Consider the following 260935-nt stretch of genomic DNA (forward strand, 5'->3'; position numbering starts at 1 on the left):
TATCCTACACAGCCTGTAGCACTGAATAGCACGACCATCCAATGAGACCCCCAAACAAAGAGGCCAGTTTCCCTGAACTCATCTCTCTCCCACCCCCTACATTCAGTAAGTAACCATGATTGCTCACCTCTGCTTTTACATGTTTCTTAAATCTGTTTAATGCTCTCTTTCCCCACTGCTGACAACCTGAAACAAGTCACCACCAACACCTCTACAATGACTATCCTAGCTACTATCGAACTGGTCATTCTGTATTCATTCTTGGATTCTCATCCATTCTCAACTGTACTTCCAGAGTTATCTTTTATTTTTATATATTTATTTATGTTTTAATTTATCTTTATTGTTGAAAGTATTACAAATGTCTCCTCCATCCTGCACCCCCTCTCCAGGCCTTCATCACACTACTGCCTGTGTCCATGGGTTATGCATATATGCATATAATTTCTTAGGTTAATTTCTCCCAACCCACCCATCTAACCCTGCCTTCCCTCTGAGATTCATCAGTCTCTTCCCTGCTTCTATGTCTCTAGACACATTTTGTTCATTGGTATAATTTGTTCATTAGATTCCACATATAAGTAAGATCATGTGACACTTGTCTTTCTCTGCCTGGCTTATTTTGCTTAGCATAATATTCTCCAGGTCCATCCATGCTGTCTCAAAGAGTAAAGGATCCTTCTTTTTTGCAGCTGCATAGTATTCCATGATGTAAATGTCCGAGAAGATACTTGATATGATTTCAATCTTCCTGAACTTGTACAGACTTGTTTTGTGTCCTAACATTGTCTATCTTTGAGAATCTCCCATGTGCACTTGAGGAGAATGTATATTCTGCAGTTTTGGGGTGAAATGTTCTGTAAATGTCAAGTAAATCTATCTGATCTAGTGTGTCATTTAGAGTCACTATTTCCTTATTGATTTTTTGTCTGAAAGATCTATCCAGTAAAGTCAGGGGGTGTTAAAGTCCTCTAATATGACTGTATTGCTATAAATCTCTCCCTTAAAGTCCTCTAGAAGTTTTTCTTTCCAGCCTTTTGCTCTGAGGTGGGTCTCTTGTAGACAGCATGTATTTGGGTCACATTTTCTTATCTATTCAGCTTCCTTATGTCTTTTGATTGGAGCATTTAATCCATTTACATTTAAGGTTATTAGTGATAGGTACTTATCTATTGCCATTTTAATTCTTTATGCCTATGTTTCTTTCTCTCTATTTCTACTTCTTATTACAACAGTCTCTTTAACATTTCTTGCAATGCTGGTTTGGTGGTAATAAATTCCTTTAGCCTTTCTTTTGTCTGGGAAACTATTTTACCATCTACTTTGAATGATAGCCCTGCTGGATATAAGTTTTGGTTTCAAGTATTTGTTTTGCATTACCCTGAATACTTCATGAAATTCCCTTCTGGCTTGTAGAGTTTCTGATGAGAAATCAGCTGACAGTGTTATGAGAGCTCCTTTGAGGAGCAGATTACTTTTCTGTTACTGCCTTTAATATTCTCTCTTTGTCGTGGATTTCTAGCATTTTAATTATGATGTGTCTGGGTGTGGGCCTCTTTGGGTTTTTCTTGCTTGGGACTCTCTGTGCCTCCTGAATTTGTGTGACTTTTTCCTTCACCAGGATAGGGGAGTTTTCCACCATTATTTCTTCAAACAGGTTCTCTATCCGTTGCTTACTTTCTATATCCTCTGGTATTCTTATAATGCAAATATTCTTATATTTTATGTTGTCTCACAGCTCCCTTAAACTGTCCTGTTTTTTAATTTGGTTTGTTTTTTGTTTTTTTGCTTCTCTGATTGATATTTTTCTACTCTGTCTTTTAATTCGCTGATCCAATCCTCAGCTTCCCCTAATCTGTTGTTTATTCTTTCCAATGTACTTTTTATTTCTACCATGTCATTCTTAATTTCCTTCATAGTTTCCATTTCTTTCTCATGCTGTTGAGCATTCTTATGATCAGTATTCTGAACCGCATATATGATAGATTGCTTATCTCCATTTCATTTAGATCTTTTTCTGGAGAATTCTTTTGCTCTTTCATTTGGGGAATGTTTTTTTGTCTCCCCATTTTGGCTGTCTGTTTGGATTTGTTTCTGTATATTAGGTAGACCTGCTAGGACTCCCAGTCTTTTCGATGGTCTCTGGTGCAGGCCAATGTCAGGTGCTGTTTGCAACTGGCCTTGAGTTCCCTGTTTGAAGCTTTCTGCACCACACAGCTTGTGGTTCCCCCTGCTGGGGCTGGGTGCCTTTGGAAAGGACCAAGAAATGCACCAGGATCTGCATTTCAGAGCCCTAGGTCCAGGAGCAAAACAGGAAAAGATTCAAAGCACACAGAGGCTGATTGTTATTCAATCTCTGAATGAGTCTCAGGTTGTAGAAACTCCACAGGGTTGGGTGAGAGGTTTCCAGTGTGGTGGGGTAATTACTTCCTCCACCCTGCAGGCGAAAGCTACTTTGGATGGCAAATGTCTGCTTGAGAAAGATGTCCCCTGCAGTATGGGGGAATGACTCAGCACAGGAATCCAGATGACTGCCCTCTGCGCTCTATCTTCCACACCAGCACCTCTGGATTCTCCTCACACAGCTCTAGTCCTCTCTGCCTTCCCTCTGCTGGAGCCCAAGGTGAGTGGCTACAAACAAAACTTTGTGTGCTGGCCCTTTAAGAGGGTGCCTGCATTTCCAGCCATCTCTACCTGGGAGTCAGAAACCCTGCTGCTTTTCACAGCCAGACGTTATGTGGGCACCTTTCTCAGTTCTGGTGCTCTGGGCTGGGAAGCCCAGCTTGGGGTTTAGGCCCCAGTGTCCTCAGTGGGAACCCCCACAGCTGAGATCTCCCTCTGGACCTTCAGCTGCTGCCTGTGGGAGCCCCGCCAGCTGTCTTGAGCCTCTGTATTTCCTACCAGTCTCTATGTGGTCTCCAGTTTTTGTCCTTGGTTATGAAGGTGCTCTCCAGGTAGTATTCAGTTGATTATTCTGGATGGTTTTTCTCTATTTTAGTTGTAATTCCAATTTGGTCCTGGGAGAGTGTCAGTGTAGCTTCCACTCAATCAGCTGCCATCTTGGAATTGAAACCAGAAATCTTTAACAGAAGAAAACAACCAATGGATTAAAGTAGAAATCAACAGGGTAATTTGCACTACTTTAAGCTGAAAGAAAATGAAATTACAACAAACCAAATATTTATGGAATGTATGAAAACCAGTGCTGAGAGGAAAATTTACAGCTATAATTTCCAGATTAAAAAAGAAGAAATGTCACATGTGAATAACCTAAGTTACACCTTTAAAAAATATAAAGAGAAGAATAAGCTAATACAAAATTTATGAGAATAATAAAATCAGTAGGGGGGAAATAAATGGATTTTAGAAAAACAGTAGACAGAGACAACAAAACCTATAGTTGGTTTTTCAAAAGATCAAGAAATTGAAAATCCTTTAGCTATATTGACCAAGAAAAAACAGAGAAGACTCAAATTACTAAAATGAGAAATGACTGTAGGGGCATTATTATAAATTTTAAAGAAATAGAAGTTGATAAAAGTGCTATGAATAAAATTGTGCACCAATATATTAACACAGATAAACAGATGTATTTCTTAAAACACAAAAAGTACCAAAATTAACTTAAGAAAAAATAGTACATGTGAACAAACCTTTAACAAGGGATTCAGTCACTAATCAAAAACCTCCAAAAAAAGAAAAGCTCAGGGTTCAATAGCTTCACATGTAAATTCTACCAAAAATTTAGAGAATTTATATCAATTCTTTCTTCTCAAATTCTTCCAAAAATAGAAGAGAAGAGAAGACTTCCTAACTTATTCTATGAGGTCGCATTACTCTGAATAGAAAGCCAAATAAACATCAGAAGAAAAAAAAGACCTACAGACCAATACACCTTATGAATATTAATACAAAGTTAATCAACAAAATACTATCAAACCAAATTCAGCAGTATATCAAAAATATTGCAGATCAACACCAAGTGGGATGATTTCTCCCCAGAATGCAATCAATGTAATGTACCACATTAACAGCATAATAATGGAAAAATACCTCCTTATCTCAATTGTTTCATAATAAGCATTTGATAAAATTTAAGACTCTGTCATGATAAAAACATGCAAAAAATATAAATAGAAGAAAACTTCTTCAACATGATAAAAGAATTACATTAAACCCACAAGTAACATCATAGTCAATATGAAAGCATGCAATTCCCCTCCACTCCCTTAAATCATAAACAAAATAAGGATGCCTGATTTCTTGTATTAAACATAGTCAGGAAAAATCTAAACAGAGTAATTAGACAAGTAAAAGAAATAAGACATCCAAATTGAAAAGGAGCAAGTAAAACTGTATTCACTGAAGACATCATTTAATATAGAGAAGCCTGAATAATTCACAAAAATACTCATAGCATTAATGAATTAATTAAGAATAGTTTCAGGATATAAGATGTATACTAAAAAATCAGTTGTATTTCTTTTTTTCTTTTTTTAATATATCTTTATTGATTTCAGAGAGAGGAATGGAGAGGGGGAAAGAGAGATAGAAACATCAATGATGAGAGAGTCATTGATCGGCTGCAGCCCACAACCTGGGCATGTGCCCTGACCGCCTGGATCCTAGGTCGACGCTCAACCGCTGAGCCACGCCCAGCCGGGCAAAAATCAGTTGTATTTCTATATACTAGCCATGAACAATCCAAAAATAAAATTAATAAAATTCTTTTTAGAAGCATATCAAAAAAAGAATAACATACTTAAGAATAAATTTAACCAAGGAGGTGCAAGACTTGTACACTTTAAAGTACAAAACATGGTTGAAAGAAATTAAAGAAGATCTAAATAAATAGAAAAACTTTCATGCTTATGGATTAGAAGGTTTAATGCTGTTAAGATGTCAATACTACCCAAAGTGATCTACATATCTAATGTAATCCCTATCAAAATCCCAATAACATTTGCGGAAATAGAAAAACCCATCCTAAAATTTATATGGAAACTCAAGTGACCCAAAATAGCCAGAACAATCTTGAAGTACAAAGTTGGAGGTCTCACACATCTTAATTTTAAAATTTACTAAAAAGTCACAGTAATAAAAACAGTGTGGTAATGGCACAAAGATTCATATACAGACCAAACATAATAAAAAGTACCAAAAAAATTATTACTCATATGGTGACACAATTTCAAAATGGGTTCCATGACCATTTAACAAGGAAAGAATAGTCTTTTCACATGCTGTTGGGAAAACTGGATATCCAAATGCAAAAAAATAAAAACAAAAAAATTGAAACCTTATCTTACACCATATGAAAAAAAAATAACTCAAAAGTAGATGAATGACCTTAACATAAGATCTAGAACTATAAAATACTTAGAGGAAAAAAGCTTAATGACATTGAACATGGCAATGATTTATTGGATACAAGAACAAAAAGAGAAGATTCCAAGATGATTGCAGAGTAGTTGGAAACTACTCATCTGCTCCCAACCACAAATGAGATTTATAGCTAAATTATAGAGCAATCAACCTGAATAACCAACTGAAGGCTAGCTGAACTGAAATATTATAACCAAGCATTTACAGAAGTCACATAGAGACTGGTAAGAAAGGAGGAGACATGGAAAGGGCTAGCCCCTGCACCCAGGTTCCACAGCAGAGTAGCTGGAGGAATATGGTGGCTGAAAAATTCCCTCCCCTCAGGAGCGTGGGGGTCTCAGCCCCATTCAGGAGCAACAGAGATGGGAAGAGGAGCCCACATAGCATCTGGTGGTTAAAATCAGTGGGGATTCAACCTGGGAGTCTACCTGGGAGACCCAGACACCACCTTCCCAAGGACCAGCCTTCCTATTGTTACAGTACTAGCCTGGGGAGTGCACTGTTCGGTCACGGACTGCCAGTGAGGCCACTCTGCCATACTCGGGTCTTGCAGAGATGTTTGTCTGCTGCACCCAGCAGTGACTTTCGGCGCCCTCTTTTTCTGGGGAGGCTCTTGGTGGGGACTCACACAACAACTAAACTGTGTGACTTTGGAAAGAGGGCTGGTCTGCCCCAACTCAAGTACACAGCTGACACCATTCCCCCAACCTTTTGAATCTCTTAGCAAGCCCGTCCTGCTCTGTTCAGCCATATAGAGAGACAAGAGCACTGCACAGAGCTGGAGCTTTTGGACTGTGTCTCCCAGGGAAGCTTTTGACTGGGAACCAGACAGGCGGATGCTAGGTCATGTGGCAACATCGCAGGGGGTAGGCCACTCCTATCTTCATAGCAAGCTCAGCCTGCATTACCCCGGGAAGGGGAAGAACTGACTGCTACCCTCTTATAGGCTTGCAGACACTACCCTCAATGGCAAACAGTTTGGATCAGTCCTTCCTAGTCCTGGATACTCCACCCCACTGGGCTCAGTTCCATGAAGGGAAGGGAGAGCAGTTCAGAGCTAAGATAGTCAAAGTGTGAGTCCCTTGGAGGCTATTGTTTGGGACTGGGATAAAGTACTTAGCCCCCTCCTAAAAAGTAGGCCAGTATCACTCCCAGTGGGAGACTTTTTTTATTTGTCCCCCTGATCCCAGGGAGGGAGAGTTCACTCTTGCAGATTGGACAGTTGGCTGCACCCAACCTGAACATGCAGCGAATCCATGCAGGGGAAACTAGAGTTGGAGACTCTGGCAAAAACTGAGTGGTTTGGTTCTGGAGTAGGGGCCACTTTCCCCTCATTGAGTGCCTGAGTGTGTGATCCCCAAGTAGGGAACCCACTAGCCCTGTCCTCATGACCCCAGTTGCTCTGCCCTACTTGTGGAGTGGGCTATGGTTCCCAGCCAGCCTGGGCCAACTCTACAGTCTTTACTTGGAAGGCTCTGGAGAAAGACCAGGAAACCTCAGAGGGAGGTAGAGTAGCTGACAGATGTAGGCAGACATCAGGGAGCCTTGGTCTTTTACAGATTTTGTCCCAGCAGTTATCAGGAGGAAGTTAACCTTTATACACAGATTGACCATCCCACACACACCCAGGTCCAGACAGGTAGACCAAGGCCAGTTACACACAACATCTGACATTGACCTTTACCTGAACCCCACCCAAGTGGACCCAGAACCAATACAAACTGTGGTCTTCAGACCACACCAGAGTTTGACCCAACTAGCCACATAAGCAGCACACCCAATGCGGGACTCAGGTAGGTGCCAGAACCTGCTGAGAACAACTTCACCTTGGTGGGCCACCCCTGCACAGCATCACATACATGTGATAGCATCGCTTACCCTTATAGTCAGGAAGCCCGAAGGGTTAACTTCACCCATGAAAGGGCCAACAGCATTCAAGACTCAACTACAACAAGAAGGTGTATCTAAACCACAACAAACAATCCTAGAGCACCAAATTCAGGAAGATTGTGCCGTAGAAGCCAACCTTCATCATAAAGCCAACATAATAAGTCTGGGAGTCATAGTAGATCTACATACTACACAGAGACAAAATGGGGAGACAAAGAAATAATGCCGCAAATGAAAGAAGAAGAAAAATCCCCAGAAAAAGAATTAAACGAAATGGAAACAACCAAAATACCAGATACAGAGTTTAAAACAATGGTTATAAGGATGCTCAAGAACCTTAGGGGAAAAATGGATGAGCTCAAAGAGATAGTAAACATTGAAATTGACATGGAAACCATAAAAAATAACCAGTCAGAAATAAAGAATACAATATCTGAAATGAAGAATACACTAGAAGGAATCAACAGTAGGTAAGATGAAGCAGAGGATCAAATCAGCGATTTGGAGGACAAGATAACAGTAAGCACCCAAGCAGAGCAGAGAGAGAGATAGAGAGAGAGAAAGAGAAAATTTTAAAAAATGAGGAAAGTATAAGAGACCTCTGGGACAACAACAAGCATAACAACATCAGCATCAGAGTGGTAACAGAAAGAGAAGAGAGTGAACAAGGGATAGAGAACCTGTCTGAAGAAATAACAGTTGACGACTTCCCTAACCTGGTAAAGAAAATAGTCACACAAGTTCAGGAAGCACAGAGAGTCATAATCAAGATGAACCCAAAGAGACCCACACCAAGACACATCACAATTAAAGTGGCAAAAGTTAAAGACAAAGAGAGAATCTTAAAAGCAGTGAGATTAAGACAGTTACCTACAAGGGAGCTCCCATAAGACTGTCAGCTGATTTCTCAGCAGAAACATTTCAGGACAGAAGAATTGGCATGAAATATTCAAAGTGATAAAAAGCAAGGACCTGCAGCCAGGACTACTCTATCCAGCAAGGCTATCATTTAATATTGAAGGCAAAATAAAAAGCTTCTGAGACAAAAGAAAAAGGCTGAAGGAGTTCATTACCACCAAACCAGTATTGCAAGAAATGTTAAAGGGCCTACTTTAAAATGAAGAAATAGAGAGAAAAGGGAACATAGGTATTAAAAAAAAAAGGCAATAAATAAGTACATATTATTAATAACCTTAAATAAAAATGAACTTAATGCTTCAATCAAAAGAAACAGGGTAACTGAATGGATAAGAAAACATTACCCATATACATGTTGTCTACCAGAGACCCGTCTCTGAACAAAAGATATGTGCAGACTGAAAGTGAAAGGATGGAAAAAATATTCCATGCAAGTGAAAACAAACAAAAAAGCTGTGGTAGCAATACTTATATCTGTCAAAACAGACTTCAAAATAAAAGCCATAAAAGAGACAAAGAAGGGCACTACATAATACGAAGGGATTGATGCAATAAGAGGATATAACCCTAGTAAACATTATATGCACCAACATAGAAGCACCTAAATATATAAAGAAAATCTTGATGGCCAATAAGGGAGAAATCAACAGCAATACAGTCATAGTAGGGGATTTTTAACACCTCATTGTCATCAATAGATATGTCTTCCAGAGGAAAAATTAACAAGGCAACAATGACCTTAAACGATACACCGGATAGGATGGATTAATTGATATTTAAAGAACATTTCATCCCAAAGCAGGAGAATATACATTCTGTTCAAGTGCACATGGAACACTTTCAAAGACAGACCACATGTTAGAACACAAAATAAATCTTAACAAATTCAAGAAGATTAAAATCATATCAAAATTTTCTTGGATCAAAAAGGTATAAAACTAGAAATCAAGTATAATAAGAAAATTGAAAAATATTCAAACACATGGAGGCTAAATAGCATGTTATTAAACAATGTAAGGATTAACAATGAGATCATGAAATAAAAAATTACCTGGAAACAAATGAAAATGAACACACAACAACCCAAAATCTATGGGACACAGTGAAAGCATTCCTGAGAAGGAAATTCATATTATTACAGGCCTACATCAAGAAGCACAAAAATCTCAAACAATGTAAACTTACACCTAAAAGAACTAAAAAAAAAGAACAACAAAGCCCAGAGTAAGTAGAAGGAAAGAAATAATAAAGATCAGAGTGGAAATAAATCACATAGAAACTAAAAAAAACAATACAAAAGAGCAATGAAACCAAGAGCTGATTCATTTAAAAGATGAATAAAATTGACAGACCTTTAATCAGATTAATCAAGAACAACAGAGTGAGGAACCAAATAAATAAAATCAAAAAAGAAAGAGAAGTAACAACTGCCATCACAGAAATACAAAGGAATGTAAGAAAATACTATGGGCAACTATATGCCAACAAATTGGACAACCTGGGGTAAGTGAATACATTCTTAGGAACATACAATATTCCAAAACTGAATCAGGAAGAATCAGAAAGCCCGAATAGACTGATTAAAAGCAATAAAATTGAAGCAGTAATTTAAAAAACTCCCAGCAAACAAAAGTCTTGGACTGGATGGCTTCACAGGCAAATTTTACCAAACAATGAAAGAAGAACTAACACCTATCCTTCCTTCTCAAACTATTCCAAAAATTTCAAAAGGAGGGAAGACTTTCAAACTTTTTTTTTTTTTTTTAAGGCCAGCATTATCCTAACTCCAAAACCAGATAAAGACACTACATAAGCAAGAAAATTATAGGCCAATATCTCTGATAATTATACACGCTAAAATCCTTAACAAAATATTAGCAAACTGGATCCAGCAATGCATTAAAAACATCATACACGGCCCAGCCAGCATGGCTCAGTGGTCGAGCATCGACCTATGATACAGAAGACCATGGTTTGATTCCCAGTCAGGGCACATGCCCAGATTGTGGGCTCCATCACCAGCAGGACCATGCATGAGGCAGCCAATCAATGACTCTCATCATTGATGTTTCTAACTCTCTCACCCTTCCTCTCTCTGAAATCAATTAAAACATTTTTTGCCCGGCCAGGTGTGGCTAAGTGGTTGAGCGTTGAACTAGGATCCAGGTGATTGGGGTTTGATTCCCAGTCAGGGCACATGCCTGGGTTGCGGGCCAATCCCCAGTCGGGGGCGTGCAGGAGGCAGCCGATCAATGACTCTCTCATCATTGATGTTTTTATCTCTCTCTCCCTCTCCTTTCCTCTCTCTGAAATCAATAAAGATATATTGTTTAAAAAATTAATACATATTTTTTTAAAAAATCATACACCATTCTCAAGGGGCGTTGAATTCAGGGATGCAAGGTTGATACAATATTTGCAAATCAATAAATGTGATACAACACATAAACAAAATGAAGGATTAAAATAGCATGATTATATCAATAGATGCAGAAAAAGCATTTCATAAAATCCAGCACTATTTCTGATAAAACTCTCAGCAAAGTGGGGATAGAGGGATCATACCTCAGCATAATTCAGGCCATATATATGACAAACCTATAGCCAACATCATACTCAATGGGCAAAAACCAAACTGTTTCCCTTAAGATCAGGAACAAGACAGGGATGTTTGCTTTCACCACTTTTATATAACATAGTACTGGAAGTCCTAGCCACAGCAATCAGACAAGAAAAAGATCTAAAAGAAATCCAAATTGGAAAAGAGGAAGTAAAACTGTCTTTATTCACAGATGACATGATATTGTACATAGGAAACTCTGAAGACTCCACACACAAAAAAATTACTCGGTCTAATAAATGAATTTGGCAAAGTAGCAGAAAACAAAATTAATATTCATAAATCAGTGGTACTTTTACACACCAATAATGAACTATCAGAAAGAGAAATTAAGAAAACAATCCTATCTACTATTGCAACACAAAATAAGGTACCTAGAATTAAATTTAACCAAGTAGGTAAAAGACTCATATTGGAAAAATTAAAATATCCATACCACCCAAAGCAACTTATGGATTCAATGCAACATCTATTAAAGCACCAATGGCATATTTCACAAATACTCCAAAAATTTATATGGAACCAAAAAGACCCCAAACAGCCTCAGCAATCTTGAGAAAGAAGAAGAAAGTTGAAGGTATCACAATACCTGATATCAAATATTCTACAAGGCCATTGTAATCAAAACAGTCTGGTACTGGCATAAGAATAGGCATATAGACCAGGGGAATAGAACACAGAGCCCCAAAATAAAAACATGCCTATATGCTCAATTAATATTTTACAAAGGAGGAAAGAACATACAATGGGGTAAAGACAGTCTCTTCAATAAATGGTGTTGGGAAAATTGGACAGGTACATGCAGAAAAATGAAACTAGACCAAAAACTTACATTATACACAAGAATAAACTCAAAATGGATAAAAGACTTAAGTGTAAGTCGCAAAACCATAAAACTCCTAGAAGAAAACATAGACAATAAAATTTCAGACATCTCTTGTAGCAATATTTTTGCTGATATATCTCCGAGGGCAAGGGAAACAAAGGAAAAATTAAACAAATGGGACTACATCAAACTAAAAAGCTTCTGCACAGGAAAAGAAACCACCAACAAAATTAAAAGGTAACCCACTTTATGGGAGAACATATTTGCCAATGATATATCTGATGAAGGGATAATTCCCAAAATATAAAATTAACTTATACAAGTCAACACCAGGAAGACAAGCTATCCAATTTTATTTTTTTATTTTTTTATAATTTTTATTTTTGTTTAAAGTATTACAGATGTCCCTTTTTCTCCCCAATGACCCTTCCCCCCCCCCGTTCCTTCCCCCTCCCCAGTCACTCTCCCCACCATTGTCCGTGTCCTTGGGTTGTGCATATATGCATATAAATTCTTTGGTTACTCTTTCCCCCTCCACCCCCTCTCCCCCTTCCCTCTGACATTTCGTCAGTCTCAACTATGCTTCCATGTCATTGAATCTATTCTGCTCGTCAGTTTATTAAGTTCTTTAGATTCCACGTATAAGCGAGATCATGTGATATTTGTCTTTCTCTGCCTGGCTTATTTCACTTAGCATAATATTCTCCAGGACCATCCATACTGTCCCAAAGAGTATGAGATTCTTCTTCTTTACAGCTACGTAGAATTCCATGGTGTAAATGTCCCACAGCTTTTTTATCCACTCATCTACTGATGGGCACTTGGGCTGTTTCCAGATCTTAGCTATTGTAAACTGTGCTGCTATGAACATCGGGGTGCATATATTCTTTCTGATGAATGTTTCAGGATTCTTAGGATACATTCCTAGGAGTGGAATCACTGGGTCAAACAGCAGCTCCACTTTTAATTTTTTGAGGAACCTCCATACTGTTTTCCATAGTGGCTGCACCAGTCTGCATTCCCACCAGCAGTGTCCTAGGGTTCCCCTTTCTCCACACCCTCGCCAGCACATGTCGTTTGTTGATTTGTTGGTGGCAGCCATTCTGACAGGTGTGAAGTGATACCTCATTGTGGTTTTAATTTGCATCTCTCTGATGATTAGCGACGTCGAGCATTTTCTCATGTGTCCCTTGGCCATCCATATGTCCTCTTTGGAGAAGCTATCCAATTTTAAAAAGTAGCAAAGGACCTGAATAGACACTTCTCCAAAGAGGACATACAGATGGCCAAGAGACACATGAGAAATTGCTCAACGTCACTAATCATCAGAGAGATGCAGATTAAAACTACAATGAAATATTATGTCATATCTATCATAATGGCTATCATCAATAAATCAACAAACAATTGCTGGCTAGGATGTGGAGAAAAGGGAACCCTTGTGCACTGTTGTTGGAAATGCAGTCTGGTGCATTCACTGTGGAAAGCAATATGGAGTTTCCTCAAAAAATTGAAAATAAAACTACGTTTTTACCCAGTGGTCCCACTTCTGGGAATATATATCGAAGAATCCCATAACACTAATTTGAAAGAATATATGCACCCCTATGTTCATTGCAGCATCAAGTGCCCATCAGTAAATGGGTGGATAAGAAAGCTGTGGGACATTTACACAATGGAATACTACAGGGTCATAAAAAAGAAAATCTTACCATTTGTAATAGCATGGATGGACCTGGAGATTGTTATGCTAAGTGAAATAGGCCAGTCAAAGAAAGACCAATACCATATGATCTCACTTATATGTGAAATCTAATGAACAAAATAAACTGATGAAAAAAATAGAAACAGAGGCATGGATACATGGAATAGACTGATAGCTGTAGGAGGGGACAGGGGTCGGGGGACTGGGGATGGAAAGAGACTTTGCTTTGGGTGATGGGTGCATGATGCAGTATGCAGATGATGCTTTGTTAAGTTGTACACTTGAAACTTGTACCCCAATAAATTCAATAAATAAATAAATAAATAAATAAATAAATAAATAGGAAATATATGCCACTTTTTAAAAATTTATTGGGGTGACATTGGTTAATAAAATTATACAGGTTTCAGGTATACAATTCTACAATACATCATCTGTATATTATATTGTGTGCTTATCACCCCAAGTCAAATCTCCTTCCATCACCACTTATCCCCCCATTTACCTTCTACTTCCCCCATCCCCCCTTCCCTCTGGTAATCTCCATACTGTTGTCTGTGTCCATGAGTCTTTGTTTTTCCTTTGCTTAGTCCCTTCATTGTTCTCACCTAGCCCTCAAGCCTCTGGAAATCTGGGCATGAAAGAGAAAAGGTTTGTAAAAAACTAAATTTTAATATAAAGATTTAAAAGTTATTGATAGTATATCAAATGTGTATGAAACAATCTCACTGGAATGTATGGGGAGAATAGTGTTGACTTAAGTAACTTTGGAAATGAGTGGAGTCTGTAAGATTAAAAGCAAAAAAACTATACATAAACACTGTATTCTAATTGATAAAGTTGTTTCCCACGGGCATAGGGGTTAATATATAATAATGTTATACATATACTTATGTATATGTACACTGGATTTGAACAATTGAGTAAATGGATGGCAGATGGTGGGAAACAGGTTTCTCACTGTTGGAGTAGCATGTTACAGATAAGTAAAGGGAGGAGGTTTGAATAATGCATATGGATTATTAATGGCCCTTTTGATAATGGATTAGAATTGGAAACATCAGCAAAATCTCATGTTTAGTTTAATACAGATACGGATGACTACACATAAAAGAAATATTTGTAGATATCTGTTATACATGGATTACCACACACACACACACACACACACACACACACACGTCCTTGCTCTGTCAGCTGACAGAACCTAGGAGCTATGGATTTTCAGTACTAACAAGCGCATCTAGCACCCAGGTCATAGTTTCCAATACCATTCTCCAATAAGTGAAACTGTGGCTCCTAGGAGAAAAGGTGAGTCAAGAAATAAACAAATGTGCTTGGGGCATCTTGTCCTGCCAGAAAGTAAGGAAATGTTTGTTTGTTTTTTTAAAGTGGAGGTATGTCAAAAGGCCTTGAACATTAACCTGAAAGAACACCCAATGGTCAAAGCTGGAACAATTTAGCAAAACAAAGTAGTATCAGATTATAATCCAAAGTCTAAAATAAATATCCATGAGTCTATATACTGATATAAATACATTATTAAGTGAATAAATGGGGGATAGAAAAATCTCTCATGCAGAAGAATTCCTAATAAATTATGTAGATAATTTACTCTCAAGGAGGTAGAGCATAACTTTCCTCCTAAGTATGGGCTGCACATAGTGACTTTCTTTGGAAGAGTACAGTATTGAAAGATAGGAAAAAGAGTAACTTCACAGTGGGTAAAACTGATACATACTATCTCAAAGTAGGTGATCGAGGTCAGCATCAACAGTGATGTTATATAATAGGTATGCTTGATATGATGTGATAAAAATGGCAATTTATCTCTGTGATCTTCCTCTCAAAAATCTGCAACTCCAGTTTAATCATGGGGAAAATATCAGACAAATCCCAGTTGAGCGACATTCCACAAAATACATGACCAGTACTCCTCAAATCTATCAAGATGGCCAGAAACAAGGAATGTCTGAGAAGCTAAGAGGAATCTAAGGAAACATGATGACTAAACATAATGTGGTATCCTGGATGGAAAACTGGAACAGAAAAAAGACATTAGGTAAAAACTAAGAAAATCTCAATAAAGTATGGATTGATGTTAATAATAATGTATCAATATTGCTTCATTAATTGTAATAAATATACCATACTAATGTACGATATGGGAAATAGGGGAAAATTGGTATGGGGTATATGGGAATTCTCTATACTGCTTTTGAAATTTTTTCTGTATATCTAAAACCATTTTAAAATAAAAGGTTTATTTAAAAATAATTCAAAGGGGCTGGAGCCATCTAGATATAAGATCACATCCAGAAATGGAAGAAGGGGTGTAAATGAATATCTACATGGGGAAAGTACGAGGGCAGTTCATTAGTATAAGTGTATGTGGAGGGGACCTTGATTTAGTTTGCAAAATCAAAGTTCCACAAACACACACATGTATGCACACACACACACACACACACACACTTATACACATTTGACATTCAGTTCATATTCCTCAAATAAGGAAACTGATGTTTCAGCCTGTCCTCAGTACCAAAAGGCTCTCTCCCAGGTTCTTTGAAAACTTATAAAAAATATATAGCATAATGACTCAGAAGATTATTTATTTGATGTAATGAAACCCAAGGTGTCATGTAAAGCACAGCCCAAGCTTTTTTTCTGCTCCAAAAGGATCACTCTAAAATAGTAAAAATGGAATACACACACACAGAGTGTAATATATATATATATATATATATATATATATATATACTGACTCACATTTTACATTTCACATTGAGTTTCAGCTTCCTTCCACCACTTCAACCACCACTGTGAATGAGAGGGTAGGAAAATATTATCAAGAGAAATAGGAGGTCAGAGTAGCCATATAACTTTAAACCTCAAACCAGACTCGTTTGACCTCAGGCATTCCCTCCTATTTCCTCTTCCCAAGCTCTCAGCAATTTGTGACTTTCAGTTTAAGATCTTGTAGTTTGACTATGGAAAAGAATATGGAGGTTCCTCAAAAAATTAAAAATGGAACTGCCTTTTGACCCAGTGATCCCACTTCTAGGAATATATCTTAAGAAACCCGAAACACTAACCAGAAAGAACTCATACACTCCTATGTTCATAGCAGTGCAATTTACAATAGCTAAGATCTGGAAACAGCCCAAGTGCCCATTCAGTAGATGAGTGGATAAAAAAGCTGTGGGACATTTATACCATGGAATACTATGCAGCTGTAAAGAAGGATCTGTTATCCTGTGGGACAGCATGGATGGAAATGGAGAGTATTATGCTAAGTGAAATAAGCCAGTCAGAGAAAGACAAATATCACATGATCTCATTTCTGTGTGGAATCTAAAGAACAAAATAAACTGATGAACAAAATAGATCCAGAGACATAGAAGCATGGATCAGACTGAGGGATCTCAGAGGGAAGGTGGGAGTGGGGGGGAAAAGATTAACCAAAGAATTTATATGCATATATGTATAACCCATGGACACCGACAACAGTGTGGTGAAGGCCTGGGGCAGGGGGTGGGTGTAGGGTAGAAGGGGTCAATGGGGGGGGGGGGGAAGGGGACATCTGTAATTCTTTCAAAATAAATTTTGAAAAAGGTCTTGTAGATTGAGGCCTTTTCCCGTCTATAGCATTAAGAAAGAAAATGAGTATTAACTTTACCTAGATTTTATGTCAACAAAGGTGTGCTGTCTACCTCTGAGCTGCTGTTTATTAAACAAGGAAATGTAAAATAGAAATCTTTAACATGACTGCATTCTGGAACAACTTTAATCCCAGATTGTGCAACTTCAGTGACAAGTTGCAAAGTCTACTGGAAAATTATTAGCTTTGGAAGGAAGTTTTTTTTTAATTTTTAAAAAAATATCTTTATTGATTTCAGAGAGAGGAAAGGAGAGGGAGAAAGAGAGAGAAACATCAATGATGAGAGAGTCATTGATCAGCTGCCTCCTGCACACCCCTGACTGGGGATCAAGCCCACAACCCGGGCATGTGCCCTGACCAGGAATCGAACCCTGACTGCCTGGATCCTAGGTCAATGCTCAACCACTGAGCCACGCCCAGCCAGGCTTAAAGGAAGTTTTGAAGGTCTTAAAATTCAAATTCTACCTGATGCATAAAACCATTCTTGAACTTTTCTGTCAAATGAGCTTCTGTTTAAATAGTTCCAGTGACGAGGGTTAGATTCAATTAATTTCTAGAAATTTCTGAACCACCAAAATTCTGATTTCTTATAAAATCTGAATTGATCTGCCCTGTCAAGCTACCCAAGCAAATGTTTCCCTTCTTCTGACAAAGTCATTAATTATTTGAAGAAACTATCCACAACCCTCTGTCTTTAGACTAAAGCATTCATGACCCCTTTCATAATTTTTCTATTTGTAAATGAGTAACCATCTTGGTCACTTCCCAGATTGCTTGTGTCCATATCGATTGTGGCACTCTAAAATGATACAAATCTTCCAACATAAATTTTCAAATACAAAATAAAACTTTATGAAGGACTTCCTTGTTCTGGAGACCATGCCTCTATTAATGGAAGTTAAGATTTCATTACATGTGTGTACATTATAAACTCACATGGTTGGCTCATGTTAAAGTGAGAGTAAATTAAAACCGCTGGGTCTTCTTTACATATGGTATTTTAAGCCACATAACCACTTACTTTTGATCAAATGAATTTTTGATACGAGTACAGGACTTCACATTTGATTCTATTCAATTTAATCTTACTCAATTTGGCTATTTTTTTCTTTAGCTTAACCAAGTACTTTTTGGTCCTTGTTTGTGCCACCTGGTGCATTTATTCTGCCTTCTAATACTATACTATATACTATACTATACCATACTATATTATACTACTTGTAATGGGATGGGCAAACTATTTTATGTTTTCAGGCTAGTCATTGAAAAATAACCTTGATGAGATTGAACTGAGGTTGGAAACCTCTTGCCCACACTGACACAACATTGAACACTGTCATTTCAAATTACTTATCCATCTACTGTCCTGACATTATCATCTAGCTCATATTACCTCTTTTTATTCTCAAGGACATTTTGAGAAACTGCCAAATGCCATGGTGAGGTACACAATGTTTATTGCCTTCTGAGGTCTCTGGAAGGCAGCTCAACAGGCAGGCATCCTCCAGAGCAGCTGAAGCACAAGTGGCCCATGTGATTGCTAATTTGGAGACATACCATATGTATTAGGCCACTGTGGACAGTAAAAAAGACTGGAATGAGAACCTCTCATAAGTTGAGGGAAGCCTCAGTAATTTCCATTTTATGTAAGCCTTCAACTATATTTTTAAATAAAATAATGCCAAATTAGTAATATCAAAATTGCCACATAGTTTTAAAATATACATTTATTAAGTTAAGCTGTATGATGAGCATTTTCCATCAGGTCAGTCTGGTTCTGCGGCTCGAGTAATCAATTCATTTGCATATAATATCAGAATTCTAAATTTGAGTCCTTTTGTGAATGTGAGACACAGGCCACATGGCTCTCCAGATACCTTAAGCCCAATCCCTGAGTTAGGCCCTGACTAGAATTACTCCATTTGCTGCTATTTTGACACTTCAGATCACCAGAACTTGGAGGAGGCTGATCACTCTCAGAGGGCAAGTTGTTGCCTCTGATTGCGATTTTTCAATAAACATGGTTGTCTCGACCTGATGAGTCCTCTTTAATGAGCCAGCAGGGCTTGTTTCAATGTTGTATATCCACCCCCCACCCCCACCTCACACCCACCAAGTGGTCAGAGTATATATAATATCAACCATGTACCTGAAGTAGGGGCCAAAGAGCAAATGAGAAAAGCCATCTTGATGTGAACTCCTGCGGGGGTTGCCCATAAAACTAGCTTCCTCCCCACTACCCCACCCTGCTGGATCACAGTGCCAATAATATAAACTTACATCAAGCAGTCCAGGGTAAGCTTAGGGAGGGGGTGACAACCAAGTAAACAGTGAAAGCATATAAAAATTGTCCCACTCTTACTGGAGGAAAGGGAAGACAGGTCAGGATATACCCTTCTTGATTCCATGTTTAATAAATGGATACATTGTGAATCTATTATAGATAAATAAAACCCAAAACAAAAACAGAGCCTGGAAAAAGAACTTGCAAAATAATAGAATAAAGTACCTCATGTAAGAGATGGAGGAAGAACAAAATGTTAAAAGTCATTTTTTAAAGAGTAAATAAAGTTATAAACAAAAACAAACTAGAAAGAAAAAAACACACAATAGAATTAATAAAGACCTGAATCTTTTCAGGGAGAAAACAAAATGTATTAAAAAATAGATAAACATTTTGCAAGAATAATTAAGGAATTCTGTGCTCCTTGAATGTTTGAAAGAAATTTACCTGGTAAATTGTCTGAGCCAAGCCTCAGACATCCAGTTTTTCCTGCTGCTACTGATTTACTGCTGTTTTCTATGCCACTGGCTTATTTTAGTATTTATTTCCCCATAAAATCATCCATGTTATTCATTAAAATTCTTAAATTTTTTTATGGCAGACTTTGTCTTTATAATTCTCTCAAACGCCCAGCATCATATAGTAGTGAAATAATAAATCATATTTCCTAACCTGGTTTACTAAGGAACACGGACAGGCCAAATGTTATTAGGTACATTTAAAAGGGAAAAAAAGTGTTCTTCACTCAAATCAGTTTGGGAGGCGCTAAAGTGAACAAAACTGGATAGTTTTTATTCTTTAAAAAAATTACTAGTCAATACTTACGGCACCATGACTCGAAGACGGGCTATAGTACACAGCATTTTGGAAACTTATTTGACCATCTCCCAGAGGAGTATTTTGTCAAAAAAGCAATTTTGAATTGCTGTAGCAAACATAGTCTGGCTAAAATGAAAAAGAAGACAAGAATGCCACTGCCACTTTTATTATTTATACTGTTCTAGGAATGTTTAACCCGTGCAGTCAGAAACTACGTTATAAATTTTGAAAAGGAACACATATTAACTTATCATCGATATGATTGCTTACTAGGAAAAACTCAAAAATATCAAATGAATATCTCTGAAAGTAATAGATTTCAGTAAATTGCCAACTTAAAATTATTCTATGAAAGTATTCTTACTCTATACAGCAAAAATGACCATATAGGAAACAAACTAAGAACTCCCATTTGCAATATTTTTTCCTGTATGTATGTATTACCTAGGAGCACAATTATCATTAATTGTACAGGACTTTAATAAATAAAACTCCCTTAAAGGATGTAAAAAAGCTTTTTTTTAACTGAGGCAACACATCAGGTTTCTGGAAAGCATTGCAATTCTGTAGTTCTCACTATCATATCAATTTAAGACAGTCCCAACCAAATTGCCAATTTTTTTTTTTTTGGGAAACCAATTAACTGCAAAGTTCACCTGGTAAAAATAAATATCAGAACCATCAAAAATTGTGAAAAAGAAAAATTCAATAGGACTTGTCCTAACAGATATGAAATCATATTTCTAACTCAATAACTGCAGGCTATTATACTGAGGCTACAATGTTCAGTGGTACTAAAAAGAATTCAAAACATAAAGTGTATATATGTATAGGATATTTCGAATGGGCAATGCACAAGAGATAAATACTAGCCAACAACTGACTAATCTTTTGGGGGAGAAAAAAATTAGAATCCCTAAATGCATACATCAAAATAATTGCAGAAGAAAAAAAGAAATTTTTTTAGCAAAATCATTAATATTAGAGAAATATAGGATAAGATTTATATAATCTTGGGGTGGAGCAATGCTACTAAACATTATCCTAGGGCCAGAAGGCAAAAAGGAAACCATTTATCCATTTTTTATTATTTTTTATTTTTTTTAGTCATTTTATGCTTTTTTCCCTGTGCATAAGAGAAATAACTGACAGAGTCAAAAGATACAGTTTCCTTTACACATAGCAGTTAAAAGTAATGCAAACATCACATGACATTTTCAGTGAAAGTTACATTTCCAATTACAAATCAAAATGTGTATTATTAGGGTCTCTTTATGAGAGAAGCTGAGAAGGAAATCTTAGGTAAAAAGCACTTTCCTGGCATTAACTACACTGATCCTTCAGGCTGCACAAAGATTAAGGTCATATACAGTCAATCAGCAAATGTTGACACAATTTCACACAGTAAGTTTTCTGTACAATTAAATGTATACTTAGAAATACCAGGATAAACATTTCTACTATATTTTAACTGAACTTGCCTAGCCAACATTTTCACTGAGAAGTTGATCAAAGATGCTGTAAGATTCTACAAAATTGTTACATACCTAGTTCCAGAAATACTTATATTCTTTCTCACTTTGATTACACATATTATGCTCAGAAATTCTGTTGTAATATTTCTAGATGTACAGTTCCAATTGTGCTTACTGTACTGTATACAAATATAGCAAAAAATCAAAGAATGATATAAATCTTACAGCATTTTGCTAGCAAAAATACATGCCAAAGTCACAATAAGCAATATTGTACCACAAATTAGAGAGCTTCAAATAATTTGCTTCTGGTTTTAATATTTCCATTCTACATTAAATTACTATCATAGGCTAATGTTTAAAATGCAAACAAATTGGACATCTGTAGAACAAAACTTGTTCACCCAACTGTGAAGTTAGATACCTGTTTCCAAAAACCACAATAAATGCAGAATAAAGAGAAGTGTTTGCATGCAACACTTTTGAGTAAAACATTATTGATTCCCACCATTCAAAACAGACAAGGAAATGGAAGAAAGAGGGAGGAAGGGAGGAAGGGAGGAAGGGAGGAAGGAAGGGAGGGAGGGAGGGAGGGAGGGAGGGAGGGAGGGAAGGAAGGAAGGAAGGAAGGAAGGAAGGAAGGAAGGAAGGAAGGAAGGAAGGAAGGAAGGAAGGAAGGAGGCAGGCATGGACTCCACCTTAAAATGTATCATTAGATTTATAACTAGACAGATTTAAAAGAATCAAAATGAAAGTAAAGCATGATTTGTGTGTGTTTAAAGATTTAAGAGCCATTATCAAAAATAAGATACATTTTTTCAAGGTACAGAAATGTAATTAGGATGGCTGGGAGCCCAGCAGCCTCTCAATGGCTGCATTGATGTCGCCTCCTGTTGCTATTAGAGCCTGCAAGTTAGCTTCACGGTTTAAGAACCCCATTGCGTTGAGCTGTTCCAGTTGTTGCTGAAATCTGACTTCTGGATTTGGCAGCTGAGGAGGATTTGCTCCAGCCAGAGCCTGCACCATTTGCTGAATGAATTGCTGGTTGGGTCCAGATTCTGATGTTGGGCTTGTGGTTTCACTGGATGCAGAGCTAGGCATGGTGGGCCCAGGGGTGCTGCCAGAACCAGTGGAGCCAGGAGGACCTGCAGGGCCAGTGGGTCCTATGGGCCCAATGGGCCCAATGGGAGTAAATGGCACTATGGGGCCTATGGGACCTATGGGCGTGACTGGGCCTACAGGGCCTATAGCGGTTCCCAGCACCCCCACCCCCACACCTGGAGTGAAGCTTGGAATGAGGCCAGGAGCTTCAGAGGCTAATGTCTGTAGCCCCTGCTGGATCTGCATTAAAGCCTGCATTGCTCTTGGGTTTGACATGGCTGACAGCGTGTCTGGATTCTGCATCTGCTGTAGGAAAGCAGGGAGCTGTGGACGAATCTGCTCCTGTAGCTGAGGATTTCCAGCAAACGTAGGGGTATTCAGCATCATCTGTGCAGCCACATCTGGATTCTGGCTCAGCGACTGCATCATGCTTCTCACGTAGGGCGCAGACAGCATATTCTGGATCAGCTGGGGGTTTTCAGTTATCTGTTGCAGCAAGCTCTGCATTCCTGGGGTGCTGAAGATGCTGGCAACATAATTGGCAGCGGCCATAGTGTTCCCAGTAGCACTACTGGAGCTGCTGCTAGACCCGCTGCCACTGCTCGTAGTTGTGCCCGTGGTTGCAGAACTCTGAGTAGCCGGTGGTGGTGCCCAAGGATTGGGTAGCGGATCTCGATTTTCGGTGCGGGAAGGCTGCGTACCTTCCCCGGAGGAGGAACTGCTCCCCACGGAGGCAAACGGATTACCCCCAAACTGCTCTTGTGCAGCATTCAGCATCGGTTCTTGAATGTCAGTGTACATGCGCCGTAGGGCATTATAGCCCCCTGGGATGCTTTCGAGATTGCTGAGAGCCAGGTCTTGATTTCTCATCATCTCTTGCATCATGGCTGGATTCCTGGCGATTTCGAGGGTCTGCCTCATTATATCTGGGTTGTTGAGCAGGTGACTGATTTCTGGGTTTCTCTGAATCAATTGTTGCATCTGTGGATTCGCCATAATGAGCTGCCTCATCAGATCGGGATTCGAAAGCATGCTCTGAACAAAGGGATTTTCCATGATTTGGATCATCATCTCAGGGCTGGACAGGAGCTGCTGCTGCATCTGGTTCTGGAGCTCGGTGAAGTTGGTCGAGCTCAAACCCAGGCTGCTAAGGCTTGCAAGTCCTCCCAGGCTCCCCAACCCAAACGGGTTGCTATTTGTGGAAATAGGTGTGGAGTTACTCCTGGGAGTCGACGCGGTAGTAGTATTAGTTCCCGCGGCAGTACTGGGCTGTGTGGACTGGCCCTGGGGTCGGTTCTGGCTTTTGATGACAAGGTGAACGGTCAGTCCATCATGGATGCCGTGCTGGATCAAGGTATCTTGATCTTTTAAGATTTTTCCGGCAAAAATCAGCACTAGCTGATCCGTTTGGGATTTGAAGCGTTTCGAAATCGCTTCCTTAAACTGCTGCACTGAGCTATTCTCGGGCACCGCGAACTCCTCTTTCTCTTTGGGGGTCTTCACAGTGACTTTGATTATTTTGGGCTCGGCCTGGGCAGAGGCAGAGCCTTGGGCCGCAGCAGGGCCGCGGGAGGGGCGCGGGGGGCCGCTGCTCTCGCCGTTCTCAGCCATGGCGGCCGCGGTGACGCAGGCAGACAGGGAAGGCGCGGGCGGACGGGCGAGAGAGGGCGAGGGAAGGAGGAAAAAGGAGGCGCCGCCGCCGCAGGCTGGGCCGACCGGGGTCGGGCGGGGAGCGCGGAGCACAGTACCTCTGTAATGAAGACTGCGGCTTTCCGATCCTCCGGTGGAGAGATGGCTCTGTGTAGGCCGCGCGCCGAGATCTCAGCGCTCAGGGCTCTGGGCCTCCGCCGCCGCCGCCGCCGCCGCCGCCGCCGCCGCCACCGCCGCCGCCGCCGCCGCCACCGCCGCCACCGCCGTGTGATCCCACCGCGCGCACTCCCAGCAACTCCCGCAGCCGCTCTGCCTGCTCCCCGCCCCTTCCCCTCCCCCCGAGCCGCGCGCCCCGCCCCTCCCCCCTCTGCTGACGCGGCGCCAGGCCCAGAATGGTAGCCGCGACTCGATCAAAATTAAAAACTTCTGTAAGGAAAAAACAGAGAGAGAAATAAACAAAAGAGAAAAGAGAGAGAAGGAGGGAGGGGGAAAGGAAAGGGAGCCAGCTTCTGTAGAGGACATTAAAAGGCCAATGGTGAGGAGGGATTTTATACACGCGCGCGCGCGCACACACACACACACACACACACACACGCACGCACACGCGCGCGCGCGCACATACACACACACACAAACACATTTGAAGTCCATAAGGCAGTGAAAGGATGAAAACCTAAATCAAACTCACCCCATGTGAAAGACAAAAAATTTAAAAATAAAGAACTCTGACAAAGCAAAAAGGAAAACATTAGCATTCCCAGTAGGGGAATGGAAGAAGGCTGAGCAGAAGCTTGCATTTTACAAAAGAGTGCACATGGCCAATGGGCACACAAAAGGATGATTCAGCTTTCCAGTAATCGAAAATCCAAATGAAGACACTAAGATTTCGCTTCTGCCTATCATACTGGCAAAAATGAAAAATGATAAACCTTATAGAGAACAGAAAATGCACTATCATGCCAATTGAAGTGTAAGTTATTGTAATCACAAGACGATTTGAAAAAAATATATCAACATTTTAAATATTTCCACCTTTCCTCATAAATGCCTCATTTAGAGACCTCACCTATGAAAATAATTGGATAAGTATGCAAAAGCATATATATAAAATGTATACGCACTACAGCATTAAAAAAAATCATTTTAAAAGGTAAAATCAGTATCTATTTAAACAAAAATGATCAACTATGTCATAATATTGCCATATAATAAAGTAGTATGCACTATGTTTTAAAAAATGGGTGGTTAATTTATATGATCTAAAGTATTTTTAAAGGTATACATGAAATAAACAGTAGTTGTAGGGAAATCGCAGATTATTTTCACTTTCAGCTATATTTATATATCTATGTAGAGTAGAAATTATATAAACCTGTATGTTTCAATACCATAAAATACAATAAGTATGTTTTTATTTAAAAACTACTTTTAAATGGTTTATATATGTAAACTGTCTTTAAGTGTATGTGTAAAAAGAAGTCTGGAATGCTCTACATTAGTATGTTAATAGTAGTTATTACTTAGTGCTGAAATTATGAATAACTATTCTTTGCCTATTGATATTTAAAATTTTTGATGGTTTTATAAGTATGCAGTGCATTTATAATATTTTTAAAAATCAGAAGACATTTGTGGGGAGATGATAGGTAGATATTGACAGGCACAAAATAGTAGAGTCAGACATTAATATATTTACCTAGTTTAGTTACAGATAAGTAGGGGAAATAAATAAAAATGTAGCACTTGAATAATAAGAACAAATAATTTTAAATTTATGTATAAATTTCTAACTCTAGCTTATACTATACAGAAATACTCCCCCCCTCCCCCCCCAGATTCCAGCCAGCATTTAACAGCATTTGAATGTCATTAGGCCACAAATACCTTAATAAATCATAAGGAAAAAATGAGTATGTGATGTCTATCAATAGGGGAATGGATTAAAATTGTATGATAAATATGATTATTAGAATACAGAAGATAAAAGGAATGAACTAGATCTAAACATATTAGTATGTATAGATCTCACAACCTAATTAATTAGCACAATACTCTATGGTGTTTGTAGATGCATTCATATGTATGTGAAGCTATTGGCAATATATTAAAGTGATTCATACTAAACTTGTACGTATGAGGAAGAGGAAATGGAATAGGTCACAGGATAGAGTAAAATGAGATTGAATTCAATCTGTAAAAATGTATTTCATCTTTAAAATAAAAGCAAATATGGCAAAACAACAATAGTTAATTCTAGATGGTATGGATATCAGTATTTGTCCTAATACTGTTGTATTTAGAGGGATTTTAAATTTTCTCAAAAAATAAAATAAATTAAGAAAATAACACAATATCTTATTTAATCTTAATAGAACAACCTAGATATTAATAATGACAGTGTAAACAAAAATGTCAACCACTTGAAAATTAACACAGAATTACAGACATTGGGGAGAAAGTGCAAATCAAAATTTTATTAGAGTAAATTTGGCAAAATAATGATAATGAGAACATCTTTATCAATAATTATGATTGGATTTCCTTATGTGTGATCTGAAAATCTTGTTTAAAAAATACACAAATCTAGGCACCACTACAAATCTAGCAAAATAGGTAATGTTCAGGAACCTGCATTCTTATCAAGTTCCAGTTTAATGATATTTGATTTACCAGGTACTATATGGCACGGTGACCCCCTCCTCCTGGTCTCCCAAAAGCATGTTGTTTTTTCTACTGTAAGCTCTTTATTATAAAGCAGGAGTAAAAATAAATAGCAATCACCCTGGAGTCCCTCCATAGAACGGTAGTTTCTGAGGAACTAAAAGACTTGTCAAAGAGCATCTCCTCAGACAATGTAATTTGGCTTTTGTTGTTTTCTTCTCTCTCTCCAGATTTATTGAGATATAATTGCCATATAACATTATATAAGTTTAAGGTGCACTATTCATTGATTTGATACACTTATATATTGAAAAATGGTTACCAATAGCATTAGCTAACACCTCCATCACATCACATAATGACCATTTATTTTTTGTGGTGAGAACATTTACAATATACTTAGCAACTTTCAAGTATATAATACAATATTATTACCTATAATCACCATGCTGTATATTAGATCTCCAGAACTTATTCATCTTATAACTGGAAATTTGTACCCTTTGACCAACATCTCCCTATTTCCCACCACCATCCAGGCCCTGGAAACCACCACAACATTCTCTTTTTCTGAGTTCCACCGAAAGCAAACTTCCTTGAGTTTTTATCCTTAATTTTATAAGTAATGTGATATTTTGCATTTTATTCCAAAATATATCCATTTAAATGTTTTAAATTACTTACAACTAAGTAAAATTAGCATTCAGTGGTTGAATGAACATGCCTTTGTTAGTGAGAAGCACAACATCAATTAGCTTAATCTTTATCTTAAAATTTAAGAAAAGAGCAACAAGATAAATACATAAAAACTGGGGTTGCATGAGTAGATTTAATCACAGATGAAGGGAATTTTAAAAACTTTTAAAATTAAATTTATTGGGGTGACATTGGTTAATAAAATTATATAGGCTTCAAGTGTACATTTCTACTATACATCATCTGTATATTTTATTGTGTGCCCACCACCCAAAGTCACATCTTCTGTTACCACATATTTGACCCCCATTACCCTTTACTCCCTTCCTGCCCCCATACTGCTGTCTGTGTCTATGAGTTCTTGTTTGTTTATCTTGTTTTTTCATTTGTTGCTTTCAGTTTTATATCCCCCATATGAGTGAAATCATATAGGTCTTGACTTTTTCCATCTGACTTATTTCACTTAGCATGATATTCTCAAGATCCATCCATGTTCTCTCAAATGGCTAAGTACTATTCCATTGAAGATACTTTGTAAAAAATTTTGTTAATAACAAAGAAAATGAATGATTGTATAACTTTTCTAGAAAGATATACATGTCCAAAATGTAATCAAGAAGTAGAAAACCTTACAGATCACGTAAGACACTTGTAAGAAAAAGAATAAAAAATTAAATAATTAGCTATTTTAAAAATCAGCTTTCTTGGTAAAGGTTGTGGCTGAGCTTATGCATTTACTTCCTCTCTTTACAAAATCCATTGAATTGATTGAAATGACATGAGAAAAATAATGAATACCTAACAGTGTTGAAAAGGTGGAAAAAGTGTCATCCATGAATCTTCATGTTAAATACCAAAATTAATTCTAGATGAAAAATAATATCATAAAACTTGCAGAAAAATATTAGAGCAAATATTTCTATAACCTAGGAATGGTGATTACCTTTCTAAAACAACAAAGAAAAACCACAAATGGAAAGATTGATATATTTCATTAAATAAGAATTTAAAAACTTCAAAAATACAATAAAAACTAAAAGGTTAAAGTTGAACTAAAATATTTTTGCAACATTTATAGCATCCTTGAGATGACATACTTCTTACAAAACAATTTTTAAAAATGAGCACCCAAAGGGAAAAATAGCAAAGGACATTACCTAATATATTAATGTTACGAAAGGAGGAAAAATGTTCAAAAAGAAAAGAAAGATGGAAGGAAGGAAAATATTTTATCTTCTTTAATTAAAAGAAATACAAATTCAAATAATGAAATATTTTTGTCTATAAAATTAAAGAGACCATTATAATATCCAGTCTTGACGTAGTCAATCTAGACTCCTTAGGTACAAATTCTGGCTCCACTACTTACACTTATTTGCTGCATGATGTGGGGCAAGTAATTTAACCTTTCTGTACCTCAGTATTCTTTATCTGTGAAGTGAAAGGCTGTTTGGGGATCAAATAAATTAACGTATTTCAATCATTTAGATCAGTGCCCCCATTTAAAGTAAGTGCTTTATGAGTAATATTATTGTTATCATTAGAAGAAATAAGTACTTCATACTCTGCTGGAAATTAGGTTACTTATTACGTACAACTTATATGAAGGACAATTTGTTGATGAACACCAAAAGCTTAATAAAACATACAGATAATTTTACTAAGCCATTTTTTGGGGGAATTTATCCTGAGGAAGCAATTCCAGGTTGTTGAGGTTTTGAGGTGACTGTACTATTTAAATGTGTTGTCTTCCTAGAGTGTATCTACATAACCTAAGGGAAATTCCATGATTATTCCCCATTCCTTCTTATGCACAGAGGGGCAAATAACACAGTTAGAACTAGAGAGACAGCAAGACCATAGACTCAAGCCAAAACGACCAATTTCAACTCCAGCTTCGTCACTTATGACTGTATGACCTTAGTGCAGTTCATTTTATTTCTCAGAACCTCAGTTTCTTCATCAGCTGAAATGGGACTAATATGCACACACTTCACGGTTGTAGTTACAGTCAGTAAATACATGAGAGATACATTAACTGCTCTGACACACCCTCTCTTCCAAAAATAAAACACATGAAATAAATTTACCATTGGAAAGTTAAACTATGAAATAAAAAAGAGTAAAGTATCAGAGCAGAGATGCTATATATCTGGCAGATATATATTCTGCTCTAAAGATGTATATTCAAATTATCTATCATTTTTGTTCTGACTCCATGCTCCCTATAATCTTCTAATAATTTTTATTTTTCATTTAGTTTTGCTTATAAAGAAAGAATGTACAAGTCAAGCTTTCTTGAATGTCCAGAAATTCTAGTGTTAGATACCCATTTTAACCTCTAGTATATAAATTACAAACTGGCAACTCATGGGCTGGCTTTGGCCTTCCAACAACTAAAACTTGAAAATTTATCCTGCAAATCTAGATTTCAAGCTGCTTTTTCAAAATTAGATGATGTGGTTACATTGGACTCATACACTCGGAGGGCCACAGTTACACTGGAGTTGAGTAGTGGCTGTCCTTTTAGATAAGGCATGCATACTGATTCTACCAGTTCTACTTCATTCATTTTCTTATCTAGTTGGTTCCATAGGCATTTGGAGTTTCTGACCCTTGATGGAAAAGTTCAAGTTTTACCTCATTGTGGTTCTAATTTGCATCTCTCTGATGATTAGCAACGTCGAGCATTTTCTCATGTGTCTCTTGGCCATCCGTATGTCCTCTTTGGAGAAGTGTCTATTTAAGTCCTTTGCCCATTTCTTAATTGGGTTGTTTGTCTTTCTCTTGCTGAGTGCTATGAGTTCTTTGTACACTTTGGAAATTAGCCCCTTATCAGATTCATCCTTGGCAAATATGTTTTCCCAGACCGTGGGGTTCCTTTGTATTTTGAGGCTGTTTTCTTTTGCTGTGCAGAAGATTTTTAGTTTGATGTAGTCTCATATGTTTATTTTTTCCTTTGTTTTTCTTGCCCTAGGAGCTGTATCAGTGAAAAGTCCACTACGTGGGATGTCTGTGACTTTACTGCCTATGTTTTCTTCTAGGATTTTTATGGTTTCGTGACTTATATTTAAGTCTTTTATCCATTTTGAGTTTATTTTTGTGTATGGAGAAAGATGGTGGTCTAGTTTCATTCTTTTGCATGTATCTATCCAATTTTCCCAACACCACTTATTGAAGAGACTGTCTTTATTCCATTGGATACTCTTGCCTCCTTTGTCAAATATTAACTGACCATAATGGCGTGGGTCTATTTCTGGGGTCTCGATTCTGTTCCATTGATCTATATGCCTGTTGTTGTACCAAAACCAGGCCGTTTTGATTACAGTGGCTTTGTAATACAGTTTGAAGTCTGGTAATGTGATCCCTCCCACTCTGTTCTTTTTTCTCAAGATGGTTGCAGCTATTCGGGGCTTTTTTTGGTTCCATATAAATTTTCGAAATTCTTGTTCTAGGTCTGTGAAATATGCTGTGGGTATTTTCATAAGAATTGCATTAAATTTATAAATTGCTTTGGGTAGTATGGACATTTTAATGATATTAATTCTTCCAATCCATGAGCATGGTATCTTTTCCACTTGTTTAAATCTTCCTCTATTTCTTTTTTCAGTGCCACATAGTTTTCTGAGTACAGGTCTTTTACATCCTTGGTTAAGTTTATTCCTAGGTATCTCATTTTTTTAGTTGCAATGGTAAATGGTATTGCTTTTTTAGTTTCTCTCTCTGAAAGTTCATTGTTGGTGTATAAGAATGCCATTGATTTCCGGATGTTGATTTTGTATCCAGCTAACTTGCCAAATTTGTTTATCAAATCTAGTAGTACTTTGATGGAGTCTCTAGGGTTTTCTACTTACAGTATCATGTCATCTGCAAATAATGACAGTTTTACTTCCTCCTTTCCAATTTGGATACTTTTTATGTTTTCTTCCTGGATGGCTATGGCAAGGACTTCCAGTACTATGTTGAATAATAGTGGTGAAAGTGGACATCCCTGTCTTGTTCCTGTTTTTAATGGAAATGGTTTTAGTTTTTGCCCATTGAGTATGATGTTGGCTGTAGGTCTGTCGTATATGGCCTTTATTATGTTGAGGTATGATCAGAAAGGATATATGCACCCTGATGTTCATAGCAGCACAGTTTACAATAGCTAAGATCTGGAAACAGCCCAAGTGCCCATCAGTAGATGAGTGGATTAAAAAGCTGTGGGACATTTACACCGTGGAATACTACGTAGCTGTAAAGAAGAAGAATCTCATACCCTTTGGGACAGTATGGATGGTCCTGGAGAATATTATGCTAAGTGAAATAAGCCAGGCAGAGAAAGACAAATATCACATGATCTCGCTTATACGTGGAATCTAAAGAACTTAATAAACTGACGAGCAGAATAGATTCAATGACATGGAAGCATAGTTGAGACTGACGAAATGTCAGAGGGAAGGGGGAGAGGGGGTGGAGGGGGAGAGAGTAACCAAAGAATTTATATGCATATATGCACAACCCAAGGACACGGACAATGGTGGGGAGAGGGACTGGGGAGGGGGAAGAAACGGGGGGGAAAGGGTCATTGGGGAGAAAAAGGGATATCTGTAATACTTTAAACAAAAATAAAAATTATTAAAAGAAAAGAAAAAAAAAGTTCAAGTTTTCCTTTCCCTCACTCAATCTCCTGAAGAGTAGAAACACTGAAGCACTGAGTGGGTTGGAAAAGACTGATAATACACTTGAGTCACTTTATTAGAAGGTGGAGTATTCACCCTGGGCGGAGTAAAAGTATGCCTGTATTGAGGCAAACACTCTCTTTCTGATGATGATGATGATGAAAGCAGCTAATACTTAAAGATTAAATACTTCCATTTATCTTTCCATGCCTTTTACCATCAGAGTTATATGACTTTGAGGGACTTGCAACAAAAAACTGAGAAGGATATAAGATGGGAGTGAAAGTCTACCTCACTGTGCTGGGTTGAATGAGATTTTATGTTATAAACTATGGCAAAGTTGCATTTTATGAATTCCTTTCAAAGGAATTTGGAAGAACCAAATTTGGAAACACCAAATTACTTCTAGATATATAAAATCAATAAAAGGAAAATGAAAATGTGAGGTTTGAGAAAAATACTCAGGTATAATTCAAGGTAATATGGAAGACTGGACATGGAAGAGAAACGGTGTTTCATCAGAATGTAGAAATGAGTAAAAACAACTGCTACTTTCAATCTCATTCATACCAATAACATAGAATTGATGACAAAGTAAGTGTCAGGAGCAAATGAACCTATGATTTTAAAGGTCATCAAAGTTTAATCTCTTTAATGATAGTAGAATGTTGACCATGGGGATATTGTAGGCATTAAAATGCTCTGGGACTGACACCGTTATATAAACTTCCAAATACTTACATAAAACAGAGTTACATTTCCAAGATAACTCTATGAAGCTTATTTAATTTGCAGCATGGTTAAGAGTTGAAGTTAGGCCCTAGCCAGTGTGACTTGGTTGAGCATTGTTCCATGCACCTAGAGGTTGCAGGTTTGATTCTTAGCCAAGGCATATGCCGGAGATTGTGGCTTGATCTCTAGTAGGGGGCCTGCAGGAGACAGCCAATTGATGTTTCTCTCTCTCTTTCCCTCTCCTTTCCTCTCCCTAAATCAATAAAAACATATTTTTTTAAAAAGAGTTGAAGTTACCTACATTATAGTCAAATGGGAATATGTCACCATTGAAAACATTGTATGTGAAAACTGCTTCCAACATGCAAATCAGAATACCAACAGAAATACACCTGGCAGCAGTGGGAGGAAATACTTTCTCCACATGCATTTGCAAGTGAATTCCCAAGACTATAGTAACAGTACTCAGAAATCTCCAATGGCAACAGAGAAATAAAGGGAGTTGAATTGAAGTTGAATTGCAAAACAAATCTCTTTCCAAAGTAACTGCTTCATTGGCAAATCTGTATATTAGATAAATGAGATAGCTGGTATTTACTTTTAATAGCCTGAAGTCCTCAGATTGGCATTTACTGATGACATCTATTGGAGAATTGTGATGTTGTAGTCCAAACACATCAGACATTGAAAATGCCCAAGTACAAATCAAATGATAATGCAATGTTTATATGAAAAGTCTCATGGTCCATAGAAGATAGAGGGTAAAATAAAGATACTAGAGTTTGGACAGATCAAACTCTTGCAAAGATAATGTTCATTGTTGATGGTAAGTATCAGTTGAGACAGAAGATGCAGAAGTTGTAGCAGTATAATATTAGGAAAGTCTCCAAACTTGAGTTTGTCTACACAAAGTCTCTAAAGACAGTTTAAAGGGAATTGATTTCTAGCTACTTGATTTCCATATACCTTCATTCCTAAAATTGATCTTTCAGAAAATATCCCTGAAATCAAGGCATCCCCTTCTGCAATTGATCATTGTCCACTTTACAAAATAAAGTCATACTTTTGTCACACATTCAAGATTTTACTATGTTGCATTGCCTCTGGGTGTAAAAACCTTGAGTCAACAAAGGGACAATTTCAAATATATATTGGTGTTCCGTGTTGAGAAACTGAATGACTCTAATGACTAGGTAATAAATCATTTTGCAAGTTCTTAATTTCCAATTCTTTGCCTTGGATAAAATTGAAGGATGACCTAATAGAATTGTCAGATGATAGGCCATTAAGGTAATTTATGAAGATAAATCATTATGTGATTTTTGACATATTATTTGGAAGGAACTAAAAGATGGATGAAAATTACTATAACAAAGTCTTTCTATTCTCATCTATTCATTTATTTATTATATATTTTAGTGCTCATATTTATAAAAACAAATAAAAGTAAGAGACTTGCTAGTAATATTGATGCTTGGATGAATTAACTAATAGGGGGAAAGGCCTTCAAATAAATTTCCAATGAAATTTTACCTTTTAATATTTAATATTTATCAAAGTTGGTGCTGTATGTATATTATTTTGATCAGTCCTTTAGTAACAGTAAATTATAATGATAACAATACAGAAAAAATGTTTTAACTCTTAAAATTAATTTAATTTATATAATTTTTATGGTGGGGAAGTATGGTAGGGTAATTAATGAAAGTCTTCTTAACATAAAAATATATAAAATTAGGACAAAACTTTTGTGGTTATAATAAATGAAAATACAAATCAAAGGAAAAAAGAAAATATATATTATACAATTGTTAAAGAAGAATCTGTTAATGTGTTTCAAAAACAAATTATGGTGGATCTCAAATTGCTACAATATTTATGTTCTGGTGGATATTTTTAAGAGAGTGACAGTTTATTTCAAAATGTCAATATTTGTAATACTTCAGAAATTACATTTTTGCCATTATTTAAATATATGATGACAAACTTCAGATGTCAGCTTAAATATGTGTCAGGTGTATGCAGTGGTTCAAAATTCTGTTATAGGAATACATAAGCAAAAGTGTTTGAAGATTTCTGATTTAAGGACTGCCTTCTACCTTTGGTCATCTGCTTTGCAAGCCCAAAGACTCACCCTTGTCAGTGTCCATAATGGCTAAGGTCCTTAGGGATTGACTGATAAAGATGAAAAAGCAGGTGACATCGAGATAGACACCAGAACACCAATTTATTAATTTCCAGCAAGAAATAGCACCTTCACTCCTACTGGAAGTAAGTACTCAAATCTATGCATTCTGCACATTTCTCCTCTGCAAAGCTAAATGAAAATCCAAATAAAAATCAGAACAAGAAAATGAGGGATTGTTGATTGTCCTTTGAGTCTAAATTGTAAGCCTAGGACATCATTAATCAGAGCAGACATAGGCAAAATCATCTAAAGAATATGTGATGGGATGTTATAACATGGTTGTTAGGTAAACTGTGATTTATAAGATCATAAACCAAATACTTATTGTCATAAATCCACACTAGTGCTGTATATCCATCCTCCAACAGAGATTAGAAATACTCATGAGATTGAAAATACTGGAAATCAAATGTCTAAATCACCTTTTATCCTTGGGTACTACCAATGTACTTCAGTGATTCTCCTTCCCTATGCTTTTGTGGCTGACCAACCTCTCCAGTCCCTTCACACTCACTCATTCTTTTTTAAGATGCTAACACAATCAGTCAGATCATAGTATACTTATGCTTTACAGGCCTGAGAATCATTCTGTCTTCTCAGATGATTTTGCATCTCTTTTCTTTGATTAATGTTGTGCATGTTTAACAACTTAATTATCCAATGGCAATCAAATACTCCTTTCTTAGGGTAGTTTTTATAAGTAGGATGCAGTGGCAAGGAAGTTCATTGTAATCTCTGATACTGACAATGCTGCTCGAGAAGAGCATCATCAACGAAATAGGTAAATACAGTATTTTCCAGTTAAAATTAATAAATTAATAGCATATTATGGTAGAAGTTCATAGGATTGTGTTGTCAGATGGAATACGTAGTCACACACATAGACTCACCACAGGTAGGTGAGAATTTAGTGTATGGTTTAATCACTTAAAATATACAGAAGTACTCAAAGAGAAAAACTGTGACACAGAAGTTGGAAAGAAAATGGAAGATGGTATAAATCTGGCTGGATGAAGGAAAACTGTGAAGGACGAAAATGAGAAGATTGGAAATGCAAGCTTCAATGAGGAAATGCAGCCCAAGACATATGCCAAGGAAGCACCTATATTGGATGATGATGACATAGGCAGAAAGGGATGGGAAATGAATACCAAAAGTAATGAAAAGGAAAATGAGACAAAAGAATATTTGAATGGTAGTCCCATTGTAAATGGGTTTCTAAATGAGACTAAAATTATTTTCAGAAGAGAAACAGTACAAAGCCTGAAGCATGATATGAACAGGACAAAGACTCTAGATTGAGAGAGATTTTTAGGATGCTGAGAGAAGAGGAAATAGGTTTTGCTCTGATCCAAGAAACCAGGTTTAATACAAGTAAGTTACAAAATGGTCTACCAACTTCTGGTGAGAATTTCTACTGGTCATTAGGTAAAGAGAACAACTCAATTTTTGTTTATTGTTGGAATTTTAAAGTTTTTTATTGCTTTTGTTCAACAGATAAAAAATAAGAATGGAAAACAGACCAGAGTGATTTTTTATGTGTGTAGGAGAAGACAAAATGCATTTTCTGAATAATATGCCTCATTAAATGAAGCAGACATGGGGGAAACAAAGCTACTTCAGGTATTAAGTTGAACACAGGGAAAATCAAGTTATTTTTTGAGAGGAAACTTCAATTATGTCTCAGAGTGAAGTGATGAGACCGAGAAATGAAAGGATGTCTTTAATGACTTGGATAAGCATGATATTGGTAGTAGATCAAGAGAGTACTTTAGTAAAAATAAAAAAAAAATCACCTTAGGGTCCAAAATTTGTGAGTATGAATATATCCTGTGGATAATACCATTTACAACTTTCTTTAGAAATTAGTTTAAGAAACAACTGTGCAGACAATATTGCTTCAAAACCTAAGGATTTTCCTATAGCTGTGATTCCAGGAATTTGTAAACATTGTGCATTACTTCCTAGAAGACATTTATGACTGTCTGTCAATGCAGGAACTTGAAGATGTCTGGTGAAGACATAGAGGACATAGCGCCCTCCTGTTCCTACTGGAGTTAGCTTTAGGAGGGATGGCTGGAAACACACCACAGCAGCCCTGCAGATTGGCCAGAGAACCTGGGTAGCATTTCTTCCTACCATCCAAGTGCAGGGGAAAAGTAAACAATGATGTTCACCAGTTTTGCTGGTCCTGGAGAGTTCCCTCAGCTCCTGGAGAGCTCTCTCAGTTCCTCAACTTTCTTTATGCAGTTTCTCTCTCTTGTTTCTTGTGCAGAAGTTATTCAATTTTCCTTCGGTTCTCTCTCAGGAGGAGTTGCTCTCAATATAGATGTACGTTCGATGTGTTCTTGGGAAAGGACAAGCTCAATGTCTTCTTACACAGCCATCTTGGGCACACCTTTCTGAGTTGAATTAAAGTTAACAATTGATGAATCTAAATAAAGAGTATATACATATTTGTTTTATTATTCTTTTGATATTCCTATGGGCTTGAAATTTCAAACTAAAAAAGTTTATGGAAATTGATAAACATTACTGACAGATTGGATATGGGGTCAGGAGAAAAGGGAAAAAAATCAAGGGTAACTCCTAAGCAACTGGATGTATAGTGGTGTGATTCAGGAAGATGAGGAAAATAATGTCAAGTGTTAAATGGAAACGAAGACTGTGAGAATGAAGAGTTCTGTATGGTCATTCTGAATATTAAATTCTTAGACATTTAAATCCTACAGGCAGCTGGAGCTCAAGGAGGAACAGATGTCTAGGCATATATATTCAGCCACCATCAGCATGTAGATGATATTTAAAAGCCAGAGAACAATATAGGATCACTTAGGGAAAAGCATAGAGGAAAGGGAAGGGAAAAAAGAGAGTAAAAAGGATAGAAGAGAAGTAAAATCCTAGGACTGAGTCTTGGGGCAATATCAGAGGTCTAGAAGACGAAGGAGAGTTAGCACTGACTGAGCAGTGGCCAGGGTGGCAGGAAGAAAACCAGTAAAGTAAGTTATTACAGAAACCAAGAGAGGAGAAAGATCAAGAATGAGTGAGTGAGTCACAACAAGGAATGTTTCTAATCATGTAAGATGAAGAAAGAAATTCACCAGTATGTTTGGCAACAGAGGTCATCAACGACCTTGCCCAGAATGGTCTGAGAGGAGTAACTGACAAGGAAACGAGCTTGGAGTGGACCAAAGAGTAAATCAATGGCAATGAAGTGTAACAGGGAGTGGAAATAATTCTCCAATATTGAAAGAAATAGAGTGGAAGCTAAAGTAGTTTGTGCATTGGAGGAAATTATCTTTTAGTGAGATAAAAAATGTTAAATCATACTTGTAGGCCAGTAGTAATAATACGGAAGAGAGAAAGAGAATGGTGATTTCGGAAAGGAGATTAATTTAAAAAGTGAAGTCCTTGAGAAGATGAGAATGTATAGGATTCAGAATACGTGTGTGGGACTGGTCTTTGATCAGAGCAGAAATAGGAGATGGGTGTAATAGGTTTAGAGATTCCATTTGAGGGAAATAAGGAGGTTCTGATGTGTTATTATTTTTATTTTTTCAATGAAATATGAGGTAGCTTCAGCTGAGAATGAATGGGAAGGAAGGTAGGATCTTTGAGAAAAGTGGGTAAGTTGACTTACTGGGAAACATAATAAGATGCCAGGCAGTGTTGAGTGCCAATTTGAGATTTATGATTTTAGCTGTGTGATTTTATGTACAAGTAGAAAATGAATCTCACTTGGTCATGGCATATTATTCTATTAATGTAGCTCTGGATTTTCTTTCTCTGAATTTTATTTATCATTTATTAATTGGTATTTGTCAGTTTTTACTTTACTATGGAGTATAAATGTTTTAATTCTACTGTTGATCTCCAAATTATTTCCACATTATCTCCAAATGTATCTCAAAATGTAATGTTGAGTATACAAGATCCCTCCTTTCTGCATCTTACCTCTATTGGGAAGAACTAGATGCTTGAATAAATTTATCTTAAAACTTAAACCTTGCATTTCCTTGATCTAATACCAGTAATATTTTTCAATAAGTACTATTTACCAGTGCTAATTTTTGCCTGCTACATGATACTGAAGAGTAAAGAACAGAATATTTTCTTGAGATAAGTTGGTAAGATATTAAGTATTCACAGAAAGAAGGAAGAAGGTTAAAGATAAGTGGGATTCCTGCCATGGCTCTACATATGTGGTACCTTGATGATATGTGTATATGCATGAGGCCATGACTCTCTGAGATGGAAGAGTAAGGTGTAAAGAGCAAAGGACAATGTATAGGAGGTTGATGTTGGAGGAGGGAAATACACTGCATTTGATGGAGAAGAAAGGAGATGGTGGGGAAGATATATTAAAATAAGAGACTCTCATTGTCCTACTAGTATATAATAACCATCCATTATAAATAAGGGAGAGCCAATGGCCTTGGTGTGAAAAGTAAGAACTTGAAGGGGTGGATCTGACATATCGACATATTTTGTTAGGCCTTTGGAAATTTGGTAAAAATTGGTATTTGTAAACATATTAAAATTGGGAAGTGTCTTGAGAAAACTTGAGTTTCTGGCTTCTCTCAAAACTTCTGAATATATGTGTTGAACACTTATTATGTGCTAGTTATGTTTGTAACTCCTTTAGCACAAATTAATTCAAACCTCATGTAAACTCCATGTGGAAGATATGATTATTATTACTATTTTATGAGACTGACGCACTACCTACTGTGCGAACAAGGCACCTACTATTACTATTTTACAATTGAGGAAACTGAAACCTTCTCTATTTCTTAGGCTGTAAATTTTTTAAGTGACTGGCCTTAGGTCACACAGGTAGGAAATGGGAGAGTCAGGATTCAAATTCAAAGAATCTGGCTTCAGAGCCCACATTATTTGTATTTATTTATTTATTTATTTATTTATTTATTTATTTATTTATTTTTATTGTTCAAAATATTACAGATGTCTTTTTTTCTCCCCATCGACCCATCTCACCCCACCTTACCCCACTCCCTCCCCAGTCCCTCACCACACCTTTGTTTGTGTCCTTGGGTTATGCATATATGCACATAAGTTCTTTGATAAATCTCTCTCCCTCCACCCATGTGCCCCCTCCTTCCCTCTGAGATTCATCAGTCTGATCCATGCTTCTATGTCACTGAATCATTTCTCTCCATCAGTTTATTAGGTTGTTTAGATTCCACATATGAGTGAGATCATGTGATGTTTCTATTTCTCTGCCTGGCTTATTTCACTTAACATAATATTTTCCAGGTCCACCCATGCTGTCACAAAAGGTAAGAGTTACTTCTTTTTCACAGCTGAGTAGTATTCCACTGTGTAAATGTACTACTGCTTTTTATCTACTCATCTACTCATGGGCACTTGAGCTGTTTCCAGATCTTAGCTATTGTAAATTGCGCTGATATGAATATAAGGGTGCATATATTCTTTCTGATTAGTATTTCAGGATTCTTAGGATATATTCCTAGAAGAGGAATCACTGGGTCAAAAAGCAGCTCCATTTTTAATTTTTTGAGGAACCTCCATACTGTTTTCCATAGTGGCTACACAAGTCTGCATTCTCACCCAGTGTACTAGGGTTTCCTTTCTCCACATCCTCGCCAGCACTTGTCATTTGTTGATGGTAACCATTCTGACAGGTGTGAAGTGGCACCTCATTGTGGTTTCAATTTGCATCTCTCTGATGATTAGTGACATTGAGCATTTTTTTATGTCTCTTGGCCATCTGTATGTCCTCTTTGGAGAAGTGTCTACTCAGGTCCTTTGCCCATTTCTTAATTGGGTTGTTTGTATTCCTCTTGCTGAGTAGTAAGAGTTCTTTGTACACTTTGGAAATTAGCCCCTTATCAGATACATCCTTGGCAAATATGTTTTCCCAGACTGTGGGGTTCCTCTGTATTTTGAAGCTGTTTTCTTTTGCTGTGCAGAAGCTTTTTAGTTTGATCTAGTCCCATATGTTTATTTTTTCTTTTGTTTCTCTTGCCCTAGAAAATGCATTTGGTGAAAATTCCACTACATAAGATGTCTGTGACTTTACTTCCTATGTTTTCTTCCAGGATTTTTACGGTTTTGAGACTTACATTTAAGTCTTTCATCCATTTTGAGTTTATTTTTGTGTATGGTGAAAGTTGGTGGTCTAGTTTCATTTTTTGCATGTAGCTGTCCAGTTTTCCCAGCACTGTTTATTGAAGAGACTGTCTTTACTCCATTGTATGCTCTTGCCTGCTTTGTCAAATACTAACTGACCATAATGGTTTGGGTCTATTTCTGGGGTCTCTGTTTTGTTCCATTGATCTATATGTCTGGTGTTGTATCAATATCAGGCTGCTTTGATTACAATGGCTTTGTAGTACAGTTTGATATTCAGTAAAGTGATCCCTTCCACTCTGTTCTTCTTTTGCAAGATGCCTGCAGCTATTTGGGTTTTTTTTTTTTTTGGTTCCATATAAATTTTTGGAATATTTGTTCTAGGTCTGTGAAATATGCTGTGGGTATTTTAATAGGAATTGCAATGAATCTATAAATTGCTTTAGGTAGTATGGACATTTTAATGATATTAATTCTTCCAATCCATGAGCATGGTATATTCTTTCACTTGTTTACATCTTCCTCTATTTCTTTTCTCACTGTCCTCTAGTTTTCTGAGCACAAGTCAGAGCCTACATTCTTAACCATGCTGTTGTTGCTCTTTGGTTAACACTAGGCTCACATCTCTGCCTGGCAACATTTGGCTGTAGATAGGTAATATCTGCCTCTTTAGATTCGACATGTGTACTCATGTTTGCCTCAGTCTTCTTTAGTATTTTCTTTTGTAGTCTACCTGTTCCTCTTCACTCATTTACATTACCTGCTTGGCCACTGAAGGCATTTGAGTGTTTGATTCCTGCTGTACAAGGAAATGGAAGAGGAATTTACTTGTTGTTCATATCAAGAAATCCTTACAAGAGAGTTTTTCATTACTATGCAGAGTCCTTCAACATGACAGCCTCTGGATTCAAAGGTTATACCATCTGGTTGTGGGGAGAGGTCAGTTACCCATAGGGCCTAGCCTATTGCAGTAGCTTCAAAGAATGATTGCATAAACAAGTGGAGTTGCTGTGAGAATTCAAGAATTAGATTTATGGATGGATTAGATAAACTTTAAGGTTTTTACTGTTCTGAAATTCTGATTCAATAATCCAAAACAACAGAAAGCCATCAGTATGTCATACTATTTCAAACAATCGGGATTTTAAATCTGGAAGGGATCTTTGAGACCTCCATAATTTTAGAGTAGTAACTTGGAGACTCAGAGAAGATCTTTTATGTTTTGTTGATTCTTCTCAAGATTCTAGGAGAAAATGAGCATTCTTTCCTCTTTGCTTCACCCAGGGCAAAGTTCAAAGTATTCATATCAGTTTTCCATCACTACTGTAAGAAATTACTACAATCCATGGTGTCTTTAAAAACCCTATCTGATAGACTTTAGAAGTGAAGTGCCAGGACTCTTTCTTAGACTAAATTTTGTGATTAGTCAAATGCACAGACCTTAGAGCCCAAATCTTTAGGTTAAAATGATTTCTGCACTATTTCTTCCTTGGCAACCTAGGGCAAATTATTTACCTTTCTGTGATTCAGTTTCTCCAACTATAAATAAAAATAATCATAGCTCTTATTTCAGAAGTGAAGATTAAATAGCACATATTGTTTTAGTTATTGACATTATTACCCTTAGCACCTAGCATTTACATTATACTTGTTATATAGTAAATACTTAATAAATAGTAGCCATAATTTTTATTATTGCTACATATCTATTTCTATAATGGTATCCATGATGCGTTATTGACCTTGTTTTTCTATTTATCCTTCTCTCTCAGAGTGTAAATTTCTTGAAGCCTGGTGTCATCTAATTTATAATTTTGCTCACAGAACCTTGCAAAGTATCCAGCCTGTAGTAGGTGCTTTATGAGCATTAGTTAAATAAGTAAATGAATGAATAAATTACTATACCAGTGAATTCAGTCTCTCACACCACATAGCTTTGCTGTTTATGATTTACAGGTCTAATACATATGTATTTTCCTGGCTTGGCTAGAGAGGTTATGAGGCTTGCTGAAAGTCATATAATATGGATAGTTAGCACTTGTTTTCTCTGTTTTGTGACTATTTATCTTTTCATATGCACATTTAATGTTCCCAATTAGAATTTAATGATAAAAATATAGAAGAAAAGCAATTAGCATTATGGGTTGCCAGGAAGGTCAGAGATGAAGTCATTATTGACTTCAAAATAATCTCCTGAGGGGTGACAAGATTCTTTTAACAATTCTGTAATTAAGTTTAGATATGGGAATCTGCAAAATCTGAGAGATTGATAAATTAAAGAGGAATTGTTACCTTGAGTCATTTGTTGACTCACCAGCAGGGCCAGTTGATGCAAATTTAATTAATAAAGAAGCCCATGCAGGCTTTCAGTAAAGCCATTCCATCTGGATCATTGTCATTATATCACTTAATACATATGTAACCAGAGACACTTATCTACTCTATGTTATAACCATAGATGAATAGGTCTATGAATATAGGTCTATAGAATATTAAAGAAAAGATTAACTGTTTTAGGAATTGACTCTAACATGTTTATTAAAACTGTATGTGAATAAAAACAGGATCTCATACCAGATCTGAGAAAAAGAAAGTGATTAACTTTGTATTATAATGACATCAAGAGGCTTGAAATGAAGTAAAATCATTTTTCTTACAATGAACTTCCTAGAAATCACATGAACATTTGAGAGCTAAAAACAGTAAGACCTACCTGAGCCCCTGTGTATATCACAGGTAGCAGTACACTGGGAGATCTTATGCCACGTCTATGGCCACCAAACATCCTGGAAGGCCACTTTCCCTCCTGTGAAGGAACGTTGGCAACATGCTGGCATGTTGTACTGAAAGAGGTACAGAACTCAAGTGTGGGCTTTCTCCATCGAGTTGTATATCCAGCTCTTTCATTTGTGAATATTTCCCTTCTCCTTACATCCCTCAATGACTCTTACTCCTTAATACCCGCTCTTTCGAAGAATATGCTAGTGTGATTATGGTTCTCAGAAAATTTGTTTCTATTTAGTCCCCTGTTTGTACATTCCTGATTACCTCGACAAAACTTTAAAATTTTAGGGAAATCCAAGTGGCCTAGGCCATCCTTTGTTATTTTGATTTGTCTGGCAAGGCCACTAGCCAGCAATCCTTAAAGCTGCTGGACTAGATATTAACAGCCTTTGCCTCTGTGGCAATAAGGTTTAGGGTTTAGGTTGCATTTTTCCTGATGCTAGATACCCAAGCACTTCAGCAACATTATCAGTGACAATGCCTCCACTATCCCCAACAATATCATCAATGGTAACAAAGATGTCTACCTAGTCCACCTCTCCCAGGTCACCCAAAGGAACTGGCATCCAAGAGAGTGATGTGTTCAACACTGCAGTAAACAGAATATGGCCTACTACCATTTGTTGTCACCTGCCCCGTATGTTACAGGACTGCACTGGTTTGGCCCCTGCTTCCCTTTAACATATTTGAATGAAATTGTTGAAAGACCTATATCTCATTCGAATATCTCTCACTCTTTCTGATCTACACTTTTAAAGTCAGGCTCACCACATTTCCCTCAGATTAAATGCCTTGAATAAGTAAGCTCTAGCAATCTGCTGGTCTTGGTTGCCAAACTACAATTTTTACTTAGATATTATGTCTCAGAGAAGTTTCCCCTGGCTACCCTAGCTAAACTAGAACCTGTTCTATCACTTTTTTCTTTTATACTACTTTATAATTAACAGTATGTATCTTTTTGTGTGTGTATTTTTCCCCCACTGGAATGGAAATTTCACCTTTGTGGACCTTTTCTGTTGCATTCCCCACTAGATGACCAGTGCCTAAAAGCAGGCCTAACACATAGTTCAATAAGTATCTGTTGAGTACAGGAATAAATTAGATTGCAGATGGGTCCCATCCCCAAGTCCCTGATAATTGGTACTAATAATGTATTTTCCCCTTTTCCTACCTCATATCCCATTAACCCTGATGTTAGTTTTGGAGTCCCTGCAAGTGTTCTATCTGGTCTTGTAGGTTTTTATGCTTTTTAGTGTTTTTCTAAATCTTAATTTTTAAATCTGTTCTCTCTTTTTTATCTCTCATCTCTTTTTGAGGAACAAATTGCAGAAGGTAGAGAAAAGGAAAGACATAGGAAGAAGGGCTGATAGAAAGAGAAGGTTTCCCTGTGGGGAGGTAAGATACTGTTCAAAAAAGAGCATGGATTTTAGAGTCATAATCCTGAGTTTAAGTCCTAGATTGGTCAGATAATTTAGTACTTTGTGGCTATGGGCAAGTGGTATAAATCCTCTAAGCCTCATGTACAAAAATGGGGTCAATAATACTATCTACCTCATGGGCTGTTGTGAGGATTAAATGACCTAATATATCTAATAACACTATTAATTCTCTCTCTGCTTAGTATAGCTTATCTCTTAATTTTCCTTTCTTACCTAGCTTTTCATGAGGAACAACAGAATGTTTTCACAGGTGAGATACAGAATACTTTTCTGCCCCAACACTGCACCCTTCCCCCACCCATACCTCAATTCTGTTCAAAGCAAAACTAAAGACAAATGAAAATCACACATAAAAACTAGACTGTCAGGTCTGGAAAGAATTGCGAAAGATCTTCTCTCAGAATCTACCTGCTGGTTAAACATTACATACAAAGGTCGCCTTAGCAAACACTACAGCTCTTTCACAACCTTTACAGCCTGCCTCTGGAAGGGAGATTCACAGAACTGATTGCTAAAGAATGTGAATTCTATCAAAATTAACCATCTTTATGAAATTATCCCAAAATATTAACAATAACTACCATGCATTGAGCACATGGTATGTGAAAATCACTTGGATAAATATTTTATATACTGCTTCCTGTAATCCTCACAACACTTTGAAGTAGGTGCCTTTATTATCCTTGGTTTATAGTTTGGGAGACAAAAGTTCAGATGATTTAAGTAACTTGCCCAAAGTTCCTACAGCTAGAAATTAGGGGAGCTGGGATTTGCACAGAGGAAGTTTGGCACTAAAGCCTAACCATAACACTTCTCAACCAACATACCAGGCTCTTGCCTAAAACTCCTTCAAGTGAGCCCTATTTTGATAACATTAGAACTAACCTAATCTTTCTGTCCATGTGTTTTCATATTCTTTATAGTGAAGTGTACCTGCCCCTATTCCTTACTCTACACTCTGTATTCTCATCACATTGGCCCTTCAATATCTATCCACTAGTCTATGCTTCTGCTTTTTCTCAGGTGTTTCATCTTCCTAGAAACCCCATTTTCTAGGCTACCCCAGTAGTTCTCAAACTTTAATGTATATCAGAATCTTCTGGGTATGTTGTTAAAACACAGATTTCACTTTTTTTTGTTCTGTCTTCATTCTGGCCACATCCATCACAGGTCTTCCTCTTACAACCTATACTCTTAAAACAACTCTAGAAACAACACAACAAACAGACATTGGAAGTCCCTAAAAATAGGAAAGAAGAAGGTAAACTGTCCAGAGACTTCAGGATTTGAAGAATAACACTGTGGCAATTTCCCTGGGATTTCCTATTGTCTACCACACATACCAGACAGGGCTCTGCAGAAGCCTACAACCTGGAACTACCAAGAGATGCAGATGAGAAAAAAACAACAAAAAACTCCCAGAAGATCCTATTTCCCCTAGTCAAATCCCTGAGAAAAGGGTGGCCTGAAAAAACCCCAGAAAATCTTTTTTATAATACCCACCCTATTTGATCTAAACACCAGTGGCAACCGCCCCACAGACACACTTTCCCAGTGGATTCAGCAGCATGGAGTAGAGATCTGATCTCTTCCTGTTTCCAATGGAACCAGATGACATTACTCTGTCTCCCCAAGTGGTTTTTCAGAGACAACTAAGAGGCTGATATTATATTCCCTTGCAAAACCAGTCAGCACTCTGATTACACAGCCGGCTGGTTTTGACAAGCTAATCTATCCTCTAACCAGCAGAATCAGGTAGTGCTTCAATTACTATTCAAGGGTAGGGTCGGCAAGTATGAGCAGTGACCTGATATTAGGTGGTCCCCCAGTGGAATCATGAGGTGCTTCAATTCCCTGGCCAGGGTAGTGTCAACATGGTACAGCGGTAAACTGATCCTCCACCTCCACTGTGCATCAGTGAGACTGAGTAGGATTGTCTAAGTCAGAACTAGTCAGCATTCCACTTTCCCTCCTTCTCTGGTGTCAGCAGACCCAATGGGGAGGTGAACTTCTACTAGATAGCTAGAAGACTGAACTAAGTAGTGTGATGCAGGGTTAGTCAGAACTTGTTCTCTCAATCCCACCACCACGTTCAATAGGGTCAGGTGGAAAAATGAGCCTTCATTCTCATCTGGCATCAATGAAGGAGGTTGTGTGGGGTGGAGTAAATGGTTCTTCACTACTTTCTTACCCTTGTGTCAGCAAGCTGAGTGGGGAACTAAGAATTCACCCCCACCTGGCTTCAAAGAGGTAAAGCCAGGCAGAATGAGGAGGGAGATGAGATTAATTGGCATTCTACTTCTCCTCATCCTCCCCATCCCTGGTTTCAGGAAGGCCAAAGGGGCCTTAAACTCCCACTCTCACTGTGCATCAAGAAATCAGTGTAAATCATCCTTGTGCTTCCATCTGGTGCCAGCAAGGTCTAGTCAAGAGCTGAGCTTACACACCCTAATGGAGGTAACAGAGTGGTGTAAATTGGTTACCCATTTTCACTAAGAAAATGTTAAAGGAGCTAAGAACACAGCTAAACGTCCACCTCCTTTTCAGCAATGAAGCTTTCAGTTTGAGGCAGTGTTCCACTTTTGCTGGAGTGGAATCAGTGGTGTCTAGAGGATAAATAAATATACACATTCACTCATTCATTTCACCTTCATGATATGCCTAAACAAGAAGAGGAGGAGATGAGGGAGAGGAGGAGAAAGAGGAGGAAGAGGGGGAAGAAGAAGAAGAAGAAGAAGAAGAAGAAGAAGAAGAAGAAGAAGAAGAAGAAGAAGAAGAAGAAGAAGAAGAAGAGGAGGAGGAGGAGGAGGAGGAGGAGGAGGAGGAGGAGGAGGAGGAGGAGGAGGAGGAGGAGGAGGAGGAAGAAAAGGGGGAGGAAGAGGAAGGAGGAGTAGGAGAAGGAGATGGGGATGGGGATAAGGAAGGGGAAGGGGAAGGGGAAGGGGAAGGGGAAGGGAAGGAGGAGGAGGAGCAGGAGCAGGAGGAGGAGGAGGAGGAGGAGGAGGAGATGTTTAAAATGGGATCTGGAGTCTCATGTCAAAAGTATCCAGGATACAATAGGAAATATTTTGTCATACCAAGAACCAGGAAAATTACAAATTGACTAAGAAAATCCACAAGTGCCAACAATATGGAAATAGATGTTAAAATTAACCGAAAAGAATATTAAAGTAGTTATCACAAAAATGTTTCAATAATTAATTATGAATTCTTTGTAAACAAACTAAAAATAGCAAAGCTTAACACAGGTGTAAATTATAAAAAAGAATAAATGAAAATTATAGAACAGGAAAATCTCGATACTCAAATGAAGATGACAGAGGGTGTAATCAATGAACTGAAGAAGACATCAATAGAATATACCCAATCTGAACAATGGGAAAAAATATACTGAGAAGAAAAGAACAGAGCCCTGGCCGGGTAGTTCAATTGCTTAGAGCATCATCCTAATACACCAGGGTTGCAGGTTCTATCCCTGGTCCGAGCACATACAAGAATCAACCAATGAATGCACAAATAAGTGAAACAACAAATTGATCTCTCTCTCTCTCTTTGTCTCTCTCTCCCTCCCTCTCTCTCTCTCCCCTTTTCGCTCTCTAAAATCAGTAAAAATTTTCAAAAAATTTTAAAAGAATAAAACAGACGCTCAAAGAAGTGTGAGATGAGACAATATTGAAGAGATAACATTCATATCATCAGAGTTCCAGAAGGAAAGGGGGAGAGAAAGAGAGGGAGAGGGAGAGAGAGACTGAAAGAGTATTGTACAAAATTTAGCAAAAGATATAAACATAAAGATTTAAGTAAGAAGCTGAGAAAACCTAAAATTTGGATAAACCCAAATAACTCCATGCCAAGACACATCATAGTCAAATTCTTAAATATAAAGACAAAGAAAAAAATCTTTAAAACAGCAAAGAGAAAGCTATAAATATCTATTTGAGTGAAAGTGGATTTCTTATCTGAAACATGGAGGCCAGATAACAGTGACACATTTTTAAGTGCTGAAAGAAGAAACCCAGTTAATTGTGAATTCTATATCTGACAAGACTACCATTCAAGAATAAAGGGGGAGTAAAATATTCTCAGATAAAGAAAAATAATAGAATTTGTCACTAGCATACTAACCTAGACAGAAAGTAAATGATAACAGAAGGTTTGTGCCTTCATAAAGGAAAGATGAACAACAAAATAGGTAAAAATAGTGGGAATGAGTTTTTTAATCATATTTAATGATTGAAGCAAAAATTATACCACCACCTGATGTGGTGCTGAAAGTATGTAGAAGAAATATGTATGACCATTATATTTTAAAAGTTGCGAGGAGAAAAGAAACTAAAAGGAAGTAAGGTTTCCATACTTTACTTGAAGTGGTAAAATGTTGATAGCAGTAGACTTGATAAGTTATTTATGTATATTGTAATAACTAGAAAAAAACACTGATAAAATGATTCAAAATTATATACTAAAACTATAACTAAGTCAAAATGAAATAAAAATACTCAAAGGAAAGGTATTAAAAGTAAAACAGGGGAATAAAATTCAGAGGAAACCAACAGAAAACAAATAATAAAATTTGTTTTATTTTATTTTATATGTCAGACTTAAAACCTGACATATAAATAATTACCTTAAGTGAAAATACTCTAAATGTACCAATTAAAATACAGATATTGGCATAGTGAATTTAAAAAATATGATCCATTTATATGCTATGTACAAGATGTAAGAGGGTGGAAAAATATATCCATGCAAACATTTTTTTAAAAAGCAAGAAGCACTGTATTAATATCAGATAAAGTAGATTTTTAGAGCATAAAAAATTACTAGTAACAAAGAGGGACATTACATCATAATAAAAGAATCAATTCATCAGGACAAAATGACCATAAATGTGTACATACAAAACAACAGAGCCTTGAAATACATGAAGCAAAAACTGAGAGAGGTGAAAGAAAAAATAGGCAAACCCAAACCCTAATAAGGCAGTACCTTACTCATAATGATCAATAGAGCCCACAGACAGAAAATTAGAATGGCTATCAATCTGAACAACAGAATCAACCAACAGGATCAATTGATATACATAGAACACCCCACTCACTAACAGCAGAACACATTTTTTTTCCAAAACAAAATAAACTATATCCTAAACCATAAAGCAAATGTGAAAAAATTTAAAATATTTGAAATCATACAGGAAATATTCTGTGACCATAATGAAATCAAGATAAAATTCAATAATATAAAAACAAGAAAATCTCCCAATATTTGAAAATTAAACAACACTTTATATGGGCTCAATATGAATGTCTCAAAGAAAACAAGAGAACAAAATACTCAGATCTGAATGAAAATTAGAGAGAAAATTATAGCACTAAATGCTTACATTAGAACAATCAATAATTGAAATTCCTGTTTCAAAAACCTAGAAGAACAAATGAAACCCAAAAGAAGCAGAAGGGGAAAATAACAAAGATAAGAGGGGAAAAAATCAGTGCAATTGATTTAAAAAAAAAAAAAAAAAGGAAAAATCAATGAAACAGAAAAAACACACACACCAGGTATTCCAAACATCAATAAAATCGATAAACCTCAAGCAAGATTGACAAGGATAAAAGGAAAGAAGATATGAACCACAAAAGATCCCAGATAGCCAAAGATATCTTTAGTTAAAGAGCAAAATGAGAGGTATCATGCTTCTTAATTTCAAACTATACCACAAAGCTACAGTAATCATCACAGGATGGTATTGGCACAATAACAGACATATAGATCAATGAAACATGAATGGAGAACTCAGAAACAAATCCTCACTTATAAGGTCGATTAACATATGACAAAGGAGGCAAGAATATACAAAAAGGAAATGACAGCCTCTTCAATAAGTGGTGTTGGGAAAACTGGACAGATACATACAAAAATGAAACTGAACCACTTTCTCACATTATATTTTTTTAAAACCCAGAATGGGTTAAAGACTTAATCATAAAACATAAAACTATACAACTCCTAGAAGAAAACATAGGCAATAAAGTGTTTGGCATTGGTTTTAGCAACATCTTCTTGGATATGTCTCCTTGGGCAAAGGCAACACAAGCACAAATAAATATATAAACTACATCAAACTAAAATGTTTCTATACAGTGAGGCACACCATCAACAAAATAAAAAACAGCAACCTCCTGAATTTCAGAAAATAATCACAAATTATATATCTAAAAGCCATTAATGTACAAAATACATAAGAAACTCATACAACTCAACATTAAAAAACACTCTAATTAAAAATTGGGCAGAGGACCTGAATAGACATTACTCCATACAAGACATACAGATAGCTAAACATACATGAAACAATTATTAACATCACTAATCATCAGGGAAATGCAAATTAAAACCACAATGAGACACTTTCTCACTCTTTTCAGAAGGACTATCATGAATAAATGAACAAAAAAGTGTTGGTAAGGATGGAGAGAAAAGGGAACCCTCATGCACTTAGTCAGATTGAAAATTGATGCAGCCACTATGGAAACGGTATGGAGATTACTCAAAAAAATTAAAAAATAGAACTGCCATATGACACAGCAATTCCACTTCTGGGTATTTATCTGAAGAAAACAAAAACTTTAATTAAAAAAATATATGTGCCCCTATGTTCACTGTAGCATTATTCACAATAGCCACAATATGGAAGCAACCCAAATATCCATTGGTTGATGAATGGATGAAGAAGAAGTGATACATATATACAATGAAACAGTACTCAGCCATAAAAAAGAATGAAATATTGTTACTTGTCACATAAAAGAACCTGGAAGATATTATACTAAGTGAAATAAGGCAGACAGAGAAAGACAACTACCATATGATTTCACTTATTTGTGCAATCCAAAAAAACAAGTGAATAAACAAAAAACAGAAAGAGATTCATACATAGAGAACAAACTGATGGCTGTCAGAGGGGAGGAGGTTGGGGAATGTGTGAAAAAAATGGAGCCCCATGTTAACATGTCCATTGGCTTACCAATTAGAATTTGGGTACAGTTTCTATATTCTTTAGGGGAAAGATAATCTGATGTTGACAGCATGCCTTGTATCATTTCTTTCCTAATTATTGTGGAGAAAGCAGAACCTGGTAGTAACATGGCCCCAGGGGATCAGTGTTCTGCATCTGTGTGAGTGTGTGTGTGTATGTGGTTTATGGAGCATGAGCAGTTCTCAGGGCAGTGCTCCTTGGCTCATGTACTTCAAAATGTGTTCTTCAAAATATAGATACCAGAATGTTAACCAACAGATGGAAACAAAAAAGAGATCATTTCTACTCACAGGGTCCCTTGGAAACAAAATGAATAAAGTGCACAACATATGATTAAAAGACTCCCTATGTCTTGAAGTTTCATCTGTATCAGACCAAAAAAAAGATAGAGATAAGAGACAAAACAATAGTATAAGAAATAAAACAGGGGTATCACTCTAGATTCTGTAGCCAATAAAAAGATAATGAGGGTATGTTGAAAACAACTTCATTCTCATAAATGTATGATTTTTAAAAAATGGTCGAGTTCCTCAAAAACACCATCAAAATGAAATATATAATCTGAATTTTCATATATTCATTAAAGAAAATGAATTTGTAGCCAAATAATTTTGAAAAAATGAGTAATGCTGGAGGTATCACACTTCCTGATTTCAAATGATATTACAAACTATAGTAATCAAAACAGTATTGTATTGGCATAAAAACAGACACATAGATCAATATAATAGGATACATGGCCCAGATATAAAACCACACATATATGGTCAATTAACTTATGACAAAGGAGCCAAGGATATATAATGGGGAAAGGATAATCTCTTCAGTAAATGATGTTCGGAAAACTGGAAAGCCACATGCAAAAGAAATGAAACTAGACCCCCATCTTACATCTTCCACAAAAATCAACTCAAAATGGATTAAAGATATAAACATAAGACCTGAAATCATAAAACTCCTAAGAAATAACATAAGGTACAAGGTTCTTGACATTAGTCCTGGTACTGATTTTTCGAGGTAACATGAAAGCAAAGAGAACAGAAGCAAAAATAAACAAGTGGACTACATCAAACTAAAAAGCTTCTGTATAGCAAATTAAAGTATTAACAAAACAAAAAGATGACCTACAGAATAGGAGAAAATTTTTGAATCATATATCTGATAAGGGGTCAATATCCAAAATATATAAAGAACTCATACAATCCAGTAGCAAAAAACAAAACAAAACACTGATTAAAAAGCTCCTCCAGCCCGGCCAGGCGTGGCTCAGCTGTTGAGCGTCTACCTAGGATCCAGGCGATCAGGGTTCGATTCCTGGTCAGGGCACATGCCCAGGTTGCGGGCTGCAGCCAATCAATGACTCTCTTGTCGTTGATGTTTCTATCTCTCTCTCTCCCTCTCCTTTCCTCTCTCTGAAATCAATAAAGATATATTAAAAAAAAAAAAAAAAAAGCTCCTCCAAATATACTGCAGGCCCATAGTTTCACTGGAGAATTCTACCAAATGTTTAAAGAAGAATTAACACCGTTTTTACATAATCTCTTGCAGAAAACATATGCCAGTATTGCTTTATCGTCAAAACCAGACAAAGATGGCACACACAAAAATCTACACACCAATATCTCTCATACACTCAATGCAAAAATCCTCAACAAAATATTAGCAAATTGAATCCAGTAATACATAAAAAGAATTCTACATGATGATCAATGAAATTTATTTTTGTTATGCAAGACTGGTTCATCATTTGAAAATCTATTAATGTAATTCAACTTATCAACAGAATAAAGAAGAAATATCCTATGATCGTATCATTTCAGCTCCTCCCTGAAAAAAACTTTTGACAAAATACAAAATCCATTCTTGAGAAAAACTCTCAGCAGATTAGGACTGGAGGAGAACTTCTTCAACCTTATTAAGAGCATCTGTAAAAAATCTACAGATTACATCATACTTATTGGTGAAAGACTGAATGGTTTCTCTTTGAGATAAAGAAAAAGGCAAGAATGTAGGCTCTCACCACTGCTATTCAACATAGCTAGTGTAATATGAAAAGAAAAAGAAATAAAAGGCATATAAGTGAATTCAGCAAAGTGGCAGGATACAAAACTGTACACAAAAATTAATCATATTTATATATACTAACAATGAACATAAGGAAACTGAGATAAAAATCACAGTACCATTTCCATTTGCTTTAAAGACAATTAAATATTTAGCTATAAAGCCACAAAAACATGTACAGGATTACCAAATGATGATGAAAGAAATAGAAAAAAATACCTAAATACTAAGTAATTGAAGAGGCATATATGTTTATGAATTTGAAGTCTCAACATAGTATATATGCCAATTTTCCCCAGTTGATCTATAAATTTAATGAAATTCTTACCAAAATCCAACCAAAGTTTTTTGTAGAAATAGACAACTTTATTCTAAAATTTATATGAAAAGGCATTGGCTCTGAAATGACAAAAACAATTTTGGAAAAGAAGCATATGGTGGTAGGAATCACTCTATTCAATATTAAGGTATACTTTAGAGCTATAGTACACATCACAGTATGGCATTGTGGAGAGATAGACATATAGATCAATGGAACAGATTAGAGGACCCAGAAATATCCCTACAGAAATGCTCCAACTGATTTTTGACAGAAGTGAAAAACAATTCAATTGGGAAGGATAGACTTTTCAAGGAATGGCACTGGAGAAATTCTAGATCTATTGGGAAAAAAATAAACCTCACATAATAAAGTGTTTCTGGAACCAATAGATATGTGAAGAATTCTTAGAATCAACACTAAAAGATAATCTAAAAAGAAAAAAATTATGTGTTAGATGTCACCAAAATGAAATCTTTTATTCTGTATAAAAACCTATGAAGAATATGGAAAGGCAAACTACAGACTAGAAGAACATATTTGCAAACTACATATCCAACAAAGTTTTTCTCAAATCAATTCTTTGATAAAGAAATTTTAAAATGCAGCATTATAAATACAAACTAATTAGAAATGGGCAAAAGACATGATCATATCTCACTAAAGAGGATACACAGGTGACAAACAAGAGATATTCAACATTATTAGCTATTATTAGAGTTCACCAGAGAAACAGAACCAATAAGATTATATATATATATATATAACTACTTATCTATCTCCATCTAGAGAGATATTTATATTATGGAAATGACTCACTTGATAGTGGAGGCTGGAAGTTCAAAATCTGAAGGGTAAGCTGGTAGCCTAGAGACCCAAGGAAGAACAGATGTTGCAGTTTGAGTCTGAAGGCAGTCTGCCAGCAGAATTTATTCTTCCTTGGGGGGAGGTTAATCTTTGTTTTAAAACCTTCAAATAATTGGATGAGGCCCACCCATATTATTGAAGGAAATCTGTTTTACTCAAAGCCTACTGATTGAAATGTTAACCTCACCTAAAAACATACCTTCACAGCAACATCCAGACATGTTTGTTCAAATATATGGCTACTGTGGCATAGCCAAGCTGACACAACAAATTAACTGTAATGCAAATTAAAACCACAATGAGATATCATTACACACTTTTTAGAATGGCTAAAATAAAAAATAGGATCACACCAAATGCTGGCAATAATGCAGAGAAACTGGATCACTCATACATTACTGATGGGGAAGTAAAATGGTAGAGCTACTCTGAAAAAGAGTACAGCAATTTAGTACAGATTAAACATGTGTTTACTATATGACTCAGCTATTGCCCATTTGGGCATTTATCCCAAAGAAATAAAAACTTATGCTTACACAAAAACCTGTATGTGGGTATTCATAGCAGCTTTATTCATAATAGCCAATAATTTAAAAAGGTGTTGAAGTTAGGTCATGGTTAGGGAATGATTAAACAAACTGTAGTAAAACTATACTGTGAAATACTACCTAGCAATAAAAATAAATTAATTATTGTACATAAAACATTTGAATAACTCTCCAGAGAATTATGCTAAGTGAAAAAAAGGCAATCTCAAAAGGTCACATACAGAGATGCTATATGAATCCATTTATAAAACATTATTTAAATGACAATGTTATAGAAATGGAGAGCAAATTAGTGGTTGCTAGTAGTTAAGAGAGAGAGATGGAGGGAATAGGTGGGAGCAATATAAGGAATCTTTGTATTGATGGTACTGTTCTGTATCTTGGCTGTGGTGGTGGTGGTCACATGAATTTACCATGATAAAATTACTTAGAACTAAACACACACACACACACACACACACACACACACGTACAAGCAAAACTGGTAAAATTTGAATAAGATTGGTGAATTTTGTGAATGCAGATTTCCTGTCTGTGGTATTGTACTACTGTTATGCAATATGTTACCAGTTTGGGTAACTGAGTAAAGGGTTCATGGAATATCTGGGTATTATTTCTTACAACTACAAATGAATTTACAATCATCTAAAGATAAAACATTTACAATCCCCATAGATCCCTGTTTCCTACCCCCAGAATTTTGGATTCAGTAGATCTAGTGTAGGTCTTGAGAATTTGCATTTTTAAAAGCTTTATTGTTGAGAGTATTACATATGTCCCCCATTTTTTCCTCCATTACCCCCTCCACCTTGTTCCCACCCCACCCTTTACCTCACTGTTGTCTGTGTCCATAGATTATGCATATATGCATATAAGTTCTTTGGTTGATCTTTGCCCTCCACCCTTCCCTCTGAGCTCTGTCAGTCTGTTGCATGCTTCCATGCCTCTGGACCTATTTTATTCATTGGTTTATTTTGCTCATTAGATTCCACATATAAGTGAGATCATGTGATACTTCTCTTTCTCTGAGTGGCTTATTTTGCTTAGCATAATACTCTCCAGGTCCCTCCATGCTGTTTCAAAGGGTAAGAGATCCTTCTTTTTTACAACTGCATAGTATTCCATGGTGTAAATGTCCCACAGCTTTTTTATTCACTCATCTACTCACAGGCACTTGGGCTGTTTCCAGATCTTAGTTATTGTAAATAATGCTGCTATGAACATGGAGGTGCATATATTCTTTCTGATTGGTGTTTTGGGATCCTTAGAATATATTACTAGAAGTGGAATCACTGGATCAAATGGCAGTTTTTTGTTATCCTCACCTGAGGACATGTTTAGAGAGGGGGGGGGGAGAGAGAGAGAGAGAGAGAAAGAGAGAGATCAATTGGTTGCCTTCCATACATGCCCCAACTGGGGATGGAAGCTGCAACCTAGGTATGTGTCCTGGTGGGGAATTGAACCAGCAACCTTTCAGTGCACAGGACTATGCTCATTCAACTGAGCCACTCCTGCCGGGTGGGAAACTCTTTTGATCTCTTCTCCTGAGTCACTGTGGCTCTGCCCTGCTAAGCATACTCCTGCAGAAAATACAGCTGGCTGCACCCAACCTGAGCATATTTTCGTATGTCTATTGGTGATCTGTATGTCTCCTTTGGAGAAATGTCTATTCAAGTCCACTGCCCTTTTTCAATTGGATTTTTTTGTTTCCTTGGTATTAAGTTGCATAAGTTAATATACATTTTGGATATTAATCCTTTACCTGATGTATCATTGGCAAATATATTCTCCTATTCAGTAGGTTGCCTTTTTGTTTTGTTGATGGTTTCCTTCACTGTGCAAAAACTTTTTAGTATGTAGTCCCATTTGTTGTTGGTGTGTTTTTTGTTTTTTTTTCTCTCTTGCCTGAGGGGACATAGCCACAAAAAATATTGCTAAGAGCGATGTCAAAGAGTTACTGCCTAAGTTTTCTTCTAGGAGTTTTATGGTTTCAGGTCTTACATTTAAGTCCTTAATCTATTTTGAGTTTATTTTTGTCTATGGTTTAAGAAAGTGGTCTAGTTTCATATTTTTTCATGCATCTGTCCAGTTTTCCAACACCATTTATTGAAGATACTATACTTAATCCATTGTATATTCTTGCCTCCTTTATCATAGATTAATTGACCATATAGGAAGAGTTTATTTATTTGCTCTTTATTCTGTTCCCTTGATCTATGTGTCTGTTTTTATGCCTGTACCATGTTGTTTTAAATAAACAAATGATAGAAATAAACAATTAAATCAATATAACATTGAACATCAACTGTAACTGAAAAATAAAATAAAATTTAAAACAGATATTTGGAAATAATAATACATAATTTTGGCTATAGCTCTGTATTGAACCCACATCTGGATATATGTAAGTAGTATCTCAAAATTTCTGCTTGGCATTTGGTGGCTGTTTTGATTTTTAAAAATTCAAGGTGTTATTTAAGTTAGAAAAAAAAGTCTTCTATTTGATAAAGATTTATTTCACCAAATATTAAACATGATGTAACACTTATAATAATCACTGCACTTATTTAGGACAGCCCCCAATCATTTACAGAAGTGCATAGCTAATGTAAAACTAGAAACGGCTTGTGTAAGTACCTTCCATCCCTTCACTCACTCCTATTTGCAGAATGACAAGCAACATCAGATTTCCCATTAGATAAAAATCCAGAAGTCTATTTTCAAAAGCAATTTAATGTATTGCCTGGGTTAATATTTAGTATGGCAGATAGTGCCCGAGAGTGAATGCCTCCTCTTTCTGGATTTTTGTAGGGGACAACTTTAAAGTTGATTCCTATCTGTTCATCTTATGTAACAGCAAAATTAAGGCTCTGAGAATAATTAACCTAATCCAATGTTAACAGACACATGAAAAAGGCAGGGAAGAATATAGAGATGCCAAAACAAACAAACAAAAACCCTGAAGAAAAAGAAGAGAGCTTTAAAATTTTAATTAACATCCTCACAGCCCAACCAGGCGTGGCTCAGTGGTTGAGCATCCACCTAGGATCCAGGCGATCAGGGTTCGATTCCCGGTCAGGGCACATGCCCGGGTTGCGGGCTGCAGCCAATCAATGACTCTCTCATCATTGATGCTTCTACCTCTCTCTCTCCCTCTCCCTTCCTCTCTCTGAAATCAATAAAGATATATTAAAAAACAAACAAACCAAAAAAACAACAACAAAAACATCCTCACAGGAATTTAAGATGATATTATATCCATATAACAAAAAGGGATGTTGTGAGGAAGAAATAACATTTAATGAGAAAAATATTATAAACATTAGAATGTGATTTCAAAAAATTCCAGAATTCCAAAGAGATAAAGTTCAGAATCTCTCAGAAAATGGACCCAAAAGGCAGAAATATAAAAGAAGAGAAAGTAAGAGACAATTCAGAATTCCAATATTTGACTAGTAGATGTTCAAGAGAGAACAGATGAAGGAGAAAATTATGAAACTAACCTTACAAGGAAATATCCAAGAATGGAAAATGTTATTTTTAGATTAAAGGGACTTAATCAAAATAAAATGTTAAATATCCACACCTAAAACAACTTTATGAAATTCCAGACCATCAAGAACAAAGAGAGAATTATGAACCTTTCTAGAAAAAAATTTCATCAGTAATGTAACAAAGATCACACTGACATCAGAAATTTTGTCAGTAATAATAACTTGAAAGTTCTGTGGGACCATAATATGAATCTAAAATTACTACCTAACCAAATTCACAATCAATGTATAGGTAAAATTTAGATATGTAAGAACTAAGAGTGTTTGCCTCCCAAACATCCCTTCTAAGGAAGTGATATGAGATTCTAGTACTGTGAAATGATGTTTGAACTAAGGAAGATGAAGGCATGTGATGCAGGAAACCATGGAATTTACCCTGGAGTGCAATGAAAAGAAATCTCAGGATGACAGCTGTGCAACAGGCCTAGAAAGCAATCACTCTAAATTAGAATAAGAAGGCAGTGGCCTACAAGAAGAATGTTTCCAAGGAGATTGTACTGAATTCCCTTCAGTGGGTAGAATGAGTAAGAAGCTGGAAAATTTTAGTGATGTGGTGAAGAAGTCATATTTCTTCTCTCAACAAAAAGTGGGTAATTAGAAACTCCAGGGAATGTTCTTTAAAAAAAATTATACTAGAACCAAAGAACTTATATGCACATATGTATAACCCATGGACACAGACAATAGTGCAGTGAAGGCCTGGAGCGGGGAATGGGGTAGAGGGGGGACAAGGGGGACAAAAAGGAGACATCTGTAATACTTTCAACAATAAAGATAAATTTAAAAAATAAAAATTACACTAGAGAATTATCTTCTAAATATGAAAAAAACTAAAATTTGGCATAATTTTTAAGCTATTGATGGAGTATAAGTAAAGAGAATCCATCTTATCTTGAAACTTAGAAAATTCTCTTTCAATTTGTGCCATTAAAACTATAGAAGAGCCCTAGCTTGTTTGGCTCAGTGGTTAAAGCCTCTGCCTGCAGACTAAAAGGCCCCAGGTTCAATTCTGGCAGAGGGCACATACCTCAGTTACAGGTTGGATCCCTGGCCCTAGTCGGGGCATTTGAGGGAGGCAACCAATGGATGTCTCTCTCTCCTCTATCCTTATCTTTCTCTCTTCCAATCTCTCTGAAAAGCAATGGAAAAAAATATCCTCAGTGAGGATTAAATTAAAAAAAGAACTATAGAGGAAAAAAATGTAATTTTGTTACACTTCCAGGACCCTCAGTGAACAATAATGACACAAATGTAATAACTTCATTCAAAATAGTTAAAAATGGTTGCACATACTGAGAAGATATGGACATGGGAGGTATTATTTTATTTTTTATTTTTAAAATATATCTTTATTGATTTCAGAGAGAGGAGGGGAGAGGGAGAGAGAGAGATAGAAACATCAATGATGAGAAAGTCATCATTGATTGGCTGCCTCCTGCATGCCCCCGACTGAGGATCGAGCCTGCAACCTGGGCATGTGCCCTGACCGGGAATCAAAGTGTGACCTCATGAATCCTAGGTCAAAGCTCAACCACTGAGCCATGCCCCGCCCGGGAGAGCTATTACTTTTAATTATAAGTCCTGTTGTACTACTTGACTTAAAAAATGTGCATGTATTACCTTGTTGTTTTAAAAAAATTGATATTAAGACTTTAGCAACTTTCGAATAAATACACAGTACAATATTATTAATTATAGTCACTATGATTTACATTATATCCCTGGGACATATTTATTTTATAGCTAAAAGTTTCCACCTTTTGACCATTTTCACCTATTTTACCTACCCCCAGGATCTGGCAACCACCAATCTGTTCTCTGTATCTACAATTTGTTTTTCTGTTTTGTTTTGTTTCTTCGAGATTCCACATACGAGTTATATGGTATTTGTCTTTCACTACCTGGCTTACTTCACTTGGTATAATGCCCTCAAACTCCACCATATTGTCTCCCATGGCAGGATTTCCTTCTTTTTTATGGTTGAAATATATAAATATATCACATTTTCTTTATCCGTTCATCCATTGATGGACACTTAGGCTGTTTCCATGTCTTGGCTATTGTAAGTAATGCTCTAATGAATATAGGAGTGCAGATATATTTTTCAGCTAGTGATTTCATTTTCTTCAGATAAATACCCAAAAGTGGAATTTCTCAACCATGCAGTGTGTGTGTGTGTATATATATATATCTTTATTGATCTCAGAGAGAGGAAAGGAGAGGGAGAGGGGGAGAGAGAGAAACATCAGTGATGAGAGAGTCATTGATCAGCTGCCTCCTGCACGCCCTTGACTGGGGATTGAGCCCGCAACCCGGGCTATGTGCCCTGACCCGGAATCGAACCTCGATCACCTGGATCCTAGGTCGACGCTCAACTGCTGAGTCATGCCCGGCCAGGCAGTAGATATATTTTTAATTTATGAGGAACCTCATGCTTTTTTCCACACTGGCAACAACAATTTACACTCTTACCAACAGTGTATATCTTCACCAATACTTATTATTTCCTGTCTTTTTGATAGCTGCTCTAACAGGTGTGAGGCAATAGCTCATTGTGGTTTTTATTTTATTTTATTGGATGATTAGTGATGTTGAGCACCTTTTCATGTAACTGTTGGACACATCTGCATTTTTTCCTTGAAAAAAATTTTTATTCAGATCTTCTGTTCATTTTTAATCAGATTGGGGTTTTTTGCTATTGAGTTGTATGAGTTCTTTACATATTTTGGATAATAACAGCATATCAGATACATGATTTACAAAACATCTTCTCCTATTCTATATGTTGTCATTTCATTTTGTTGATGGTATGCTTTGCTGTGTTATATGTAGCCTAACTTGGTTATTTTTACTTTTGTTGCCTTTGCTTTAGGTGTCAAATCCAAAAAAAAAAAAAAAATCACTGTCAAGACCAAAGTCAAGGAGCTTACCACATATTTTTTCTTCCAAAAGTTTTATGGTTTCAGGTCACATGTTTAAGTCCTTTTTTCATTGGAAGCCAGCCATTTATTTATTTAATATAAGTTTCAGATGTAAAACATTATAATTTGACATCTGTATACACTGCAAAGTGATCACCACCAAAAGTCTGGTTACCACCTTTTATCATACAATTGAACCACTTCACCTATTTTGCCCACCCTCACCCCTTCTCTCTCTTGGTAACCACCTATCTGCTTCAACAATATAGATAAATTTGAAAAGGGAAAAGATTTGAGATATATATTTATAATATATATGTATATAACGGAATACTACTCAGCCATAAAAGAGAATGAAATCTTGCAATTTGTGACAATACCGATGAATCTTGCCTCCTTTGTCAAATATTAATTGAGCATGATGGATTGGGTCTATTTCTGGGGTCTCTGTTCTGTTCCATTGATTTACATGTCTGGTGTTGTACCAATACCAGGCCATTTTGATTACAATGGCTTTGTAGTACAGTTTGATGTCTGGTAATGTGATCCCTCCCAATCTATTCTTTCTTCTCAAGATGGTTGCAGCTATTCAGGGTCTTTTTTGGTTCTATATAAATTTTTGAAATGTTTGTTCTAGATCTGTGAAATATGCTGTTGGCATTTTAATAGGAATTGCATTGAATCTATAAATTGCTTTGGGTAGTATGGACATTTTAATGATATTAATTCTTCCAATCCATGAGCATGGTATACTCTTCCACTTGTTTATATCTTCCTCTGTTCCTTTTTTCAGTGCCCTGTAGTTTTCTGAGTACAGGTCTTTTACATCCTTGGTTAAGTTTATTCCTAGGTATCTTATTTTTTTAGTTGCAATGGTAAATGTTATTGTTTTTTTAGATTCTCTTTCTGAGAATTCATTGTTGGTGTATTAAAATGCCATTGATTTCTGGATGTTAATTTTGTGTCCATCTGCCTTATTGAATTCATTTATCAAATTTAGTAGTACTTTGGTAGAGTTTTTAGGGTTTTCTATGTACAATATCATACATATGCAAATAATGACAGTTTTACTTCCTCCTTTTCAATTTGAAGACCTGTACGTTTTCTTCCTGTCTGATGTCTGTGGGAAAGACTTCTAGTACTATGTTGAATAAGAGTGGTGAACGCGGACAACCCTGTCTTGTTCCTGTTTTTAAGGGAAATGATTTTAGTTTTTTACCATTGCGTATGATGTTGGCTGTAGATCTGTTGCATATGGCCTTCATTATGTTGAGGTATGTTCCCTCTACTCCCACTTTGCAGAGGGTTTTTATTAAAAATAGGTGCTGGATTTTGTCGAATGATTTTTCTGCATCTATTGATATGATCGTATGATTTTTGTCCTTCATTTTGTTTATGTGATGTATCACATTTATTGGTTTGCGAATATTATACCAGCATTGCATCCCCGTAATAATTCCCACTTGGTCATGGTGTATGATCTTTTAAGTGTGTTGCTGAATCCGGTTTGCTAGTATTTTGTTGAGAATTTTAGCATCTATGTTCACTAGGGATATTGGCCTGTCATTTTTTTTCTTTGTAGTGTCTTTACTTGGTTTTGAGATTAGAATGATGCTAGCCTCATAACAAGAGTTTGGGAATTTTTCCTCCTCTTGAATTTTCTGAAATAGTTTTAGGAGAATTGGTGTTAATTCTTCTTTGAATATTTGGTAAAACTCACCTGTAAATCCATCTGGCCCAGGGCTTTTGGTTCCTGGGAGGTTTTTAATAGTGCTTCACTTTCATTAGTTGTGATTGTTCTATTCAGGTTTTCTGATACCTCCTGATTCAGCTTTGGAAGATTGTATGTTTCTACGAATTTATCAACTTCACCCATGTCAAGTTTCTTGGTATATAGTTGCTCATAGTATTTTCTTATGATTCTTTGTATTTCTGTTGGGTCAGTTGTTGCATCACCTCTTTCATTTCTGATTTTATATATGAGTCCTCTCTCTTTGTTTCTTGGTGAGTCTGGCTAAAGGTTCATCAACCTTATTTATCTTTTCAATGAGCCAGCTCTTGGTTTCATTTATCTTTTGTATTGTTTTTTAGTCTCTATGTCATTAATTTCTGCTCTGATCTTTATTATTTCCTTCCTACTACTTCCTCAGAACTTTTCTTGCTGTTCTAGTTGTAGTTCTTTTAGTTGATGTGTTAGATAGTTTAGTAGAGCTTTTTCTTATTTCTTGAGGTGAGCCTGTACTGCTATCAACTTTCCTCTCAGGACTGCTTTCGCTGTCTCCCATAGATTTTGGATTGTTGTCTGTTCATTTTCATTTTTTTCCATGAAGTTTTTGATTTCTTCCTTGATCTTGTTGGTAGCCCATTCACTGTTTAATAACATGCTATTTAGCCTCCATGTGTTTGAATATTTTTGAATTTTTTTATAGTGGTTAATTTCTAGTTTCATGCCATTGTGATCCGAGAAGATGCTTGATATGATTTCAATCTTCTTGATCTTCTGGGAGCTGGCTTTGTGCTCTAACATGTGGTCTTTTTTTTGACAATTTTCCATGTAACTTGAGAAGAATGGGTATTCTGCAACTTGATCTAGTGTGTCATTTAAGGTCTATTTCCCTGTTGATTTTTTGTCTTGATGATCTGTCAAATGATGACAGTGGGGTGTTAAAGTCTCCCATTGATTGAGGTTACTGTTGATCTCCCTTTTAAAGTCCACCAAGAATTTTTTAATATATTTAGGTGCTCCTATATTGGGTGCATATATACTTATAAGGTTTATTTCCTCCTGTTGGATTGATACTTTTAGCATTATGTAGTGAACTTCTTTGTCTCTTCTTATAGTCTTTATTTTGAAGTCTATTTTGTTAGAAATAAGTATTGCTATGCCAGCTTTTTTTCTTTTTCTTTTCCATTTGCATGGAATGTTTTTTCCATCTCTTCACTTTTAGCCTGTGTGAATCTTTTGCTCTCAAATGGGTCTCTTGTAGACAGCATATATTTGGGTCCTTTTTTCTTATTCATTCAGCTACCCTATGTTTTTTGATTAGAGCATTTATTCTGTTAACATTTAAGGTTATTATTTATATATGCTTATTTAATGCCATTTTCTCTCTTTATGCTGATGTACCTTTCTCTCAATATTTCTTCTTCTTAAAGCAGTCCCTTTAGCATTTCTTGCAATGCTGGTTTTGTGGTACTGAATTCCCTTAGCCTCCTTTTGTTTGAGAAAGTCTTTATTTCACCTTCAATTTTAAATGATAGCTTTGCTGGATAAAGCAGTCTTGATTGCAGGTTCTTGCTTTTCATTAGTTTCATGCCACTCCCTTCTGGCCTGAAGTGTTTCTGTTGATAAATCTGCTGTCAGCCTTATGGGGGTTCCCTTGTAGGTCACTGCTTCTCTCTCTCTTGCAGCCCTTAATATTCTTTCTTTCTCCTTCACATTTGCCATTTTAATTATGATGTGTCTTGGAGTGGGTGTCATCGGGTTCCTCTTGCTTGGAACCCTCTTTCCTTCTTGAACTTGTGTGGCTTTCTCCTTCACCAGCTTAGGGAAGTTTTCTGTCATCATTTCCTCCACCAGATTCTCAATCTTTTGCTCACCTTCCTCCCGACTCAATGTCCCCTATGATGCAAAAGTTTTTCACTTGGTGTTGTTCCAAATTTCCCTTTAACTGTCCTCATGCTTATTAAGTGCTTTTCCTTATAGCTGCTCTGATTGTTTTTTTCTACCTTATCTTCTAAGTCACTTATTCTATCATCTGCTTCATTGAGCCTGCTTTTAATTCCTTCCAGAGTATTCTTGATATTAGATATAGTATTCTTCATTTCTTCCTGTCTCTTATTTATCATATCTAGGTATTTTTTCATGTTTTCATTAAGTTCCTGGACCTTCCCATTAAGTGTCTTGTGGTTCTCATTAATTTTCTTGAGCATTTTTATAACCATTACTCTGAACTCTGTTTCTGATAACTTACCTAACTCCATCTCATCAAGGTCTTTTTCTCATGATTTTTCCTTTTCTTTAGTTTGGGAGTTGGTTCTTTGTCTCCCTATTTTGTGACTCTTAGTGGTTGTATCTGTATATTAGATATATTTGCTGTCTCCTAGTCTTGTGGGGTGGGATTTTGTAGTGTATGCCCAGTGGGCCCCAGAGATGTATTTTCCTTATACTTCTGAGCTATTTGCTCTAGGCGTGTCCCTTTTGTGGGTATCCCTTTGTTGGTTCTTTGGACTCTTCTGTTGTGATTGGGTCTAGATTATTGTTGACCTGTTCTTGGGAGGACTTTCCTCTCAGGTTGGCTAAATGTAAGGCTCAGCCACAATTACATCATGTGAGCTGTTGTACAGGTGCTGACAGGGAAAAACAAAACACAACCAAACTTCCAGGAAACAAATAGTAATTTACAAAATGTCCAGACAATCACAGTGAAAACAACCCAGGTGATTTTTATGGTTTCATGACTTACATTTAAGTCTTTTATCCATTTTGAATTTATTCTTGTGTATGGAGTAAGTTAGTGATCCAGTTTTATTTATTTATTTATTTTTTACATGTACCTGTTCAATTTTCCCAGCATCATTTATTGAAGAGACCATCTTTACTCTGTTGTATGCTCTTGCCTCCTTTATCAAATATTAACTTACCATCATCGTATGGGTCTATTTCTGGGGTACCTGTTCTGTTCCATTGATCTATATGTCTGTTTTTGTACCAGTACCAGGCTGTCTTTGTTACAATTGCTTTGTAGTATAGTTTGATATCTGGTAAAGTTATCCTTTCCACTCAGCCCAAGTTCCCATCGGTAGATGAGTGGATAAAAAAGTTGTGGGACATTTGCACCATGAGATACTATGCAGGTGTAAAGAAGAAGGATCTCATACCCTTTGATACAGTATGGGTGGACCTGGAGAGTATTATGCTAAGCAAAATAAGCCAGGCTGAGAAAGACAAACATCACATGATCTCACTTACATGTGGAATCTAAAGAACTTAATCAGCTGATAAACAAAATAAATTCAGGTTCATGGAAGCATGGATCAGACTGATGAATCTCAGAGGGAAGGTGAGGGTGGGTGGGGAGAGATTAACCAAGGAATTTATATGCAAATACACATAACCCAAGGTCACAGACAATAGTGTGGTGAGGGATTGGGGAGGGGGATGGGTGCAGGGTGAAAGGGGTAAATGAGGAGAAAAGTAGACATCTGTAATATTTTGAACAATAAAAAACAACAGGAGAAAGTAGAATTGGGAGAGTGAAGCAAGAACACAAATGCTAAAGCAAAAAGAGAGAGAGAAAGATATTATTGCTAATAGTGAATAATAATAATAAAATAAAAAGTAAAAAAATAGAGAAGCTACTGGGAGATAAAAGGGGCAGAGAGAAGATTCTGAATGGAAAGAAGGGTGAACAAAAAAAATAAGGGTAGAGAGTAAGAATAGGAAAATGGTTGAAGAATAAAAAATAAAAATAAAATAAAAAGACAAGCATAAACAAACAAACAAACAAAAAGACAGGAAGACAGAATAAAAGGAAGAAAAAGAAAATGAGAGAGAAAAAGAAGGAAAGTTATGCCAGTGGAACAAGAAGAAAGAGAGAGAGGTAAGGCAAGGGCCGGGAATGAGTCCAATAAGTGATATGGAGGAAACATTAGAGAAAAGCATTAAACTTATTGGTTATAATGATAATATCCCAGCAATAAAAGAGAATATCAAGAAAATCTTGATAATAGAACAAAAAATAAAACAAAACAAAGAAATAAGCAAAGCAAGACAAAACAAATCTTTAAAAAATTAATTAAATAATTAAAAACAATTAAAAAATTAAAACTTCCCCCCCCTCTTTTTTCCAAAAAAAAAAAAGTCCATAAGATAGGTTTCATCTGTGCAGCTTATGTTGTCTGAGGCTCACTGTTTCATATGCTGATTTCACATCTCCTGGGAGGTACTTGTGTGTCAGCCAATGTCAGGAGCTGTCTAGGTTTGGCTCTGTTGTCCTTAGGTAGTTGGCTATTCTGAGGCTCTCTGTGGACCACCTCCACCTGTCAGCTATTTTGCCTCTCCATTGTGGTTGCCTGGTCTTACTCCAGAGTCTTCTTAAGAATCTTTAGGGTACAGAATGGCTAGTATAGCTCAGGAAAATTTCTCCCCTTACATAGAGGTTTCTCTGTCAGGCACTCACTGTGGAGAAGTTAGTCTCTGCTTCAAAGCCAACTCCTCAGTCTCTACCTTATTCTCCAATTCTAGTTCCATTTACTATGGCATGCTGCAGGTTCAGGTTGAATTCAGTCTGTTGCCTTTTCTGTATGGGCTGTTTCAGCAGCCTGGGCTCAGTGGGCTTGATTGAAAAAGACTCCAGTGAGCATGTTGCCTGCCCAACCCCCAGAAGGGGTTTTAAGCTTTTCCTCCAGTTCCCTGAGGTACAATAGTCCCTGAGAATCTTATTCTTATATTGTTGTCCTGTGAGCTGTTCTCCTTTCCCCCTCAGAACTGTTCCCTGCAGGGGATATCTGGTCAACTGAACTACACCTTTCCTGTTGGGGGTGGTGCTCCTAGTCTGTGGGAGAGGTAGGCGTGCTCTGCCTCTCCTTTCTCAGATCTGGTTGGCTGATCGCTGGGGGCTCTCAGTTCAAACTCTCCACAATGCAGACACAGATCACAGCTTTCACTGGTCTGTCTCCCCAGTGCAAATGGGAAGGTGGATGCCTGTTCAGCAATCAAACACTCAAAAATACACAAAGCAACACACAGGCAGAGAACCTGCCCTCCAAGGCGTAGGCACCCCCACACTTTGGAACCAAGCAGGAGGGGTCACATAGTCAGCCCCATGCAGGTCTCTTGCACAACTGATCTCAGTAAAGCTGGGGCAGCAACTTGCATGCAAGCCTGGCTCCCCTCAGAACAGGTCAAAAATCCTCTAGTGCACTCCACCAGCAGCTCAGGCAGCTGGAGTCTTGATCTGCCCTGCTAGCCGCTATGGTCTCTCTCTGGCAGCAGGAATGCTCTCTTTCCCTTCCCTGCAGCAGATCGCTCAAATGCTTTCTGGGGTTCTACACAATGCCTTACAGGGAAGCAGAGGGCCCCTTTAGGTCGGTGCTGAGTGCAGCCCTCTGGCCCCTTTCTATTCAGAAGCCAGACCCTGCGGGACAGCTTTTCCTGAGGTCAGCACCCAGGGTGAAACTCTGCTGTCCTGGCTGCCACCATCAGGTGCATTGTTTCACTGGGAAGACGTAGTCCCCTCCTCACAGGCACACTGTTCCCCTGGCTCCCTCTGCCCGCCATGCATGGACTCTCCTTCCCTTCTCCTCTGCTCCGGGTTTGAGGTCCCAGCTTTTGGATGCCAGTCAACACTCCCAAGGGAAGGGAGCCTTGCTGCTTTTAACCCTTGGGCCTTGCAACCAAGCATTAGCTTCAGGGGGGACTCCCCCTTTTTACGCATCCCCCTTCTTACCAGATTTCGTGATGTTTCTTCAGTGCTCCTTAGTTGAAATATGTCCATCAGCTATATTTCTCTTGTTTTTCCAATCTGGCTACACATTATTTTAGCTATAAATCCAGTCCGTGGCTGGGTGCAAGGGTGATCTGCTTCTTGTCACAGTGCTACCATCTTGCCTCTCTTCTGTTGGGTTTTGAATGCAGTCAGTACTTCAGTACAGAAGTACTTTTGGCGTGTTTCAGGAAGGACACCTTCGGTTGAAGGATCTGTGAAAGATGGATGACAGTAGGATGCTTTAAAAGCTGTTTAAGGCAAGTGGAGGAGGGAGTTCTTGAAGTACATGCAGAGGATACAGTAAAACAAAACTCAGGCAGTGAGGAATGGTTGTGAAAACCTGGGCATGTTAGCAAAACAAGATGCAACAGGAAATCAGGAACTCATTTAGAATTTTAACATAGCAGTTAATTTCACTGTCTATGAAAGCATCGCTTAATTTTTACTTTTTTTTCCACTATGATATTGCTATTTTTAAAAAATATGTTTTTATTGATTTTTGAGAGAGGGAGAGAGAGAAAGAAACATCAGTGTGTGACAGAAACACCGATTGGCTGCCTCCCGTACACATTCCAACCAGGGATCAAACCCAAAACCTGGGTATGTGCCCTGACCAGGAATCAAACTGGCAACATTTTGGTGCATAGGACCACTCTCCAACCAGCTGAGCCCCACCAGCCAAGGTGATATTGTAGGTATTTTTATGTATTTTTAAATATTTGTCTTCCAATTACAGTTCACATACAATATTATATTGGTTTCAAGTGTACAACATAGTGATTAGACGTTTATATAACTTACAAAGTGATCGCTCTGATAAGGATTAAGTTTACCCATCAGACACCATAAATAGTTATTACAATATAATTAAGTATATTCCCAAGCTGTACTTTACATTCACATGACTGTTTTTCTAATTAGCAATTTGTTGTTCTTAATCCCTTTTACCTTTTTCATCCATCCACTTAACTTCTTACCACCTGGTAACAACCAATGTGTAGTCTGTCTATGAGTTTGTTTTGCTTGTTCACTTTTTTTTTGTTTTTTAGATTCTGCAAATAATAAAAATAATATGGTATCCGTCTTTCTCTATCTGACTTATTCTGCTGAGCATAATACCCTCTAGGTCCATTCATTTTGTTGCAAATGGCAATATTTTATTTTTTTTTAATTTTAAGTAATATTCCATTGTATATATGTAACACATATTCTTTATTCATTTGTCGATTGATGGATAGCTAGGTTGCTTCCATCTTTTGGCTATTGTCAATAATGCTGGAATGAACATAGGGGTGCATATATCTTTTCAAATTAGTGTTTTGGGTTTCTTTGCAAAAATACCCAGAAGTATTTCTAATTTATGAATACTAATTTTGTATTTTGCTACATTATTGAATTCATTAATTATTTTTAAGAGTTTTTTTTTGGTGTAATCTTTAGGGTTCTCTATATAGTATGTCATCTATAAATAGTGAGAGTTTTCCTTCTTCCTCTTCAATTTGAATGCTATTTAATTCATTTTCTTTTTTACTGTTGTGGCTAGGACTTCCAATATTATGTTGAATAAAAGTGATGAAAGCAAGCAACCTTGTCTTGTTCTTGATCTTTATGAAAAAGCTTTCAGCTTTCACCAATTAATGTGATCTTATCTGTTGGTATCTCATATATGACCTTTATTACTTTGAGGTGTGTTCCTCTATTCCCACTTTGCTGAGAGTTTTCATCATAAATGGAGGCTGGATTTTGTCAAATTTTTTTTTGCATCTATCTAGATGGTCATATTTTATCCTTTATTTTGTTTATGTGGTGTATCATGTTAATTGATGTACAGATATTGAAACAACCTTGTATCTGAGGATAAAAATCTCACTTGATTATAATATATGATTTTTTTAATGTATTGCTGAATTCAGTTTAGTAACATTTTGTTTAGGATTTTTGCATCTATGTTCATTAGGAATATTAACATATAATTTTTTTTGTAATGCCTGTCTGGCTTTGGAATCAGGGTAAGCTGGCTTCATAAAATGAGTTTTGGAGCTTTCCCTGTTTTTGCATTTTTTGGAATTATTTGAGAAGAAAAGTTAATAATTATACTTTGAATAACATCTAGTCTAGGCCTTTTGTTAGTTGGGAGTTTTTTTAATTACTGATTTAATTTTGTTATTGTTATTGGTGTGTTCAGATTTTCAGTTTCTTCCTAATTCAGTCTTGGAAGACAATATGTTTCCAGTACCTTATCCCTTTCTTCCAGGTTGTCCAATTTGTTGGCATATAATTATCTGTAGAATTTTCTTATAATCATTTGTATTTCTGGGACGTCAGTTGCCACTTCTCGTCTTTCATTTCTGATTTTATTTATATGGGTCTTCCCTCTTTTTTTCTTGAGGAGTCTGGTTAAAGGTTTATCAAATTTGTTGATCTTTTCATAGAACCACTTCTTGGTTTTATTGATCTTTCTTATTGTTTTTTTGACTCTGTCTCTTTTATTTCCCCTCTGATTTTTTAAAATATATTTGTATTGATTTTTTAGAGAGAGAGGAAGGGAGAAGGAGAGAAATATAGAAACACTGATGAGAGAAACATAGATCGGCTGCCTCCTGCATGCCCCCTACTGGAGATCAAGCCTGCAACCTGGGCATGTACCCTGACTGGGAATCGAACTGGTAACCTCTTGGTACATGGGATGATGTTCAATCCACTGAGCCACACCAGCTGGGTATCTTCTTTGTTTTTTATTATTTCCTTTCTTCTACTCACTTTGGTGTTTGTTCTCTTTATAGTATCTTTAGGTGTAAGATTAGATTAAATTGAGACTTTTTTTCTTATTTCCTGATTTAAGCAGGCCTGTATTGCTATGAATTTTCTTCTTAGTACCACTTTGGCTGTGTCCCATGTTCTTTTAAGTCATTGTGCTTTCACTTTAATCTGTCTCTAAGTATCTTTTGATTTCTTCTATGACCTTGTTGTTGAACCATACATTATATAGTAACATGTTAATTAACCTACATGTACTCTTGTGTTTGATTTCTTGTTTCATACCATTGTGATCTGAGAAGATGCTTGATATGATTTCAGTCTTCTTACATTTATTCAAACTTGTTTTGTGGCCTTAAATGTGGTTTAGCCTAGAAAACGTTCCATTACTCTTGAAAATGTGCTCTTGAAAAGAATGTATATTCTGTTGCTTTGGGGCTAAATGCTCTAAAAATATCTATTTATCCATCTGTCTGTGTTATTTAAGACTGCTCTTTCTTATTGATTTTCTGTCTGGATGATTTATACACTGATGTCTATAGAGTGTTAAAGTCTACTATTATATTACTGTAGATCTCTTCCTTTATATATGCCAATAAATGCTTAATACATTTAGGTGCTTCAACATTGAGTGCATAGATGTTTATAAGAGTTATATCCTCCTTTTAGATTGCACTAGCTTTCATTATAAAATGTCCTTCTTTGTGTCCTGTTACAGCCTTTATTTTATAGTCTATTCTGAATTATATAAGTATTATTACCCCAGGTTTATTTTCCATGTGCATGAAATATCTTTTTCCATACTTTTGCTTTCAGTCTGTGTATGTCTTTCAGTCTGAGGTGGGTATCTTATAGGCAGCATATGTACAAGTCTCGTTTTGTCATCCATTCAGTCACCTTATGTGTTTTTACTATAACATTTAGTCAATTTACATTTTAAGTAATTATTGATAGGTATGTAGTTATTGTCATTATATTAATTGTTTTCTGATTTTTTTGTAATTCTCCTCTGTTCCTTTCTTATTCTCTTGCTCTCTTTTCTTGTATGTTTATGACTATCTATAATGTCATGTTTGGATTTCTTTGTCTTTATTTCTTGGCTATGTTTTACAGAATTTTGGTTTGGGGTTACCATATGCTTCCTATATACCAAGCTATATTTATAGCAGTCTATTTTAAGTTAATGGTCACTTAAGTTAAACTCATTCTACAATGACTAAAAACTTTACTCCCTCTTCCACATTTATCATTTTGTCATTTTTAACTTCTGTGTGTGTTCCTCAATTTATTGTTCTAATTACACATCACCTTTCAACTTTTGCCTTTTAGCCTTTGTATTAACTTTATAGTTGGTTGATCCACAGCTTTTACTAAGTCCTTGCCTGTCAGTAAGAATTTTTTCCCTATATTTTCTTATTCATATTTTTTTATCTTTTCTTTTCTTCTTAAAGAAGTCATTTTAACATTTCTTGTAATACTGGTTTGTGGTGACGAAATCCTTCAGCTTTTCTGGGAAGGTCTTTATCTCTCCTTCTATTCTAAATGATAACATTTCTGGGTAGAACAATCTTGCTTGTAGGTTTTTGCCTTTCATCACTTTGAATATTTTGTGCCATTCTGTTCTGGCCTGCAAAGTTTCTGTTGGGAAATCAGCTTTCTGTTGGGAGCTAAATTGTACACACTAACTGCTTGTTGCTACTTTTAATGTTCTTTGTCTTTAAACTTTGGAATTTTAATTTTAATTTGGAGCCCCAACAGTTTCCTGCCTCTCTGGCAGATGATTTAAGATTAGTAAATGAGTTCCCTTCACATATGGCCTAAGTGCTTTTCAAACTGGTGTTTTTGCACTGAGTTCCAGAGCAAGTGAATCTTCATGTGAGCCCTTTAAGAGTGGGTTCATCATTCCTTATAGTTCTATGGCTTTAGTGGATATAATCCTCATTGTTTTTCTTTTTATCTTTTTTTTAATTTTTAAATTTTACTTTTGTTTGAAATATTACAGATGTCCCTTTTTCTCCCCAATGACCCTTTCCACCTTGTCCCATCCCCTTCCCCAGTCCCTCTCCCCACCACTGTCCGTGTCCTTGGGTTGTGCATATATGCATATAAATTCTTTGGTTACTCTCTCCCCCTCCACCCACTAGCCCTCCTCCATCCTTCTGACATTCGTCAGTCTGATCCATGTTTCCATGTCATTGAATCTATTCTGCTCATCAGTTTATTAAGTTCTTTAGATTCCACGTATAAGCGAGATCATGTGATATTTGTCTTTCTCTGCCTGGCTTGTTTCACTTAGCATAATTTTCTTCAGGTCCATCCATACTGTCCCAAAGGGTACGAGATTCTTCTTCTTTACTTCTGTGTAGTATTCCATGGTGTAAATGTCCCACAGCTTTTTTATCCACTCATCTACTGATGGGCACTTGGACTGTTTCCAGATCTTAGCTATTGTAAACTGTGCTTCTATGAACATCGGGGTACATGTATTCTTTCTGATTAGTGTTTCAGGATTCTTAGGATACATTCCTAGGAGTGGAATCACTGGGTCAAAAGGCAGCTCCATTTTTAATTTTTTGAGGAACCTCCATACTGTTTTCCATAGTGGTTGCACCAGTCTGTGTTGTTTTTCAAAGCCAGGCATTATTGGAGATTTGTCTCTCCTGTGCAGAATCTAAGGGTTAGAGTGCTTAATGTGAAGCACAAACCCCTCACTTTTCAGGAAAATGTTCCAGATTTTGATGTCCCTCCTGATTGTGGATCTCTGCACCTTGATGGGTTTTTTTTCTTCGTGAGATCATTTTTCTGACTCTCTTATCCATCTTGATATTGCTCTTTGATCCTTTCTTGTAAAGGATCTCTTCATCCAGTTTTCAGGTCTTATTCAGAGGAAATTATTTTGTGCGTAGTTGTAGATTTGTAGTGTCCACGGAGGGAACTGAGTTCAGAATCTTTCTATCCCACCATTTTGAACTTGTCTTTAATTCATTTTGAGTTAATTTTTGTGTATAAAGTAAGGTAGTGATCCATGCATATGTTATTTTGATTTATTTGTTTTTAATTGGAATTTTATTGTCTCAAAGTGGTAATACATTTCATTCCAAACAAGTTAATTATGGCATTCAAGATTTTCTAGAATCTTGTCTCTGCCTATAAGTCCTCCCTTTGGGCCCCTTTCTTCAGGCTATCTGAGCTGTGAGCAGATTCCAAAATATGAAACTATCTTTTTCTATACATGCTGGGGAATTTTTACTGATTTCTCAAGACCTACCTATTCTCATTAAAGCCTTTTTTTTAGTGTCCTAGCAATGACTCCCTACACCCCATTCTCCACTCTCCCAGTCACAATTGACCCTCCACTTCTTCCTGTCCTTATTGCCTTAGTTTTAGCCTTCCATTACACACTTAATCTAAAAGAGAATACAGATATAAAAAGATAAAACAGTAGAGAAGGACTTCTGTCTGTTTCCAGTATACTGGAGTAGATATATTTTTCTCTGTTTCACCCACTAAGTACAGGTTTTAAAAAAACCTGGACATGATATATAAAAGAAACACAAGAAGACTCTGAAGGATAGAGAGAAAAAGGCAGAACAATTGAGAACCTCAGGACCTGAGGAAAGACATGATAATTAGTTCCCTGGGTTTTCTTTTGGCCTCACATTTTCCAAATTTGGTGCAAGAGAAGCTTGCAACCTGGAAACACCAATGAACACAGACCAACAAAAAAAACCCTCAACAAATGTCTGCTCTCTCTGACAAAGGACCAGCAAGGAGAAGCTTAGCAAGGCAGAAAGCTTTTAGACCATGTGCTCTATTTCAGCCAAACACCACCAATAAATTTGTGGCACCGTCCCCACTTCCATCAACAAAGGTGGAGAAGGGAACCTAGATTTCTTCCTTCATCGGGCTGTAATTAAGCACCCCAGACCTCCCCTTGACACACTCCCCAGAAGAATGGTGTCTATAGCCCGGGCTTTATCCTCCTTTTTGGTAAAGATGCCCCTCCCACTGGGAAACTGGAATTTTCACCACTTTCTAGTGATAACAAGTCTCCTTTCACGTGCTGTCATCATAGATCAGCTGGAGAACAGAAATGAGGCACTTATTTTCCTCCAAACAGGCGGTGTCTGTAAAAGTTTAGTAAGAAACCTGGAACTCCACCCTAGCCACCCTTGGCAATAACAAGGCCATATTCCATTCCCTCTCACCAGCAAGATGTAAGAGGGAGCCTGACAGAACTAGTAAAAAGACAACAAAATAAACCCAAATTAGGAGAATGATGGAAATAACCAAAAGCAAGAATCAATAAAATATAAAGCAGAAAGACAAAAGAAAATTAACACCAAAAAACCCCCTTATTCTTGGAATAGATCTATAAAATTGAGAGATCCTAGCAGAGCTGACAAGTAAAAAAGGAGAAAAGGCACAAATAAAACAGAAAGTATCAGAATAAAACAAATATCTCTAGAGACCTTGCAGATAAGAATACTATGAACAATTCTATGCCCACATATATGATAACTGAAAAGAAAGAAACCAATTTCTTGGAGAGTACAAACTACCATGTCTCATTCAATAGAAACATAATTTGAATAGCTTTAAACCTATTAAAAAAATAAATTCATTTTAATCTCCATAAAAATTAATTGTCAGGTTCAGAAGATTTCACTGGACAATTCTACCAAATATTTAAGGAAGAATTATACTAATTGTATACTATTTCTTCCAGAAAATCAAGGTGCAAAGAACACTTTCCAACTCATTTTATTAAGTCAGTATTACCTATATACTCATATAAACATATTCATAGGAGAAAATACTCATGACAATTATAGTCCTTGTTTCAGTAACTGGTCACATGGTTGTAGCTGGTATTTATAACCACCTTCTTCCATTACCCTCTCAGTATTCCCTTTGCCTTTAGCAAGTACTTCTTTACCTGGTAGGTGACCCAAACCTTCATTCCTGAAATGTCTGGGCCATTAGTAGTCCTGCCTGGGATGACTTGTTACAGTTTTCCACTGACTTTTATCATAGGGCATGATCATATTAAAAGACACCCTAAGGGATCACCCAAATTCCAGACATACTCTTTCTTTCTCCGTTGTGGAGTAGCAGTCCAATTTCCCTTGGTAGTCAGGATCAGTCACTCCAATCAACACCATAACTATTTTTTTTTTTTTTGCCTGTTGATTCAGAAGCTTGAGGAGACCAAAGTGGCTGGATGGTGGTCTTTACTTCCAGTTCATGGATTATTGTTGTGTCTCTTGGTGAAAGCAGCCCTCTCTCTTGAACAAAGACCCTAGGCCAAAGGAGCATAAGATTATGGGGACAAGAAACAAAAATTTAGCTAGTGTGTAACTAAGGGTAATAATGAGTGGTACAATTCCCATTTTCACCCCTTGATTCTTGGACCCATGAATCCTTGCTCTGGGAGAAACTGCAGTACATGTTGATACTGATTAAGAGCACATATAAAATTCTGCATAACCTAGCCCAGCCCTGCAAGGAATTGCCACCTAACTATCACTGTAGCTGAGTTTTCAAAGGCCATTCCACTATTCTATCAAGTCAGCTGCTTCAGAGTGGTAGGGAACATGGTAAGAGCAGTAAATTCCATAAGTATAGGTCTATTACCATACTTCTTTTTCTACAAAATGAATTCCTTGAGCAGAAGCAATGGTGTATGGAATGCCATGATAGATAGAGAACGTGTTCTGTAAGTCCCAATGTGGATGAGTAGGTCTTCAATGACAAATCTGTTCTAACATTTCAATCTCTAGTAGCTTTTCAATCTCTTTCTCTTTATTAAACCAAGGCATTTTTGGCATTTCCAAATTACTCACTATGGCTTACCTTTTGGTCCATGTTTCAGCTAACCAACCAACCAAATTATTAGAGCCCTTTAAAACTCCCCAAGCTTCAACATTAAATGCAGAATATCTGCTTAGTGAACTCATGTCAATAAATTCAGCCTGATCTATCCTTATATTTCTTCCAACATTATCCCACACCCTTTTTATCCATTCCTACAAATATTTCCTGGATCTCAGTCTATAAAAATTAGAAAACTCAAGTAGTTCTTTTGGAGTGTAACAAATCTCCTCATGGGTCACACATTGTAACTAACTTTTAGAGGACTGCTGAACATGAGTCCAGTTATAGGTCTAAATACAAAAAAAGGTTGTAAGGGTGGGTCCTGATCAGCATTGTTTTACATGGCAACTGCCTCAGGGAGGCCATTACAGTTTCCTGGGGCAATACAGTTTCACAAACACTGTGAAACATAAATTCGTGATGGGAACCCCAGCATCCTTGAGAGCTCTGTGATTACTCTTCTCTGCAGACCAGACCTTACAGTGAAAACTGCAGTTACTGAATTGGGAAACCTAAATGCAATGGAAGCAATTGGATCCCAGGGTGGAAGGGGCAAAGCGAAAGCACTCAACTGTCAAAGGCAAGGTGGGCATGGTTATCATAATGGACAACAGAGTCAAAGCAGCAATCAGAGTAGTCTGACTTGTGTGCAGGTCTATGGTATTGGCTAATTGATAATGGTGTTCCTAGAGGTGAAATAGATACAAAAAACCTGCTCAATTCTTTGATGATCTTATAAGCAGAAAACTTCTAAGTCAAGTGAACAAACCATAAACCTGAATTATAAAAACAAAGTATGGCCTCTCAATTAATTCCCAGACTTGGGTGACTTAACACAATCAGAACCTCTTGAATGAAACTTGACGACAGGTCCCCTTAAGGAAATAACCCAGTAAACAACTGAAAATTTATACTGTTAGTCTTTCTCTTAGCCTTCCCCTAGAGGGACTATAACTTTTACCAGGATAACTGTACATTGGGGGAAAGATAATAATCAGACCATGTGGGCACTACTGGGCACTGGTTTTGAACTGACACTAATTATAGAAAAACCAAAATGTCACTGTATCCCACTAGTCAAAGTAGGGGCTTATGAAGGTCAGGTGATCAATGAGGTTTTAATTCAGGTCCATCTCACTGTAGCTCCAGTGGGACCCCTGGATTTATTGTGTGGTTATTTCCCAAATTCCAAAATGCATAATTGGGATAGGCATAATTAGCAGCTGACAGAATCCTCACATAGGTTCCCAGAGTAATGGAGTGAGGGCTATTATGGTGAAAAAAGCTAAGTGGAAGCTACTAAAACTGCCTCTATCTGGGCAAATAGTAAACCAGAAACAACACTGCATTTCTGGAGAGATTGTAGGAATTAAATCCACTATCAAAGACTTGAAAGACACAGGGATGGTGATTTCCACTACATCCCTATTCAACTCATTTATTTGGACTGTGAAGAAGTCAGATGGATCTTGGAGAATGACAGTGTAAGCTTAACCTGGTGGTAGCTCCTATTGTAAGTGCCATACCAGATATGGTTACATTGCTTGAGCAAATTAGCACATCTCCAGGTACCTGGTATGCAGCTATTGATCTGGCTCCTCACCCCCCCCCCAAAAAAAAACAACTTGTTAGTAACAACCACCAGGTAACAAAGCCAACACTATATCAAGTTCACTTTCCTACCTCAGGGATATATCAACTCTTCATTGGGCCCTATTTCATAATTTAGCTCACAGGAATCTTGGTCATATCTCCTTTGTACAAGATAACACACTGATCTATTACATTGATGATATTATGCTGATTGGACCTAGTGATCAAGAAGTAGCAACTAATCTAGGCTTATTGGTAAGACATTGGCATGTTAGAGGGTGGGAAATAAATATGACTAAAATTCAGTGGCCTTCTTTCTACCTCAGTGAAGTTTCTACAGGTTCAGTGATGTGGGACATGTAATTCCTTCTAAAGTGAAGAAGTTGCATCTGCTCCTCCTACAACCAAAAAAGGAATAATACTTAGTGAATGTCCATAGATTTTGGAAGCAACATACTCCATATTTGGGCACATTACTCTGGACTATTTACAAAGTGATCTAAAAAGCTACTAGTTTTTAGTGAGACCCATAACAGGAGATGGCTCTGCAATAAGTTCAGGCTACACAAGCTGCTCTGCCACTTGCGCTATATGATACAATAGATCCAATGGTGCCCTGGCTAGTGTGGCTCAGTTGGTTGGAGCATCGTCCCATGCATTTAAGTATTGCCAGTTCAATTCTCAGTCAGGGCATATATCTAGGTTGTGGGTTCAATACTTAGTGGAGGCACCTGTGAGGGGGGGCAACTGATCAATGTTTCTCTTTCACATCAATGTTTCTCTCTCTTCCTCTCCCTTTCTCTCTCAAATCAATAAAAATACATTAAAAAAATAAAAGAAGAGAGTATGGTATTGATGAAAGAATATACAATTACATAAATGGAACAGAATCAAGAGCCCAGAAATAGACTATCATAAATATAGTCAATCGATCTTTGACAAAGGACAAAAGGTATTACAATGGAGCAAAGACAGACTTTCAACAAATAGTGCTGGAACAAGAGGACATCCACATGCAAAACAAAAACAATCTAGACCCAAACCTTACACCCTTCACAATTAACTCAAAATGGATCATAAAACTAAATATAAGATAAAAAATTATTAAAAGCTTATAAGATAACAGGAGAAAACCTAGATGACCTTGTGTATGGTGATGGCTTTAAGTACATGAAAGACACAATCCATGAAATAAATAATTGATAAACTGGATTTAATTAAAATTAAAAACTTCACTCTGTGAAAGACAATGTCAAAAGAATAAGACAGGCCATAGACTTGGAGACAATATATGCAAATGACATTGGATAAACAACTGTCATCTAACATATACAAAGAAGTTATAAAACTCAAAAATAAGAAAAAAATCACTTGACTTAAAAATGGGTCAAAGATGCCTGGCTGGTGTGGCTCAGTAGTTGAGTGTCGACCCATGAACCAAGAGGTCCCAGGTTCGGTTCCTGGTCAGGGCACATGCCCGATTGCATGCTCGATCCTGAATAGGAGGCATGCAGGAGGCAGCCCATCGATGTCTCTCTCTCATCAATGTTTCTATCTTTCTATCCCTTTCCCTTCCTCTCTTTCTAAAATCAATAAAAACATATTTTTTTAAATGGCCCAAAGACCTTAACAGACAACTCACCAAAGAAAACATACAAATGGCAAATAAACATATTAAAGAAAGCTCCACATCATATGTCATCTGGGAAATTAAAATGAAAACAACAATGTGATGCCACTATACACCTATTAGAATGAGCAAAATACAGAACACTGTCAGCAAGAGTGGAAGAAAAGAACAAGGGAATTACAAAACAGACAAAAAACAATAAGATAGCATCCTTATCTATTAAAAATTGCTTGAATAAAAATTGATTAAATTCTCCAGTCGTGAAGCATAGAGTTGTTAAATGGATAAAAAGCAACACCCAATTACATGCTGCCTACAAAAAACATAGTTCAACTTAAGAACACACATAGGGTCAAAGTAAAGCAATGAAAAATGGAAAAATATATTCCATGAGAATGGAAAGAAAAAAAACCCCACAAAATAGCAGAGAGAGCTTATATTAGAGAAAATAAACTTTAGGAAACACAAAAAGGAAACAAGATACAAAAAGATAATTATAAGGTAATAATAGGATCAGTTCATGAAGAGGATATAACTATTATAAATGTATATATACCTAAACATTGAAGCATCTAAGTAATAAGTATATCTTACCAATAGGAAGGAAAGAATAGATAACAATACAATAATAGCAGAGGACTTCATACCCCACTTTCAATAATGGATAGATTACCCAGACAGAAAATAATTAAGGAAACTGTAGACCTAACAAACATATACAGAACATTCCATCCAACAACAGCAGAATACACACTCCTCTCAAGTGTACACAGAACATTCTCCAAGATACATCATATGTTAGGTCACAAAACAAGTCTTAGCAAATTTAACAAGATTTAAATCATATCCAGTATCTTTTTTGCCAAAATTATATGAAACTAGAAATTAAAAACAGGAGGAAATCTGGAAAATTCACAAATATGTAGAATTATATACACTCCTGAACAACCAATGGGTCAAAGAAAAAATCAAAACAGAAATTAATATATATCTTGAAACAGACAAAAGTGGGAACTCAACATACCAAACTTGTGGGAAGCAGCAAATATTGTTCTAAGATGGAAGGTTATAGTAATAAATGCTTTTATTAAGAAAAGTAATCTCTATGTGGAATAGATATCTGCACTCCCATGTTCACTGCAGCATTATTTAAAATAGCCAAGATATGGAAGCAACTTAAGTATTCATCAACAGATAAATGAAAAAATAAAATATGATCTATATATAAAGGAATACTATTCAGCTATAAAAAGAAGGAAACCCTGCCATTTGCGATGAAATTAATGGATCTCGAGGGCATTATGCTAAGTAAAATAAGTCATAGACAAATACTGTATGATATCGCTTATATGTGGAATCTAAAAAGATTTTTAAAAAAACTCAGAAAAAGAGATCGGGTTTGTGGTTACCAGAAGCAGGAGTGGGGAGAGAAGGAATCGGAAGAAGGCAGTCAAAAGGTGCAAACTTCCAGTTATAAGATAAAGAAGTACTGGAAATGTACAGTTAATACTGCTGTACAGTATATTTGAAAGTTGCTAAGAAAATGAATCCTAAAAGTTCTCATCCCAAAGAAAAATACCATTTTATTCTTCTTTTCTGGTATCTATGTGAGATGATGGATGTAAACTTATTGTGATATTTATTTCACAATATATATGTCAAGCTATTAAATTGTACATTTTATTTTGTTTTGTTTTTATTTCTTTATTTTAATTAAATTTATTGGGGTCACAATGGTTAGTAAGATTTTATAGGTTTCAAGTGTATAATTCTATGATATGTCATTTTAAACTTATACAGTGCTGTATGCCAATCATATCTCAATAAAACAGAAAGGAATAAAGAATAATGGTAGCTGTTTTGTTATTATTATTAATAAAGACTGGATTATAAGTCACAAGCTATGAAGTGGGCTCTTTTAAGTCTTTAGACTAAACGGCTGCTTGGTTTCAGTACAGAATGGAATGAGCCCTCAAGTGAAGATTTAGGAGTTTCAGTTATGTGTGAGTTCAGGGATAGGAAGGAGATCAGTCTGCCTTTCTAGACTGTATTGGATACAAGTTTAGAGCATCAAGGCATATACAGTTTTTAAGACTAGTCCAATGACATTTGTACAGTTCTCGGTTTTCAATCAGATTCCTGTGATTCGCATTAGAAAAATACCAGCAGTGCACTTGCTTTAATGAGCATAAGAAGAAGGGAAACAGTGTGTATTTACATAGGACTGGAATGTTCTCTGAAAAACACCAACTCAGTATACTCTATGAAACTCAATTCATTCATCTGCCAGAGAAGACTGAAAATAGAGACAGACTTATATATAGATAGAGAGCAGGCTGAAAGCTATCGGTGGGAGCAGGGGGTGGTGGTGGTAGTGGTGGTGATGGTGGAGGGATAGAGCAAAAAAGGGGAAAAAAGGAAAAAAACTCATGGACATGGACAGCAGTGTGGTGATTGCTGGGGAAAGAAAGAGAGGGAGTATAAGGGGGATAAATGGTGATGGAATGAGACTTGACTTGTGGTGGTGGACACACAATATAGTGTACAGATGATGTATTGTGAATTGTGCACCTGAAATCTGTATAATTTTAACCAGTGTCTCCCCAATAAATTCAATTTAAGAAAAAGAGAACACTGAATTTGTATTTCAATCTGTAACCAAGGGAGAGTCCATTCACTTTTTTTCATTAAAAAAAAAGACAACTCATATTACTCCCTTTATAGTATCCTTTAACTGTAGCCAAAGCTATTTGGTAATAACAAAGGTCATAACATTTCATAACTAGAGTAGGGGATTCGATATATCTTTAGAAAGAGTCTATTGCTGTCAGAGAAAGGATGGATTTAAGCAATACTCTTCATTGCTTAGTAAGCTATGGTGAGGAATTTTGTTAATAATTTTGTGTCTTTAGCTTGGTTTTTCGAGGAAACCATAAGCTTTGGGATTAGAACCTGATTGAGTCTCATCTTCTAAATCTGTAAAAGCAATAGAAAATAATAATACCTATTTTACAAAACTGCTGTGAAACTTAGAAATAATGTATACATAAAGGCTCTAGGTGTATACAGCTCACTCAACACATGATAGTATTATCATCTCCCAATTATCCTCCATAATAGACCATCTTCACTGATATTGCTCATACAATAAATGCTAGTTATAGTGCCATGGTGCCTGATACACAATAACTTGCCAAAAATACCTGTTGATTTAATGAATCCCTGATGTCCCATCACAGGCATATTTTACAATAAGAGTTTTTTTTTTCCAGGCCTAAATTTGTTTCACCATTCATTTGACCCACAGCAGGCTTTCTGTACTCAAGACCACCAATTATTAATGTATTTATGGGTTTGGTTCTACTTCATCACATCCTATGCCTTCTTTCCTCTCTTCTAAAAGGGAAATCAAATTCTTGAAACATTGGAAAGTAGCTATTTCCTCATTAATTGGTCCTGCACTGGAAATCCCATTCCCTTCACAGAAGAAAGATGAGAAGGACACAGATAACCTTACTAGGAGCTGCATGGCTTGGTGAAACAGGCATGCACCCTAGTGTCAGAGAAATGAGGATTCAAATACTGTTCAGCCATTTAATATATTTATAAGATTTACCTTGTTCACTGAATGCTATGGTAAAAGGGACACAGAATTTGGAAACCTAGTTCTTACCATTTTACTAGCTTTGAAATCTTGGGCAAACCATTTTACAGTACTTTGTTCTTCTGAGACCTTGGGTCCTCATCTGTAACATTGGAATCATGCCCTGATGCATAACTGCTGTGAGGATTACATAAAATAAAGGATATTCAATACATGGTAAATTGACTATTCCAGAGCAGGAACTCAAAAAATAATAGCAGTTTGTATAACCTTGAGATCTAAATTTGCCACATTATGGTAAAACCTTAATTTTAAATGATCATTGGTGATGCTAAGGTAGAGGAATGACACATGGTTATGCTGTACTAAGAAAAATTATTAGAGCTGAGAAGGAAATATTTGTATGTTTGGTAGAGATCATGGATGCAATGCATGGTGTTAGTAGTACTCTGTTTTCCAATGGTTGTGGCAATGGTCTCCTATGTAGAGTGTGTACACCCCAGTGGAAGAGGCACAACATGATCTGCTGGGTTATGGGGAGAAAATATTAAAATTTATATTTGTATTATCATATTTCATCTTTATACAATTTGTATTACTGTGAATGTTTTTAAAAAATATGTCTTTATTGATATTTTTAGAGAGGGAGAGAGAGAGAGAGAGAGAGAAAGAAAAACATCAATCAGTTGCCTCTGGGGATGCACCCCGACCAAGGATAGAACCCGCAACCCCGCTATGTGTCCTGACCAGGAATCAAACTGATTCTTGCATGAGATGATGCTCAACCAACTAAGCCACACTGGCCAGGACTCTGTGAATGTTTTATATGAGACAAAATATATATTTGTACTATACTGCAGGTACATAATTTATACATAAATGGACATATACTGGAGATACTCTTTTTATCATTCTCTCTCATTCACTCACTCAGCTGCAGGTACACTGGCCTCTTTATTGTTCCCTGAACACAATAAACACATTCCTGTTGCACTTGCTGTTTCTTCTGTTTAAAATGTGTATTTATCAGGTCTCCTTATGGCTCATTCCCCTACTTTATTCTGGTCTCTGCTCAGATTGCACTTCTTCAGAAAAATCTTCTTTGATCATCCTATATGAAAGAACAGCTCCTGGCAATTTCATCCCTTACCCTGGTTTCTTTTAACTCATAGAGCATTTATATATTATTTTATTTGTTTATCAGTTCATTGACTGTTTTCCCCATCAGAATACCAAATGTACGAGGGCAGAAACTGTCCATTTTCCCCACCATCTAGTCCTCAGTGTTACAATGGGCTCTCAGTAAATATTTGATCAGTGAATTCTCACTTTTTGGAAAAAGTTTAGACTTTTAAGGAAAGAAAGGTCCACTTTAATAGGTAGTTGAAGATCTTGAAAAATAGAATTTTTGAGAACTTCCTAAGGTCACAGTGGAAACTGCACATACCAGTTCCCACAGATGTGCAAGTTGATTGTGAACACTTGCATTTTTCTAGGAAAACTGTCCTGATTGTAAAAAGAAATCAACTGGCTCTTTCAATGTGACTTTGGGAAAGTTACTTGACCTCTATAATCCACAGTATTTCTTCATCAATAAAATGGCATTAATAAGAGTCCACACCTTGCTTTTGAGATGTGAGATAGTACATGTAAAGTACTGAACACTGAACCTGACACATAGTTAGAGTTCAGGAAATAATAGATAATATTATAATACCTCAAAATGATAATTCCTAGAATTAATTCTTTCAATATTTCTGAGTTGTTTTTTATTCCAAATGGATAACTTTTTCTCTGATAAATCCCAAGGGATTGCCCAATGTAGCTCCAAAGAAAGCATCACAACACAAACAATTATTTGTTCCATTACTTTTATGTTGTTTTAAAAATTTATATCTTAGTATTTTTTAATGGTTTGCATCTTAGTGTAAAAAACAAATACAAACGCTTTATGTACAATACTTGAATATTTTAGTCTTTTTAGTATCTTGTTTCTCACATTCTTTTTTTTACATACTTAACCTTCACTTTCTTTTCTGTAAGTAAGGCATGAAAAGAAGGATAGTGATTTTAATTGTCATCATACCCTGCTATCCACCACCTCCCAATGAACTAAAAAGTTAAACAAGTTTAAACAGTTGTGGATCTCCACAAACCTCAACGCTGGGCCATAGTGTTAGGCTTTTTTTAGATTAGGGGTATCACTAAAGGAAAAAGAAGAAATATGCTCCATTCAAATAATACAGCAATAAGAAGGAAAAGCAGTCCAGGAAAGTGTTGAACAAACCTAAAAACAGTTTTGATTTGTCAGAACAAAGGACTTACTTTATGCCACAAATAGTGCTGTCATTAGACCAGAAGGGCCAATGTCAGTCTATGGACATTAATGACCCTGATTTTTTCATTTAACTTAGAAAAATCAAGGCTCTTTTCTTGGGCTTGAGGGTACTTTCTCTCAAATCATCTTTATTGTTCAAATCAGGAGGATGATTCAAGGGATAAATTGCAGTTATTAACCAACTTGGTGATCTGTTTTCTGCTGGGAGCCAAGACCCTGATGAGCATGCTTTCTGACATCCCTTTCTAAACCTGTTTTCAAGGCATGAGCATCTGGCTACTAAGAACTAAATCTCATTATGATGTACAAAGGTACTGGAGTTCTTAAAATAGATTTCAAAACTACCTTTGTCAATAGTCCATCAGTTACATTCTTTGTATGAAAAGGATGGGGTCTTACTGGAGTACACTCATGAGAAATGCTGTATGGGTGCCAGAGAAAATGCTGGAATAGCTTTAAAGCTGGGTTTTCTTACTAACAAATCTAAACAGACTTTTTTGGTTGCTTGAAACAGTTGAACTTTATCAGTCTGATATTTAAAGAGATGCAAGGGTGAATTTTTCAAGAAAATACAATAACCAAAGTGGATAACAAAGAGTTGGCTTATAGAGACATCAGGACTTGACAGATAGCATTTATATCTAGTGCATCAATTGCATTTCTACATGAGTGTTTAGCACACATTTTATCATATATACTATAGCAGTCAAATTCATCCCAACCTGGTTCTGGATTATACAAATTCTTAATTAGATGGTCCAAATTCATGATGTTTAACTGTAACATTATTTCTTCAGACGGTTTCCATATGTTTTAATTTGCCCTCGCTTTGACAGGAACAGAGGCAATGAGGTTGAAGGCTCCATAGTTGGGAAGACACAAACTAAAGCTCCTATGAGAGCCAATTCTTCTGAATCAGACTGTTATGCAGGTGTTACATTTACTAATTTGGCAGCCAGAATGTGATGGTACTCAGAACAGCTGCAACTATAGGAAGGAAGGGGCAAATGTGATTGTACAATCAGTTTTTTTCACTCTAGTGTTAGGGCTGTTTTTCCAGAAGAGAGAGAAGAGGAGGGAGATATTCTGAGACTTGAAGAATCTCTCATTTCTAAACTATTTAAATTCCCTCCCCATTGTGTTTTTGTTTTGTTTTTTTATTGTCCTCCTGCCTTGAAACATCTCAAAGACATACAAAGATTTAGAATTGTCCCGACGAGGCTTGTTTGCCAGATTTGGAAATTACATGGATTTCTTCCAGGCTCTACAATCTAAGAACACTTTTATCCCTATTTCCTTCCTATCCTCCTACTGCCTCACCAAATTCCAAAAGGAATGTATCTAGCTTCTAGGCTTGTACATCACACTGGAAGAATGCAATAGTTTGCATGTTCTCAACCTAGGAGCATCAAAGGCTTAACCAAGGGCCAATTTTGCCCATGTGTATTTCATTAGATGATTATAAAAAGGTATCATTCTTCCTATCCTTGTTCCTTCCAAAATGATTACTTTAGAGAAATTAAAATAAAACAATTTATAAATCAGATATAAATGTAGAAAATGAACATTTTAAGAGAAATCTGCTGCCTATGAATGGACCCTTGTGCCATCTCCAAATTACCTATAATGATAGTTGCTTCTTGGAAAAATCTTTGTGCCTGTACTGAAAGCTTAGACAGTGGCTAAAGGGTCAACGCTTGTCTACATGAAGACGTTTCTAAATTTCTCCATGCTTATGCTAAAAACTATTCATCATTTATCTGAAATTTAAATTCAACTGTATCCATTATTTTTATTTGCTAAATATGGCAACCCTTCCTTGAGGACAATTATTACTGTTGGCTATGGAAAAGATGGTCAATAATAGCTTAAAGTGAAGTAAAAGATTGATCTCCACCGAAGAAATAAAGCATTGGCATCCTGCAATTTAAAAGCTTTAAAAAAGAACTTATATGCATATGTGCATAGCCCATGGACAGACAGTGTGGTGAAGGCCTGGGGAGGGGGCGGGAGTGGGGTGGAGGAAGTCAGTGGGGGGGGGGAAGGGGGACATCTGTAATACTCTCAACAATTAAATGAAAATAAACAAATAAATAAAAGGTTTAAAGTTAAAAATATTTGACTCTGAGTAAATAAATTCTTTGCCAGTCAATAGTCTTGATTGTCTTTTTGACAAATACACATATAGCAGGATAAAGAGGAGCATATCATTAATGAATAAAAAGCGCTGGTAAATGAGTTTACATCCACCTGCCCAGAAGAAGTGGTGGCTCAAGTGTATAGGAACTTCGGTTAGTTCTGGGTTGAGTCCATTTAGCACTATATATGTTAGTCATGGGAAGAAGTGGGAGAAGCAGAAGGTGGATGACTTAGTTGGGGTGTCTTTTCATGTATAGTACCAGATAGTCAGAGTGAGAAAAGCAGCAGCCACAAGTTGGACATCTAAAGGGCTTAGCTCTAATGTGCTTTTGGTAATGCCTGGTGAATTCATCTGAATGAGCAAAATGCCAATCACACCCATCCTGTGCGCATTTGTATGGTTTCTCACTTGTACACAGAGGAGCAGAAGAAAATAGATCCAGGTTACAGGTTGGAAAAGGTGTTCCAAGCCAATTTGCATTAAATCTACCTGGAAGCATTCACACCATGGATGTGATATTGTCCTTTGGAGAATTTTGCTGAACATAATTGAAAAGTTAACACTAACGATAATATCAGGTAATGAACAATATGGTTTTTTTACTAGAGTGGAAGGAAGAGCTATACTTTCTATGGCTAAGATGTGGAAAACAAATGATTTTGCTTTTTTAACATTTTGCTCTTGTTAGTATCTAAGTACTGGTTTAAGTTTAGTCTATCAGGTAAGAAACAGATGGGACATAAGCAAGGAAGTCAAAGAAGGAGAAAACTGAGGTAGAAAGAGGTTAAATGAATCTGCCTGCCTTCAGCTAGCTTTCTATTCCCAAAGAATCTTCTACTTGGAAGTAACTTCTGGTTACCTAACTATGTGCTAACTGTACGTTTTCTGGCAGATGGTCACACTATTGTTTCCATTACATTAGCATAAGAACTTTGATGTCATCTTATCTTTCTTCTTTTCCTTTACTCAGACAGAACTAATCCTTTGACACATAAGCCTGAGTTAGTCAGTCCACATATAGGGAACCACGTCCTCACAGTGCAGCAGGAGGAAAAAAAAAAAAAGAAGAAACTAAGTCATACTTTCTGTCCCAAGGAGTTTACTGTCCAATCGGAGAAATAGAACTAACAAACAAAACAAAACTCTTAAGAGAAACTTAGTACAACAAGTTTCCAGAGAAGGGTGCATATCCATGTGGATTGGAGGAGTTAGAAAGGGCTTCAGAGAGAATGCAGGAATTAGGCTAGGTCTTCAAGGGTAAAGATGGTTTCATTAGTAAAGCAGAGGAAGAAGAGGGCACTTTCCGGGCAGAAGTAGCAACATAAACAGGTGTAGGGCACAAAAATAAGTGTGCTGTGTTCTGGGAAGAGCACAACAGCATACATGGTGCAGTGGAGTATATATACAGAAGAGAAAGAAGTAAAGTTGTATAGGTGGTGTTATTATGGACAGTTATGAATGCTAAGTTAAGAAACTGGGAACACCAAAAACTTTAAAGGAGGAAGGCATTATGATTAGGGGCAGGTTTTAGAAATATTATTCTGGCATTAAAAGAATTGGGGGTGGAAGTGAAGATTAGAGCTGAAGGATAACTATTAGAATGAAAGAACACTCCTTGAGGTGTGCTAATTTAGACAATATTTTGATGGACTCCCCAACAAGTATGTGGAACTACAACTCTGTTTTTACTTTTAATAATGGGTGTGATAACTTGTATCCAGGTTTTATTTCTTCTTCCACTTCCTGTTAATCTGATGCCATCAGTAGTTCTCTCCACCTCCATAAACAGAAAGCCTGAGACTTCTCACTCATCCTCATCTGATTTAACAAGCATCATTACTCCTAAGCTTGTGCTTCTCTTGCCATTGCAAACATTTCCAAAATTATTTTTCAATTCCTCTTCACAAACATTGTATTGATTGGCAGTAAAATGGTAAGAAACAAGCAACTCTTAGGTAATTCAGTCCTTTGTTGCTGCAAAAATATTTTTTTCTCCTCTCTTCCCTCAGTGTAATTAATGAATATAATGCAGAGTCTGATGGAGAGCAGACCCAGCATAGGAACTGGTAATTGAAGTTCTTTACATTTATTATACTGCGGGTTACAATAATTGAATTATATTAGGAGTTGGATAGGTAGGCAGCAAATATTTTCAGTACTTGGAACTTATAAAGGTATTAATCTGATCTTACATTCAGGCTTCATTTTCTTTCCATGGAAATAAATGAGGAGCATTGACTTAACCAATATTAAACATCACTATCTAAATTTACGCAGTTAAAAGAATAATGGTTTTTGAGCTAGAATAAAACTAGTTTAAAGATTTATTCGGCTACTCATTAGCTTTGTGGCCTTAGACCATTAATATTGAGATAATACCTACCTAGCACAGTTGTCATAAAGTTGAGAGATAGTACATGAAAAGCACTCGGCACAATACCTGACAAATACTAAACAACCCATAAACTGTAGCTTTATCTTGCATGACACTAAAGAGCAATTAATCAAGAGAGGTGGGTTCTTGTTCTTATTTACCACCCTAAGAACCAATAAAATGACTAAGAAACTCTAACTATAAACTAGAGGATATTATGGAATATATAACACCCTTCTCCCCTTAGTTTAGAATATTGTAATTAGTAAGAGACTTCCCTTTTGCCAGACTTTTTGTTGTGTGTGTTACACCAGTGGGTGTAGAAAATAACCAGTGGCTCTAATAAGAATTCTACTGAAAACACCCTGAGATATGACTTCATCTATGATTGACAAATGAACAAACAGAAAGTTAGAAGGTGGAAGTGATGTATTTATGTGTGGCAAAGTTGGGACTAGTATCAAACTCTGAGTTCAGATTCTGTCTTCTTTTTCCCTTACTAGGTTGCCTCAGCAGTTACAATGGTCAGAAAGATAACTATTTTGTGCAGTTAATATTAATCTTTTGGAGACCATGAAAGTTGTGGAACACCTCTCTATAAAATGTACATATCCTTATATATATAAATACAAAAATTTGCAGGCAATTTCAGAGGATTAAAAAACTTTGAAGTTCAAGTGCCCCCAATTAAGAACCATTGTTATGGTGGATTCTCAGAAGATATGACTAAATAAAATAAAACAAAACTCAAAATGATCCAAGGGCTTCATGTCTAACATGCCATTCTGGAAGAAGTTATTCTGCTAATGTTCTGCATAATGGTGCCAATAAAACTACCTGTATTCTGGACATTGCATGGCAGAAACCCTATGATATTAATTATAACATGGTGAACTCAACTTAGTCCAACTTCATAATCATTAGGAAAAGTAACCCTAACAAAATGATACCAAAAGTAAGCTTGAAAAATGAACTGGGAAGAATACTTATGATAGAAAAAAAGTTAATTTACTGATACACTAAGACTCAAGAAAACTTTTAAAAATTAAAGTTAGTATAAAAATATGAACAAAGACCTTCCCATATTTAGTGAGAACCGCATGCCTAGGGAACAAGTGCAAATGGAATCATGCTATCTAACCACTTAGCCCTGGAAATAGTTTCCATACCCCACAGGCATAAGGGACCCTGCCATAACAAGTTCCAGATCCAAGAAGTCCTCTTTTGTCCTCCCACTCATCAAATCCTGTCCCAGGCCTGGGAAATCCTTCCCCTACCTAGAGAAACAATTGGCCCAGCCTGGGGAAACTACTTCTGTCTCCATCAAACAGCACCAGCAGAAACCAGGGAGAGCTTCAGTTGAATGAAATTAAATAAAGTACTCCAAATAATACTGCATAGGCTCTTAAAATTAGGCTGTTATTTGGACCAAACCACACGAAATTAGGCCAGGACCTACATGCCATCTCTAAACAGGTTGACTGCCTGTTAATTTTTTTAATTATTAAAATCAAGATTATCCCAACATAATAGCCAAAGTGTCTATCCTATAATAAAAAAACATCCATGATAACAAGAACAGGAAAGTCACAACTTGATTAACTGATGCTAACAGTGAGAAACAGGAATGTTCATAAACTTCTGGGAAGACTGTAAATCAGTGTCTTCTGGAAGGCCATTGGGCAATATGTATCAAAATGTAAAATAAATATACTGTTGCTCTAACAATTCCACTTCTAGGGAGTCACTGTAAGTAGATAATGACACAAATAAAAGAAAATGTATGGGGAAAAAACATTTCAATGCAAAACTGATTTTAACAATACACAAAAATCCTTATTTAAATAATATAATCATCTATCATTAAGGGTCAGTTAAGTAATCTGTAGTTTAACCCATATAATGGAACAGTGCACATTTAATTAAGTTAATAATGATGATTATAATGATGTTTTTTGACTTGGAAAAATATTCAGACTACGTTGATATGTAAAAATTGTCTTCAGTATATCAGGAAAAGAATGATCCTATTTTCAAAATTGCTATTTCACCCGGCTGGCGTCGCTCAGTGGTTGAGCATCAACCTATGATCTAGGAGATTGCAGTTCGATTCCCAGTCAGGGCACATGCCCGGGTTGAGGGCTCTATCCCCACTGAGGTATGCAGGAGACAGCTGATCAACGACTCTCTCACCATTGATGTTTCTATCTCTCTTTCCCTCTCCCTTCCTTTCTCTGAAATCAATAAAAATATATGTATTTTTAAATTTCTATTTCTATCTCTTACTAAATGAGAGAAAAATGAAAAATGTTTTCTTAGCAGTGGTTACCATTGCATGATAGAATTTGGGACAAATTTCACTTTTCCTTTCTTTCTTGTATTTTATGCATTATTTTAACAATAAATATGTATAATTTTTATAACAATACATCTATAAAGAAAACCTAAAATTGAAGGGTAGAAAGCATCAGTGAAGCTTTGTGCATTTTATAAGCTCTCAAAGAAGGCTGAATGGGTAAAGCTGAGGAAAGTATTGAGATATCACCTCGTAACAAATTTAGCAAGAAAGACTTTTATTGTCAAACATAATGTGATATATTAAAGATAAGAAAGGCAGAAAGTTTTTTTGGATATTCTACTCTTAGCATGTATTTCAGGATATATTTAATAGTTACACTGTTACTTCAGTTTCATCATCTACTTCTATGTGGTATCTTGTATACAGTTTCTGTACACAAAATACTTGAAATAGCTAAAGTAAAATCCAGGGTTCGTTTTGCTCAGAAGATGTAGTCCCTTTAAGTAATAATGATAATAGTGATGATGTTGATAATAATAATAGTGAAGAAGAAGAAGAAGAAGAAGAAGAAGAAGAAGAAGAAGAAGAAGAAGAAGAAGAAGAAACAAAGGAAGAGGAGAAATATTAATAGTAGTAGTCATTGTCTTGGACTGGCTAAAGACGGTGAACTGAACACATGCACCTGCCTCCTTTTCCTGCTCTAAATTCCTAGAAATGATAGAGAATCCATAAAAATTCTGGAAAACAAAAGGGCACTTCTGCTGTACCAAGAATACAAGATTCTCTGAAAGATGAACACAAATAAGACTGGACTGACAAAGGAAACAATAGTGATGAATATAAGTAGAAGAAGACTCATAAAAGATAGTGGTGGCTCAGAGGCAATATAAAGTTGAAGTAGACAAATCTGGAATGCAGTAGGAGCCCCAGGAGCAATTGTCAGTATGATTAGCTAAGGCATTATGTTTGAAGTTGCCATATGTGTCATCTCTCCAACCCCCATCAAGAATCATATAGCAGAAGATTTTGCTATTAAGCTGTAGCAATATATGTGAATGATAAGACCAGAGAGGAAACTGAATGCTTTGAATGGTAGTGACAAGAGAACAATGGAATCCCCATGACCTTCAGAAAATCTGATTATACATCTTTCCTGGTGTGATCTTCCATTCTTCCCCCATAATCACTGGAGACATGCTGTGGTAACCAGCAAGAGAATCCACAGAGAAGCAAACAAAAAATAGCTCAAATTTAAAGGTAAGCCTAAAAGAAATTGTCAGCAAATATTTGAGGAAAAACAACAGTATAAAAGAGATGAACCAAACTCAACACAAAAGACATAAAGGAGAAACCAAGAAAAAAAAGGATAATTTTAAAATATATAATTAATATCCATACAGATAGAAAAGAGGATATCACATATATGAAATAAGAGTAGGCTGTTATAAATAATTTAAAATATTGCAAATAAAAATAGACTCAGGTAAGTAGTAAAATAATTAGCTGAAAGATTGAATGGAATACTTAATATGAAATGTGTTACAAAATAAAAATTAGACTAGAATATATGAAGAAATAAGACACCCATGAAGGGATATAGTGCCAGGCCCACTCAGAGATTCTGACACTAGGCCACCTGCCCACAGACCCTGGCACCAAGCCCAGTTGCAGACTGTGGCACGAAGCCTGCCCATCCACAGAAAATGACCTGAGTCCCATATGCCTGCAAAATCAGGCAGCAGGAACACTCATATACCCCACCACAGATGCCACCATGGATCCCTCCAACTGGCCTGTCTGTGGACCCTGACTCGTGGTTCACCCATGGTTCCACAACTAGCCCACACAGGATCTCTGGCCAGATGACTGAGGAAGAGCTTTCCCAGATGAAGTCAGTCCACAAAGACTGGAAGAGATGACTGCTTCTTCAAATACATTGCAAGTATCATGAAGAATCAGGTAAGAATGACACCAACAAAAGAACAAAATGGAAGAAGAGGGAAGATGGCAGCACTGTGAGAAGAAGTGGAATGCCCCTGCTCCCAGCCACGGACTCGATTTACTCTTAAAATACTAAGTAACCAGTTTGGAAAAAACAGAGAAATATACCTGAGTGGACATATTTCAAGTAAGAAGTACTGAAGAAACATCATAGAGTCTGGTAAGAGAGGGGGCATAGAAAGGGGGAGTCCCCCCTTAAGCCCATGGTGGGCTCTGAGCCCCTGAGGCTTAGAGGCTGCAAAGCTCCCTCTCCTAGGGAGTGTGGACTGGCATCCAAAAGCAGGGATCTCAAACCCAGAGTGGAAGAGAAGGGAAGGAGAGCACTGCACACAGCGCAGAGGGACCCAGGGGAACAGTGTGCTCGCAAGGAGTGGATGGAGCTTTCGTAGTGAAATAAAGCTTCTAATGGCTGCCACAATGGGCTTCTTATGCTCAGGGTGCTGACCATATGAAAGGCTATCCCAAAGTGTGGGACACCTGAGTAGTAAGGGACCAGAAGTCTGTACTGAGCAGTCACATACAGGGAGACACTGCCTTCCTGTAAGGCATTGTGTTGAGCCTCAGAAAGCATTTAATCTGTGTGGTGCGGGGAAGGGGAAGAGAGACCTCCCACCCTGAGCTCCCAGTGGGGAAAGTCTGGGATTTTTTATTAGCTCTGAGGGGTGCTATGATGGTGCATGTGGAACTGCCCCAGCTTTACTTATATCAGTGGTGCAGGGGAGCTGTGTGGAGCTGACTTTGTGTCCCCTTCAGCTGGGTGCCTTGGCATGGGGGCTGCAGGACCTTGCAGGGCAGATTCTCTGCTTGGGTGTTCCTTTGTGTGTTTTTGAGTGTGTTTGTTATCCCTTCACTCTCCAAGTTCTAGTTTCACTTGGGTTGTTTTCATAGTGATTGTCAAAATATTTTGTAAGATACTCCTTGTTTCCTGGAAGTTTACTCATGTATTGTTTTGGTTGCCAGCACCCGTACAACAGCTTACACGACGTGGTTGGGGCTGAGACACACAGTTAGCCAACCTGAGAGGAGAGTCCTCCCAAGAATGGGTCAACAACAATCAAGACCCAATCACAACAGGAGAGCCGAAAGAACCCACAAAAGGGATACCCACAAAAAGGACACACCTAGAGCAAAGAGATAGAAGCATAAGGAAAACACACCTCTGGGATCCACTGGACTCACACTACAAAATCACTCTCCATAAGACTGGGGACAGCAAATATATCTAATATACAGATACAAACACTAAGAGCTACCAAAATAGGGAGACAAAGAAACAACCTCCAAACTAAAGAAAAGGAAAAATCACCAGAAAAAGACCTTGATGACATGGAGTTAAGCAAGTTGTTAGAAATAGAGTTCAGAGTAATGGTTATAAAGATGCTCAAGGAAATTAATGAGAACAAAGCACTTGGTGGTAAAATTGAGGAACTTAGTGAAAACATAAAAAAGAGATATATATCATAAACAAGAATCAGGCAGAAACAAAGAATATTATATTTGATATCAAGAATACACTGGAAGGAATTAAAAGCAGGCTCAGTGAAGCAGAGGATGGAATAAGAGACTCAGCAGATAAGGTAGAAAAAAACAATCAGAGCAGCAAAAAGAAAAAACACTCAAAAAGCATGAGGACAATCTAAGGGAGCTTTGTGACAACACGAGGTGAAGCAACATTTGCATTAAAAGAGTGCCAGATGGGGAGGAAGGAAAACAAGGGATAGAGAACTTATTGGAGGAAATAATGACAGAAAATTTCCCTATGCTGGCAAGTGAGAAAGCCACACAAGTTCAGGAAGCACAGAGTGTTCCAAATAAGAGAGATCCAAAGAGGCCAACTCCAAGACACATCATAATTGAAATGGCAAATGTCAAAGAAAAAGAGAAAATATTAAGGGCTGCAAGAGAGAGAAGCAGTGACCTATAAGGAAACCCCCATAAGGCTGACATTGGATCTCTCAACAGAAACTCTTCAGGAAAGAAGTGAGTGGCACGAATTTCTCAAAGTAATGAAAAGCAAAAACATGCAACCAAGATTGCTTTATCCAGAAAAGCTATCATTTAAAATGGAAGGTGAAATAAAGAGCTACCCAGACAAAAAAAGAAAAAAAAAAAAAAAAAGGCTAAAGGAGTTCAGTACCACCAAACCAGCATAGCAAGAAATGCTAAAAGGACTGCTTTAAGAAAAAGAAGGAATAGTGAGAGAAAGGTACATCAGCATTAAGGGGGAAAAGGGTATTAAAAAAGTATATATCAATAGTAACCTTAAATGTAAATGGAATAAATGATCCAATCAATAGACATAGAGTAGTTAAATGGATAAGAAAACAAGACCTAAATATATGCTGTCTACAAAAGATCCACCTGAGAACAAAAGATTCACACAGGCTAAAAGTGAAGGAATGGAATAAAATATTCCATGCAAAATGAAAAGGAAAAAAAAAGTGCAGTAGCAATACTTATTTCTGACAAAATGGACTTCAAAATAAAGACCATAACAAGGGACAAAGATGGTAACTACATAATACTAAAAGGATCAATCCTACAGGAGATAATAACCCTTATAAACATTTATGCACCCAATATTTATAGGAACACATAAATATATAAAGCACTTCTTGGTGGATTTTAAGGGGGAGATTAACAGCAACAAAATCATAGTGGGGGACTTTAACACCCTACTGTCAACATTGGACAGATCATCAAGACAAAAAATCAAGAGGGAAACACAGACCTTAAATGACACACTAGACCTAATGAATATAATTGACATTTACAGAACATTTCATCCCAAAGCAGCAGAACACACATTCTTCTCAAGTGCACAGGGAACGTTCTCAAAAAAAGACCATATGTTAGGGCACAAGGCAAGTCTCTATAAATTCAAGAAGATTGAAATCATATCAAGTATCTTCTTGGGTCACAATGCCATGAAACTAGAAATGAACCACTATAAAAAACTCCAATATATTCAAACACATGGAGGCTGAATAGCATGTTATTAAACAATGAATGGGTTACCAATGAGATCAGGGAAGAAATCAAACACTTCCTCGAAAAAAACAAAAATGAACAGACAACAACCCAATATCTATGGGATACAGGGAAAGCAGTCCAGAGAAGAAAGTTCATAGCAGTACAGGCATAACTCAAGAAACAAGAAAAAGCTCTACTAAACCATCTAACACAACAACTAAAAGAACTACAACAAGAAGAGCAAGAAAAGCCCGAGGAAGTAGAAGAAAAGAAATAATAAAGATCAGAGCAGAAATTAATGAAATAGAGACTAAAACACAATATAAAAAATCAATGAAACCAAGAGTAGGTTCTTTGAAAAGATAAATAAGATTGATGCACCCCTAGCTAGACTCACCAAGAAACAAAGAGAGAGGACCCAAATACACAAAATCAGAAATGAAAGAAGCGATATAATAACCGGCCGAACAGAAATACAAAGGATCATAAGAAAATACTATGAGCAACTATATGCCAAAAATCTGGAAAACATATGGGCGAAATGGCAAATTCCTAGAAACATAGAATCTTCCAAAGCCAAAACAAAAAGCGGCAGATAACCTGAATAGGCTGATAAAAACTAATAAAATTGAGGGAGAAATCAAAAACTCCCAGCAAACAAAAGTCTTGGACCAGATGGATTTACAGGCGAGTTTTACCAAACATTCAAAAAAGAATTAACACCTATTCTCCTAAAACTATTCCAAAAAATTCAAGAAGTAAAGCTCCCAAACTCCTTTTATGATGCCAGCATCATCCTAATCCCAAACCAAGTAAAGACACTACAAAGAAAGAAAATTACAGCTCAATATTCCTGATGAACATAGATGCTAAAATCCTCATCAAAATACTAGCAAACTGGATCCAGCAATATATTTAAAAGATCATACACCATGACCAAGTTGGAATTATTCCGGGGATGAAAGGCTGGTACAACATCCGCAAATCAATAAATGTGATACATCACATAAACAAAATGAAGGACAAAAATTGTACGATCATATCAATAGATGCAGAAAAAACATTCGACAAAATCCAGCACCCATTTCTGATAAAAACTCTCAGCAAAGTGGGAATAGAGGGATCATACCTCAGCATAATAAAGGCCATATATGACAAACCTACAGAAAACATCACACTCAATGGGAAAAAACTAAAACCATTTCCCTTAAAAGTAAGAACAAGACAGGGATGTCCACTTTCACCACTCTTATTCAACAATGTATTGGAAGTCCTTGCCACAGGCATCAGAGGGGAAGAAAACATAAAACGTATCCACATTGGAAAAGAGGAAGTAAAACTGTCATGATTTGTGGATGACATGATATTGTAAATAAAAAACTCTAAAGACTGCAACAAAGTACTACTAAATTTAATAAGAGAATTTGGAAAGGTAGCTGAATACAAAATTAACATCCGGAAATCAATGGCATTCTTATACACCAACAATGAACTTTCAGAGAGAAACTAAAAAAATAATAGCATTGCAACTAAAAAAATAAGATACCTAGGAATAAGCTGAACCAAGGATGTAAAAGACCTGTACTCGGAAAACTACGGGACACTGAAAAAAGAAATAGAGGAAGATATAAACAAGTGAAAGAATATACCATGCTCATGGATTGGAAGAATTAATATTAAAATGTCCATACTACCCAAAGCAATTTATACATTCAATGCAACTCCCGTTAAAATGCCAACAGCATATTTCACAGATCTAGAACAAACATTTTGAAAATTTATATGGAACCAAAAAAGACCCTGAATAGCTGCAGCCATCTTGAGGGGAAAAAAAACAGAGTGAGAGGGATCACTTTACCAGATATCAAACAGTACTACAAAGCAAATGTAATCAAAACACCCTGGTATTGGTACAACACCAGACATATAGACCAATGGAACAGAACAGAGTCCCCAGAAATAGAGTCAAGCCATTATGGTCAGTTAATATTTGACAAAGGAGGCAAGAGCATACAATGGAGAAAAGACAACCTCTTCGGTAATGGTGCTGGGAAAATTGGACAGATACATGCAAAAAAATGAAACTAGACCACCAACTTTCACCATACACAAAAATTAACTCAAAATGGATAAAAGACTTAAAGATAAGTCATGAAACTAAAAATCCTGGAAGAAAACAGGCAGTAAATTCACAGACATTCCACTTAGTGGAATTTTCACTGATACATCTCCTAGGACAAGAGAATCAAAAGAAAAAATAAACATGTGGGACTACATCAAACTAAAAAGCTTCTGCACAGCAAAAGAAAACAGCCTCAAAATACAAAGGAACCCTATGCTCTGGGAAAACATATTTGCCAAGGATGTATCTGATAAGGGGCTAATTTCCAAAGTGTACGAAGAACTCATACTACTCAGCAAGAGGAAGACAAACAATCCAATTAAAAAAATGGGCAAAGGACCTGAATAGACACTTCTCCGAAGAGGACATACAGATGGTCAAGATACATGAGAAAATGCTCAATGTCTCTGATCATCAGAGAGATGCAAATTAAAACCACAATGAGGTATCATTTCACACATGTCAGAGTGGCTACCATCAACAAATAACATTTGCTGGTGAGGATTTGGAGAAAGGGGAACCCTAGTACAGTGGGTGGGAATGCAGACTAGTGCAGTCACTAAGGAAAACAGTATGGAGGTTCCTCAAAAAATTTAAAATGGAACTGCCTTTTGACTCAGTGATCCCACTTCTAAGAATATATCCTAAGAATCCTGAGACACTAATCAGAAAGAATATATGCACCCCTATGTTCATATCAGTGCAATTTACAATAGCTAAGATCTGGAAATAGCCCAAGTGCCCATCAGTAGATGAGTGGATAAAAAAGCTGTGGGACATTTACACCATGGAATAGTGTGCAGCTGTAATGAAGAAAGAATTTGTACCCTTTGGGACAGTATGGAAGGACCTGGAGAATATTATGCTAATCGAAATAAACCAGGCAGAGAAAGACAAGTATCACATGATCTCACTTATATGTGGAATCTAAAGAACTTAATAAACTGATGAACAGTAATGACTCAATGACTTGGAAGCATGGATCAGACTGATGAATGTCAGAGGAATGGAGGAGGGCGGGTGGGTGGAGGCAGAGAGATCAACCAAAGAACTTATATGCATATATGCACAACCCAAGGACATGGACAATGGTGTGGCGAAGGACTGGGGAAGGGGGTGGAACGGGGTGGAATGGGTCATTGGGGGGAAAAGGACATCTGAAATATTTTGAACAAAAATTTAAAAAATTAAAAAAAGAAAAAAGAAAGAAAAAGAAGAAGACTCAGTGATTGACTTTAATAAAATGGAGATCTACCAATTGCTTGACAAGTTAAATTTTAATGCATATTAAAGCTTTACGTATTTTATCTCCCTGTAGTATAAAGGTAGAGATAAATAATTTTTAAATTTCTTTATTGATTTCATAGGTAGGAATGGAGAGAGAGAGAGAGAGAGACACACAGAGAGAGAGAGAGAAACATCAATTATGATAAAGTCACCGATCGGCTGCCTCCTGCACTCCCCTTACTGGGGATTGAGCCTACAACCCAGCCATGTGCCCTGACTGGGAATCAAACCTCCATCTCCTTGATCATAGGTCGATGTTCAACCACTGAGCCATGTTGGCTGGAGTAGAGATAAATAATTTTTATCTTTAGTATAAAAGTTTGAAAAATAATATTTAAATAATTGCAACTACAATAATTTTTCATTGATGAGCAATATAAAAAGATAAAATGTGGTGAGAGGAGAAATAAAAGTGTATGGTTTGTACAAACAATTGAAAATAAATTATAATCAGTTTAAAATATAGTGTTATAACCAGAAGGTGTTTTATGAAAGTTTCATGGTAACAACAAGAAAAAATCATTCTACTAGACACAGAAAAGATACAGAGAAAAGAATTAAATCATACTGAAACAAGAAATAAATCACAAATGAACACAGAGAGGGAGAAAGGAACAATAGAACTACAAAACAACCAGAAAACAGTAAGTTTGCATTTAGCCCTACATATCATTTTACTTTAAATATAAATGGATTAAATACTCCCATGACCACCACTCATCATCCAAAGTCAAATAATTTTCCATCATCCTATATTTAACCCCCTTTACCCTTTTCTACCCCAATGTAATATACAGATCATGTATCACAGAAATGTACACTTGAAACCTATATAATCTTATTAACTGATGTCACCCCAATAAATTTAATAAAAAATACCCCAATCAGAGCATAATGTCAGTGTAAGACATTCCTCCCTCCTTTTAAGAATTAATTAGACAGCCATACATGAACAAAAGTATCTCAGTGGAAGATGTTTACAGCTCACCTGTGCATCTGAATAGACAAAGCTGGTAAGGGATGTGGATCCAAGGGAGTCAGTGAGTCTGCATTATCCCCAGTCACCATGGTAAAGGGAAAAAAACAACAACTGTAGAGTGCTGACTTGTTCAGATATTCAAGGGTGAGAGAGAATTTGTAGAAGCTCAGCCAACTTGAGAGTAAATTCCAGCACACAAGGACAGTGGGACAGGATAAGAATTATATAAAGTGGAGAACAAGAAACTCTTCTAGAGCCCTGCCACCATCACCACCACCAGAGGTGAGTTATACCACAGAGGAAGTGAAAAGCAGTGAATGACTGCCCAGCTACCCCAGTTTTGTGGGTCACAGCTGGAGAAACCTGTTTTTCACCAGCAGTACCCAGAGTAATAAGGTGGAACCTCCATTGTTGGAGGAGGAAAGGGGAAAAGAGGAATGAGAAAGGGAAGATAAGCAGATGACAATATCAAAGGGCATAAAAGGAATTTGGTTCCTACTGGATGCTTCAGGACTTCAGCAAGAAAGCAGCTAGCTCCAAGCCACTGGGAGTGTTCCAGTCATAAATCTCCCCACTGGATCAGCAGGCACCCTCATCTCTCTGAGTGCTTAACTTACGCCTTCCTCTTTTGTGTGGCCAGATCCCTGTACATGCTTCCAAATGCAGCAGCCAGAGAAAGTGCAGTAATCAGAGTGCTCTTGCAAATACACACAAGGATCTGTGGGCAAGGGGAAAATAAACTGAAACTATAGCACTACCTTATAGAAAATAAAATAGAAGTTCCCTGTAGCCAGACTGGTGAATTATATAACCCCACAAAATATGTATAAAAGCTTCAGAATTTTGTCATAAGAGAAAATAAGAAAGATGGAGTAGGTCTGCCCACACAAAAGCTAAGGAAACACCAGATATGGCAACACTAATAATGTGTATCCTATCTGAAAGCAACCAATAAAGATTTAAGGAGGTGTCTACTATTTCAATGAGAAAACAGTAGTGCAAAAAGAGAAACATTAAAACATCAAGAATATATTAATATGTCATCTACAAAATATATCAATAATTCTTCAAAAACTGAGCTTAAAACTATAGAATACTGTGATCTGGCTGATAAAGAATTCAGAATAAATGTATAAAGAATTCAATAGTCTACAAGAAAACACACAAAAAAGTTCAATTATATTAGACGAAATGCATGAACAAAGTAAGCTTTTTACCAGTTAGAAATCATTAAGCACCCAGAAATTCAATGAGTGAGATGAATAATACAATAGAAAGCATATTCAATAGAGTAGAGCAGATGGAAGATAGAATAAATGACTTAGAGGATATGAATTTTGCAATAATACAATTAGAAGTGAACAAAGGAGAAAATTTTAAAATAGCAAAGAAATCTTTATAATCTATGGGTCTCAACCAAAAAGAAAAATATTAGAATAATGAGGATTCCAAAAGAAGAAGAGGGGGAGAAGGTGACAGAATTTTTATGTAAAGACAAAATAGCTGAAACTTCCCAATCCTGGGGAAAGATTTGAAAATTCAAGTTCACAAATCTAATAGGCACTCTATTATCTCAATGCCAAAAGACTTCATCCAAAACAAATTATATTAAAACCACCAAAAGGATGAGTCTAAGATGGTGGCTTAAAAGAATACTCAGCTTGCCTCCTGCCAAGAACATATCAAATGTACACCTACATTTGGAACAATTCCCCCTGAGAGACAACTGAGAGCCAATTAAACAGCTTCTGCACAATAAAAAACAACAAACAAACAAACAGAACAAGAAAGAGAGACTGCATAAAGAAGGTTGGGGAGCCATGAGAGCTCTGTAAGAGCTGAGAAAACTCTCTGTGAAAGAAGAAAATGATGAGCACCATTGTTTACCTTTACCTACTCTTGGATATTGGATGAAAGCTCCATCCAGGTTCAGTGGCTGACATGAAGGGTTGCTCATCTCCAGAGCTAGTTCTATCAGGGACAGGAAGGTGCCATAGCCCATGCACATGAGGCTTTCCCACCCAGAGATTGATCAAGTGGATATGACATAGTGTTACTACTGCCCACACTCACAGGGCTGCATGTGCACGTGGAACTCCTCAGCCCAAAGTGAAACTAGCAAAGAACCACAGTGCCCACATATAGCACTGCTCTTTCCAAAGTACAAAGATAGTAGGGTGCTTCTGCACAAGTACATAGAGCTGCTCTTCCTGGAAAAAGTGCAGAACTAACAGAGCTGCAGCATAAGCACACAGGGCTGCTCTGTCCAGAGAAAGTGTGGAACTAGTGAGGCACTGTTGTGAGTACACACAGGGCTACCCCACCAGGAGAGGTTTCATAACTGTTTGGGTGCTGCTGTGTGAGCATGTAGAGCTGCCCCACCTGGAGGAAGTGTGAAACTAGCAAAGTGTGATAGTGCACACACACAGGGCTGCCCCATCCAGAGGAAGTTAAGCACTAATAGAGTACTGTGACACACATGCTCAGGGCAGACCCACCGAGATCAGAATGGCAAGAAAGTGCATATACATAGGCTGCCCCACCCTGACTCCTTCAGGCAGTAGACAGCCAGAAAAACAGGGAGCTATCACACATGTGTACATGAGGCTGCCCTGTCTAAGCCCACTCCTTTTGCCAAGTACACCATATGTACCTACCATGACTACAGCCATCCTTCTAAAACCACCTGGCAAACAGAATACACAGAGGCCACATTTTTCAGATCAAGAGAAATAGCTATTTCATCTAACTCATAATAACAAAAACAGAAAGTAAAACAAAATGGAGAGACAGAAGACTATGCCTCAAATGAAGAAAGAAGAAAAGCTCCAGAGAAAAACTCTAATGAAGTGGAGATAAGTAGTTTGCCTGATAAAGAATTTAAAGAAACAGTTGTAAGGATATTACCAAAGTTGAGAATAAAATAGAGGAACTGAGAGATAATGTCAATGAAGAGTTAGAATATGTAATAAAGAATCAATCAGAGATGAAGAAGGCATTAACTGAAATTAAATAATACATTTGAAGGAATCGACAGTAGGTTAGTTAATACAGAAGACCAAATTAACAATCTTGGAGACTAAATAGTGGAAATCATTCAGTCAGAACAATAAAATGAAAACAAGATTTTTTTAAAATGAGGATAGTATAAGGGACCTCTAACATTTGCATTCTAGGGTTTTCAGAAGAAGAAAGAGACAAAGGGGCAGAAAGTATATTTGAAAAAGGAATGGCTGAAAACTTTCCTAACCTGGGGAAGGAAACAGACATACAGATCCAAGAAGCACTGAGAGCTTCAAACAAGATGAAGACAAATAGGCCCACACTAAGACATATTGTAATTACAATGGCAACGTTAAGACTAAAAAGACAATCTTGAAGGCAGCCAAAAACAAACAAACAAACAAACAAAAAAAACAAAAAGCCACATACAAGGGAAACCCTGTAATGCTATCCATCGATTTTTCAGCAGCAAATTAACAGGCCAGAAAGAAGTGGCAGGTGATATTCAGAATGCTAAAAGAAAGAAACTTACAGCCTAGAATACCATACCTGGAAAGGTTATTATCCAGAATTGAAAAAGAGATAAAGAGTTTCCTAGGCAAGCAACAACTAAAGAAGCTTATCACCATTAAACAAGCTTTAGAAGAAATGTTAAAGGGTCTCCTTTATGCGAAAAGAAAATGCCATAATCAGAAAAAAAGAAAATAAAAGAAAAAAATCTTGCTGATAAAGGCAAATATAGAATAAAAACAGTGAATCAACCATTTACAAAGTTAATATAAAAGTTGAACGACAAAAGTACCAAAATCAACTGTAACTACAATATCAAGTATACAAAAAATAATGTCAAAAACATAAAGAATGGAGGAGGTATAAAATGTAGTGCTTTTATTATATTTTTGTTTTTTAAAAAAAATTTCTTTATTGTTGAAAGTATTACAGATGTCTCTCCCCTCTCCCATTTATCCTCTCCACTCCACATTCACCTCCTCCAGGCCTTCACCACACTATTGTCTGTGTCCATGGGTTATGCATATATGCATATAAGCTCTTTGTTTAATCGCTCCCCACCCAGTCCCTCACTCTTGCCTTCGCTCTGAGGTTCATCAGTCTGTTCCACGCTTCTATGTCTCTGGAACTATTTTGTTCATCAGTTTATTTTGTTCATTAGATTCCACATGTAAGTGAGATCATGTAAAACTAAATCAGGAAGAATTAGAAAACCTGAATAGGCCAATAACAAGTGATGAAATTAAAGGAGCAAGTAAAAAATCTCCCAGCAAACAAAAGCCCTGGTCCAGACGGCTTCACAGGGGAGCTTTACCAAACATTTTACTTATTACAGCAGTCTCTTTAACAGTTTTGCAATGCTGGTTTGGTGGTGATAAACTCCTTTAGCCTTGTAACATATGGTCTATCTTTGAGCATGACCCATGTGCATTGGAGAAGAATGCATATTCTGCAGCTTTGGTGTGAAATGTTCTGTAAATGTCAATTAAATTCATCTGATTTAGTGTGTCATTTAGAGTCACTGTTTCATGGTTGACTTTTTGTCTGGAAGATCTATCCAGAGAAGTCAGTGGGGTGTTAAAGTCCCCTACTATGATTGTATTGCTGTCGCTCTCTCCCTTAAAGTCCTCCAGAAGTATTTTTTATATGTTTAGGTATGCCTATATTGGGTGCATATATGTTTACAAGGGTTATACGCTCTTGTTGGATCGATCCCTTTAGTATTATGCAGTGACCTTTCTTGGCTCTTGTTAAGCCCTTCATTTTGAAGTCTATTTTGCCAGATATGACTATTGCTACCCCAGCTTTTTTTTTTTTTTTTTCCATTTGCATGGAAAAATTTTTTCCATACCTTTACTCTTATCTTGTGTGATTTTTTTGTTCTGAGGTGGGTCTCTGGTAGACAGCATATATTTGGGTCACGTTTTCTTATCCATTCATCTATCCTATGCCTTTTGATTGCAACATTTAATCCATTTACATTTAATGTTATTGATTGTTATTTAATTCTTTATGCTTATGTTTCTCTCTATATATATTTCTTATTATTATTTCAGCAGTCTCTTTAATATTTCTTGCAATGCTGGTTAGGTGTTGAGAATATCCTTTAACCTTTTATTATCTGGGAAACTCTTTATTTCACCATCTATTTTGAATGATAGCCTTGCTGGATAGAGTAGCCTTGGTTTCAGATACTTGTTTTTCATTACCTTGAATACTTCATGCTGTTCCCTTTTGGCCTGTAGAGTTTCTGATGAGAAATCAGCTGACATCTTATGGGAGCTCCTTTGAGGAGATTATTTTTCTCTTGCTGCCTTTAATATTTTCTCTTTGTTTTGAATTTTTGGCTTTTTAATTATGATGTGTCTGGGTGTGGGCCTCTTTGGGTTCTTCTTGCTTGGGACTCTCTGTGCCTCCTGAACTTGTGTGACTTTGTTCTTTACCAGGTTAGGAAAGTTTTCTGCCATTATTTCTTCAAACAGATTTTCTAACCCTTTTTTACTTTCTACATCTTCTGGCATTCCTGTGATGGGAATGTGTTATCCCATGTTGTCCCAGAGCTCCCTTAAACTACCCTCATGTTTCTTAGTTGCTTTTTCTTTTTGGTTCTCTGAGCTATTTTTTTTCTACCCTGTCTTCTAATTCACTGATCCAATCCTGTTCCCTGTAACCTGCTGTTTATTCCTTCCAAGACATTCTTTATTTCTGCTATGTCATTCTTCATTTTCTTCATAGTTTCATTATCTTTTCTCATGCTGTTGAGTATCCTTACAATCATTATTCTGAACTCTATATCTGATAGATTGCTTATCTCCATTTTATTTATCTCTGCTTCTGGAGAATTCTCTTGTTCTTTCAATTGGAGCTTATTTTGTCTCCCCATATTGGCTGCCTGTTTGTTTTTGTTTCTATGTATTAGGTAGATCTTCTAGGACTCCCAGTCTTTTTTGGATGGTCTCTGGTGTAGGTGAATGTGAGACACTGTTTGTGACTGGCCTTGAGTACCTTGTTTGGAGCTTTCAGTGATCCACAGCTTGGAGCTCCCTCTGCTGGGCCTGGGTGCATTTGGAAAGAACCAAGATGCACACCAAGGTCTGCTTTTCCCAGCTCCAGACCCAGAAGCATATCAGGCAAAGACTCAAAGCATCCAGAGATCTGTCTTTGCCTGCAGGCTGATTGTAATTCTCAGTCTCTTAATGAGCCTCAGGCTGTAGACCACAGCCAAGCATAAACTCCATGGGGTGGGGCTAGAGTTTTCCAATAGGTAGGGCAATTGCCACTACCACCACTCCTGCAAAAGCTGCTTGGATAGTAAAAGTCTCCCTGATTAAGATGTCCTCTGCAGTCTTGGGGAATGACTCAGTACAGGAACCTGAGCTCTACTCCCAGAGTTCCCAGCTCTGGATTCTCCTCACACAGCACTAGTCCACTCTGCCCTCCCTCTATCCGAGCCTAAGATGAGTGGCTGGCTGCACATGAAAATTTTGTTCATTGGACCGTTAAGAGGGTGCCTGCATTTTCAGCCATCTCTCGCTGGCAGACAGAAACCCCCAGTGTTTTTCTCACTCAGATGTATGGGTGTCTTTCTCAGTTCTGGTGCTCTGGGCTGGGGAGCCCAGCTTGGGGTTTAGACCCCAGAGTTCTCAGTGGGAACCTCCCACAGTTGAGCTATCCCTCCAGACCTTTAGCTGCTGTCTCTGGGAGCCCAGCCAGCCCTCTCACACCTCCACACTTTCTATCAGTCTCCACTTTTTGTCCTTGGTTATGAGGGTTCACTCCAGCTAGTCTTCAGGTGATTATTCAGGATGGTTTTTCTGTTTTAGTTGTAATTCCAGTTTGGTCCTGGGAGAGTGTCAATGTAGCTTCCACTTAATCCACAGCCATCTTGGAATCCTACAAGTGTCAAAATGTAGTGCATTTAGAATGCATTAGAACTTAAAGGCCTATCAGCCTAATATAGACTGCTGTAGATGTAAATGCCTATATAGTAACCTCGTGGTAACCACAAATCACAACCTCCCCCAAATACAAAAATACAACCCAGAACCTTCACTTCTGGTCATTTATCTAAAGAAAACAAAAACACTACTTGAAAAGATATATGCACCCCTATGTTTATTGCAGCCTTATTTACAATAGTCCAGATATGGAAGCAACTTAACTGTACATCCATAGACGATTAGATAAAGAAGATGTAGTACATTAATGTAATGGAATATTACTTGGCCATAAAAAATAATGAAATCTTACCATTTGTGACAACATGGATAGACCTAGAGGGTATTATGCTAAGTGAAATAAGTCAGACAGAGAAAGACAAATACCAAATGATTTCACTTATATGTGAAATGTAAAGAACAAAATAAACAAACAAAATAGAAATATACTCATAGATACAGAAAGCAGACTGATGGTTACTAGATGGGAGGGGGGTTGGGGGACTGAGTGAAGGGATTAAGAAGTGCCAATTGGTAGTTACAAAATAGTCATGGGGACATGAAGTACAGAATAGGGAATATAGTTAATAATATTGTAATAACTCTGTATGGTGATAGTTGGGTACTAGACTTAGCGGGGAGATAACTTTGTAAATTATATAAATGTCTAACCACTATGCTGTACACCTGAAACTAATATAAAATAATATTGAATGTCAACTGTAATTAAAAAATAATTTAAAAAAAATACCAAATGTAAAAAATGAAGTGATTGTCTAACCAAAAAAATTAATAATGCTTTCTTAAATCCTTTTGAAATTCTTCCAAAAAATCAAAGAGGAAGGACCACTACCAAACTCGTTTTACTAGTCTAGCATTACCCTGCTATCAAAGCAAGGGAAGAACACTACTAGATAATGAGAGGCCAATATCCCTAATGTATATAAACACAAAAAATTCTCAATAAAATACTAGCAAACTAAATCAGTGCAGCCATTATGGAAAACAGTATGGAGGTTCCTAAAAAATTCAAAATAGAACTATCATATGATATAGCACTTCCACTTCTGGATATTTGTCCAAAGAAAACAACATTAATCTGAAAAGATACATGCACTTCCATGTACATTGCACCACTATATACAATAGCCAAAATATGGAAACAATCTAAGTGTCTATCAATGGATTAATGGATTGTAATTTACTATTGTGATATATATATATATATATATATACAGATATATACAGATATATATACAGATATATAATATATACACATATTATTTGTGTAATTGTAATTTACTATTGTGATATATATATATATCTGTATATATACACATATATACAGATATATAATATATACACATATTATATTAGTTTCAGGTGTACAGCATAGTGGTTAGACATTTATATAACTTACAAAGTGATTCCCCCATGAGTCTAATACCCATCTGACACCATACATAATTATTACAATATTAATGACTATATATCCTATGATGTACTTTTCATCCCTGGAAAACTATAAGACACTGATGAAAGAAATTAAGAAGACACAAATGAATGGAAAGGTATCTCATGTTTGTAGATCAGAAGAATTAATATTGTTAAAAACACCCGGCCGGGCGTGGCTCAGCGGTTGAGTGTAGACCTAGGATCCAGGCGATCAGGGTTCGATTCCCGGTCAGGGCACATGCCCGGGTTGTGGTCTCGATCAATGATTCTCTCATCATTGATGTTTCTATCTCTCTCTCCCTCTCCCTTCCTCTCTCTGAAATCAATAAAGATATATTTTAAAATATATATATATATTGTTAAAAATGTCTGTTATTCAAAACCATCTATAGATTTAATGCAACCTGTATCAAGATTTCAATGGCATATTTTACAGAAGTAGAAAAACAATTCTAAAATTTATATGAAACCACAAAAGACACTGAATAGCAAAAGGAATCCTGAGTAAAATGAACAAAGCTGGAGGTATCACACTTTCAGATTTCAATCTAAATTTTAAAGTTGTAGTAATCAAAACAGTATGGTGTGGCATAAAACAAGACACATAGACCAATGGAACAGAACTTAGAGCCCCAAAATAAACTCAGGCATATATAGTTAATTAATATTTGATAAGGGAGCCAAGAATGCTCAATGGAAAAAAGGCAGTCTTCAGAAATGGTGCTGGGAAAATTAGATATTCACAAGTAAAAGAATAAAACTAGATTCTTATTTTACAATACTCACAAATATTAACTCAAAGGAAAAAAAAATTTAAATGTAAAACCAGAAACCATAAAACTCCTAGAAAACATAGTAAAAATGCTCCATGACCTAGGTCTTGGCTTGATTTTGGATATGATACCTAACGTACAAGCAACAAAATAAAAAAATTTAAAAATGGAGTACATAAAACTAAAAACTTCTGCACTACAAAATAAATGATCAGCAAAATGTAAAGGCAACCTACAAAATGGGAGAATAAATTTGCAGACCATATATTTGATAAATGGTTATTATCCAAAAAATATAAGAAACTCATACAACTCAATAACAAAAAGAAAAAATCAGATTTTAAAAATGGGCAGAGGACTTAAGTAGAAATTTTTCCAAAGAAGATATTATAAATGGCCAACAAGTACATGAAAATGTGCTCAACAGCACTATCATTCAGGAAATACAAATCAAAACCACAACGAGATATCACGTCAAGCCTGTTAGAGCAGGTATAATCAAGAAATCAAGAGATAACAAATGCTGATGTGGATGTGAACAAAAAGGATGTGCTCTTTTGGTGGGAATGTAAATTGGTACAGCTTCCTGGATAACAATATGGATTTTCCTAAAAAAATTAAAAGTAGAATTACCATATGATCCAACAATGCCACTTCTGAAACAGATGAATTCACTCTCTTGAGGAGATATAGGCACTTCATATTTATTTCAGCATTATTCACAATAGCCAATATATGGAAACAACCTAAGTTTCCTTTGATGGATAAATGGATTAAAAATGTATATGTATACTGGAATATTATTCAACCAGCTAAAAGGAAATCCTGCCATTTGCAACAATGGATTGATCTTGTGGGCAATTGGTAAGTGAAATAAGTCAGGCAGAGAAAGACAAATACTGTATGATCTCACTTATAAGTAGAATCTAAAAATGTCAAACTCAAAGAAATAGAGAGTAGAATTGTATTTGCCAGCGTTGAGTGGTGGGAGAAATGGAGAGGTATAAAAACTTTCAGTTATGAGACGAACAAATTTAGACCTAATGTACAGTGTGGTGGTGACTATAGTCAATAATACTGTACTGTATACTTGAAAGTTACTATGAAAGCAGAGCTTTAGTGTTTTCACCATAACAACAAAATGATAATTATGTGAGGTGAAGAATGCATTAACTAAATTGTAGTAAACATTTCACAATATACATGTATCACATTGTACACCTTAAACTTACATGTTATTAATCAATTATAAATAAAAATAGTAGAAAAAAATAATTTGGAGAAAATGCTGAGGGAAAATATCCAGGCTACGAATGGAATGAAAACAACAGATCCAGATATTCAGTATGAGGAGCCAAGCCATCAGGTCAGTTTTCCTTACACCCCTAGCCTCATGAGAAGGATGAAAAGCCTTTATTCTAGGCCAATCACACCCAGCTGTTCTGGCTTCTTATGATCTTTTGGCCAAGATCCAATGATTGTTTGCTTTGGTTTCACCAGGATATGCACCTTCTCCTTGCTGACCTACTTTAATTCTTTTCAAAATGTACCTGGTCTCGTTCTCATCTATCTCCACTCTCATTCTCTGCTCAGTGATTGCACCTAATCTGAAAATGAATCAGAATAATGTACTTGTGGGTGCTCAAATATGAATTTATGTATTAACTCTCCCAAGTAACTACTGTGATTTTTTTTATAAAATAATTCAGAAGAGAGGCGCTTTTGTATTCACTGTTCCCTTGAACCATATTCTCTTCCAGCCCTACAAGTTTCTCCCTCCTTTATTCTCAGACTTATTTTAATCTCTCAAACTTAGGTCCTTCATTTCTCTCAATACAAAGGCACAGTAATCTAGTTGGTGTGAATTCATCCAAAATAATGATTTTAAGATCATTCCATGTAGCTTAATACAGATCTACCTAATTCCTATTAACTGCTGTATTGTATTCCACAGAAAAGCTTATACCATAATTCATTGTCATTCTCCTTTTGGTAGACATTTAGATTGTCTATAATTTTTCATGATTATAATAAATGCTGAAATGAACATCTTTATGCATTAACCTCTACATATATGAGAGTTCCTCCACTGTAGACACCAAAAGGTAGAATTTCTGGGATCTAGGGTATATGGGTTTTTTGGTCATAAAAAATGCAGGAAAATTCCCTCCAATATGACTACCACTTTTTATCTCCAACCAGCAGTGTATTACAATTGCCCATTTCCATATATTCTTCCAACATTTGGTCTTATAAAATTTGTAATATTTGCCATTCAAATGAATGAAAAATAATTCACTTTAATTTTATTTCCATGATTAGTAGAGAGGTTGAACATCTTTTTGTTTATTGACTATACATAATCTATCTGTAAATTTTGATAATTTTTATTCATGTTTTATATTTATTATTTGTGAGATTTCTTTATATATAGGGTATCCCCCCAAAATGTATACACACTTGACAGCTGATAGCCAAATTGATTTTCTTTTCTTTTCAGATTTAACCCATTGGAATTAATAATTATTCAAAGTGTGTATGTTGGATACAAATCCTATATTATATATGTGGCTGTCTTTTAACTTTTTTATGGTATATTGTTTACATATTTTTAATTTGCAGAAATATAGAACATATATCTATTATGACACTTAAGACACTACTGTGTTTGTTTTTATTCTGGTACCCCTCATTAGAAAGTGAATTGCTTGAGAGTTGCTGTGTTTTATTCATTTCCATAGCAACCAGCAAAGAGCCTGGATTATTGGTAGCTTTTCAGTTAATATTTGTAGCATCAAATTGATTCTGCTTTTAACCCAAAGGGATGACAATGACTCTCAGAATAAAGAAATATTACTGGGAAACCATAAGCCCTGAGAATTCTTGTTTTGAATCATTTGTAATAAAAAATCACTTTCTGGCAGCCCCAGAAACAGTCACCCTTCAATCTGTTTTTCTAGATCTTGTTTTCAATCCTCCTCACAGGATTTCCCCCTTTCTACTTTTCCCCCAGTATCTGTCTGAAAGACAAAGCTTCCCAAAGCAGAGTCTTCGAACAAGACAGCTTCCCACATCCTCACCAAAGGCTGGTATTTATACTGAAGTAGCTTTGGAGTTTAAAGCTGTCCTTATTCTCTCTTCTACATTCCTTCTTAGAAAAAAACATGAACAAAATGGTGGGGAGAATAGGGATGGGCAGGGAAAGCTAGTCAACTGAATCAGTGCCTCACCACCCAGTCTTCATGAAGCCCCATTCTGGGACATTTCTGACTAGATTACCAAGAATGGGGAGGGCCTCATATGCTTAAACAGAGAAATTGTGTTTAAGACAGACCACCTTCTTTTCTTGCCCCATGCTAATATACAATAGTTTCATCACAACTTTACCCAGCTAAGGGGGAAAAAAACCCCATCTACTCACGCCATGCCATGTGGAGGAAACACAAAATAGAGACAAAGTCAAAATAATATCCATGGTATCTGAAGTTTAAAATATTTTATTAATAAAAAGGTACAATAATCAAACATAACAAGATTGCTTAGTACCCAAGCACATACCCTGCCTGAATGCCACAGAGGGAGAGTCTCATTAGGATAGAACAGAGTAACCCCTAAAGTGGCCATGCTAACTGAGGAAATTCTTGAGTATTTCCAGGTGCACAACAGGCTTGTATATGAGATTGTTCATATCCTAGCCTCAAAGCCACGTCTCTGGAGCAAGAACTAGTATAAAATAGAGGAAAAATGGGGTGCTGCTCTAAAGCACTGAAATAATGAGGCACAAATATAAGTTATAGAGACTAGAGCTTATATACTGTTCTGTAATTTCTTTAAACAAACATTGACAAAAAATTCAGTCAGTCCCTTCACTGTGGGCTCCTTTCCCCAACACACACACACACACACACACACACACACACACACACACACACACACACGTTTCTGGGACTGCTTTGCTGCTGTGACCTCCTGACAAAAAACGGGGATGGACAATACTAGGGATTCTCTTCCTCTTTTTATTTAGAAATACAATGAAAACAGCAATGCATACAACATACTTAAAAAGTAATGTCCAACACAACTACTGACATCTACTGGAAGGGAAAGAGTTTTTTAACAGTTAACAAAATAATCTCTCTCCTCCTGCCCTCAATTTACCATCAGAAAAGGAAATGGAAGGTGAAACCAGAGTTTGAGAAATAAAGAAATATCCTACCACTGGTATAAATCGCATCCTCTTCCACCCCACTCCCTCCCCAACCATCCCACCTCACTTCCCTCCTACCTATACTGCTCAGGGTACAGTAAGTGGGGAAAGAGAAAAATGTAACTGGTGAAGTTGAACTGACTAGTCTCTGAAGGGCTCTGGGAAATTACCTTTGTGCTTCTGACAGGGTGACATGTAATGTGGTCCAGGCAGAGTGAGGAAAGGGGAAGAAAGGAGCTTTGAAGCAATGGATTTTGCCTACCTATCCCTTTAGGCCCTAATATGCTTTGAGTCTGGAAACAGATGAGAATCTTATAGTTAGTAATAAAGAGAATGTAGGAAAAGTGACAGTAGGAGAGGAAATAATATTGCTTCCAGTGACTACTCTTCAATTATCCTTGTTACTGACTCAAATTTAGCTCTATATCACCCAGAAAGCCTAATCCTCTCCCTTTTCTAGGGTAAATACAGGGTACTATAATTATCATCATAGTGATGAGCATACTTTTTATTCATTTATGGATATCCCATCATTGTTGCCAACATCCATTAATAAGAATCCTCACAACATTCCTGTGAGGTAGATATTTAGATCTCCATTTTACAGATGGGTTAACTGAGGCACAGAGAGGTGATGTGACTTGCCTAAGGTCAACCAAGTGAGAGATGGGAAAACATGGAAGAGAGGTAACTTAGGGTGGTAGCACCCTTAATGTCAGAGAGCTATATTTGCCAGTGAGAAAGGATAGTGCTATGTTTTATTTTAAACTGGGCACACCCACTTTCTTCTGTGTCCATCTCTCAATGTAAATATTAGCACACTATGGGGGATCAATAATTTCCCTAGGCTTATTCAGGGTTAGCTCAATTCCCAATGGTTTGGTTCTTGAGGAAACTTTGGGGGGCAGAATAGATTCCCAAATTCCTGGAACCAAGATCATAGAAATCCCTAATTCCTAAATTTTGCAGATCACTTTTGTTTCAAAGAGTTGTTGGAGTTTTAAAAATGTTACTATCATGCACGTAAGCACTGTGTTCTAGTTGTCATCCTCAGTGTACAGATTGACAATTCAGATATTGCTACACATTTATACTAGAATTGCACAATTAAGCAAATAGATGTCAGAGTGTGGGAAACAGGTTTCTTACTGTTTGAGCGGGAAGTTACAGATAAGCAAAGGGAAAAGGCTATAATGATACATTTGGTGATGGACTGGTGTTGGCAACATCAGTATGAACTCACGTTTAGCTTAATTAAGATATGGAAGATTACATATAGAAATATTTGTAGATATGTGTATGTATACATGAGTTAGTGTACACGCATATATTTTCTTGCTTTGTCAGCTGAGATGGCCTAGAAGCAACAATACCCCAGTAGCGATAAGCATACCTAATGCCTAGATCTTGGTTTCTAGCACAATTCTCCATTAAAAGGAGTCAGGGCTCCTTAAAGAAATGGCTGATTATAGAAGTGGGCCAAAAAATATACAAGATGAACCCGGAGCATCTTGTAGTGCCAGCAAATAAGTATATGCTAAAAAACAAATGATGGGGGTATGTAAAAAGGACTTAGGAGTCAACCCAAAAGAGCATCCAATGGCCAAATCTGGAACAATTTGAGCATACAAAATAAGTTTTTATTGGATTATAACCCAAAGTATAAAGTCAATGTGAGTCCATACTGACACAAGTAAATTATTGCATAAATAAATAAATGAAGAAGAGTCAAATTTCCCACGCAGAATTCCAAATAATTTTTTTAGATACTTACACTCAAGGATGTGGTGCACAACTTCCCATTCCTTAAGTGTAGGCTGTATATAATGACTTCTTTCCAAAGAGTACAGTATGGAATGTGGGGGAGAAACTACAGAGGAGGAAGCTGACAAACACTATCTCAGCCAGATAATCAAGGTTAACATCAAGGATTAAGTCACGCTAATGAGATGTGATGAAAATAGCAGTTTACCTCTATGGTCTTCCTCCTATAAACTCATAACCTCAATTTAATAAGAAAAATATCAGACAAATCTCAATTGAGGGACATACTCCTCAAAACTGTCAAGATCATAAGGAAAAAGGAAAATCTGAGAAACTGCTACAATCAAGAGAGGCCCAAGAAGATTAGAGCACTAAATGTGATGTGGTATCTTGAATGGGATGCTGGAACAAAAAAAAGGGTATTAGGTAAAAATTAAATTTAAACAAAGTTTGGATTTCAATTAATAAAGTAGCAATATTACTTCATTAATTATAAAAAAATGTGCCATACTAAAGAAAGATGTTAATAATAGGAAAAACTGGATGTAGGGTATAGGGAAACTCTCTGTAGAATCTTTACAAATTTTCTGTAAATCTATAACTGTTCTAAAATAAACATTTTATTTAAAAAGAAGTTACCCTCACAAGCCTTTCTGTCTTACCCACAATTCTTTCCACCTAATCTAACCAACCAGTTCACATTCTTTAGTCTTTCCTGAATTTTCCAATTATAATCATCAATAGTTATGTTTGACTGACAATTATCTATAGATGGAGGAACTCCACTGCAACAAATCCCAGGATATTATCTAACCCCATTGACCAAGGCTACTTAAGAGCTACAGTTCCTTTTCATCTCACAGTCTGTTTAACAAAATTATTTGTGCTTTTGGTGCAGTACTATATTGTACTGTATTTGAATCCCTGTATGGTATGAAATACTCATAAATTTTGACACATTTCTTGAAAAAGATGTAATGATTTTTATCATCATTTGGATGGGACTATTAATAAAGCAGTAACAAAGTCCCTCATTACTTTGCAGGAAAATTTTTGAATACAGGCTTAAGGGTGTCAGAGATATCAATATTTGGAAATTTAATTTGATCATCCTGGTTAGTACAATAGTACGTTCGATAGCCTTTATTTATTAATAGATTATATGCTCCAATGCAAAAGATACTGAGGCATGGGAGGCACAAGACAGATATGAACTCTGGAAAAGGGAGTCTCAGGATCCAAACTCTGGAGAAAATGGGTCCTTGGACTCTACTGTGAAATACCATATCAAGGTGTTAATTCACCTTTAACAATCTTAGAGCTACATAAAAGTTCCCTTTTAGTCTACAGTGTGGAACTTACACACCAAAAGTCAGAGGAAAGTCTATTTCAAAATAACAATGAGAAGGGTAAATATCCACATGTCGTTTTGAATGATACAGGCAGGCCTTGAATTTATAAAGCTTTATGATCTGGACATCGTATGTTTAAATGAGGTAAATAAATTCTGAGATATTACAGAAAGTAAAGAAAGAGAAAAATTTTAGAAGAGAAAAATTGTGTGCCTAGTGTTATATGTCCATGACCACAGGAACACTTTACTTTTTAATCAACTGAGTGGTCTGTTTTCTGAAGCATAACATAAAATTGGACAAATACTGCAACCAATCATGTCAAGTTTTCTCTAATTTGCTTTAATAATGTGATCCCTGGGAGAATGGGTATGCAGGTCTATAAGGCCTCAAGGAAACATCTGCGGAAAGAATCTGACCCGTATTTGTCTCATCTGTAAAATATGACTGATGGGTAGGACTAGATGGTTATTAGGATCCCTTACTGTTGTTAGAATTTTATGACTTATTCAGAATGGATAATCCTTGGGAGGTAGTAACCTAAAGTATTTAAGCCAGGACTAGTTGAATTTCTGTCAAGGAAAGGGGGCTCCATATGAATACAACCTTTAGGAGAGAGGTTGAGTCCAAAGTTAAGTAATGCAAACTCCTCCTCTCCCTGGAGAGAGGAAATATGACATGTGGAGGTAGATCTGAGGTCCAGAGCCTGGAACACAGGGTTTTATGTTGCAGAGACTATTATGAAACAGTCAAATTTGGTAACCAAATGTGTGTATTATGCAACATTCTGTAATGGCTAAAAGAAATGGCATAGGTGCTCATAGCAGTTGCAGAACATCAAATTGCTTTCTGTATTTCAGTTTTCACTAAAAGCCTCTTATATTCCAATTGAAACACAGGAATACATGCTAATAATGCCATGGAATGAACAAATATTTTTCTTACAACCCCTCACTTTTCTATAACATGGCCCCAGTGTATGATTTCTCATCATGCATTATACTCATAATAGTTGCTTTATGTAAACAAAGAATAAACAGTACAGTGCAGCCCCTCAAAACACTGTCTCGACAGGCTGCCATTTGAATGAGGTTTGTGATATCCAAGTGAAAGTCCCCCTCTATTTGTTTTCAGGATTATCCTGGTTCTGCTTCTTCCTGTCATGGTCCAACACACTCTCCTGAAACACCCTTCACCCTACTGGCATGTCAATGTGTGCTTTGAATATTTGTCCTAATTAATATTTAACCTAAGAAAAATTGTGATTGTGCTGTAAAATCTTTAATCTTGAAGGAGGAAGAGAAAGAAGGAGGAGGAGACAGACAAAAAGATCCCTTCATTTCCTTCGATGGACTTAAGAAGCAGAAGTGCCTGCACTGTGTGAAAACCAAGCTGTAAGAACAAATAGGATTGGGTTTGCAAAACCTTTGTGTTTTCTATGGGACTCAGTTTATTCACTGAGAATGTGTCCTATGCTAAGGACCCAAGTCTATTCTACCAATGAACTACACTGTTATGCCCTCTTCTGTCTAGGAACTTGAAAAAAAGTCATTTTAAAACACTACCAACCACTTTTAAGTACAGATTCAAAAAAAAAATATGGATAAGAATTCTAGAAGAAGAAAAAAAACAACAGGAAAAAAGCAGCATATGTTTGTTCACAGCCTTGAGTTGGATTCCTGTTTTGTTATTGTAGGAAAATCGTCCCATCTCTGACCATGGATGCCACACTTTTTATTAAACCTATGTGGAGGAGAGGTGAAGATGGAATATGAGGAACCACCATGGGAAATCAGCTATCTTTTCCTCCAGTCTCATCAACTTGGCTCCTGAGCTGCTCCAATACCATCCAGAGGCAAGCTGGAGTCAAAGAGGAAAAGATGGTCAGGACTCAGCACACACGCAGGAATGAGACCAGGGCAGCTCTTCTAGTGCGACTGTGGAGCTCACATGGTGTCATGGCGCCGGCGGTGCAGGGACAGGTGGTCAGAGCGAGAAAAGCTACGGTTGCAGTCTGTGCACCGGAAGGGCTTGATGCCTGTGTGCTTGCGGAAATGGCGGGTAAGCTCGTCTGAGCGAGCAAATTTCCAGGAGCAGCCATCCCAGGTGCATTTATAAGGCTTCTCTCCTAAAAAGGGAATATGAAAAAACAAGGGGAGTCAGAAAAGGGATGTTTGGATACTGAAAAGATAATAATAGTACATAACTTTTTATCAAGGCTTTGGACAAAAGGTGAGGCAATCACTTTGAAGACATGCTCTTTCGCCTTTACAGAAGTGCTAAAAAGAAGCTAAGATGGTAGAATGGAAAACACATAGGTGCTGACTCAAACAGGCCTTTGCTTGAATCCAGGCTCTACTACATCTACCTGTGTGACCATAAATAAGTAAATTCTCTCTGGCTGGGTCTCTGCTTCATCATCTCTAAAGGCGGATAAAATACCTCACAGGGTTGTTTGACACATTTTCTTTTCTGAACACAGCTAGTAAATGATAAACCTCGGATCCAAACCGAGGTCCTTGACACTTTACCCTATACCACACTGTAGCAACCATCCTCTCCTCTAATACCTCTCAGCAAATAGTCTAAAATAGAGACACACACATAGAAAGAATATGAGATTCACAAGAATGAGCCCTCAGCTCAGTCTACAAGCCTCCTTCTGTGTAAGGTCACAAGTTAAAGGGCATGGAATGGCATGAGAAGAAGCATCAAGTCCAACTTTTTGAAATAGTCCATGCTCAGTACCCACAGCTTGCACCTGGGTTATATATGAAATATGTACACTGTGGATAAAAAGCTAAAAGAAAAAAAGGAAAATAAATACATTAACACAAGATAATCACAGCACATATTTTAAACATATTTTAAATCTATTTTTTATCCTCACCCAAGGAGATGATAATTTTTTTAAAAAAATTTATCATTGCCTGGCCGGGCGTGGTGCAGCTGTTAAGCGTTGACCTAGGATCCAGGCGATCGGGGTTCGATTCCCGGTCAGGGCACATGCCTGGGTTGCGGGCTCGATCCCCAGTGAGGGGCGTGCAGGAGGCAGCCGATCAACAACTCTCTCATCAATGATGTTTCTATCTCTCTCCTTTTCCTTTCCTCTCTCTGAAATCAATAAAGATATCTTTGAAAAATTTAAAAAAAATTTTTTAAATAAAAAATTAATCTTTATTGTTGAAAGTATTACAAATGTCCCCTTTTCCCCCTCTACTGACCCCTTCTACTGTGCACTCCTCCCCCAGGCCTTCACCCCACTATTGTCTGTGTCCATGGGTTATGCATATATGCGTATAAATTCTTAGGTTAATCTCTCCCCACCCATCCACGGGCCCCTGCCTTCCCTCTGAGATTGGTCAGTCTGTTCCATGCTTCTACGTCTCTGGATCTATTTTGTTCATCAGTTTATTTTGTTCATTAGATTCCACATATGAGTAAGATCATGTGACACTTGACTTTCTCTCACTGGCTTATTTCGCTTAGCATAATAACCTCCAGGTCTCACCATGTTGTCTCATAGAGTAAGGGATACTTCTTTTTTTACAACTGTATAGTATTCCATGGTGTAAATGTCTGAGAAGATGCTTGATATGATTTCAATCTTCCTGAACTTGTAGAAATTTGTTTTGTGTCCTAACATGTGCTCTTTCAGAATGTCCCATGTGCACCTGAGGAGAATGCCTATTCTGCAGCTTTGGGGTGGAATGTTCTGTAAATGTCAATTAAATTCATCTGATCTACTATGTCATATAGAGTCACTGTTTCATGGTTGATTTTTCTGTCTGGAAGATCCATCCAGAGAAGCCAGTGAAGTGTTAACATCCCCTACTATGACTGTATTGCTATCGAGCTCTCTTTTAAAATCCTCCAGAAGTGGGGTTTTATTTTCCAGCCTGTGTGAGTCTTTTGTTCTGAGGTGGGTCTCTGGTAGACAGCATATATTTGGGTCACGTTTTCTTATCCATTCAGCTACAGTATGTCTTTTGATTGGAGCATTTAATCCATTTATATTTAAGATTATTATTGATAGGTACTTATCTATTGCCATTGTATTTCTTTACACCTATGTCTCTCACTATTTCAATGGTGATAAATTCCTTTAGGTTTTTTTGTCTGGGAAGATCTTTATTTCACCATCTATTTTGAATGATAGCCTTGCTAGATAGAGTAGTCTTGGATTCAGATACTTGTTTTGCATTACCTTGAATACTTCATGCCATTCCCTTCTGGCCTGTAGAGTTTCTGATAAGAAATCAGCCTTATGGAAGCTCCTTTATAGGTAACAGATTGCTTTTCTCTTGCTGCCTTTAATATTCTCTCTTTGTCTTGAATTTTTGGCATTTTAATTATGATGTATCTGGGAGTGGGCATGTTGGGGTTCTTCTTCCTTGGGACTCTCTGTGCCTCTTGAACTTGTGTGACTTTTTCCTTGACCAGGTAAGGGAAGTTTTCTGCCATTATATCCTCAAATATGTTCTCTAATCCTTGCTTACTTTCTACCTCTTCTGGTACTCCTATGATACAAACATTGTTATGTTTCATGTTGTTCCACAGCTCCCTCAAACTATCCTCTTGTTTTTCAGTTGCTTTTTCTTTTTGGTTCTCTAATTGAGTGACTGTTTTGTACCCTGTCTTCTAATTTGCTGATCCTATCCTCAGCTTCCTTTAATCTGCTCTTCATGACTTCCAATATTTTTTTATTATTTCTACTGTCATTCTTAATTTCCTTCATAATTTCCATTTCTTATGCTGTTGAGCATCCTTATAATCAATATTCTGAAGTCTATATCTGATAGGTTGCTTATCTCTATTTCGTTTAGCTCTTCTTCTGGAGGGTTCTTTTGTTCTTTCATTTAGAGATTCTTTTGATTGTTATCAGTATCTTAATGAGCCTCAGGATGTAGAAACTGCACCCAGGCCCTTGGAAGATGGCGGTACTGTGAGAAGCAGCAGAGCGACCCTGCTCCCAGCCACAGACTCGATTTACTCCTAAAATCCTATGTAACCAGCTTGAAAAAAACAGAGAAACATACTGGAGTGGATGGAGTGCAAGTGGGGAGCACTGAAGAAACATCACAGAGTCCATTGTGTATTGTCCTGCTTGGCCAACACCCATACAACATCTTACACGTTGAGGTTGGGGCTGAGACACAGTTAGTCCACCTGAGAGGAGGGTCCCCCCAAGGACTGATCAACAACAATCTAGACCCAACCACAATAGGAAAACATAAAGAAACCACAAAAGGGGCACCCACAAGAGGGACACGCCTAGAACAAAGAGCTCACAGGTATAAGGAAAACACACTTCTGGGCTCCACTGGATCCACAAAGCAAAATCCATTCCCACAAGACTGGGGAACAACAAATATATCTAATATATAGATACAAACACTAAGACCTACCAAAATGGGGAGACAAAGAAACCCCCAAATTAAAGAAAAGGAAACATCGCCAAAAAAAGACTTTGATGAGATGGAGTTAAGCAAGTTATCAGAAACGGAGTTCAGAGTATGGATGATGATGATGTTCAAAGAACTTAAGAAGACTCTAGATGATAAGATCAAGGACCTTAGTGAAAACATGAAAAAAGAGATACATACCATAAATACAACTCAGAGATAAAGAATGCTGTATCTGATATCAAGAATGCACTGGAAGGAATTAAAAGCAGGCTCAATGAAGCAGAGGATAGAATAAGTGACTTAGAAGACAAGGTAGAAAAAAATCACAGTCAGAGCAGCAAAAAGAAAAAACACTTAAAAAGCATGACGACTGTCTAAGGGAACTTTGGGACAACATGAAGCAAAACAACATTCACATTGTAGGAATGTCAGAGGGCGAGGAAAGAGAGAAAGGGATAGAGAACCTGGTGGAGGACATAATTATAGAAAACTTCCCTAGGCTGACAGAGAAAGCCACACAAGTTCAGGAAGCACAGAGGGTTCCAAACAAGAGGGACCCAAAGAGACCCACTCCAAGACACGTCATATTTAAAATGGTAAATGTCAAGGACAAAGAGAAAATATTAAGGACTGCAAGAGAGAGACAAGCAGTGACCTACAAGGGAACCCCCATAAGGCTGACAGCTGATTTCTCAACAGAGACTCTTCAGGCCAGAAGGGAATGGGATGAAGGTCTGCAAGTAATGAAAAGCAAGAATATGAAACCGAGATTGCTTTAACCAGCAAGGCTATCATTTAAATTTGAAGGTGAAATAAAAAGCTTCCCAGACCAAAAAAAAAATGGCTAACGGAGTTCAGTACCACTAAAACAGCATTGCAAGAAATGCTAAAAGGACTGCTTTAAGAAAAAGAAGGAATAGTGAGAGAAAAGTTCATCAGCATAAAGGAGAAAAATGGCATTAAATAAGTTGATACCAATAGTAACCTTAAATGTAAATGGAATAAATGGTCCAATCAAAAGACATAGGGTAGCTGAATGGATATGAAAACAGGACCCAAATATATGCTGTCTACAAGAGACCCACCTGAGATCAAAAGACTCACTCAGGCTAAAAGTGAAGGGGTGGAGTAAAATATTCCATGCAAATGGAAAGGAAAAGAAAGCTGGAGTAGCTTATTTCAGACAAAACAGGCTTCAAAATAAAGACAATAACAAGAGACAAAGATGGTCACTACATATTACTAAAGGGATCAATCCAACAGGAGGAAATAACCCTTATAAACATTTATGCACCAAATACAGGAGCACCTAAATGTATAAAAAATTCCTTGGGGGACTTTAAAGGGGAGATTGACAGCAACACAATCATAGTGGGGGGCTTTAACACCCCACTGTCAGCACTGGACAGATCATAAAGACAAAAAATCAACAGGGAAACGAAGACCTTAATGAATCACTAGACCTAATGGATTTAATTGACATTCATAGAACATTTCACCCCACAGCAGCAGAATAAACATTCTTCTCAAGTGCACATGGAACATTCTCAAAAATAGACAATATGTTAGGGCACAAGGTAAGACTCCACAAATATAAGAAGATTGAAATCATATCAAGCATCTTCTCAGATCACAATGCCATGAAACGAGAAATCAACCACTATAAAAAAACTCAAAAATATTCAAACACATGGAGGCTAAATAGCATGTTACTAAACAATGAATGGGTTACCAAGGAGATCAAGGAAGAAATCAAACACTTCATGGAAAGTAACGAAAATGAACAGACAACAACCCCAAACCTATGGGACATGGCAAAAGCAGTCCTGAGAGGAAAATTCATAGCATGACAGGCCTATCTCAAGAAACAAGAAAAAGATCTAATGAACCATCTAACACAACAACTAAAAGAACTAGAACGAGAACAGCAAGGAAAGAGTCGAGGAATTAGAAGGAAGGAAATAATAAAGATCAGAGCAGAAATTAATGACATAGAAACTAAAAAACAATACAAAAAATCAATGAAACCAAGAGTTGTTTCTTTGAAAAGGTAAATAAGATTGATGCACCTTTAGCCAGACTCACTAAGAAACAAAGCAAGAGGACCCAAATAAATGAAATCAGAAATGAAAGAGGCGATATAACAACTGACCCAACAGAAATACAAAGGATTGTAAGAAAATATTATGAGCAACTATATGCCAACAAACTGGACAACATGGGGGAAATGGACAAATTCCTAGAAGCATACAAACTTCCAAAGCTGAATCAAGAAGAGGAAGAAAACCTGAATAGGCCAATTACAACTAATGAAATTGAAGCAGTAATCAAAAAACTCCCAGCAAACAAAAGTCCTGGACCAGATGGATGTACAGGCGAGTTTTACCAAACATTCAAAGAAGAATTAAAACCTATTCAATTCAAACTATTCCAGAAAATTCAAGAGGAGGGAAAACTCCAATACTCTTTTTATGAGGCCAGCATCATCCTAATCCCAAAACCAGACAAAGATACTACAAGGAAAGAAAATTACAGGCCAATATCCCTGATGAACATAGATACTAAAATCCTCACTAAAATACTAGCAAACCGGATCCAGCAATACATTAAAAAGATCATACATCATGACCAAGTGGGATTTATTCCGGGGATGCAAAGCTGTTACAACATCCGCAAATCAATAAATGTGATACATCACATAAACAAAATGAAAGACAAAAATCATATGATCATATCAATAGACGCAGAAAAAGCATTTGACAAAATCCAGCACCCATTTCTGATAAAAACTCTCACCAAAGTGGGAATAGAGGGATCATACCTCAAAATAATAAAGGCCATATATGACAGACCTACAGCCACCATCATACTCAATGGGCAAAAACTAAAACCATTTCCATTAAAAACAGGAACAAGACAGAGATGTCCACTTTCACCACTCTTATTCAACATAGTACTGGAAGCCCTCGCCATAGCCATCAGACAAGAAGAAAACATAAAAGGTATCCAAATTGGAAAAGAGGAAGTAAAACTGTCATTATTTGCAGATGACATGATATTGTACATAGAAAACCCTAAAGACTCCATCAAAGTACTACTAGATTTGATAAACAAATTTGGCAAGTTAGCTGGATACAAAATCAACATCCGGAAATCAATGTCATTCTTATACACCAACAATGAACTTTCAGAGAGAGAAACTAAAAAAGCAGTACCATTTACCATTGCAACTAAAAAAATGAGATACCTAGGAATAAACTTATCCAAGGATGTAAAAGACCTGTACTCGGAAAACTACGTGACACTGAAAAAAGAAATAGAGGAAGATTTAAACAAGTGGAAGAATATATCATGCTCATGGATTGGAAGAAGTAATATCATTAAAATGTTCATACTACCCAAAGCAATTTATAAATTTAATGCAATTCCTATGAAAATACCAACAGCATATTTCACAGATCTAGAACAAACATTTCAAAAATTTATAAGGAACCAAAAAAGACCCCGAATAGCTGCAGCCATCTTGAGAAAAAAGAACAGAGTGGGAGGGATCAATTTACCAGACTTCAAACCATATTCCAAAGCCACTGTAATCAAAATGGCCTGGTATTGGTACAACAACAGGCATACAGATCAATGGAACACAACAGAGACCCCAGAAATAGAGTCAAGCCATTATGGTCAGTTAATATTTGACAAAAGAGGCAAGGGTATCTAATGGAGTAAAGACAGTCTCTTCAATAAGCGGTGATGGGAAAATTGGACAGATACATGCCAACGAATGAAACTAGACCACCAGCTTTCACCATACACAAAAGTAAACTCAAAATGGATAAAAGACTTAAATGTAAGTCACAAAACCATAAAAATCCTGGAAGAAATCATAGGAAGTAAAGTCACAGACATCCCACGTAGTGGAATTTTCACTGATACATCTCCTAGGGCAAAAGAAACAAAAGAAAAAATAAACATATGGGACTACATCAAACTAAAAAGCTTCTGCACAGCAAAAGAAAACAGCCTCAAAATACAAAGGAACCCCACGGTCTGGCAAAACATATTTGCCAAGGATGAATCTGATAAGGGACTAATTTCCAAAGTGTAAAGAACTCATACTACTCAGCAAGAGGAAGACAAACAACCCAATTAAGAAATGGGCAAAGGACTTAAATAGACACTTCTCCAAAGAGGACATACAGATGGCCAAGGGACACATGAGAAAATGCTCAATGTCGCTAATCATCAGAGAGATGCAAGTTAAAACCACAATGAGGTATCACTTCACACCTGTCAGAATGGCTGCCATCAACAAATCAACAAACAACATGTGCTGGCGAGGGTGTGGAGAAAGGGGAACCCTAGTACAGTGCTGGTGGGAATGCAGACTGGTGCAGCCACTATGGAAAACAGTATGGAGGTTCCTCAAAAAATTAAAAATAGAGCTGCCTTTCAACCCAGTGATTCCACTCCTAGGAATGTATCCTAAGAATCGTAAAACATTAATCAGGAAGAATATATGTACCCCGATGTTCATAGCAGCACAGTTTACAATAGCTAAGATCTGGAAACAGCCCAAGTGCTCATCAGTAGATGAGTGGATAAAAAAGCTGTGGGACATGGAATACTATGCAGCTGTAAAGAAGAAGAATCTCGTACCCTTTGGGACAGTATGGATGGACCTGGAGAATATTATGCTAAGTGAAATAAGCCAGGCAGCGAAAGACAAATATCACATGATCTCGCTTATACGTGGAATCTAAAGAACAATAAACTGATGAACAGAATAGATTCAATGATATAGAAGCATAGATGAGACTGATGAATGTCAGAGGGATGGAGGAGGTCGGGTGGGTGGAGGGGGAGAGAGTAACCAAAGAATTTATATGCATATATGCACAACCCAAGGACACGGACAATGGTGGGGAGAGGGACTGGGGAGGGGGAAGAAACAGGGTGCTGGGTCATTGGGGAGAAAAAGGGACAGGTGTAATATTTTAAACAAAAATAAAATTTAAAAAAAAAGAAAAGAAAGAAACTGCACCCAGTAGGGCAAGAGGTTTTCCAGCAGGATGGAGTAATTGCTTCCCCCTTAGGCAAAAGCTGCTTGGAAGGTAAACGTGTGCCTGTGAAAGACGTCCTCTGCCATATGGGGGAATGACTCAGTACCAGGGTCCAGATGGATCCCCTCTGAGTTCTATTCCCCCTCCCAACTCCCAGGATTCTCCTCACACAGCTCTAGTCTACTCTGCCTTCCCTCCACCAGAGCCCAAGGTGAGTGGCTGCACACGAAACTTTGTATGCTGACCCTTTAAGAGGGTGTCTGCATTTCCAGCTGTCTTTCCCTGGCAGATAGAAACCCTGCTGCTTTTCACAGCCAGACGTTATGTGGGCACCTTTCTCAGTTCTGGTGCTCTTGGCTGGGAAGCCCAGTCTGGGGTTTAGGCCCCAGAATTCTCAGTGGGAACGTCCCTCAGCTGAGATATCCCTCTGGACCTTTAGCTGCTGCCTGTGGGAGCCCCGCCAGCCCTCTTGCGCCTCCACACTTCCTAGCAGTCTCTATTCAGTCTCCTCTTTTTGTCCTTGGTTATGAGTGTGTTTTCCAGCTTGTCTTCAGTTGCACTTGATTATTCAGGATGGTTTTTCTATATTTTAATTGTAATTCCAGTTTGGTCCTGTGAGTGTCAGTGTAGCTTCCACTCAATCTGCCACCATCTTGAAAACCTCAATGCTTTAAAAGGAATCACCTTACATTTCTTGCCAAAGCTTCTCAACTGCACATAGTTCTTGAGCATCACTTTACAAATTTTTCGTAACTTAGCAGTGGAAGGAAAAGTAATGAAATGAAGCCTGGGTCCATGTAGCACCTCCTTCATGGGGAAAAATATACTATCCCCAAGTATATTTTTTCCATTGAGTTTTAGAGAGAGTGGAAGGGGGAAGGGAGAGGGAGAGAGAGAGAGAGAGAGAGAGAGAGAGAGAGAGAGAGAGAGAACAATCAATGTGAGAAAGAGACATCAATTTGTTGCTTCCTGCACAAGCCCTGACTGGGGCTGGTGATAAAATCAGCAACTGAGGTACATGCCCTTGACCGGGAATCAAAGCTGAGACCCTTTGGTTCTCAGGCCAGTGCCTTAACTACTGAGCCAAACCAGCCAGGACTACATCTATTTTTAATTATAGTTAACATACAATATTATATTAGTTTCAGTTGTACAACATAGTAATTAGACATTCATATACCTTATGAAGTGATCACCATAAGCCCAGTAACCACCTGGCACCATACATAGTTATACTATTCACTATATTCCCTATGCTGTACATTATATTCCCATTAAATATTCTTTTTTGAAAATCTCTGAAATTTTTATTGGCCTCCTATCCCTGCAAGGGGTGCCCAACTTATGCTCCCTTAAATGCCTTAGAACTTTGGTGCTGTTGACCTCAGATACCACTTTGCTGTCCACAGTCCTACGGGTAGTGGTCTTTTGGATGGATTGGATGGAGTGGCTGTCAATATTATTGTAATAACAATGTGTCGTAGCAGGTGGGTACTAAACATTACATGGGGACCATTCATAAATTATATAAATGTCTAACCACTATGCTGTGCACCTGAAGCTAATATAATATTAAATGTCAACTGTGCTGAGCTGTGCTCTGTGCAGCACACATTTAAGAACTTTATTGTTGCCTGGCCAGGCATGGCTCAGCAGTTGAGCATTGACCTAGGATCCAGGAGATCGAGGTTCAACTTTCGGTCAGGGCACATGCCTGGATTGTGGGCTCGATCCCCAGTCGGGGGCATGCAGGAGATAGCTGATCAACTAGTCTCTCATCATGGATGTTTCCATCTCTCTCTCTCCCTCTCCCTTCCTCTCTCTGAAATCAATAAAGATATATTTTTTAAAAAATAAAAAAAATCTTTCAACAAAGAAAAGCCCAGGACCAGAAAGTTTCATAGGTAAATTCCACTAGGCATTCAAAGAAGAATTCATATCAATTCTTTTTAAACTCTTTCAAAAATTGGAAGAGGAGGGAATGCTTCCAAACTCATTCTATGAGAACAACATAACCTGATACCAAAACCAAACAAAGCACTACAAGAAAAGAAAACTATAGATCAATGTCCCTAATGAACATAGACGCAAAAATCTTCAATACAATACTAGAAAATTGAAATCAACAGTCCATTGAAAGGATCATATACCATGACCAAGTTGGATTTACCCTTGGGGTAATGAAAGGATTGTTCAATGTACTCAAATAAATCAATGTGATAAAATAAATTAACAAAATTCAAAAAAATCCATATGCTTATCTTAATAGATACAGTAAAAGCATTTAACAAAGTTCAACATCCATTTATAATTAAAACTGTCAACAAAATAGGTATATAAGGAACTTACCTCAACACAATAAAAGCCATATATGACAAACCCACAGCTAACATCATAACTAATGAGGAAAAATTGAAAGCTCCTTCCCTAAGATCTAATACAAGACAAAGATGCCTTCTCTTCCCATTTCTTCTTAACATAGTACTGGAACTCCTAGCCACAGCACTAGACGAGAAAAAGAAATAAAGGGCATCCAAATTGAAAAGGAAGAAGTAAAATTATCTCCATTTGCAGATGACATGATCGCATACATACAAAACCCTAAATACTAAAGACTGTTAGAACTGATTTTAAAAATTCATTAAACTTGCGCTATATAAAATCAACATACAAAAATCAGTAACATGTCTATACACAAATAAAAAAGTATCTCAAGAGGAAATGAAGAAAACAATCCCACTCACAATATCAACACACAAGAATAAAATACGTAGAAATAAACTTAACTAATGAGGTGGAAGATTGTACACAGAAAATTATAAAACGATGAAGAAATTTTAAAAAGACACAGATAAATCGAAAGACATCACATGTTCATGGATTGGAAGAATAAATATTGTTGCCCGGCAGGTGTGGCTCAGCAGTTGAGCACTGACCTAGGATCCAGGAGATCACGGTTTGATTCCTGGTCAGAGCACATACCCTGGTTGCAGGCTCGATCCCCAGTAGGGGGCATGCAGGAAGCAGCCGATCAATGACTCTCTCATCATTGATGTTTCTCTTTCTCTCTCTCCCTCTCCCTTCCTCTTTCTGAAATCAATAAAGATATTTAAAAAATTTATTTAAAAAAGAATGTTGTTAAAATATCCATAATACCCAAAGTGACCTACAGATTCAATATAATTCCTATCAAAATCCCATTGGTGTTCTTTACCGAAATAGAAAAACAATCCTAAAATTCATATAGAAGCACAAGACCCTGAATATTCAAAGCAATTCTGAGCAAGAAGAATAAAACTGGAGGCATCAGACGTTCTGATTTCAAAATATATTACAAAGCTACAGTAATCAAAAGTGTATAGTACTCACATAACAATAGATGTATACACTAATGTAATAGAAAAGAGCTCAGATACAAATACATGCTTCTATAGTCAATCTTCAATTACACATCAATAAGAAACAATGGAGTAAGGATAGTCTTCAATATATGGTACTGGGAAAACTGGATATTCATATGCAGAAGAATAAAATAGGACTCTTATCTCACACCATATACAAAAGTAAACTAAAAATGAATTAAAGAATTAAAAGTAAAACCTAAAACCATAAAACTACTAAAAGAAAACAGGAGGAAAACTTCTTCACATTGGTCTAGGCAATGCTTTTTGTGGATAAGACACCAAAAGCATAGAAACAAAAACAGAAATTAACAAATGAGATTCCATCAATCTAAAAAGCTTCTGCACAGCAAAAGAAACAACTAACAAAGTGAAAGGCAACCTATGGAATGGGAGAAAATATTCTGCAAACCACATATCTCATAAAGAGTTAATATCCAAAATGTATGAACTCATACAGTTAAATAGCAAAAACCACAAGTAGCCCAATTAAATTATGGACAAAGGATCTGAATAGACATTTCTCAAAAGAAGACATGCAAATGGTCAACAGGCATATAAAAAAGCCAACAGGGAAGAGAAACAAGATGGCGGCGTAGGTAACAGCTGCACCCACTGCCTCCCACAACCACATCAAAATTACAACTAAAATACAGAACCACCATCACTCAGAGCCTCCTGAGATCTGGCTCAATAGAAGCCCCACAACCAGGGAGCTGAAGAAGCACCGAGTAGGAGGGGCGCAGACACGGGTGGATCGGGGCTGAATCGCAGAGACTGGGCCACAGGCACACACCTGGTGCAGCTGTTGAAACTTGGAAGGGAATCTCGGCGGTGGGGGTTTCCCAGAGGAGTGAGGGGTCCCAGCCGCACAGCAGGTCCCCAGACCAGAGCTCCAGGCTGAGAAGAGATATCCCCACAACTCTGGGCTGTGAAACCAGGAGGGACTGTCTCTGAGGGTCCTGGAGGCTGCGGGAGCCCCAGGCAGCTCCTCTTAAAGGGCCCGCACTCGGACTCAGATGCGCGACCTCTGAGCCCCAGCACCAGGCAGCAGCTTGAAAGGACCTGGGACATTTGGGGAGGAACTAACCTGCCTGGAATCGGGGTGAGAGGTGGGGGGGGCAGCTTTCTCCCAGGCAGAAGAGATGGCAGAGGCCATTGCTCCTTTGGCGAGTCTCCCCTGCACACAGCCAGCCAGCAGGTGCCATATTTGAATCGCCAGCACCTGATTCACACCTTTGGCCCCGCCCCGTGATTCCCAGAGGCCCGTCCCCTCCCCACCTGCAGCTCATCCAGGCCATTTCCAGGGGCTTTTTTGTGCAAGGGGCCTCTCGAGCTTCATGCTTAGGACTTTCCTAAAACCTCTCAAACAAGCAGCAGCGTGCCCCATACAGCTTGATAAGTGGCCCCAGGCCTGGCACTAGTGGCAGCCTGCATTGGTTGATAGCTTGGCCTCTCCTGGACAACGCCAGCCCAGCACAAGTAGCAGCCATCTACGGTTTGCTGTGTAGCTCATGCTGGGTGGCCCTGGGCAAGGCATTGGCACAGGCTGACTTTGCACCTCTTGGGAAGCCCCAGAGACAGTGCACTTGGTGGTCATACTCGACCATGCTGGATTACAACCCTACCACATCCACAGGTGACACACTCAAGGGGAGCACTTGGTGAACACCAAAGCTCCACTGAAGTAAATCCTGATCCATAAGGGTGTCTCCAGCACAGCAGCTCTCTGGCTGTAGTTGCAGCTGGTGCTCACAGCTGATTGGCCTGGGGGTCAGTTCCTCTCAGGGACGCCAACAGCAACCAAGGCTCAACTACAACAGGACAGTGCACACAGCCCACACAGGGGAGCACCTCGAAGGCCCAGCTCAGGTGACTGGGGACGCTGAGCCACTGGACCCTACAGGACACCTACTACACAAAGCCGCTCTACAAATTCCAGGAGACATAGCAGCTCTACCTAATACATAGAAACAAACACCTGGAAGCAGCCAAAATGTGGAGGCAAAGAAACATGTCACAAAGGAAAGAACAGAAGAAATCTCTAGAAAAGGAACTAAATGAAATAGATCCAAGCAAGCTAACAGATAGAGTTCAGAATTTTGTTTATAAGGATGTTTAAGCAGACTGTTAGGGAAATAACTGAGAAAATCGATAACATAATAAAGGACCAATTTGAAATGAAGGCTACAGGAACTGAAATGAAGAATAATTTACATGGATTCAACAGTAGAGTAGAGGACACTGAGAATCAAATCAGCAATTTGGAACATGAGGAAACAAAAAACACCCAACCAGAAGAGCAAAAAGAAAAAAGAATCCAGAAATATGAAAATAGTATAAGGAGCCTCTGGGACAACTTCAAGAGGCCCAACATTTATATTATTGGGATGCCAGAAGGGGAAGAAAGAGACCAAGGAATTGAAAACCTATTTGAAAAAAAAATGACAGAATACTTCCCTTACCTGGGGAAAGAAATAGACTTACAAGTCCAGGAAGCACCCATACAATTGTCAGCTGATTTCTCAACAGAAACTTTGCAGGCCAGAAGGGAGTGGCAAGCAATATTCAAAGTGATGAAAAACATGGAACTACAACCAAGATTGCTCTACCCAGCAAAGCTATCATTTAGAATTGAAGGTCAAATAAAGAGCTTCACCAGTAAGAAAAATCTAAAGGAGTTCATCACCACCAGACCAGCACTACATGAAGTAGTGTGTGTGTGTGTGTGTGTGTGTGTGTGTGTGTGCAATGAAATATTATTCAGCCTTTAAAAGGAAGGAAATGCTGACATTTGTAACAAAATGGAAGGACATAGAGGACATTATGCTAAGTGAAACAGCCAGATTCAGAAAGGCAAATACTGTACAATCTCATGTAGTATGTAGAACATAACAATGCCAAACTCACTGAAACAGAATGTAGAATGGTGGTTACTAGAGGCTGGGGCTGGGGTATGGGGGGATGCTGGTAAAGGGGTATGAAGTTTTGGTTCTGCAAGACAAATAAGTTCTGGGGATCTAGCATACAATAATATGACTATAGCTAATAATATTGTACCATATACTTGAAACTTGCTGAATGGGTGGACCTCAGGTGTTCTCACCACAAAAAAAGGGTAACTATGTGAGGTGATGGCTCTGTTAATCAGCTTGATTGTGGTAAATGTTTCACAATGTATACATATATCATATCACCAAATTTTACATCTTAAATATATACAAATTTAATGGTCAACTACAACTCAATAAAGTTGGGAGGAAAGAATAAATTAAGACAAAAAACTTACGGGGGTGGCAGTGAGACTGGAATTGTAAGAACATTAATAATAGCTAAGATTTACTGAATGTTTACTATATGCCAGATACTATACTCAGTGCTTTTTGCACTATTCATATTCCCACATAAGGAAACTGAGGAAAAATGCAAAGTAACTTTTAGCTAATGAGGGGAAGAATGGGATGTCAAACCCAGACAGTGTAGTTTCACAATACATGTTCCTGGCAATTATGTCTACATCCTCAATAAAAGAGTTATTTAAAGAAAGAAATAATAGAACTTTAGAAACAACTAAGGGCACAAGAGAAAATTAACAATCAGTGATAAATTTTGAGTCTGGGAATAGGTGATGCCATTATTAAAAACTGTTGCTTGACAGTATGTTTAATGGCAATTGTTGTATCTGTATTTTCTGCTTCGTATGATTGTCAGCTCAAAGGAGATGAACAGTTTCTTTGCATTTTAGAGGAAAGATCCAGATAAGCAAGAGCCTTATGGATCTCTACTGAAAGAATATCTACCAAAGACAGTGATATCACTCACTGGGACCCCTTGAAATGAATCCCAATTTTTGGAGGGCAGTGAAGCAGGCAGATCTGTAGCTACCTCAGTTCCAAAGAGTACCAGCAATAGAGAAAAGTATACCTAGGTAGCACACCAAAGCATGATTCCAGGGGTCTTTTCCCACTTACTAACTGTGTGATCATTGGCAAATGCTCTACCTCTATAAGTAGAACTCCATATACTGAGTCACCCAAAACAAAAATATGAGTCATTAATGTCCCCTCAATCATCAATACACTTCTTTCACTCCACATCCACTTTTAACATCTTAGCTAGGCTCTCATCATTTTTTGTGCAGCCTCTTAAGTGGTCTTCCCCCTTCCACTCTTGCACCTCAATGCTTCCACCACCAACCACTGCACTTAATATGCCCTAGCAATGCTGGACTTCTGTCAGTTATTAGAACAAGATGAGCTTATTCCCATCTCCCAGCTTTTATACTCTGCCTAGATAAGAACAACACTTTCCTTAAACTTTTGGCATAGTTGGCTCCTTCTCATATGTTGTTTAATGTAAGAGCCTTTTTTAGATACTGATTTGAACAAACTTTTAAAAACGGTTTATTAGAATTTTTAGATTCCTTTCTTTGAGCACTTTATCTTCTGCCATTCCCTTCATGCTTATTTTTAAAATATCTTTGCCTTTTAAAGATATATTCTTAAGTATCTATAACAAAGATAATGTGATGTCTGAAATTTCCTTCAAAATAATAGTGTGGAGGGGGGGAGTTGGTAGGGGTGTAAAAGAAACAAAATTGGCCATATATTGAAACACTTATTGAAGTTGGGTGAAGGATATATGATAGTCCAATAAACTATTGTACTTTTCTGCATGTCGAAAATTCAGGTTTAGAGGAAAACAAGATGGTGCATAGGTAACAGCTGCAACTGCCGCCTCCCACAACCACATCAAAATTACAACTAAAATACAGAACCACCATCACTCAGAGCCTCCTGAAATCTGGCTGAACAGAAGCCCCACAACCAGGGAGCTGAAGGAGCATCGAGACTGGTAGGAGGGGCTGAATCGCAGAGACAGGGCCACAGGCACACACCTGGTGCCCCGGTTGAGCCCCGGGAAGGAATCTCGGGGGTGCGGGTTTCCTGGAGGAGTGAGGAGTCCCAGCCCCACAGCAGGCCCCCAGCCCAGGGCTCCAGGGCTTCGAAGAAAAGTCCCCACAACTCCGGGCTGTGAAACCAGCAGGGACTGTATCTGAGGGTCTCGGAGGCTGTGGGAGTCCCAGGCTTTCCTCTTAAAGGGCCCGCGCTCGGACTCACTCAGACGCGCTCCCGCTGAGTCCCAGCACCAGACAGCAGCTTGAAAGGACCTGGGACATTTGGGGAGGAACTAACCTGCTTGAAATTGGGGCGGGGGGGGACAGCTTTCTCCCAGGCAGAAGAGATGGCAGAGGCCATTGCTCCTTTGGCGAGTCTCCCCTGCACACAGCCAGCCAGCAGGTGCCATATTTGAATCGCCAGCACCTGACTCACACCTTTGGCCCCACCCCCTGATTCCCGGAGGCCCCGCCCCTCCCCATCTGCAGCTCATCCAGGCCATTTCCAGGGGCTTTTCTGTGCAAGTGGCCTCTCGAGCCTCATGCTTAGGACTTTCCTAAAATCTCTCAAACAAGCAGCAGCGTGCCCCATACAGCTTGATAAGTGGCCCCAGGCCTGGCACTAGTGGCAGCCTGCATTGGTTGATAGCTTGGCCTCTCCTGGACAACGCCAGCCCAGCACAAGTAGCAGCCATCTACGGTTTGCTGTGTAGCTCATGCTGGGTGGCCCTGGGCAAGGCACTAGCACAGGCTGACTTTGCACCTCCCAGGAGGCCTCAGAGACAGTTCACCCAGTGGTCAGACTAGACCACACTGGATTACAACCCTTACACATCCACAGGTGACACACTCAAGGGGAGCACTTGGTGAACACCAAAGCTCCACTGAAGTAAATCTTGCTCCATAGGGGTGTCTCCAGCACAGCAGCTCTCTGGTTGTAGTTGCAGCTGGTCCTCACAGCTGACTGGCCTGGGGGTCAGTTCCTCCCAGTGATGCCAACAGCAACCAAGGCTCAACTACAACAGGACAGTGCACACAGCCCACACAGGGGAGCACCTCGAAGGCCCAGCTCAGGTGACTGGGGACGCTGAGCCACTGGACCCTACAGGACACCTACTACACAAAGCCACTCTACAAATTCCAGGAGACATAGCAGCTCTACCTAATACATAGAAACAAACACCAGGAAGCAGCCAAAATGTGGAAGCAAAGAAACATGTCACAAAGGAAAGAACAGAAGAAATCTCTAGAAGAGGAACTAAATGAAATAGATCCAAGCAAGGTAACAGATACAGAGTTCAGAATAATGGTTATAAGAATGCTCAAGGATATTAGTAAGAGTATGACAAAAATAATTGAGAAAATCGATGACACAATAAAGGACCAATTTGAAATGAAGGCTACAGGAACTGAAATGAAGAATAATTTACAGGGAATCAACAGTAGGGTAGAGGACGCTGCGAATCAAATCAGCAATTTGGAACATGAAGAAACAAAACACATTCAACCAGAAGAAGAAAAATAAAAAAGAATCCAGAAATATGAAGATAGTATAAGGAGCCTCTGGGACAACTTCAAGAGGCCCTTACATTCATATTATTGGGGTGCCAGAAGGAGAGGAAAGAGAGCAAGAAATTGAAAACCTATTTGAAAAAATAATGACAGAAAACTTCCCCTACCTGGGGAAAGAAATCAACTTACAAGTCCAGGAAGCACAGAAGGTCCCAAACAAGAGGAACCCAAAGAGACCCACAGCAAGACACATCATAATTAAAATGCCAAAGGTTAAAGACAAACAGAGAATCTTAAAAGCAGCAAGAGAAAAGTATTTAATTACCTACAAGGGAACACCCATACGGCTGTCAGCTGATTTCTCAACAGAAACTTTGCAGGCCAGAAGGGAGTGGCAAGCAATATTCAAAGTGATGAAAAACATGGAACTACAACCAAGATTACTCTACCCAGCAAAGCTATCATTTAGAACTGAAGGTCAGATAAAGAGCTTCTCCGACAAGGAAAAGCTAAAGGAGTTCATCAACACTAAACTAGCACTACAGGAAATGTTGAAGGATCTTCTTTAAGAAGAAGCTAGTGAACAAAAGAATCTGATGAACTAAATAGATCAAGAGACATTGACGCATGTAATAGACGATCATATTTCAGAGGGAAGAGGAAAGGGAGGTGGAGGGTGGGAAGAGATTAACCAAAGAAGTTATATGCATATATGCATAATCCATGGACACAGACAATGATGGGGTGAAGGCCTGGGGAGAGGGTAGGAGTGAGGTGGAGGGGGTCAATTGGGGGGGGAAATGGGACACCTGTAATACTTTCAACAATAAAGATAAATTTAAATAAATAAATAAAAGAAAATTCAGGTTTAATATATATCATATATCTATCATCTATCTCTGTTATCTATTTATCTGTCTAACTGTGGCCTGGATCACAACAGTAGCCTCTTAAGTATCCTTCCCCTTTCCACTCTTGCACCTCGATGTTTCTATCACCAATCACTGCATGCAATATGTTCTAGTTATGCTAGACTTGTCGGTTATTAGAACAAGGCAAGCTTACTCAAATCTCACAACTTCAACTATATACATATATGGTCAGTAGAATAGGACTCCATCCAGTAATCGAACATGGAGGAGAAGTAAACAAAACATCAATAAATAAGGAAGAGGGTCATGGGAATGTCGAGAGAATACACCCTGGAAATCAGTAACCTGTTCATAGCCTCAGGGCACTGCAACTAGGACTCTGATCCTTCTTTACAAATCCTAACATGAAAAATGTAACAGAATATTATGTTTCCAAGAAAAGAAGGTCCCTTTCTTGTCTAGGGTGTCCAAGTCTCAATTCTGAGCTAGAGATGACTTGGGAGGAAGAGTCTCCCAGGAAGAGGGTATAAACTGATGACTGGTAAGCTATATCTGGCACATAGGAAGGTTTCTTTAAATCCATGGTGTTACACAAAAATATTAGTTAGATGCCAATATTCAAAATCTAGGGCATTTCCCATAAAAATCTTGATCTTCTGCTTTTCTTTAAAACTTGGGAAATTTGGTAATTCTTTTTGTTTTTACATTAAAATTTAATACTTTCATTTAACAAGAGGCACCATAAGAAAGTGAAAACCAATACCAGCAACAAAACAAGCCACTGACTTATTTGCAATGCATACAAGTGAGAGAGGATTAGTATTTCGTATATATAAAAATCCCTCCAAATCACTGTTTTTTTAATTGCAGAAAGAAAAATTTAATCTTTATTGAGTATATCTGCTCAAACAAACAAACAAATAAAAATTGAGAGTCTAGTAAGTGTCTCTCATTGTTCCCGATAAAATAAATATTAAGACAGGTTTTGCTTCTGCCTCCATGATTTAAAATATTTTCCCTGTAGTTAGAAAACTAAATGTAGGCAAAGTTGACCTCTGGCACTTTGTTCACTGTCTCTAAGAAAATGAAGTAATTCTTATTTGGAGTTGAGTGACAGCTCTCCCCCAGATGGGGCAGATGCCCCCCACCCACAGTTTGACACAATCCCACCAGTTCTACTTTACTTATTTTTTCTAATGTGCACCTTTTTTCAAATGTGAACAAGCATATGTTATAGGTTGGTGGATGGTGCTGAGCTCAAATACTCGCTTTAATTTCACATAGTTTAAACCGCCTTTGAGCTTTTCAATACTCAGAAAACCTGTGGGGCTCTGGTAGCAAGGGAGGCAGTGATGACTTAGCTGCCTTAATCTTTGTGTGTTACAACTTCTCAATTAGAAAGAACCACAGGTGATCAATGAAAATGATGACCATTCAGCAGACATCAGGCTTAGTGTACTCATAGGCTGGTTTTATAAAAGCTACCTTAGAGGAAGAACAAGACATAGGAGTAAAAGCCATGAATGGAGCCCATTCCCATAAGTATAAATGAATCAGTCTTTGTTTGAAGACTTTCTTCTCTTCCTATCTCTCAGAGACTCTGAGTGTATGTGTGCACACGCATGTGTGTGTGTGTGTGTGTGTGTGTATGGGGGTGTGGAGGTGGGCAGACCTGTATGGATTCTGCGGTGGGCTTTCAGGTGAGAGCTTTTGGTGTATACTTTGCTGCATCCTGCAAAGTCACATTGGTGAATCCGTCTTCTCTTCAAGTCAAGGGACTCTTCTCCCTGCATTTGGGTCATTGCTGCTGGTCTGAGCAAAACAAGAGAAATAAGGCCAAAGAGTGATTTTAAAGTAAAGGCTAAATAAATGGATGTACATACAGTGGGAATGCTTCATACATGCATTTAAGTTATGCAAATTTAACACTAGGTCCTTAAAAGAAGAAATAATTAATATAGTACAAGCAATTCCCTCAACTAGCCCATTCTGCTCAGTAAGTGCAGGTTCCAGGAGGTGGCAATGTTTCCTTGGGTGGTTTCTGTTCCCAAACAGTGTGAGCATTTCACTCTAATAAGTCTCATTCTTGTTTTTAAAGAAATATATTTGTCATACAACATGGTTGCTAATACACTACTTTATTAGTTCCAACACTAGAAGACAAGGCTGCTTTAAACTTACAGAAAGAAACACTATGCAACTGTACTTTATAGGAAATTAGATTTTTAAAGGGTAAAACTGATGATCTAGAATTAGAACATAACTCTGCCATAATATGTATGTCTATGCACATGTATGCACACAAACCCATACCTTTGCTGGGAAGGCAGTTTTCCTATATTTTGTTGTCCCCAAATTTTTACTATTGTGTTTGAGAATTTGTTCCATTTCTACCACAGACACACACATATATACACAGAAAGGGACTTGAAGTAAAGACAAAAGTACTCACTCTTGCTGTAGTCCCTGTAAGGCCAACGATCCACTTTCATTTGCGCTTTCCTCACTGTCACTTGGGATTTCCAGTGGAGACATGGACGTGGGGTCAACTTTCACTAAAAGCAAAGAAAAGGAGCAGTGTGGGCTACAAATATATGTGTCTCTGTCATCATTTTCAGTATTCCCAGTTTGGCCCACAATGAGAAGTAGCAGAAAGAGAAATAAAGAAAAGGCAAAGACAGAAGAAGTATATTTGTATAGAAGGAAGAGAAGAATATTTAAAATATTTAGCATAGCTGCAAACAGAAATTCTTTTGAGGGAAAGGTAGTAAGTACCATTCTGGTACCATTAGAATAAGCTTCTCTAGGATGGTGAGTGAGATAGGATAGTGGGTTTCTCTAGGATAGGGTGTGGTTACAATTCAACTCTCTATCTCCAGCCCCCAGGAGAGGGTCTGCTTAAAAGTCAGGTTCAATGCATGTTTGTTGAATCATACTCTCTGAATAGTTCCCTGGCTGTCCTAAGATAAATGCCTACTCTCAGCCCAGAGGTAATAACACATCCTTTGGCTTTTGTGCTCCTAAATGAAAACAAGCCAATGAGAAGAAATGCAAACCTGGTACCTAGTAGGTGTCTGATACATATTACATCCTTCCCTTTCCCTCCATATGTTGGGAGAAACCCTCAAATATTTCTTATTATCAATTACTTGTTATCAATTTCTGACACCTAACAAAACTCAATCCTGTGGTCAGCAGGCTCCTCGATCTAGTAAAAGCTTCAAAATTTCTATATAGAAGAAACTTAAGGGTGGTAATAAGATTGAATGGGGAAGGATCTGGCTAGTGCAGTCACCTCCATACATTGATTGTGCACCATTCACTAAAAAGTTTTAAGCATAGCCCTGGCCAGGTGAGTCAGTTGGCTGGAGCATCATCCCGTACACCAAAAGGCTGTGGTTTTGATTCCCGGTCAGGGCACATACCTAGGTTCCAGGTTCAATCCCAGGTCTGGCGGGATGCAGGAGGCAACCAATTGATGTTTCTGTCTGTCTGTCTCTGTTTCTGTGTCTCTGTATCTATCACTCTCTTTCCCTCCTTTCCTCTCTCTAAAATCAATAAACGTATCCTTGGGTGAGGATTTAAAAAAAGTTTTAAGTGTGCATCTCAATATATATGTGTTTGCATATGTGTTTGATATAAATGTATATTAAAATTTTGTGTACATTATGAAAATAAACAAAAAATAACATGTAAGGGGCGAGAAAATACAAAGAGAAATTTTGATACTTTCTCCCTGTGCTCCAATTGTCTTGTGCACCTCTCTCACCTGAGGTGTAAGCATACCATTTTGGAGACCACTGGGCTAATAGTCTTAGCTTAGCATGAAACTACATAAAACACTTTTAAAATTTATTATTTAAATTGGCTCCAGTGGACTAATGGGTATTATGGTGGGAATTCAAAGCCCCTTCAAACCATTCCTAGGTGCTACCACTGTCTTGATATCAGCAAATTCTCACACAGGGAATTTTATTTTTCCATTTCATTTTTTTGTTTGGCTCTCTTTCCCTATATAAGAATTTATAACCATATTTTAATAAACCTCTTCAGGAGATCTCAAAAACAAGACTGTTATGAATACTTACATTATCAAAATTAACCACTAGCCAATGGCAACATTTTTATTCAAAGAACACTGCAGAGTTTCAGCAACTTGATACTTAGTATATTGTTTTTCAGTATCCTACATTTAGTGATGCAATGATTACAAGGCATTGGATTTCAAAGGTCAAAAACTCTTAGGAAGTTTATTTTATATATATACTGAGCTGAAATCTGGTTCCTAGTCATTTCCACCCATGTCTCTCCCCTTTGGTCTTTTTAATTCAAGCTAAACATTTATCAGCTACTCATTTGACATGGATTTGAGTCCTCTCACCATCCTAATCTCTCTCCTCTAACTATACTGTAGTTTCCTAACATCCTTCCTAAGGCATAACATCCAAAACTGATTAGAATGCTAGATGTGGTGAAGCTGAATATCTTGAAAAACTTCAAGAAGCCTTACATTTTTCTTTGATCATTCCCAATTACAAACTAAAGTGGATATACTTTCAGGACGGTAACTGGGTGGGTGGGGGATAGTGGTGAAAGGGAGACTCACTTTATACCTTTTGGAATTCTGAACTTATTTTAAAAATTAAACAAAAGGAAAGATTACAGCATATGAACTCTCTCCTGGACAAATTTTCAAGTTTGTTCATCAAATTATTTGTTGTGAGACAACTACTATCTACCACTATGTTAGGTTCTCTGAAGACGCACAAAGAGAAATAAAATACAGTCTTGTCCTGGAGGAATTTACAATTCCGTGAGGAAGAATGCCCATGTACTTGTGATACCGGCGAGTAAAAAGTAAAATGGAGGGTGACAGGTGCTAAATGCAGAGGAACACAGGGAAAATGGCAATATTTCAAAGAAGACTTTTACCTGCAGGGAGAAACAAAGTACAGTGTTAGGAAAGGCAGGAGCTAAGTCTGGCTAAGTATGTAGGACTAGAAACATTCTCAACCTGTCCACCAAAGCATTCCTAATGGCCTAGAATAAATACACTCTCCTGGAAAATCCCAAGCCTTAGTGAGCTTAAAATCATTTTGAAAGTTTGTGTTTTATCTTAAAATGTTACTCAAATTTTATATTTTTCTCTTTAATAAAATCATATTTTTAAAATATAAAATGTTTTAAATTACTTACTCTCAAATAATATATAGGTTCCAGGAAGATACATAGTATTTCACTCAAGGATATGCATACCCCAGTCTGAGAAGCATGGACTAAACAAAAAAGAGTCACTGTACATTCTTAAGCATTGAAAAACCAAGGTGCGTGAAAGATTATGCTTGAAGCTGTGTGCAAGGAGGTAGAACAACTCAAAACAAGAATAGATGACAGTAGCTAAGATCCGGAAATGGCCCACGTGCCCAGCAGTAGATGAGTGGATAAAACAGCTGAGGAAAATTCACACCATGGGATATTATGCAGCTGTAAGAAGAAGGATCTCTTATCCTTTGGGACAGCATGGAGGGACCTGGAGAGTATTATGCTAAGAGAAATAAGCCAGGCAGAAAAAGACAAATATCACATGATCTCACTTATATGTGAATCTAATGAAAAAAAATAAACTGATGAGCAAAACAGGTCCAGAGACATGGATGCATGGACCAGACTGAGGGATCTCAGGGCAGGAGAGGAAACAGAAGAGATTAACCAAAGAACACATATGCATATATGCATGGCCCCTGGATAGAGACAATAGTGTGGTGAAGGCCTGGGGTGGGGCAGGGGGCTGGGCAGAGGGGGGCAAAGGGTGGAAAAATTGGGGGCATCTGTAATACTGTCAACTATTAAAAAATAAGAGAGAGAATAGATTGATGAAGGTGAAGCCCAGGAAAGGGGCACCATGATGCTCACCTGATCCAGCATTTTTGCCATCTCCTCCAATGAGTGGGACTGTAATGGCTGCAGGGTTCCCATCTGCAGGCAAAGTAGTATACACCATGGGCAGCGATTGTACCACTACTGGGATGGTCTTCAGGCCACCACTCATTTTATTTGGCAGACTGACTGAGGGGATGGTGTGAATCACATGAAAGATCTGCTGGCCACCAGTGCCCTGAGAGGAGGCCAGAATAGAGCCTGGAGTCAGAACGGCAGGGATGTTTGCTAAAGTGCCTGTATCAGATGCCGAAGTGGACACTACAGGAGTCTGGGGAGTAGGCTGCGGCTTGGGAGGACGTATTGGAGCTTGTAGCATGCTGGCAGGTTGGAGAGGAGCCTTGGGCTTGTGAAAGGAGAGGTCTACTGGTTCCACCTGGGGCAGGCTGAAATCATTAGCCAGAAGTTCTTCTGGGGGCTCAATCTTGATGTCATTAAACAGTGCTGGGTTCTCCATGGGATTGGCATCCAGAAGTGGTAGAGATGTCATATTACCTCTGCCTGCTGTCTTTGGGGGATCTCTGATCTGAACAGAGCCAGTGACCTAAAATAAATTAATAAACAAATGAGAGATGCAAAACAGTCAGTGCTAGTGCCCTAAAGAAGAGACATGTGAGCAATGAAAAGAAGAAATCTCCATTCTCTTCTCATGGACAGAATATATAAGGAGCTGAAAAAAATGAGGCAGGAGTATACTAAAGAGGAAGAAGAAAGGGAAACTTTACTGAGCATCAGTACTAGGCACTGTATCAGGCAATTGATACAGATTGTTTTATTTGTGGAATTCTGAACTTATTTTAAAAATTAAAAGGAAAGATTACAGCATATGAACTCTCTCCTGGACAAATTTTTAAGTTTGTTCATCAAATTATTTGATGACTCCATGATTTGTCCCACTGTTTCACATACTTCTAAAGTACTCCATCCCTCGTGGGTGGATGTACTCCACCCCGGTAAGGGAGCAGCTGAATCCTGTTGGTGGTGGGGACGAGGGAGGATATGGAGAGGAAGTTTTCAAAAAAATAGTTCTGTTTAACTTAAAAATTCCTTGTCCTCTGAATCCCCAAATCAACTTAAGCTCCTATTTTTTCCTATGTTTCCCATGTATCTCTTCATCTGGCTAGTCCCCTTCCCAGATTAAAGAGGCAGAATACTAGGAATCTCTAAGAAAGAACAGGAAGGAGTATTTGTTCTTATAGTCTTTCTATCATGACTGTCAATAATATTGAGAAATAAAGTTACAACAGAAAGCATAAGAAAAGGTTACGTGTAGTATCATTTTCTATAAGAATATAGGCTGTGAGTGTAGAGAACAAGTAATAAGCAGAACCACATGAGTGACTGATACAGATAATTTAGCATTCCAGGCGCTCAAGTGCACTAGAGATTAGTAAGAGTTGGGGTTATCAGTGAAGATTTATGAAAGAAATGGAATTGGAATTTGGACTCTAAGGAAAGCGTGGGATTTGATAAATTAGATAGACTGATTGAAGCACATGCCAGGCAGAAAGAACGGCATAGGAAAAGATATCACTAAGAACCTTTCAGAAATGTATGACCCAAGTATATATATTACAGAGATATTGTTTATTTTCTTGGTTGTAATAGTGTTGATGTAGTTATGTAGGAGAAAAGTCATTATTTGTAGGTGATGCATGCTGAATTATTTAGGAGTGAAGTTTCTTGATGCAAATTACTTTCAAAGGTAAGAAATGAGAGAGAGAGAGAGGGAGGGAGGGAGGGGAGGGGAGGGAGGGTGAAAATTTGAGCCTGTATGCCAAAATGTTACGAATAATAAATTGGAGGGGGGAAGACATATATAGTACAACAGGAACCCTAAAGTTGCTCATACACTTAGTCCAAGAAGTTGTACTTTCAGGGAATAATCACAAACTAGAAACAAAGGGTAGGTGACAACCAAGTGCTCATTCATTATACGGTATGGTGGTATAAGAATTCAAAGAAGGAGGAGCAGCATGTGTGTACTGAGCTAGAGAGCCACCTACCAATCCTACCTCATGACACAAACAAATCATATAACAGACCAAACCAGGAGGCATGTTGCCAGCATTGTATTGTTATAGAATACAAGCTCTGAGTCTTTGTCCCCTCGGGCATGGCCAGTGTTCTGTGGGCATGTACCACAAGCACCTTTGCTTTACTAAAACCAAGGTATCTTGGAAATGACAAGAAACAAAAAACAAGTGCTTAGGTCATCTACTATCCAGAATTTCTACACATTGAACCAATTTCAAAGTGCTTCAAATTCTGGAACCTTAGTATACTTAAACAACACATCAAAAATATTTTTGGAACTGTACTTAGGTGTACAGAGATTTGAAAATAAGGTAGTTATGCATGTTTGACAACATTTCACTGAGTATTTTTTATTACAAGTCCAATAGATTTTTATCTAACACTTATACTCTGCTTCCTTTTAGTATTAACTATGACTAAGAACCAGCAAACAGCAGATGTTTTGCAACAATTAGCAAGTCTTGATGTGCTAATAGTCCCTAAATGGCAATAGCTACAAATAAGGTAAACAAGACATTAAATTGGGTTTAATATCATTAAAACAGTACAAAAGTATCATATGCACATGCAACTTAAACAAATTCAATTGTACACCAAGGGCAAAACATTTAATGATTAAAAATATTTTTTGTAATGACGCCAGATACTTTATCTGGTGACTTTTAAAAAAAGATCTGTACTAGATATACAAAATGATATACTTAATTTTATAAGCAATTTAAGAGATTTTCAAGGGTAATTTTGACTGTATTTGTGTTTCACATATACAGTGACTTTAGAACTCAACCCTGAGCAAAATGGGACTTCCACATCTAACAGAGTTCCTGGCTGTAAAAAACATAATCTGTTTTGAATCCTTGTTCTGGGAGCATTGAAGTTCAAATTTTTCTTATCTGTAAAATTGGAACATTAAGAATATCAATCTGTGATGGTTAATTTTATGTGTCAATTTGGCTGAGCCACAGTGCCAAGATACTTGGTCAAATGTTATTCTGAATGTTTCAGGAAAGGTATATTTTTGGGTGAGATTAATATTTAAAGCATTGGGCTTTGAGTAAAGCAGGTCACCCTTCATAATGCTGGTTGGCTTCATCCAATCACTTGAAGGCCTTAACAGATAAAGAATGACCTCTTTCAAGCAAGAAAGAATTCTTCCAGCAGACTGTCCTTAAACTCAAACTGCAACTTTGCCTTAGCTCTCCAGCCTGCCAGCCTACTCATTCGATTTTGGATTCACCAGGATTCCACAATCATGTGAGCAGATCCCTTAAAATCTTTCTCTCTGTCTTTAGATAGATAGATGATAGATAGATGATAATAGATAGATGATAGATGATAGATAGATAGATGATAGAGATAGATAGATCTATTGAGAGAGAGATTGAGACATATACATTCTGTTGGTTCTATTTCTCTTGAGAACCCTGACTAATACACTATCCAACAGAGTTATTGTGAAGATTAAATAAGATAATGCATTTATGGAATAGTGCTAGATAAATAGTTGCTGTTCTTTACCAAGTGTCTAATCTTGCCCCTGTTAACGTAAGAAATCATTCAAACCTGTGAAGAATTTTTGTGAGTTTATTTGAGCCAACCTGTCGACAATTGCCAGAAGCCAAAACCTCAATGGATTGAGATAATGCTCCTGAGAATGGCAGTTTTGCACTTTGTTTTATACATTACAATCAAAAGAGGAGGCATAAGTGGATTACATGAAATCCATTGGTGATAGATCAGGGAGGTGGGAGAAAGCAAAGCGGGGAAACCTCTGCGATTGGATAAAACATAAAATGATGGGCACACTTCTTTTACATTGGTGGGTACAGAATAGTTACCAGTCAACAATTAACTCAGTAACAATGAGGGGATTTGTGGTCTCCGCAGAGCAGTGTCTGTGCTTTGAAGGGTCCGGGAAAAGCTTTGAGGGGTCCGGGAAAAGGAAAATTACTTTGACTTTCCAACGATGTTATCGTAGATGCAAAAGGACAATCAACAGGCTCAGTTAAGGTGAAAATTAACCTTTGTTAGGGAAAAATGCTGCCTTAGGACATGACCACTTATCATAAACTGCTTTTAGTTTAAAAAGTTTTCATTTCAGACCATCCTTGTGGTTACTTTAGGTCTCTGAGTGCGCAAGGCTGCCACGCAGGCCTTCCCTGAGCTTGTCAGGTTTAGCACATGGCCCCTTTTCATCCACACCCCTATTGCCTTGATCCCAGAGGCTACGTTTCTTTAAGGCCAGATCTACTCCCTATTTTAATCTGAAACCCGAGCATTCAGGTACTTCTTATAAATCTCCCTTCTTTGCCCCTTTTCAGTCCTCAACATGTTGTTAGAAAGAAAAGTGATCTTCAGCTCAATAATGATTACGAGGTACTCAACAGTATTATGGCACAATATTAGTATCTCTTTTTCCTGATAACTGACCTGTTTGAATACATGCATTGAGCCACCTTCTGAATTAAGTTGGACCTTCAAGTTGTTTATGAGTTGATCCATATCTGGAAAAGACACAAGAGAAAGACAACTTTAAAATAAGATCTAATCCACTATATACACATGCCATTTACCCTTGGTTACACCTATTTGTGTTTTTATGAACATTATTTCTCAAGACTTACTAGATACTGAAAAGTCAGTATTTGGATAACATTCTAATATGTATATTCTGTTCATCAAGATGGCCTTGACTTGTCCCCAATAATATTAGCTGCCCCATCCCCTCAAATTCTGTATGCATGTAAATCTGCTTCTTCCAATCTCTCCAATCCATCTGACATCCATAGGAATATCAGCGTAGCTAGTTTCCAGAATGCTCCCCTTCCTGGCTCAGTTCTTATTCTAAGGAGTTCCATGCTCCTGTGTGGATATTTACCCCAGTGAACTTGTTTACACATCAGCATCAATTCTCTCTAAAGAAATAGTTTATCTTTCTACCTCTCCTAAACATACTTGCCAGGTGGAGTTACTATAAGCAGTCTTTTATTTCCCTGATAGCTTTTCCTCCTACGAAAAAAGATACTTGGTGGCCTCATTCAACTGCCCTGCACCATCACAATCATTCCCACCAGAAGCACACACCAGCATCTTTTTAACCAGATTTCCTTTGATCTATCTACAGTCTAATCTCACTAGAGAGGAAAACACAGGGCAAGGAAGATGAATCCACAGCTTGCTTATGACTTAATTGGTCAGATTTCAGGTCACACTAAGTGTCTACAAGTCAATTACAATTAGTTTCCTCATTTATGACCTGGTTGCATTTCAAAAGGTTGTCCATAAATCAGTTAATTGCTTTGGGCATCAAATACATTTACCTATAGAAATGTTCATTTACAGGTCTCTTCACAATAGCCATTTGAGACCAAATACAGTTAAAATACAAAAAATGTACAATTAGCAGGAATATAGTTTTATAATATGACCACACAAAAAGTAAAAGATAATTCTAAACACGATTCCTTATTTATTGAAAATCCAGAATGGAGGAAACCAGTCTTAATTAAGTGGCAAACACATACAAAGAATCTTCTATTGGGATTATGAGAAAATTTCTGGGACACTATCAAGAGTTTGGAGAATTTTAACAATTTAAAATATTACCAATTTTATCTCAAAGTGCATAGATTTTCTTTTCTTTGTTCCAAGTATATGAGTAGAGCACTCATATATACATCCATCATTCACCAAATCTTCTCCATAATTACTATGTGTCAGAAATTATAGTAGGCAAATTGTTATCAGTTTTAGATCTGAGTCAACCAAATATGGAGAGTCAGCAAATATAGCAGAGAGCACTGACCTGGGAGTTAAATGCGCAGGAATCACATCCCATTATCTTTGTAAAGGCCTTTTTCTTTCTAAGCCTCAACTTCTACATCTAGAATCAAAAATTTTCAAACTGTTCTCTGCAAAGTCCTATGGCTTCTAAAAAGTCTCTTGGAGGTGGGGCGGAGTTAATGGAGGAAGATGTGTAGTCAAGAATAAGCACAGTATTTCACAGACCTAGAACAAACATTTTGAAAATTTATATGGAACCAAAAAAGACCCCAAATAGCTGCAGCCATCTTGAGAAAGAAGAACAGAGTGGGAGGGATCACATTACCAGACTTCAAACTATATTCCAAAGCCACTGTAATCAAAACGGCCTGGTATTGGTACAACAACAGGCATATAGATCAATGGAACAGAACAGAGACCCCAGAAATAGACCCATGCCATTATGGTCAGTTAATATTTGACAAAGGAGGCAAGAGCATACAATGGAGTAAAGACAGTCTATTCAATAAGTGGTGTTGGGAAAATTGGACAGACATATGCAAAAGAATGAAACTAGACCACCAACATTCACCATACACAAAAATAAACTCAAAATGGATAAAAGACTTAAATGTAAGTCACGAAACCATAAAAATCCTGGAAGAAAACATAGGCAGTAAAGTCACAGACATCCCATGCAGTGGACTTTTCACTAATACATCTCCTAGGGCAAGAGAAACAAAGGAAAAAATAAACATATGGGACTACATCAAACTAAAAATCTTCTGTACAGCAAAAGAAAACGGCCTCAAAATACAAGGAACCCCACGGTCTGGGAAAGCATATTTGCCAAGGATGAATCTGATAAGGGGCTAATTTCCAAAGTGTACAAAGAACTCATAGCACTCAGTAAGAGGAAGACAAACAACCCAATTAAGAAATGGGCAAAGGACTTAAATAGACAGTTCTCCAAAGAGGACATACGGATGGCCAAAAGACACATGAGAAAATGCTCGACGTTACTAATCATCAGAGAGATGCAAATTAAAACCACAATGAGGTATCACTTCACACCTTTCAGAATGGCTGCCATCAACAAATCAACAAACGACATGTGCTGGCAAGGGTGTGGAGAAAGGGGAACCCTAGTACACTGTTGGTGGGAATGCAGACTGGTGCAGCCACTATGGAAAACAGTATGGAGGTTCCTCAAAAAATTAAAAATAGAGCTGCCTTTCAACCCAGTGATTCCACTCCTAGGAATGTATCCTAAGAATCCTGAAACATTCATCAGAAAGGATATATGTACCCCGATGTTCATAGCAGCACAGTTTACAATAGCTAAGATCTGGAAACAGCCCAAATGCCCATCAGTAGATGAGTGGATAAAAAAGCTGTGGGACATTTACACCGTGGAATACTACGCAGCTGTAAAGAAGAAGAATCTCGTACCCTTTGGGACAGTATGGATGGACCTGGAGAACATTATGCTAAGTGAAATAAGCCAGGCAGCGAAAGACAAATATCACATGATCTCGCTTATACGTGGAATCTAAAGAATTTAATAAACTGATGAACAGAATAGATTCAGTGACATGGAAGCATAGATGAGACTGATGAATGTCAGAGGGATGGAGGAGGGTGGGTGGGTGGAGGGGGAAAGAGTAACCAAAGAATTTATATGCATATATGCACAACCCAAGGACACGGACAATGGTGGGGAGAGGGACTGGGGAGGGGGAAGGAACGGGGTGGAACCGGTCATTGGGGAGAAAAAGGGACATCTGTAATATTTTAAACAATAATAAAATTAAAAAAAAAAAAAAAAGAATAAGCACAGAAGTCAGATGCAGAAAACTGTGTTTTCCATTAGGCTGTAGGCTCTTTGCAGGCTGAGATTTTCGTCTTTGATGTTTCTTCCAGTGATGTATTTCCAGGGCTCAGGACAGTGCCTGGCATGTAGTGGGTATTCAGTGCATTTTCCAAGGTTTGTGATGAGTGACAGAAAAGGAGAATGAGGAAGTATGTTTCATCAAGTACAGGAATTAGACAGGAATAGAAAACTAGAGAGGTTACATATGAGAGATGTTTGATGTGTAATTAACTATCAAGTATGATGTGCCAGAGGAGGTAGTTTACTGTGATTTCAAGGAGAAGTGAAAACAGAGGTACAACAGTAGAAAGGGAATGTTAGGTCAGATAACTCATGTAATCTGGAGAGGCCACCATGAAGCCAGGGGCCAGAAAAGTCCGGAGGAGAGTGAAGAGAATTCTCCAGTCACACAGCCTCCCATTAGGCCTCATTACTTCTACCCAGGAACACCTACAAGCGCCACCTCCTATCTGGTCTTCCTCGACTCCTATGGATTATGAGACAGCAAGGATGAGGAAGGAAAGTGACTTTGATAAGCTACTTAGCCCTTATTGAACCTCAGTTTCTTCACTGCCAAGAAAAGGGGGTATGGTACTGATTTAATAGGATTAATGTGAGTATTCCATGAATTAGTATATGTAAATGTACTTAGCATATGAAAAGTTCTCAATATAATTAGTTATCATTAAAATCACCACCATTATTATTGTTGATGATCATCTTTAGCTCTGGCCCTAGGAGAAGGATATATCCTAGGCATTAAATAGTTCTTTTATAAACTCAGTGTCCTCACAACCCTTCTCTTCTCTTATAATTATAATCTCAATTTATAGCACCACATCAACCCAGTCTCAGTCTAAAAACCTGAGGGTCAGTCACTTTTGACTCCTCTCTCTCCATCTCCAGCCAATTGGTTATCAGCTGCAATAAATTCTACTGTAGAAATATCTCTTAAACCTAGCCCTTCATCATCTCCCAGTCACTGCCCCTTCTAGTCCATACTCCACATTGCTACCCAAGTGTGGTAAAAACATGTGGGATCTGGAGTGAGTGCTTCGGGTCACATCCTGACTCTGCAACCTAACAATAAGACTTTGGCTACATTTTTCCATACCCCTGAGTCTGTTTTCCCATCTGTAAAAAGAAAACTATAACAGTACCAGCTCATAGGGTTGTTGTATTTATCAAGTTAATAGGTGTTCAAGTGTTTACAGTATCTTGCACAAAGAGGCATAGTCTGTTTCCTTCACTACCAGGTGAGCCTTTCAGTAGATACCTAGTCTTGTTCCTCTCTGTGTCCCAATTTTTTTAGCAGAGTATCTCCTCCATGCAGTGTGCTAATATGCAATGAATGAATGATCATGGGAATAAGGAAGGTTATTTAATAACAATATATTATAATAATCAATAATATTAATATTTAAAATAGCAATAATCAAGGAGTTTGAAAAATACTTCTTGTCCAAACTATATCAAAAGTATATTAGTCAAATGGCATAAGCTGACAATCAAGAATCTCAGCCATTTTTGCTAACTGTACTCTCACCCAAAGGACAGTCAATTGGAGTAGCCATTAGATAACCATGGACAACACTCTAAACGTTAGTAGGAGTGAATATAGAGAAAGCTATCAGAAAGGTGTATAACCTTCTCTTTTAAATATGTTTTTATTTAATATTTAGCCACCCAAAATTTAAAACTGAAGGAAATTAGGGCCTACAGAATAGTCGTAAGGAAAGCTCAGGTTTTGGTGTTTTTTTAAAAAGAGGATTTTAAAAGCCTTTTACTTTTCTCTAAAGTTGGAGTTGCTGCTCTTAAGTGTCTAGAACCAGACAGCTGCACGGAATCTGTGAGGAAAGTGGTGAGGAAATACCCAAAGGGGATTAAGGTATATGTCTTGAGCTATGGAGATGTGAATCACTAGGCAGGAGGGCTTCAGAAATGCAAATTACCTACTTGAGATAATAACCATTATTCTGCCTGGATTGGCTCTTCAAGCCTTTGTGTCTGGAAGCCAGACTTTCTGGTCCTTCTCCTAATGTAGGGGGTACTGGAGGAGGAAATAAAGGAGAAAATAGGAAGATTGAGCCCTATCCACAGGGGGCTAATATATGTAGAACTTCACACATCTTATTCCAGAGACCATGACCACAGAAAATTGATAAGATTATATTACCTTTGTCATGTTCCCAAGATTACTTGGTTATACAAGTGCCATTTTCCACAGTGATCTGCTTGTTATATGAAAGTGAACAGTGCTTCTAAGGGATAGGGGCAGGTGGCTGGCTATATAAGAATGCATCTCACCCTTTGGTCAGCCCTGAGAGGAAAAAAATGTATAGGGATGAATCAAGAAGTTAAACCTTTAAGGAGGGAAGCAAGCTAGAGCCAGGGGCCTACAACTTCAAAAGAAAGCAAAGTATTGGGAACCCTGACACAGACCTAAGAAGGTACCTACTACCTTAAGAAGACAGAGCATGTGGACAACACAAATAATAATCTCTCATGTGCATCTACATAGTTTTATAGTAGGGAAATAGCTCTCGTGTACCATTCCCATTTCATAGATAATGAATTTGGAGGTTCAAGGTCACATAGTTTAGAAGCGATGAAATCAGAACTGGAACTCTTATCCTCTGACTCAAATTATAGTGCTCCGTTACTACTTTCTAATATTCCAAATGTAATGAGCACCTTCTTTCTAAAAAACTGTTTACTCATGGAAACAACCAAAGTGTCCTTCAATAGATGATTGGATCAAGAAGATGTGGTACATATATACAACGGAATATTACTCAGCCATAGAAAAAATGAAATACTGTCACTAGTGAGAACATGGATGGATCTTGAGAATATCATGCTAAACGAAATAAGTCAGATGGAAAAAGTCAAGAACCATGTGATTTCATTCATATGTGGGATATAAAACTGAAAGCAACAAATGAACAAACAAACAAAAACTCATAGACACAGACAACAGTATGGTGTTTACCAGAGGGAAAGGGGGGAGGGGGGAGGTAGTAAAGGGTAAAGGAGGTCAAATATATGGTGACAGAAGGAGACTTGACTTTGAGTGGTGAACACACAATGCAATATACAGATGATGTATTATAGAATTGTACACATGAAACCTATATAATTTTATTAACCAATGTCACCCCAATAAATCTAATAAAAAGTAAAAGAAAAACTGTCTACTAAAAGAAAAACAAATGTAAAGACAATAAACCAATCATTTAGAAAGATCTTGAGCAGGTATCACTCACTTTCAGCCACTGACCTATAAGCAATGCTAGAACTGTTGAAAAATGAAAATCAGTGTTTTCGGGTTTTGAGATTCTAGGCAGGTTTTTAAAAAGCATTACCTACGTTTTTAATTTAGAAAAAGATTATTAAAGAACTAGAGTACACAGATATTTTCAGATAGTTTAACCATATATTTTCTAGAGAGTAGTTTTGAAATGGGCCTCTGGGAAAACCTTCCGCATGGAGGCTACTCTACAGCATGACGTTAACAATAGACTGGTGATGAAAGAATAATAATTGCTAACAGTCACTGAGTACTTACTGTGGTCTGTTAAAAGAACAAATGTATGCTGCCCTTAGCCGGAGCGCAGGCCTGACTGGCCACTTCTGAGGGGCAGCCGTGCATGCGAGTGCTGCGCAGAGGATGCTGCATGCGCAGGGAACCAGGGGTGCCCTGGGACTCCAACTGGCTCCCCCTTGTGGATGTTCATCAGAGGCCAGCTGAGGGCCCCTACATCTCCACTCTTCCAGAAGACGGGTTCTGCAGCACCCCACTCACCATCTTAGACAGGGAGTACAGGGAGTCTCTCCCATTGACCAAGATGGGCAGGGGGCAGTTCTTACACTGAGCACCCCAAAAGCTAGAAAGATGAATGGACAGGGCCCCAGTGTGTGTGAAGGCTAGATGATAAAACTGAGTTGGGGATAATAAAAGTCACTCAATAGGAGACTGTTTAAATAAATTGTGACTCATCCATACACTGAAAAACTATGCAGTCATACAAAAGCATGAGGTATTTCTTTATATACATATATGGAAAAGTCTCCAAAGTATACTTTTAAGTAGACAAAGCGAGGTGTGAAATAATATGCTGAGTGTGTTACTATGTGTGTATAAAAGGGAATGGAAAGTATATATGCATATAGAGACTCATTTGCTTGATATGCATAAAATGTCCATGGAAGGATTCCTAATAAACAGGTAACTTTAGTTGCCTTAAGTGAGGCAAAATAGGTGGCTAGGGGACATCTATTTCGTATATTTTGAATTTTGAGCAATGTGGAATTCATTACCAATTTAAAATACATTTTTAAATCAAAGTTTTAACAAGAGCCTTTGGCTACTAAGTACATAAGGAAACTGAGGGAGAGGGCAAAGTTAATGCCAGCATTTCGAGTATGGAGTATGAGAACCACAACAGCCATATTTCTGCACTACTTACTGTACTGCCATGTATTCTTCTAAGTGCTTTAAAAATTAACATTTATTCCTTTACGGCAACCCTATGAGGTAATTTCTACTATTATTCTCAATTCATGGATGAGAAAAGTCAAGTGTAGAGTTTAAATAACTTCACCAAGGGTATGATGATGGTAAGTTGCAGAACCAGGGAAGTGAAAAGGAAAAGTCTTGAATGAGGGGTGGGGGAAGAGTCTAGGGGTAATGACATATTCTATTTTAGACATGATGAGATTGAGGTTACAAAAAAAATGGCAAAATGCTAGATATTTGATACCTGGATTGGTATCAAATACATGAATTTGGCTCTAGACTTAGGTTATAGCTCCTTAATTTAAAGTGTTTAATAATCCCAGAGTTTGGTTTGCCCACATTATATCTATTTTGTATAAATGTACAGTTAATATCTTTAAGTTTATTATACAAAGCACCTAGCATGTTACAGACATTTAAATCCAACTTCCTATCCCACTAACCTACCTTCCTCTTCTCCAAACACACAAGCAATATTTAAATAAATTACTCAAAGTAACAAAAATGATGAGACCCTCCACTTATAAAATATGTATTAGAAGTCAGGAACTGGGTCCAATGTGTTTTACTTACATTACTTGTAATCACAAATTACCATATCATTTTAGAGGTGAGAAAACAGGGAAGATGATAAAGCTGAGTTGGGGATAATAAATACATCAGAAATCCAACTTCAGATATAAAACACAAATTGAAAACGTTATATGAGAATCAAAAAGTAAATCAAACAAGGTCTCACATTCTTTGGTAATGAGCCAGATATGACAATGTAATTCAATAACACTCTCCTTAGTAATGAGATGCCAATTGTACTAGATGATCATCTACATCAATCATCTCAATCATATTTTCCTTCAATGACAAAAACATGAGTTTTTGAAGCTAAATCTTAGAAGATCTTCTATAAAATATGTTCCCAGTGTTTAAAATTGGGTAAGTACTTTGAAGATACAATCATAGTACATGTGCTCAAGCACCTGTCTAAAAAAAGGGATAGGGCCTTAAATATGTACACAAATGACTGTAATACAGGAAAGAGTATAGCGTAGGTTCCAGATAATACAGGTAAAGTGAAATGGAAACTCAACAGAGTTTACTTTTATATGCAAGAATCAGGGAAGTTTTCATAGAAATGGCATTTAATTTGGGATTAACAATGGAGGAAATACTATAAATACTGTTTTAAGGAAAAATCATGAAATAAGTACATTCCAAGGCAGTTCATCTATGATAAATATCAAATGAGCAGACCAGATAGTGATGTACAATTTCTAAGGAATAGCTGAGGAGATAAGGAAGGTTTGATGTACAGGCCAAGGACTAAAATAGTACTTGAAGGAAGATTGAGGTTTGGATGGGGAGGCAAAAAGAAAATATTTAAGATGGAAGAAATAAAATAAAAGTTTTAAACAATTTTCTCAGTGCCTGACACAGTATGCCAACACATATTTGCTAAATAAATTATATATTCAAAGGCAATCTTCTCACTATTCATCAATTTAAGTGAGGTAATAAACTATAATTGACTCAAGGCAAGAGTAAATATATAAATGTGTCAAATAACAATACAGTAAAACCTCTATATAACAGACTAATTCCAGCAATGGGGTGCCCATTAAAGCCAAATGTCATTATATAATAATGTAGGTTTTCCAGATGCGTATGTTAAAAAATTGTCAAATTAGTTAGTTTACCTGTTTTTATTTATGTAGACACGTTTGTGTAATTAAAATTAAGTAAGTATGTATGGCCCTGGCCAGCGTTGCTCAGTGGTTGGAAAGTCAGTTTGTTGACTAAAGGGTCATGGGTTGGATTCTGGTCAAGGGCACATACCTGGGCTGCAGTTCATTACCACCCTGGGTGGTATGGGAGGCAGCCAATCCATGTGTCTCTCTCACATCTCTCTCTCTCCCCCTCCCTCCCTCCATTCTCTTTAAAAAAAAAAATCAATGGAAAAAATATCCTCGAGTGAGGATTAACAAAAGATAAAAATTAACTATGTATGAAAAGTTTAATTTCACAGAAAAGTTTTGTATATCTATTATAGTATTTTTAAATTTATACTGAATAAGTCTAGTAAATATGTGCATTCACTCACCAGTCACTGCAAGTAAACAAATGCACATAGCTGGGGCGTGGGTTAGCACAAGTCACTGGTTAAAACTGCTGCAGAAAGCCCGGCCGGGCGTGGCTCAGCGGCTGAGCGTCAACCTAGGATCCAGGTGATCGGGGTTCGATTCCTGGTCAGGGCACATGCCCGGGTTTCAGGCTCGATCAATGACTCTCTCATCATTGATGTTTCTATCTCTGTCTCTCCCTCTCCTTTCCTCTCTCTGAAATCAATAAAGATATATTAAAAAAAAAAAAAAAAAAACTGCTGCAGAAAATCACCCCAGGTGACCACATAACAAACATTGTTTACCAGTGGTGACTCTTGGATTTAAATATGTAGATTATAGTTGTAGATATGTAATATTTATTTATGTCAGCAAAATTACTAGTTTTTTTCCAACATATGGCCTATTCGTTAAAATTTGTTTAAAATAACAGTGAACTAAATAACAAAAAAATAACTTGTTAATTTAATTATAAGTAAACCTTGGTTAAAAGCATTTTAAAATTAACAGGGTGTTAATTTTCACATATGACATATGGACTGGAAATTTTGTCCATTAAATGTGAAGTCTGTTAAATCGAGGTCAGTAAAATCGAGGGTTTACTGTACTACCCCTGCCAGAATGAGAAAGAAAAAATGGTTGTTCTTCCTCACTACTGGGCACACACAACCTAGAGATGCAAGATGACTAGACTAGGCTTGGTGGTTTGATTACTGGAATTCAATTAGCTGTACCAACAAGGGCTTCATATCAGAAATACATATACTAGAATAACAGGGGTGAGGGGTAGAGGAGTGGTGGTAGCCATCTAGTTCATGCTTTCTCCCCAATTTTCTTTCCAATGTATCCTGAAAGCCTAAACAAGAGGGACCTATAGCTCCCCAGAGCTCTGAAAGTAGAGCCATTATCTAGTTTGGTTTTCAGGATGGACTAGATGCATGTGTCACTTTAACTAAGTTTATATTTCTGTTCTTTCTGTGTTTCCTGCCTATCTGCCGTCCAAGCTAACCTGAAAACACTATTCCCAGCCCATTCTCTGTGTCTCCAATAGTCACCAAAGATTAAAAACCCTCATCTATAAGAATCCTCCCCCCAAAAAATCTGAAGAATGGGATGAGGTCATTTGTGAGTCACTGGTATCTGTTGTCCAAAGGACCTGTTGGTTATATCATCCTGTTTACATTGCCCAAAGAATGAGGGGAAAGGCAGACTAGTGGTCTTTTCTCAAAGAGGTGCTGAAGTCCAGTGGGCACAATGTTAAATCAAAAGTAAATAAAACCCATGTTCTAACTTCAGCCTTTGGGCAAGCTAATTCAATCTTCTGAGTCCTCTTTCTCCCCATCTGGAAGGTGCTTTAAAGATAGCAAAGCACTAATTCTATCAGCGGTGTTCCAGAGAGAAGAGTCTCAAACTGAGTAAGAAAAGGAAGTGAAACTGAGATATTCATGGAGTGGCAGGCAGCCTCTGTCACATACACTATGGTATTTAATCTACCCAAATTTCTTTTGAGATAAGATTGTTAAGGATAATGCAGCTAGTAAGTGGTGAAATTAGTTTTAAAGCTGTTATGTCTGCTACTCCAAACCACCAAAGTTTCCATTAGTTTCAACCCAAACTTAAAGATTATTCTCTGCCTAGTTATTACCAGCCTGAGTGACATCAGACAGGTGTTTAATAAATGCTTTTCTTTACAATGAACATAATACCAAAGGAAATAAAGGATTGTTCCTTTGACCATCTGTTTGGATATATTTTTCCAAAGAATAATTTTTATTTATTTTGTGATTTAATTTTCCCCAAATTCTTAGGGTTAAACACACACAAGCGCACACACACACAGTTCTTCCAAATAACCATTGCAAGTCGATTTGCTCCAGCAATTTGGTTCAATCTTACACCTACAGAGGAACCAACCACCTCGGCCACGACTTAATGAGCTAGGGTATGGCATAGGCTTCCACCTCAATCCAAGCTCAGCCTCTCCTTAAAGAGAAGGCACACCCAAAGCAGCTTCTCCCCTGAGGCTGCCTCCAGGCCCTCACAACCCAGATCAATGTCCCCAGTAGCCTAGGCTCAAACCTTAACTCACCTCCCTCTTTACCTTCCTTTCAGAAGCATCTCTAGGTACCTGATAGTGCTTAGGGGGTTTACCTGGGAGTGTTGGCCTTCTGAATCCTGTACTCTCTGGCTGCAACTTCGTCTTGGTTGGGTTAAGTCAAAGACAAACCTTACTGCTTAAGGAGAAATGAGAGTGGTGAGCCAGGAAGGACTAAGTTAGACAAAGCCATCCATTCTTGCCCCCCTTCATTTCTCCCATGAGGTTCCCCAACCTTCCTATCCCTTCTTGGCTGAGCGCTTTAGCAAAGTCATTTTCTCTTGAGTTTCACTTGATTCCACATAGTTTTTGTATCCTTCCTCCCCAACCCAACTATGCCCTCCCCACTCCGCTAAAACCTAAAGAACATAAGTGGGGTGGGGCTGAATCTAGACCGAGGAGATGGGAGTGAGTGGGTTCTAATCCCAGAGTCACTTACCGCCCACGTCACTAGCTGGGAACTCCTGATGTTTCCGGACTCAGGCCATCCTCCCCCAGGCTCATACTCCTCAGCTGATCGCAAGACAGCTGTTTCCTTCACACCCGCCCCTTTCTGACAGCAACTCGCTCTCTTCTCTTTCTTGGCCCCCCACCTCCCTTTTTTCTCCTGACTGGAAAATGGGGAGGAGGGCCCCGGCAGCGGGAGTCAGTTCAGACTCAGCTGAGCCGCCCTCGACACAAGGGAAACAAAGCTCTCACGCATCCAGTCCCAAATTGGGGGGCCAGCAAAGCAGACTTCCTAAAAAGAATCCTCCCCCTGCTGCCAAGGCAGCTCTTTTCCTCAGCTAAAAATAAAGTTGGTTCGCTGGGTCGAAGTGGCCAAAGCTGAGGATCCTCGGTTCCCCTTTCACCTCCACCAATTCAGTTCCGGCCAAGCCCACTCTCCACCCATCCTGTGAACTCCACATACCCTAGAAAAAAGGGCCGGGGTCAGACCTAAGAAAACCAACACAGGCCCCAAAGCAATACTTGAATGCAAAGTTGAGGCAGACACGGACTCGTTCAAGACAGGAATCTTTACTGCAGCCTAGACCGCCCCACACCCCTGCGCCTTCCTAAAAAGAAAGAAAAAGGAGGGGCAAATGCATACAATTGGTGGAAACATATAGAGGCACCCCCAGCCCAGGGCAGAGGCTTCAGCGAAAAATGGCAACAACTCCTTCCGGTCTGCTGGGGAAAGCTTTCTTGGGAGCACCTAGCTGCCCCACTGGGGACCTCGCACTCATACGGGACAGATCCTCAAGTGCTAGCTGGGCAAATTGAGTGGGTGGGGTGACTCCGTCTCTAGCCGAGTTACACCCAGAAGAGAGGTGTGACTATCGTGAGGGTGGAGTTTCTTAAAAGGGGCAGACGTCTGGCAGAGTAGGGTGCAAAGTGGGAGGAGGTAGAAAAGGGTGTGGCTGAGACCAGGGTGGGAGAAAGGAGGAGGTGGGGCAGGGCACTGGGCGGAGAGGATGGGCCTTGCCCCCTGAGACAAGAGCAGCTTCTCTCAGTTTCCAGCCCCAGCAGGTATATAACTCGAGTCAATTTGAGTCCGTGTCGTCGTCGTCGTGTCCCCCCCCCCCCGCGTCCCATAGAGAGGCTTGCAAGCACTCTGCTCGGTCACCTAACTCAGGAGGGGAGGGTGAAAGGGATTCAGGAATTGGGGTTAGGGGCTATCTACAAAGAGAGGAATGGGGAAGGGGAAGAGCAAGGCTGGCAACTGAGATCGCATTCACCCTCCCAGTTCTCCATGGAAACAGTAAAACACCAGCAAGGGCAGAGAGGTCACAGTGTCTTCTCAGGGTGGAGACTAAAAGCAAAGGAGAATGGAGCTGGGGGCATTTTCCAGCAAGAGATAAGGAAAGAAGGTAAGGGTGAAAGAATGGGTGGGGAAGAAGGAGGAGTTAAAAGAATTATGAATGTGTAGGAAGTCTCTTTTAGTCTCCCATATACCAGACCTCTAAGAACAGGGTTCTCAATCTCCTGAGACCACCTCTCGGCCAGGCATTGCTAAGATTTCTGTAGAGCTGAATCCATAGGATAACAGCCACATTTCCAGGATTTCCTTACCCTTGCCTGAAAGTCCTTCTCTAGCTCATTTTAATAGGAGGTCAGGAAGTCTCAAGCAACCACCGGCCCTTATCAGTTCCTCTTCCCTACCACCAATCTTTTACAGGGGAGGAAAGAGCGGAGAGAGACGAAACAAAGCAGAGGGACAGAAGGAGCAGAGAGACAGGAGAAATAATAATAGCTCCGGTGTATTCAGCACCTAATATGGGCAAGTCACTGGGCCAGGTTCATTCATCATTTCTTATTCCCGATAACAACCCTGGAAAGTACTATTATACTCTCCAAGCCCCTTTTTGAAAAATAAGAAAACTGAAGTTCAAAGCCCAGTGAGGTAGGCAGTTAGACAGACATGAGCAGAGCAATAATGATGGGCCAGGTACAGAAGGTCACCGGAGTGGAAAGCCCTGGGTGCCTAGCAATGGACAACTGTAGGGGGGGACCTTTCCCCCAGGGTGGCTTTTCCTCCTCTAGCATATTGATGGTCATGTGGTTTGGACCCCCTGACCTTTCACATCCCTGGTCCTGAGGTTTGGAACCCCTGACCTTTTCTCCCTAAAGATAACATCTAGGCTTCAGTTGTATTTTAGCTCCAGGCCCAGAAAAGCAACAAAACCAGACCAGTGACCTCAAGGCTGACCTCAGAACCAGCTGCACTGGATAATGACGCCCTGCCCTGGCGACAACTAATCAGTCAGTGGAGACCTAGACCCTAAAAGGACACACCTGGAAAGCTGATGAATATTCTATTGAGATTTTCCCCTGGGACCTCCCAGAAGATCTCCATCCTTAAAACCCTTAGGAGGGAAAACCCAGCTTGCTCTTCCTCTCCCCAGAGCACTCCCTTGCCTTTCCCTTCCCTCTCTATCTCCCCATCCTCCCAGGTGCCTCACTGTTACCTCCTCACTCTCAAGCTCCAAGGGCCCTTCCTTTGCCTCTATAACTTGTCTCCTAAGCCCATTTCTTCTACAAATTACTTCTTCTACCTCTGTGATTTTCCAAATAAATGTTGTCTTATAGTTTGGGTCTTGTCTCTGAATTCTTTCCTAGCCAGAACTCAAGTACTGAGGTTGCTGAACCCAGGTCCTATCTAACCCCACCGGTCTAACACCTGGTGCCTTCTTGCCGGCTACACCACCAGTACTTCCTAACACAGATATGCCCACATGCTTGATCTTTCTGCCTGAATATCTTCTAATCATCTCATCTTCTCTTATTCTACCTCCAAAGTCACTGTTCTTCCTCCTATAGTTCCCCAACTATCTGAATATCATCATTATGTACCCCAACACCCGAGGCAGAACCCTGGGATTCACCCTCTAACCCAGCGCTTTCAACCTTTTTCATCTCATGGCGCACATAAACTAAATACTAAAATTCTGCTGCACACCAAAAAATATATATTTTTGTCAATCTGACAAAAAGTAGGTATAATTTTGATTTATTTACAACAAAATAATAATAGTAATTACCTACCCTTTTTGCTCCAAAGTGACTTTTTAAAAATTATCTTTATTATTGAAAGTATTACAGATGTCTCCTTGTCCCCCACATTGACCACTCCACCCCACTCCTGCCCCCTCTCTAAACCTTCCTAGCACTATTGTCTGTCCTTGGGCTACGCATATATGCATGTAAGTTCACTGGTTAATCTCTTCCCACCCACCATCCATCCCTCTGAAATAAGAGAGTCTGTTGCATGCTTCAGTGTCTCTGGATCTTTTTTGTTTGTCAGTTTATTTTGTTCATTAGATTGCACATATAAGTGAGATCATGTAATACTTGTCTTTCTCTCACTGGCATATTTCGCTTAGCATAATATTCTCCAGGTCCATCCATGCTGACCCAAAGTATAAGGGATCCTTCTTTATTACAGCTGCATAGTATTCCATGGTGTAAATGTCCCACAGTGTTTTTATCCACTCACCTACTGATGGGCACTTGGGATGTTTCCAGATCTTAGCTATTGTAAATTGCGCTGCTATGAACGTAGGGGTGCATATATTCTTTCTGATTGGTGTTTCAGAATTCTTAGGGATATATTCCTAGAAGTGGGATCACTAGGTCAAACAGCAGTTCCATTTTCAATTTTTTGAGGAAACTCCACACTGTTTTCCAAAGTGGCTGCAACAGTCTGCATTCCCACCAGCAGTGTACCAGGGTTGCCTTTTCTCCACACCCTCCCCAGCACTTGTCGTTTGTTGATATGTTAATGGCAGCCATTCTGACAGGTGTGAAGCGATACTTCACTGTGGTTTTAATTTGCATCTCTCTGATGATTAGCAACTCTGAGCATTTTTTCATATGTCTCTTGGCCATCTGTATGTCCTCTTTGGAGAAGAGTCTATTCAGGTCTTTTGCCCATTTTTTAATTGGATTATTTGTCTTTCTCTTGTTGAGTTCTATGAGTTCTTTGTACACTTTGGAAATTAGTCCCTTATCAGATATATCCTTGGCAAATATGTTCTCCCAGACCATGGGTTCGATTTTCACTTTGATGTTGATTTTTTTTGCTGTGCAGAAGCTTTTTAGTTTGATGTAGTCCCATTTGCTTATTTTTCCCTTGTTTCTCTTGCCCTAGGCATTGTATCAGTGAAAATTCTGCTACATGAAATGTCTGATATTTTCCTGCCTACGTTTTCTTCTAAGATTTTTATGGTTCCACAACTTACATTTAAGTTTTTTATCCATTTTGAGTTTATTCTTGTGTATGGTGTGAATTGGTAGTCTAGTTTCATTTTTTTTTTCATGTACCTGTCCAATTTTCCCAGCAGAATTTATTGAAGAGACTGTCTTTACACCATTGTAAACTCTTGCCTCCTTTGTAAAATATGAATTGAGCATAATGGCTTGGGTCAATTTCTGGGTTCTCTGTTGTGTTCCATTGACGTATATGGCTGTTCTTGTGCCAGTACCAGGCTGTTTTGATTACAGTGGCTTTGTAGTATAGCTTGATATCCAGTATTGTGATCGCTCCAACTTTGTTCTTTTTTTTTTTATTATTGTTATATCTTTATTGACTTCAGAGAGAGGAAGGGAGAGGGAGAGAGAGAGAGAGAGAGAAACATCAATGATGAGAGAGTCATTGATCGGCTGCCTCCTGCATGCCACCAACTGGGGATTGGGCCCACAACCCGGGCATGTGCCCTGACTGGGAATCGAACCCCGATCACCTGGATCTTAGGTTGAAGCTCAATCGCTGAGCCACGCCTGGCCGGGCCAACTTGGTTCTTCTTTCTCAAGATTGCTGTGGCTACTCGGGGTCTTTCTTGGTTCCATATAAATTTTTGGAGTACTTGTTCTAGATTTGTGAAATATGCTGTTGATATTTTAATAGGGATTGCACTGAATTTATAGATTGCTTTGGGTAATATGGACATTTTAATGATGTTAATTCTTCCAATCCATGCCCACGATATATTTTTCCACTTGTTTATATCTTCCTCTATCTCTTTTTTCAATGTTCTGTAGTTTTCTGAGTATAGGTCTTTTATCTCCTTGGTTAAGTATATTCCTAAGCATCTTAATTTTTTTGTTACAGTGCTAAATGGGATTGTTTTTTTAGTTTCTCTTTCTAAGAGTTCATTATTGGTATATAAAAATGCCATCAATTTCTGGATGTTAATTTTGTATCCTGCTACATTGCTGAATTCATTTATTAAATCTAGTCAGTAGTTTTTTAGTAGAGTCTTTAGGGTTTTCTACATACAATATCATGTTATCTGTGAATAATGATAGTTTTACTTCCTCCTTTCCAATTAGGATGCCTTTTATTTTTTCTTCTCATCTGATAGCTGCAGCAAGGACTTCCAGTACTATGTTCGATAAAAGTGGTGAAAACAGACAACCCTATCTTGTTCCTATTCTTAGGTGAAATGCTTTTTATTTTTGCTCATTGAGTATGACATTGGCTCTAGGTTTGTCATATATGGCCTTTATTATGTTGAGGTATGAGCCCTCTATTCTCACTTTGCTGAGAGTTTTTATCAAAAATGGGTGTTGGACTTTGTCAAATGCTTTTTCTGCCTCTATTGATATGATCATGTGATTTTTATCATCAAATTTGTTTATGTGATGTATCACATTTATTGATTTATGAATACTGTACCAGCCTTGCATCTCTGGAATAAATCCCACTTGGTCATGGTGTATGATCTTAATATATTGCTGGATCCGATTTGCTAATATTTTGTTGAGGATTTTAGCATCTATGCTCATCAGGGATATTGGCCTGTAATTCTCTTTCTTTGTAGTGTCTTAATCTGATTTAGGATTTAGGATAATGCTGGACTTGTGGAAAGAGCTTCAAAGTGTTCCTTTCTCTTGGATTTTTTGGAATAATTTGAGGACAGGTGTCATTTCATCTTTGAATATTTGGTAAAACTCCCCTGTGAAGCTGTCCAGACCAGGGCTTTTTTGTGCTGGGAGTACTTTTATTTCTGCTTCAATTTCATCAGTTGTTATTGGCCTATTCAGGTTTTCTGATTTCCTGATTCAGTTTTGGAAGATTGTATTTTTCTAGCAATTTGTCCATTTCACCCAGTTTGTCCAGCTTGTTGGCATAGAATTGCTCATAGTATTTTCTTACAATCATTTGTATTTCTGTGGTGCAAGTTTTTACTTCACCTCTTTCGTTTCTGATTCTATTTACTTGGGTCCTCTCCCTTTGTTTCTTGGTGAGTCTGGCTAAAGGTGCATCAATCTTGTTTATCTTTTCAAAGAACCAGCTCTTGGTTTCATTGATCTTTTGTACTGTTTTTTTTAGTCTCTATATCACTTATTTCTGCTCTGATTTTTATTATTTCCTTCCTTCTACTTACTCTGGGCTTTCCTTGCTGTTCCCTCTCTAAGTCTTTAAGTTGTAGGGTTAGACAGTTTATTAGAAATTTTTCTCTTTTCTTGAGGTATGCCTGTAATGCTATGAACTTCCTTCTTAGGACTGCTTTCCCTGTGTCCCGTAGATTTGGGGTTGTTGTGTGTTTATCTTCATTTGTTTCCAGAAGTTTTTGATTTCTTCCTTGGTCTCACTGGTAACCCATTCATTGTTTAATAACATGCTATTTAGCCTCCATCTGTTTGAATTATTTGGGGGTGTTTTTATCGTAGTTGATTTCTAGTTCCATGCCATTGTGAACTGAGAAAATGCTTGATATGATTTCATTGTTCTTGAATTTGTAGAGATTTAGTTTGTGTCCTAACATGTGGTCTATCATTGAGAATGTGTCATTGCACTGAGAAGAATGCATATTCTGCCACTTTGGGGTAACATGTTCTGTACATGTCAATTAAATCCATTTGATTTAGTGTGCTGTTTAGGGTCTCGGTTTCCTTGTTGATTTTTTTGTCTAGAAGATATATACAGTGATGTTAGTGGGGTGTTAAAGTACCCTACTATGATCTTATTGCTGTCTATCTCTCCCTTAAAATCCTCCAGAAGTTTTTTTTGTTTTTTTTTAAATATATTTAGGTGCTCCTGTATTCAGTGCATATATGTTTACTAGGGTTATATCCTCTTGTTGTATCAATCCCTTTAGTATTTGGAAGTGGCCTTCATTGTCTCTTGTTATGGCCGTAATTTGGAAGTCCATTTTGTCAGATATGAGTATTGCTACCCTAGCTGCTTTGTTTTGTTTCCATTTGCATGGAAATTTTTTTCCATCTCTTCACTTTTATTTTGTGTGAGTCTTTTGTTCTGAAATGGTTCTCTTGTAGACAGCATGTATTTGGGTCATGTTTTCTTATCCATTCAGCTACTCTATTTCTTTTGATTGGAGCATTTAATCTATTTACACTTAAGGTTATTATTATTATTCTTTTTTGTTTGTTTCTTTGTTTGTTTAAAATATCACAGATGTCTCTATTTTTGCCCAATGACCCATTCCACCTCATCTACCCCCCTCCCTAGTCCCTCTCCACACCATTTTCCGTGTTCTTGGGTTGTGCATATATGCATATAAATTCTTTGGTTAATCTCTCCCCCTCCACCCACCCGCCCCCCTCCATCCCTCTGAGATTTGTCAGTTTGATCCATGCTTCCATGTCATTGAATCTATTCTGTTCATCAGTTTATTAAGTTCTTTAGATTTCAGATAGAAGTGAGATCATGTGATATTTGTCTTTCTCTGCCTGGCTTATTTCACCTAGCATAATATTCTCCAAGTCCTTCCATACTGTCCCAAAGGGTACAAGATCCTTCTTTACTGCTGCATAGTATTCCATGGTGTAAATGTCCAACAGTTTTTTTATCCACTCATCTACTGATGGGCACTTGGGCTGTTTCCAGATCGTAGCCATTGTAAATTGCACTGATATGAACAACATAGTGCATATATTCTTTCTGATTAGTGTTTCAAGATTCTTAGGATATAGTCCTAGAAGTGGGATCACTGAGTCAAAAGGCAGTTCCATTTTAAATTTTTTGAGGAACCTCCTTACTGTTTTCCATAGTGATTGCACCAGTCTGCGTTCCCACCAGTAGTAGTGCACCAGGGCTCCCCTTTCTCCACATCCTCGCCAGAATATGTCATTTGTTGATTTGTTGATGGTAGCCATTCTGACAGGCATGAAGTGATACCTCATTGTGGTTTTAATTTGCATCTCTTCTGATGATTAGTCACGTTGAGCACTTTCTCACATATCTCTTGGCCATCCGTATGTCCTCTTTGGAGAAGAGTCTATTCAGGTCCTTTGCCCATTTTTTAATTGGATTGTTTGTCTTCCTCTTGCTGAGTAGTATGAGTTCTTTGTACACTTTGGAAATTAACCCTTTATCAGATACATCCTTGGCAAATATGTTTTCCCAGAACATGGGGTTCCTTGGTATTTTGAGGCTGTTTTCTTTTGCTGTGCAGAGCTTTTTAGTTAGATGTAGTCCCATATGTTTATATTTTCTTTTGTTTCTCTTGCCCTAGGAGATTTATCAGTGAAAATTCCACTACGTAGGATGTCTGTGACTTTACTGCCTATGTTTTCTTCCAGGATTTTTATAGTTTTGTGACTTATCTTTAAGTCTTTTATCCATTTTGAGTTTATTTTTGTTTATGGTGAAAGTTGGTGGTCTAGTCTCATTTTTTCTGTATGTACCTGTCCAATTTTCCCAGCACCACTTACTAAAGAGAGTGTCTTTACTCCATTGGATGCTCTAGCCTCCTTTGTCAAATGTTAACTGACCATAATGGCTTGGGTATATTTCTGGGGTCTCTGTTCTGTTCCATTGATCTATATGTCTAGTGTTGTACCAATACCAGGCTGTCTTGATTACAATGGCTTTGTAGTACAGTTTGATATCCAGTAAAGTGATCTCCACCACTCTGTTCTTTTTTCTCAAGATGGTTGCAGCTATTCAGGGTCTTTTTTGGTTCCATATAGATTTTTGAAATGTTTGTTCTAGGTCTGTGAAATATGCTGTTGGTATTTTAGTAGGAATTGCATTGAATTTATAAATTGCTTTGGGTAGGATGGACATTTTAATGATATTAATTCTTCTAATCCATGAGCATGGTATATTCTTTCACTTGTTTATATCTTCCTCTATTTCTTTTTTCAGTGTCCCATAGTTTTCCGAGTACAGGTCTTTTACATCCTTGGTTAAGTTTATCCCTAGGTATCCTATTTTTTTAGTTGCAATGGTAAATGGTATTGTTTTTTTAGTTTCTCTCTCTGAAAGTTCATTGTTGGTGTATAAGAATGCCATTTGATTTCCGGATGTTGATTTTGTATCCAGCTACCTTGCCAAATTCGTTTATCAAACCTAGAAGTACTTTGATGGAGTCTTTAGGGTTTTCTATGTACAATATCATGTCATCTGCAAATAATGACAGTTTTACTTCCTCCTTTCCAATTTGAATACCTTTTATGTAAGGTTATTATTGATAGGTACTCATTTGTTGCCATTTTAGTTCTTTATGCCTGTGTTCCTCTCTCTCTCCATTTCTTCTTACAATAGTCCCTTTAGCATTTATTACAGTGCTGCGTATAAACTCTTTTAGCTTTCTTTTTGTCTGTGAGGCTCTTTATTTCACCTTCAATTTTGAATGATATCTTTGCTGGATAGAGTAGTCTTGGATTCAGTCCCTTACTTTTCATTACTTTGCATACTTCATGCCACTCCCTTCTGGCCTGAAGTGTTTGTATTGAGAAATCAGCTGACAGACTAATGGGAGCTCCCTTGTAGGTAGCTTTCTGTCCCTCTCTTGCAGCCTTTAAGGTTCTTTCTTTGTCTTTAATGTTTGATGTTTTAATTATGATGTATCTATGTGTGGGTCTTTTGGAGCTCATCTTTTTTTTTTTTTTTTTTATGTTTTTATTGATTTCCCCTGCTGGGGATTGAGCACGAAACCCAGGCATGTACCCTGAACGGGAATCAAACCAAGATCTCCTGGATCATAGGTCAGTGCTCAACCGCTGAGCCACACCCGCTGGACTGGGTTCATCTTGATTGGGACTCTCTCTGTTTCCTGAACCTGAGTGATCTTCTCCTTCACCAAGTTAGGGAAGTTTCCTTCATTATTTCTTCACACAGATTCTCTATTATTTTCTCAGATTCTTCTCCTTCTAGCACCCCTGTGATGCAGATGTTGTTATGTTTCATGTTGTCCCAAAGCTCCTTTAACCTCTCCTCCTGCTTTTTAAATTTTTTCCCAATTGCTGCTCTGAATGGGTGTTTTTTTATACCTCATCTTCTAATTCACTGATTCAGTCCCCCACTTCTTCTACTCTACTGTTGATTACTTCCAGGGTATTTTTTTATTTCAGCTATGTCATTCTTCATTTCCAATTGATTCTTATTCATAGTTTCTATCTCTTTTTTTATGCTAGTGTAGTTCTCATCAACTTCAATATTTTTTTACAGAAATAATAATAGTAATTACCTACCCTTTTTGCTCTAAAGTGACTTTTTAAAAAATCAAGTGCTTATACTTGTACAGTGGAATCTTGGTTCTCGAACTTAATTCATTTCAGAAGGCTGTTTGAGAAGTAATTTGTTTGAAAACGGAATCATTTTTCCCCCCACTAGAAATAATTAAATTGAATTAATCCATTCCAGACCCCCAAATGATTCTGTTTTAATCTTTCTTATATACAGCACATGTCTAATATACTGTTTGATCTATAAATAGTTCTTTTCTTAAATTTATCGAACCACCCCCTACTAGCCTTAAATGAATCACTTTCAAGACTTGTTCCAGGGGTGTCTTTCAGGTCAGTATGCAGCATCTTTGCTTGTTCACATATCACTGCTTAACTGCTCGTTCATCCCAATCAACAACAGGTTTTCTTCCTCTTCAATTGCCTGTGATCATTGTTTCTTTCACACCCTTAGCAACATTAGAATTCTTGATGGCCTCTTTATGTTTTAAAATTGTGCTAAGTGTAGATTTTGCCAGCAACAAAAGCATTCTCTCCTTTGTTTGTTACCTGAGAGATGCTTTTTGTCATGCTGAGGTATCAGCATGAAAGCGTTGTCAGGTCAAAAACTGAAGTATGGTTTGACAACTGAGACATTTTTTCTGTGAATAACTTGGTTGAGAACTGAATTGTTTGAGATGGGAGACATTCAAAACATGAGGTTTGACTGTATAATAAGGATATCTGGTACCAAGAGTTACCCAATCAGACACAGCCTTACTATGCAATGTGACCAATAAGACACAACTCTACTATAAATAACCTATATAATTATGGTTCAAGATGGCATTCACACCCACAAGCTATAGTTGTGTTGGTTGTTGTCATTTTTTGTTTGACAATCTAAAGGAAAAGAGGTCAGTGCCCCTGACTAGTCAGGTACTGCATGTTTTAAAAACTCTTGTGGCACACAGGTTGAAAATCACTGTTCTACACTGTTGTGATCTGGACTCAGCCTACCTCTGAAACAGCCGATATTTTGGTGGTTTCTGGAACCTAACCTATATTATAATCCCTGAGAATGCCTGTTTCCATATCTATGCTTTGGCTCACCTTGCCTTCTCTGTTTCAAATGGCTTAAACTCTGTTAATCCTCCTTAAAAGGATTAACTCAAGATCATCTCCCCTCCATACTTAATTCCTTCAGGCAAAACTGACCATTGATTCCTCTGTGTCCTTCTCTACCTCAGGGCACACATTTGGTGATATAATTGCTCTCTGCACTAGACTATAAAGTCCCTGAGTTTAGGCACCAGGTGTTACCATTTCTGTAATCTATGTGCCAGGTAATATTATTAACAATAATAATAGATCCTGAGCATTAACTATGTGCCAAGCTCTGTTCCCAGCTGTGTGTGTGTGTATGTACACTGAATTCTTCTGACATGTTTATTGAGTAGGTATTATTACTATCCATATTTTATAGATAAGGAAACTAAGGGATGGAGATTAAGTAACATGCATATGTTGAATGAATTTCCCTGTAGTAGTAGTTCTATTAAGAACTCCCTATCTCACTAATTCATGTTTTCTACCATCTGCCCAGGTTATAATGTAAGATATACTGACATAGAACCACAGAGACAGGTGCACAATTTTCTACACATTCTTTGAAAAGAATCACTTTATGCCACGGAGCTTTAGTATAAAATTTGGGGAGTTCTACTAAACATAGCATTCTTGCCACTCCAACCAACATTATTTTCAGCAATACTGGAAAGTTTTCTCATATATATTTTTTTAAGTATACTTTTATTGATTTCAGAGAGAGGAAGGGAGAGGGGGAGAGAGAGAGAGAGATAGAAACATCAATGATGAGGGAGTCATTGATCGGCTGCCTAGCCCACAACCCGGGCATATGCCCTGACCAGGAATCGAACCCCAATCGCCTGGATCCTAGGTCGATGCTCAACTGCTGAGCCAGGCCTGGCTGGGCGGAAAGTTTTCTCTTAGATTCCAGTGCATGAAAGGATACTGAACTGTTTTTGTTTGTTTTTAATTTTTTTATTTTTGTTAATCCTCCCCTGAGGATCTTCCCCCCATTGCTTTTCAGACAGAGAGTGGAAGGGAGGGAGGGGGAGAGAGAGAAAGAAGCATCAATGTGAGAGAGACACATCAATTGGTTCCCTCCTGCATGTGCCCGATGGGAGAACCTGCAACCCAGGTACATGACTTTGACTGGGAATTGAACCCACAACCCTTCAGTCCGCAGGCCAACACTCTAGCCAATGAGCCAAACTAGCCCAAGGTTAACTTTTTAATTTTTAAATTACAGTTGACATACAATATAATATTAGCTTCAGGTGTACAGCATAGTGGTTAGACATTTATATAATTTACAAACTGATACCCCGATATATCTTATACCCACCTGACACCATGTATAGTTATTACAATATTATTGACTATATTTCCTAAGCTGTAGTTTATATTCCCATGACAAGTTTATAATTGCCAATCTATACTTCTTAATCTCTCAACCCTTTTCCCCTCTGGCAACCATCAGTTTGTTCTCTGTATCTATGAATTTGTTTCTACTTTGTTTGTTCATTTATTTTGTTTTTTAACATATAAGTGAAATCATATGGTATTTGTTTTTCTCTGATTTCTTTCATTTACCATAATACCCTGTAGGTCTATCCATGTTGTTGCAAATGGTAAGCTTTCATTCTTTTTATGGCTGAGCGATATTACATTGTATATATGCACCACATCTTTATCTATTCATCTTTTGATTGGAGCATTTAATCCATTTACATTTAAAGCAAATATTTATAGGTAGGTAGTTATTGCCATTTTATTGTTTTCTGATTGTTTTTATAGTTCTTCTCTGTTCCTTTCTTATTCTCTTGTTGTCTTGTATATTTAATGACTTTCTGTAGTGTTTTATTTGGATTCCTTTCTCTTTATTTCTTACATGTCTCGTGTAGATTTTTGGTTTGTGGTTACCATGTGCTTCATATATACCAAGCTATGTTTATAGCAGTCTATTTTAAGTTGATGGTTGCTTAAGTTCGAACATTCTAAAATCACTACCATTTTTACTCACTTCTCCCACATATATGTTTTTGTCATTATTTTTTACTTTGTGTGTGTGTGTTTATGTGTACCCCCTAATTTACTGTTGTAATTACACATGATCTTCCTACTTTTGCCTTTTAACCTTTGTACTAGCTTTAGTGTTAGTTGATCTACTACTTTTATTATGTGTTTGCTTTTTCAGTGAGAATTTTTTCTTTGCAGCATTCTTATTCAAAGTTTTCTTTTTTTTTTCCTTCTTCATCTTAAAGAAGTCCTTTCAACATTTCTTGTAATACTGGTTTGGTGGTGGTGAACTCCTTCAGCTTTTTCTTGTCCTTAGAACACTCAACTTTCCATGTTTGCTCTTGTGCCTCTGGCTATTAATTTCTGCCTCTTTCAGAAGCTTCTGTTGTCCTCAGGTCATTTTTGAAAAAAACTTTCTGAGTTACTTTTGTCTTGTGCTTGTTTCTTTCAAACTGTGTGATTTTGGTGAAGTCACTTAATTTCTTTTGCCTCAGTTTCTTCATAGTTCTGGAGACTGTTAGTCCAAGATCAGGGTGCCAACATGGTCAGGTGAGGGTCCTATTCCAGGCCACAGTCTTCTTGCTCTGTCCTCAGATGATAGAGGGGAACATTAAACTGTTTATATAAAACGTGAATGCATTTTTGTGATGTGCAGCTGAAAATGAACATATAACTGAAGTACAATATTGAAAAGTGTATCTGCTAGAATTCCCTCTCTAAGTTAGGTGTGCCTCAGGTCATAATGAATTCCTGGTTCAATTTGGAAAAGCTTCTCAAGAAGATCTATCCATTTGCAGATAGCTAAACCATTTATATCCTTATTAAAAGTCTTTCTTTACTAATTTATTTTGAGCCCTAGGGTTTTTTTAGTAATACTGCCTCAACTTTATTTGTGGAGAAAAGTAAGACCTCAAATGGCAAATTCAGTTTTTGAAAAACAAAAATTATTGAAATTTGAGATAACAAACTCAAAATTCTTTCCTGTCTATTCCTCCATCCATTTAGTCAATAAAATGTTTTGAGCAGTTAATCATCAGAGAGATGCAAATTAAAACCACAATGAGGTATCACTTCACACCTGTCAGAATGGCTACCATCAACAAATCAACAAATGACACATGCTGGCGAGGATGTACACTACTGGTGGGCATGCAGACTGGTGCAGCCACTATGGAAAACAGTATGGAGGTTACTCAAAAAATTAAAAATTAAAAATGGAGCTGCCTTTTGGCCCAGTGATCCCACTTCTAAGACTATATCCTAAGAATCTTGAAATACTAATCAGAAAGAATATATGCACCCCTATGTTAATAGCAATGTAATTTATAATAGCTAAGATCTGGAAACAGCCCAAGTGCCCATCAGTAGATGAGTGGATAAAAAAGCTGTGGGACTTTTACACCATGGAATATTATGCAGCTGTAAAGAAGAAGGACCTCGTACCCTTTGGGACAGTATGGATGGACCTGGAGAATATTATGCTAAGTGAAATAAGCCAGGCAGAGAAAGATAAACATCACATGATCTCACTTCTATCTGGAATCTAAAGAACTTAATAAACTGATAGACAGAAATGATTCAATGACATGGAAGCATGGATCAGACTGACAAATGTCAGAGGGATGGAGGGGGACAGGTGGGTGGAGGGGGAGAGAGTAACCAAAGAACTTACATGAATATGTGCACAACCCAAGGACACAGACAATGATGTGGTGAGGGACTGGGGAGGGGGGTGGGGCGGGGTGGAATGGGTCATTGGGGAGAAAAAGGGACATCTGTAATATTTTGAATAAATAAATAAATAAATAAATAAATAAATAAATAAATAAATAAGAACCATGCTAAGTGTTAGGGGGAGAAATGATAACATCCGTCTTCTGCAAGAGGCTCCAGTGAAGGAGCTCTTAGTTTACCATACCTAGCATATTAGTCCACATTTCCCTTTAGTTTCTTAGAACTGACTTCTGTCTCAAATAAGGACTCAGAGATGGCTCACATGGAATTATGTACCCCATGACCACAGTTAATGGCAAAGGCGGGACTTTTTCTTTATATTCTTTGCCTCTTCACACCTCAATAATCAGCATGAGGCTGGGGCTGTATAAGTGAGAGGAAGGGGTGTGGAGAGAAGGTATGGAGAACTAGAAGTTGTTATCATTTCCCCTCTCTCTCTAGTGATAAAGACTGACTTGAATTTTAAGCAAAGATAATCAATCAGCAGTATCTATAGGAGCTAGGGCTTATGGAAGTTCTTGCCCTCTATATAATTTCAAGAACCCTACACAGTAGAACTCTACATGAAGAACTATGTTTATAATAAATCTCTATGGTTCTAACTTCCCCTTCCCTTAACTTCTGCTTTCCCTTATATAAATATCCCTCCATCTTGGCATGCAAGGTAGAAAATGCACATGGCTTGCCATGTCTGCATGTACTGGGTTGCAACCCTTTCTTTTTCACAAATAAATCCTTTTTGTTGAAACACCTAGTCAGTATTATTGTCAGTCAACACTAGGGCACACCGCAGGTTTGCCTTTGCATTGGCTAGCTTAAGAAAAAAAAACAAATAGCAACCTGCAATATCTTCAATTGCTTCCAACTCACCTTAAGCCTTAGGAAGACTCCTTGGTTGAAGTAGTAGCCTGTCCTTTCTTCTATATACCCAAAGAGTCAGATAAGAAGTATGAGTTAAATTTAGCATGGAACCTAGTGAACAGCTAAGAAATATGCAGATAATGGATACATGGAACACACTGACAGCTGTCAGAGGGGAGGGGAGAGGGGGACTGGATGAAAGAAGGTGAAGGGATTAGCCAAAGAACGTATATGCATAACCCAGAGACACAGACAACAGTGTGGTGATGGCCAGAGGGAAGGAAGGGGCAAGATCTAGGTGGAGGGGGGTAAAGGAGGGGAAATGGGGGGCATCTGTGATAGTGTCAATGATAAAAATGATGTTAAAAAAAGAAATATGCAGACACCCCATGTGTCAGGGCCCACAAGATGCTTGTTCTTCCCATTCCCTCTTCCTCCTCTTCCTCCTCCTGCTTCTGCTTTTCATGAAAGCCAATGACAGACTGCTAGGGTGTGGCCCAGTCTGAGGGCATAAGGAGGAGGGAAAAGCCTCATTAAGAAAACCACCTTCCCTGCTCCCAGAACAACAACAACAACAAAAAGAAGGTTTGGGGAGCTGGAGGTAAAGAAGTTGGGGAAGAATAGAGTGAAGTGAGGAAGGGTGGGGAGAGCAAGAGGAGCTAGGGGCCCAACAGGATAGAGCTGATCTGAGATGGCAGGGAGGTCAAGCAGTATATAAACACAAACCCTACATTCCTAAGTCACCGTTCATGGAACAGCAAAAGCATAGGTGAAACCAGTGCATAGCTCAATTCTAATGGGAAAAAAAAATCCCTCCTCACTCACTTTCTTCTTGCTCTGCAGTTTCCCAGAGGGCATGTTCCTCCTTCTAGGAGGAGACCTTTTGCCCCTCTGCTAATGTTGAACCAGTGTTAAGTTCCTCACACATCCCAGACATCAGTACTAAGGTTTATTATCTGCAAAGGATGAGTTTGTTTTGGAGAAAGAAATCTACTTAGCTGAGAGGAAAAAGCCTGGAAGGGGACTGGGAGAAAAACAATGACTTAGCTTACAAGCTGCACAACCTTGGGCAAGTATCTTCACTTCTCTTAAATTCAGTTTATTTACTTACTTTTCTTAGTTATGCTGCTAGTACTTACTTCTCAGAATAGTCAAAAAGATTAAATAAGATGCAGAGCTGGCTTTACAGCAAAATTAATAAAGATTGAGCTTCAGGGACTCTTATTTGAATAAGCCCTTTCCAAGACCCTGGGAGGGATGAAACAGTGTTTTTCTTAAAGAGAGTCCCCAAAATCCTGGATCTCCCCCTTATGAGACTATAGCCTACAAAACACAGGGCTTAGCATAAAGAAAGCACTCAGTAAAGGGTAACTGTTATTCTTAGCAATGACAGCTCTTAAATCTACTAGCTGTAGACTGAGTCTCTTTCTAGCCACTGATATTGGGAACATACCTCCATGTTTCCCATACTTCCCATCTTGTATATATATATAAATAAACCAATTTATAGAAATTATAACTAAATGCTTGAAGCATTCAGAGGCATGACTAAATTCAGCTTAGGAATGGCCAATGGACCAGGAGCAGGCTGACCAGGGTTTAGAACTCTCCTGGCAGAGCACCATCCCAGGCAAGCTCTGGCAGGCCTGCCAACTCCCACAAGTTCAGGTGTGCCTCAGACTGCTAACTTTATCAGCAGAGAGGTTGACTAGGAGTGCATGTGCACCTGCATGTGCATATGTGTGTGAGTGTGTGTGTGTTGGGGCTAGGTGATTAGGTATGTATGGTTATTTTCACACCAGTTTAGACCCTAGATGCTACCACATCCATAAACTGGAGGAGAGAAGAGGCTTTATAATCATCAACCAAACCAAAGCAGAAAAACTGGGAGCCTCGGACTCATCTGCAAGAAAGAATAACATCCTTAGCCTGGTTCCTAAAATGTATATTCCTGAATCAGGGAAGGACCCTACTGAGTGTACAAGAAAAAGACTTGCATTCTTGCTTTCATATTAAACAAATAAATATACACGATTGTCTAAGGGAATATATAAATAGAACAGAAACTTACTAATCACTGAGTTAATTCAGAGACACCAGGGTCCTATAAGGCCCCCAAAGGTAGACTCATACTTATCATCCTTGTACTTTGACAAGTATCTCTCACCTTCCTGACAGAGGGTGTCCATCTCCCACTATCTCCCAAACCAATGACAGATTAGCCTTCACCCTCTGCCCACTGTAGTCTTATCACGTCTCTCAGAAAGTAAAATGGAGAGAAGAAAGGAGGGGAATATGTCTTTGGTGCTTTCGGTAAACCTTCCCACTAACACACCTATTGATGTACTGCACCTTTATTCTTTCCTTCCTTTGCTCTTTGTCCAAATGGTCCTGTATTAAAGTAGTCATTTACCCTCAGGTTAATATTACAATACTGCAGCAGCCTACCATGAAACCACACTGTCAGGACATTACCTTCTCAAGTCAGGCTAGCAGTGAATTTAAAAGAGTAAGGCAGGCAGATTAGCAGTAGTAATTCACTTCCTAAGGTGAGATAAATGATTTGATCTGGGAAAAGAATCTAATTAGCATGTCATGGAGATACAGGCAATTACACCTGCTTACATAGTGTAAACATGGATGAAATGATCAGAACTAATTGAATGACAGGTAGAAAGAATATACACAAATACTTTGAAAATAAAATATTGCAGGCACACATTGGATGCAAGAGTTATTCACCCAAGCACAGAATGTTGATGTAGGAGGAGCCCGAAGGGATTATTTTTATCCAATGTTTTTCAACATGTGGTATGCATTCCAATAGCAATATTAGGAATTATCTTAGGTGGTATATAGATAAATAGTTTCTAATAGTACACATTCTATTTATGGAGAGTAAAACTAGTTCTCTATTTATGGTAGTGCTATTTTTGATAAAATAGTTTTAGTAAAATAAGTATGTTTATTTAAGGAAGCATATTAAGTAAATAATGGTACAGATGGTACTCAGATATGGTCTAAATCATAAAGGTGAAATATAAATAATTGAACTTTAGCAATCAATTATTGAATCCAATTCTCATCCCAATTCAGGAGTTCCTTTATTAGACACCTTGGTTTAGGTCTAACTACCAAATCAATAAATATATAGCAAGCCTGCCTCCTCCTCTAGTGCCCCTGGCAGAATTGCTGATAGATTATGGAAGCGTTCCAAGGAGCCTAGATGAAGCCTTATACTTTTTCTGAACACACTTCTGCAGGAAGTTTTCCTTGAACCTCCAGTTTGGGCTAAGGGGCCCTCTTCCAGTGCATATAGCACTCTGACATATTTCTCTCATACGGCTCATTGCATTATAGTACACCTACGTTTTTATGTCAGATTCAGCCATTTGTCAGTTTCTTGAGGTCAGAAGTTCAATTGTCAGTAGTTCAATCATTTTTATACTTTTAGCTCTGAGCACAGTGCTTGTCATATGACAAGTACCCAATAAAAGTTTGTAGAATGGAATAATTTAGAGCCACAATGCCTAGGTGTGAATACTAGCTTCACCACTTAGTAGCTGTGTGACCTTGGATAAGTTATTTAATGTATCTGGGCCTCTGTGTCTTCATTTGTAAAATAGGAATTATAACAATACCTTCCTCAAAGGATACTGAGAGGATTATGTAACATAATATATATACATGCAAAAAATGAAAAAAAAAAAAATTCATGTACATGCAACATGCTTAGAACAGTACTTGGCCCTGGCCAGTTTGGCTCAGTGGTTAGAGCACTGGCCCGCAAACTGAAGGATCCTGGGTTCAATTATGGCCAAGGGCATGTACCTCAGTTGCAGTCTTGATCCCCCTAGGGGCCCCTGCAGGAGGCAACCAACTGGTGTGTCTCTCTCACATCGATGTTTCTCTCTCTCTCTCCCCCTTCCACTCTCTCTGAAAAGCAATGGAAAAAATATCCTTGGGTAAGGATTAAGAAATAAGGAAATAAAAGAAAGAAGGGGGGGGAGGGAGGGAGGGAGGGAGGGAGGGAGGGAGGGAGGGAAGGAAGGAGGGAGAACAGTACTTGGCACAGAATACACACTAAATAAATTTTTGCTATTATTATGTTGAACTGAAATATGTCTCTTGGAGATTTCTACCTATTACTTCTGGGACTGACATCTGGAGAAAAATAGAGCAAGGCTACTCCTTTTTCCATGTCATACTCCCTCAAATGTTTCACCTTTTCTCTCCCATAAACATCCATGATTATTTAATCCATCCCTTGGGTAATATGGCTTCCCTACCCTCAACCACCTGTTTTCTTGGTTGGTTAGAGCAAAATCATAAGGACTCCCAGGCCAGGGATGCCATCTGACAGAGACCAAGGTGCTTTCCCACAGTATTTGCCAGGTAACCAAGTGTAAGGGTGAATGAATATAAATATCTTTATTCCCATAAAAGCAGAGATCCTGTCTGGGAGACAAAGAAAGGTCATCCCAGATTTAAATATAATAATAAAAAGATGGAAAAAATAAAAATGTTTACAATAAGATATTGGATAGCTAGATTATAGTACATCCATATGTTTGATTAGACAGCCATTAAAATTTTAGTTTTTCAACATTCTCAGTGAGCATGGAAAATATTTATGTAAAAATGTTAAGTGTAAAACAGGACACAGAAGTATACTGACACTATCATTTAAATTGTGTTCACACCACATGTTTTTACCACAAAAACAAACACATTTTAATGTTTATAAAAAGGATAGCAGTGGGATTATATGAAAATTTTATTTTATTTAAAAATTGTTCTATAATGAGCATAAATTATTTTTATAATTGGAAAAATATCAGAGTTGGACATAGGATTAAAGTTGTAGGTCTTTGAAGGATTGTGGAAATTTTATTTACTTTATTATACTCTTCTGTTTTCCAAATTTTCTATAAGAAATTTGTATTACTTCTATAATTAGAAAAAAACAAATAGGATGAACTGTTTATAAATCAGAAACGTATTATAACCCTTACTTGCCTGAATCACATCAGCTTAAATAAAAGATATATAAACTGGTGGGCAAAAGTAGGTTTACAGTTGTGAATATGTGAAGCAGTTTATTTTTGTGTAATTATTTATTACTTATTGTATTATTTTCCATACAAACAACTGTAAACCTACTTTTGCCCACCCCGTATATGTAATGCTGGTAATACAAACCACACACATAATTTCTTACCCAAACTATCAAAATAACCTCCTAATTGGTCTCCCTGTCTTCACTTTTGCTCTTATGCACTGCAGCTAGGGCTGATGATTCCAAAATCAGAAATTTCTCAAAGGTGTCACATTGCTCACAAAATAACAGCTAAACCTCTTAGTGTGTCCTACAAGAAAGGCCTTCATAGATGGCTCATCTATTTTTCTGTAGCCTCATCTCCTTAACCAGGACTTGTCACCTGCTCACGTGCCTTACAAGTCAAATGCTTTGCAAGCCAAAGTACAGGAATTCTGGCTGAGTAGCCCTCCTCCCCTTACATATTTGGTAGAAAACCTTTCCTCAGTAGTAACAATCACAATTTGTAATTAGGTGTACTATGCATTTGTGTGATTATTTTTTCTATACCTATCTCTCCCCCTAGACCTCTTTCTGTGAAGGCAGAGTCCAGGTAAATTTTATTCACAGATGTAATCCAGTACTTGGAAGAGAGTAGTTGCTCAATAAGTATTTGTTCACTTTGCTGACTGGCTAACTGAATAATATCTTCATTTGTTTTTTTTAATGCAAAGTGTTCATCTTTGAATTCTCTGATCTACAAAGCTCCTTAATGTGCCCAGATGGTAAAGGGTCCTAGTAGTGAGAATAGGGTAGAGTGGAGGTATTTTTCCCCATAAATGATAACTGGGGAAAGAGGTTGGGGCTAAAATTAGTCTACATTTTTGTAACAATGATCATCATCATAATAATAATGAATGGGGTACAGTCACTGTTCTTTACATATAGTAAGACACTTACATGTAGTAAGACATTTACATGTAGTAAGACATTTCATTCCTGCAACAACCCAATAAGTACTATAATCCCCATCTTACAAAGGAGGAACTTAAAGCAGAGAGAAGTTAAATGATTGCCAAAACCACACAGCACATCACCCCTTTCAGTTATCTTGATTGTACCTTAATCCAAAGAACATGGGACATGCCCCAGGATCCTCAGAAATAGGTTCTAGAGATCTGGGTAAGGACCGACTTTAAACCTGCACAAGTTTTGCCAAATGACAGTCCTTTTTGCATGTTCACATCTGTCCTTGGCCTACATTGTGTTAGAATGAGAACAGGGAAGTCTCAGCTAATGACCCCAGTAGGAATAAAGCAGGAGACACTATTCCATAGTGACCACCAAAAGACCATTTGCTGTGGAATTATTTTTGCATTTAAAGTTTGCTTGAAAACTAGTCCTGGCTATTTCAAGCAGTATTATTGTTCCCATTTTAGAGTTTCAGAAATGCACAGTATTTATCAAAAAGTACCTCATAGAATCAAGATTTTGTGGCACCACTTAAAACTCCAGTATATAATGGTTCTCACACTTGAATGCGCATCCAAATCACCTGTAAGTCTTGTTAAATACAGACTACAGGGCCCCACCCTCGAGGTTTCTGATCTAGTAGGTCATGGGTGGGGCCCAAGATTTTTAATTTCCAGCAAGTTCCCAGGCAATGTTGATGCTGCTATTCTGGGGACCACAATTGGAGGACTAGAGGTCTGGATTTTGCTCATTAGGATAAAGGGAATATACATACTCCTAGCCTGTTATTGTTCTATAGGTATTAGAAACCAATAGTTGATTGATCCATGGGGAGTACTTTTTATTGATCTTCAGAACAAAGAATGCTTTCTATAGTTAATTTTTTAAAAATTCCTTTTTATAGAAGCAGCTAATAATAATGGCTACCATATCCTGAGTACTTACTCCTCTGCTAAGCACTTTATAGACATTACCTTATTTGTTCCTCACTATAATATTGAGATTCCCATTTTGCCTTGGTTAGGGGCTAAAGGACCACTGATAAAAAAGGTGGCTGAAGACAAAGATGACTCTGAAGAACACAACTGGAGAGAATTAATAATAATAATTAATAATAATAATAAGCTAACATTAATGGTGAACTGTGAGAAGCCCAATATTGGCCTTATTTAATCCATGCAATCACCCTTAGCGTTAATATTCCAGTCTTATAACCAAGTACATGCCAGAATGTATGAGTGCTTAACCTCTACTGCCTCCCAGTGTTCAGAGTCAGTCTCAAGCTATCACCTGGTTTAAATTGGGTGGATGGGGAAGTCTGTATTGCGGGTGGGAAAAGGAGAAGATACCTAGGAGAAGCTGGAGGTCAGCAGGCATCTCCAGCACTGCTCCCCATCTAAATGTTTCTGAACTCTAGCCTTAATGATAGCTAAGGATTATAATTTTTTCTTTATGGAGGTTATTTTTAGTATGGGGGACAAAAATGACTCTGGTACCTTTATCCAGATCCAATCAATTTTATTTAGAGCCACTCGATTGTAATCATCTGTATGTCTGCACAGAACACTTGGCAGACCCAATCCTGCTGGAGAAGCTGTAATACATGCCACTAATCATCCGTATTTAATGATACTCACTCCTCAGAGAGGCATCCAAACGGCTTTAGGTTCCTTGCATGGCCTAACACAGGCAGAGCTAAAAAAAAATCTTTGACCAAGTTCTCACATTCCCAAAAACATCAAACTTAGACTTTTGCTTTTATTGCCAAATCACAGCATTGAAAGATTTCATCATACAAGTTCAACGGTGGACCCTATGGTTGAACCACACCTCCTGTAGCACACTCTTTTTGATATTTATATATAAGAATATTTTTTGTGAATAAAGTTGCATTATGTGTGCTTATTAAAAATAAACAAATTGGACTACATCAAATGGAAAAGCTTTGGCACAGCAAAAGAAACCATCAACAAAATAAAAAGGGAACCCACTGAATGGAAGAACATATTTGCCAAGGATACATGTGATAAGGGGTAATATCCAAAATATATAAGGAACTTATACAAGTCAACATCAAGAAGATAAACAACCCAATTAAGAAATGGGCAAAGGACCTCAATAGACACTTCTCCAAAGAGGACATACAGATGGCCAAGAGACATAATAGAAAATGCTCAATGTCACTAATCATCACAGAGATGCAAATAAAACCACAGTGAGTATCATCTCACACCTGTCAGAATGGCTGCCATCAATAAACAACAAGAGCTGGCAAGGATGTGGAGAAAAGGGAACCCTTGTGCACTGATGGTGGGAATGCGGACTGGTGCAGCCACTATGGAAAACAGTATGAAGTTTCCTCAAAAAATTAAAAGTCAAAATACCTTCTGACCCAGCAATCCCACTTCTGGGAATATATCTAAAGAAACACAAAACACTAATTTGAAAGAATATGTGCTCCCCTATATTCACTGCAGCATTATTTACAATAGCCGAGATTTGGAAACAACCCAAGTGCCCATCAGTAGATGAGTGGATAAAAAAGCTGTGGGACATTTACACCATGGAATACTACGCAGCTGTAAAGGAGAAGGATCTCCCACCCTTTCGGACAGCATGGAGGGAACCGGAGTATTATGCTAAGTGAAATAAGCCAGTCAGAGAAAGACAAATACCATATGATCTCACTCATATTTGGGATCTAATGAACAAAATAAACTGATGAACAAAATAGAAACAGAGTCATGAATACATGGAACAGACTGACAGCTGTCAGAGGGGAGGGTGGTTGGGGGCCTGGAAGGGATTAAGCAAAATATATATAAAACACATATATATGTAACACAGACACAGACAACAGTGTGGTGATAGCCAGAAGGAAAGGGTGTGGGGGGTAGGTGGAGGTGGGCAAAGGGGGGATAAATGGGGATGAAGTGCAAGATGGGTGTGCAGGTGATGCTTTGCTGAGTTTTACACTTGAAACCTGTACAGTTTTGTGAACCAATATAACCCCAACAAAGTCAATAAAATAAAATAAAAGGCAGCCAAATCAGAAAAAAAGAAGTAAAACATGACATGATCTTATATAAAGAAAAATCTAAATACTGCACCAAACAATTTTTAGGGCTAATAAACAAATTCAGTAAAGTTGCAGGATAAAAAAAAAAAAAAATCAACATACAAAAATCAGTTGTGTTTGTATACATTAACAATGAACTATCTAAAAAATAAATAAATAAAATAACCCCATTTACAACTATATCAAAAACAATAAAATACTTAGGAATAAATTTAACCAAGAGGGTGAAAGTTCTGTACACAGAAAAGTACAAGACTTTTATGAGAGAAATTGAAGCAGAAGCAAATAAATTGATAGAAATCCCATGTTCATTGAGAAGAAGAATTAATATTGTTAAAATGTCCATACAACACAAAGCCATGTATGGATTCAATACAATCCCTATCAGGTTTTCAATGGTTTGTGTGTTTTTTACAGAAATGGAAATAAATAATCCTAAAATTCTCAGGAAACCACAAAAAAGACCTCAAATAGTCAAAGAAATCTTAGAAAGAAGAACAATGAAGTGATTTCACTTCCTGATTTCAAACTATATTGCAAAGCTATAGTAAGCAAAATACCGTAGTGTTGGCATGAAAACAGACACATAAATCAATGAAACAGAATCGAGAGCCCAGAAATAAACCCATGGATATATGGTCAACTAATATTTTAAAAGTCAGCCAAAAATAGTCAATGGGGAAAAATATTATCTCTTTAATAAATAGTGTTAGGAAAACTGGATGTTCACATGTAAAAAAAATGAAACTGAACTACCATCTTATACCACTCGCAAAAATTAACTCAAAATGAATTACAGACTTAAATGTAAGACCTGAAACCATAAAACTCCTAGAAGAAAAAACAGGGGAAAAGCTCCTTGACATTGGTCATGGCAATGATTTTTAAAATATATATGTATGTATTACAAAATGATAACCACAACAAGGTTAGATAACACATCCATCACCTCACATAGTTACCATTTATGTGTGTGTGTGTGTGTGTGTGTTTGTGTGGTGAGAGTTTTTAAGATCTACTCTCTTAGAAACCTACAAGTATACAATACAGTATTTTTAACTATATTCACCATGCTGTCCATTAGATTACCCAGAACTTATTTATCTTATAAATGGAAGTTTGTACCATTTGGCAATGAAATTTAGGATATGACACCAAAGTATAAGCAACAAAAATAAAATAAACAAGTAGGACTACATTAAACTAAAAAGTTTCTGAAAGCTAAAAGAAATGATAAACAAAATAAAAACACAACCTATGGAATGGTAGAAAATATCTGTAAACCACCTATCTGATAAGGAGTTTATATCCAAAATCCATAAGGAACTCATACAGCTCAACACCAAGCAAAAAAAAAATTAAAGCAATTAAAAATTGGGTCAAGGACCTGAACAGACATCTCTCCCAAGAAGACATACAGATGGCCAACAGATATATGAAAAGATGCTCAACTTCATTGGCCACTTGGGAAATGTAAATAAAAACCACAATGAGATACCACTTCACACCTGTTAAAGTAGCATTTATCAACAAGAAAAGAAGTGTTGGAGAGGCTGTGAAGAAGGAACCCTCATTCACTGCTGGTGGGAATGTAGACTGGTACAGCCACTATGGAAAAACAGTATGGAGGATCCTCAAAAAATTAAGAATAGAGTTAACACATAACCCAGCAATCCCTCTCCTGGGTATCCTGAAAGATTTGTAAACATTTATTTGCAAATATATACGCACCACTATGTTCATTGCAGCATTATTCACTCTGGTCAAGACATGGGAACAACCAAGCGTCCTCCAATAGATGATTGGATAAAGAAGGTGTGGCACATATGTACAATGAAATACTACTCAGCCATAGGAAAGATGAAATACTGCCATTTGCAACAACATGGATGGACCTTGGGAATATTATGCTAAGCAAAATAAGTCAGTAAGAAAGAACTAAGAACCATATAATTATACTCATATGTGGCATATTAAACTGAAACTCATAGACACAGACAACAGGGTAAAGATGGCCAAATATAGGGTATCCCCCCAAAATGTATACACACTTTGAGTAATTATTAATTCCAGTGTTCTTTCTCTTAAGATTTAACCCATTGGAATTAATAATTATTCAAAGTGTGTATACATTTTGGGGGGACACCCTGTATATGGTGACAGAAGATGATTTGACTTCAGATGGTGGGTACACAAGGCAATGTACAGATCATGAATCATGGAAATGTACATTTGAAACCTATATAATCTTATTAACCAATGTCACTCCAATAAGTTAATTAATTAAAATAAAAATAAATTCAATAAATAAAAATAAAAGCACCACACCTATTCTCTTATGCTTCTTACAAGTGCAGGGGGAAGAAAGCATCATTAATCATATCATAGTTCCTATGAAGGCATAAACTGGAAAACTGTTTCAGATGCTGAGCTGACCCAGACACTGGGGCTCTTTCAGCTGCCATCACAATCAAGCCTTCCTATTGGACTACTAGCCTAAAATCAACTCACTATAAAAAGACTTCTGAGAGGATTTCGTAGTGCATTTCCATTTCTGAATGAAATCCACAATTGAATTTCCTCTGACTTTTGATCTTCATTAAGAGAGTTTTTCTTGTGGCTCAGGAAAGGGGAATGAGAATGGGAAAGAAATCGACACCAAAAGGTCACAGCTATATCAAACAAAAGAATCATTTTCTCTAGGTTCGGTCACAGCCAAGACTCAAAAGAAAATGCATAAGCCCTTGTGGCATCACCCTTCTTTACCCAAAATGAGCATAGAGTACATAAACTGGGCTAAACTGAGCCCACAGGGGCTTGATGCAGGCTGAGGGTTCTCCCAGGAAAATCCCTGGACAATGATGCAGAAGATTCCACAGACCTCCCTATATTGGCCACAATGGCCTATGGTTTGTAAGGGCAGCTGCGGAAAGCATCATATTTTATATGGCATCAGAAATTGAATAATTCACATGCTTCAGACAGAGAGATAGTAGAGTAGGTAGAGAGAGTAAGCACTGAAGTTTGCCTGAGTTCAAATCTGAACTCTGCTATTAACAAGTTATGTGGCTAAGGCTATTTATTTATTTTAGGCATTTTGGATACTTCAATGAACAAATCAGGTACAGATCCCTGCCTTTAAAAAGCTTGCATTCTAGTTCGTCTGTGGGAGGGAGACAATAAACAATAAATGTAACACATTTTAGAATGAAAAGTGCTAGGGAGAAAAGAAAAAGTAGAACAAGATAGGGGAGATCAGAAGATTAGACGGAAGGGAGTTACTTCATGTCTCTGGCCCCAGTCTCCACATTTGAAAAATTGATATAATAAGTGATTTATAAAAGCAGAGCGCTACAATTTAAAATATTGTCACCACTGCCCAATGATATCATTTGGCCAAAGACTGTTTCCCACCAAAATGTCATTAGCCCACTAGAAAAAAAATCTTCAGTTCATCTCTTTTGTGGAAATAGTCACAGCATCCCACTCCAGAGTTAGGTAGAGTTCAAGAATGACTGAGGAGAAGAGGCCAACTAGATTGGGTGCCACTTGTGTAAATGATCCCTATTACATAGAGAATAAATATAGAAACCAAAAACTACACTTATAAGTTATCTATGAAATCTGTTCCCTTCCTCAATGAGTGACACCTCGTCACTCTTCCACTTAACCATGACTCCATTTATTGATACTTTCCTTTAAACAACCCTTTACTTGTCTTACTAGTGCCTTATTTCCAAGTCCCCTGCCTTTATCCAATGGCTACAGAAATTATAATCTTAAGGAGTTCAGAGGTTGTGTTAGACTTGTGTCCAGGGTCAAGCCTTTCATAAGTTTTAATTTCATGGCTAATCATTACTGAAGACTCTTTGTGAAGTAGGAAGATTGCACTAGCTCTCTGTCAAATACACTTGGGGAGAGAGCTTAAGAAGCAGAAAGAGAAAAATGTTGAAAGAAAGCAATAAAAGAGAGCCCTCATTCCAGAAGCCATGCTCTCTAAGACACTAGAGATGCCAAGAAGGTAGGACCGCTCAGATACGACTTCCCTGACCTCCTTAACTTCACCCATTTATTGTATATATGTGTCTTTCAGGGTGGGGAGTGGGTAGAAAAGGGAAAATATTTGTAGAATAGTATATAAGAACCATGAAAGGAAGGTGAATCAGGGAAGGAATTAAGAGAGACAATGCAAATCAGAGGTCTTAAAACCAAGGTGAACTCCAGGGACTAGCATTAGAAGGTGAAAAGGAAGAGAAAAAGGAAACACAGGGCCACAAACGTTTGCCATGTGAATAGGGTTTAAAGCATGAAGCTCAAATGGACATCTGAAGACTGAAACTCAATTTCTCCCCTTCCCCAATTTATTTAAAAGTAATTGATATTTTAATTAAAAATAATAACATATGGAGTCATTAGAAACATGTTACTGTCCTAGAGCTAACAAATGCCCTCATCTTTCTGTAGATCAGGCTTGTACTAGATAGTACTATTGACACTATCGGTATTAAGTGCATACCGGGTGCTTTACATATTTTATCTCATTTTTTCACTTTTCTATGGTACCCTCAGTTTTACAGGTGAGAAAACACAGGCTTAAAGAGGTTAAGTCATTTGCCCAAAGGCACTCAGCTGATAAATAATGAGATCAAGTTTGGAATCCAGGTTGAACTGATTCCAAACCTTTACACTTTACCGTGCTCACTTCCAAATATAACCTGTCCACATTTTGTTCTTCTCTGTATGTGAGTCTTACATCCTCAAATAGACTATGAGCCATCATTGAGTTTTCCTTCTCATCTGTCCTACAGCCCAGAGCACAAGGTAGGGCACACAACTAACTTTAATAATGTTCTGCTGAGTGGCCCATAAACTTTTGTGGCTTTACCAACAAAGAACAGAAAATAATCAAGCCTGACCAACCTTAAGGGTAATAAAAATAATCAAATTTTACTCAAAATATAGCCAACAAATAGACTACCACCAATTCTTTGCAGACACAGATACTGATTCCATAAATATTTATTAAGCATCTATTAAGTGAAAGGAATTGTATAATGAAGACACTCATCAAGATATATCTCGTACTACCTACACATTTGGAAGTAATTTTTCAAGGTATTTAAATGGAAGTATTTCCCTGAAATGGGGATCCTTCCATTTAAGACCATATTCACTAAGCACCATTAACTGCTACAAATCACAACAAACTTACATAGGTGCTGCTGCATTGAGGAAAGCCAGGAGGCCCTGATTGGGGCAAAGTAATCTCTGTCTCTATTCAGCCAACATGGGCTACATGGCTCTTCTCTAAGAATCGCCCTACTGGGCTGCCTTTGAAAAAGCTAAAGAAGACAGACAAATGACAATATATATCACAATTCTGCTTTTCTGTCTTTGCGAAAAGACTATGTAGGTCAGAATAAAACTTTCAGGGTAGGCTGAGAGAATTACAGCCAGATGAAAACCAAAGGACTCAGGACAGACATCCAAAAGCAACAATAACACAAGTAGAAAAAAAAGGAAGTCCTGCCCACTCAGAGACCTTCTCTTTACCCTTTCTCTCCTCTTTATTTTTCTCCTCTTTTCTGACTTCAGCCTGCCCTTCCTGCAGCTTCTTTCTTTCCAGACTCTCTCCATCCTCTCCCCTTCTTTTACCTTTTATCCTTTTCTTTCTTGATTACTCACTGCACAGTCTTGGACAGGAAGATATATGTGTATAGGGTCTAAATTTATTGCTTTCCTTAGGTCCCAGGCATGCTTCAGTTACAATGTTCAAAAAGAAGCAAGATTCCTTGAGAAAATATAGGAAAAGTCACACTCTCATCCACCTTGGATACATGCCCTCCAATACTCAGCATTTATTTTTCCTTGGGCTTCAAAGGAAATAAGTGGCCTATATTCTCTTAATCTCCCACCCTGATAAAAACAAAAGAGAGGAGGGGAAAGGTCCTGAAAGGCTAGCAGGAGGAGGCAGGAAGGGATAAGCAAAGGCATGTTGCTGGGGCTGGTAACACCTATCATCCCAAGGCTTAGGGGACCATGGACCTTTCTGCAGAGCTACTATAAATGGAGCACCTGGAGGGCTTTTGTTCCATTTCTTTCCTCTCTCTAGTCCTTTGTGCAGGGAGAGGAGCACAGAAAACTAGTGGGACATCTAGCCAGCTGCCTGGAATAGGATATCCCTTAAGATAAACCACTGCACAAAGGTCAGCTGGACAGTGGGCAACAGTATTAGTTTAAAAGTAGAAAGGATTCAACAAAAGCTTCCTATATTACCAAGGCTGAAAAATGATATTCTGAGCCTTCAGAGGGCCACTGCTGGAAGTTGAATGTCCCTGGGCATCCTACCTAAAGCTGGGCATGGTTGGCATCAGGGTGTGGAGTAAAAATGAGACTACGCGAGACAGAAGGAGAAAAACAAGGCAAGACAGTGATAGCATCAAGAATTCCCACTTTAGAGAAGCTTAGGGGCAGTAAGTTGGGTTGTAAAGAAGGTAGGGAAACTAAAGGACTTGTCTTGAAGCTGAATTTACAAAATAAGAATACTAATTTCTTCAGTTACATATTACAGATTAGTTAAAAGTAAAGATTTCAGGGGTGCTTTTATTTACACTTAATATAAGATTGAGAAACTGTCAATTAGCCACGTAATTTTTTTTTTTAAATTTGGTACGGTTAGGAGGCATGGATGGAAATTAAGGAGGAGTCACTGCTTTGCATGGATATAGAGCTAGAGTAGGATGCTAAGTGGGGAAGCCAGGGCCTCTCAGGTAGCCAACCAACCAAAGGAAGAAACATAGGAGTGGGACTAGCCAAGATGTAAGTAAAAATTGTGGTTGAGGGCCACTTGGGAACTGAAGCCAGCGACAGACACACATAGATTTCAACAGATAACACATATGCAAATATATACACACAAACTCTTTATAAGTGTCTTTTTTAATCCTCACCCAAGGACATGCTGCGAGAGAGGAAGGAAAACAAAGAGAGCAAGAGAAACACCAATAAACATCAATTGTTCGCCTTCTATATGTGCCCCAACCAGGGATCGAACCTGCAACCCAGATATGTGCCCTGACCAGGAATCAAATCCACAACCTTTTGGTCAACCAACTGAGCCACTCTGGCCAGGGCCATAAGTATCTTTTAAGACACCTTCCACAAGTGTAAAAAGGTCTAAATGGAGTAGCTATCATCTATGAGGTGGCCACCTGCGGGCTTCTGGCTTCCTAGTAGCCAAAGAGTACCTACATGGCCCCCTAGCTCATGCAACCTCAGACCTGAATGCCCACAACCTACTCTTTTGTCTGCAGGCACACTGGAGAAGCCAACTCCTTTGGTAACTGAAAAAGTAATCATCATACAGAAAATAGACAACACTAAAACAAAAATAAAAAACCAATGGCTTTTTGCCCGCCTGGTATGGCTCAGTGGTTGAGCACTGACCCATGCACTAAAAGGTCACCTGTTCGATTCCAGACAGGCGGTGTGCAGGAGGCAGCTGATCGATGTCTCACACATTGATGTTTCTCTCTCTCTCTCTGTTCTTCTCTTTCTAAAAATCAATAGAAACATATTTTTTTAAAAAAACCAATGGCTTTTAAGTGATTAGAAATAAATGGAACCTGGTGTGGTAATGAGACTGCTTTTTTATAGCCAACTTGCCTCTCCTGAGCTGCCTCCTCACCCTTCCCATAACGCTCCCTGGGGATCGGGCAGCAAAGACAGTGGCAACATTTTCACTTTCCCTCCATTATCTTGCCCCTCCTCACCCTTGGCAAAGAAAATCAAAGCTCTCTTTTGTCAAAGAGGACCCCAGCAGGAGGGGAAAATGCTCTGTGAGAAGCAGACCAGTCTCTGACTTTCCTCAACTCTTTCTTTCACACACAGGCTTCCTCACTTCTGAGGAGTACTATGAGGGAACTATGTCAAATACTTCTCCACACTAGGGCTCAGATGATAGAAGTCCTCACAGATTTAATAAAAGCCAGGTTGGGTCTGGCAAGAGTTATACCCAACCTACCCTAAATCCACATCTTCTCCAGGAATTTCCTCCCGTTTCAGACTTCCACATCCCCCACCAGTCTAAGAACCTATGAGTGTATGTTAAATATATAGAGAATATGATTGAGATATACATACACAGAAAATATATATATACATAATCAAAAACACACTAAATTATAATCTCTTGGCACAGTATCACAGATTTGGCTCAGTTAAAACAAAATATATATACACAGCCCTGGCCGGTGTGGCATTTTTCACAGAAACAGAACACAAAATCCTAAAATTTGTATGGAATCACAAAACACCCTGGATAGCCATAGCAATCTTGAGAAAAAAGAAAAAAGCTTGAGGCATCACACTCTCTGATTTCGAACTATACAACAAAGGTATAGTAATCAAAACAGCATGCTATTGGCAGAAAAATGGATACACAGAGCAATGGAACAGAATTGAAAGCCCAGAAATAAAGCCATATATATATAGGCAATTAATTTATGACAAAGGAGCCAAGAATATATGATGAAGAAAGGAAAGTCTCTTCAATAAATGGTGTTGGTAAAACTGGACAGCCATATGCAAATTAATGAAACTGAACCACTATCTTACACCATACACCAAAATGAACTCAAATGGATTAAAGACTTGAATATGAGACATGATACAATAAAATACATAAAAGAAAACATAGGCATTAAGCTTCTAGACATTGGTCTCAAAGGTGTTCTTGTGAATTTGATTCCAAAGTCAAGGAAAACAAAAGCAAAAATAACAAATGAGACTACATCGAACTTAAAAGCTTTACACAGCACAAGAAACCATCAAAAAAACAAAAAGGTAACCAATAGAGTGGGAGAAGATATTTGCAAATGATAACTCTGATAAGGGGTTAATATACAAAATATATAAAGAACTCATACAACTCAACAATAAAAAAGGAAACAACCCAATTAAAAATGGGCAGAAGATCTCAATAAGAGATTTTTGTCAAAGACATACAGATGGTCAACAGGCATATGAAAAGGTGTTCAACATCACTATGAGCTAGGGAAATTTAAATCAAAATCACAATGAGATATCACCTCACACCTGTTAGAATAGCTGTTATAAAAATGACAAGATATAACAAATTTGTTGGTGAGGATGTGGAGAAAAGGGAACCCTTGTGTACTTTGGGAGGGGATCTAAATGGGTATAGCCACTATTAAAAAGAGTATAGAGGTTCCTCAAAAAATTGAAACTAGAACTACTATATAATCCAGCAATTCTACTTCTGGGTATATATCATAAGAAATGAAATCACTGTCTTGAAGAAATTTCTGCACCCTTGTGTTCACTGCAGTATTATTCACAATAGCTTAGATAGGGAAATGACCTAAGTGCCCATTGATGGATAAGTGAATAAAGACAATTTTATATATATATATATATATATATATATATATATATATATATATATATATATATATATAATTCAGGCATAAAAAGAGGAAATTCTACCATTTTCAACAACATGGATGGACTTTGAGGGCATTATACTAAGTAAAATGAGTGAGACAGAGAAAGACAAATACTGTGTGGTCTCACTTATATGTGTAGTATGAAAAAGTCAAATTCATAGATGCAAAGAGTAGAATGGTAGTTGCCAGGGGCTGGAGGGGTGGGGGAAATGGGAAGATGCTGGTCAAAGGGTACAAACTTCCAATTATAAGATGAATAACTTATAGGAACCTAATGTACAGCCTGGTGACTATAGTTAACAATATTGTATTATATACTTGAAAGTAGCTAAAAGAACATATTAAATGTTACCACCACGAATAATAAATGGTATTTATGTGAGGTGATGGATGTGTTAATTAAATTTATATTGTGGTAAACCTTTTGCAAAATATATGTATATCAAATCATCATGTTATACACCTTAAACTTACACAATGATATATGTCAATATTATCTTAATAAAGCTGGAAATTTTTAAATGTTATTGTTTATTTATTGATTTATTTTTTTTGAGTCTATTCTGTTCATCAGTTTATTAAGTTCTTTAGATTCCACGTATAAGTGAGATCATGTGATATTTGTCTTTCTCTGCCTGGCTTATTTCACTTAGCATAATATTCTCCAGGTCCATCCATACTGTCCCAAATGGTAAGAGATTCTTCTTCTTTACAGCTGCATAGTATTCCATAAATGTTATTGTTTAAAGTGAAGAAATATAACCACACCAAGCTGGTACTCACCCTCTTTCTCAATCCGCCCAGCTTTCCAAGCTTTCTTTAGGAAGTTACAAGTTTCTGGCCCTTTGTCCATAACATGGATTTCTGGCATAAAACAAGGCCATGGATGTTGGGGGGAGGGGTGGGGAGTGGAGATGAGAGTAATTATTTTTCATAAGCCCTTTCATCAATTCTTATCATTGGATTCCATCAGGCCACCTTTTCTCTCATAAGTACTCTATTGCAAAAGAGACAGTCTTCCTCTCAGAGTCCCTGGCTGGCTCCAACTCATCACACTTGTCGCTGCCATGTCCAGCTCCATGTGCGCTCTCAAGCTTGCAGTCAGATCCCTTTGGCCAGATGCTACACCTCAAACTGCCAATGCCACACAGTACTAGCTTTAATTTTAGAGCAAAAGCACTCTGGATCCCAAAAGAACGAGCTAGAAAAGCACAGAGTAAAAAGACAAAGCAGGGGAAAACTGCTGCTCAAGATATAACCTGACCACAAGTTAGATAGGTTCATATTTAATCAAGTGTATTTGGTAACTTTTGTGGGGGATTAGCTAATGGAACAGCTTCTCAGAAGAGACAGGAAAGGATGGATGCTTGAATCCAAACTCTTCCACTTACTAACTGTGTGACCTTGGGTATGGTACTTAACTGGCCTGTGCCTCAGTTTTCTCATCTGAATAAAGTTATATTAATAGTATTTACCTCATAGAGTTAACAAGAATATCCAATGTGAACCTTGCCTGACACAAGGTAAGTAAGTACTCAGTAAGTGATATAATTATGGAAATGGTTGGTAGCTTTAGACTCTGCTTACCCAGGTACCATTTCAGTCCACCAAAGCTACATCTGGTGCACTGAAATATATTTTTTATCATAATGCCTGCCCTCACGGCCTGTAAGAGTTAAAGCCACTCCTAGCTCCTGTAGATGGTAAAGTCCACCTCTATCACTCATTATTATAGCATCACTTCAAAATAAATATGGAATAAAGATTCTTTTGATTATGACTTCCAGCATGTTAAAGAAACTTTTCCTGTTGACTCCCAAACCTAGACCCATTCACAAAAATTCTCTGAAGATGCTCCTTAATGAATTTGTCTTGTTTCCATCTTTAGATGAGAAAAGTCAAGACTCTGAGGCTCAGAAAAAAACACAATAAAATTCACCTAAGCTATCAAGAAAAAAAATAATAAAGACCTCTCAGAAACTATCTACTGGTCACCTATATGACTTTGACTCTTAACAGGCTTTTTAAATGGACTCATATAAAAATGAAATATTTTTTAAATGAAAATATATTACCACAAATGGAATACATATCAGTACACATTCAAAGAAATCCATAACTGTTCCAAATTTTACAAGTTTACCTGGAAACAGTGAACTTGTGCAACCTCTTTATTTTACAGATGGGAAAAACTGAAGTGCAGAGAAAAGACCACACATTGAATAAACCAGCCTAGTGGGTAAAAAAATAAAACTGGAAGCCAAGGTTCCTGAAGCCAAACTCAGTTGTCTTTTATATCACACTGCCTTTGATTTGTTTGTATAAAATTGTAATGCTTCTTCTTGCCACTTCATATATCCCCCCCTCTCACTTCAATCAACTTGAGAAAATAAATCATTTCTAGAATAACTGACTAAAGTTTTCTGAGTCCTTGATTCTTCTCACAAAGCAGACAGGGGAACTGAAGTACAAAGAAGCTATTTGCTTTGGCCCAGGCATGTTATATAAAAATGTCTGTGTGTAATATGAAGGCATTGTACTTTTTACTCCTCTTAGGACAGATAGTCACACCGAAAGTTTACTGTCTCACCTGCTGGATTATAGAAATCTATGAATCAAAGTGTCATGAGGTCTGAGAGGTCACACAATTGCAAACCCTCCTCATTTGATAGGTGACACTGAGGTTTAGAAAGGAGCAAGTTCTTGTGCAGGGTCACCCAGGAATTTAGTGGCGGCACAGCATGATCATTTGAATCCAGATCCATGACTGTGTGCGGAGGACTCGACAAAGGAACAATGACACCTGCCAGCCCTGGCCCTGAAGTCAGACAATTCATTTCCTCCCCATATATCCCTGGTACTTTTCAAGCTGCTGCCCCTGTGCTGGAGCTCACAGCAAGTGAGTTTGTGAGTGAATGAATCTATGCTCAGTCCCTTGAAGATTTACAGTGCCTAGGTCTCCAGCAGCCCTCTGTCTCAGTCAGCCACACTCACCACTGGTTACACAGCCAGAAGTTATGGGGACTTGCCTTCCCAGCCCTGGAGTGGGAAGCCTAGTGTGGGGCTGGGAACCATCCCTCATCAATGGAAACCTCGGCAGCCTACATATTCATCCCGTTTCTTAACCACCACACCTCAGGTGTGGGTCCAGACCATTCGAAATCTCCACCAGTCCTACCAATCTCAATGTGGCTTTTTTTTTTTTTACATTTATTCATTTATTATTTAGTTACTTACATATTTTTTGAGATTTTTCTCTCTTTTTTTTTTTTTCTCAATCCCTCCACCCCCAACCCAGTCTCCCAACACCCTCCCTCTGACAGCTCTCAGTCTATCTATGAGTCTTTCTCTATTTTGCTTGTTAGTTCATTTTGTTCACTAGATTCCACCTATAAGTGAAATAATATGGTATTTATCTTTCTCTGACTGACTTATTTCACTCAGCATAATACTCTTGAGGTTCATCCATGCTCTTCACAAAAGGTAAGATTTCCTTCTTTTTAATGGCTGAGTAGTATTCCATGGTGTAAATATGCCACAGCTTTTTTTATCCACCCATCTACCAATGGACACTTGGGCTGCTTCCAAATCTTGGCTATTGTAAATAACGTTGCTATGAACATAGGGGTGCATATATTCTTTCTGATTGGTGTTTCGGGTTTCTTTGGATAAATTCCCAGAATTGGAATCGCTGGGTCAAAAGGCAGTTTCATTTTTGATTTTTTGAGGAACCTCCATACTGTTTTCCACAGTGTCTGCACCAGTCTGCATTCCCATCAGCAGTGTACTAGGTTTCCCTTTTCTCCACATCATTGCCAACACTTGTTGTTTGTTGATTTATTGATGGTAGCCATTCTGACAGGTGTGAGGTGATATCTCACTGTTGTTTTAATTTGCATTTCTTTGATGATTAATGACGTGGAGCATCTTTTCTTATGTCTGTTGGCCATCTGTATGTCCTCTTTGGAGAAGTGTCTATTGAGGTCCTTTGCCCATTTTCCAATTCCATTGTTTGTTATTTTGGTGTTAAGTTGTATAAGTTCTTTATAAATTTTGTATACTAACCCCTTACCAGATGTATCATTGACTAATATGATCCCCCATTCAGTGGGTTATCTTTTCATTTTGTTGATAGTTTCCTTTGCTGTGCAAAAACTTTTTAGTTTGATATAGTCCCGTTTGTTTATTTTTCTTTTTTTCTTTTGTGAAATCATCAATGTTGATGGCTGCTAACTGATCAGGGTGGTGGCTGCTGAAGGCCGGGGATACTTATTTTAATTTCTTAAAATAAGACAACAGTGAAGTTTGCCACATCAACTGACTCTTACTTTCAGGAACAATTTCCCTGTAGCATGCAATGCTATTTGATAGCATGTTATCCACAGCAGAACTTTCAAGGTTGGAGTCAAACTTCCCAAATCCTGCTGCTGCTTCATCAAGTAAGTCTATGTAATATTCTAAATCCTTTGTTTTCATTTTAACAATCTTTACAGCATCTTCACCAACAGTAGAGTCCATCTCAAGAAACCACTTTCTTTACTCATCCATAGGAAGTAACTCCTCACCTGTTAAAGTTTTATCAAGAGATTGCAGTAGTTCAGTTATATCTTCAGACTCCACTTCTAATTCTACTTCTCTTGCTATATCCACCACATCTGCAGTTACTTCCTCCACTGAGGTCTTGAATCCCTCAAAGTTATCCATGAGGGTTGGACTCAACATCTTCCACACTCCTGTTAATGTGGATAGTTTGACGTCTTCCCATAAATTATGAATTTTCTTAATGGAATCTAGAATAGTGACTCTTTTCCAGAAGGTTTCAATTTATGTTGCCCAGATCCATCAGAGGAATCAATACCTATGGTAGTTATAGCATTATGATGTGGATTTCTTAAATAATAAGACTTGAAATTCAAATTACTCCTTGATTCATGGGCTGAAGAATGGATGTTATGATAGCAGGCATAGAAACAACATTAATCTTGTTGTACACCTCTATCACAATTCTTGGATCAATGAGCAGTAATAATTTGAAAGGAATCTTTTTATATAAGCTGTAGATCTCAACAGTGGATTTAAAATATTCAGTACACTGTGCTGTAAACACATGTGCTGTCATTCATGCTTTGTTGTTCCATTTATGTGGTACAGGCAGGGTAGATTTAGCACAGTTCTTAAGGGCCCTGGGATTTTCAGAATGGCAAATGAGCATTAGCTTCAACTGAACACCACCAGCTGTACTGGTCCCTAACAAGAGAGTTACCCTGTCCTTTGAAGCTTTGAAGCCAGGCACTGGCTTCTCCTCTGTACCTATGAAAGTCCTAGGTGCCATCTTCTTCCAATATAAGGCTATTTCATCTACAATGAAAATCTGTTATTTAGTGTAGCCACCTCGTTAATTATCCTAGCTAGATCTTCTGGATAACTTGCTGCAGCTTCTACACAAGCATTTGCTGCTTCAGCTGCCCTTTTATGCTATGGAGATGGCTCTTTTTTATTAAACCTCATAATCCAACTTCTGTTAGCTTCAAACTTTTCTTCTGAAGTCATTTCATCTGTCAACCTTTATATAATGGAAGACAGGGCCTTGCTCTGATTAGGCTTTGACTTAAGGTAATGTTGTGACTGGTTTGATCTTCTATCCAGACCACTAAAACTTGCTCCAAATTGAGTAGGGTGTCTTTTCATTTTGTTGATGATTTCCTTTGCTGTGCAAAATTTTTAGTTTGATGTAGTTCCATTTGTTTATTTTTTTCTTTTGTTTCCCTTGACCAAGGAATATATCAGAAAAAATATTGCTAAGGAAAATGTCAGAGATTTTACTGCCTGTGTTTTCTTCTAGGAGTTTTATGGTTTTGAGTCTCACATTTAAATCTCTGACCCATTTTGAGTTTATTCTTGTATATAGTGTAAGAAGGTTGATCTAGTTTCACTTTTTTGCATGTATCTGTCCAATTTCCCCAGCACCATTTATTGAATGGACTGTCTTTACCCCATTGTATGTTTTTGCCTCCTTTGTCATAGATTAATTGACCATATAGGCATGGGTTTATTTCTGAGCTCTCTATTCGGTTCCACTGATCTATGTCTGTTTTCATGCGAGTACCATGCTGTTTTGATTACTATGGTCTTGTAGTATAGTTTGATATCAGGTAGCAATGACACCTCCAACTTTTTTCTTCTCAATATTGCTGAGGTTATTTGGGATCTTTTGTGGTTCCATATAAATTTTTGGATAATTTGTCCAAGTCTGTGAAAAGCGCCATTGGTATCTTGATAGGAATTGCACTGAATATATAGATAGCTTTGGGTAGTATGGACATTTTAATAATGTTAATTCTTCCTATCCATGAGCACAGTATCAATCTTGTTTATCTTTTAAAGAACAGACTCTTGATTTCATTGTTCTTTGGTATTGTTTTTAGACTCTATTTTATTTATTTCCACTCTGATCTTTATAATTTCCTTCCTTCTGCTCACTTTGGAGTTTGTGGTTCTTTTTCTAGTTTCTTCAGGTGTAAGTTTAGATTGAGATTTTTCTTATTTCTTGAAGTAGGCCTGTTTTGCTATGAATTTCCTTCTTTAGAATTGCTTTCATTGTGTTCTATAGATTTGGGGTTGTTGTGTGTTCATTTTCATTTGTCTCAAGGTAACTTTTGATTTTTTCCTGATTTCATTGTTAACCCATTATTACTTTTCTTTTGTTCTTTCTTTCTTTTCTTCCCCCCGCCTCCATTAGATAATTTCAATTGATCTGTCTTTAAAGCTCACTTGGTCTTTCTTCTGCCTGGTCAAGTCTTGTTGGAGTTCTGTATTTAATTTTTTGGTTCAGTCATTGCACTGGTCAGCTCCAAAATTACTGTTTTGAGCTTTGTATTTTTTCTATTTCTTTGTTGAACTTCTCATTTCATTCTTGTGCTATTTGCTGATTTTGTTAAATCATTTATCTGTGTTCTTTGTAGCTTTCTGAGCATCTTTACAATAATAACTTTGAACTATTTGTCAAGAAATTCATAGATATCCATTCTTGTTGTCAGGTATTAGAAGTTTACTGTGTTTCTTTGGTGGTGTCATGTTTCCCTGATTCGTCATGATTCCTGTATATTTGTATAAGTATGTGCACATCTGAGGAAGCAGTTACCTCTTCTAGACTTTATGGAGTGACTTCAGTAAGGAAAGATCTTTACCTGAAGGTGGGAACAAACTGGAGCAGGCTGTGAATTCTGTCAAGTAGGGTGCCAAGTTCAGGGCTATGGAGCAGGGTGCCAAGTTCAGGGGTATGTAGCACGTCCACATCCAGTGGCTAAGGACCACAGTAGGGAGCAATGATAACCAGAGCTGGTGGTATACACACTCAGCTCTTGGTGCCAGCTGCAGGTGCCTGTGTAGTAGCAGAATCCAACTTCAGACACACAGAGAGTGGTAAGGACCATGACAGGCAGCAAGGACTGGGGCCAACAGTAGGTGCAAACGCAGCTTTGGGGGCACTGGCTGTTGGCTCAGTTTAATGTGACTGCTGGGTCTCACCATGGGCACAAGGCAGTGGAGGCCAGTGTTGGGAGTCAGGACAGGGTCATGTAGGTACACAGCTAGAATGGCTGGCCCTAAGTGTGCGCATGTCAGTGAGGGACAGTAGCAGGGGTCTAGGTTGTAGTCTTACACTTGCACAGCTACAGAGGCCTAGGCTGGATGTTAGTGTGGGTTCCAGCTCTAGCAGGTGGAAGAGGGTTCTAGGAAGGACTCCAGTGGCTGGTATCTACAAGTACAATCTGTTGTGGGGCAAAAATCCAGTGAAATATGCAGGGTATCCAATGGTAGCTATACTAGCCATTGGTTTTGTTAGTTTGGAAAGCTGCTGGGGTCATCTGCAGAGCAGGTCACTAGGAACTGTAGTCACTCCCACTGTGCTGTTGATACTGGTAGCCCTTTATTTTCTTCCTTGTTCTTAGCCATTTCTTTGTATCTCACCTTTTCCAGTCTCCGAGCGGGGTGAAACTTCCACAATGTCCATTAGTAACTATGTCTTGTTCACACTGAAACAAGGTGTCTGGTACTTGGTAGGCACTCAAACATATCTACTGAGTAAATTCCCAAGCCCTTAAAGTCATGGGTACTAGACTAAGTTGTATTGCATAACAGTTAGGTTACTGAACCTAACCTGGGTTAGAAATCTGGCTTCACCACTTAGTTGTTACATGATTTGAGCAAGTCACTTAATCTTTATTAGTATCAGTTTTCTCATCTGCAATATGAGGATAATAGTAGTATCCATCTCATAACATTAACTGAAATAAAGCCATTAATGCATTTAGCATAGGACCCAGCCCACAGTGAAAAAAAGAAAAAGCATTAAGTGTTTGTCATGTGGCTTAGAGGACATAAGTAGATATTAACAGTCATAGTGCCATTGTAATCATTAGTCCCTGTAATAGACTCACTGAGGATCTTCCAAAGAAGCCCACAACCTAATTCCTGGAACCTGTGAATATGTTGCTATATATGGCCAAGGGAACTTTGCAAATGTGACTAAATTAAAGATCCTGACATGTGGAGATTATCCTGGATTATCCAGGTGCATCTTATGTAATTAAGAGTCCTTAATAGAGAGAGATAAAAGTCAGAGAAGATGTGACAACAGAAGGAGAGGTCAGAAAAATAGGGTCATGAGTCAAGGAACATGATCAACCTCTAGAAACTGAAAAAGGCAATGAAATAAATTATCCACTAGAGACTCCAGAAACAATGCTGTCCTGCCAACACCCTGATTTTAGACCTTCTGACCTCCAGAACTACTGTACAACATAATATATTTGTGTTGTTTTAAGCCAGGTTTGTGGTAATTTGTTAAAGAAGCCATAGGATATTAATCCAGTCTTTTTCAGTGTTTCCTGAATAAATTAATAAGTGATTGAATGACTTCCTTAGAGTCACGATAATGATTCTGTTATTAAAGAATATTTTCCCTATTCTCTATTTCCCTATTAATGTTATTAAAGAATATTAAAGAATATTTGGAAATAGATTTCCAAATAATACCGTGGAATGTCCTTGAAATAAATAGACTAGTTTTTACCTTACTAAGCCAAAAATACTGACCTGAACTAAACCACTTTGGGAACCCTCAGAAACATAACTCTGAAGCCATGATTTCCCCCCTTGGCTGCACATTTGAATCACTTGGGGAGACTTAAAACAATATCAGCACCCAAAAGGCACCCCAGACCAATAGCATCAGACGTCTGCCAGTTGGGACCTAATCATTACTATTTTTTAAATCCCCATGTCAGGTGTTTCCAAAATACAGCCAAGATTGAGAACCATTGTTATAAATTTTTTAAAACAAATCTATCAAGGTCCTTAGGCAGTCTTCCCTCCTCTAAAGCCACATCACACACACCATTCATTAGCTACCTGGACCTGAAACTTTTTGAAGCCTCAGTCGCTAGCCAAAAAATTATATAAATTATATATATTCTTCCAATCTGTCTTAGTTTGTTCAGCTGCTATAACAAAATATCAAGGAACTGGGTGACTTATAAACAACAGAAATTTGTTTCTCATAGTTCTAGAGGCTTAGAAGTCTAAGATCAAGGTGCCCGCATTGTTAGATGAGGGCCCTCTTCCAGGTTCATAGTTGGCACCTTATCCCTGTGTCCTCACATGGTGGCAGAGCTAAGGATCTCTTTGGAGCCTCTTTTATAAAGCATTAATCCCATTCTTCTTTTTTTTTCCCAGCACCTACTGTGTGGCAGGATCTCTAATCCCATTCTTGAAGCCTTCACCTAAATGACATAAGTGCCTCCCAAAGGCACTGCAATTACATTTGAGGGTTATGATTTTAACATATGGATTTGGGGAGGTAACAAACATTCAGCTATACAATAGTCAGAATTTTTGTATCTTGATCCCTCCACTCCTTTTCTCCTCTGGAGCTTTGTATACCCCCATAGACCTAGCACAATCTCATATATAACACCCTCAATAAATATTTCTGGAATTAACCTGAAGGCGTTTGTTGCCATTTTGGTATCTATCACTTTCTGTGAGTGTTACAGAAAAGGTCCTTCCTTGGAAACTGTGAACTCCCAACTCACATCTGTGCCAAATAGTCTTGAACAGCGAATGTGAAACATATGCTGAATCTCTGGAAAAGGGAGGAAAAGGCCAATATCAGAGTTACATGACAAAAAGTGCTGGCACTTGTTTGTAAGTACATTTTAAATATAAATCAGTTCAATCTAACTCACCTTAACATATATTGAGTGCCTACCACATCATAGCAGGGCACTCTGCTAGTCTTTGGGGGAGGACTTATATATCATCTCTATCCTCAAGATGGTTTCAGTCTAGTAAGGAGGGATGAGGCAAGTATATTTATAATTGTAAGGCAAAAAAAAAATAGGATGTCATAAGAGAGGAGGATCAGGAAAGGCTTGGAGATGGGCCTTACAGAATTTGTAAAAATTTTCCAGAGGGCTTAGCTACCTGGAAGTGGGGGATACTGTTGGAGGATCAAAAATAACTATCACTTATTGTTACTGTGCTAAGAAACTTTATGCACTAGCACACTTAATCCTCACAAAATCCCCATGAGTTAGGTACAGTATCATCATCCTGAGATTGTGAAAGGCTCAACAACTTGCTTAAGGTCTTGCACAGAAAGTAGAAGTAGGATCTGAACCCAGGGTTGTCTATCTTACTCCAGTGCCTTAGATCTTAATTGCTACACTATGTTGCTTCACCTGATGCTCTGACACTGAACTGAACATACTGCAATCATTCATTCTGAAATCACCTCCTCTCTGTCAGAAATGACTCATGACAACCAGCTCTTCTTGGTGACCCATATACCTCTCTATCATGTGTGCCATATGTTCATCTAGCCAAATTCTCAGCTCAGGAGGTCCTCATGCAGATGGCCAGCCTTTGGCAAACATGGTTGCCCTGGAACACTACAGAAGGACATAGTGACTATTCTTGGAGATCCCAAATGACAATTACAAAATCAGAGTCCAGGGGAGTAGGTGTGTAAGCTACGCTAGCTGGATAGAGAAACTGATTATTTTAAATTATGCTTTTTGGGGGTCGGGAAGATGGTGGCCCTGTGAAAAGCAGCAGAGCACCTGTGCTCCCATCCACGGACACGATTTACCGCTAAAATACTGCGTAACCAGCTTGCAAAAACCAGAGAAATATACCTAAGTGGACATATTGTGAGTAGGGAGCACTGAAGAAACATCATAGAGTCTGGTAAGAGGGCGGGGGGCGTAGAACAGAGGAGTCCCCCCTGAAGCCTGTGCTGGGCCCCGAGCCCCGAGGCTTAGAAGCTGCAAAGCTCCCTCCCCTTGGGAGTGTGGACCTGCCTCCAAAAGCGGGGATCTCACACCCGGAGAAGATGGGAAGGGAAGGAGAGCCCTGCACAGAGGACAGAGGGACCCAGGGGAACAGTATGCCCGCGAGGAAGGGACCACACCTTCCCAGTGAAACAAAGCTTCTAATGGCCACCACAACTGGTGTTTTTCACACAGGGTGCTGACCTTAAGAAAGGCTGTCCCACAGTGTGAGGCTCCCAAATAGAAAGGGCCCAGAGGTCTGCACTGAGCAGCCACATACAGGGACACTCTGCCTTCCTGTAAGGCACTGTGTTGAGCCCCAGAAAGGATTTGATCTGTGTGGCACAGGGAAGGGGAAGAGAGCCAGTCCCCCAAACGAGAGGGACTGGAGCTACCTGTGGGGTGGAGTTTTCCTCCAGCCACCTGAGCTCCCTGTGGGACAATTCTGGGATTTTTGACCTGCCCTGAGGGGTGCCAGGATAATGCGCAAGGAGCCATCCCAGCCTTACTGAGATCAGCGGTGCAGGGGAGCTCCATGGGGCTGACTTTGTGACCCCACCTGCTCGGTGACTAGGGGCAGGGACAGTAGGACCTTGCAGGGCAGATTCTCTGCTTGTGTGTTGCTTTGTGCCTTTTTGAGTTTTTGATTGCTGAATTGGCTTCCACCTTCCTGGCTTGTACTGGGCGGAGAGACCAGCAAAAGCTGGGATTTATGTCTGCATTGTGGAAAGTTTGAAATTTGCAGGCCCCGGTGCAACCAGACAATCTGATCTGGGAAAGGAGGGGCGGAGCACGCCTACCTCTCCTGCAGGCTAGGCACTACCCTGAACAGGAAAGGGGCTGGTTCAGGTCACTGTAGCCACAGATATACCCCACAGGGCACAGGCCTGAGGGGGAAGGGAGAACAGCTCACAGGAAGACATTATAAGAATAAGACTCTCAGGGACTATTGTTTGGGAACTGGAGGAAAAGCTTAAAACCCCTTCTGGGGGCTGAGCAGGCAAAGTGCTCACTGGAATGTTTTTTAATTGAACCCACTGAGGCCAGGCTGCTGAAACTGCCCATACAGAAAAGGCAACAGACAGAAGTCAATCTGAAACTCCAGCAGGCCATTGTATGAGGAACTAGAATTGGAGGAGAGGGTAGAGGGTGAGGAGTTGGCTGTGAAGCAGACACTAACTTCCCCACAGTGAGTGCGTGACAGAGAAACCTCTAAGTAAGGGGAGCAATATCCTCAGCTACACTAACCATCCTGCACCCTAAAGACTCTTCAGAAGACTCTAGAGTAAGACCAGGCAACCACAAGAGGGAGGCAAAGTAGCTGACAAGAGGAGGTGGTCCACAGAGAGCCTCAGAATAGCCAACTACCTAAGGACACCAGAGCCAAACCTAGACAGTTCCTGGAATTGGCTGACACACAAGTACCACTCAGGAAAACTGAAATCAGCAAACAAAACAGTGTGCCTCAGACAACATAAGCTGCCCAGATGAAACTCACCTGATGGACTTCTTTTTTCGTAGGAAAAAGAGAGAAAGGAAAAAAAAACTTTTATATTTTAAAATTTTTAATTTTTTTAATAATTTTTTTTAAAAAAGAATTTTGTTTTGCTTTGTTTATTTTTTTGTTGTTGTTGCTTTGTTTTGTTTTATCTTTGCTTCTACTATCAAGGTTTTCTTGATATTCCCTGCTTAATTGCGGGGTCATTATCATTATAACCAATAAGTTTACTATTTTTCTCTATACTTTCCCCCATATCTCTTACTGGACTCCCTTTCTGCCCTTGCTTTATCTCTCTTTCTCTCTTCTTATTCCATTGGTATATTTTTCTTTCTTTCTTTCCTTTTTCTTCCTTCTATCTCCCAATCATCTTGTTTAATTGTTAGTTTCTGTTTGTCTCTTTACTGTATTTTTATTTTTTCATTTTCAACTATTATTCTATTCCTAGGCTCTACCCTTAATTTTTTGCTTGCCCTTCTTTCAGAATCTTTTCTGTGCCCCTTTTACCTCTCAGTAGCTTCTCTATTTTTTACATCTTATTTTAGTTATTATAATTTTCTAAATTTTTGTTACTATTAGAAATAATATTCTTTCTTTTTTTTTCCTTTTTTTTTCTTACTTTAGCATTTGTGTTCTCACTTCACTCTCCCAGTTCTAGTTTCACTTGGGTTGTTTTCACTGTGATTGTCAGGATATTTTGTAAGATACCACTTGTTTCCTGGCAGTTTACTTGTGCATTGCCTTGCCTTGCCAACACCCATACAACAACTCACACGACGTGGTGGGGGCTAAGACACACAGTTAGCCAACGTGAGAGGAGAGTCCTCCCAAGAATGGGTCAAAAACAATCTAGACGCAATCACAACAGGAGAGCCCAAAGAACTCACAAAAGGGACACCCACAAAACGGACACACCAAGAACAAAGAGCTCAGAAGTATAAGGAAAACACACCTCTGGGATCCACTGGACACACACTACAAAATCCCACTCACAAGACTGGGAGAAAGCAAATATATCTAATATATAGATACAAACACTAAGAGCCACCAAAATGGGGAGACAAAGAAACAACCCCCAAAGTAAAGAAAAGGAAAAACCGCCAGAAAAGGACCTTGATGAGATGGACTTAAGCAAGATATCAGAAACAGAGTTCAGAGTAATGGTTATAAAGATGCTCAAGGAAATTAATGAGAACAAGACACTTAATGGTAAGGTCGAGGAACTTAATGAAAACATAAAAAAAGAGCTAAATATTATAAATAAGAATCAGGCAGAAATGAAGAATACTATATCTGACATCAAGAATATCCTGGAAGGAATTAAAAGCAGGCTCAATGACGCAGAGGATAGAATAAGTGACTTATAAGATAAAGTAGAAAAAAAACACTCAGAACAGCAAAAAGAAAAAAACACTTAAAAAGCATGAGAGCAGTATAAGAGAGCTTTGGGACAACATGAAGCAAAACAACATTTGCATCATAGGTGTGCCAGACAGGGAGGAAAGAGAGCAAGGGATAGAGAACCTGCTGGAGGAAATAATGACAGAAAACTTCCTTATGCTGGCGAGAGAGAAAGCCATACAAGTTCAGGAAGCACAAAGGGTTCCAAACAAGAGGGACCCAAAGAGACCCAATCCAATATATATCATAATTAAAATGGCAAATGTCAAGGACAAAGAAAGAATATTAAGGGCTGCAAGAGAGAGAGAAGCAGTGACCTACAAGGGAACCCCCATAAGGCTGACAGCTGATTTCTCAACAGAAACTCTTCAGGCCAGAAGGGAGTGGTATGATGTCCTCAAAGTAATGAAAAGCTAGAACCTGCAACCAAGATTGCTTTATCCAGCAAGGTTATCATTTAAAATTGAAGGTGAAATAAAGAGCTTCCCAGACAAAAGAAAAAAAAAGGCTAAAGGAGTTCGGTACCACGAAACCAGCATTGCAAGAAATGCTAAAAGAACATCTCTAAGAAAAACAAAAAATAGTGAAAAGTACATCAGTATAAAGGGAAAATTGGCATTAAATAAGTTTATATAAACAATAACTTTAAATGTAAACAGAATAAATAGTCCAATCAAAAGACATAGGGTAGCTGAATGGCTATGAAAACAGGACCCAAATATATGCTGTCTACAAGAGACCCACCTGAGACCAAAAGATTCACATAGGCTAAAGTGAAGGGATGGAATAAAATATAGCATGCAAATGGAAACAACAAAAAAAAAATCTGGAGTAGCAATACTTATTCATGACAAAATAGACTTCAAAATAAAGACCATAAAAAGAGATAAAGATTGTCACTACATAATACTAAAGGGACCAATCCAACAGTAGGATATAACCCTTATAAATATACATGCACCCAATATAGGAGCACCTAAATATGTAAAAAATTTCTTGGTGGACTTTAAGGTGATCGACAGCAACACAATCATAGTGGAGGACTTTAACACCCCACTGTCAGCAATGGGCAGATCATCAAGACAAAAAATCAAGAGGGAAACACAGACGTTAAATGACACATTAGATCTAATGGATTTAATTGACATTTACAGAACATTTAACCCCAAAGCAGCAAAATACACATTCTTCTCAAGTGCACATGGAACATTCTCAAAAATAGACCACATGTTAGAGCACAAGGCAAGTCTCTACAAATTTAAGAAGATTCAAATCATATCAAGCATCTTCTTGGATCACAATGCCATGAAACCAGAAATCAACCACTATAAAAAAACTCAAAAATATTCAAACACATGAAGGCTAAATAGCATGCTATTAAACAATGAATGGGTTACAGAAGAAATCAAACACTTCTTGGAAAAAAACGAAAATGAACAGACAATGACCCAAAATCTATGGGACACAGGGAAAGCAGTTGTGAGAGGAAGTTCACAACAGTACAGGAATACCTCAAGAAACAAGAAAAAGCTCTACTAAACCATTTAACACAACAACTAAAGGAACTACAACAAGAACAGCAAGAAAAGCCCAGAGGAAGTAGAAGAAAGGAAATTAAATAAAGAGCAGAGCAGAAATTGATGACACAGAGACTAAATAAACAATACAAAAGGTCAATGAAACCAAGAGACGGTTCCTTGAAAAGATAAATAAGACTGATGCACTGATAGCCAGACTCACTAAGAAACAAAGAGAGAGGATCCAAATAAATAAAATCAGAAATGAAAGAGCCGATATAACAACCGACCCAACAGAAATACAAAGGATTGTAAGAAAATACTATGACCAACTGTATGCCAACAAAGTGGATAACATGGGTGAAATGGACAAATTCCTAGAAGCATACAATCTACCAAAGCTGAATCAAGAAGAGGCAGAAAACCTGAATAAGCCGATAACAACTAATAAAATTGAAGCAGTAATCAAAAAACCGGCAGCAACCAAAAGTCCTGGACCTGATGGATTTACAGGCGAGTTTTATCAAACATTCAAAGAAGAATTAACACCTATTCTCCTAAAACTATTCCAGAAAATTCAAGAGAAGGGAAAACTCCCAAACTCTTTTTATGAGGCCAGCATCATCCTAATCCCAAAACCAAGTAAAGACACTACAAAGAAAGAAAATTACAGCCCAATATCCCTGATGTACATAGATGCTAAAATCCTCAACAAAACACCAGCAAACTGGATCCATCAATACATTAAAAAGCTCATAAACCATGACCAAGTGGAATTAATTCCGGGGATGCAAGGCTGGTATAACATCCACAAACCAATAAGTGTGATACATCACATAAACAAAATGAAGGACAAAAATCATATGATCATTTCAATAGATGCAGAAAAAGCATTCGACAAAATCTAGCACCCATTTCTGATAAAAACTCTCAGCAAAGTGGGAATAGAGGGATCATACTTCAACATAATAAAGGCCATATATGAAAATCTTACAGACAACATCCTCCTCAATGAGCAAAAACTAAAACCATTTCCCCTAAGAACAGGAACAAGACAGGGATGACCACTTTCACCACTTTTATTCAACATAGTACTGGAAGTCTTTGCCACAGCCATCAGACAGGGAGAAAACATAAAAAGGTGTCCAAATTGGAAAGGAGGAAGTAAAACTGTCATTATTTGCAGATGACATGATATTGTACACAGAATAGACTAAAGACTCCATCAAAGTACTACTAGATTTGATAAATGAATTCGGAAAGGTAGCTGGATACAAAATTAACATCCAGAAATCTATGGCATTTTTAGACACTAACAATGAACTCTGAGAAAGAGAAACTAAAAGGACAATCCCATTTACCACTGCAACTAAAAAAATAAGATACATAGGAATACACTTAACCAAGGATGTGAAAGGCCTATACTCGGAAAACTACATGTCACTGAAAAAGGAAATAGAGGAACATATAAACATGTGGAATAATATACCATGCTCATGGATTGGAACAATTAATATCATTAAAATGTCCACCTTACACAAAGAAATCTATAGATTCAATGCAAGTCCTGTTAAAATACCAACAGCATATTTCACAGACCTAGAAAAAATATTCCAAAAATCTATATGGAACCAAAAAAGACCCCGAATAGCTGCAGCCATCTTGAGAAAGAACAGAGTTGGAGGGATCACTTTACCAGATATCAAACTGTACTACAAAGCCATTGTAATCAAAACAGCCTGGTATTGGTACAACACCAGACATACAGATCAATAGAACAGAACAGAGACCCCAGAAATAGACCCACACCATTATGGTCAGTTTATATTTGACAAGGTAGGCAAGAGAATACAATGGAGTAAAAACAGTCTCTTCAATAAATGGTGCTGGGAAAATTGGACAGCTACATGCAAAAAAAAAAAAAAAAAACTAGACCATCCACTTTCACCATACACAAAAATAAATTCAAAATGGATAAAAGATTTAAATGTAAGTCACGAAACCATAAAAATCCTGGAAGAAAACATAGGCAGTAAAGTCACAGACTTCTCATGTAGTGGAATTTTCACTGATACAAGTCTTAGGGCACAAAAAACAAAAGAAAAAATAAATATATGGGACTACATCAAACTAAAAGGCTTCTGCACTGCAAAAGAAATCAGCCTCAAAATACAAAAGAACCGCATGCTTTGGGAGAACATATTTGCCAAGGATGTATCTGATAAGGGGCTAATTTCCAAAGTGTACAAGGAACTCATACAACTCAACAAGAGGAAAACAAACAGTCCAATTTAAAAAATGGGCAAAGGACCTTAATAGGCACTTCTCCAAAGAGGACATACAGATGGCCAAGAGACACATGAGAAAATGCTCAATGTTGCTAATCATCAGAGAGATGCAAATTAAAACCACAATGAGGTATCACTTCACACCTGTCAGAATGGCTGCCATCAACAAATCAACAAATGACATGTGCTGACAAGGATGTGGAGAAAGGGGAACCCTGGTACACTGCTGGTGGGAATGCAGACTGGGGCAGCCACTATGGAAAACAGTACGAAGGTTCCTCAAAAAATTAAAAATAGAGCTGCCTTTTGACTGTGTGATACCACTTCTAGGAATAAATCTTAAGAATCCTGAAACACTAATCAGAAAAAATATATGCACCCCAATGTTCATATCAGCGCAATTTACAATAGCTAAGATCTGGAAACAGCCCAAGTGCCCATCAGTAGATGAGTGGATAAAAAAGCTGTGGGACATTTACACCATGGAATACTATGTAGCTGTAACAAGAAGGATCTCGTACCCTTTGGGCAGTATGGATGAAACTGGAGAATATTATGCTAAGCGAAATAAGCCAGGCTGAGAAAGACAAACATCACATGATCTCACTTATTATGTGGGATCTAAAGAACTTAATAAACTGATGGACAGAAATGATTCAATGACTTGGAAGCATGGATCAGACTGAAGAATTTGAGAAGGACGGACGGGGAGAGATTAACTGAAGAATTTACATGCATATATGCATAACCCAAGACACAGACAAAGGTGTGGTGAAGGACTGGGGAGGATGGTGGGGAGGAGTTGAATGAGTCAATGGCAAGAAAAAGGGACATCTGAACAAAGATAAAAATAAATAAATAAAATGCTTTTTTTACTTTTTAAATTTTTTTTATTGAATTGATTGGGGTGACACTGGTTAATAAAATTATATCAATTTCAGTTGTACAACTCTATAATACATCATCTGTATTTTGTATTGTGTGTTCACCACCCCAAGTCAAGTCTCCTTCCATCACATTTATCTCCCTTTACCTTCTCCCACCTTACCCCCACCCCCACCCCCTTTCCCTCTGGTAATCACCATACTGTTTTCTGTGTCTATGAGTTGTTTTTTTTTTTTTTTTGCTTAATCTCCTCTCCTACTTCACCCAGCCCCCAAACCCCTCCACCCCTCTGACAGTCCTCAGTCTGTTCTCTGTATCTATGAGTCTTTCTATTTTGTTTCTTTGTTAAAATAAATAAGTATGTAAGCAATGCTTTAATGTCCCAGGGTTCAGAGATAGTCATTTTACAGTAATAACTGGCATAGTATTATGCTATTCAAACATTAGTTACTTACTTCCTGATAAGAAAGTTAAGTTTGCCATATCCATCTTAAACACATGGATCCTGCTGCATTTGTGTGGGAGAGTACTACACAAAACATCAAAAGCTAAACTTCTTATTTTCTAGTCTGCGGTACAAACCAAATAAATGCACCTGAAACCTACCCCTTCCCAATTATTATCAACAGAGCACCTTCCACTCAGTTCGAATAACCAAAATAATTATTTTAAAAGTGTCTCTCCACCCCACCCCTCCATTTGAACACTGCCCACCAACTCAGGGTAAAAAAACAAAGGCTTACCAAGGTCAAAAATAGTAAAAGTCCTGGAGAGATCTGCATTTTTAACAACTGTTCTTGCTACCTGGGAAAGCAGCCTAGGTTGTTTCATTGATAAAATATATAGGGTATGATTGGTTAATTTGACTCAGTAAACCATGTTTGCTCAAGCCTAATTGCTAAGTGAGACTGGGAAGGATCTTCCCCTAAAAGTTTTTGAGGGAGCAGGGACCTGCCAACACTTTGATTTCATACTTGTAACTTTCAAAACTGTGAGAGAATAATTATCTGTTGTTTTATGCCACCCAGTTAATGGTACTTTGTTACATCAAGAACTAATACACTGAGTATTCATATATATGGGGGTGTATCTCCATGAGTCTGTGTATATCAGGATGGCATTTCCTTTTTTAAATTTTTTATTCAAGTATAGTTGGCATGCAATATCACATTAGTTTCAGGTGTACAACATATTGATTTGATATTTATATACATTATGTTGTGATCAACACAATAACTCTCTTTACCATCTGTCACCATGCAAAGTTATGATATTATTGCCTGTATTCCCTGTGCTATACACTACATCCTCATGGCTTATTTGACTGATTGACTGATATTAGAGAGAGAAGAAGGGAGAGAGAGAGAGAGAGAGAGAGAGAAAGAGAGAGAGAGAGAGAGAGAGAGAAGACAGACAGACAGGCAGGCACATCCATCTGTTGTTCCACCCATCCATGCGTTCATTGTTTGATTCTTGTATGTGGCCTGACCAGGGATGGAACCAGCAGCCTTGGCATATGGGGATGACACTCTAACCAACTGAGCTACCCAGCCAGGGCTATGGCTTATTTATTTTATAACTCAAAGTTTGTACTTCTTGTTCACCTTCACTTTTTTCACCCATCCCCTACATACCCTTCCCTTCTGGGAACCATCAGTTTGTTCTCTGTGTCTATGAGTCTGTTTCTGTTTTGTTTTTCTTGTTTGTTTCTTGGGGATTCTTTAGATTTCACATATAAGTGAAATCTTACAGTATTTTTCTTTCTCTGTGTGGCTCATTTCACTTAGTATAATACTGTCTAGGTCCATCTATGTTGTCACAAATGGAAAGATTTCATTTTCATTGCTAAGTAATATTCTATTATATATACATATCACACATTCTTCATCCATTCATCTATCGACAAACACCTAGATTGCTTCCATGTCTTGGCTATTGCAAATTATGCTGCAATAAACATGGGGGTGCATATATCTTTTTAAAGCATTTTCTTTGGATAAATACCCAGAAGTGGAATTACGGAATCATATGGTAATTTTATTTTTACTTTTTTGAGGATCCTCCATACTGTCTTCCACAGTGACTGCACCAATTTACAATCCCACTAACAGTGCATGAGAGTTCCCATTTCTCCACATCCTCGCCAACACTTGTTATTTGTAGGCAATTTCTAAATGAGGATGTGCATCTGTGTTTGGGTACTTATATACAGGGTTTCCCAAAAAACGTATAAACACTTTGAGTAATTATAAAGGCGGTGTTTATTAAACTACATTTCATTTTCAAAATTGAGCTGTTACAGTGTGTATATATTTTTTTTATGACACAGTACATAATCTACATATAGTTGACCAGGAATATGTGTAATCTGTCAGGAAGTCTCAAAATAGGTAGATAATTCCATTCTGATCTCATTTATTCACTCATTAATTCAACAAATATTTTCTGGTCTCCTTCTATGTGCTAGGTACTAGCAGAAGACATGGCTAAGACATCGTCAGAATGTTGGGTTTAGTGCTATGAAAGCCCTTAGGTAGAAACAACCTCCATTATCTACTTTCATTCCAAGACTTCTGTTATTTCTATGATTTTATTCCCTTTCAAAGTAAGACAATGAGAAGGTGGAACAGTTAATAACAAAAAATATTTATAAAAGACAGTTGTGACACCCAGCCCCAGCAGAGGGAACAATAAGCTGTGAAGTGTGGAAAACTTCAAACAGGGTCCTCAAGGCCAGTCACAAACAGTGTCTGATATTGGCCTGCACCAGAGACCATTCAAAAGAGTGAGAGTCCTAGCAGATCTACCTAATACACAGAAACAAATCCAAACAGGCAGCCAAAATGAGGAGACAAAAAACAAGCCCCAAATGAAAGAACAAAAGTATTCTCCAGAAAAATAGCTAAATGAAATGGAGATAAGCAATCTGTAAGATATAGAGTTCAGAATACTAATCATAAGGATGCTCAACAGCATGAGAAAAGATATGGAAACTATGAGGAAATTAATAATGACATAGTAGAAATAAAACTAAAAACTCATTGGAAGTTATGAACACCAGAATAGGGGAAACTGAGGATTGAATCAGTAAATTAGAAGACAGGGTAGAAAAAAATCACTCAATCAGAGATCCAAAAAGAAAAAACAATTAAAAAAAGAGGAGGACAGTTTAAGGGAGCTGTGGTACAACATGAAGCGTAACGATATTTGCATCGTAGGAGTGCCAGAAGATGTAGAAAGTAAGAAAGGGTTAGAGAACCTGTTTGCAGAAATAATGGCAGAAAACTTCCCTAACCTGGTGAAGGAAAAAGTCTCACAAGTTCAGGAGGCAACGAGAGTCCCAAGCAAGAAGAGCCCAAATAGGCCCACACCCAGACTCATCATAATTAAATAGCCAAAACTTCAAGACAAAGAGAGAATGTTAAAGGAAGCTAGAGAAAAGCAATCTGTTACTTACAAAGGAGCTCCCAGAAGGCTGTCAGTTGATTTCTCATCAGAAACTCTACAGGCCAGAAGGGAATGGCATGAAGTATTCAAGGTAATGCAAAACAAGGATATGAAACCAAGACTACTCTATCCAGCAAACCTGTCACTCAAAATAGATGGTGAAATAAAGATCTTTCCAGACCAAAAAAGGCTAAAGGAGTTTATCACCACCAAACCAGCTTTGTAGGAAATGTTAAAGGGACTTCTGTAATAAGAAGCTGCAATAGAGAGAACAAGAAACATAGTCATAAAGAAATAAAACGGCAATAGGTAAATATCTATCAATAATAACCTTAAATATAAATGGATTAAATGCTCCAATCAAAGGACATAGGGTAGCTGAATGGATAAGAAAACAAGATCCAAATATATGCTGTCTACAAGAGACCCACCTCAGAACAAAAGACTCACACAGGCTGCAAAACAAAAACAAAAACAAAAAATCTTCTGGAGGACTTTAAAGGAAAGATCAACAGCAGTACAGTCATAATAGGAGACTTTAACACATCAATGACTTTACTGGATAGATATTCCAGACAAAAAATCAACACGGGTAACAGTGATTCTAAACGACACACTAGATCAGATGGATTTAATTGGCATTTACAGAACATTTCACCCTAAAGCTGCAGAATAGGAATTCTCCTCAAATACACATGGGACATTCTCAAAAATAGACCACATGTTAGGATACAAAACAAGTCTCTACAAGTTCAAGAAGACTGAAGTCATATCAAGCATCTTCTAATACATTTACACCATGGAATACTATGCAGCTATAAAAAAAGAAGGATCCTTTACCCTATGAGACAGCATGGTGGGACCTGGAGAGTATTATGCTAAGTGAAATAAACCAGTCAGAGAAAGACAAGTATCACATGATCTTACTCATGTGGAATCTAATGAACAAAATAAACCGATGAACAAAATAGATCCAGAGACATAGAAGCATGGAACAGACTGACGAATCTCAGAGGGAAGGAAGGGGTGGGTGGGGAGATAGTAACTTAAGAACTTACATGCATATATGCATAACCCATGGATACAGACAATAGTGTGGTGAATCGGGGAGGGGTACAGGGTGGAGATGATCAATAGGGGGAAAAGGGGGACATTTGTAATACTTTCAATATAAAGATAATTTTTTTAAAAGAGAGAATTGTGACATTTGAGTCTGTCACCTTCCTAATTTAAGTACTTGAAAGCAGCCTGATATAGTTTTTAAGGGTAAGGGCTCAAGTTGCAGATCTGAGTTCAATTCCAGATGCCAAATGCCAGCTGTGTGACTAAGTTATTTAGTTAACTTCTCTGATTCTAAATTTCTTCTTATGTATGAAAAAAGAGGGAGGAGAAAATATTTCATAGAGCATTATTAAGAAGATTCAGAAAAATAATATTTATACTGGGCTAACACAGTGCAAGGCACTCAAAAGCTCCCTTCTGCCCCGTGAATATGTAAGAAGTGGCTGTTTTACTTGAGTACTTTTTTCACAATAAGAGTATACTGTTTCTGACTGGCAAAAGGGTGCCTAAGTCATAGGATTTGAAATACAAATTTGAGATTCCTACGGTTACTCTGTGTTCAAGCCTACCCAATTTATGAGGATGACATTTCCTGACTTTATTTTGAATCAAAACAGGACAAATTTAACATAGCATCCCAAATATACCTTTAAAGACAATATAGCTAGAGGAAGTTTTGAAGAAAGTTTAAGGTACAATTATGCATTACTATCTCTTAACCGTTTATTGCACAGCTGTGAAGAAGACCTCAACTGGTAGATTCCAATGATGCTTAAGAGTCTACTTCTGCAAGTTTTCGACTATCATAGTCTCTGGCTATCAAATTATATCAAGTAATCTCATCAACCTGTCGGCACACTGAGTTCTATGGTCTGGCAAGACATGGTTTGAACAATTTCTCTGTGTAAAGCCTTGAATTGCCTACTTCATCTTTTCAGTAAGTTGACATTATCCCCTCCCCCTCATTGGAGGAGGAGGACCTCAACCCTCTTCAGACATAGCTAGTGTGCTACAGGCCCAAAAGTAGGAAGACAGCTTAACATTCTTCATTCCTCATTCCCCAAAATCTCTAAACATTACCCCCAAATATCTGAGTAAGCCTCACTCCTCCCTTTGGACTAATAAAAACTACGAACACTGGAATTTATTGCCTCAGAGCTCTTCAAAGCTTGCATGCACTAGTTATGAGACATTTCCAGCCAAAATAACTTAAAACTTGGCAAGAAAATTTTAAAATAACTATGGTATTAATTTGGCAAAGCAAAGCTGTATGTAGATTAGAAGTAAAACTCCTAGGAGCCCGGCTGGGCGTGGCTCAGCGGTTCAGCATCGACCTAGGATCCAGGAGATCAAAGTTTGATTCCTGGTCAGGGCACATGCCCGGGTTGTGGGCTCAATTCCCAGTCAGGTGCGTGCAGGAGGCAGCAGATCAATGATGACTCTCTCATCGTTGATGTTTCTATCTCTCTCTCTCTCTCCCCCTCTCCCATCCTCTCTCTGAAATCAATAAAGATATATTTAAAATAAATAAATAGCCCAGCTGGGTGTGGATCAGCAGTTGAGCGTCAACCTAGGATCCAGGCGATTGGGCTTCAATTCCTGGCCAGGGCACATGCCCGGGTTGTGGGCTCGATCCCCAATCGGGGGCGTGCAAGAGGAAGCCAATCAATGACTCTCTCATCATTGATGTTTCTATCTCTCTCTCCCTCTCCTTTCCTCTCTCTAAAATCAATAAAGATATATTTTTTAAAAATAATAAATAAATAAATTAATTAATTAATTAATTAAAAACTTAAAAAAATAAAACTCCCAGGAGTTGCCCATAGGCTGAGATGAAGTAGAAAAGACAGGTCAATATTGCCCTGACCAGTTTTGCTAGTTGGTTGGAGCATCCTCCCCTACACCAGAAGGTGGTAGGTTCGATTCCCAGTGAGGGCACATACCCAGGTTGTTGCGGGTTCGATCCTGGGTTGGGGCGCATGCAGGAGGCAACCAATTCATGCTTCTTTCTCTCTCTCTCTCTCTCTCTCTCTCTCTCTCTCTCTCTCTCTCTCCTCCATTCCTCTCTCTCTAAAATCAATCTTAAAAAACTAAGAGAGAGAAACAAGTCAACAAGGAATTGCTTCAAGAAACAATTGCAGAAATGTACGGTGACATTGGTTGATAAAATTATATAGGCTTAAAAATGTACAGTTCTATGATACACCATCTGTAATATTGCATTGTGTACTTACCATTCAAAGTCAAATCTTCTGTCATCATATACTCGACCCCCTCTACCCTTCATTACACTCTTACCCACCTTCCTGTCTGGTAACCATCATGCTGTTGTCTGTCTATGAGTTTTTGTTTGTTCATTTGTTGCTTTCAGTTTTATATCCCACATATGAGTGAATTCATATGGTTATTAACTTTTAAAGACACATGCTAAGAATAAAACTCAACTGCTGCTTGTCCCCATATACAAAAATTGGCTCAAAATGGATAAAAGAGCCAAACATAACACCTGAAGCAACTTTCAAGTATGCATTACAGTATTACTAACTACAGTTACTATGCAGTACATTACATCCACGTGATTTATTTGACAACTGGAAGTTTATACCTTTTGACCACCTTAACCCATTTTGCCATCCCCCACACCCTGCTCTGGTAACCACCAATCTGTTCTCTATATCTATGAGGGGTTTTTTAGAATGTACATATAAGTGAGATCATATGGTATTTGTCTTTCTTTGACTTATTTCATGTATCATAATGCCCTCAACATCCACTTATGTTATTTCCTTCTTCTTATGGCTGAAATATATATATGAATATATATATTCTTTATCTATTCATCCATCAGTGAACACTTAGATTGTTTCCATGTCTTGGCTATTGTAAAGAACTAAATAATGCTACAATGAACATTAGGGTGCATTTATCTTTTTTGAGTTAGAGTCTCAATCACTTCATTTGTAAAAAAAAAAGGACTGATGAAACTTTGATCTTCTTTAGATCCATGGTACACAAAATGTAAGCCACCCAACAGTATCTGTATCACCCAGAAATTTGTTAGAATTATAGAATTTCCTCAAGTCCCAACCAAGACCTTCTGACTCAAAATCTGCATTGTAAGCAGATCTGCAGTTTATTTGTATATATTGACGTCTGAGCAGTACTGACTCAAGTGACGTAGAAGGAAAATGAGGGCATTTGCATAATTTCATCAGTAAATTAAGAAGGCCAAAGTTGGGGGTAGGTATAAATGGGCGATTGAAAAATATAAAAAAATCTTGGAACTCTTACATGGGGTTGGATGAAAGGAAAGTGAAGTAGCCAGGATTTTCCCTCTGATATTGGAAAGCATGTGCTTATAGTGAGCCCAATCCAAGTATTTTTTAAGGGAGAAGGGGTAAGAGAGAAGATAGTGAATAAATGAATACTACCATCTACTGACTGAGCATTATATGCTATATAACGCTATTATGTGTTGTATAATCATCATAACAATTACTAGATAGGTACTGTCAAGAATTTAAAGCAGTGTCTTGCATATAGTAATTGCTCAATAAATGCTAACTTTTATTGTCATTTGCAATAAATAGTGTCTTAACCTGCCAACTAAAGGAGCTAGAAGGAGAGAGAGGATCCAAAGTAACAGAACCATACTCACTTTATTGCAACTAAATTCAACAGAGGAAAGTGAAAGCAAACCAATGTCTGCTCAGATTTCAAATGTTCTAAGTGCAATTTCTCTTTCTAGGAAGTTTCCTGGCTTTGGCTCTGGGTTCTCCCCTCTTCACACTGAAGAGTGTAGACTATTACCCTGGCAATAAGCAACTCTTAGCTTGAGGAAGTCAGGATAATTCTATTCTATTTATAAAAGGCAAAGTGAATGCCAGAAGAGGCTGTAGGACTGGGGCAGAGATTGAATTCCTTTGGAAGGAATCCATCCCATGATCTTGAGAGAGAATAGTTTCAGACAGGGCAGCTTACTTTAGTACTTTGAGGAGTGGGGGAAGCTCCCTCTCAACACCCTCTAGGACTAGCAATCCCTGCGCCCCAAAGCTCTGGGCTGACAGTGGAATCCTTCAATATCAACTGCTACTTTTGTAAGAAGTATTAGGAAGGGAACTTTGAAGTCATTGAAAAAAATAATTGAAGCAAGAAGTGTCCAAAGCCTCAGCTGGGAACCACAAAACTTGGAAAGCTCCTGAGTCAAGGGGATCCAAGAGGAAAACACACAGTAAATCCCTGCCATCCTGTCTAATTCTAAAACTCAGGCATTACACTTATGAATGAAACTTTTGCTAATTCTTCAGTCCTGAGCATATCACTATTAGCTGCTCTGCTTTATACTTCCCTCCCCCTTTTATTCAAGGCTATTAACTCTTGAAGAATGAACTCACCAGGCCTTATTAAGTGGCTTATAGGTCAGAATAATGATCTATAAGGTGATTTTAAGTTACTGGAGGAAGGAAGCCCTCTGGGATTCAAAGTGCTGAAAGAAAGCCAGGGTAGGGTATTCTGGCAATTTTGGCCTCAAATTGCTTTATAATAGGAACAATGTTGGTGTATTGAACCCAAAATAATAGGCCTAAACCTGGCAAGCAGATCATATAGTCCAGGCTTGCAGTAGGTTGAAAGACCTCCAAGAGAACACAAGAAGCTACCACAAAGTGAGTAGAACCAAAATAATGCTTGGTACAGAGGATATATTTGGAAATGTCTGCTCTATACATAATGATCCCCTTATAACTCTTATCTGGTTTACAAATGTGTGCTCCTAGTTTATACTATATAACCTTACCCTCCTTACCAAAGTTCAGGAGTAGGCAACGGACTCAAGCCAGGTAGATCAGTACCCATTCCCTGTGACCTGGTAATTGGTACTGAGAGAGCCAGCCAGTACCTTTCTATGTGACTGAACTGCATGTAACACATCTCAGGAGATAAAGGAGCTATCTCTTGCCCACTCCATGTTATAATCTGCTAAGAGAGAAAAAATAAGCTGATATGCAGATATGAGCTGGGAAGCAGATATGAGACACAGGAAAAAGACAGCCCAGGTTCCCAACAACTTCCCATTTCCAAAACCCAGTTCATTTCCAAGAATCAGTCACAATCCTCTTGTGCTTAAACTAGCTCCAGCTGGTTTTGCCTTTTGCAACTACAGGGTAGAAATGAATAAATAAGATGTCTAATGGAGCAGCTGCTTCTCAGTTCCTGGTGATTGTCACTATACAGCAGTATAGGCCCAGTGATGCGAAATATTTAAAGTTTTTCAAGAAAGCTGAAAACATATATTTTACATGAAATATTCCACCTTGTATACACTGGTAATGAAGTCAAATTTTAGAAAATGTTGTACAATATAAAGTATATCTGTGGCCTGGATGTGGTTTGTGAGCCCTTGAATTGTGACCTCAGCCAGCAAGCTTTCTGTCCCACCTGCTGCTTCCTTACTTCTTAAATCTTTCATCTATTACTATATTTTTTTATTATTATTTTTTGTTAATCCTCACCCAAGGATATTTTTTCCATTGATTTTCAGAGAGAGTAGAAGGGAGAGAGGGGAAGAGAGAGAGAAAGAAAGAGAAACATCAAAGTGAAAGAAACGCATCGATTGGTTGCCTTCCAAACAAGCCCCAACCAGGCTGGGATCGAACCTGCAACCCAGGTACGTGCCCTTGACTGGGAATTGAACTCATGATCTTTCAGTGCGTGAGCTGACGCTTTAACCACTGAGCCAGCCATACTAGCCAAGGTTATTACTATATTTTTATATGTACCCATTTGTGCACTGAATTACACTGATATTTGGGCCCAGAGTTAATGACCCACCTTGATCTATTTCCTTTTTGGTCTTGCTGACTAGCTAGTTAAACATATCATAATGATTAAAAATGTGGATTGTAAAAGCCAAACTATCTGGTCAAATTCAAGTTCTGCCAACTATTAGCAGAATTTTCCCAGTTTCCTTACAGGTATGGTCACAGATTTGAAGTGCTGTAGTTTCTCCATTTATCAAATGAAAATAATAAATTCAGTGCTTAGAGTAGTACTTATCACATTTATTATTGTTGTTGTTATAATATTTTTATTGATGTTAGTTGTTTGAATATCTTACTAGCAGCCATATCTATTATTCTGGCCTCCAGAAAGTACCTATCTCACCCTTTTTCCCTGATCTGCAATGACTCTTGGGGTTCAATGAGCACTCAGGTTTGTGTCTATCTTCTGGCCCCCCCAAATTCAACTGGTCTCTGTTGAATGACACAGTGCTAAAGATGTCTCTAGTTTCTCTATTTAGCACTAGAAGCAGCTGTTTATACAGTCCCTAAGGTTTTTAAAAGTAAAGAATGACTTTTGGGAAAAGTGCTCCTAATATTGTACCTATAAAAAACAGACTCCTTTATTTATAGTTGTGCCTGATTCTGTCTACTTTTCCAGTCTTTTTTTCCTGTCACTGACCCAGAACATCCTTATGCTCCAGCCATAATGAAACACTCATTATTTCCTAAATACACCGTCTCTCTGGAACCTCCAATCATTTACACATGATGTTCCTTCCATCTACAATGTCCTTACTTTCTATATTTGCCTTGAAAACTCTTATTTATCTTTTAAGACTCAAACATCATCTCTTCTAGCAGTCTTCTGTGACTCCACCCCAATGTCACCCACATCTTTCCTGCTCATGTTAATGATTTGCTTATTTGTCAATTTCCAAATTCCTCCCTCCTTGAGTATATTCAGCCTCCCTGTAACCTTCAGTGTCCTTATCAACAAAATGAGTATAATCCTATTATGAATTTAAATGAGAAACATGCAAAGGGCTTAACATGGTCCCTTGCATATAGTATGTGAACAAATACTAGATGTTTGGTAGAACTTTGTCTCCCAGCTGAGTTCTGGGATGAGGTTGAGGTCTTATATTTTTGTATTCCCAGCCTGTAGCACAGAGCTGACCACATACAGGGTTCTCAGGGCATGTATGTTCAATAAGCAAATAAGATGAACGAATGAATGTTGCTTCCCCCTTTCAAACAATCTGCCTTATATATGTGGGAATGGTTAATATATAGTCAGGTTTAAATAAGCCAAAGCTGCAGATCACATTCTGCTACAGCAGAAAAGCACTCTAAACTCCTCTGAATATTTTCTGTTCTACTACCATGACATCACTAGCAAAAGTGCCCCCAGCTCACAGAACTATTAGAAAGACAACTTTCCAAGGAACAAAATGTAGGCCATCTCAGCATCAGGTAACAATAGCTAGATAATAACATTCTTTGAGACCAAACTGTTTCCCTAAGATACTAGAGAGGAAGAATATTGACCTTGCTGCTTCTCCAGCAGCTAATTTTGCCCCACCTATATGATCACCAAAAGCAAAGAGTTATCTAACCTCATCCCTTCGCTAACCCTATTCCATTCCCCTCTAGGCCCACATTATGTTGATGCTCATTACCTGTCTTTGGTGATATGATTCTTCTTGCTTAGAATGTCCTTTCTGCTCCACTCTGGTCATCCAAGTCCTACCTATACTTCAAGGTGCCGCTAGGCTTCACAGAGAAAATGACACTTGAATTGGATATCATGATATGCATAGGAGCTTACCAAAAAGAGGATAGGTGGAGGTGGGGTAGTACATGTTGTAAAAAGGGGAAGACGTTTCTGGAAGTTCTGATAGCATGAACAAAGACTTGGTATTTGTGAAAGACCATGGCATATTCAATTAGTAGCAGTTAGCTTAATGTGGTTACTGCGATGAAGAAAAGTCACAGGCAATAAACACGAAAGCCTGGTTGAGGACAAACTATGAAGTATCTTTCTTACTAAAAGGCAGAGATTTAATCCTATAAGTGATAGGGAGTCTTTGAAGGATTCTGAACATAGGACTGGCAAGATAAAAAAATATGGACTCAATATTGTCGGCTCAGTGTGCCACAAGTACTAAAAACTGGATGGCTTAAAAAACATAAATTTATTGTCTCACAGATTTGGAGACTAGATGTCTAAAATCAAGGTGTCAGTAGTGTTAGTTCCTTCTGAAGGCTATGCAGGAAGGATCTGTTCTAGGCCTCCTTCCTTGGTTTGCAGATGGCTATCTTTTCCCCAGGTCTCTTCATATCATCTTCCCTCCATTTGAGTCTGTCTTTGTGTCCACATTTCCCCTTTTTATAAGGATACCAATCATGTTGGGTTTGGGCCTGTCCTAATAACCTCATTTAAACTTGATTATCTTCATAAATACTCTGTCTCCACATACAATCACATTCTGTGGAACCAGGAATTAGGACTCCAATACATTTTGAAGGACATAATTCAACCTATAACAAAGGTCATAGAGATTGGAGGCAGGTAAAACAACAGTAAAAGGATCTATTTTAACAGGACAAATCAGATATGATGAAAAATTAAGCAAAAATACTATAGATAGGGATGGAGAAGATACAAACATTCAAGAAGCAAAATCTGGAAGGGAAGGAGAAGGAAGAGTCAAAGATGACTCTAGGCTTTATAGTTTGGTTGGTTACGTGATTATTGGTCAAGGATAAAAATGGGAGCACAGGGTTTGATGATGAATTCAGTTTCAGACATATTAAGTGTGACATATTAAGTTAAGATGTTCAGTTAACAGATGAATGGGTGAGTCCAGGCTCAGAAAAAAAATTCAGCTTGGAGATGCAGATTTGTCATACAGGCATTTTTTTTTTAAATATATCTATTGATTTCAGAGAGAGGAAAGAAGACGGAGGGAGAGATAGAAACATCAATGATGAGAGAGTCATTGATCGAGCCCGCAACCTGGGCATGTGCCCTGACCCGGGAATCGAACCCCTATCACCTGGATCCTAGGTCAACGCTCAACCGCTGAGCCATGCCCAGCCGGGCTGTCATACAGGCATTTAACCGGCAGTTAAAACTCTTAAGTGGATGAAATAGCCCAAATAAGGATTAGAGTGGCAAGAGAAGAGAATGAAAGAGCAGCCCGAGAGGTAAGTAGTAATCCAAGATATTGTCACAAAGACAAGGGAAGGTTTTAAAGAAGAAGGAATGACCCAGCCTGTGTGGCTCAGCGATTGAGCATTGGCCTAGGATCCAGAAGACTGCAGTTCAATTCCTGGTCGGGGCACATGCCCGGGTTGCGGGCTCCATCCCCAGTAGGGGCTGTGCAAGAGGCAGCCAATCAATGACGCTCTCATCATTGATGTTTGCAAGCTGAAGATTAGTCAATATAGCATAATAAGTTAAGGTGTAGACTTGGGCTCAACACCCAGCTCCGCTATTTACTAGATGTGCAGACTTGGGCAAGTTGCTCAGTTCTTTTTAAGTTATGAATTGTATATTCCTGAAATGTTTTCCCTTTTTATTGAATTTATTGGGGTAGCATTGGTTAACAAAATTACAGTTTCAGGTGCACAATTCTAGAACTGCAGCCACTGTGGAATGCAGTATGAAGTTACCTCAAAAGATTAAAAATGTAACTGCCTGATGACTCAGTGATTCCACTTTTCAAAATTTATCCAAAGAGACCCGAAATACTAATTCAAAAGAATATATGCACCCTATGTTCATTGCAGTGTTACTTACAATAGCTTGATTTTTCTGTGCCCCAATTTCCCTAATTGAAAAATAGGGGAAATAATAATATTTACTGGAGAGGGTTATTGTATTATATGAATTCATACATGTAAAGTGTTCAATAGAGGGCTGGACACAGAGTAGGTCTTCAATAAATGTCAATTATATACTATATATTAGGTGGGAATGGTTGGGTAGGTGAGAGAAACAAAGAAGAAAAAGAAATTGAAGACAGGAGAGAGGAAAGCTGATGGAACAACTTCTTAGAAGGTATAGGAGAGAATGGATCCTCTTCCACTTACTAGCTGCGTGACTTTGGGTAAGGTACTTTACTTTTCTGTGCCTCAATTTCCTTGCTATAAAATGGAGATGATAATAGTGCCTACCTCAGAACATTATTTTGAGGGTTAAATAAAATGATACATGAAACATACTTCCCCACTGGGAAGGACTTGGGGAAGTTAGTAAATAGCTTAGAAGAAATCATGTGTACCAAAAAGACTGAAAGTTTTTTTAAAAGTTCCAAGTGAATAATTTTCATAATTTCATGACAGAGTAAAACAGTGCTACAAAATCTTGTGATATTTTCTTTAAAAGCGTAAACATTCTTCTAGTGCTAATAAATTTATTGCGAATTTTTATTAAAGTGTATCGAAAAGATGTTTTTATATTTAAGTAGTTTCAAATGTGTATGAAACCTTTTTTCAAGCAATTATAAAACAATGGTTAGTATGAAATTAAATTGTATTAGTTGACATGAATTCAGCAACAAGCTTACTAAGTTTTTTCTTTAAAGGAACATTATATCCAAAGCATTAAAACATAGACCATATTGATTGTGTTAAAATGAACAACTGAAGATTCATCCTCCTTACTAGAGTAGAATTTTAAGTAAAATAATTTTTGATTATTTTCTTTAAAAATGGCTTCCTACCTTACTCAGAACAAAAGCCAAAATCTTTATGATCAGGCCCTCTCTGCTCTCTGACCACATGCCCTACCACTCTCTTCCTCTCCACTCCAGTGATACTGGCCTTCCTGCTATTCCTTGAACACACCAAGCCTTTGCACATTCTACTTCCTTTCTCTAGAACACAATTCCGTCAGGTATTCTCATGGCTGACTCTCTTGTTTCATTCAGATATATTTTTAAATATCACCATATAAGAGAAATTTTCTTTAACTGCTCTATATTAAATATATCTCCCCAATCCCAAGTGCCTTATATTTTTTCTCCCACCTTATCCCCACCCAACAAATACCTTTATTATTTATTGGCTTTCCCCTCCACCAACACACCCTCATTAGAATATAATCTCCAAAAGAGCAGGGGCTTTGTTTTGTTCATTGCTAAAATTCCCCAGTCTATGCAGTGATGGCACAGAGTAGATTCTTACTAAGCATTTGTGGAATGGATTAATTAAAGAATATCATAACACAATGCACTTCTGTGTTGATACCTTTGTTTATCACAGTTCCTTATCCTTGAAGGCTGAGGAACAACGAGGAAGGAACACATACCAAAGTAAATATACGGGCAAGCTGTTCTAGTTTAGGCAAGAACAGCCTGGTGTATCAGATACAGGAATTTGAGAAGGGAACTTGGGGGTCGAAACTACTTCTACTTCTTCTCTCTACTGAGGGAGAGCACAAAGTGTCCTTTTTACAATTATCCCTCATGAAACCCTTTTGCCTCCTAGTAGATAGAAATTCTCCACAATCCCAGGAAGCAGAATGAATGACAGCAAACAAATTAAATTGCTCTGGGGAAGACACTTGAAGACCTTGGAAAAGGATTTCTATTGCTTGCCTGTGGTACTTGTTAGTGGGTTCACAAACCTTTCACTGTCCTAGGAAGAAAATAACCATATTTCAGCAATGGTATTTTATGGCAGCTAAGAACTGCCTAGTTCCCATATCCTACAACTAGAAATTCTCCCACAGAAAAACAAACCAATGTGAACACAAAGGGACAATCAAATGTTAAAATGGAAGCATAGCTGTTTCTACCATATTCCATGCATACCAACTGCAGGAGGCTGGCTATGGTACCAGCACTAGTTCCTTCTCCACCCTCCATGCAAGGGTGTGGATAGCAGACTTCAGTGGGTGTGACATGTACAAGTGGTTCTTGGCTCTGCGACAAGACTATACTCCCACTGACGAAAGTAACCAGAAGAGTTCCAGTTGAATTCATGTTTCCTTTGTTCTTAGGAGCCCATAGGCCAGTGAGTTTAGGGAGAAATAACCTTAAGTAAGGCTTTCTTTTTTATCTGAATCCAGTGGACTCAGTGATATGACTATTCAGAATAAGGTGACTTTGCGGTTTGGAAAATCAATTGAGGAGAGAGGGGATAGAGGAAGGTGCTTTAGTTAAATGTTGCCTAGGAACCTAGAACTAACACATGCCCTTGATGGGAGTTGGCACTGGGGATGCAATGAAACTTAACACATTAAAGAAGGGATGGCCTCTGTGACTTGCATTTAATACCAGAGACAGCTGAACTGGTAAATTGCAGAGCACTGGGAGCTCCGGCATTCCATGGACAGAATAGAAACTTTCAGAGTGAAATACTAGCCCTAAAACCTCAAACAACACATTTTCATCTCTAACCTATGGGATATCATTAGGCTCCACCCAGTCCTGCCACCCTCCCTAAGCAGAAGAAAGATGAGAGAGACAAACATGAAAGATGTCACTGGTCCATCTGAGGCCTTCTAACAAAGTCTCCACTACACCAGTTCTTTTATTCAACATCAGAAGGGAGCTAGTGAAGCCCTTCTCCCCAAAACAATCTTCCTGGCTGGACACGGTCATGGAAATGGCAGATCATCCAAGGTGGCCTTAGCTTCCCTATTGAAGAATACTACTTTTCTCCTTTTGTATGCCATTTTGACTTGAGTTCTTATCTCTTCAAGCTGGATCTCCCAGCCGCCTGGGCTTGGGCATACGGATGTCTGGTACTAAAGGAAAGACGATAAACGGAAACCACTGGAACTTCCATGTGATGGATGCTTGGTAAATGTTGGAATCAAATTCAACAGATATCTCTATATCCTAAGAAGATGCTTTGGCCATCAATCTGTTAAGAAAGGAGTTAGTGACACCACTCTACATGGTCTTGACATATTAATAGACACACTCAGCAGTGGGATCAGCCACAGGCAATGAATTTAGCATTCAAGAAATAAATGTAGATGCCTAGCTGGCGTGGCTCAGTGGTCGAGCATAGACCTGTGATCCAGGAGATCAAGGTTCAATTATGGGTCAGGGCACATGTCTGGGTTGTGGGTTCAATCCCTAGTCTGGTGCGTGCAGGAGGCAGATAATCAATGACTCTCTCATCACTGATGTTTCTATCTCTCTCTTTCTCCCTCTCCCTTCCTCTCTCTGAAACCAATAAAGATATATTTTTTTAAAAAGACATTTTTAAAAATAATAAAAATAAATAAAAATAAAAAATATTCCCTAAAAAAAAGAGAAATATTTGTAGAATGAATTAATTTTTTTGGGCCATCTGCCCTGCCACGACACCTCTTAGGAAACAAATTTTTCCATTCAGCTAAAACTGCTAATTGACTGCAATTAACTAATGTGCAACTTAAAGGTGCACATCCTGAGAATCAACTGGATATTAGAACCAAGTTTGGAGGTTGGTATGAGGGAGAAAAAGCTATCCTTTCCATACAAATATCCCCAACATCCATAGTGTCATAGTAAGGCGACTCACTGCTGTCCTTCTCTAAATTGAATTTCCAGTACAGATTTCCCTCAGTTGAACTAGTGCACTGTCCCTTTAAGAAGCCAGGCAAGATGGAGCCCTCCCAACTCACAGCCCGAGGCTTTAAGCAACCTGATAAGGATGCTGGAGTGTGACAAAAAGAAAGATCTCCTGGAGGGGGTAAGTCGAGGCTCTAATGATCTGAGGGGAAATCGAGTCTCCAACAGTACAAACATCGAACTCTGAGCGCGCCTATTCCGTGGGTGGCAGCTCCCCTAGCGCCACCCCTCCTCCCCTTCCCTCCCTTTCTTACCCCACCCTGCTCCACCCTCCGGATCCTCCTTGAAAGAGTCTCCTTCTATAAGGTGGCTCCTTCGCAGCCCAGCGGAGACCCCAGTGAGGGGGGCAAAAGGGAGGGAAGGGGGTGGGTAGGCAAAATGAAAGGGACTTACTTTCGGATTCTGCGCCTCCGAAGGCATCCTCTCCTCCCAGCCTGGGGCCAGGGCCAACGGACGGGGCGGGGCTGGGGTTGAGCTGATGGACTCGGGGTCCTCACTCCCTCGTACTGCAAACCTAGTTCAGTAGAGAGTTAGAGGTAATGGGCACCGGCGAGGGCCGGTGTATACTCTATTTTAATTATCTCCAAAGGAGACAGAAGGGTTTGAGAGAGTTGACCGTGGGTGGGAGTGGAGGTGAGCTCTAAAACCCTCCTTTTCCTCCCTTTCTGACTGGCTTTCCCCGCCCGGCATTAGCGATATCAGGGGCAATGGTTTTCTTTTTTCTTCCTTTTGGTTTCTCCCAGCTGCCGGTCCCAGACCCCACCCAGCGGCTCCACCCCATCCACTGCTACACATTCTGTCAATCACCAGCCCCTTTAAAGCTGCATCGCACAACTTCGGTTTTCCACCGTCTTTGGCGGGCAGACAGAATCCCGGGGCTCCTGGCCTTCCCAACAATTCCTCTGACCTTTCTGCTGAGTTTTAGGAAGCTGAGGTTAGTTGCTAGTGGAGGCTTCTCCTCCCCCTCTGCCCCAAAGCTTTCACATTCCGCTCCACCCAAAGTCCTTCCGGGCCTGTCCGGCCACGCCATACTCAATCCCATCTATTTTCTTTACTTTGTTTCTGGTAAAAAGTGCTTCCTTAGGCTGCCAGATAGCCAAGAAAGTTTCTGCAGCGCCCTCTCTGGCGCCGCCCACTTCCTTACAGTTTCTGGACTGAAGTGGCTACAGCAGATCCCCTGTCTCTGGGGCCTCTTGGTTTGGCCTGACTCGGTATACTCAGTCTTCTCTAAATCTCATCTGTGTAAGTCTCCATATTTTGGACCAGAAGAGGGGGAGAGAAGGTAGGGATTCCCACAAATGTGCTTCATGCCTCTAACTTACCCCAAACAGTCCCACACCACCACCCCACTCCACAAGTAGGCAGAGAGGGCCTTGAGGTGCCATTCACAATTAGTGGAACCCCAGAATGATCCATCAGAAACCATATGTAATACCATTCTCCATTCCAGTTAATGGCAACACCTGGTTGCTCAGGGCAAAAATCATTGAACCATCCTTGACATCCAACTCTTCAAGAAATCCTGTTGGCTCTATCTTAAAAATATGTCCAGGATCTGACCATTTCTTACCATTTCCACTACTACCACCCTGGCACCAGCCATGATCTTTATATCCAGCCCTGCCTACTTCTTTGACTTGATTTATAAAAACCTTGTTCACTCTCCACTAGCCACACTGATCTTTTTGTTCCAGTATGCTGATCTGTCTGACCTCAGGGACTTTGCATTTCCTTTTATTTCTATCTGGTTCTACCTATGGTGGGCTCCAATATCATTTTGATCTCAGGGAAGCTTTCCCTGACCACCCAAATTAAAGTAACTCCGGTGGCCCAGGCACTCTCTGTGACCTTATATCCATTTTGTTATCACAGCACTGATCACAAACTAAAATAATCTCAAATATGTGTTTGCTTCTGTGGTAAAGTACCTCTCCCCCTAGAGTATAAGCTCAGTAATAGCAGAGACTTCATCTGTTTGTTCTATGCCCTAAACACAGCATACTGAACAGTGGCTGCCATATAGTAGGGGCTCAGTTAATATTTGCTGAAAGAATGATGGAAGGTGATATCTTCTGGGATGTATATGGGTGTTATCACTTTTTAAACAACAATCAAACCAAAAAAGAAGGCAGCAAAGAGAGACACACCTGTTATGAATCACTTGCCCCATCTATTCTCCCTTAGAACATCAGTCTGGATACCTTGCTTGTGAGCTGAGTTAGCAATGGTATTTGGAGAAATGACCCAGTGGCAATGCACTTCTATATTGACTTTTAGGGTTTGCAGTTGATTGCTGGTGGTTGACTTAAGTGTCTTTGGTTTTGTCAAGTCAGTGCTAGGGAACATAGTTCTTGAGGACCTGGTCATCTAAACTAACGGCATCTTTGTCTCTAGATGTAATTCTTACTTTGGAGTCAAAATATCTATATATGCTGTCTCATGCCCCCAAGGATATATTAACTAATTTGATTCTCACAACCTCCCTATGAAGTAGATATTAGTACTATCCTCATTTTACAGGTGAGAAAACAAAAGCCCAAGGAGACAGAGTGACTTACCAAAAATTGCATCTTTAGGAAATGGTAAAGCTGGAATTTGAACCCAGGTAGTATAGCTCGAGATATATACACTTTCCCACTACATTGTATTTCCTAAAGTAAACTTCTGGTCAGTCGTGATATTGAAAGAGCAAACACCCTGATTTGCTGGATGTTAATTGGTAAAGATGAAGGGAAGCAGGTGTAATTAGCGACATTTATTCTGTAAAGCTAGAAGTGTGGTTTGAGCAATTCTGTAAGCAATGGCCTTGATACAAGTTATATGAGGCAGTCACTTCCCTTTTCCAATGGAAGGATCTAGGGTTGTTTAACCTCAAGAAGAGAAAACTCAGGAGGATAATAATCTTGTTTTTAGGCCTATCTTAAGCTGTTGTTGACATGTCCTTGACTGTTTATCCATTGTATATCCTAACTCAGCTATCTGCCTGATCATAAAACCTACTCAGCTTGGCCAAATTCTCTGGACTTCTGGCCATGGATGACAGATAACTCTTGCTAGGTTGCTACTTATACCTGAGCATGAAATCATGAGGAAGTTTGAAAGATACCATGGTTATGTTCTCAGCACAATGCTAAGCAGTATGGAACATAGGCAGAGAAAGGTCCCACAGAATTAAAGGTCAGAAATTTCCTGTAACCCAGTACTACCATTTATTTTCTGTGTACTGTATGTAAGCATGCAAGGGCTTCATATTTTCTCATCATACAGTGAGGTTGAATTAATGGTTGCCAAAAGCTCCTTCTATCTCATAAGTTCTCTGTTGGTTAGCTTGCTGTTGTCAGAAAATTCTTATGACAGGAAAAGGCTTGGAATATCAATCTTCTGGGAAAAGTGAATGCATTCCCTTAATTTCATTCCTCTTGATTATATTTAAGTAGATAACACACAGAATACAGTAGATTTCCAACTAACAAGGATTTACCTTCTTTGGAAGTGATTTGAAACCATGGGTTGTTCTGTAATGGCCATATCTGATATCTGTGATATGTGAACCTTCCCTATTGGCCATAATAACTAATTCCAGGGAAGGATCTCTGACCCATTTGGGACAATCAATTTCTCTCTCCCAAGCGCATGGCATTTTAAATGGAAATAGTTTGTGGTTACAGGAGATGGGGGCGGGGGGGGGGAGGGGAGTCACATTAAAGCTGGAGAGAAGATCCATAAATTGCTCTTGAACCCAGAGGTGATCCTATTCCTACCCTTTCTGAGTCAATACTTCCCTTAACTCTGAGATATCCCAATATCTTTTTTTATCTCTATTGTTGAGAGTATTACAGATGCTCCCCTTTTCTCCCCCTTTGTCCCCTCCACCCGGTTCCCACCCCGCCCCAGGCCTTCTGCACTATCTTTTAAATAAATTCTCCATTCCCCTAACTTTTTTTACTTTTATCACTTGTGCTAGCCAAATCTACTTCCTGTTTACTGCTATATAATTTCCATGTGCCTGTCAAAAAATTGGTATTCAATACTTGTTATAACAGGTGTTTACTGAGCCCAACTTTTTGCCAGGCACATAGTGAGTGTACAGCAGTAAAGAAGATTGAACAAGATTTTCCCCACCAAGTCACTGGTTCAGACCTAACCCAAATCCTCACTTTTCTATGCCTCCATTACTTCCACATTGTCTTAGAACATAGTTATATAGATGTTATTTTACCAGACTCTAAAAACTCTTTGGGATTATGATCTGTGTCTTTTTTATCTTCAAATCTTTTGCAGTGACTACAACGGAGCTTTGCACATAATATACACTCCAGGCATGTTGAAATGAATTCAGCTCTGCAGTACACATGGGACCTGTCACTCATGTAGCAAATGAAACAAACCTCCCGGCTATGAAGAGCTGTGATGTAGTGGAAAGAAGACTGGATTTTGAGTAAGACTTCCAGTTCCAAGTTTGTCATTCCCTAGCTGTTTTACTTGAGGCGAGTTACCTAACCCCTCTGAGCTTTAGAAACACAGGAGACAATAATAATACTTTCTGAGTTCCTCTGTGCATGCCTTAAGATAGCTAAGGAGTAGAGACTGACCACCTCCATGTTGCTAAATCAAATGGCCACTTTCAGTCCTTAATTCACTTACTTTTCAGCAACATTTGGCATAGTCGACCACTGCTGCTTTCTTGAAGCAGTTTATTTTCTTTTTGGCTTCTATGTAAAAATAATTCTATGGTTTTACTTTCATTGACTGCTCCATTTTCATCTCTTTTTCCCTTCCTCTAACTAAGTCTAAGTATTAGAGTGCCTCAGGCTTCTTAACCTTTTTTTTTTTCCTTTTCTACCTATGTTCTCTCCCTAGGTGATCTTATTCAATCTGTGGCTCTGACTATAAGCCGATGAACACTTAAATCTGTCTCAAAACCAAACCTCTCTAAACTATGAGACCCTGTATCGATTCCCTCTGGGCCTTAGTCTTCTCATCTGAAAAATGGGGAGAATAATAGCACCTGCCTCGGGATTGGATTCTTGCTACATCTCCTCAATCTACTCTTTATGAGTAGCCAGATTAATCTTTTAAAACAGCAACCAGACTATGTCATTCCTCTGCCTAATGACTTCCATTGCACTTAGGATAAAAAGCCCAGGCACTGTGTAGTCTGGCCCTTGGCTGCTGCTCCTAACTCTTCTTCAGTTACTCCTTCCCCAGACCTCAGTACTCCAGAGTCACTGGAGTTCCTTTCTGGATAGTTCCTCAAAACTGACATGCTGTTTCATATCTCAGGGCCTTAACACATGCTACTTTTCTACCTGAAGTACTCTTCTAATTACCCTTTACCTGGCTTGCCTCTATTATATTCAAATGAAAATTAACTGTACCTTCATAAAACACAATGGACAAATCTTAATAATATAATGTTGAATGAATAAAGCAAGTCCCAGAAGATAGCACATGGTTTAATATCAATTTATAAAGTTAAAAACTAAGCAATATATTATCTATTCACATATATGAGATAAAACTATTTTTAAGGCAAGGGAAATATAGATATAATAGTGAGGTTATTTCTGAGGGGGGAAGGAGACTAGAATAGAAGAGATACCCATAGGTAGTAGATATGAGTTAATAGCTTTTGGGTTGAGAGGTGGGTTCACAGATATTTTTTACATCATTAGACAAAAGACTTAAAAGGACCAATAATGATATTGTGTCAAGAACCAAGTATTTTCATTATCAATTCTACATAACTGAAGACAGTTAACAATGTTTTTAAAACATTGTAAAGAACAAAAGGCAAATAAGTGAAGTCAGACAGAGAAAGACAAGTACCATATGATTTCACTTACATGTGGAATCTAAAAAGCAAAATAAATGAACAAACAAAACAGAAACAAGCTCATAGATACAGAGAACAATTTAATTGTTGCCAGATGGGAAGGGGTTGAGGGGATGGGTGAAAAAGGGGCAGAGATTAAGATATACAAATTGCCAGTTATTAAAATAGTCATGGGCATGTAAGGTAGAGCATAGGTAATATAGTCAATAATATTGTACTATTTCTGGTGCCAACTGGGTACTAGACTTACCATGGTGATCACTTTGTAAGGTATGTAAGTGTCTAATCACTATGCTGTACACCTGAAACTAATATCATATTATATGTCAACTGTAATTGGAAAAAAAAAATTGGAATAGGAAAGCTATTGTAAAACATAACAACCTTGTAAGAACCACAAAGTTAAAGGTCAATAGATTTGTTAACAGATAAAATTTAAATCTTGTATCACATACCATAGGTCAAGTTAAAAGGCAAAGGGCAAATTGGGTGAAAGTAGTTGCAACACATGCAACAAAGGGTTAATGTCCTTAACATATGAAGTGCTCTAATAAATATTTTTTAAAATAACTATTAACATGGAGAAAGCAAGTCATCTTAAAGCAAATTTTATTTTTTTCAGCTTTATTGAGGTATAATTGACAAGTAAAATTGCATATGTCTAAAGTGTACAACATCATGATCTGATGTATGTATACATTGTGAAATGATTGCCACAATCAAGTTAATTAATTCATACATAACCTCATATAGTTACCTTTTTCTTAGTAATGAGAATGCTTAAAATCTACTTTCTTGACAAATTTTAAGTATAAAATATAGTATTATTAACTAAAGCTACCACATTGTACATTATATTCTCAGAACTTACTCATCGTATAACTGAAAGTTTGTACACTTTGACCAACAGTTCTCCATTTCCCCCACCCCTAGCCCCCTGGAAACCACCATTCCACTCTCTTTCTTTGTAAGTTTGACTTATTTTTTCAGATTCATATATAGGAAATACTGTACGTTTGTCTTTCCCTGTCTGACTTACTGACTTAGCATAATACCCTCCAAATTCACCCATGTTGTTGCAAATGACAGGATTTTCTTCTTTTTGAGGCTAAAAGTTCATTTTAAAATGAACTTTATATATATATTTATATATATATGGGGTATATAACATTTTCTTTATGCATTCATCTATCCACAGAGACACTTAGGTTCTTTCAATATCTTGGCTAATGAACATGGGAGTGCAGATATATCTTCAAGATATTGATTTTGTTTCCTTTGGATATATACTTAGTTGTGAGATTCCTAGATGATATGGCAGTTCTATATTTTTTTATAAATATCCATACTGTTTTCTATAATGGCTATACCAATTAACATTCCACCAACAGTGTACAAGGATTCTCTTTTCTCCACATCCTCACCAATGTCTGTTTTCTCTTGTCTTTTTGACAGTAGCCATCTCAACAGGTGTGAGGTGAACTCATTGCAGTTTTGATTTGCATTTCCCTGTTGATTAGTGACACTGAGCATTATTTCATGTATCTGAAAGCCACTTATATGTATTCTTTGGGAAAATTCTGGTCCTTCGCTCATTTTAAAATCAGGTATTATTATTATTATTATTATTATTATTAGCTATTGAATTGTGTGGTTCTTTATATATTTTGGATATTAACTCTGTATCAGAAATGTGGTTTATAATATTTTCTCCCATTCCATAGGTTGCCTTTTCATTTTGCTGCTTGTTTCTTTTGCTGCTCAGAAGCTATTTAGTTTGTTATAGTACCACTTGTTTATTTTTGCTTTTGTTCCTTGTGCTTTGGGGTCAAATCCATGAAATCATTGACAATTCCAATGTCAAGGAGCTTTACTCAGTGTTTTCTTCAAGGAGTTTTATGGTTTGGGGTCTTACATTTAAGACTTCAATCCATTTTCAGTTAATTTTTGTGAATGGTTTAAGATAGAGGTCCCATTTCATTCTTCTGCATGTGAATATCCAGTTCCCAACAATATTTATTGAAGAGACTATTCTTTCCTCATTGTGTATTCTTTACTTCCATGTCAAAGATTAGTTGACCTTATATGTGTGGATTTATTTCTGCAGACTCTATTCTGTTAACCTGGTCTATATGTTTATTTTTTATGCCAGTACCTTACTGTTTCAATTACTATACCTTTGTAATGTAACGAAATAAAAAATGTGATACCTTCAGCTTTGTTTTTCTTGCTCAATATTACTTTGAGAATTCAAGGTCTTTGGGGTTCCATACAAATTTTTGGATTGTTTATTTCTATTTCTGTGAAAAATGCCATCAGAATTTTTATAGGATTGCATTGAATCTATAAATTGCTTTGGGTGGTATAAACATTTTACCAATATTAATTCTTACAACACAAAAACATAAAATATATTTCCACTTATTTGTGTCTTCATCAGTTATTTTCATCAGTGTCTTATAGTTTTTAGTGTGCAGGTCTTTCACCTTTTGGTTAAAATTATTCCTAAATATTTTATTATTTTTTATGCTATAGTTACAGGATTACTTTCTTTTCTTTTTAATGTATCTTTATTGATTTCAGAGAGAGGAAGGGAGAGGGAGAGAGAGAGAGAAACATCAATGATGAGAGAGTCATTGATCGGCTGCCTCCTGCATGCCCCTGACTAATTGAGCTCGCAACCCGGGCAGGTGCCCTGACTAGGAATCAAACCTCGATCTCCTGGATCCTAGATCGATGCTCAACCACTGAGCCACGCCCGGCTGGGCCAGGACTGTTTTCTTAATTTCACTTTCAGATATTTTTTTGTTAGTGTATCAAAACACAACTGATTTTTTTATGTTGATTTTGTATACTTCAACTTTACTGAATTTGTTTAATAGTTCCAATATATATATATTTGGTGGAGTGCTTAGGGTTTTCTATCTAAAGATGTCATCTGCAAAGAATTTAGCTTCTTTCTTTCTGATTGGTTTGTCTTTGTTTATTTTTCTTGCCTAATTACTCTATCTAGGACTTCCAGTAACGTGTTGAATAAAAGTGAAAAGAATTGGCATTCTTGTCTTGCAGCTTTTGAGCATTGATTTTAATGTTAGCTGTGAACTTCTCATTATGACCTGTATCATGTTGAGAGATGTTGAATTTTGTCAAATGCTTTTTCTGCATCTATTGAGATGATCATATGATTTTTATTCTTAATTATGTTAATGTGGTATATCACAGTTATCGATTTTTATATGTTGAACCATCTTTGCATACCAGGCCATAAATTTCACTTAAGCATGGTATATGATCCTTTGAATGTGCTGGTGAATTCAGTTTGCTAGTATTTTATGGAAGACTTTTGCATCTATGTTTATCAGAGATACTGGCCTGTAGTTTTCTTGTTTTGTTCTTCTCTGGCTTTGGTGTCAGGGAGACTTAATGACACCAAATCAATCAAAATAACACCAGAATGGCTATGAAATTAAACAGTCATTAAAGCCTCAGCCAGCCAAAGTAAGCCAAGACCTGATGCTAAACCTAAACAGAGTAACTGTCTCTTAAAAGATTTAAATAGGACCCAGAGTCTATTAACACAATAGACAAAATTTCAGGATACAATAGAAAATTACTTGTCATGAAAAAAGCCAATAAAATCCAAACTTCAATAAGAAAAGGTAATTAACTTATACCATCGCTGAGATTTTGAATTGTCGGAATTATATGGCAAAGATTTTAAAGTAGCCATTAAAAGGTGCCTTGGTCCTGGCCGGTGTGGCTCAGTTAGTTGGAACATCATCCAGTACTCCAAAAGGTCCCAGGTCAGGGCACATACAGGAGGCAATCAATGTATTTCTCTCACATCGATCTCTCTCTCTCCCTCCCTCTCTCTCTCTCTCTCTCTCTCATTCCCTTCCTCCCTCTCTAAAATCAGGTTTTAAAAAGTGCTTCAATAATCAATTATATATTATCTTAAGACAAATAAAAAAGTAGAAAATCTCAGCAAAGAAATGTTATTAAAAATGGAAATTATAGTACTGACAAATTCAATAACAGAAAATATTTAAAAATACTAAGCTGTATGGGCTCAGTAGTAGACTGAAGGTAGCAAAGAATAGAATCAGTGGACTTGAGCACAGATCAATAGACTTTACCCAATCTGAACAGCAGAGAGAAAATAGAAAATAGAAGGAGGAAAAAACATGAACAGAGCCTAAGGGACCTGAGGTACAGTAACAAAAATCTAACATTTATATCAGTAGCATGCCAGAAAGAGTGAAGAAGCATTGGAGCAGAAAGAGTCTTTGAAGAAATAAGAGTTGAACATTTCCCATATTTGACAAAAGATACAAATCAACAGATCCAAAAGGTAAGTGAAATTGAAACAGGAAAAGCCCAAAGAACTCCATGCCAAGTCATTACTGTGATAAAATTTCTGAAAACTAAAGACAAAGAAAAACCTTGATAGGAGCCAGAGAGAAAGAACACATTGCCTATAGAGGAATATCAATTCAAATGACAGTGAATTTCACATCCAAAATCATGGAGTCTAGAAGAAAGTAACACTTCAATATTTTTCAAGTACTGAAAGAAGAGAGCTGCCAATCATGATTTCTTTATCTGGCTAAACTATCACATAAGATTTAGGGGAAATAAAGACATTCTCAGACAAAGGGAAACTGAAAAAAAATTGTTGCTAGCTGACCTACCCTTAAAGGTAGTATCTTAAACAAAAATAAATGATAAAAGAAAGAATCTTGGAGCATCAGGAGAGAAGGAACAAGAAGAGCAGAAATATGGTTACATACAACAGACTATGCCTTCCCTCTTGAGTTTTAGAACTCATTCAGTAATGAAATAAAATGTATAACACAATCTGATAAGACAATAATATTTAAAGGTGGGGAAAGTAAAGGGACCTAAATGGATATGAGGTTTCCACACTTCACTCAGAGTGGTAAAATGTTGATACCAGAAGAGGCTGTGATAAGTCATTTATGTACATTTTAAAACCCAAATCAATCACTATGAAAACTATGCAAAGAGATCCACCCCAAAACACTATAAATAACTGAAGGTGGAATCCTAAAAAATTCAGTTAATCCATGGGAAGGTGAGAAAAGGTAAATGAGAACCAGAGTAAACGAAAAACAAGTAATAAAATGACAGGTGCTAACATCAATAATTGCCTTAAATGAAAATGGTCTAAATACACCAAAACATAGAGATAGAGTACATTGAAAGAAACATGACCCATCTATATGCTGTTAAGAAACTTGCTTATATTCAATGGCATAGATAGGTTAAAAGTAAAAGGATAATGTTATGGCTTGAACTGAGATCCGAGAATATGTGAATGTAACCTTATTTTGAAATAGTGTCTTTGCCCATGTAATCAAGTTAAGATGCGGTCATATGGGATAAGGGTGGGCCCTAATCCAATGACTGGTGTCCTTCTAAGAAGAAATAAATCTGGATACAGACACATAGGGGAGAAGGCCATGTTAATATGGAGGCAGAGACTGGAGTGACTGGTATATCTAAAAGCCAAAGAACACCAAGGATTGCCAGCAAACACCATAACATAGAAGAGGCAAGTAAGAATTGCTCCCATAGAGCCTCCAGAGAGAGCATGGCCCTGACAAGACCTTAATTTCAGACTTCTAACCTCCAGATCTATAAGAGATGAAATTTCTGTGGTTTTGGGCCACCCAATTTGTGTTACTTGGTTATGGAAGGCATAGGAAACTAGCACATATAGTAAAATATATACCATGCAAACAATTTTAAAAAACAAAAAACCAGGCAGAGCTATGTTAATATCTGACAAAGTAGACTTCAGGGCAAAGAAAATTAGTAGGGACAAAGGAGGACATTAGATAATGGTAAAGTGATCAATCTACCGTAAAGACATAATGATCCTACATATATGTGCACTAAACAGGAGCCTCAAAATATATGAAACATCTTTTCAAATTAGTGCTTTTGTGTTCTTCAGATAAATACCCAGAAGTGGAATAGCTGTATCATATGGTAGTTCTATTATTAATTTTTTGAGGAACCTCCATACTGTTTTTCATAGTAGCTGTACTAATTTACATTCCCACCGAGGACAAGTGTTCCCTTTTCTCCTTATCCTCTTCAACACTTGTTATGTCTTATCTTTTTTATGATAGCCATTATGACAGGTGTGAGGTAATATCTCATTGTGCTTGTGATTTGCATTTCCCTAATAATTAGTGATGTTGAACATCCTTTCATGTGCCCGTTGGCCATCTGTATTCAAAAATATATATGAACATCTGTTAATTGCACCTAAATGTCCATTGACAGATGAATGGATAAAGAAGATATGGCAGCCCTGGCTGGGTGGCTCAATTGGTTGGAGCATCATCCCATACACCAAAAGTTTGCAGGTTCGATTCCCGATGAGGGCACATATCTAGGTTGTGGGTTCTATCCCCAGTCAGGGTGCCTATGGGAGGCAACCAATTGATGTGTGTGTGTTTCTCTCGCTTTCATACAGATACAATGGAATACTACTCAGCCATAAAAATGTGAAACCCTGCCATTTGTGACAATATAAATGGACTGTAAGTGTATTATGCTAAGTGAAATAAGTCAGATGGAAAAAAGCAAATACTGTATGATTTCTCTTCTATGTGCAATGCAAAAAATCATTAAACTAAAAAACAAAATAGAAACAAAAACTAAACAAATGAATAAACCATAAAAAACCTCATAGAGGCAGGCAACAGATTGGTGGTTATTACAAGGGAATGTGGGTGCAGGGAGGATGAACTTGTAAAGGATTTCATTTGTATGTTGACAGATGGAAACTAGACTTTTGGTGGTGAGCATGATGTATGGTATACATATTTTGAATTAAAATGCTGCACACCTGAAACTTATGTTATAAACCAGTTTAAAATTATCTCTCTATATATATCTATATATATGAAACAAAACTAATAGAATTGAAGGAAGAAATAGACAAGTCCACAGCTGTATTGAGGAACTTCAACATCCCCTCTCAGAAACGGATAGAACTTGTAGGCAGAAAATCAGGAAGGATATATAAGAACTAAACATCATGATCAACCAGCATAATTATACTTAGTTGACATACATAGAACATGCCACAAAACAACAGCAAAATAAATATTTTCTTCAATTATCCATGGAATATTTACCAAAAGGGACCATATTCTGGGCCATAAAACCAACCTCAACAAATTCAAAAGAATTAAGTCATACCAAATGTGGTCTCTGAACAAAATAAAATCAAACTAGAAATTAATAGCTGAAAGATAACAGAAAAATCTATAGACATATGGAAATTAAATAAAACAAGTTTATAATCAATGAATCAAATAGGTGGTTTCTAAGGAAATAAAAAATGCACAGAGCCCGGCCGGGTGTGGCTCAGCAGTTGAGCATCAACCTAGGATCCAGGCGATCGGGGTTCGATTCCCGGTCAGGGCACATGTCCGGGTTGCGGGCTCAATCAATGACTCTCTCATCATGGATGTTTCTATCTCTCTCTCTCCCTCTCCTTTCCTCTCTCTGAAATCAATAAAGATATATTTTTTAAAAATGCAAAGAGCTGAATGAAATAAAAATATAGCATATTGAAATATGTCAGGCCTGAGAAAATTTTATAGCACTAAATGCTTATATTAAAAATGAAGAAATGTCTCAAATTTTAAAAAAATCTAACTTCCTCAGGCACTATAAAAGAACAAAATGAACCCAAGGCAAGCAGAGAGAAGGAAATAATGGCAATCAGGGAAAAAATCAATGAAATTGTTATAGGATAATATACAAAATCAATGAAACCTTTAAAAGCTGCTTCATTGAAAACAAAATAAAACTGATAAGCCTGTAGAAAGATTAATAAAAGTTAAAAGAGGGAAGACATAAATTCCCAGTTAGGAATAAAATGGGAGATAATACTCAACCAAGACAAATTAGAAAATATATCTAGTCTCATAATCATTAAAGACATTAAATATGAACTTAAACTTCTTTAAAAAATAAAAATAATCTCCAGACTCAGATGATTTCACTGGCGAAGTTTACCACTTGCTTAAAGAAGAATAAATAATTTCACACAATCTCTTCCAGAAAATAGGAGAGGAGGGAACATTTCGCAACTCATTTTATGAGGCCAGTCTTACTGTGATACCAAAACCAAAGATATTTATAAAAAAATAAAATTGCAGACCAATATCTTTTGTGAAGTTAAACATAAAAAAAAAAAATTGACTCCAACAATATATAAAAAGAATATTCTACAACTAGGTAGAATATACTTCAGGTATGCACATGGAAACCAAAAAGCAAAAATCTGTAGTAGATGCATGAAAGATAAGAAAGGGGGGAAACAGAGCATACCACCACGGAAACCCAACAATTTATGAAGGTAGGCAGAAAGAGGTGGACAAAGAAACAATGAAAATACAGAACAACCAGAAGGCAAACAAGACAGCAATGGTAAGTCCGTAAATATCAATAACCACTATAAACGTGAATGGATTGAATTCACCAAACAAAAGACCAGAGTAGCTGGGTGAATATACAAACAAGACCCAACTATGTGCTGCCTATAGGAGACTCATTTCAGCTCTAACGACACACATAGGCTCAAAGTGAAGGGACAGGGCAAGATATCCCATTAAAGTAGAAACCAAAAGAAAGCCAGGCTAGCCATACTTGTACCAGCCAAAATAGACTTTAAGTCAAAAATGGTAACAAGAGATAAAGTAGGTCATTATATAATGATACACCAAGAAGATACAGAAATCAATATATATGCATCCAACACTGGAGCAACTAAATATATTAAGCAGATAGTAACAAATCTGAAGGGAGAAATACACAGCTATACAATACTAGGGGGGGGCTTCAATACCCTACTGTCAACAATGGAGAGGTTCTCCAGACACAATATCAACAAACGAATGTTGGAATTGAACCATACCTTAGACCGAAAGGACTTATAAGACATATACCATTCAACAGCAGCAATAACATACATTCTTCTCAAGTGCACATGGAATATTTTCCAGGATAGATTATATGATAAGACACAAAACAAGTCTTAGTAAATTTAAGAGACTGAAATCATACCAATTATATTTTTTAACCACAATGGTATGAAACTAGAAATCAACAAGAGGAAAGCTGTAAAATCTACAAATAGGTGGAAACTAAACAATATGCTTCTGAACAACCAATGAGTCAAACACAAAATCAAAGGGAAATAGCAATTATCTCAAAACAAATGAAAACAGAAACACAATGTACCAAACCTGTGGTAGGCTGCAAAAGGAGTTCTGAGAGGAAAGTTAATGGCAATAAATGCATATATTAAGAAATTAGAAAGATCTCAAATAACCTAACTCTACACCCCAGGAAGTAGAAAAGAACAATTTAAGCCCAAAGTTAGCAAAAGGAAGGAAATAACAAAGATCACAGTGGAAAATAAATAGAGACCAGAAAAACAATATAAAGAATCAAAAGAACTAAGAGCTAGTGTTCCAAGAAGATAAACAAAATTGACAACCCTTTTTTTTTTTAATCCTCACCCAAGGATATGTTTTTACTGATTTGAGAGGGAGAGAGAGAGAGAAATGTGGATCAGTTGCCTATGCAACACACCCCAACCGGTGATCAAACCCACAGCCTAAGCATGTGCCCTAACCAGGAGTTGAACCTGAGAGCCTTCGGTGCCTGGGACAATGCTCCAACCAACTGAGCCGCACCAGCCAGGGCAAAACTGACAAACTTTTACCTAGACTAAGGAAAAAAAGAGAGCAGACTCAAATAAATTAAATTACAAATGAAAGAGGAGACATTTCAACTGATACCACAGAAATACATAGGATCATAAGATAATACTAGGAACAATTATATGCCAACAAATTAGATAACCTAGAAGAAATGGATAAATTTCTAGAAGCCCACAGCCTAACAAGACTAAGTCAGGAAGAAAAAAATTTGAACAGGCCAATAATGAGTAAAGAGGTTGAATTAATATTCAAAATTCTCTCAACACAGAAAACTCTCTATGATGGGAAATGTCTTGTCAGAAGAAGGCGCATTAATCAACAGATGCCCTCTACTCTGTTTTTAATGGAAAAATCTGCATAATTTTGCTTTAATCTGGGAACCAACCAAATTATTGACTCAGTATTTTCCTAAAAAATAATGGTTGTTTTCAACTGAAAGTTTCAGAAAAGGTCTACACATCATCAGTATAGGTTAAGGAAACACAGAGAACCCCCACTGATGCAGATGGAAAAACAACACTTTTTTTTTTTTTTAACTGGTAAAAACATTTATTGAATGAATAAATGGAACCTGACAGATTTTTCAAAGGGGTGAGACATCAGCAATATAAACTGAGTTTGTTCTGCAAGAGCATAAACAGAAAAAAGTTCTCATAAAAATAAAAAATAATGACAAACCATATGAGGCTTCTGGGGGAAGTTAGACAAGAGTCCCCCATGACCCGAGGTGAGAAGCAACACCATGTCTTAGCCAAGTGTTGCCCATGCATGGTTGGGCAATTATTTAAAGTGCTTTTTAAATATTTTAAGTGAAGTATAATTGACATACAATATTGTATTAGTTTCCCGTTTACAACATTATGATTAATATATATATTTACCAGCACAATAAGTCTAGTTAACATACATCATCTACATATTTAAGAAATTTTTCCTTGTGATATGAACTTTTAATATTTAAAATTCTCTTAGGCCCTGGCCAGTGAACTCAATAATTAGAGAGTTGGTCTGTGCACCAAAGGGTCACAAGTTTAATTCCTAGTCAAGGGCATGTATCTGGGTTGCAGGTTCAGTTCGGGCCTGGGTTGGGGTGAGTTCCAGAGGCAACCAATTGATGTCTCTCTCTATCCTCTCTCTCTCTCTCCCCCGCCTTCCTCTCTTCTACTCTAAAAATCAATGGAAAAAATACCCTCCAGTGAGGATTAACAACGACAAAAAATTCTCTTAGGAATTTTCAAATATGTAATAGAGCACTATTAACTATAGTCACCATGCTGCACATTACATCACTAGGACTTACATATTTTAGAACTGGAAGATTGTACCTTTTGATGCCCTTCACCCATTTTATCCACCCACACCTCTGCCAACCACCAATCTTTCTTGGCATCTATGAACTCGCTGTTTTTGTTTTCTTTCTTAGACTCCATATATAAGCGAAATCATATGGCATTTTTCTGTCTATGTCTTACTTATTTGACTTAGAACACTTCCCTTCCAGGTCCATCCATTTTGTCTCAAAGGGCAAGATTTCATTCTTTCTTATGGCTGAATAAATATTTAAATAAATAAATAGTCACATTTTCTTAATTTATTCATCCACTGATGAACACTTAGGTTATTTCCATATTTTGGCTAATTTGAATAATGCTGATTTGTTTGTATGGTGTATCACATTAATTGAATTGTGACTATTAAACCAAACTTCTTTGTCTTTCTGTGTAGGAGTGACCTTTGTGTAGAATGTGTGCCAAATGGTTTTGGCATGCCAGTTGGAGTCAGGGCAAGCATGTGTAGTGCCTGAGGTGCCGCCTGGCCAGAAGGAGCAGGTTCCAAATGGGGCAGTTTTGTGCACTAGCTCTCTGTCGTTCCTGTTGTCCATGGCCAGAATGGAGTTGGGGCAGAGCTGCCTGATGAGTACACTTTCTTACCCTTCTGATCCAGGCAGGGCTGCCTGGTATGTGTGGCCCAAAATGTTGCTTTGCCTGTTGTCCAAGCAGGGTCTGGTTAGAGCTGCCCTGTGAGCATAGCCATGCCCTATTAGTTTCTCACTCTCTGGACAGGGCAGCCCTCTGTGTGGGCACCACAGTGCCTGCTAGTTCTGCACTCTCTCCAGATGGAAGAGGCCCTCATATACATACAACCCAGTGGGTGGGCACAGCAGTGCACTGTTGTACCCACTGGGTCAATTTCTGGGTGGAGGGGCCCTATGCACACATGCTACGGCACCCTCCTGTTCTTGCTGGAGCTAACTCTGGGAGGAGTGGCTGGGGATGCACTACAGCAGCCCTGGAGGTTGGCCAAAAACCTAGATAGAGCTCCCACCCACTATCCAAGCGCAGGGGAAATGTAAACAATAGTGCTCACTGGTTCCTCTGGTACTAGACTTCCCTCAGCTCTTAGAGAGCGCTCACATTTCTCCAACCTTCTCTATGCAATCTCTCTCATTTTTTGTGCAGAAGCTATTCAATTGGCCCTCACTTGTCTCTGAGGAGGAATTGTTCTAAATATAGGTATACATTCAATGTATTCTTGGTAGGGGCCAATCTCAGTGTCCTCCTGTGCCACCATCTTGGACCCACTCCCCTAGATGTATTCTTGAGTTCAATCCAGCGAGGATTGTTTGCTCCCTTCCTAGAATAGAAACCATCTAGAGAAGAAACTTTATTCATTCATTCATCAACTATTTATTGAATGCCTATGATATATCAGTCATTGAACTATGTTGTGGAGTCAGTGGGGAGGGAAAATAGACATATTTATGCCCTCAAGTAGTTTCCAGTACTTGGGGAAGGCCTTTTTCGCAAGCAAACTTTTTGTGTCCCCAACCACAAGGCCTAAAACAGAGCTAAACACTCAGGGCTGCTTAGTCAATGCTTGCTAACAAATCAAGGGGGATTTAAATTGACTTATGAGGCTAATTTATCTTCAACCCAGTTTAGAGTTGTCTTTCCAGTTCAGTCCACCTTACTCTGAAGTTCCTGAGCTACACAGGGTGCAGGCACCTCCTTCTCTATCTTTTCTGCTACTTCAGCAGTACAGCAGGAGAGGTTAGTGGCACACACTAGATTGCCTGGATTCAAGTCCCAGCTATTACTCACTAATCATGTGAGCTGTGTGCAAATAACCTAAGCTCTCTGTGCTTCCGTTTTATCATATATAATAGTGCCCAATTAATGGGATTTTTGAGGATTAAATGTATCTACACACTTAGACAAGTATAGGTGATAAACAATAAATATTGGAAATCATAATTGTTGTTCTGGAGCTAGAATGAATGGAGGTACCAAAAGTTGTTTCCAATTGAGTTACTCTAAAGAAATTGTTTCCTGCTTCTATGGGGGTAGGAATTTGGCTCTTTTTTCTTCTATACTGAGTTTAGCCTTCCCAGTCTCAAGCAGTGTTCAAGAGGAGCATATATGTGCTGTTCAAAATAGATTATATATGAAGCAATCTTTCACTCAGAAGGTGCTGGTCAGCCTTTCTGAGAAATTTCTTTGGGGATGAGACCAGCCCAAGGAAAAGTTCTAAAGAAGTTATGAAAAACTACTTCCCTAGACATTGCTGCCACCCATTCCCTCCCTGCATAGCTATACTTCTTGAAGGACTTGTCACTTCTTTGCTTCACCATCCACATTTTCTTCATACCCAGAGAGTGCAGCTTCTGCATCCTCCACTCCAATGTAACCATTTGTGAAAACACGGGTGAACCTGGAGGGCATTATGCTAAGTGAAATAAGCCAGACACAGAAAGACATATACTGTATGACTTCACTTATATATGGAATCTAAAAACGTTGAACTCATAAAAGCAGAGTAGAATAGTGGTTGCCAGGGTCTGGGGATGGAGTAAATGAGACGTTGGTCAAATGGTACAAACTTCCAGTTATAAAATAAATTCTGGGGATCTAATTACAGAATGGTGACTATAATTAACAATACTGTATTATATACTTGAAATTTGCTAAGAGAATAGATTTTAAGTGTTCTTGCCTAAAAATGCTAACTATATGAAGTAATGGATATGTTAACCCTTTGCGGTCGTATTAAATTTGGACATGGGTGTCATACTGGTCGGAATTAAGAGCTTTCAGAGAAATTATGAACTGATACATGAATGAATAGAGTTAAGATTCGTATGGTTCCTTGCTGTGATGGCTGAGAGCAGACATATGACTGGAATGGTAAAAAAGCTTTGGTGGCCGAGAGTAGACAAACAACTGCAAAGGGTTAATAAACTTGATTGTGGTAGTTGTTTCATAATGTATACATATATTAAATTATCTCATTGTGCACCTTAAAAATCAAACATATTGTACAACCTAAATATATAGTTTTTGTCAGTCAAGCCTCAGTAGAGCTGGGGGAAAATGCTGATTGTGCTCCACACACAGGAAATTTATACACAGTGAGGCTTGTTAATGAAGGCTGCAGAGGACCCTGCCTGCCTTCATACAAAAACATTGCTGTGGGAGGCCTGAACATGCTACAAAGTTTTCCCCTCTTATTTTAAAGGTCCCAAGAGAAGTAGAGGCTATAACTGCTCACAGTAGCCCAGTTCTTTGGGGGGGGGGGGGAACTAAATACTGTAAAACTGCTTAGGTTTAACCTAAATCCTTCAAGCTGGAGGTATTTTTCTCCTGTTGACTTTGCTTTTCACTGCCTACTGTGGTACAGCTTCTTATTCCATATAGCAAAGCCCCAGTGAAAACAGAGGTGAGATAGGTTAACCACATTTGGTTTTATTATTTCCATAGTAGCCAACACAGAGGTAGTCTCAAAGCTAGGGTACTGGACCTGGGTACACCTCAAACACTCCACCATGAGTAGACTCTTAAATTCAGGAAGGCTATAGAACTTCAAGGTTAAGGTTGAGTGCACAAGCTCTGCAGTTTACTACCGGAGTTCAAATCCCAGCTTCATAACTGTAGGCAAGTTTCTTATCGTCTCTGGGACCACTTTGCTTGTTTAAAAAAAACAGGATAGGGACAGTACCTACCTCATGGTGTTCTTGTGAAGATTAAATGGAGATAATCCTTATAAAGCATTTACAACCTTATACTTAATAAATACTCAACTACAGGTAGCACTGTTTTCATTTGCCAAACCCACCTAAGTTTTCCTGATATTCTCTTGGGTTAGCAAATAAATATGGTCAATACTGGAAAAAACTAGGTCCTTACACAAACTGCTAACCATATTTTTTATGCTAGCAATGGTTTCCATTTGCAACATATTAGTTAGAAAGAGAAGCTTCCTAGTCAATTGCCTCTGTCTAAAACAGTGCTTCACAAAATGGTATATTACTTTGAGAATCAGTGGCTTAAACTATATATATCTTACTTGGTATAATGCCTTACATTCAGCTTGCAAACCTGGTGAATATGTTTTCCCACTCCTGCTTCCACATCTACATTTCCTCTTCTTTTCCCTAAAGTAGTGGTTCTCAAAATGTAGTCCCTGGGCCAGCATCAGTATCACCTGGAAACTTGTTAAAAATGCAGATTCACGGGCCCCACCTCAGACCTACTCTCAGTGGTAGAGGTGGGACAGCAGTGTGTTTTAATAATGCCCCTCTTAGTGATTCTGATGGACACTCAAGTTAGATAACCAATGCCCCAGCCTACTGACATAGCTAACATGGCCTATAAAAAACATCTCATCACCAGTCCATAATTTTCACATCTCTGGTGTGCATTTTATTTATTTTATTATTATTTTTTAGTTTATTTATATTTTCCATTACCACTTATACCCTCTACGCCCTCTTGCACCTCTACCCACCCCCCTCCTCCCCGCAATCACACTGTTGTCCACATCCATAAGTTTTTTCCTTTTTGCTCAAGCCCTCCACTCACCCCCAACACTCCATGCCTACCATGGCTGTCTGTCTGCTCTCTATCCATGAGTCTGTCTCCCGGAAATTCCACTTCTAGGAATTTATCTGAGGAAACCTGAAACACTAATTCAAAAGAATATATGGAGCCTATTATCATCAGCAATTGTGCAAAGGCTTCATGGAAACCAGCTAAAGCATCTGCTAAGGAGAAAATCGTAAGGGCTAATGTTCCAGCACCAAGACTGGAGTGACCTGGTCATGACATAGTGTGACAATTAATGTTCTATTTTAGCTTCAGTTACCATTAAGATTCTTGGGAGTACAATATGGTTTCTTTCATTAGAAGTATAACCAATCTGAGTATTGTAGCTGTGTTTCCATTCAGAAGAATCAACAGGGGATCAACAAGGATGAAAAAGGTAATTTCAAGACATTTGGTGATGAGACTGAATGGTGCATTTCACATAAATTAACTATGGAAAGAAATTGTGAGAGGCCTTTGCAGAACCTTGGGTTTTCTAATGAATCCTAATTTAAACAGCAACAGTGAAACAACATGATTTGGGGTCTGAAAACTTAGATTTGAACTTAGTTTTATAATTTTCTAGCTGATAAACTGTGGAGAAGTTATTTAATTTCTTTGAACCTCAGTTTTCCTCATTTGTAAAATGGGATAGAACAGCTGAAGATTAAGTAAAATTAGGTATCCCATCAAAATGTTTAAAAATTCGCCCAGCTGGGCGTGGCTCAGCAGTTGAGCATTGACCTATGATCCAGTGTATCACGGTTCAATTTCTGGTCAGGGCACATGCCTGGGTTGCAAGCTCAATCCCCAGTGGGAGGCATGCGAGATGCAGCCAATCAATGACTCTCTCATCACTGATGTTTCTCTCTCTCCCTCTCCCTCTCCCTTCCTCTCTCTGAAATCAATAAAGATGTTTTTTGTTTTTTTTTAAAAAAGCCCCAAATGAAAGAACAAAAGAATTCTCCAGAAGAAGAGCTAAATGAAGCGGAGATAAGTAATCATCAGATATAGAGTTCAGAATATTGATCATAAGGATGCTCAACAGCATAAAAAAGATATAGAAACTATGAAGAAAATTAAGAATGGCATAGTAGAAATTTAAAAAAAAAAAAAATTGGAAGAAATGAACAGCAGATTAGGGAAAGCTGAGGATCAGATCAGTAAATTAGAAGACAGGGTAGAAAAAAATCGCTCAATCAGAGAACCAAAAGGAAAAAACAATTAAAAAACAGGACAGTTTAAGGGAGCTGTGGGGCAGCATGAAACATAATAATATTCACATCACAGGAGTGCCAGAAGATATAGAAAGTAAGCAAGGGTTGATGAAATAATGGCAGAAAACTTCCCTAACCTGGTGAAGGAAAAAGTCTCACAAGTTCAGGAGGCACAGAGAATCCCAAGCAAGAAGAGCCCAAATAGGCCCACACCCAAACACATCATAATTAAAATGCCAAAAATTCAAGACAAATTGAGAATCTTAAAGGCAGCAAGAGAAAAGCAATCTGTTACCTACAAAGGAGCTCCCATAGGCTGTCAGTTGATTTCTCATCAGAAACTCTACAGGCCAAAGGGAAAGGCATGAAGTATTCAAGGTAATGCAAAACAAGGATCTGAAACCAAGACTACTCTATCCAGCAAGGCTATCATTCAAAATAGATGGTGAAATAAAGAGCTTCCCAGACCAAAAAAAAAAAAAAAAAAAAAGGCTAAAGGAGTTTATCACCAAGCCAGCATTGCAAGAAATGTTAAAGGGACTGCTGTAATAAGTTGAAATAGAATGAGAAACATAGGTATAGAGAAATAAAATGGCAATATATAAATATCTGTCAATAATAACCTTAAATAGAAATGGTTTAAATGTCTCAAACAAAAGACATAGGGTAGCTGAATGGATAAGAAAACAAGACCCAAATATATGCTGTCTACAAGAGACCTACCTCAGAACAAGAATCACACAGGCTGAAAAAAAACATACACTTCTCTTCTTTAAAGGAGAAATAAACAGCAATAGTCATAGTAGGGGATTTGAACACCCCACTGACTTTACTGGATAGATTTTCCAGACAAAAAAATCAACAAGGAAACAGTGACTCTATATGACACACTATATCAGATAGATTTAACTGACATTTACAGAATATTCTACTCCAAAGCTGCAGAATAGGCATTCTCCTCAAGTGCACATAGGACATTCTCAAAGATAGACCACATGTTAGGATATAAAACAAGTCTTTATAAGTTCAAGATTAAAATCATATCAAGATCTTCTCGGGCATTTACACAATGGAATACTATTAAGCTGTAAAAACAAAGGATCCTTTACCCTTTGAGACAGCATGGTGGGACCTGGAGAATATTATGCTAAGCGAAATAAGTCAGCAAGAGGCAGTCAAGTGTCACATGATCTTACTCATATGTGGAATCTAATGAACAAAATAAACTGATGAACAAAATAGGTCCAGAGACATAGAAGTATGGAACAGACTGACAAACCTCAGAGGGAAGGCAGGGTGGGTGGGTGGGGAGAGATTAATATAAGAATTTATATGCATACATGCATAACCCATGGACACAGACAATAGTGGGGTGAAGGCCTAGGGGTAGAGGTACAGGGTGGAGGGGATCAATAGGGAAAAAAGGGGACATTTGTAATACTTTCAACAATAAAGATAAATTTAAACAATAAAAAGAAAGAACACAGGCACACCTATGTTCACTGCAGTGTTATTTACAATAGCCCAGATTTGGAAGCAACTCAAATGTCCATTAGTAGATGAGTGAATAAAAAAGTTGTGATACATTTATACAATGGAATACTACTCTGCCTTAAAAAGGAAAAATATTTTACCCTCTCCAACAGCATGGATGGATCTGGAGAACATTATGCTCAGTGAAATAAGCCAGTCAGAGAAAGTCAAGTACCATATGATCTCACTTATATGTGGAATCTAATGAACAAACTGAACTCCATCTCTGCTTTTGATTACTTCTCTCCATTTCTCTGTACATGCCATTACTGTACACTTGTGTTTAATTCCATCTCTAAGTGGCTCAAATCTTAAAATATTTTTTTTTTGTCTTCAGTGACAAAGAAGACTGGTTGGTCATTACCATAAGGATTATGTTGAATCATAACCTTA

The 260935-nt window shown here is 37.9% G+C and overlaps 2 protein-coding genes across 2 annotated transcripts; both read right to left on the minus strand.

The window, feature by feature from the left end:
- Positions 1-21195: 21195 nt before the first annotated feature.
- On the minus strand, positions 21196-24557 carry UBQLN2 (ubiquilin 2). Its single transcript, XM_081124993.1, has one exon. It carries the CDS (start codon positions 24296-24298, stop codon positions 22424-22426), a length of 1875 nt encoding a protein of 624 aa, XP_080981119.1. The 5' UTR covers positions 24299-24557; the 3' UTR covers positions 21196-22423.
- A 92490-nt stretch (positions 24558-117047) lies between these two features.
- Positions 117048-237333, minus strand: KLF8 (KLF transcription factor 8). Its single transcript, XM_081126127.1, has 7 exons — positions 237227-237333; positions 236713-236833; positions 152444-152517; positions 147953-148520; positions 144492-144594; positions 143712-143851; positions 117048-123017 (listed from the first exon to the last, which is right to left on the minus strand). Exons 3-7 carry the CDS (start codon positions 152513-152515, stop codon positions 122836-122838), a joined length of 1065 nt encoding a protein of 354 aa, XP_080982253.1. The 5' UTR covers positions 152516-152517; positions 236713-236833; positions 237227-237333; the 3' UTR covers positions 117048-122835.
- Between the last annotated feature and the right edge of the window lie 23602 nt (positions 237334-260935).

The sequence above is a fragment of the Miniopterus schreibersii genome (genome assembly GCF_964146895.1).
Source record: "Miniopterus schreibersii genome assembly, chromosome: X".
NCBI classification, from domain to species: domain Eukaryota; kingdom Metazoa; phylum Chordata; class Mammalia; order Chiroptera; family Miniopteridae; genus Miniopterus; species Miniopterus schreibersii.

What these genes read in the sequence shown, in the direction of transcription:
- UBQLN2 (XM_081124993.1), bottom strand. Translation starts at nt 24,298, where the DNA reads ATGGCTGAGAACGGCGAGAGCAGCGGCCCCCCGCGCCCCTCCCGCGGC.
- KLF8 (XM_081126127.1), bottom strand. Translation starts at nt 152,515, where the DNA reads ATGGATCAACTCATAAACAACTTGAAGGTCCAACTTAATTCAGAAGGT. An exon ending in CAATGCATGTATTCAAACAG is followed by an intron (nt 148,521 to 152,443) that starts GTCAGTTATCAG and finishes AATTTATTTTAG; the next exon opens with GTCACTGGCTCTGTTCAGAT. An exon ending in TTACAGGGACTACAGCAAGA is followed by an intron (nt 143,852 to 144,491) that starts GTGAGTACTTTT and finishes TGTTTTGCTCAG; the next exon opens with ACCAGCAGCAATGACCCAAA.